This window comes from Hippopotamus amphibius, chromosome 4 (assembly GCF_030028045.1).
Source record: "Hippopotamus amphibius kiboko isolate mHipAmp2 chromosome 4, mHipAmp2.hap2, whole genome shotgun sequence".
NCBI classification, from domain to species: Eukaryota; Metazoa; Chordata; class Mammalia; order Artiodactyla; family Hippopotamidae; genus Hippopotamus; species Hippopotamus amphibius.
Window position 1 is genome coordinate 122,600,701 of NC_080189.1, and position 288,358 is coordinate 122,889,058.

Genomic DNA, 288,358 nt, shown 5'->3' on the forward strand with positions numbered 1-288,358 from the left:
AGGGGAGATTCTTGTAAAAATGTGGGGAGAAAAAGTCTGATGCTTAGCAGCCCTAATTTGAAAAAAAAAAAAAAACCATTAAAAATGTTTGATAACCTAGTTTTATATTGTTTAATATTAGATCCTTTTGTTTTCTTTGATGAACTTGTTTTAGGGTAACTATTCCTTCACAGATATCATTAATATAGTTACAATTATAGTTCCTTAACAGTAATGGAAGATAGAATTGCTGTCCATGTGATGTTTTAGTGATGGGTACTCTGCTCTTGTTGTATCATGGGTATAGGTATAAATTAGTTTCTGTAAGTGTGCCATTCATTTTTCATTTTGCCTTTCAAATTCCACTGTTTCTCAGTTCTGCACCCATTCTGCTTTGTTTTGGGAAGAATTCAGGTGCTTTTGTTTAAAGGATGATTGATTTAATAAATTTAAGACAGAATGTAATGAAACTAATTGTATTTTAATATATCTTGCATTCTGAGTTCTGCTTTTGGATGCAATCTTCCTGTAGATAATCATGGCTCCTTGTTTACTCTATGTTACTGTTATAAAAAATGATAGAGGTTTAAAAGTAATTTAAGTGAAGGAACTTCTATGGTTAATTTATGTGAAATTAATTAATTAATTAATTAATTAATTTATTTATTTATTTATTTATTTATTTATGACTGTGTTGGGTCTTCATTGCAGTGCACAGGCTTTCTCTAGTTGTGTCAAGCAGAGGCTACTTGCTGTTGTGGTGCATGGGCTTCTCATTGCGGTGGCTTCTCTTGTTGCAGAGCACCGGTTCTAGGTGCGTGGACTTCAGTAATTGTGGCTCATGGGCTCTAGAGTGCAGGCTCAGTAGTTGTGGTGCATGGGCTTAGTTGCTCTGCAGCATGTGGCATATTCCCAGCCCAGGGATTGAACCCGTGTCCCCAGCATTGGCAGGCAGATTCTTAACTACTGCTCCACCAGGCAAGTCCCTATGTGAAATTTAGTAAATGCAGATTAATTTAAGTATTCTAAAGGTATAATTTTGTGACTATTGTTTTGCAGATTTCGGTGAGACTTTTACTTCAAGTATCGTAACTTTGGTGTGTGTGTGTGTTGGGGAGTTGTCTTAGATATAATCCTGATTTCTTTTCAGATGATGTCTGATAGGACACTTTGATTCTGTTTGGGAAAATGGTTCAGTTTCCCAGGCAGATTCACCTATCTTTAGAGAGCTCTGACTTGATTGGTCAGAACAAAAGTTTCATCTGTTTTAAATAATTACACAATGACCTGTAATTTTAAGGAAGTTAACATTATGGGCAGGATAAGTTTTTATACATGCTTTCTAATGTTACTTATTATTAGATGATGAAAAGGTTCAGTGACATAGATGATGAGCCTCTTGTGTAGAGGGTATCTGTTTGAAAAAACATTGTTAGGAATTTTTACTGTGTCTGTTTGGCCAGCACAATGCGAAATAGGAATTTGGGTCCAAAATCCTAGGTTCCTGGATCATTGCTGCTCACTGTTGTTGCACTGTCTTTTACATTTGTGGATGTCAGTTTTTCTTTGATATGTGAAATGGAATACTTTAATTATCTGTTCTACCTGCAATAGATATTTAAATACTAGGTATATTCTGAAATTCAAGTGAGAATAAGTACTTTGCAGACCATGAGGTACTTTGAAATTAATGATTATTACACTGATGTTACAGTTATTTTAGGACATTATTAATTTAAGCTGTTATAGAAACAGCCTGATTACCAGTGAGAAAATTGTATAGAAGTGCTTCCTTTACTAAAAATAATATTAAATTTTTCTGTTAAAACTCATAATTACATATTAACATAGATGAATTTTAGTCATATTACGTACAGCTGTTGACTAAGGTCTTTTCTTAAATTATTTCAATAGCCGCTTTAGTCCTAGGGACTTAATTCCACTCCCCCCCCCCCCCCCAAGATAGGTGATATATTGATTAAATATTAACCAACTAAGAAACCTGCTTAGAAATGGTGGTTATTCTGTACACTCCTGTTGTCCAATCATGAGTGTTCATTGATGGTTTAACTACAATTTAATCCTTCCCACTACTTTATAGAAACTCAATTGTGGGGCATTTCAGCATTAGCCTAAACAATGGTTTTGAATACGTTAAGCTCCTAACAATTAGGGAGCAGTTTGGGGCATTGAATAAAGTGGAATGATGCAATTGAACCTGACAGCTTTAACAGTCAGCCTACTCATGGGACCTGAAAGTTGTTCACACTTGGTTTCTTCTCTCATCACACGCTGAGTATTAAAGCCTGATGATGGTAGCTGACACAGAAATGGGTCTGTTATCAGGATACATTTTAGAGTACAAAGTTAGGATTGAGTTAGAGAATATATGAAACTTTCCATTGTTCTCCAGTTTTTCCTGGAAACTTTTCTAGTTAAACAAATTGTGTATAAGTTGTCATTAAAACATTTGACTCATATTATATTTGCAGTATTGCCATATTATTATAGAATATATGGATTAAAATATCATTGCATAACGAGACATTAATATCATCTGATTTTTCTTAGGGAAATGTTTTCCTCTTTGATATATAGCTATGTTAATATCAGAATATAATTGGCAAATTTTATTATCTAATGAAGTTAATGGGAAAGATGGAAAACCATAATAGCTTATGAAAATAATTTTAAAATAACAAGGTAAATTTGAGTGCTTACCATGTGCCATGCATTCTTCTAAGCCCTTACATGCATTAACTCAATTCTCACAATATTCTTATGAGGTAGGTACTATTTTTGTCTCCATTTTTACAGATGGCAATTGAAGGCAGAGAGCTTTAGTGCCTCACCCAAGGTGAGATAGGTCAGATTATGGCAGATATAATGATAATAAAAAGTTTTTTCTTATAAGAGTATGTATGAAGTAGGAATTTTTAAAAATAATACTGTTTAGTGAGCTGACAATATTTTGAAAAGAATGTATTTTTAAATTGTGTGTCAGCATTGGAAAGTTTGAAGAAGAAACTACTGTGTTTTAGAGCTTGTTAGAATCATTTGACTTTAATGTTTATTGACAGCTTAATTGTGCATTTAAAAAATGCTTGCTATGACCTCTTGCTATATGATTGAAGCATGAAGTTTCATATTCACCTCTAGATGATGTATTGCTATGATACTTCCCTTAGGTGAAATTTTGATAGGTACTATTCTTTCAAACCTAAATTTTCTTCTTTATACTTTATTATTCTGCTTTTACTAATATTAAGGAGGAAAAGAAAGTCTACCAAAACAATACCCACTTTTAAGTCTGATACTCAGATAATTGAGTAGATTTAGCCTCATTTTTTCCCCTTCCACAGCTGACTCCTTTAGAAGGAGCCAAGTGCCTGGGAATTTGGTAGACTGACTTCACTGTACAACTAGAATTCTTTGAAAACTTCTCTGTGGTCATAAACAGACATTTGAAATGTAAGAGGTGAACTATTAAAGGGAAATTTCAAGCTGAAATATTTTAATCTTGTTAATGTTTTAATAGTAGGGTATGTCAGTCTACTTAGGAAACACTAAATTTCTTTGATTTATTTTCAGTTTGAGTACTACCTTGGTGTAGGGACTTGCATATCTTTCTAGATGCTTAACATAGTAAGTTATCCTAAATTTGCTAAGGGTATTCTTTGACTCAGGTACCTAAGAATATTTTGCTTCAGTGTGACTTAGATTTACCTCAGTAATTATTCAGTTTATCTTTACTTTATTTGGCTTTGGGTCCATTTTGTAAAATAATTATTACACTTAATGAGACTTTTACTAGGGTGTTAGAATACGTATAATGTAACATCTTGTGTGGAAGTGGTTCCTTCAGTTATTAATCTTGGGGAGAGAAAAAAGAACCTGTGTAAGGTATCACATATTTGGAAGTGAAAGCAGACATTTATTAAGGCAATATGAAGTTAAAATTGCATAAAGTATTTTTATCTTGATCTAAAACCTGTTTTTACATTTTGAGTAGATGACTTCATTTCATCGGAACACTATAAAACCAAGTAACCAGTGTTTTTTGTGATCATATTCTTTTTTGTTTTAGCTTCTTATTTTGAAATAATTTTAGGTATATAGAAAAGTTGCAAAAACAGTATAGAGTTGATGCTTTGTGGATGCCTTCACTTAGCCTCCCCAGTGTTCAACAATTCATACTCTTTATAGTGCCAATAGGCCTGAGAACGTATTTGCCCACAGTAGACATTTTCCTTACCAGGAAAAGATAGAGTTGAAATGTCATGAGGTATGTACTTCCTTCCAAAAACAATTGCCAGGTTGTTTTTTTTTTTTTAATTGAAGTGTAGTTGATTTACAGTGTTGTTAATTTCAGGTGTATTCAGTTATACATACATATATATCTTTTTTTTTCAGATTCTTTTTCCTTATAGATTATTACAAAATATTGAGTATAGTTCCCTGTGCACATACAGTATGTCCTTGTTGGTTATCTATTTTATATATATTATATAGTAGTGCCTGTATGTTAATCACAAACTCCTAATTTATCCCTCTCCCCCTTCCCCTTTCCCCTTTGGTAACCATAAGTTTGTGTTGTGTCTGTGGGTGTATTTCTGTTCTGTATATAATTTCATTTGTATCATTTTTTTTTTTTAATTCCACATGTAAGCGATATCATGTGCTATTTGTCTTTGTCTGGGTTATTACTTCACTTAGTATGATAATCTCTAGGTGCATTCATGTTGTTGCAAATGGCATTATTTCACTCTTCTTTATGGCTGAGAGGTTGTTCATTGTATATATATACACACCACATCTCCTTCATCTATTCATCTGTCAGTGGACCTTTAGGTTGCTTCCATGTCTTGGCTAATTGTTAACAGTGCTGCTGTGAACATTGGGGTGCATGTATCTTTTCGAATTATGGTGTTCTCCAGATGTATGCCCAGGAGTGGGATTGCTGGATCGTATAGTAGCTCTGTGTTTAGTTTTTTAAGGATCCTCCATACTATTCTCATAGCAGCTGCACCAGTTTACATTCCTACCAACAGTGTAGGAGGGTTCCTTTTTCTTCACACCCTCTCCAGCAACAAAATGCCAGTTTTTATACCAGGTCTTATGAAGCAGACCTATGGTAATTTGCTTTTAGCGCACTTTAAAAACCCATGTCCAAAGTATGCTTTGGGGAAGTGTGTGTGTGTGTGTGTATGTGTGTATGTATATATATATATATATATATATATATATATATATATATATATATATATGGTTTCCTTTATTGCTTGTTCCAGATTCCTTTTATATAAAAGCTTTCAGTACTCTTTATACTTCATAACTAGTTTCTTTAGGTTCTCATGGACTTCCATGAATCTTAGTGCTTTCACTTATTAATCACAAAGGTTTTTGAGTCTACAAAATGCCAGTCCTTATGTGTGTATTCTCATGAGTTGTATGTGTCTTCTCTGCTGTCTTACTTATCCTCCTTTATTGCTACTAAGTTGAAAAATCTTTTCACTAATATGTTGGGAGTTTCTTGGCCCTAAGGTGTCTACAGAGTTATCAAGAGTTTCCAGCAGTAACCATTGTAAATATCATTTCAGAAGTGTTAGCCAAGCAGTGTCAGACATTTGTGGAGTCTTTGGTAGCTATTGTTAGCTACTTAAAATGATGGTAATCACTTGAATTTTAATGTAGAGTGGTTTAGTTGTTTTCATATACCACAAAACCCTACATGGTAAAATTTAGTAATTTATTTTCAATCTCTCTTGGAAGTTTCTTGTTTAGATAAATATAATTTTTAAAAAACAAACAAAACTACCAGATAATTTTTAAACTTTCAGAAAATATGGGAAATTTAAGATAATGAAGGATGTATTTCTAATTTATTTTATTATTAATTTTACCTTTGCCTGCCATCTTTATAAAATATATACTTTCCCGCTTTGGAATTATGCTGACGATGATTTATCCTCTTCCTGGTGATAGTCATTATGGAAATCAGCTATGCTGTGCTGCTTTGCATTTTGATCTATTAGTGTAGTGGGCGTAGTGTATGATTGGGAAAGTAAGATGATTTGGAGACTACATCAAGAAATTTGAAGCCAACAAGGATAAATATAAAGCGCTTGACAGAAAGAACCCTTCCTGAAAGAGAATAGGATCTTTGATTCTTATCAAGAGACTAAGGCAGCTCATAAAACTAATTAGAACTAGAAAAGCAGTTCAACTGGTGTGATAATAGTTTTGATTCAGCCAGTGGATGAGTGCACAAACATGAGAGTCAAAGGCTAGGGTGCAGGTGAGGAGGCCCCTCCTGTCCATGTGCTCAGAGTAGAGCCCTGCTAGCACTTGGAAATGCACTCATTCTTGCTCATATTTTTCTCTCTCTTCTCTTGCTGTCAGCTGTTACTTCTTGCTGCCAACAAAATGTCTCAAGATATTACTTTTTCTTCCTCTTTCTAATTAATTTTCCACTTCTAATCTGTTATATGCTTAGTTGATCTTTTTAGAATTATGTCTAGAGTAAGTAAATTGGCTCTGTGAAGGGCATTTTTAAGTATGAGGTGCCCAAGATTTTAAACTGGGTTACTGGTAACATCTGGTCTTCTGTGTGTCTCTTTGGATTTTTCTTGTTCTAAGTTATTTTATGAGTAGCCAAGATTCCCAAGTAGTTAACTTCTGGAGAGGTTTAAAAAAAAAAGTCTTCCTGTATTTCCGTTTTTTGACTCATATTTTATGTATTCTACACATTGTAAGTGTCTAGTGTGATCTTTAGGTTAAAGTGATGACTTAGCTTTTGCCAAGGGCTAATTGATTGTTAAACAGGACTGTATAATCTAAACTACTGACTTCGTATACGTCTCTTTAATAAGAGAAAAAATGAAGCATAGAAATTGATCAGTTGAACTTAGACATTACAGTATGAACTATGAAATATATACCCTTTGAAACAATGGAAAGCAAGGACAGGATTCTACATCATGGGGACTATTTCTGTAAATTGTAAAGTCCAATTTTTGTGCTTAGTAAGTTGGCTAGAGGCCAAATATTAATGTCAGCGTCTGAGTCTTTCCAGAAACACAGTTTATTCTCTGTAATATTTTGCTTGTTGTCACTACTATGTTGTCTTGGTCTCTTTTGTGCAGTTAAACATGTCAGAATGTCCCGCATCTTTTGTTCTGCTGTTATTCATGCTGCTTTATATTAAAAACACCTCAATTCTTTGAAATTATTTTCCAGAATTTTGTTCTGCAGTAACTATGCAATAATTTTGTTTTTATAAAAGCTTAAGTTTGATTTCATTCATGAAAAAGTAAAAGAAATCTACTTTGAAATTTGTGGTTCTGTTAAATCTGAAAAGTATTTCAGGCTAGTAATAGCCTTCTGTAAGTTAACCGTGTTTCGTGTACGAGAGATTTGCTTCCAAAATGCCACATTTTTAAGGTTATAATATTCTTGGAAAGAGGGAGAAAGTATTCACTTCAGAGAAGGCATTTTTATTACACTGGATTACGCAAGACTTTGGCCAGCCTCCTTAGCTTCATCTGTTTAAGGGTTCATTTTCGCTTGTTTGGCACAAGTCCCAGTAGAGGCCTTCAGAATTGTGGTTAGCAACATGAATGAATTACAAACTGTGGACCAGCTCTTCAGTTCGTAGAGCTGGCTTACTGCCAAAAAGACAGTGCCTTATATGGGGTCAGGGCAAAGCTGTGATTCGTTGAGCCCTGCATTGTATAGAAAACATACTTGTGATGCCTGTTTGCTTTCTTTTAAAATAAAAACAAAACAAAACAGAAAAAGCAGCAGGCTTCCAAGTCTATCAGAATAGGAAGTAACAAAATAGTGTGCAGGTTTTACTAATGACAGAGTTAAGCAATGGAAATATGGCTCTGTGTAGTTAAAATACTAAAGGTAGAAGTTGGACCTTTTGACCTCCTCAGCCAGCCTGTGAGGTAAGAGACTGAAGCATTTGTTAGACATCTGTTGTCTCCCTGCCCTTATTTTGTAAATGGCTTAATAAGATTAAATAACTAGTCATATGTTCACATGGTTACCATGCCACTGGTTTTGGTATCAAATAGATACTTTGAAATTAAAGCATAAATAGTTAACATTGTGCCAAATCTTTTCTTTCTTTCTCGCTCTCTCTTTTCTTTTTTTTTAAATTTAGAGTTATGTAAGTTTTCAGAAACTGGAATGTTGGAATAGTAAAACAAGAATGAAATTTGCTCTTCAGAAAGTCAGGACTTTTTGCTTATATTCTTAGGTTGGAGAAAATAGTTGTTACTAGGCCTATTAGGAGGAAAAGTATTAAGATATTTTTAAGTATAATTCATTTGTCTTTGTAATTCTTTTCATTTAGGCAAATACTCTATCTGGATCTTCTCTTAGTCAGGCATCATCTCATATGTATGGCAATAGATTAAATCCAAATTCATCAGTGGCAGCTCTTATAGCTCAGTCTGAAAACAATCAAACAGGTAAGTTTTCAAGAATTTTTAAACTCTAAAATTCTGTTCCCGTCCCCCAGTGTAATTTTTATTTGAAAGATCTAAAGGTGTGGTTAACAAATAAAATCCAAGGAGGGGGGGATTGCGCACCGCCCCCCCCCCCGTCAGAAGAATCACAGTTGGAGGTAAATAGTGTGCTGTGCTGCAAAATCGTGACGTGCTTTTTTACTGTCTGAAATGTAAATGTTTAAGCAGAGCCATCAGCAGGCAGGAATGCGAGTGTCTCCTGCGACTTTTGTGATTGATGTGTTCAGTGCTCAGTTTTATGCAATGAAAGTAACATAACACTGGGCTTTTCTGTGAATAGCCTCAATCTTTATTTGCATAATTCATGAAATTGCATTACACAAACTTGGTTAAAAAAATCCTGTTAGAGAATTTCTACAGTGTTTAGTAATCCTGTGAATTTTTACCAGTTGACATTTTGTAGCATTTGCCTCTTGTACTGTTTTAATGAGCCACTGGATTTGCTTTGTTTCATTCCGTCCTTAAGGATTTGTTGACATGTCCAAGTAGTCATGCCTGTTTGGGGGAAGGGAATGGGTTTAGCAGTTCACCAAGAATGGATCAGTCATGTCTTTACCCTTTAAGGGTCAGAGGTTACCTGACTCAGACTAAGGGGAGGACAACCTTGAAAGAGGCCAGATAGGGTGATTTTTATAAGGAACTAACTGCAGGGGAAAAGCAAGTTATTTTCCAAGCAGAGATATTTGGTGTTACCTAAGGAATATTTTGAAGAAATTAATTTATTTTTCCTTTTAAATACAGAATTCTGTATACCTACTTGTTTGTGTCCATTTGGATATTTAGTGTTATGTGTAACGATCCATGACATATGTATAATTTTAGTTTTGGTTTGTGGCTCTACGTAGTAATACATACGAATTTTATGACTTGTCTTGGAATGCAAAGTGTTAAAATATACAAAGCATAAGGATTTGCTGTGATAAGCATACAGATTAGCTGTCCACAGCTGTGATTCATTACTTTAACCGTAGAAATTAAAAGTGGCTGAGGGGAGGGTACTGCAAATGGAAACCACGCTTCTGTGCTGTAAAATTGAAAGGAATGAAAGAACGAACATAATCCATGGCCTTCTCTACCCACAAAAAACGTGTAGGGACAGCGCCTTACATGCCACAGTTCAGCAATTCTAAACTAGCAACATACTAGATCTTCTACTTTCATGGTAATTGCAAAGATAGTGGTAAAGGTTTTATGTATGTTTTAGAAAAAAATCAGGGCCAGAGCTTAAAACCTCTTATCTAGTGAGAGTCACTTTATCAGCTGTGAAATATTTACACTGCAGATCAAGATCTTGGAGACAATAGCCGCAGTCTTGTTGGCAGAGGAAGCTCACCCAGAGGAAGTCTCTCACCAAGGTAAGCATTATTTGCACTGCAGAGTATTGGCAAAGGAAATATTTTGAGATTTGGAAACTTCTTTATCTCATATCAGCAGAGTGTACATTTGTGAAGCTATAAAAGCATTCTGTAGATAAGAAGCATGTCTGGACAGTCAAGGAAAATGATTCTAAATTAATTTGAATATTAATTTAAACACATGGTTAGATTTCTGAGCTTTGTGAGAGACACCTTTTCTTAGATTTCTAATCAATTTAAGCTCTCGTATATTTAGCTGCTGGTACTATTAATGTATTAATTTGGGTAATTCCTTTTGGTTATAAAATAGTCTTAAAAGTCTCTTAAAGCTGCAAACTCCAGGCTTTCAGCTTTGGCTTCCAGTTTTAGCTGTGTTGTGGGCAATGCACTTAACCCTTTGGTCTCTAGTTCCTAATTCAGTAAATGAAGTTCTTGTGGCTCATTTCTGAAATCTCTCTGGTTCTCAAAATGATTTTAAGCAAAGATGTTACATTGTTCTGTGAAGTTATCTTAGATATTATATAAAAGAGTTCAGGTACCATTTATTAATATATAGTATATGTGAGGTTATTCCTGCCAACAGGACATTAGGCTGTCTTTTTATAAATTTTATTCTACTCTCAACTTCTATACCTTTTTCTAGTTTGTTTCCTCTCTGTTCTTTAATTTTGTAAGCTGCCTCAAGTGTGGTATTGGATTGGGTGAGAATGGAGCAGAAGGAGGAAGAAGCCCATTCAAGGATCTGTTTTCAGCTCTGGAAATTTAAAAATTGTATTAAAAATAAAAATTTTTGTGTGATAACTACTGTGAATGTTAGTGTCGCTGTGTTGCTTATATATTTGGGAATGCCTGTTAAGGAGCATCTTTAACATTAGAAAGATTAGTCCAATAACCTCTGATTTTGCTATTTTCTAGTGGTGCATCAGTAGTGCCTTTTTTCCTATGTAATCCTTGAGTGAACTAAAGGTGGTATTGTTTTTCCTAATTGAACTCTGTAGAAAATTGAATACTCTTCTTTTGAAACTATGAATCTGAAGTACACAATTAGAACATCATCTGACCAATCTGTAATTTATGCTGTTACTTCTGTACTGTTTTATTCTTTTTTTTAAAAAGAAGAAAGTTAATGGATTTTTTTTTGCTCATATATTTAGTAGAGGAAGCATCTCTGTGTTCTTTTAAACTTAAAATATCATGCAAGGTACCTAGAAATTATTCAGGATTCCTTAGTGCTATTTTGCATTGTGTAGTTCTTTGTGCTTCGTTAGCTAAATGGAATTTAACACAAAAACGTGGCATGAAATTACTTTTAGCACATATTTCCAACGGTATTATTCTTTAAAAATCAGCCTGAAATGTAACAGCCTAAATTATCCTGACATTAGTGTACTACTTAGAAAGGGATGGGCAGCTGTATATAGCATGTGATGTTTACATGTGGAATAAAAAGCCTCATTTAACTTCTAACTTAAAGAGAGTTTTGTAGAGATGTGTATTAGGGCTGCGGCAGAGCACCAGTGGGCTGTTGGAAGACCTGAGCTGTAGCCCACCTCTGTCACTTACTAGCAGCGTGTCTTTGGACAAGTCACTGAAGACTCATCTTATTTCCTCAGATAGAAATGGAGCCAATAAGACAAGTTTTGACTTCTCACTAGGTTGTTGTGAAGATAATTATGTGGAAACACTTTGGAAACTCTAAAGCCCTTTACTAATTTATCATATTACAATTGCGGCTAGAGACCAGAAATGACCAAATTTACTTATTTAAAGCAAAAAGTGGATGAGAGAACATTACATGTTCGTCTTAACATAAGTGTTTTTTGTTTTGGAAGTTGTTATCGTTTGAAGTATAGATCTAAGACATTTTAGAAAAAATTTCTGTAAAGGGCTCAAATAAAAATTGATTTGGTCTTGATAATGTTTCCAAATACTGAAAATACTTGAAACTTAAGTATTTCTTAATTGATTACAAAATACTCCTTCAAAATTGTTTAAAAATTCTTTTTACTGATATGTGAGATTTTGTGGTTATGAATTTAAATGCTCTCTACTTTGTTATAATTATACAGTGTAAGTCTTTCTAGTCCTGTCTTTCTCCCTTTTGTGTTAAAAAGTTGCATCAAGCTCTTTTAAAGCCTATTTCAGAGATTATTAGTGTTGTGTTAATATTTTCTAATATTTCTAATATTTTCAATTATTATTGAGGATAGCCAGCTATTCCCTTGATTTTTACCATTTGGGGAGGAAGGATGGTAATTACAGAATTTTAAGGTAGATTATGGTTTTATTGTTCTACCATTGGCAGCCTGGTATTAGAAAGCTTGTACAGGAGAAGGGTCAGCATAAGGTGAGAAACATGAATGTGCTTTCTTCAAAGGGTCCTCTTTCGGACTTCCTAGGTGGCGCAGTGGTTAAGAATCTGCCTGCCAATGCAGGGGACACGGGTTCGAGCCCTGCTCTGGGAAGATTCCACATGCCACGGAGCAACTAAGCCCGTGCGCCGCAACTACTGAGCCTGTGCTCTAGAGCCCGTGAGCCACAACTGTTGAGTCCATGTGCCGCAACTGTTGAAGCGCATGCACCTAGAGCCTGCGCTCCACAAGAGAAGCAACTACAATGAGGAGCCCGCACACCACACTGAAGAGCAGCCCCCGCTCTCAGCAACTAGAGAAAGCCCGTGTGCAGCAACAAAGACCAAACACAGCAATAAATAAATAAATAAATAAATAAATAAATAAATTTATGTTAAAAAAAAAGGGTTCTCCTTGTGTTTAACCTGAGGATTAATGTTTCCAACAGGTCCCCTGTAAGCAGCTTACAGATCCGCTATGATCAACCAGGCAACAGCAGTTTGGAAAATCTGCCCCCAGTAGCAGCCAGCATAGAGCAGCTTCTGGAGAGGCAGTGGAGTGAAGGACAGCAGTTTTTATTAGAACAGGGCACTCCCAGTGACAGTAAGTATTCTCTTCTTGTCTTTTTTTTTTTTTTTTTTTTTTTTTTTAAAAGAACTTTTATTGAGATACAGTTAACAGACAATAAACAGCATATATTTGGAGTGTACAATTTGGTATCCCAATCTCCCAATTCATTTCCCCCCCCAAACTCTCCCCACTTTCCCCACTTGGTGTCCATATGTTTGTTCTCTTCATCTGTGTTTCTATTTCTGCCTTGCAAACCGGTTGATTTGTACCATTTTTCTATAGTCCACATATATGTGTTAATATATGATATTTGTTTTTCTCTTTCTGACTCATTTCACTCTATGATAGTCTTTAGGTCCATCTATGTCTCTACAAATGTCCCAGTTTGTCTACTAACTTTGGGTTTTCTTTGCTCTTCCTTCTCTAGTTTCTTTTTTTTTTTTTATTTTTTTTTTATTTTTTTTATTTATTTATTTTTTTTATTATTATTATTTTATTTTTTTTTTTTTGGGGGTACACCAGGTTCAATCAACTGTTTTTATACACATATCCCCATATTCCCTCCCTTCCTTGACGCCCCCCCCTCGATTCCCCCCCACCCTCTTCTTGTCTTTAAAGAAAGATCGATCGATGGATGGATGAACAGGTAGACAGGTGGATAGATGTAGAAGTCATACTTCATCAAGAATAGCATTGAAATTATGATATGTCTTATATAATATAGTGAGAAAGTGTAATGTAGTGGCCTGATAAAACAAATGCTACAGGTTTACTGCTTGGACTTGAATTCTGTTTTTATATGTTATTAACAGTGTGATCTTGGGCAAGTTTCTTAATGTCAGTGTGCTTTAGATTTCCATTTGTAGAATGGGAATAATAATGTACCTATATCATAGTATTGTTTTGAGGGTTAAGCGACATAAAATATGTAAAGAACATTGCCTGGCTAATAGAATTCACTGGTTTTTGTTACTTTTTATAATTATTAAAATATTGATACTTTGTTTCTCCATTGTACTTTGTTCTAATCAATTTTTAAGTCTCACTAAAATATGAGTTATAGCCTCTTTTAGCTGAATTGTTTGAATAAAACTTGCTCACCTCTGGAGAATTTATTTTTAAAAATGCATATAGTCAAGTATGGCCAGCTCTCCTGATTTTACAATTTGGATGAGAAAGAATAATAATTACTAGATTATATATATAACATATATTATCTATATCATTTAGTTGCAAAATTGTGTAATATATATTACATAAACATATTGAGTATCTTTATAATTTTAATTATTAAGGAGAGCCATGGGTAAAAAATGCCAAAAACAAAAAACTGTTACTACAGGTAGTGTTAGCTAGAGAAGAGGATTAATGTTAAGGATGTATATATATCTGGGGGAAATAATAAGTGTTTTGTTTTGGTTTGGTTTTTAATCATTTGGGGGGGAGGGTATAAGCTTTTACTGCTTTATTTTTAAACAAAATATTTGCTTATTGTTAGGTGCCATAAATTGGTATTTTTATGAATGGTACTCTGACAAAAAATGCTAATTGTGAGGAACTTCATGCCGGGATAATCCTTTAAACATGATAGCTGGAGGACAGGTTTAGCTTAGTCTTATTGCATCTCATTTGGGTACACTAAGGGTTTCTTTGTGGGATCTTGAAGAGGAGGGATAAAAGTTAAATCCTTGGAAATGACCGTATGTGTCTGTACCAGTAGAATTGTGTCTTTTGAAGGCCCTGAGGGCATGTTAAACAAATACAACTTTTTAATACGTAGAACTTTTAAAGTGTCCATCATCATGGCATCATACAGCCCTCTGTCTCTGCTGTCAGTCGAGAGGTCTGAGCTGTGGCAGGAATGGAAATGGTATTTGAGGTGGTGAGGCAGGACAGAAGCTGAGCCTGTGTGCAGATGCCGTGCCTTCCATGGGAGACAGGAGCAGGGCTGCGGTGCACACACACTGCTCCCTGCTGGGCGTGTGTGGATCCGCAGCCTGAGTGGCTGGGCTTCCTTGTCTCCTGTCAGGTCTTGCATAGCTTAACCAAGCAGCAAACAAAATACTTGTCCTGTTTATTTGTGGCAAAGGATACTGGTGTGATTCTTTGCCTTTTGAAATATGATTTTAATGAAAAATCATGGCAAGCACTTTGAATTTTTAATTAGGTTTTTATTTTGATGAAAATAAAATGTTCTTGTGATTTTTCTTTGAGAATGGAAATTACCTTAACTAGGTGGGGGTTTTTTGGTGTGTGGCAACAAAGTTCCACTCACAGTATGTCTAGGAACAATATCCCTTTATGCTTATATATGTACAAATACATTATGGTATATTTATATCTACATATAAATTTAGGAATAGAACCTAGTCACTTAGAAATGCTTTACAGAATTTCTACATTTCTATTTTTATTTCTAAAGTTATTGATCCTTAAGTCCATAAAATACCTAGTCCTGTGTGTGAAATTGTCTATATTAAAAACCATCCAAATATCTGCTAGTTTTAGGAATGCTGAAATCATTACACCAACTTCAAGTAGAAAATCGAAGATTAGAGGAACAGATTAAAAACTTGACTGCCAAAAAGGAACGCCTTCAGTTATTGAATGCACAGCTCTCAGTGCCTTTTCCAACAATAACAACAAATCCCAGCCCATCTCATCAAATGCATGCATTTTCAGCGCAGAATGGTAAGTATGAATTTATTGTGGGTCTAAGGAAAGTAGGATGGACTTTCATTATCTTTTTCATAATTGAATATTAACTGGTCACCAGTTATATGAAGATGTAGAAAAGGGATGGTAGGTTATTTTCGAGGAGCATAAAGAATCCTGTTCAGTGTTCAATGTGAATTTGCTCTAACTTCTTTAGTGCAGAATTTAATGATAAAATTTAAATATGTAATGATCTCTTCATTGATTTAAAGCCATGATATTCAATAGAGATATAGATTTTTTTCATTCAAATTGGTCTTAAGAATAGCAAGGCTTAATATTTAAGTGTTTTTAATGCGGGCTTCAAGATAAGCTTTTAGACAAGCCTTTAATCTTACACATAATGTAATTTGACAGGTAAATAGGTTTCTTTTTGTGTTTTTTAATTCTAGCTCCTACTACTGATTCCTTGAACAGCAGTAAGAGCCCTCATCTAGGAAACAGCTTTTTACCTGATAATTCTCTTCCTGTATTAAATCAGGTAATTTTGATGTGGTTAGTTTCATTTGTGTGTTTTGCTTATGAACAATAGTATATCACATTAAATGGTTTAAAATTATTTTGAACAGTTTTGCTGTGTTTACAACTTAGTTTCTGTTCTTTCTTATGTTAGGACTTAACCTCCAGTGGACAAAGCACCAGCAGCTCATCGGCTCTTTCTACTCCACCTCCTGCCGGGCAGAGTCCAGCTCAGCAGGGCTCAGGCGTTAGTGGAGTTCAGCAGGTCAATGGTGTGACAGTGGGGGCACTAGCTAGTGGAATGCAGACTGTAACATCCACCATTCCTGCCGTGCCTGGAGTGGGTGGAATAATTGGAGCTTTGCCAGGTAACCAACTGGCAATTAATGGCATTGTAGGAGCTTTAAATGGGGTTATTCAGACCCCTGTCACAATATCCCAGAACCCTACCCCCCTGACCCACACAACTGTACCACCTAATGCAACACATCCAATGCCAGCTACACTGACTAACAGGTAAGAAACTTACTAAAATGTATTTGGGGTTTTTTAGAGCAGCATGGTACCAGTGCTGTCCGTGCTTTAAATTGGGATTTGTAATGTATTCTTTGTAGATAGATGTACTCTAAGAAATTAAAAATCACCAAACTAAATATATTATACAAAGAGCCATTTATTTTTGACACTTAAGTAATTCAGATTAAAACAAAATTAAATCACTTTTCGTAACAAAGCATTAAATATATTCTTTACTGAAAATTTCAGTCTTGATCTGTGATGTCTGTTTTAAATGCTAACTTTTGTTATCGCCATGTATATTTCCTTCATGTATCATAAATTCTGAAGAAAAGTAATATTGTAATGAAGATCACATATGAATGTTGGTTTCTTAAAATTCAGCTGTGTAATTTTGTTAGCTCTGTAATCAAAGATTTTGGTATAAGATGAAGGTCAAATATTTATCTTGGATTTCCAGGGAGTGAGACTTGCTGTTTCATTGTACTGGGAATTTCATTTGAATGGCACAGCCATGTTGTCGTTGCACATGCTTTTGAGGAATAAATCATTTAAAATGGATTTGCAGTGGATAGTAGTAAACTATTTATTCTGGTTCTCTTTTCATTTGTGCTTAATTTTACCGACCATTGGGACCATAAAAAACGGTTTAAGTCAAATCAGTTAGTAGTAGGTTTGGATTCTTCCTTTGTTTTAAATATGTTGCTTAGTGTGGGTTAAATTATGCTTGAATGATTAAAAGTAAAGTATTACATGTGCATGTTATAAACATATGTAAATTTTTATTATATAAAACAACTTAGTGCCTGCTTGGTTCACAATATAAAGGGAAACAAAACATTTACTGACAATGTGAGTTCTTGTTTACCTGTATCCATGGAGGAGAGAGAGAAATAAGAAATTCGTACATCATTGTTTTCAGAAAGTGTCATGGTTAGAAACTTGCTAGGTTATTAAACATCAAATTGAAAAGCTGTCTTTCATTTGACATTTAAGAAAAAACAATGTTAAAGGTATACGGTAGAGAGTAAGAATTTTCATTGTTTTTCAGTGCCTCAGGACTAGGATTACTTTCTGACCAGCAAAGACAGATATTTCTTCATCAACAGCAATTCCAGCAGTTGTTAAGTTCACAACAGCTTACACCAGTAAGTTCTTTCTTTTGTGATAATATTTGATCTTTATTAGGAGCAAGTAATCCAAGCTGTAATAAGTATTCAGCATAGGTATAGATTACCCACTTTGTGAAATGACATTGTGGTGTAGTCTGTGATACCAGAAGTGACATTATATTGATTCATCGACAAATATTAGTACATGTTCTGTGCTGCTCTGGTAGACTCTGGTGAACAAGACTTGCATTTTCGTGGAGCTTCATTCTGACAGAGGAGATGGATGATAAGTACATACACATTTTTTGGTAGTGATGAGTACTGGGAAGAAAAATGAAGCAGGATAAGGGGATAGAGAACAGTAGGATGAGCCATGGTAGATGGGATGGTTGGGACGGTCCAGCCTCTGAGCAGGTGACTTTTGAGCACAGACCTGAATAAAAGTTGAAGGAGCATGACTTTTTGACATGGGGGGAGTGGAAGAGAACACGCACTGAAGGTGGAGGGACCAGGGCCTGTGTGCTGCATGACTGGGCTGGTGCAGAGGAGAGCAGTCAGATGGGCGGGCATGGTCTGCAGGGTTGTGGGCTGCCTTGTGTGGCTGTCCATGGCATGGAATGTAGATTTCTCTTAAGTGTGATGGAAAGCCATTGGTGATTTTTTTTTTTAAGAAAACCTTTTTTTGTGGAAATAAATGTTCAAGTGTACCAGAAGTAGAGAATATGGTATACCAATTGCCTAGCTTTAATAATTATCCAGTTAAAAAACTCTTTTTTACATATATCCTCATTTTTCCTTGCAGAATTTTAAAGAATTAATTGTAGGGTTTTGTTTATTTATTTGTTTTGGCCTCTTAGCATGCCACATGGGATCTTAGTTTCCTGACCAGGAATTGAATCTGTGCCCCCTGCAGTGGAAACTTGGAATCTTAACCACTGGACTGCCAGGGAAGTCCTGTGATTGTAGAGTTTTGAACACAATAGTGACATGACATATAGTGATGTTTAGATTTACAGGATTTGCTGAAGTCAATAGGGAATGAAGACTAACGTCTCAGGACTGAGCCCTGGGCACCCTGGAAGAGGAGAGTAATCTAGTCAAGGGTCTTGGGAAAAAGTGGCTGGTGAGTTAGCACAGAAAGTGGTGGCCTAGGTTCCATGTGAAGAAACGTTTCAACAAAGGGAGGACTCAGCTGAGTAGAATGCTTCTGATGAGACAAGTAAGAACTGCCTGTTGAATTTGGATGTCTAGAATTTTTTGAGAATGTGGTTTTGGTGAGAAGTGTAAAGCTTCATCGAGTGGTTCAAAAGAAAATAGGAGAGGAAGCAAAGATGGGGTACTACGGGCAACTCAAGATGTTTTACTGTAAAGAGCAGAGAAACGAATTGGCAGCTAGCATTAGAAAGACACTGTCTGGGGTGGGGTGCAGTTTCTATTCATTTTGAAAATGACAGCATATGTGTGTGTTGATGGGGAATTTTCTGGTGCAGAGAGAGGAAGGATAACGCCAGGGCAGTAGAGCTCTTCAGGAGGGAGCAGCTTCCCCTGTGACCTCTCTTGGAGGCCAAGAGGAAGATGACAGAAGATTGAGGAAACCCACTTCTAATGTTTTCAGTTTTTTTTTTTTTTTTATAAATTTATTTATTTATTTTATTGGCTGTGTTGGGTCTTCATTGCTGCACACGGGCTTTCTCTAGTTGTGGTGCATGGGCTTCTCATTGCGGTGGCCTCTTGTTGCAGAGCACGAGCTCTAGGCACGCGGACTTCAGTAGTTGCGGCACATGGGCTCAATAGTTGTGACTCACAGGCTCTAGAGCGCAGGATCAACAGTTGTGGCACACGGGCTTAGTTGCTCCGCGGCATGTGGTATCCTCCTGGGGCAGGGCTTGAACCCATGTCCCCTGCATTGGCAGGCGGATTCTTACCCACTGCGCCACCTAGGAAGTCCATGTTTTCAGTTTTTAAATGGGAATTTTAAGTAAAGGTATCAGCTAAGGGGGATGGGACACTGTGCTTAGAGGAGAGAAGAGAAGGTATGAAACAGGTATCTTGGAGGATGGGAGAGAACTAAGGCAGGTGTGGGAGGGTGTGTCTCTAGCACAGCTCACTGCGTTAGACTGCGAGGAGGACACCCATTTAATTAACTTGGGGTTTCAGCCTTTGTTTGTGGCTTCTTTCTGAAATACATCCACCTACTTTATTGCTTTAGTCAAAAATATATTCACAGTTTGTGATTTATGGTTCTGGGTCATTGTCGCTGTCACGGTCCTTACGGTGGCATGAGGCTAGAGTTATATACATTCTTAAGTGCTAACACTACAATTTAATCCTGTTTTCTAATCTCTTACCTCCGCTTAATATGAAGTTCTGGAATTCAGTTTATTTGGGGTTCGTCCTATTCATCAAGATTTTACTCTAATAATAGCACATACAGATGTCTCATTTCTGGAACATGTTTGATCAAGGAATTTTTAGCAGAAATTATTGCCCAGAGACCATGAAGACTGAGTGAATTAGACTTGATGTTTCCTTTGCCAGCCAAGGTTGCGGCGTGAGGTTTGTTTACGTACCAGCATCAAACTCCACGTAGGCAGGAGTGGTGCTGTGAGGCACCTTCCCCCCACCTCCTCTCCCACCTCAAGACAAACCCTTGCTCCACCCTCCTGACCAGCTGCTGCCCCATGCTCAGCCTTGTCCATTTCTGCCTGGTGTCTTGCCTGACTCGGTAATGGCTTCTGCCCCCTGGAAACGCTTTCTTCCCTTAGTCCCAGGATACCACATTATCTGGGTTTTCTTCCTACCTAACTGGTTCTTCCTTTCTAGCTTTCTTTCCTGGGTCCTCTTCTCCTCAGCCCCACTCACTTTACAGCATCCTAGAATTCAAGATCTCCTCCAGCGGCATAGCTTTAAATACTGTCTGTGCTAATACCAACGTCTTCAGCCCAGGCCTCTCTCTGGAATTTCAAGCTCCCATATCTACTGCTTAGTTGGTGCCGCCACTTGGCTCTCTTAATAGATGGTGCAGGCGTAACGTGTCCAAACTGAGCTGCTGACTCTCCACACGGCTGCCCTACCCACCTCAGCTGATGCACCTCCATCCTTCCAGCTGCTCAAGCCCAAAACCTCGCAGTTACTCCTTCACCCCTCTCTTTTCCTGACATCTCACATTGAATCCATCAAGAATAATAGGTCAGATTGTGTCAGTCCTCTACTCAAAACCTTCCTCTGCCTTCCCGCATTACTTTGAGAAAAGCCAGAGTCCTTGGCTGACTCTGCAGGCCCTCTCTGGCCTCCTTCCTGCTCACGGCCCTGTGGCCCCGGTTTCCTTGCTTGTGCTGGGTCGTGCTGGGTGTGCCAGGGGGCCCCTCAGCACTGGCTAGCACTCTCTCTGCCTGGAAGACACCCCCCCCCCCCCCCATATCCAGATAGAGAATTCCCTCGTTTCCTCACGTCTGTGCCCAAGTGAGAACCACCCTGACCACCCCCCCGCCCCTGCTGTACTCTTGCTCACACTCCTGTTCCCCCTGACCCTGGGCTCTAATAATTTCCTAATATTTCTCCCCCCCCTGCCCAGAACAGTGCCTGGCACATCATAGTAAGCGCTCAGGAATGCTTGCTGGAAGGCATGGTCTCATAACCACATCAGGAAAGCACTCTTTCTGTTGGCATGAATGAGAACTTTAAAAGTTATTTTAAGTTCCCAGGACTATGGGAGGGATTTCACCATGCAGTGCATTCTAAAGCCAAACACAGATGACTGTGGCGTCTCTCAGTTGCTGTCCTCCTTGATTATCATCATGGGCAACCTCATTTGAATAGAGGTCTCCTACACTGGTTTGCCTCGTCTTGAAAATAAAGCCATTCCCTGATGATATTGACATTTTACAGTAGATGGTTATTATTTAGTGCAGCATGTTTTTCCAGATGAGATTCTTGTTGTCTTTCTTAATAATATGGCTTTGATGTCACTTAAATACCTAATATCAGAGTAAAGAAGGAGAGAGAGAAGGCAGGCTGTGCCGACTGCTGGTCTGGGCTGGGAACTCACCCTTCCGTGTGTTCCTCCCTAAGGAACAGCACCAGGCGCTTCTGTATCAGTTGGTGCAGCAGCACCACCAGCAGCAGCACCACCAGCCTGACCTCCAGCAGCTGCAGATCCCGGGACCCACGCAGATACCCATCAACAACCTGCTCGCAGGCACGCAGGCACCTCCGCTTCACCCTGCCACCACCAACCCCTTCCTCACCATCCATGGCGATAATGCCAGTCAGAAGGTGACAGTAAGTATCTGTGCTTTGCTATCACTAGTGACATAATGCAACAAATTTTATTGATTAATCAGAGGTGACTGTCTCTCCAACCCCTCCCCCCACTCTTAAAATATATTTTCCCCCTGATAATTTCTTCTTAAAACCAGTTGTTTCAGCAGCTGGATATTGTAAACACAAAGGACCTATGCCAATTTGTATATCCCCTAAGTATATCATTTTGAATTTGCACATAAGGTTGGAGGGCTGTTTTATAATTCAGCAGTTTTTCAAAGTGAAAATATGTTTTAGTATATATTAAGTGGTATTGGACAGTCCAATGAGAAGATAATAGTTGGTGTTTTGAGAATCTTTGTTTAAGTAATTTGTTTAATTGTAGAAATAGTCTAGGTGATTTAGAAATATTTTTATTTTGCTCAGACGTACTAAAACTGAATTATATTTATAATAAAATTAATATATAAACTTTACGACAATCCAGTTATTCTACTGGATAGAAAGTAAATCATAATCACATTTGTAATGAAATTTAAATTCTTTATTAATCTCATGTAAGTGATAACATCTTATTACCCTTTCAATGTACAAGTGAAGATAAATAAGAATGGGTGCAGGAACAGTGTACTATACATGTGGTAGCACACATTTTAAGGCTGTTTCTTTCTATTAATTCTCCCCTTCAATCAGGTCTACTTTACTGGAGTATAAATGTTTCCCCTAAATTCCAGTTCAGGGCAGAACCCTGTTAGAGGAAGGATATTGGGATATAGAATGGAGACTGGACATCAGGAAAAGGAAGAAGGGAAAGAATGAGGTGGGAGACTTGGCAAAAAATGGTGTTAAAAGTCACAATGTTTGCTCTTTCCCATTACTTTGAAAGCTTGCTCTTTACTGTGCTTTTAGTTTTCAGAAACTTTAGTTTGTATTTAGTAACAAGAATTGGTTCAAAATACAGACTTATTGGTTTTCATTAACTTTTCAATGTTCTATGTTTGCCCCACGGTTCCTCTGATTTCCTGATTGTGAATACTGTCATTATCACAAACCTAGTTTTGCAGATGTGGGAAATTTCTGATTCTGTAATCATTTAGAACTTTTTTTAACCGTATTTTCCTAAGTTTTTCCTTGTGTTAAAAAAAGAGTTATACAATATGAAATGTATTTTTAATGGAAAATCACAGCAGTAAACACTGTAAAATAAATAATATTAATTACCTAATGTAGAAAAACAAGGCTGGGAAAGAATATTTATGAGTATCCTGCTATGTGGCAAGCATCTTTGTGAGAAACAGTAGTATATGTGGTTCCAATCTTTAAAATATTAATAGGCTGTAACCCCATTTTTAAAAATAGATTCAAAGAGGTTAAAGCTTAAAGGACACAAGCATATGTGGGATCAGAACCCATGACTTTCTTAGTTCATTTTCCACACTACTGTGTTACTGCTTCTGTAGAAAAGTCAGTATGGGGGGATGATTTCTACATTCATTCCTTATGAATCCTCCCTCAGAGGGGCACTTCTGTCTTGGTATACTGCGGAATTTAATATAAAGCAACTGAATACCAGTAAATTCATGTCTTTATATTATGTGAAAAGTAGCCATGCTGACTTACAGAAAAAAAGGAATAACCACATATATGACCTTTTATCTCAGTTATAATTTCAGTTAAGAGGATATTATCTTAAGTGTGGGCCAAAAATTCATTTAGCTAACGCATCTGATTTTGTTTGTTTTAACTGCAGAGACTTAGTGATAAAACTGGGCCTGTTGCTCAAGAAAAAAGTTGACACTTGAGAAACATCTAGAAATGGCCTGTCCTGCTGTTCTAGCACTTCATCTGGCTGCTGTTGCAGTCCTCTTACTACACCTAATGAAGAAATGCAACAGGAAACTAGCTGCACGACTAAGGATTAATTGCCACAAGAACATTCTTGTAAGGCTTTGATTGATTTTCTTGTTGCTTTGTTGCACTGAAATGGAATTCCCATATCCCCCACCCCTCACCCAGATTTTTTGAACTTTGAAAGAAAATTTAATAGCTAACTTTTGTCAATGAAATAATTTACATGCAATGAGTTTATCAACCTAAGAGAAATTTAATATAGTTGGTGCACAACTAATTTTGTTATAAATTGGAGAGATGAATAGCAAAACTAAAGACTTGTTCCATTTATAAACCATTTGATTTTATTGTACAAGTTGGAACATGAAATATGATCTTTTGTTTGGGTTACAGTATGCTTGCTCTATGAGTCAAACCTTAAAACAAATTTCAAGGAACTGTCTAATTTCTTCTACTGGAGTTTTATTGATTAAATATTACAAATAAACAGGTCATCCACTGGGACTTGGCAATCTTTGTTATAAAAATTTCCTTTCTAATGGGATTTGGCCAATTTTGGTAATCAGGTTAGGATGGTAAATGTCTGCTTCTGCTAAAGGTAATTTTCTTTTGCTAAATGCATTTTCTTTAGTTTTAAGACCTACTCATATTTTAAAGAATCCTTAAGTTAAGTGAGTTCTAAGGCTGCTGAGGGAACCAGCTCAATTCAAAGTGAAAGAGGGGCCACTCTGGAAACTCCTGGTAGGGTTTGGCCTGAATCAAGTGCCTGTAAGTACCTGCCTTGTGCTGAAGTGGCTCTGGACAGCTGAGCCTGTGCTCTCAGTCCTTGGGAGTAGTAGGAACAGTCGGCGTTGCACCAGCAGCCTTCCCCATGGTTCTGCCTTTATTAAGAACTTTCTATGCCACTGTAGCTAGCTCAGGCAAAACTATTACCTGGGTATTTATCCACTAATGAGTCACAAGAAAAATGAGTGGATTTGGTAAGAATTTTCTTTTTTTCTTAAGTTAGACAACTTCCCATTGTCGATGATTTCAAACAAACAAAACAAGACTAGAAACCCACCACCGCAGTTCCTGAAACAGGTGAAATCTGCATTACAGCCCTTCCTCGTTGGGTAGCCCCACTCCTGGTGTGACAGTATAGCAGAGTATAAATTAAACAATTGGAGATGTAATCATTGAACTATTCTTAAATGTGTGAATTATTAGTGGAAAAGACCCAGCTGTAATTAGACCTCCACTGTGTACTTAGCTGGAAGAACATGTTAATTCTGCAATATGTCTCTTGGTTAAACATTGCACAGTTCTTACCTCATTTCTGTAAATAAGGTTTTGTGAATCTGTTTTGTATTGTGAAAAATTCATAAGATAACACTGATATTTTGATTTGTAATATTTCTAATTGGTAGATTAATTGAAAAGTAAAATTAATTTATTTTTATATGTTCAGGGGAATTTTAAACAAAGTCAAATCTTTTGTAGATAATTAAAAAAAATCGGTGTGGTTTATTTTACTTATTTAACCCACTGGTTGTTATTCTGTAACAATTTGTATAAATGGTAAATTTTGAATGTGTTGTTATTTTACTTAGGTGTAAAATTCCACATGTATTAAAGAAAATGTACAAAGTTTTTGTTAATAAAATTTAATAATGTTTATAATTCTGCCATTTTTTCCAGCTTTATTAAGATAACCTTGATGTGCAGCACAGTATAAGTTTAAGGTGTACAGCATAATAATTTGACTTACATATATTGTGAAATGATGACCACAATAAGTGTAGTTAATATCCATCATCTCATACAGATACCAAAAAAAGAGAATGACAAAAAAAGATTTTTCCTTGTGAAGAGAACTCTTAGAATTTACTCTTTAACCACTTTCCTGTCTATCATGTACAGAAGACTTAACTACAGTCATCATGTTGTACATTATAGCTCTAATACTTATTTATCTTATAACTGGAAACTTGAACTTTTTGACCACTTTCATCCAATTCCCTCTCCCTTACCCCCCCACCTCTTTTCTATGAGTTAGATTTTGTTCTTTTAGTAAGATTCTATATATAAGATGATACAGTATTTGTATTTCTCTGTTTGACTTAACTCAGCATAATGTCTTTCAAGATCCATCCATGTTGCCACAATAGCAGGGTTTCCTTCCTTTTTTATGGCTGAGTAATATTCCATCATACACTGTATGTATGTATGTATGTATGTATATGTGTACACACACACACACAAATATGTACATACTCAGTTACCACAACAGCTTCATCCATTAATGGACATTTAGGTTATTTCCGTATCTTGGCTGTTGTGAATAGTGCTGCTGTGAACATATAGGGGTATAGATATCTCTTCAACATAGTGTTTTTGTTTCCTTTGGATGTGCTCCCATATGTGACATTGCTGGATCAGATGGTGGTTTGATAATAGCCATTCTAACAGGCATGAGGTGGTATCTCACTGTGGGTTTGATATGTATTTCCCTGATGATTAGTGATGTTGAGGAACTTTTCAAGTGACTTTTCATGTATCTGTTTCCCATATGTATGTCTTCTTTGGAAAAATGTCTATTGAGGTCCTTTCCCCATTTTAAAATTGGATTATTTGGCTTTTTGTTTTCTTTTTTCTTTTCCTATTGAGTTGTGTGAGTTCTCTATATATTTTGGATATTAATCCCTGGTTATATACATGATTTGCAAACATTTTTTCTCTTTCTATAGGCGGTCTCTCACAGTTTGTTATATTGACCCCTTCATCATTATGTAATGACCTTCTTTGTCTCTCTTTATCATTTTTAGTTTAAAATCTATTTTGTCTGATATGTAAGTATAGCTACCTCTCCCTGCTTCTTTTTGGTTACTTTTGTTTGAAATGTCTTTTTCTATCACTTCACTCTCAATTAACTGTCTTGAAGACTAAAGCAAGTCGCTTGTAGACAGCAGCATACTGTTGGATCTTTTTTTAAATCCATTCAGCCATTCTTTTAATTTTTATTGGAGAAGTTAATCTATTTTTAATTATTGATAGGTATGGACTTGCTGTTGCCATTTTGTTAATTGTTTTCTGGCTGCTTTGTAGATCCATTGTTCCTTTTTCCTTATCCTGCTGTCTTTTTCTGTGTTTTGGTGTCTTCGGGTATCAGTATGCTTTGACTTCTCTATCATGTTCTTTTTGTGTAATTACTAAAAATTTTTCCCATGTGATTACATGAGTCTTATGTAAAATATCTTAAAATTATTACAACACATCTTATTTTAAAATAATAATTTAGAAAAAAAAAAATAACAATTTAGATAGCTGTCCTAAGCTTCACACTTTTACTTCTCCCCTCACATTTTACGTTACTGATGTCTGATGTTACAGGTTACATATTTTTCATGTTGTATATCAAATAACAGATTTTTGTAGTTATGATGCTTTTTACTCTGTTTTTTAACTTTTAGAGTTGTAAGTGAATTATGCACCACCATTACCATATCACAGAATCTAATTTTGAATGTATATTTACCATTACCAGTGAATTTTATGCTACCTTCTTATATTTTTATGATGTTAATTAGCATCCTTTTACTTCCACTCACTTCCCTCTTGCATTTCTTGTAAAGCAGGTCTCCTGGTGATGATCTCCTCAACTTCTGCTTGTTCAGAAAAATCTTTATCCCTCCTTCATTTCTGAAGAATGGTTTTGCCTCATAATAGACTTCTTGGTTGACAGTTTTTTACTTTCAGTATTTCGAATGTATCATCCCATCTCTCCTGTCCTGAAGTTTATTTTGAGAAATCGGCTGCAAGTCTTATGGGGTTTCTCTTGTATGTAACTTCTCTCTTGTCTCTTGTTGTTTTCAAAATTATGTTTTTGACTTTTGATATTTTTAATGTGTTTCAGTGTAGCCCTACTCAGGTTCAACCTGTTTGGGGTCTTTTGGGCCTCGTGGATCTGTTAATTTCTCTCCCCAAGTTTGGGAAGTTTTTTCACATTATTGCTTTGAATATACTTTCTGTCCCTTTCACTTTCTCTTCTCCTGAAATTCCCATAATGCAGATACTGGTTCTTTTGATTGTGCCCCATAAGGCTTTCTTCACTCTTTTTCCTTTTTTTCCATTTGCTCCTCTGACTGGATAATTCCAAATGTCCTGTCTTCTAGGTCATTGATTGTTTCTCCTGCATGGTTGTCTGATTTTGAAGTTCTCTACCGAATGCTTCAGTTCAGTCATTGTATTTTTCAGCTCTAGGACGTTTGTGGTTAAAAATGAAAAAAACATTTTTTAATGGTTTCTATTTCTTTGTCGAGCTTCTCATTTTGTTCATCGTTTTGCTAATTTCATTTAGTTGTGTGTGCTTGTGTAATTCACTAAACTTCAAGAGGATTATTCTAAATTCTTTGTCTGACAATTCATAGATCTCCATTTCTTTTAGTGTCAGGGATTCGTCTACTTTGGTGGTATCATGTTTACCTGAATTTTTGTGATCCTTGATTCCGTATGTGGGTGTGTGAGCATTTGAGTAAGTGGGCTCCGCTTCCAGATTTTACAGGTTCGTTTTGGCAGAGACAGTTTTTCACCAGTCAGCTCTGTTGGGGTTTCTGGATGTGTCTGCTGGTGATGTTCGTGGGCAGGTGTGGCCTCTATGTATATCAGGGTCTATTTTGGGGCAAGACCACTGCCTGAACCCTGAAGTGGGAGGCAGAGATGGTGGTACTGCTGAGAGCCCTTTGGATAGGAGTGCTGGCTTGTTTCCCTGCCCTAGTAAGGCTGTAGGATGGGCTTTGCTGTTGCCTGGGGTCTCCGGTCAGGCCCATCACACTGTCGGGATTGGGTACTATATCCAGTAGTAAGCAGGGCTCTGAGTTAGCTTCCCTCCCCAGCAGGGCAGCATTGTTTGGGGGCCCTAATTAGGCCAAACTATGCACTGAATTCCCTGGTTTGGCATGGCCACTGGTGTTGCTCTGCAGACGGGGAAGCACAGGCTATGCACTGTTTAAGTGCCACTGTAAGCAGGGCTCTAGGATGGGCTACACAGCTTGCTGTGTCCTCTGGTCAGGCTCCCTGGGCGAGAGGGCAGGCAGCTGTATTCAGCAGTGGGTGGGGCTACAGATTAGCTCCTCTGCCCAGGTGCAGTGGGAGAACGGGCTCCAAGATGGGTAAGACGCTTCGTGGTCTTGACTCAAGCCGAGCCATGTCTCAAGTTCCCTGGCTGAACAGGGCCGCCGGATCTGCTCACAGAGCTCTGCCCCTGCTGGACTCGGCTCCAGCTCGGCTGGGCTGTGCAGCTTTCCAGGCTTTGTGGCCAGGTGGGCCTCGGAGCCCCACTCAGCGGCGCGCGGGGCTGTGGGTGGGGCTGTGGGTGAGCCTGCGCGCCGCGCCCCAGGCGCCCGTATCCCGGCAGCCTCGCTGGTGGGCGGGGCTGTGGAGGAGCTGCGGCCTGAGCGGTGGGAAACCGGGCTCCAGGGCCCCCAGGCCCGCGCCCTGCCGGGCTCCCCGGTCAGACGGGCCGCCGGGAGGGACCAATGCCTGGGTCAGCAGGTAGGAGCTCGGGCAGCCGAGTGCTGGCTGTTGGAAGCCGCCTCCTCCACCGCAGAGTCCCCTGTGCCCCCGTGGGGTGCAGCTGGAGAAGGGGTTTCCATGAAGCGACGCGCAGTGCTGGGGGGGTGGGGGTGGGGGTGGGGGCGGTACAGGTCCCCCTGGGGGCCCTGGGCTCCTCTCCCGCCGGAGGAGCGGGGGCTCGGGGGCCTCCTGCCCCCGGGCGGCGTGTGCTGGCCCGGGGCGGGGGTGGTCCGCGTGGGGCGCTGCTCTTCCTCCCCCAGCTAAGGGCCGTCTTGGTCTCTGTGGTGCAGGCGGTACTTCAGCCTCACCGCCGTAGTCTGGAACTTTCTTAGGGGCGTCTGGTCCGTGAATAATTGTTAGTTGTTCCTGTGAGGGCAGTGAGGTCAGGAAGGACCTGTGTCACCAGCTTGGTGACGTCAGTTCTTGTTTGGAGATGATGGAGCTCCTCAGGGCATTGGTGCCTCGCTCCCCTTCATTCCAGGAGCCTCTGGGTGCTTCGTGCTTTGGCGTCAGCGTGGTTCCATCTGGAGGTTGTTTAAACTCGCTCGGGAGTGGACTCTGCCCGGCGCGGAGCAAATCCCCTTGCGTGCGGCTCTCAGACATCCATCAGGCGAGACAGCGCCCTGCAAACTGCCGCAGCGCGAAGAGGCGGGACATACTCACAGTGGAGGGGAAAGGAAAATAAATCCCAGATGAGAATTCCACCACATTGATAAAGCTGTATTCATACTTGGTAAAGAGTGAAGTCTTCTTGTTTACACAGTTAGCTTTAACCAGAGTATTTAAATGAAAGAGAAACCCACGTGGCTCCCGGCTCTCAGTGTGCATCGGGATCACCTGTGGGCCTCGCACATGTTCAGACTTCACTGAACCTGAATGTACTGCTCTGTTCATTGACCCGGCTCCTCCAATAATTAAGAGTTGAATAAACAAGGAAAACTGGTTTAGGTTTTTAACTTTATTAAGGAGTGCATTTTAGGTTCCTGGGAAGACTTTCTTTTTTGAGACATGAATGGGAAAATTGTCTGATTCTGGAAAGCCTCGTCTCTCCCAAGGCTGAGGACTAGCCTTCCTCCAGAGCACTAGCTGCCTCTTCAAGTTTTCACTCTCTCTCAGTTGCTGACGCCAAACAGAACTTTGGCCGGCCGTGCACCTTTTCATTTCTTAAACGCGTGTCACTTGTCTCGGCTCTTTGTTTGTGCCCGTGGTCTGGTGTGACTCCGCACGCTTCAGTCGCTTTTCTCACTTACCTGAGGTGCCGGGCAGCCTCATTCCCCTTCCCCTCGCTCGCCCGCCTGCTCGTGAAGTGCACCTGGACTGCTGCTCCATGGTTCCCTGTTGTTGAGTTTTGCTCGGAGAAGTTTCTGAGCAGCTGCTGCTCGTTGTCCACCATAGACCCTTGTGAAAGGGGTGCTCTGCATGGATTCTGTGGGTTGGTTCCCGTCTGGATTTCTGTGCAGAAGTGCTGTGGGGGTGTGCTTGGTCTTGGGGTCAAGAGCAGGCACTGGGCATCAGTGGCGAGAAAACAAGTGGCCAGGTGGTTTCTTAAGCTCCCCGTTAACCAAGCAGAAGACGGGATGGCCGCTGTCCCTGGACGCTCCCCAAGACAGACAGCAGGGGCCTTGGCATTGTAGGCGGAAGGTGCCTTACAACTAGGTGTAACTTTGCTTTTAAAAGTGGGGGATGGATTCTTGTTTTGAATTTGAGAACTCCCGATGAGACCAATACCATGAATCTGAATTTTACTTACTGAAAACAAAACATACATCAGTGAAACCAACTTTTGATATACATTAAATTGGGCCTTTCCAGATAAAATAGTTGTGAACTTTGGTAAACACTGGGAAGCCATTAGATTTTTTTCAAATAACTTTATCTTGCTAAGCGTCCATGCCAACTGTTACTCCACTTACAGTCCCATCCCTCACCTTGTTATTGGCATCAAAGGAAACGTCTCTTTCATACTGGTAGCTGAATGGTTACAATCTTGTAAATTTGGTAAAGACTTCTGTGAACTGTGAGCTGCCTTTGGTCACAGTTCATGCTTGGTGAGTCTGTCCTCAGGAGCAGAGCCTCGGTGGTGCCGTCACATCCTGTAGCTGCGGCCACCCTCTGGCCCCCAGACCTCTGGCTGCTTTGGGCCTGGTGTCCCACACAGATGCAGGACTGGGAAACAGACGAACGGAACCGGTTGGAAGGTTCAGATGAGATCAAGTGAGGGTGGGGAAGAAGGGGTCCCTCGGGGGAAGTGACCCCTGAGTAAGATGGGCTGGAAGCAGCAGGGGTGTTAGGACCAAGCAGAGGCTTTTAGGAGCAAGGAACAAACAAACTCTGTCACCGGCTCTGGGCTGGAGATGCATTGTCTTGCTTCTCAGTTCTGTGGAAGGGCTTCTAACCTCTGCTTTCCAGGGAGGGGACGCAGAGGGGCTGACTTCCCAGTCTGCTCCGATACTGGACATGAGGGAGGCCCCAGGCCTCTTTGGCAGAGAGGCTGGCAATGGCGGTGAGGAGGGGGTGCTGGATGCAGGCCCTTGGGGACCCTGAGGTTTAGAAGGCAGGTGGGGAGGTGAGGAGGGGCTGGGAGGGCACCATGTTTGCTTGAATTACACTCACTTCATTCTCTAAAAACTTGAGGCTACAGAAAGTGGAAAGGTGGCACCGTCCACTGCTCATTAGGACTAAAGATCCAACCTGAAAAGGCCTCCTGTTTCCAGTGGTTAGAAAGACCAGGAGTGCTTTGGGTGACATGAGGGGCAGGGGTCGGGGGTCAGGTGACAGGGAGGGCGGGTCACACAGCCAGGCCGTGGGAGGGAGGCCCCTCGGGATTGGCAGCAGTGAATGCACAGCGTTGGGGCTGTGCTGGTCCTTCGGAAGTTTGAAGCAAGACGTTCACTTTTTTGCTGATGGAGTTAATTTGGTTTCCCTCAGATTCTGATTGATGCATCTGCTGTTTCTCACTTGGCTCACTGAACAAGCAGACGGATTAATTAGGAGATCTTACATTTTTGGCACGGCAGCTGCTCCTGCTGCAGCGATCGTGCTGGTTCTCCCGCCCCTCCCTGAGCAAGCACGGACAGGTGTTTCCGCAGCTGAACCCTTCGTGTGCGGGGCCGTCTGTGAATGAAATAAGGTGCAGTCTCTTAGCAAACTCTTGGCCTGGTGCAGTGGTTCTCCTTCCTCCAGCCACCCGTGAAGGTGGAGCGTGGTCTGGGGCTTGGCCCTGGGTGTCCGGGGGCTCCGATGAGAACCTGATGGGCCCTCAGGCTGCTCTCCCCGCCTTTCCCGGCCCCAAGCCCACGCCCTCCTCATTCTGGGGCTCTGGGTGAAGCCTCGCAGCTGCCCATCGTGGGCCTTGCGGCTGTTCCAAGAACTGGCCTCTCCCAGCTGCGGGATCAGGAGGCCTTGCTGTTCACCCCACGTGAGCCTTTGACACTTCAATCGCAGGTATCAGTGCTCCGTCTTGGATTTTATTGGGAACCAAAAGCAGCCTTTAGCATCGCAGTGGGCAGGCCCGTGACCTCATAAACGCCGGCCTCTCCGGCCCGCAGCTCTCACAGCTTCACACTTCTCAGGTTCTTGGAGGTTTCTTTACTTTTTTCTGATTTATGACCCATGTTTAAGCCCTCCCTCGGAACAGTCTTTCTTCATCACTGCAGCTCTGGTTCTGGTTTGGAGTCAGTGTCCAAGCTGAGACCAGGAAGGAGGTACCGAGCAGCCCTGCCTCACCCCAGGCTCTGCTCCTGGAGAAAGTGGCCCCTCTGGCCCTTCCGACGCTCAGCTGGCTGCAAACATTGGGTTTCTCTGCTGCCAGGAGCTGGTGCCGAGCAGGGGGAGGATTTGGAGCTGACCGGTCCCAGGATTAAAGCAAGTTCAGGTTCATCCTCACCCACCCCAGGCCAGAATCCTCCTCTCTCCTCTTACAGAAAGACAGCCCCAGGCAAAAACATCCACATCCAGTGCTTCAGCTCCAATTTTAACATAACAGGATAGATCTCAGTTTAGCCAGAGGAGAGTTCCAAGGGGGGTTTCCTACGCCAAGCCTCCTCCAAACAGGAGACAGTTGGGGTCAGATGTCTAGAGGCATCTAGTCACTGCAGGGACATCTTCCTTTGTTGAGACAGATTGGAACCAAGATAATCTGGGATAAACAATTTGATATTTTATCCTAAATTTTACAAAATATTTCTTTTTGAGTTACGACAGAAAAGAAAGCATGACAGAGATTGTTCGTGTTTCTTTGTAACTTAGGACATACAAAATTAAAAGATGACCGTCTCAGATGTAGAAAACAAACTTACAGTTACCAAAGGGGAAAAGGGGTGGGGAGGGATAAATTAGGAGTTTGGGATTAGCAGATATAAACAACTATTATATAAAATAGATAACAACAAGGTCATACTGTATAGGATAGGGAACTATAGTTGATATCCTGTAATAAACCATAATGGAAAAGAATATGAAAAAGAATATATATGTATATGTATAACTGAATCACTTTGCTGTACACCAGAAACTAGCACAACATTATAAGTCAACTATACTTCATTCAAAAAGGTGACTCCCTCATTGTGACTCAAATCTTTGTCCATTTCATTTTGCAAAAGTAGGATTTCTTTTTAAACTGTACTTACCAAAGATGGGCTTGAGTTAAACTCCTGTAATAATCCAGGGAATACTGATCCTCAGGGTCCTGGCTTATGACAGGTGGTGAAGGCAAGAGATGAACAGGCAACAACATTCCCTACAGAAGAATTAGAAGAATTCGGGGTCTTTTCATTTCTGTAGCAGTTTCTGAAGTGGGAGGACACAGAGGGTATGAGGAAGGGAGCTGGACTCCAGGCGTCCCTGCTGAGGCTGGTGGGTCTCAGAGCAGCCAGGCCAGGTGCCCGGCAGGGGAGGAGAGAGGAGGGGGCTGACCTGCTCACCCCCCTTCCTGCCTGGGGAGGTGATGGCCCCGGGACTGGCCCCTGGCTCTCTTTGGGCACGGCTCTTTCAGACACTGGTAGCTTCCCCCTGGGGATCCGATTGCTAAAGTGGTTTCCCTTTTTCTGTTCTACATGAAGCCATTCTTTTTTCCCCCAGACCAGAGGAAAATAATTGCAGCCGCTCAGTTTTACAGCGTGTTAATTTAGCTCCCCGGTGAATAAAGTAGAAGGCTGAAGGCCAAGCAGTTTACTCAAACAGGAGGCTGGGATTCCTGCCAAGACAGTGGGGTGGCTTCCAGGCCGGCCGCGCTGTGATCCCAGCTACAGGTGGAGTCGCGGGGCCGCCGGCGGGGAGGGGAGGCCCGGCGGCAAACAGCTAAAGGGGGCCGCGGGAGCCTCGGGCAGCCCCGGGAGCGCAGGGGGAGGCTGCCTGACGGTGGCAGGAGACCCCGGTCGAGGTGGACCGACTCGGGCGAGTCCTTGTGCCCTAGGATCGGCGCAGTCCCTCCATCCTCGCGCTTTCTCAGCCAAAAGCGAGCAAAACGAATGCGGAAGCGTCGCAGCCATCCGGGGACAGGGGTGTCGTTCGGAGTCCCTCCAGGACCTCTGAGACAGGCCACCCTCCAGCAGCCCCTCCCAGACAGGTGTCCATGTAACATGCAGTCCGAACTGGGTGCTCGGAGACAGGTATAAACTGGGACTGTCCTGGGCCACTTGGGACATGTGGTCACCCCGTGTGTAGAACATCACAGTTTAAGCTGTGCCATTTAAGTTTTAGGAAAAAATCTAACTGCTAAAGGCAAACAACTACAACAACTACCCTATAGTTTTAAGTAGGCCTCAGGTAGTTGGTTTTCTTTTTTTTAAATTAATTTATTTATTAATGTGTTTATTTTGGGCTGCATTGGGTCTTTGTTTCTGTGCACGGGCTTTCTTTAGTTGCCAGAGCAGAGGCTACTCTTCAGCACCGAGCTTGGGCTTCTCACTGCTGTAGTTTCTCTTGTTGCGGAGCACGGGCTCTAGGTGCACAGGCTAAGTAGTCGTGGGGCACAGGTTTAGTTGCTCCGAGGCATGTGGGATCTTCCTGGCCCAGGGATCAAACCCGTGTCCCCTGCATTGGCAGGTGGATTCTTAACCACTGTGCCACCAGGGAAGTCCAAGAGGCACTTTTAAGGGGTCCAGAACATTGACCCGGGAAAGCTGTTAATGATTTATTCTAAAACTGAGATGGGAACCCAGGAGAAGACTGGGCCCATTGGCAGCAATATTCCAGTTGAAACGGATCTCATCTTGTGGGGCCGGGACGTTTGCCAAGCACACGTGGGTCAATCAAAGAGACGAGCGCAAGACTTCTGAGTGGTTCCTACAGCAAATGTCACAGGAAAACCAGGTCGTCCACTGGGAATCTCAGTTCTTAGTAATGAAGCATCATGAGGCACAGTCCCGCCGTCAGGCCCTGTGCAGTGGGTGACAGCACCTGGCCTCAGAGCAGTGCTGGCTGCTGGAGGGAACCTACTAGAACATTCAGGGGCTTTGTGAGGACACAGGAGAGAACGTGTGAATGGTCTTGAAAACTGGTGCTGTCAGTGGTATGAAGAATGGAGCTGTAAGCTTTTGTCCCAGTGGAGAAATTAAATGTAAATCACTGCAGCGGATAAAAGACCTGGTCCTCCGGGAAGATGAGGGCAGAGACCCTGAAGCCTCGCAGGGCTGGGGGCGGGGGCGGGGGCGGCGGCACAGGTGGGCGGCACATGCTGGGGCCAGGCCAGTGCTTTCCAAGCCCCGTACAAGTAGACACCGCCTGCTGTTCCCTCTGCTGGGGTCTGAGTGGGGTGGAGACGCTGAGGTCAAATCCCGGGCCTCTCTTGTCAGAGGCCAAGCCTGAGGATTCTCCTTGTACCATGCAGGCCCTTGGTGGCCTGCATCAGAGTAAACACTCTGATGTGTTCGAGTTAAGCTTTTTGGGTAAGGAGCCCTTGGGGGACTTAGTGAAAGACGTGGACTCTCTCTTCAGAAAACCACACATCCAAAAGGAAAAGACTTTGCATACCTCTGGCAGGGTTCCCAGACCCCGGGGTCCATACACTGCCCAGGACTCCCCTGGCCCAGGCTAGGGATTCCCACCTGTAAGGGGCCAAATGAACGTGGCTGGTGGCCCGTCAGCCCTGCTACCTGCGTCAGGAGCCACTGAAAAGGATGGTAACAGGAAGCCTGGATGGTCGGATAGAAAAAGAATGTTTATTGTTTTCAACAAGCCCGATTATCATAACAACCTATGCAGCAGCCACCATCATTCCCTGTTTTTCCAGACAAGGAATCGAAATGAAGAGGTAGAACAAGGCACTGGTGTCACACAGCTTGGCCTTGGAGGTGTGAATAGATAGATGAGGTCACAAGGTGGGGCTTTGAGGGGTGGGCTTAGGGAGCACTTGCCTGGGGAGTCAGGAAGGAGAGGGGGGCTGTGCCTGGTCCCCATCTGACCTGTGTCAGGAACTCCTCTTAGAGGCACCATTGCTTTCCTGACTGTGACCTTGCTCAAACTGAACCCCATGGGTCTCCTGTGTGCAGCTGTGCTCCCAGGCCCTCTCCCTACCTGGGCCACTGGTCCTAATTCAACAAAACTCAGCAGCTCCAGGCCCCCCAAACAGGGGAGGCCATCAAGAAAGGGGCTGGTGACAGGGACAGTCATTAGTAGAAAACCATGCTAGAGACTCCTCCTTAGTGAGTGTGCAACAGATGAGGTTGGTAGGCAAATTAGGGCATTTCATCCTAAATTGTACCTCTTAAGGCATCTTTGGACTCCTGTGGGGCTCTCCCCACAGTGGAAGCCCAGAAATCTTGTAATGGGATTTGGGGGTGCACGTTTTAAAAGAAACCCAGTTCAAAGTACTGTAAGTGAAAAGGGTGATTTCATGGAAGGATGCTCACAGAATGTCACAGGCTGGACAACCAAGCTGTGTGACAGGTCTGACGCTGTCCTCGGAGACAGGATGGACCCAGGGCCAGGAAAGCAGCCAGAGCAATCCCTTCCTGATTCCTTCTGTGCACCAGCTTTTTTTATCTGAGACTTCCCATATGAACGGGAAGTGGGCCTTGGCCCGAAGTGAATGCACAGTAACAATCTCACAGCCCCACTGGCTCCAGGAGAAAGTTCAGGGGCAAAAGCTGTTGACTCTGGTGCCACCTGTGACCCACTCTGGTTTGTTCTTAAAGAGGCCTCCTGATCTGCAGGCCAGGCAGCCTGTCACTCCCCGCTGCCGTCTCCTCCCAACTGGGATGAGGTTCAAGGGAGCTGCTGCCCGAGGACTCAGCTCGTGAAAACAGTGATTTGGAGCGGTTTCTCCAATTGCTCTTTTTGATGCTGCCCAGGTGGCTGGTCCCCCACTGTGTCAGAGATGGGCTTACCTGTAGCCGCGTGTGTCCTGCTCAGGCTGTAAGGGTACGGAGCCAGTGGTGGCCGCTGCCACCCAAACCTGCTCCAGCAACCTATGCTCATTTCAATCCTTAGAGAAAAATGACGTCTTTATATATATTTTATCAAATCACCTCCTTGAAATGTGTTCTGGTGATCTTAATGGTTTTCAAGTTTAGGCAATTTGTACTTTAACAGACTGTTTTCAAGCCCTGAGCAAATGAAAGATTTAAAAAGGAGCACTCAGCTGACGGTGATGCCAGTTCAATCAAAATTAATAGCATAAAATAGTGATTTTTTAACTTAGGTATTGAAAAGCAGGACCCAATGTCATCAGATCCTAAAAACCCTGTCTACATGTTCTCTGGAAATTCTATCCTTTGGGTGTGCATTTCTACCAAACCATCCATACTTAGAGTTTATTACCTATGTCCTTGTGCATTTAGACTTATTTTTTTCTATTTACATATAACATGTACATGTACAGTTAAGATAACCCCACACTACTCCTAGCCAGCTAGCTCAATACCAAGCTGGTTTTTTCTCCCAAATACTGACATTCTGTTACTCATTAACTGGTGTGATCTTTGGTCAAAGAAACAAATTAAGTTTTAATTCTTACACATTAGTTCATTGATATGTTCCTTCAAAATCATACATTTGCCTGACTGTTAGAAAGCACTATTCAGTTTGTTCTCCAGGAAATTAAACTTTGCAGTGATGAGAGAGAAAATAATCTATAAAATACCCAAATCGTTTTTTTCTCCTTTAACACAATATTTGTTTAAACAACGTAGCACAACATTTATTTAAAATTTTTAATTATTTTTTTTTTTACTAAGGCACATGACGTATAGAAATACTGAGGTACAAAATGCAAATTTCTGCATAAGATTTTTAAAATAATCCTTTTGGAAAATAAAGGTAAACATCATCTTCCAGAGGATTCAGCTTTTAGCTTGTTTTTTCTTTTGGACCAGTTCAACCAGCAGCTTGTATCTAGCAATACAGTCTTCCTGGAGAGAGAGAGAGAGAGGTGACAGTTACAATCAGTGCGACCCTCGTGGGGGAGCCTGCCGTGCGCAGTGCTGACCAAGGGCTGTCTGTGCTGTCCGCCTGGCGTTCCCTGGCTGCCGGGGCGGGAGGTGTGATGTGCTCCCTGGGGGAGGGGCTGTGGGCTGCTGTCTGGGGAGGAGACTGTGGTTCCTATGATGGTGATTTTTGACTCACCATCGGTACTTAGCATTTTAATACTTCACCGTTTGATCACAACACATTTTGTTCATTTATCTGGTGACATTTTGTTTATTTGGTCACGCCAGGTCTTAGCTGTGGCTCACTGGCTCCTTAGTTGTGGCATGCATGTGGGATCTAGTTCCCCGACCAGGGATTGAACCCGGGCCCCCCGCATTGGGAGCGTGGAGTCTTAGCCACTGTGCCCAGGGACGTCCTGATCACAACACATTACCTCAGAGAAGCCCAAACCTCGAGGCCCAGCACCCACAACATCATTCTCATCATGGCTCTGCCTCTCCCTGGGGGCCCCTGGGGCCCTCCTGCAGCGGGGTCATGCGGGGAGTGTGCCACACTCTTCCTCTGGCTCATCCCACCCCACCGAGGCCTTCCAGCCTGTCAGGCGGCAGAACCAGCAGCTTCAGACCCCAGCTGCCTGTTGCTGTCACCCCTCGGGGTGAGGACCCCTGATGAAGCAGGGGAAGGGCCTCGCTGCTCTTGTTTATCACAAGGTACCTGTCAGAATCCATTTCTGTTTCTGTTCAATGGCACTATAAGCCTTCCCTAACTTAAGGTCCATGAACTGGTCTGTGCTCCTCAGCCGACGACTGTCAGCTGCCCTGGACAAAGAATGGCTGTTCATTCTCTTCCTGGGGTATTTGGCTCAGCAGTGTTCTGAGAGAATCTTCTAACAAGTGCCGCTTCTGCATCCCCAAGGACCACCTGCCTAAAGTATCAGCCTGTCCATAACCACATGCTGCCTGGCCAGCCCTGCACCCCTCTGGGGCGCACGGGGACCCTGGGGCTTCTGAGCAGCAGGCCTGCGGGGGTGAGGGCCCAGCCCAGCCCTGTGTGGGCCTCAGGCAGAGGCTCCTCCTTAAGGCCCAGGGTTCCCAGCGGTTTGCATGCCACGTGCAGGGAGCCACCCCACAGTGGGCAGCCTTCCCTGGACCTGGTTCTGATGTAGAGGCTTAAGGGGAACACCTGCAGGACAATAAAAAGGGTTGCTCATTCCTCCCTGAAACAGGAAGGTTTCCAAACCCCAAGGCAATGAGTTTCTTGAGTGTTCTATCCACAGGAATCCACGGTTCCAGCTCCTTCATTTTAAGCCCATGTCAATTCATCACACATGTAAATGCCTGTGTCCCGTCAGATGCTAGAGAAATTCCGGGAAAATAAGTACTTCTGGCAAACCAGTTGCAGGGGCTGGGAGGAGCTATGTTTCTCAAAGAGATCAACTGCTAATGGTTTATTTTTCTCCCCAGGAATTCTCAACTTCATCATTTCAAAGTAGGTGACAGATAACTAGACCTGTACGCATGGGGACATCCATGGCCACAAACTAGATTTTCCAACATCGAATTTCAATTAAAAAAAAAAAAAAAGAATGTAAATGAACATCGATGTGCACAGGCTACTGAGTGATAGGCACAGAAGGCAGAAGAGATTGGTTCTTTTGATTTCTGGGTGTTCCTGGTGCCTTAGATGAAGGGTATGGCTACGAGGAAAGAAGCCCAGGAAGCTGTGTGTGTCAGGAAAGGCCAGAGTTGAAAAGATCACACCAGAGGCTCTGCAGCTCCCAACTGTCAGAGCAGAAGACCGAGGCCGGGCAGGGCCTGACTTTCCACAGGGGCCGCCCGTCTTCCCTACTCTCTGGTTGGTATTTGGGAGCTCTCTGCAGATGTGCCTAAGCAGGAACTAAGAGCTGTGGACAGGGAGGAATGTGCTGCAGGGGACAAGCTGGAACCTGACCCTGGTGGCAGCCTCTCACTGCCCCCCACCCCCGGCCCAACACCACCTGCAGCCTCTGGTCAACAGGTGCTACTGCTGAGTCCAGACAACTTACATGGCAGAACTGGTGACCATGGCAACACCGTCCACCACACGTGTCCCCCTGGTGAAAGACCTGTGAAGTGCTTGGGGCGGGGGAGGGGCTGTGATTCTGTGGGAAACCTTCTTGCTGGCTGAAGGGAGCCTCTGTCCGCGATGGAGCCCTGACCCTGCGCGGGCCTCACGGCGACGAGGATGCTGCCCGGGTTGCTCTCAAACTCCACCCCCCCCCCCCCCCCCCAAGAGAGTGATCGCTCCAGAAGCTTGCATTGTTGTTGGGGGGGGGGGGGAGTTTATGATCTATGTGTGGGGGTTTCGCTGAGAAAAAATTAACTGGTTTGTATAAGGATTAAACTTAGAATCTTGACCTCAGAGATTCACAGGCTGTGAGGAGAAATCCACCCGCAGGTAACTGGCAGGTAAGAGATGAGGCAACAGAAAGATGCGCAAGAGCCGGGAAAGCGGCCGACCCGCCGCGGCCGCTCAGAGGTCTGCCTTCCCGGCATCACCCACCTTACTCTTGCAAGGGACACACTTGGCTATTTTGTCCCAGCGGTCAGAGGATCCCTTTGGGTACTGCTGTAACGCCAACTCCAGAAGCTTCTGCTGGTTCTGAGTCCAGGGCTCCTCCGCGGCTCGCGCTCTCTCTCTCCTCTGGCTCTCCTCGTCGCTGGACTCATGCTGTTCCGACAGGTCGAAGTCCTTCTGCCTCTTTCCCCGGACCTTCTCCTCCGGCTCGGGCGCCCGGGCTGGCCTCCGCCGCCGAGGCCGGCTCTCCTCTGCGGCCTCCGCCCCCGGCTCGGCCTCCTCGCCGTCCTCCTCCTCCTCCTCCTCCTCTCCCTCGCCGGCGTGCTCAGCCTCGTCCCGCTGGGTGATGATGTCGTCCGGCAAGGCCGCGGCGGTCCTGGTGGGCCTGGAATTCTGAGCCGTGGATCTGAGTTCCGAGAGTCTGACCATTCCTGCAAGGAAGGTCACATGGTGGGGAAGGGCAAGGTCGGTGCAGGTGACAAGAGTCGGGCAGCCGCCTCCACCACAGCAGACAGTGCGCTGGGCATTCTGCATATATTTTACTTAAATGATCACACTGTTCTATAAAGACAGCCATCCCTATCCCAACTGTACAGAGCAGGGAGGTCAGTGTCAGAAGCAGCAGAGGTGGGATCTGAACCCACTTCTGTCTGATTCCAAGCCTTGTCCTTCCACCACCCTGAGGAATAGGGGTCCCTGAGTCAGACTGTGATCAGAGGATGCCAAGATCTCCTTCAGAAGGGATAACCGGCCACTTTCTAGGTTAGGAAGGATGTTCTTCAGAATCCAGAGTTATTAATTCCACGGGTGCCAGCAGAGTGAATCCATCAGACCTTCCTCTGGGCTCGCCCCCTGCACCAAGCTGCCTCCTGTGACACTGTGATGACTCAGTTTGACAGAAAAGCAAACGAATGCCCCTGGCACCCACAGGTGTCAGTTTAGAGACCCCCTTAGCCATGCCTTTCCTGTCCTGCTCACGCACACCTGACTGCTCCCATGCTCCCCACTGCCTTTTCAAGAGCATGTTTCTGGAGACTGTCTCAGAGGGGAGCGTCTTTCACATAATGCTCTTTGCCCGTTTCTGCCTCCACGCCGACATCAACAGCTGCACTGGTCTGAAAGCAATCTGGAAATGCCCTCCTCCCCAGAGCCTGCAGAACCAACCCTACGCCCAGTCCTTCCCGGGGGGGAGACTTTTCCAGATCTCAGGGCTTGCCGGTGCCTGGTTGGTTACATCGAGTACAGGGACCTGTATCTAAGTGGAGTTGGAAGACTTAGGAGGCATTTTCTTACTTCTTGGTTCCAGGCCAAAAAGTATGGGGGCTCTAACAAATTTCCCCTTAGTCTTGAAGGAAATGGATTCTGAGAAGCATAGATTCTTAGGGAAGCTGCTTGGTCTGTCCTGAAGGAGTGTGTGTGTGTGTCCATGGTGGTCCGTGTGGGGAAAGGATGCAGACTGGCTCCCCGTCCCCCCCAAGAGAAGAACAAGGTTTTTACAGTTCTTCACACTTATGTAGTACATCTTGGCACTACTGTGTGTGCAGGGCTGGAATGGCTTGTGGGTGCTTGTAATTCCATCCCTTTCAGAGAGATGACCTGTAGAGTCCAATGGGCAAAACTATTACACCATTCTTTTTAAACAGGTTATTATAAAAAGGGATTTGTTTTGAAGTCATGGCTTTAGATTAATGGGATGGAGTGGGTGCTGACTCACCTGGGGAGCAGGTAACTGAATCCTTCAGTTGCTTGGCTTTGGTTGTCACCTGTTTCAAAATATAAAAGCAGAGAAAATCTGACTTTCCATATGTCCACTGTAGGTCAAGTGATCTGTTTCTTAGAAAGTCCATGTGAAGAAACAGTGTTTACTGAATCTTAGGCCTGGGTGGACTCTCAGTCGTCAGTTCAGTCCATGTTTTTAACCAACAAAGAAACTGAAGCCCAGAGAGATTAAATGAATTGCTCCAAAATATCCATCTAATCAAGTGGCAGAGTCAGAACAAGAACTCAGACCTCCTGATTACAGCCCGTCATGCAAGGCTGCCTGTGATGTACTAGTTTCAAAATCACTATACAAACAACATGATGTTTTTTATAGTTAGAATTTCCTGAAAGAGTCTTTCTTCACTGGAGAATATTATACCAATGACTATTATGAACAATGGGGACATGTACTCTTAAGCTAATGATGTTATAATATAAAAGTCTTTCTTTACTTTGCATCTCACAAAGAAACCCTAAGAGCACTAAGATTGACACTAGCAGAAGGACTTCTTGGTGGAGTAGGGCAGTTGGACCCAAAATCATGAGACATTTACATACGTGAGGGTGGATCCACAGGAATAACTTTTGTTTTGTTTCTTCTGTATAAATGGTATTATATTGTATGCCTCACCCTATAGCTTACTTTTTAAAAGTTAATGTCTTGGAGGTCTATAGATAGACTTCCCTTTTTAAAACTGAGATAAAATTTACAGAGTGGAATGTAGAGATTTTAAATGTACATTTCAATGAATTTTAACCAAAAAAGCCCCCATGTAACCAACATTCTAATCAAATTATAGAACATTCCTATTATCCTAGAAAGTTCCCTGTGCCCCAAGTCTATCTCTACCCTGCCATAGACAACCACTGTTTTGATCTGTATGATATATATTTAAAACAGGAGATCAAAATTAATTTAAAAAATAAAAATTGGATAGTTAACTGCCCCAATGCATTTATTAAACAAGCCATACTTTCTCCATTTATTTAAAAGGTTAACTTTTTTAAAAGTACACTGCATTGTGTACATGGAATACATATTTTGTATTCTAGCCCCTTAATCCATGTAAATTCTTGAACCAATATTTTGCTGCTTTAATGAAATTTGAAAGGAAAACCTCAGAAAGCATCCTTGTGAAGAGCTCAGAGTTAAGATCTTGTATTCAGTCTTGGTTGCACCTCTGATTAGCTGGGTAACCTTGAGCTATTTCCAGTCCTTTCTCTGTTTCATTTTTACCCTCTGTAATATGTGGATAAAACTGCTAATACCTTTTGTCTGTTAGGGATGTTTTAAGTTTGAAATAAGCTCTTAGCATGATACCTAGCAGATGTTAAAGGCTCAGTAAATACTACCTATTACAATTGATGTGGATCATTTGTTTTCCATTCATACAAAGGGCAGAATTAAAGAAAATATTTAAAGCTGCTTAGAAACACTCTTCAACTTTATTCCCTACCTTCCTCTCTATGGATGACCTTGCTTCTTATTTTATGGGAAAAACTTGAAGTTATTCAACATGAGCTTCCCTGACTTTCAACTTTCCCAACTCAAATTTCTGACTGCATCACCATATATCTCTCCCACATTTTATATAACCTATGCATATCCTCTTGTAGATTTTGAATCCTCTTTGAATTACTTACCATACCTAACACAATCTAAATGCTATGTAAATAGTTGCCACTGTGAGGCAAATTCATGTTTTGCTTTTTATAACTTTCTGGATTTCCCCCCCAAATATTTTCCATCTGAGGTTGGTTGAGTCTGCGGGTGTGGTGCCAACCATACCACAGGGCTTTCCTCTGTAACTGCTATTAAGTGTCGTATTTAGAGGTCTCCCAGCTCCTGAAACTAAACAAATCCCAACCTAACTCATCAACTTTTCTGCTTTTCTTTCCTTTTCCTAATAGTACTATCATCCCAGTCATGTAGACTCAAAACCGAAGAGCCAAGTTTTGGACTTTTTTCTCCCTCCCCAACTAGCTGCCTCGTTCTTCACAATATTGATCCCATCTGTTCCCGTCTCTTTCAGATCTCCACCACCTGTATTACCGCCTACTAACTGGTCTACAACTTACTTATTAGCAGTTCCCATGGAATAACATCCCCAAGGCAGAGTGCTGATCAAACGCCTCTGATGGTTCATCAATAAGAATTGAACACTGTTGTATTGTCAATCTGACACGCAAGGAAATCCACAATCTGATCTACTTTCTTTCCTGTGTGCAGCCTTCCTTTCAGCAAACTAAACAATTAATGCGGGGCTTCCTAGGTGGCGCAGTGGTTAAGAATCCGCCTGCCAATGCAGAGGTCACGGGTTCGATCCCAGCTCCAGGAAGATCCCACATGCTGCGGAGCAACTAAGCCCGTGTGCCAAAAACAAAAAACAAACAAACAAAAAAAAACAATTAATGCTCCCCAGATGGTCAGAAATTCCCTACTCTGTACTCTTGGCCATTGTTAACGTTTGTCTTAAATGATTTTCCTTTCATTATCAAACCTCTCCTTAAATATCTATCCGTCCAGAGCCAAATCATCCTTCAAGATACTCGCAAGTGTGACTTTCTTCTTGAAGACTTCCCAGATGTCCAACACCAGGACTACCAAGTCTGGTGACAATACCTCTCCTCTCTCAATTCCTACTGTATATTTAAAGATTTTATATTTTTACATCATCATGCAGTAAAATTACTTTTCCCTCTTTTGCACAATTTTATGAATTTTAGCACATTTATAAATTCATGTAACTACAGGATATACAACCTACATATAGGATATGGAATAATTCTTTTTTTTTCTCCTGCATCTTGTTTTATTTTGGAGATTACTCCAGAATAGTACATAAAGACCTCCCTTATTCTTTTTTTTTAAAAACAGCTTAACTGAGATATAATTCACATATTATACAATTCATCCAACTTGAAGTGTATAATTCAGTGGTTTTTACTAAATTCAGATATGTGCAGCCATCATCATGGCCAACTTTAGATCATTTTCATCACTTCAGAAAGAACCCCCATACCCTTTAGCTATCATTCTCCATCCTCCTCATCCCACCCCATCCCTCATCAAACAATAAGCAACTACGAATCTCTGTCTCTACACATTTCTCTACTCTGGACTTCCATATGAATGGAATCATGTAATATGTGGGTTTCTGTGGCTGGCTTCTTTCACTTAGGGTGATGTTTTCCAGGTTCATCCAAGTTGTAGCATATATCAGTACTTCATTCCTTTTTATTGCAGAATAATATTCCATTGTATGGATATACCACATTTTGCTTTTCCAGTTATCAGTTGATAAACATGCATGTTGTTTCCATTTTTTGGCTATTATAAATTAGGCTGCTATAAATATTTGTGTATAAGTTTTTGTGTGGGCATATGTTTTCACTTATCTTGGGTATATACCTAGGAGTGGAATTGCTGAGTTATATGGTAACTCTATATTTAACTTTTTGAGGAACTGTCATACTGTTTTCCAATATGGCTGCACCATTTTGCATTCACATCAGCAGTATATAAGGCTTCTGATTACTTTACACCTTTCCTAAAACTTGTTATTATCCCACTTTTTGTATTATCCCACAGCCTAGTGGGTGTGAAGTGGTATCTTGTGGTTTTGATTTGCATTTCCCAAATGACTAGTGATACTGAACTTTTTTTTTTCATGTTTATTGGCAATTTGTATATCTTCTTTGGAGAAATGTGTATTCACATCCTTTGCTCATTTTTTATTTGGGTGATTTGTCTTTATTATTGAGTTGTAAGAGCTCTTTATATATTCTGGATACAAGTCCTTCATCAGATAAATGATTTGCAAATATTTTCTTCTGTTCTATGTGTTGTCTTTTCACGTTATTAGTGGTGTCCTGTGAAGCATAAAAGTTTTACATTTTGATGACATCCAAATTTTTTTCTTTTTCTATTTTAGTTGCTTGGACTTTTGGTATCCTATCTAAGACCAAATCCAAGGTCATGAAGATTTAGCCTTCTGTTTTCTTCTAAGAGATTTATAGTTTTAGCACTTACATTTAGGAGAATATTACAATCTTAACAATGTTAAATCTTCTGATCCATGAACAGGAGATATTTTCCCATTTATTTTGACCTTCAGTTTCTTTCAACAATGTTTGGTAGTTTTTAAAGTTTGACTTCTTTTGTTAAATTTATTCCCAATATTTTATTCTTTTTGATGCTATTGTGAGTGCAGTTATATCCTTTATCTCATTTTCAGGTTGTTCACTGCAGGTATATAAAAATAAAATATTTTTGTATATTTCTGTTTCCTGCCATCTTGTTGAACTAATTTTATTAGTTCCAATAGTTTTTAGTTAATTACTTAGCATTTTGTATATATAAAATCATGTCATCAGCAAATAGGGACAGTTTACTTCTTCCTTTTCAATCTTATTTCTTTTTCTCACCTAACTGCCCTGGCTAGAACCTCATACAATGCTGAAGAGAAGTGGTAAGAGCAGACATCCTTGTCTTGTTCTTGTCTTGGCAGGAAAACATCCCCTCTTTCACTAATAAGCATGATGTTAACTGTGGGTTTTTAGTAGATGTTCTTTATCAGGCTGAGGCACTTCTCTCTTATTCCTAAGTTATTGACTATTTTTTATCATGCAAGGATGTTGGATTTTGTCAAATGCTTCTATTGAGATGATCTTGTTTTTTAACTCTATTGATATGAGTTTACAGTAACTGATTTTCAGATATTGAATCAACTTTGCATTCTTGGGATAAATCTCACTTAATTAGGGTATATAATTATTTTTATAGGTTGCTGGATTCAGTTTGCTGTATTTTGTTGAGAAGTTTTGCATCCTTATTTGTATGAACTATTAGTCTGTAGTTTTCTTCTCATGTCTTTGGTTTGGTATTAGAGCAATACTGGCTTCATAAAAATATGTTGGGAAGTATTCACCCTCTTCTGTTTTTGTGGGAATTTGTGCAGTTTTGGTATTCATTCTTCTTTAAATGTTAGGTAGAATTCAGCAGTGAAGCCATCTGAGCCTGGGCTTTCCCTTTTGAATAGCTTTTTTTTTTTTTCTTCTGTTAACTACTAATTCAATCTCTTCACTTGTTATAAGTCTGTTTTGATTATCTAGTTCTTCTAAACTTTTAGTAGCTTGTCTTTTAGGAATTTGTCCATTTCATCTATACCTATTAGAAAAAAGGTATCTAATTTCTTGGCCTACATTTGTTCACAGTATTCCTTTACAGTCCTTTTTACTTTTGTAAGGTTGGTAGTGATGTCTCTTTTTTCATTTCTGACTCTATTAATTTGAGTCCTTCCTCTTTTTTGTCAATCTAGTTAAATGTTTGTGAATTTTATTGATTATTTTCAAAGAATCAGATTTTGGATTCATTGACTTTTCTCTGTTTCTTTTCTAGTCTTATTTCATTAATTTCTGCTCTACTTTTTATTATTTCCTTTCTTCTGCTTCGTTTAAGTATAGGTTGTCATTTTCCCATTGTCTTAACATGGAAGGTTGCATTATTGGTTTGAGATCTTCCTTTTTTAATATTTACTTTTTGGTTGCATTGGGTCTCAGTTGCGGCACTCGGGATCCTTTGTTGCAGCATGTGAGCTCTCTAATTGTGGCACATGGGCTCAGCAGTTGTGGTGCCTGGGCTTAGTTGCCCCATGGCATGTGGGATCTTAGTTCCCCAACCAGGGATTGAACTGGTGTCCCCTGCATTGCAAGGTGGATTCTCAACCACTGGACCACCAGGGAAGTCCCAAGATCTTCCTTCTTAATAAAGGCATTTATAGCTATAAATTTCCCTCTATGAATTACATTAGCTGCATTTCTTAAATTTTGGTGTTTTGTGACTTTTCATTTAAGAATTTTGATTCCCCTTGGAACTTCCTCTTTGACTCATTTGTTATTTAGGAGCCTGCAGTTTAATTTAGACATATATGTTGATTTTCCCAATTTCTTCCCTGCCACTGATTTTTAATCTAATTCCTTTGGAATCGGAGAATATACTTTGTATTACTTCTATCTTTTAAACTTATTGAAGTTGTCTGATGGCCTAGCACATGGTCCATCTTGGAATATGTTCATGTTTATTTGAAGAATGTATATTCTGTTGTTGTTGGATGAAGTGGTATAGAGATGTCTGTTAGGTCTAGCTCGTTTATCATATCATGCAATTCTTCCTTGTTAATCTCTGTCTAGTTGTTTTATCCATTATTGAAAGGAGGCATTGAAGTTTCCAACTATTATTTGTTGAGTCATCTATTTCTCTTTTCAGTCATCTTAGTTTTTGCTAAATGTATTTTGGTGCTCTATTATTAGATGCACATGTTTTTAACTGTTATATTTTCCTGAACTGGCCTTTTATTTATTATTATTATTATTTTTTAAATGTATGCAGAAAGGCAAATAGTCAAGTAGCTTTTTTAAAATTAATTAATTTTATTTATTTATTGGCTGTGTTGGGTCTTTTTTGTTGCACATGGGCTTTCTCTAGTTGCTGCGAGTGGGGGCTACTCTTTATTGTGGTGCATGAGCGCCTCATTGTAATGGCTTCTCTTGTTGCAGAGCACAGGTTCTAGGCATGTGGGCTTCAAGAGTTGTGGCACACAGGCTCAATAGTTGTGACTCATGGGCTCTAGAGCACAGGCTCAATAGTTGTGACACACGGGCTTAGCTGCTCCATGGCATGTGGAATCTTCCCAGAGCAGGGCTCGAACCCATGTCCCCTGCATTGGCAGGTGGATTCTTAACCACTGTGCCACCTAGGAAGTCCTATTATTTTTTATTATTTTAAAAAAAATTATTTATTTATTTGGTTGCACTGGGTCTTGGTTGTGGCAGAGCTCCTTAGTTGTGACAGGTGGGCTCCTTAGTTGTGGCATGCATGTGGGATCTAGTTCTCTGACCAGGGATGGAATCCAGGCCACCTGCATTGGGAGCTCAGAGTCTTAACCACTGCACCACCAGGGAAGTCCCTGGCCTTTTAATTATTATAAAATGTTTCCTCTTTATCTTTAGTAATTTTTTTAAAAGTCTTTTTAATATTAGTCTAGCCACTCCAGCATTGCTATTTGCATATCTCTTTTCTATCCTTTTACTTTCATTTTATTTCTACTTGTGAATCTAAAGTGTGTCTACTGTAGACCACAGAGATGAATCATGATTTTTTTTAATCCTGTCTGATAATCTCTTTTGATTGGATTATTTAATCCATTTATATTTAATGCTGTTATTGATATAGTTGAATTTGATTTTTTAACTTTTAATGTCTTTTTGTTCCTTTATTCCTCTATTATTGCTTTCTTTTGCATAAGTGAATATTTTCTTCTTTTTTAAAAAATTTATATATTTGGCTGCACCAGGTCTCAGTTGCGGCCTATGGGATCTTCATCGCATGTGAACTCTTAGTTGTGGCATGTGGGATCTAGTTCCCTGACCTGGGTTGAACCCAGGCCCCCTCACCGGGAGCGCGGAGTCTTAGCCACTGGACCACCAGGGAAGTCCCAAGTGAATATTTTCTAATGTAGCATTTTAATTAATGATTTTTTTTTAACTATATTGAGGTGTTTTTTTTTACGAGGTTGCTCTAAGGTTTACCATATACATCTTAACTTGTGACAATCAGCTTCAGATTTATACTACTTTAATTCCAGTGATATACAGAAACATTAGTTCTATATAGCTCTATCCCTCCTCCCCTCAGCTTCTTTTTGGCTGTGCTGCATGGCTTGCAGGATCTTAGTTCCCTGACCAGGGATTGAACCCAGGCCCTCAGCAATGAAAGCACAGAGTCCTAACCACTGGACTGCCAGGGAATTCCCTAGCTCTGTTCCCTTTACCCCCATACTGCAGTATGGCCATTATATATAGTATCTATTCATGTTACAAACCCAGTAATATTCTTATAATTACTACTTTACTATATGCAATGGTTTACTCAGCCCATACAACTTTGCACCCACCCACCTCCTTTGTGCTGTTACTGGCAAATATATTAGACAAATATTACCTTTCTATATGTTATGGGCCCAACAGTAACATATATCTATTACTTGATACAATTTCTTTCTAAATCAGTTAAGAAAAGGAGAAAACATGTATTTATATTCTTTCATAATTACCTAATTACCTTTACTGGTGTTCTTTTTCATGTGGATTCAAATTACAATCTGGGGTCACTTGCTTTCAGATTGAAGAACTTCAGTTTTAGTTTATCTTGAAAAGTTTTTATTTTGTGTTCATTTTTGGTAAATAGCTTTGCTGGATGTAGGATTTCTGGTTGGCAAGTTTTTCTTTAAGTACTCTGAAAGTTATTCCACTGTGTCCTGGCCTTCATGGTTTACACTGAGAAGTAAGCTGTTAGTCTTATTGGTGGTGGTGGGGGGGAACCCTTGTAAGTCACAAGTTATTTCTCTCTTGCTGCCTTCAAGATTTTCTCCTTATTTTTGACTTTCAGCATTTTTATTATGATGCATCTTTTGTGGATATCTTTCAGCTTATCATCCTACTCAGAATTCACCGAGTTTCCTGATGTATATAGGTTAGTTTTTTTCAATAAGTTTGGAAAGTTTTCACCCACTGTTCTTCGGATTTTTTTTTTTTAATGAATATCTTTTTATTTTTGGCTGCGTTGGGTCTTCGTTGCTGCGTACGGGCTTTCTCTAGTTGCAGTGAGTGTGGTGCGTGGGCTTCTCAGTGCGGTGGCTTCTCTTGTTGCGGATCATGGGCTCTAGGCACGCAGGCTTCAGAAGCTGTGGCACACAGCCTTAGTTGCTCCGTGGCACATGGAATCTTCCCAGACCAGGGATTGAACCTGTGTCCCCTGCATTGGCAGGCAGATTCTTAACCACTGTGCCACCTGGGAAGTCCTGGATTTTTTCCCCCCCTCCTGTCTCTCTCTCCTCTCCTAATTCTCATTATGTATACAAGGGTGTGCTTAATGGTGTCTCATTTTTCTCTGAGGCTCTGTTCACTTTTTTTCTTTTGTTTTTCTCTTTGTTCTTCAGCTTGAATACCCTGTGATGCATCTCTAGTGAATTTTTAAAATTTCAATTATTGTGCTTTATAACTGCAGGATTTCCACTCAGTTCTTTTATTTCTTTTAAAATAATTTCTCTCTCTTTATTATTTACCTGGTGCAACACTGTCATTATATCTTCCCTTATTTCTTTCATCATTCTTCATTTCTGTGAAAATATTTCTGTGAACACATTTATAAGGGTTACTCTTTAGTCTTTGTGAAATCTGACATTTGGTCACTCTTATAGGGCAGTTTCCATTGCCTTCTGTTTTTCTAATGTATGGGTCATATTTTCCTGTTTCTTTTCATGGCTCATTATTTTTGTTCAAAATTAAATATTTACATAATACATGGCAGCAATTCTCGCTAGTGGTTTTCTCTCACCATACCCTTCCCTAAATTAAGATCTGTCATTGTTATTTGCATGTTTGTTTAATGCATGGCTGGACTGTTTCAGTGACGCCTGTACCCCTCTGCCCCCTACAGCATGAAACCTCTGATGTTGCTCCTCAGGTAGGTGCAGGTATGGGTATCCCCAGTCATCTTGGGATGCTAGTGGTATTTGTAGGACTCTTCCTCGCTCTACCTGACCACACCCAGCTGTTAATAAACTACATTAACTGATGGTTGATGCTTTATTGTTTACAAAATGCCCCAGGGCATAATACATTGCTCTACAATCAAATCAAATCAAATTGTGGCTCCTTTGAAGAAATGGTTTCTGAAGTCAGTGTTTGATATTTATTCCAACTCCAGGAGGACTCCTCCTAGAGAAGTTATTATCCTTGAATTGGTTTGAGAATACATGGTTGGTTACTCCTTGTACTGACAGAGAATTCTGAATACAATACGTGTCTCCCTTGGCTTATGATGAAGCAACAGACCAATAAAGTGTCAACAAGTTTAAATAAGTTGAAAATGCTTTTAATACACCTAACCTACTGAAGATTGTAGCTTTTAGCCTAGCCTACCTTAAACATGCTCAGAACACTTACATTAGCCTAAAACTGGACAAAAATCATGTAACACAAAGCCTATTTTTATAATAAAGTATTGAATATCTCATATAATTTATTGAATACTGTACTGAAAGTGGAAAACAGAATGGTTACAAGTGTATCCGTTGTTCACCCTCATGATCACTTGGCTGACTGGGAGCTGCCGCTGCCGCCACTGTCCAGCATCACGAGGGAGTATTGTACTAGTCACCAGCCCAAAATTCAAAGTATGTTTTCTACTGAAGGTGTATTGCTTTCACACCATCATAAAGTTGAAAAATAGCTAAGTTGAACCATTGTAAGTAGGAGACCATTTGCATATATCACAATCTGGCCTATCCATACCACACAAGACAAATAGCTACTATAATCTGAGTCTTTCAGATCCTCAGCTTTAAATAATGAAATGAACAGGATGTCACTATAGTCATCTTTGAGCCATGTTTTTCTCCCACTTAAAAAGGCAACTTAGAACCTATGAGAAAGAAGCAAAGCACAACTGGTCAGCTTTCCAGTTCTGTGTGGTCCAATATGTATTTTAAGATTTTATCCCCTTTGCCAAGTCTGTATCTCCTGGTGCCATAAAATGGTTATATGACAATGGTAACTCTAAGTGATCTTTTTCTTTCTTGAGAATTTCTCTTCATTAGTTTTTGTCTCAGAAGGCTTGTATATGGCAATGATGGCAAAATATTTCTGTTTGGGGGGCAAATTTGGCATCCTTAGCAGATCATTTATTATTCTAGGCAGATTAAGAAGTTTCCGAATAAGTGACAGCCTAATAATAAAGCTCCCTGGCCAGGGTGTCTCTGAGTATGGTAGTAATCCAAGTCAGGAAAGGAAAGTCATCCTGCAGGGAGCATGGTCACCACCACCAGTTCTGTTTCTCTCCTATAGCCTCAATTACATGGGTGTCAGTTTGCTTTTTTTTTTTTAATGGCAAATAAAATTGTAAGATATTTAGAGTGTACAACATGATGACTTGATATATGTATACATTTAAAAGGATTCCCCCCATTAAGTTAATTAACCTATCAGTCACCTCATATATTTACTTTCGCTGTTGAGAACATTTCAGTTCTACTTTTTTTAGCAAATTTCAGTTATACAGTTGTGTTATCAACTGTAGTCACCATGTTATATATTAGATCCTCAAACCTTATTCAACTTATAACTTAAAGTTTGTACCTTTTTACCAGCTTCTCCCCATTTCCCCCATCTCCTAATCCTGGCAACCACTTTTCTACAATTTTTCTATGAAGCTTGACTTTTTTTTTTTTTGGCTGAATAATATGCCAATGTGTGTGTGTGTAAAAATATATTTTCTGTATACATTCATCAGTTGATGGACACAATTTGTTTCCATACAGTGGCTATTGTGAATAATGTTGCTGTAAAATTGGAAGTGCATATATCTCTTTGAGATAATGATTTTGTTTCCTTTGGATATATACCCAGAAATGGGATTGCTGGATCATACAGTAGTACTATTTTTAATTTCTTGAGGAACCTTCATACTATTTTCCATAATGGCTATACAACTTTACATTCCCACCAGAAGTCTACAAGGGTTTTCTTTTCTCCACATCCTCACAGCATATTATCTCTTTTCTTTTTCATAATAGACATCCTAGGTGTGAGGTGGTGTCTCACTGTGGTTTTGATTTCCATTTCCTTGATGATTAGCGATTTTGTGCATCTCTTCATATACTTGTTGGCCATTTATAGGTCTTCTTTGGAAAAACCGTATATTTAGGTCTTTTGACCATTTTAAAATTGAATTACTTGTTTTTTTTGGCATTGTGTTGTATGAAATCCTTGTATATTTTGGAATATTAATCCCTTACTGGATATGTGGTTTGCAAGTATTTTCTCCCATTCCATAGGTTTCATTGTCATTTTGTTGATGGTTTTCTCTGCTGTGCAGAAGCTTTTTAGTTTAATGTAGTCTTACTTGCTTTATTTTTGCTTTTGCTGCCTTTGCTTTTGGTGTCGAATCAACACCAAGACTAATGTCAGGGGGCTTACTCCCTACATTTTCTTCTAGTTTTATGGTTGTAGGTCTCATGTTCAAGTCTTTAATCCATTGAGTTAGTTTTTGTGTATGGTATAAGATAGAAGCCTGGTTTCATTCTTTTACATGTGGCTGTCCAGTTTTCCCAGCACCATTTACTGAAGAGACTATCCTTTTCTCATTGTATATTCCTGGCTTTGTCAAAAATTAGTTGCCTGTAGTAATAAAATAAACCAGTGGGTTTATTTCTGGCCTCTCTATTCTGTTTTTAATGCCAGTACCATACTGTTTTGATTACTATCACTTTATAAGTTGAAATCAGAAACGCGATCCCTCTAGGATGTTCTTCTTTCTCAAGATTGCTTTGGCTGTTTGGGATCTTTTGTGGTTCCACACAAATTTTCAGACTGTTTTTTCTATTTCAGTGAAAAACACCATTAGAATTTTGAGAGGGTTTATATTGGATCTGTAGATTGCTTTGGGTGGGATGGACATTTTAACAATGTTAAATTCTTCCAGTCATGAACACGAAATATCTATCTGTTTGTGTCTCATTCAGTTTCTTTCATTAGTGTCTTATAATTTTCAGTGTATAGATCTTTCATCTTCTTGGTTAAATTTAAAACTAGCATTTTATTCTTTTTGATGCTATTGTAAATGGAAGTTTTCTTAATTTCTCTTTTTGATAGTTTGTTATTGGTGTACAGAGTTACAACTGATTTTCGTATACTGATTTTGTAGCCTACAATTTTACTGAAATAGTTTATTCTAACAGTTTTTTGGTGGAGTCTTTAGGGTTTTCTATATGTAATATTGTATCATCTGCAAATAGAGATGACATGGTCATCACCAAATCTATTTCTGATAGATCTAGATGACTTTGATAACATGGGTGCCAATTTAGTCATGAATGTTCAGTATTACTTCTCTCACATATTCTATAATGAATTTTTCAGGTACTCATTCTGCTTTTATATCATGTGCAGTTGTAGAAGATATGATCTCTGGCTGACTTAACGTAGATCTGTGACTTTTTCTAGCCTCCTTTTGGGAGAAGACCTATATTCCTACACAGGTCCATACAGACAAGGCTTCTCTTCTTCCTCAGTATGTGAACAGATAATATTTTGGGTAACAGTATCCACATGTGTATTAACAGTTACATGGATTGTAGAATTGTAGGGAAATTTGTTTAATCATGTTCTGATTCCAAGCAGAAAATACTTTATAATCCTTCTTAATGTAGTTAAACCTAAAGTTATCTTTAAAATTCTTATGAAAAAGGGGCTCTATGATCAAATTTCGGATATATAGGTTAGGGTGGAGTGAATGAAATAAACCTAAAATAGGTTTCATTCCTTCCAGTGAAAACACTGATGAAAGTAACAGAAAATTAAATCAACAAAATGAAAATTATATTCCATAGGGTACAGTTAGGATCAGTGGATAGTTACATAGTGGCACATTTCTACTCAATATACAGAAGAGTTTTCCATTTTTATGAGCTATATGAAGTGTATGCTCATATTCCTGGTATCCTCAGATAACTCAGAAAATAAATATTGGCTATTAGTGATAACCTCAAGTCATATTTTTCAAAATCTGGCTGACTTGATGACACTGTAAGTATTCTAATAAAAATTATGTAACTGTTAAGTTCATTACAGTTGGCCCTCGAGTAACACAGGTTTGAACTGCTTAGATCCACTTACATGTGGTTTTTTTTTTTTTTTTCAATAAATATGTACTAAACTACTACACAGTCCACAGTTGGTTGAATCTGAGGAGGCAGAACTATGGGTACAGAGGGCTGACTGTAAAATTATATGTGGATTTTCAACTGTGCAGGGGATTACTGCCCCTGTCATGTTGTTCAAGGATCAGCTGTATTTTCATTCAGTTGTATTTAATTTTGGCCAACTTTCTGCTGAATCTAGCGCTCGTTATAACCAGGAACTACTGTAGCTTTCAAATAAAAAGGGTACTCTGTTACCTGAACATTAAATAAACTACCTGAAAAAATGTTTCCAACTGGTAGAAAGCAGTGCCGTTTATTCTTATTATTTCTCCAACGTCTTTAAATTTTTCTCTGGATTCTCTTTCTGGATAGAAAATACAAGAAATAATAATAGTGTTCATCTTAATCATAAAGAAGGCCTTCCATTAACTTCCTGATTACTTCTGTAAGTAATGTAGATATGGCCATTTACTGGGAGAAAATACTAATGCCAACAGACAAAAGTGTAGTTCTGCAGATATTTTTAGTCTGTTGGCAAGATATTGTAACAACCCAACATACATTCACCCATTTTCTTCTTTTTTTAAATGGGTTCCCCAAATTTTTAGCACAAGGAAGCAATTTTACATTGCATTAACACATTAGCATCTACTCAGGGGTCACCATCTATTGACTTGCTGCATCTCTAAGCTATACATAAGACAAACAGAGTTAAGCAAATAATTCAGGGTAATAAAATAAATCCCCACTGTAAAGTACAATGCTGTCACCAGACCATAGATTATACTGTGAGCAACCAGTTCCTTCATGAATAAAACATCCATGGTATTCAAAGTGAATGCCATTGTAACTAGTAAATTAGATCTAGACTTTAAAGTGGATACTATCCTCTTGGTAAGATACAGGGTTCTGATGAGTGAGTACAAATTATAGGGTTGGCTAAAAAGTTCGTTTGGGTCTTTCCATAAGATATTCTGGAAAATCCTGAATGAACTTTTTGGCCAACCTAGTACAAACTCAGTATATTGATAATATAGGACACTAAATAAGATCCAGGAAAAAACATATAAGAATGGTAAATGGGAGATATACATAGAAAAATTTTCATGTAATCTGCAAGTATGCTTTGCTTGAATGAATCACTGAGGAAGATAAGTGTTCCGTTAGAGCTTGAGATGCTGAATATTTCTGTGGTTCAAAAATTCAAAGGAAAGCAAGCAACTGCTTCTGGAGCTCTCTGGAGTTTCAGCCCCATGGACTGGCCAGTGTCTTGGGACATGAAATACCTTGCTCTCAAATTTATCCTCCTTTGGTCCAGAACCTCAGGAAACCAAGAGATTTGACTTTGAAGATGCTATTTGATCTAGGCATGGCTATCAAAGAATAGTGCTGTTTTACACACAGGGTTAAAAATCAAGTCTTTGCTAAACTAAGAGGACAGTGTGGCTTAATTAAGAGTCAAACAATCTGAGTTCTTGTCCAAGGCTGCCATTAACTAGCTATGCTGCCTTGAACTTTTATCTTTCTAGAACTCACATCTGCAGCAAGTGATTATTATAGTAATTTACAATTGTGTAATGGTGCATAATAACAAAGTATTTTCATAATGTTATCACATTTCACCCCCCAGCTACTCCGTGAAATTCATATCACAGGTGAAGAAACTGAAGCTCAAAGAGTGATATGGGGACCTACAAAAATCACACAGCCCATAAATGGTAGCATTAGGACATCAAAGCCAGGTTTTCTTTTAAATTCTGTTCTCTTTCCACTTTACTTCTTTGTCCATAAAACAAAGATTGCATTAATGATTTCTTTTTAGATCAAATACTCTGATTCACTAGATGTGACATTATTTTATTATTATTATTTTTTTGCCACACCATTTGGCTTATGGAATCTTATTTCCCCACCCAGTGATTGAACCTGGGCCCTCCACAATAAGAGCATGGAGTCCTAACCACTGGACCGCCAGGGAGTTCCCTAGATGTGACATTATTAATGAAGTATCTTTCAATTCAGTTGAATTACTGAAGATTTATTAAGTACTCACTTAGCATATCACTGTACTGAGATCAGTGTTGTACGTATAAGATCTAGTCTTATCTACCTCAAGGAGCTTCCAATGTGGCTATTTCCTGGTATACTCCTTCAGCAGATTTCCAATGAATTAGGACTGTGCTTATAAGAAAGAAAATCATTGTTTATTGCTTTAAACCTTTTTTTATCTAAATCAGTGTTGGCTAAAGTAAGGAAAGAGCAATCCAAAACAGGCTTGAATATTGACAGTTTGGGAGTTTGGTCTCACCTCTCAAGAAGGCCAATTCTGTACTACTTTACCAGAGTTACTGCAAATCACCAACTAGGTGAATTTAGTGAAGATTCAAGCCCTTTGTACTTTGATTTCCTCAATGTGTGTCAGAGAGATCTGTTGGTGGTAACCCATCACCCTATTGATGTGTAAACAGGCTTGTTCCCCTCTATCCACTATTCTGTTTGCCCCTCCTTAAGCTGTGTCCTCTGTGGAAGAAGACAGCTGAACCAAACAAAAGGAGGACATTCTCTGGACAAGGGTGTGCAAATAGTTGTTATTCCTTTGCTAGAACATTCAAATTAGACTCAAGACCCTTTGATGGGGGAATATAGACAGGCAAAAATATTAATAGATGGCTATAGAAATCCTCTAATAAAGCTGTCTTTGTTGAGGGGATGGTGTGGCAAGTGTTTCAATAGAGGCTGAACTTTCCTACTGCCCTCGTGGCCTAGGTGTCAGCTGCCAGTTCCTTACTGTTTTGATTACTGTAGCTTTATAACATATTTTGAAAACAGGATATGTGACCCCTCCAAGCTTTGTTTTCTGTCAAGATTGTTCTGGCTATTTGGGGTTTGTTGTGGTTCCATACAAATTTCAGGACTGTTTTTTCTATTTCTGTAAATCAATAAAGCCTTTTATAATAAAAAATTAAAAAGAATGAGGTAGGCCTATATAAATTGACATGGAAAGATATTAAAAGTAAAATTTTTTTTCTTTAAATTTTTAAAAGTAGTTTTAAAAATCAAGGTAATACATGTACATAGCTTAAAAAAAAAAAGTTTACCACAGGGGTTTCTGATGAAGAGCCATGTACCCTATGTGCAGAAGCATGCATTTCTGTTGTTATTTAAAAAAAATTTTTTTAGATAGCTAGTGGGAAGTTGCTGTATAACAAAGGAATATCAATTCAATGATGGGTGATGCCTTAGAGGGCCAGAACAGGGAGAGCGGGAGGGAGGGGATATGGGGATATATGTATAAATACAGCTTATTCACTTTGGTGTACCTCAAAAGCTGGTACAAGAGTGTAAAGCAATTATATTCCAATAAAGAGCTTTAAAAAAATTTTTTTTAATTTAAAAATTTTTTTGATTTTAACCATTTTTAAAAAATTGAAGTGTAGTAAATTTACAATGTTGTGTTGGTTTCAGGTGTACAGCAAAGTGACCTGGTTATACATATATATGTTTTTTCTCAGATTCTTTTCCCTTATAGATTATTACAAGATATTGAATATAGTTCCCTGTGCTATACAGTAGGTCCTTGTTTGTTTTATATATAGTAGTGTGTTTATGTTAATCCCAAGCTCCTCATTTATCTCCCACCCCACCCCATGCCATTTGCTTTGGTAACCGTAAGTTTGTTATCTATGTCTGAGTCTGTTTTGTAAATAAGTTCATTTATACCATTTTTAAAGATTCCATATATAAGTGATATCATGATATTTGTCTTTCTCTAGGTTCATCCATGTTGTGCAAATGGCATCATTTCATTCTTTTTTAATGGCTAATATTCCATTGTGTACATATAACATCTTTATTCATCTGTTGATGGATACTTAGGTTGCTTCCATGGCTTGGCTGTTGTAAACAGTGCTGCTACAAACACTGGGGTTCATGTATCCTTTCAAATTAAAGTTTTTGTCTGTTCTGGGTATATGCCAGGAGTGGGATTGCTGGATCATATGGTAGCTCTATTTTTAGTTTTTTAAGGAACGTCCATACTGTTTTCCATAGTGGCTGCACCAATTTACATTCCCACCAACAGTGTGGGAGGGTTCCTTTTTCTCTACACACTTTCCAGCATTTGTCATTTGTGGACTTTTTAATGATGGCCATTCTGACTGGTGTGAGATGATACCTTATTGTAGTTTTAATTTGCATTTCTGTAATAAGTAGTGATACTGAGCATCTTTTCATGTGCCTGTTGGCCATCTGTATGTTCACAGTTCTTCTGATGGTTACAAGTACACATAACATGTTTTTGGTATATTATATCCTGAATTCAACATCTTTTTTCCACCTGTACCCATAACCCCTGGTCCAAACTTACTTGGCCTGCCTTCTTGCTCCCACACTTGCCCTGCCACAGCATCTTCTCCACAAGGAAGTCAGACTGACCCTGTTGAATCTTGCACTCCTTTGCCCAAAATCTTCTGGTGCTTTCCTGTCTCAGAGTAAAATCCAAAATCTTTACCTTGACCAATGAGGTCCTATGTGGTCTCGTCCTCCACTCTCTTGGCCTCATCTTCTCTAATCCCCTCCTGCTCAGCCATATTGACCTCTTTGCTGGACTCTGCACACCCCAAGCATGCTCTTGCCTCAAAGCCTTTGCAAGTGCTGTTTCTTCCACCTGGAACACTCTTTCTCAGACAACCTCGATCCCTCAGTTGCTTTGCTCTCTGCTCAAAATTACCTCTTAGAGAGGACTTTCCTCTCAGAATCCCACTTTAAATTGCACTCCCTTCAGTCTCTAACCTCTTACTCTGCTTTATTTTTCTTCATAGAGTTTGTCACTGTCTACAATTTTGTTTTTTTACTCCATACATTCCTATTCTTTCCAACATGCTTCCCTGCCATTCGTTAGGGCAATTGTCTTTGCCTCTGTGATTGCAGCTTAGTTGCAGGCAAATTGGTATTCCAGCTCAGTGGAAGGGAAAAGTAAGAGCTTCTAGGCACATACATTACTTCAGTTATGTTCCTCTGAGAAGAAATTAGTAACCTAGCCATAGGAGAGCTTGGAGGGCTTGGAAGTGCAGTGTTTCTGGGCAAATATGTGCCTGCCTTCTCTATTACTAGAAAAAGGGAGAACATATTTGGATGGACAGCTTGCCATAGCCTTCCATAATTTGTTGATTTTAAAACTGAAAAAACATTTGAAAGCATATCAAATGTTTAAAATATGAAAAGCCATTATGTAAGATCTTACATAATTGATCTGGTAAACATTACTCACTGTAGAGACAAGTTCTGTGCTGTGATCACACGTCTTGTGTCACTTAAAGGAGAATGTTCTCAGTATCAAATTCTTTTGCTGTTTCTATTGTTCTATTTTTTAGTATACAGGCAGACTGTGGTTTTTATAAATTGAAGCTTTGTGGCAACTCTGTGTCAAGAAAGTCTATGGGTACCATTTTACCAGTAGCATCTGCTCATTTTGTGTCTCTGTCACGTTTTGGTAACTCTCACAATATTTCAAACCTTTTAATTATTATTATATTTGTTGTGATCTGTGATCTTTGATGTTACTACTGCAGAAAAATTATGACTCATCGAAGGCTCAGATGATGGTTAGCTTTTTTTTTTAAGCAATAAATTATTTTAAATTAAGGTATGTACATTTTTTGGACATGATGCTATTGCACATTTTACAGATTACAGTATAGTGTAAACATAACTTTTATAAGCATTGGGAAACCAAAAAATTCGTGTGGGTCACTTTATTGTGATATTTGCTTTATTTCAGTGGCCTGGAACTGAACCTGAGGTAGGGCTGAACTTCAATTTGGACCATGCCTTTTTGTATGGTTTTCTGTCTGTGGAGTTTCTAGTTGCCTTTTGTTCACGTATTATCAATTCCTGCAGTTGTTCTCGCCCAGTCTTTGGTTCTGCTCCAACATGGACTTTCTGCACTCTTTGCCTGCTATATCTCTGGAGTCTTGGGCTTTCTATTCACTGGGCTCGGTCCACCATTCTGAGAGTTCCATGTCTTCCTCTTTGTTGATTTATCCCTCATTTGCTGGAGTGCAGTCCCTGCAAACTTTCTAAGAATGAGTATGAGTCCTTACCCCACGTTATTTATCATTGTAGCTGGTCTGTTCTAGATTCAGAACCATTTCCCTTTGGACTGTGAAGGCCACTGTTCTCTTGTCTCCTGGAATCTGCTGTTACTCTGACCTTTAGAGGTTTCTTCTCCCTAGAAGCTTTAAAGATCTTCTGTGTAGTCTCAGTGTTCATGAATCGTCCCAGGATCTTCTCCATGTATTCTACTCAACTTTAGAAGGCAAGTTGGTCTCGGTTTTCCTTCATCCTGGAAAACTTCATTGTATCATTTATTGAATAATGCTCTCAGGTCTGTTCTCTCTGTCTAACTAGAACTCCTTTTTATCAGATTTTGACCTTTTGGACTGATTCCCTGTATTTCTTGTCTTTTTATTCTGCTCTCTAGGAGATTTTCCAGATGATAACTTTCAACCATTCTACTTCATTTATTTGGATACTTATTTTTGTTCTGATTCTTCCATAGCACACTTTTTTCTTTGTTTTATGAATTCAATATTTTCTTGACTCTCTAGACATTAGAAGGCTGGTATAATGCTACCTAAAGATATCCAATTAATAAAACACCAAGAATTCTATATAAAATTTTAAGATATATAAATGCAAGAATCCTAAATAAACAAATCAAGTCCAGTTGTTTATTCAAAGAATAATATTATATGACCAAGTAAAGCTTATCTTGGAAATACAAACAGGGACCTTGGTAATATATTCATCCTTATTAGGTCATGTGATCATGTCAAGGGATGTTAAAAAAAAAATTGTTAAAAATTCACCTCTGTTCCTGAACACAACTGTATTAAATTAGAACTGGAAAAATTAAAGTGAAGAAAATTTCCCTAGCATAATAATGTATTTCTCATATCAATGACTAATATTAAAATTAATGACCAAACATTAGGTTTTCTTATTAAAGTGTCAAGCAGAAAGTCTATACTAATCACTATTACTGTATAACGTTTCTTTGGAATTGTTAGCTTATACACTCAAATAAGATAACAAAAGATATAGTGAATTAACACAAACTCTATTTGAAATAAGACCAGTAGGTAAGGAGGCAAGTTATAAAAATCAGTGCGATAGTACTTTTCACTTAATGAGCAGTGATGAAAAACAAAAACGTTCTGTGTTTATGAGACTATGAGAAAGTGTCCTCTCTCATACCAGCAGGGGCATTTTATATTGTTATAATCTCTCTGGAGGCCAATTTTAGAGTCACCAAAGGTTCTGAAAACATCCATATTCTTGAATCAAGCATCTCTACTCCTAGGCACACAAGCTAAGGAAACAGATATACATGGAAAGATGAATGAAGAATAAAAAACATCCCAGTAAAATAGCAAAAAGGGAAGCAATTTAAGTGACAATCCGTTGGGTGCTCCTTAATTATATCCAGACAACATGGATTACTGTATAGGTGTTTAGAAAAATGATGTGGATCTTTGTTGTTATGGAAAGAAGCTCATGTCTCATAACAAAGTGAAAAGGGCAGGATACAGATTAATACTGTTAAAATTATGTAGTCATATGCCTATACAGGAAGACTAAAGTCTGGAATGACATACCACAAAGTGTGTGTGTATGTGTGTGTGAGAGAGATTTTGTAACACATTAAATTATTATCAACTATTAATATCAGATTGAAAACTGATTATTAGATTAGCTAGTGACTCATTGAGCAAGAAGAATGGTGTAAAGGACCCATTCCTTTCTAAAATTTAAATATCTTTGAAGGTCGTGGGGTTGAGAAGGTGAGGGAGGAAGGGAGAGGAGCAGAGATCAGGCTGGTCAAGAGAATAACTATGGCAGGAAGCCTGGTACAGAGGGTGGTGACAATCCTTGTCACCTCTACAACTTGTGTAGGACTAGTCTGACTCTAAAAGTAATAGCAATAATATACTTGCCAAAATATACACGAGTTAAGTTGCTAAATTCTACTCTGGATAAATACAAGGAATGTTATTAACTTTGTTAAAAAAATTAATGCAAAGTATATTTTAACTGAGATTTACCTAAAGTGTAACACCTACTTTATTATAGATGAAATATTTTAAGTGTTAATATATGCCTTTCTGCATTATATATACTATATATTTAGTTCACTAACAAAAGTTTATTTTCTACTGAATAATCCGCTTACAGTTTTTGAAACAACTGTCATAACAACATATAAATTCCCCCAACAGGTAGCTCCTCTTTAGTTGTGGCTGTATAAAATAACATTGGGCATTTTATTATTCTCTCTCCTTTTCACCTGCATATGCAATGCTCATCTCACTATACACCTCTCATGGTAGCACTAAGCTAATTACAAAAGTCTGTTTAAATCTATTCACCTATCTTTTGTTTTACTGCCTACCTGGGCCTTTTCCAAGCAGGAAGAACATCTCCAATCAGTCTGTTATCACAACCAGAATGCAGGAGATTAGTGACTAGGGAGAGAAGCAGAATCAGCTTACATCCTTATAGGCAAGAGAATGATATTACTTCACAAGCAAGAAATCTGAGGCTCCCTGACCTTAATTTAGAAAACCCACAGTTAATAATCACATTAAAGGTGGTTTTACATGCCAGACAGTTTTTGTTTCCTGTTTTTACAATTTGTCCTTTGTGGTTACCAAAATTATTTGCTGAAAGACATATATTAACATTTAAAATATTTTATCTATAATAAAGTAAGTCTTACAGTTTAGGTATATCCGAGTTAAAATATACTTTGCATTGATTTTTTTTTTACAAAGCAAGTAACAGTCCTTGTATTTATCCAGAGTAGAATTTAGCAGTTTAACTAGTTAATTATGACGATTAATACACTGAAAACTCCTTTCTTAACTGAGGAACAAACTTGGTTTTTCACTGTAATCAGTCAACCCAAATAAAGAACATATAGATTCCACCATGGGCATACTCTCAACCCCTTCCAAAAAGGTCAATTGTTTCTTGAAGGAAAGAGAACTCAGCCTGAAGCTACACATTTAGCAAGGAAAACGGGTCAAAGAACAGATGTGCAGAGCTGAGGAGAATCAGTACAGGTGATCCGGTCAGTACGCAGAGGTTCTAATGACAGAAACTTGGTTTCTTTTTCACAGTCAAACACTTAATGGAAACAAACCTAATTAACGCCATACACCAGAAAGAAGTATAAGTGATCTTCTAAAGTGTGGTTGGTTAGCTTTCACTTAACATTCTACTAAAGGAACTGTATTAGCCAAACCCATCTCAGCTGCTTCAGTGTAACTCACTGTGTTCACTAAAATGAGTTTTGTCTTCAGACACTTGTTGTCTTTTAGAATGAGAGTGGTTTACAATTTGTGTATATGTAACTGAAATGAGATGTACAGTCTAGCTATGGAGATGACGCTCACAGAATGAAAATGCAGTATGAGTCTCTATGTATATACTGATATAGAAGAAAAGTTACAATGGCACTTCTGGTGCCCCAAAAGTTTAGGTTTACTAAGTATTTCCAAGGTGCTTTTGGTATTATGAAAATAGAACTCATACTTGGAGGGGAAAAAAAATCTCAAAGTCATTGTTTGCTACGTCCATGATAAAAGGAAAAAATATCTATTACAGACATGGAATCAGTCTCCCTTGGGTAAGTCTAGAAGGAAAAAAAAAAAAAAAAAAGACCATGGGATGAATTTGCAAAAGTGTGAAAAGATACCTTTACCTACACCAAGGCTGCACTAAGACTGCTCTTGTAAATTACATCAATTTTCTAGATCTTTGATATTAAAGAGCCATCCCAAGGCTCTGTTGGTACATCATGTATATTAGCATTTAAACTTTCATCTCTCTCCTCTTAAAGACAGATAAAAAATTTAACCAGATTTTAATAATAACAAAGTATTTGTTCTATTCAACTTCTTATCTGCCTTTGGCATTATTAACTGTAAGGTCCCATAGAAATATTATTTATAAAGTTAAAGGCAGTGCTATCTTCAAAGGAGACACTAAGTTAGTGAACTATTCTCTCTCATCAGCCAACTGAAGTTTTGGGGCCCTTTTAAACCAATGCCTGTTTTATAACTTTCTAAAAAGTATTTTAGTAATTTTCATTAATCATTATATTAACAGTACTTACACACTTAGAGGATCATAGTACTTAAAACATCAGTAACCATGGAACATCTTTAATCTGGTCAGATATTTACTGATAAGGCATTATTAACTCATCTTTTACAAACAACCTTACAACCAGATAAAATGCACATCCCACTAACATTCTTAGCAGAAGAAAAGGTATCCTTATGGCTTTTCTCCAGTCACCTAAGATAACTGGTCTCATCATGAAATAGCCAAAAGAAAAAAAAAAAGTGGTAAGACACAAGGGCTAACTTTCCACATGGTTAGACTTTAACTCAAGTCAAAATAAGGTAAAACATCTTACAAAAAGTCTTAAAATGTGATTTTAAAAAGACCTACTATATGGTAGTAAAAACATTCATATATAATTTAAAATTTTCAAAGCAGGTCCTATACAAACAAACAAAAAAACCAAGAAAAAAATTGACAATAATGTTTTGTTTGTTTCTAAGTTAAGAAGTGGAATAGTTTACGATAAAAAATAACAGCATTTATGCAACAAGTTGTTTTTTTTTTTTTTTTTTTGGTAGTTGTGCTTATTAATCATTACGCAGGGTTTTAACTTGTTCCTTATCAAAAAAGACCCAAAGGTGCACCAACATGAGAGATCGGAATCTTTGCTTTCAGTAACTCCTTAAATATTTTAGATCTATAGGATTTACTTTAAATTCAGTAAAGAATATTTACTATCATTTATGAAAATAAGGATCATATTGATGAAAATAAAGACTTCTCCATTTCAATTAGACATTTACTGAATATGTAGTACATATCAGATGCTGTGGTAGGTGCTTTTATAAGATTCTCTGCCCTAAGTTTCCAAAGTGTTAAATCTAAAACTTTCCAGGTAAACGCTTTGTCTTATAAATGGTAGGTATAACTAGTCACATGTAGTTATATATAATTTAAAATATACATTATTTGTAGTATATATAAATCTATAGTTATATACTTTTAATGTTTATTATATATAATTATAAAATTATACGCACATAAAAACTTTTTGGTTAAACAACTTGTCAAAATGAATGATGGGTATCATCCTTGAAATGAAAACATAGGAATACTGCTCATTCAATTAATGCAAACCACCTGTCTCACTATAGTAATCTGTACTTCACTGTTTAAAAGATCCAGCTGAAATATAACTTCTCTAATTCTGATCAGAGAACTATTTTTTCCCACAGCGAAAGGGGTCACTCTAAACAAAATCTAGCATTGTTTTTCTGTGATTAGGTTACAGTAGCTTAAGTCTCTAAACACTAGAATTCCTCACACAGCTGTTAATTGTAGACCATGGTCACATCTGCTTCTTGCTTATTTCATTAATGGTTCACTTCCAGGTCCTTAAAAGGACTGGAGCCTTTCTCCAAAGATAATGTCGGATGCATCTATGTCTGCCTTGTACATAGTTGGCTTATTCTGGTTTGTCACTCTCCATACAATGCAAATCTGAGTGAACTCACATCTGTCACCGATCGACCCAATTCGTGGGCAATCTTTTCCCATCGACCTGGGGTCCCTCCTGGGAACTTAACCATACTTCTTGTCAGCTGGCTGAGGTCCTCTTCTGTCCATTCAGGTCCCTGCAAAACAGTAAAGAAAAAAGGTAATTCAGAGAATCTTTGCTAAAACATTTAATAAGCCTGTGAAACCAAGCATTGGCATTATGCTTTCTGTAAAAATAACAATGTTAAAATGTATCTAAATAGTTTTGGTGACTGTCTGAGTTGCATATTTAACATTAGAATGGAAAGCTCCTGCAGCCTTTTAAATGTTCCAATGTACACCAAATAATAAAGAAGAAATACTGTGAACCCAAGCTTTTAAAGACATTAGAAAATGAAAGACAATTGTTTTGAAGTGCACTGTGTGTCACTAATGCTCACAAATGCCTCATGTGAGGTTACCACAGGTCTTGAAGTTTTTAAGAAAAATGATTAAGAAAGCAAAAAACTTTAGAAGTGTAAATGAAAATGTGAACAAGTAAATGTACTGATTCAGAATCAGAACCAAGACAAAAATATATTTTTTGTTCATTCTACGTAATGATATTTAATTCTAAAAGTCATGTATTTTCAAGAAGTTAATTTATCAAGTGCTAGCCTTTTATAAAACTTGAGAACAGAAATAAAGTTAGAAACTCCTGTGACCAAGACTTAAACCATCCAGTTCACGCAAAGCAACACTTCCTTTTTGAGAAGGTAAATAACTACCAAAAGTTGATCAAATTATTAAACTGAATTATAAAATACCTTAAAGATTATGAAAATCTTTTCTTGAAAAGCCAAAATTCTGAGAGCAAGCACATTCTCTGTATTCAGCAGCACTACTTGGTGAAACCCAAAGCTGAGCAAAGCAAAAGAAACCATCATCAAATAACAGATAGCCACATTACAATTATTTTACATTACAGCACTAAACTATTTCCTCCCAGAGGCAGCAGCCACGCTGGTATAACACAAGACTCTAGGAGTCAGCAGAGAGATGGAGGAAGCCACCTTATTTTCCTTTAATTAAAAAGAAAGAAAAAAAGAAAGAAGGAAACCTTTGAGACAAATACCTTTTCTAATCACCATTTCCGATAATGAACAGGCATACATCAGGCCGTTTGCATTACAGAACCATCAGCACAGAACAACAGTCAGAGGTGAGTGACCCCAGGGACTATCTCCACAGCTACAGCAAAGCTTCTCCCTGACACTAATCCTCCCTGTCATTCTCCCACTGTGCTCTAACCACACTGACATCCGCCTGCCTCACTGCAAGCTTAACGGGGCCCTTCCTGACTTTTTACTGTCTCCCCCAATCAATGGTTCAAGCGTGCTCTTTTCACCATGCCCAAATGGCAGCTTCACTCATAATCAAAGTGCACTGCCCCTGTTAAAGGGCTTTCCGAAAGGCTCTCCCATTTGCATTCATTTGCAAAGCAAACTACTTTTATTCACTTTGTTCTGCTATCAAGAATGTTCCCTGAAGCAGATAAATTGGCATAAATACAACCTGCCACTTAAGAGTCAGTAAATAATAGCCAATAGTAGGGAGGATTTTATCAATCATTCTATTTTGTATCCAGTAAAAGCTGAAAGGCTCAAACATGCATACATTCACTTCTATAAAAAGGTAGCCTACACTGAGTATAGTTGGAATTTCTTTGATATTTAATGAATATCAGAAATCTAATTCTCCATATCAGATAATTTTTTAGTTTACACTGAAGGTTTCTTTCTTTTTGCTTTTTCTTTTTACTTTACCTATGGGAAAAAGTATTATTCAGATATTATGTAGAGGGGACATAATTGGATTTTCTAGGAAATCATTTTTTCTAAAAAGCTGCAACTCTAATAACTATACCAATTGGCTTCAGAAATGCAAAAGAGTTACGAAGAATTTAAAGTCATACCATGAAGAGCATTAAGTTGATGCTGCACAGAAGTATAGTATTCAAGCCATATAGCATATCAATGCAGTTTCCCACTAAATCAAATCATCTTGTTTCTATATTAATTATAACAAGCATTTTCGGAACAAAGAAAATTGTCTAAAATGTCAATTACACAAGTAATTGTTTCACACAGTAAACTAATTCTTTAAAATCTATTTTTTATAGATTGGACTTCCAAATATGCTGCATATATGAACAATGGACATTAAGAATCAATCTACTTTTAATTCCTTGTTAATAAGATGAGTCTAAAAGGACAGTGCCACTTTTTTTCTGGAAAGGAAAAAATTTACATCAATATTTGGACGAATATCCTGAAAAATCAAATACTGCCTTGAAAATCTTTCCTTTTAGTTTCATTGTTATTTCACAGCCATGATTTTATTACTAATATTAAAAACTGAGATCTGTGATAACTAGGACCCTAATTTGAAATCTCTGGGAGAATCCTTCTGGCAGTTCATCATTCTCTCTCTTCCAGCTGTATGGCACGCTGGTGAATGTGTGATTCCTCAGCAATAGTTGGTTGTGTCTTTAGAAGCAACAGTGCCTACTGTGATCCAGCTACTACAGCAGCCGTGAGGGTGGCCATGGTGTGAATGTATTCTCCTTGTTCTAATCTGGAGCCAACTGTAGCTGTGAAAGTCAAATGAATGCATAAGCATACTGCTTTGCCACTTAAAACCACGTGTGTCCAATATTACTGAGACATTGGGCCAAAAATTCATCTCTACAGTAAAGTAATGGAAGCTACCCCATGGGGTGGGGGCAGCTGTTGTGACTACACAAGCATTCCAATTTTGCATCAGAAACGCCCTGCTCTGGGAATAAATCTCCATAAAGTTTTCAAATTATTTAATATTTTTATGTAATGACCCCAAAATATATCTACTAAAGTAAGAGCTGATATAACATTTAAATTGTATTCTCTCTACCCCTTTGGGATAGATTTTTGTCATAAAACGAGCTACGTTCAAAGATTTGGTGCCTTTGAAAATCCTTAATATTCTTGGGGGATAGGAGTTGGAGGCTGTAGAGGAAAGCACACTACATTTTTTTAAAGTAACCTATACGTACCTTTCCCCTCACAGAGTCAGACCATAAAAATGTTAAGTACAAACTGTCATGCAATTTATTTGGTACTGAAAACTTATGCCCCAATTAAAAGAAACATTTTAGATGTACTTTATTGCATTTTCATACTTTAATGACAAGGTCTATTTTGATTTAATAAAACAGATATTGAAACTCCCTAATGAAGAATACTTCTGTTGAAATGACTTATTAATGATCATTATTTATGTAATTACAGACCTTACAATTTTGGATTCAACAATTTTTAATAGATTCAGCTCAACTCATAAATTCTCACATTTTACCTAAGAAATAATATCCTTATATATCATCCAGTTAAAATATCAGATCTCTAATAATGTGGATGGTATATCTAATGATGTAGTTACCTGCTACCCTCTAATTTTACATTCTGTACTGACATGTTTTAGAATGTGCATTTGGCTTTCAGCTATACAATTTTCATTTCCAATTTGAAAACTGAGCAGTTAATTGACCTTGACTATATATGTAGATAAATGGTATATAAAACAACCAAACAACAAAATTAAAAACAAATCACTTCAAATATCTTTTCACTCTTAGGAAGAGAAACTCTTCTTTGAAGAAAAGCTTGCAACTCATCCTAAGCTATTATTATAGTGTTGTGACCCTTTAGCAGCAATCATTGTGACCAGAAAGGTCTCCCCATCTATGACTTAGCTACTTTGCCAAAAGAGAGATCCCCCCTGAACCAGTGACCCTAAAGTTGGTCTGGTGCCAACAGGCAAACAAGTTTGTTACCCACCTGTGACAAAGTTAAGAAACTGACAGCAATTGAACACTGCCACCACAACCAAGAGCAATCAGCAGGCTCTTCCTTTACAGAATATAAGCCAGTTGGGTTAGCTGTCAGACTAGCATGGTGGGTCACATGAAGTGCGAGCTGCAGTCTTGCTAGGCACACGAGGGCTACAGCTTGGTCAACAATACATGGAAATCATTTTTAAAACCTGGTCCTTCACTATAGATCATTTGAGAAACACTGCTCAAGACAATGCAAATAGTTCAAATTCCTTCTTACCTCTTTTTAGGAGAAACAGTAAATAAATGGGCTCTTTGAGAACTGGACACAAAGATGTTTGATCCACTCCTTTTCAAAGTATTTTATGCCACTAAATGTTGGGGGGATTTGGCATGTAGTAAAAGAGTACTCTAGGCAGAGGGAACAGCAAAGTGCAGAGACCGTGGGAGCACGTCTAGGATGTTTGAGGAACAGCAAGATGACCAGGGTGGCTGGCGCAAAGCAAGCAAAGGTGACAGGGCGTGGAGACGAGGCCAGAGGGTAAGGAGGTAAAATCACAGAAGGGCTTAGAGGCCATCGCGAGGACTCTGACTCTTACTCTGACCGACACACAAAGCTACTGGAGAGCTTTTTCTCCCTTCAGTTGGCTGAGTGCTTATTTTGTGTGTTGAGGAGGGCTTGTTTACAAAGGTGTGGGTGGAGGAGAACCACAAGAGCCAGTGCACTGACAGTCCTGATAGCTCAAACCTAAGAGAGAAAATGCCCACCAAGTCAGCCTGCTTACAACATAACAGTGAAATCAGGTGTAGGGATACAGTTGGCCCATGATGACCACATCCAGAACCACAGCTAATTAGGTCTGTGATAATTTACTGCACAGTCCCAACAATTGTGATAAGGAGTAACATGGGGGTGTGATAGGAATCTCTGAAGTCTTTAATGATAGTACGAATCTCTGCCTTCTTTATTCCTTTACTCTCCTGTGGGTTCAGAAAGGAGTGATGATAAATAAATGTGATCAAGGGGATATATTTACCCAGAAGAATATGATTTTATGTGGAAAAATCTGTGAAGTCTTATTTAAAACTACGATATACATTATTCAAATTCTATCCTAAACAGTATGTATGAGAATCATCTATTCATGATAATATTGTAATAAAGAGCTGACTCCACCCTATGATGTTTGCCGACAGCTCTGAAGTCTCACCTCTCCCTCTTCCCCTTGTACCCCACATCTGGGTAAGCTCTTAAGGAAGCCTACAAGTCCCTCCCTGTGTGCAAGAACCCTCAATCCTAGCCCCACCCCCAACCACAATAAAAAAAATCCCAAACCAGCTTCCTTTTCTTCCTCTCTCAAGCAATTTTTTGGCCAATAGGGAAAGCCTGTCCTGTTTTCTCCAGAAAGCCTCGTTATATAATATACCTTTTTTTGTATAATCTTGGGGTGTGTGTATATGTGTGTGACATTATCAGTCCTGACACTGGAACCAAATTTTGGGCGTGGAGGTGGTAATCCTGTCCCTGCAAGGTGGCCACGGCAGTTGGCACTGGGAGCAGGATGCCTAAAGGGAGGCCACCACCACCCGGGGTTTTCTTCTCTCGCTTTGGTTTGCCGACTGGCTCTGCTGCCTGGTGTTGCATTTGCTGAGTCCCACCAAATCTCTGTCAGAGATTTAACCCACCTAAGGTGGAAGTATAAATGATTGGTGTTTATAGAGAGGAGTATGGGATCAGGGACCTCCTTTAAATAGCCTTGGGTCGTGTATCTCAGCCCAGACTCATCTGTGTCTTAGACTGAATTGTGTCTTCATTGATGGACTCAGGAGAAAGACTCTTGTGAGATACTGGTTGTGTGTCTCAATCAGGTGTTGGCTCTATTCTAAAGAGGGCTCAGGGGAAAAGGCAGCTTGTACAGACCACTGGGTGGTCACCAGTATGGAGGAACAGCAGTCCCTACCTGAAGAGCAGCTGAATTACTGAGATTCAGACTCCTAAAGGTGGATGGCTCACTGGGACCCTATAAGATGTTTTTGCTCCTTCTGCTGCCTATATCTCTGTTGCAAAAAAGATCCTGATCCTCGGGGTTAGAAAAACACCCCTGGCATCCCTGTGGCACCATGGTAAATTCAACCACTGTCGTGGCGAAGGACCCTAATCCTGATGATACTGATTTGAGGCTCTCTGGAGGAAGAAATTTATAAATATTTGAGTAGTGTAGAGAAGACCTCCCTGAAGAATATCCAGTAACTACTGTCGACTTAAAAAAAAGTTGCACAACATGAGAGTTGCGAGTTGAGTTTGGGGCAAAATGAGGACTGCAGCCCGGGAGATAGCATTCCAGATAGCTCTGAGAAACTGTTCCAAAGAGGCAGGGGGAAGATTAACATATACGTATTTTTGGTACATGCAACCAAATACATTTTTTTATAGGTGGTTTCTGCTAGTCACGAGGAGCAGACATCACCATGTAGGGATTTACTGCTTTTCTAGATATGAGGAGATGCAAGGGTTGGGCTCATCAAATCAGCTCCTGAAAACATCTAACTATCTGAAGACCTGTTCTGCTCATTTTCCAAAGCACAGAGTGCCTCATTCCTGGTCTCCACCCTGAATTCCCTCCAGGGGATGCTGACAGTCAGCAACTGCAGCAGCACGTGTGATGTAATCATTGTAGTAGAGGTAGATGGCAAGTGCCCATGGCAAATGCCAATTTACAGTCGACACTACCACCACCAAAAAAACCCAAACCAAAAAAAAAAAAAAAAAAAAAAACCTGATCCAGGGTGGGCATATTGGTCTGCTAGGGCTGCCATAAGTGAGTTGCTTAAACAACAATCTATTTCCTCACCGTTCTGGAGGCTAGAAGTACAAGATCAAGGTGTCATCAGGGTTGATTTCTGATTAGACCTCTCTTCTGGCTTGCACATGGCCTCTCCTCTCTGTATGCATGTGCAGAGAGAGAAGATCCCTGGTCTCTCTCCCTCTTCTTATAAGGACACCAGTCCTCTCAGATTAGGGCCCCACCCTTATGATCTCATTTAACCTTAATTAATCACCTCCTTAAAGGTGCTATCTCCAAATATAGTCACATGGGGGTTAGAACTTCAGTGTATCAAGTGGGGACACAATTCAGTCAATAACAAGGAGCAAACAAAAACTGAAATGGAAATCCACAATTTGGCCGAATTGGTAACTGAAATTTTACTAAAAGAATTTCTACAACAAAAAGATAAAAAGGGCAGACTGGCTTTTGTACCTCTATAACACTGGTTCTGAATTAGTTTAACATTTGCTGAAATACAACAACTGGAAAACCTTCATGGCCTTAATCAATAATGGGGCTCAAATTACAGTTACACTGGGCATCCCACTAAATTTAAACAAGGTACCCCCTATAATCTTTGATCAGTTACTCAACATGATAAAGAGGACAAACAGCTATGCCTCACCTTAACCACAGGAACTGCTGTCTTGCCTAAATTTCTCACCACCACAGTACCCACTGTCCTAAAATGTGCCACCGTGGTCATGGACTTTCTGCCTCAATGAGTAAAATAAGTATTTCTCACTTACAAATTATCTTGATAAAATGGAACCCCATGGACCTCTTCTTCCCCCATTAAAATAGTTAATATGGCCCAATGTAAATTAAAACAGTCTTTAATGATGGAAACCCCTTAGACAGGAGAGAAGTGGTGATTATCCCCACTGCTTTGCCATTGAACAGCCCAGTCTGGCCTGCTCTTACGCCTGAGAAGGATGAATGTGCCTCACAGTGGATTACCTGGGAGCCTGGACTGCTGTGGGCCTCACTGAGGTTCCTGTAGCCAGTACTACTGAATCTACCAAATTCATCCAATCAGCAAATGGTAAATATTTTGCTGTTAATCTTTCGTTGAGCACCTATTTCAACAGCCTCTTGACTGCAGTTTGCCTTCCCCTCCAAAGGGCTATGATATACTTTACCCAGCCCCCGTGGTGGGGTACCTCACAGCCCTGTCCTTGCACACAATCTCTGAGGGCAAAACCTTAACTACACCCCACTTTCTCTGGGAACACAGGTAGGACATGACATTGATGATTTCCTCTTTCACACACTCATTCAGGACACATAAATACAAGGAGCTCACAAAAAGGGTACGGCCTTCACACACAGGGTACGGCCCTGCCACCTTGGTGAAATTCCTGAAACTTATTTGGGAAACTGAAGGCTGCTCCATCGATGACACTGTCAAGAAACAGCTGTTGACTCTCAGTACCCACAACTTCTTTTGGAGTTTTTTTTTTTTTTTGTATTCTAGGGGAAACATATTCCTCGTTTCCATCTTGTACATAAGCCCATTTATGCTATTACTTGCCAACTGGCTCACCCTGAATTGGGCCCCCTCTAACAAAGGGCTCTACAATCTGTCCAAATTGTAAAATAACAGACACTCCTGTTAGTGCCCCCCAGAGACTCCTTCACTGTAGAGGTTTTGGCAACTTTCTCTCTGTTAGAATACCAGTTGTGTACAACTTTAAAATGGTAAGACCATAAATATTTGGACTGCTAAAATTAAACTTCTGGTCTTTTAAAGAAACTGCTTAAAACAATGAAAAAGAAAGCCACAAACTGGTAGCAAGTATTCACAACACACATCAGAAAAAAAGATTCGTATCACAATTTGTTTCTTCATTCTCCTACTGATACGCAAGTGGGTAGCTGCCAGCTCTTGGGTATCACGTATTGTGAATACAGCCACCATGGATGTTTGTGGTCACATGTTTTAATTTCTCTTGGATAAATACCTACTGGTGGAATTGCTAGGTCATAGAGAAAGTGTAAATGTCACTAGACAGAAACTACAAGGGTAGTCAAAAATTACCCGCCCCTGGCTGTAGAATTTACAGAAGTTTTAACGTAACTGGAGTGCGGATAATTTTTGACTCACCCTCATAGATAAGTATTTTTTCAAAGTACTCTTTTACACTCTAACCAGCAATACATGAGGGTTCTTGTTGCTCCAGATCCTCACCCACACTTGATATGACCAGTTATTTTATTTTTGACCATTCTGGTAGGAGTGAAATGTATCTTATTGTAATAATTTGCATTTCCCAGATAACAAATGATCTTGAGTATCTTTATTTACTCGTGTTTAATGGCCAACTGAATATCTACTTTTGTGAAGTATGTGTTCATTTCTTTTGTTCATTTGTTAACTGGGCTGTCTTTTTATCATTCAGTTGTAGGAATTCTTTGTAGTTTGTGGACACAAGATCTTTGTCAGATATGTTTTGTGAATATTTTCTTCCAGTCTGTAACTTACATTTTCATTTAAAATTCTTTGCTGCTATTGCTGTGAGTAATAAGCTGTCCATTATCTCTGATCCCAGAGTCTCATGTCTTCTACCAGCATCCATGAAACCGTGGCAGGCTAACTTATCTACTTGCAAGTGGAGTAGAATCTCCAATTCCTTAGTTTTGGTGAGAAGGATAGGATTCTGACAGAGACATGACTTTCTGAAAGAGGAAGGATGAGAGTCTTGCAGAGACTTGAGGAAAGGCCAGGGGAATCTGTAGTGAGCATGCTGACCAAATCATACAGTCAGTTATGGCCCTTCCTTTTATTGCCTATTAGTGAGGATGAACTGTGGAGGTGGCTGCAGGCTAAACACCAGGAAACAGGTTCAATACAGTTGCCTCAAAGGTGTCCTCACTGCTGCTAAATCTCTTCGGGGCTGGGGCACTTCCTTACCACTCTGTTAATCAGCCTCAGGTCTGTCCCACTGTAACAACCAGTAGTAAGAGTCATTTTAGTACTGTTCCCTTTCAGGCATAAAGTTCTGCTCTCTGTCAGACAATTACAGAGACACATCTATAATGACCAGGAAAGGAGAGAAATTCATGGGCATAAATCAGGCCAATCATTAGAACAATATCTGGTTTCCTTGGGAGCTGAGAGGGCAGGGTGTATAAGGTTCACAGGGACAAATGGGATAGGCGGGGCTGCCTTTCCTACAGTCTATCTTGTCGACTTAGAGTCTATTTGGAAATGACAGTAAAAGGTCTCAGAGGTTTTAGAAGTGGGTCACGGCTTCTTTTATCCTTTCAGGGAGATCTCCCAGAGACAGATAAATTCTTGTAGGAAACCAAGAATGAGGCCTTGATTAGTATTCAGGTTCTTATTACCTCAGATTAGATTCAGAATGCTGATGTAAGTGACCAACTAGAGAATGAGAAATTAACCCAAAGAAATCTAGGTGAACTTTTGTGGTCAGCCTACCACCCTGGAAAACTCCCCGAGGGCTTATGTAGAAACTGAGTGAGAATTAAGAGATGTTAGTGATAGGAGAGCAATTGCTCTGGATTAAGATGGACTCCACAAAGAAGGTCACCACTGGGCACGCTTGGGCCAGCCAGTGGAAACCCCATGACCTCAGCTAGAAAGCCCTGTGGCTGTGGTGCTGAGTCAGAATTCTCAAAGCTGAAATAGATGGTGCCAGCCATGAGGACCTCACCACCTGATACAGATCACGGGTCACCCAAAACCCTGGAGTTGCATTTGGTTTTTGCAACTCAAAATTAAAAGCACCTTATTCAAATCTGAGTATTGGAGGTGGCATGTCTCATTTCAGCCTTCTACCTGGTACTTCATATGGACTAAACTACTTATTGGTGTACTTTAAAGGGACTCAAACCAAAAGGCTGCGTTTGCACCTGTCCAGCAAGCTGCTGGCATGCTGTCTGCTTTTGAAGTCCCACAACTTCAGGACTCTTTTGAGCTGGAAGTCTCTATGACTAATGATTCTGTGAACTGGAGCCTATGAGAAAGGAAAACAGCCTTGACCTGGAGGCATCTCGTGGATTTTAGACTTGTTGCCTCCCTGACACAGCTATCAGATAGGCACATCCTTTTTTTTTGTTTGTTTGTTTGTTTTTTTTTTTCAATCATTGTGCAGCATGTGGGATTTTAGTTCCCTGACCAGGGATGGAACCTGTGACCCCTGCAGTGGAAGTGCAGAGTCCTAACCACTGGACCACCAGGGAATTCCTAGGTGTACCCTTTTTGAAAAGCAACTATTAGCTTACTAGTGAACTCCTTTCAAAAAGAATGCGTGGTTTAAGGAAGCCTTGTGACTCTCCAGTCTGATATTTCCATTTTGGGTGAGTCAATGCAGATTCAATGACTCATAAGTTGAGAAGGGCCTAACAGGCCTTGCTTGTTAAATGGAAATGGTAAGTTCAAGAACATAGCTGACCTCGGCCCACTGGCATCTGACCTCTACATGAACAAGTGGCACTATCCCTTTGGGAGAAACTTTTACTCTTTATTCCACCATCTGAAACAAAGCTGCTGGCTCAGTGGGCCCTCAATTCACAAAGGCTGCTGGGCCTTGTTCACTGATAGTTGGGCTAATCAGAAACCTGACGGTACCCAACCTCAGTACCAGCTATGCAAAAACAAAATAGAGGCTTCCTAGGTGGCGCAGTGGTTAAGAATATGCCTGCCAATGCAGGGGACACGGGTTGGATCCCTGCTCCAGGAAGATCCCACGTGCCGTGGAGCAACTAAACCCGTGCGCCACAACTACTGAGCCTGTGCTTAAGAGCCCGTGAGCCACAACTATTGAGCCCATGTGCTGCAACTACTGAAGCCCACGCACCTAGAGCCCATGCTCCGCAACAAGAGAAGCCATGGCAATGAGGAGCCCGCACACCACAACGAAGAGTAGCCCCCGCTGACTGCAACTAAAGAAACCCCGTGCACAGCAAAAAAAACACCCAACACAGCCAATAAAATAAATAAATTTATAAAAAAAAAAAAGGATGTCACTATGCTCAGAGAGTAGAACTAGGGGTGGGGGTGGGCGGGTGCTTCCCCACCACTGACACTTTTCCAGGTTATAGCCATTCCCATCTGATCAGCCACATCATTATGGCTCTTGAAGGTGATCTCTGCCATCTTTTCAGCTTTCCAGATCATTCACAGTCTGTCAACAGTATGCCTTTTACTGCAAAATCCACTCAACAGCCACTCAAGAGTTAATATTTCTGACAATGCTATTAAAAATAGCAGATGGCCCAGATTCTGTATCGCCCATGCTAAACATCCATCAGCATCTCTGCATGTCATCTCTATCCTCATCCCAATGGCCATCACTCAGTCATTCTGTGGGGAAGAAAAATGTGACTTGGCTGCTGGCACAGACCAACAGGACTGGTTGCTTAACAAAACAAGGACTAGACTCCATTATTAAAACTGAACTGGCCCAGTTGGGAGCTAGTGTAGGAGGCAGGGTCAACTTGTTTCTCCCCCAACTCATAAAAGTCTCATATGTAATATATTCCCACTGCCCTAATAATTGTAAATAAACTTTCTTTACAGGGTCATCACATGCGTGCACCTGAGGACTACACTTTGGTGCAGAAGCAAGCCATTTTTTTCCCCTTTATTCCTGAAAATACCATGACTTGCACCCTGGGAGTAGTCATTAAGAGACGTTCAAGTGTTCGTTTAAGGAAACACCACCAGCAGGTTATGTAGCCCTCAGATGACTGAGAAGATCTCTCCAAAATGAGGGATAACTGACTTGTAGTTCATGTGCTCCATGGGAAAGGTATCCCTACAATGGGAATCATCTAATTTAAAAAGGCGGTATGGGGACTTCCCTGGTGGCACAGTGGTTAGGAATCTGCCTGCCAATGCAGGGGACACGGGTTCAATCCCTGGTCTGGGAAGATCCCACATACTGTGAAGCAACTAAGCCCGTGTGCCACAACTACTGAGCCTGGGCTCTAGAGCCCGAGAGCCACAACTACTGAGCCCATGTGCCACAACTACTGAAGCCTGTGTGCCTAGAGCCTGTGCCCTACAACAAGAGAAGCCACCGCAGTGAGAAGCCTGCGCATTGTAACAAAGAGTAGCCAGGCTTGCCACAATTAGAGAAAGCCTGTGTGCAGCAACGAAGACCCAACACAGCCAAAAATAAATAAATAAAAAATAAAAAGGTGGTATGAAATTTGTTCCTGATTATTTGAATTGACCAATTACACTACCTACCGTGGTGGTGGAAGACATGCAGCTCAGCCTCAACTCTCTGGCCAGGGTTGTTACTGGTGACCCAACTGCCATAGATTCCTCCCGTGGGCCAGGGTGGAAGCTTGCTAAAGCATCCTGCTATACCAGAGGCTTGGCTCAAAAATGCTGACATTCTGACCACTGCTGTTGCTGTGAGTAATAAACTGCCTTTTATCTCTGACCAAGAGTCTTGTGTCTTCTATCAATGTTCATGAAACTGTGGCATGCTAACTTGTTAGTCTACAGATAAAGTGAAACCGCAGACCCTTCGAAGTTGTTGACACTATGGTACCTTTTCATTTTCTTAATGGTATCTCTTGAATGACAGAAGTTTTTAATTTTCGTGAAGTCCAATTTATCAGTGTTTTCTTTTATGGTTAGTGACTTGAGTGTCCTGTCTCTAAAAGCTTTGCCAATCTCAAGGATAAGGTAGGGGTCAAGGTTCATTTCCTGTTTCACAGTTGTTCCAGTATCATTTGTTGAAAAGACTATATTCTTTCCCCTTCTGAATTGCCTTAATATCACTGTCAAAAATCAATTGACTGTATGTGTGTGTCTATTTCAGGACTCTTTTAATGCTACATTGATCTATTTATCTACTGTATGCCACATAATTTCCATCATACAGATTAGGAAATTGTAGCATTGTGCTAATTGTTTTAAAAGATGTAGCACATCAAAACTTTGGGGGTGGGGGAATGAAAATTATTTTAAATTACAAATAAATATTCCATCTATTTAAATCTTTATCCCTGCTGTGGAATAATGCTATATAGTCTGCAAAAGGACCTGCATCAGGACCTGGGTTCTTTGTTGTCTTTTTTAGCTATACCTCTCCAATGCTCTACAAAAGTTATATCCTGTCTTCCTGATATAGTAACACTATCATCACCTACAAGGTTAGGAAATTGGCAAAAGAGATATAATAATTTTCTTATAGCCACCTAGAAAGTCAATCTAAGGAGCCAAAGATTCAAAGTTCTTAAAGAAAAAAAAAGTATTCTGGATAAAATTATAAATGACTAAGACCCAACTTTTACTATATTATTTACTAAGATTATATAAAAGATATGTGTGTGTATTTATTATTCAAAAAAAAAGACTGAAAAACCAGCATTGGTAAATTGATGTTAGAAAATCTTTATGCAGTCATTATTACTTGCTTTCTACGTTTTTTTTTAATGTTGAAATGTAGGAAAAGCTTTATAAAGAATTACATTACTATTTACTGCCTAAAATTTTACTATTCTTCATTTTTCTCAAAACAACAAAGTGTAGAAAATCAAAGTTAGATATATTACTATTAGACGTCTTAAGATAAAGTTATGTCACATTTAAGACTAACATGATGTTAACAGAAAAATTTTAGAACATGACACGGCTTTGATTTAAGACCTCATTTAAGCAGTACAAATTAGTTTTTTTTTTAAGTTTTGGAGGACATGCATTAGTCCACCAGCTTATCAGTCATGCTTTGAAATTCAAGCTTAAAAAAAGTATTGATTTACCACTGACATAATTTAAAATTATATCCTCTTGTTGGATTGATCCCTTTATCATTATGTAATGCCCTTCTCTGTCTCTTATGATAATCTTTGTTTTAAAGTTTACTTTGATATAAGTGTAGTTACCCCAGCTTTCTTTTGGTTTCTATTTGCACAGAGTATTTTTTCCCATCCCTTTGCTTTCAGTCTGAAGTCAGTCTCTTCTAGTCAGCATACTGATGGGTCATTTAAAGAATTATAGTTGATGTTTGAACAACATGGGTTTGAACTGCATGGGTCCACTTACATACATATTTTTTTCAATAAATATGTACCACAGTACTATACAAAACACGGTTGAATCCACAGATGTGGAACTGGGGATATGGAAGGCTGACTATAAAGTTACATGCAGATTTTTCACTGTGTGAAGGGTTGGCGCCCCTAATCCTCATGTTGTTCAAGGGTCAACTGTAATACCAATCCTTCTCAAACTCTTCTAAAAAAACAGAGAACACTTTCAAAATCATTTTATAGGGCCAGCATTACCCTGATACCAAAACCAGACAAGGAAGCCACAAGAAGAGAAAATTACAGGACAATATCCCAGATAAATACAGATGCATTTTAAAATCCTCAAGAAAATATTGGCAAATTGAATTCATTAATGCCTTAAAAGTATCATACACCACGATCAACTGGAATTTATTACATGGATGTAACAATGGTTCAACATGTACAAATCAGTGTGATACACCAACATTAACAAAATGAAGGATAAAAGTCATATAATCATCTCAACACATGCAGAAAAGAATTCATAAATATCCATTTATGATAAAAACTCTCAACAAAGTGGGTACAGAGGGAATGTACTTCAACATAACAAAGGCCACATATGACAAGCCCATGGCTAACATTATACTCAATGGTGGCAAGCTGAAAGCTTTTCCTCTAAAATCAAGAACAAGACGAGGATGCCAACTCTTAACACTTTTATTCAACATAGTATTGAAAGTCCTAGCCAAAGCAAGTAGACAAGAAATAAAACGCATGCAAACTGGAAAAAAAAGTAAAACTGTTACTTTTGCAGATGATATGATACGATATAATATATAAAAAACCCTAGGGACTTCCCTGGTGGTCCAGTGGCTAAGACTCCATGCTCCCAATACAGGGGCCCAGGTTCGATCCCTGGTCAGGGAACTAGATCCCACATGCATGCTGCAACTAAGAGAGTGGGCATGCTGCAACTAAGAGAGTGGGCATGCCACAACTAAGGAGCCTGCAAGCTGCAACTAATGAGCCTGCCTGCTGCAACCAAGACCCAGCGCAACCAAATAAATAAATATTAAAACAAAAAAAGAGAAAACCCTAAAGACTCCACCAAAAGACTGTTAGCACTATTAAATTCAGTGGGTTTCAGGAAACAAAATCAATTACAGCAATCTGTTCTGTTTTTATGTTTTGTAGTGTAAAGCCTGTTCCAAACTTCATCTAGATTCAGTTTCTAGAAATACTTGAAATAGGGAAGGCTGCTCACTTCTGAAAATTTCTAGATTTTTTTCTTCTTGGTCATTATTAGCAATATCTGCCCATTTATAATTCCCAAGCCCCTTTTTTCTCTTCAATACCTCTTCTATTCCAGTTTTATGAAGTTCTGTTTTTACACACTAATAATGAACTCTCAGAAAAAGAAAATAAGAAAACAATCCCATTTACAAAAAATAAAATATCTAGGGATAAATTTAACCAAGGAGGTGAAAGAACTATATACTGCAAACTATAAGACATTCATGAAAGAAACTGAAGACAACACAAATAAATGGAAAGACAATCTGTGCTCACAGATTGGAAGACTATGTTAAAATGTTCATACTACCCAAAGCAATCTACAGATTCAATGCAGTCCTTGTCAAAATTCCAATGGCATTTTTCACAGAAATAGAAAAACAGAACGGAACCACAAAGGACCCCCAGTAACCAAAGCAATCTTGAGAAAGAAGTACAAAACTGGAGGCATCATGGCTCCTTGATTTCAAGTTATATTACACACCTATAGTAATCAAAACATTACAGTGTGAGACAACCTACTGAATGGGAGAAAATATTTGTAAATGATATGACTGATAAGAGATTAATAGCCAATGCATATAAATAGCTCATAAAACTCAACATCAAAAAAACAAACAACCCGATTAAAAAATGGGGCAGAAGAACTGAAGAGACATTTTTCCAAAGAGGAAATGCAGATGGCCAACAGGCATATGAAAAGATGACCAATGTCGCTAATCATCAGGGAAATGCAAATCAAAGCCACAATGAGATATCACCTAACACCTTTCAGAATGGCTATCATCAAAAAGAACACAAATAACAAATGTTGGTGAATATGTGGAGAAAAAGGAACCCTCATGCACTGCTGGTGGGAATGTAAATTGATGCATCCACTGTGGAAAGCAGTATGGGGGGGTTTTCAAAATACTAAAAATAGAACTACCATATGACCCAGCAATTCCGCTTCTGGGTATACATCCAAAAAAAAAAAAAAAAAAAAAACCCCAAAAACCCCAAAACACTGATTCAAGAGATACATGCACCTCAATGTTCATAGCAGTATTATTTACAATTGCCAAGATACAGAAACAACTAAGTGCCCATCAACAGATGAATAGATAAAGAAGCTGTGGTATATATATAACATGAAATACTACTCAGCCATAAAAAAGAATGAAATTGTGCCATTTGCAGCAACATGGATGGACTTGAAGGATACTATGCTAAATGAACTAAGTCAGACAAAGACAAATACTGTATGATATCACTTATATGTGGAATCTAAAAAACACAACAAACTAGTGAATAAAACAACAAAAAAAAGCAGACTCACAGATAGGGAGAACAAACTAGTGGTTACGGGGGGGGGCAGCAATAAAGGGGAAGGGGAGTGGCTGACACAAACTACTGGGGGTAAAATAGGCTCGAGGATGTATTGTACAACATGGGGAATATAGCCAATATTTTGTAGTAACTGTAAATGGAAAGTAACCTTTAAAAATTGTATGAAAAATAAAAAATAAATGGAACCCCCCCCAACAGTACAGTATTGGCATAAAATCAGATATACAGATCAATGGAAGAGAACAGAGATCCCAGAAATAAACCCATTCATATATGGTCAATTAATTTATGACAAAGGAGCCAAGAATATAGAATGGGGAAAGGTCAATCTCTTCAATAAATGGTGCTGAGAAAACTGGACAGCCATATGCAAAAGAATGAAACTGGACCACTATCTTATACCATACATAAAACTTAACTCAAAACAGATTAAAGACTTGAATGTAAGACCTCAAACCATAAAACTCCTAAAAGACAACATAGGCAGTAAGCTCCTTGACATCACAGATTTGATTCACTATTAAAAATCCACCACTTTTTCTCATTTACTTTAGGAAGAAATCCAAGTTCCTATGCAAGGCATTTAAAGACTGGGTATCTGAGCCAGGACATGGAAGCAACCTTAAATGTCCATCAACAGATGAATGGATAAAGATGTGGCACATATATACAAGGGAATATTACTCAGCCATAAAAATGAATGAAATTGAGTTATTTGTAGTGAGGTGGATGGACCTAAAGTCTGTCATACAGAGTGAAGTAAGTCAGAAAGAGAAAAACAAATACCATATGCTAATGCATATATATGGAATCTAAAAAAAATGGTACTGATGAACCTAGTGGCAGGGCAAGAATAAAGACACAGATATAGAGAACAGACTTGAGGACACGGGGTGAGGGGCGAAGGGGAAGCTGGGACGAAGTGAGAGAGTAGCACTGACATATATACACTACCAAATGTAAAATAGATAGCTAGTGGGAAGCTGCTGCATAGCACAGGGAGATCAGCTCGATGCTTGGTGATCATCTGTAGGGGTGAGATAGGGAGGTGGGAGGGAGGCTCAAGAGGCAGGGGATGTGGGGATATATGTATACATGTAGCTGATTCACTTTGTTGTACAGCAGAAACTAACACAACATTGTAAAGCAATTATACTCCAATAAAGATCTGAAAAATAAATACATACATACATAAAGACTGGGTATCTGGCCCCTGCCTATCTCTCCAGTTTTATTTCATCTTAATCTCCGCCTCCTACTCCAATGCTTCAGATATCTGGAACTACTGGCTGAACATTAAGGATGTTTCATTTCCCTGTCCCTTTCTGAATAATTTCCCTGTGCCTAGGATGCACTATCCTGCGTTGTCTACCTGATAACTATTCCTGCATTAAGAATAATGTCCCTCCGTGAAGCCTTCCTAACTCCCAAGATACTGAGGTACTCCCTTTGCTATGCTTCCTCCATACCTACATATATTTTTACTAAAACTACTGCGTTATATTGTGATGCCCTCTTTATGTAATTGATTCTTTGTATGGATTATAATCTCCTAAGGCTTAGGGACTGACTGCGCCTTTCATGTACATATTCTCAATGGCTGGAGTACATTATAAAGTCAGTGAATAATTACTGAAAGAGTATTTTGGGAAAAAGTAGAAGAACCCAAAGGAAAAACAGATGGGAAGCATACCAGGCCCCTTTGGAGGTAGAAGAATAAATTCTAGATGTATTATTACAAGTGGATAACTCATATGTGAGTGGAGAATGACAATAATTACATATTTCTCCAGGATTAGTGATACTCAAAATGCAGATCTCTTGCTTAGTAAAGTTAGAATTCCACCAAAGAGACATTATCATGTCTTAAGGGACATTTTATAGATTTATAGCTATTAACATTAAATGTGACCTCAAGGGCCAACTATCCTGTCTACAGGTAGAAAATTTTCTATATTATCCTATTTGAAAAAAAAAAACTGAAACCAAAAGAAACTGAAGGGATTAAAAAAAAATCAGGATGTATGATAAAAGGATGTATTGGAAAATAGTATGGGGGAAACTGGAAATTTGTATTATTCTTTCCATTTTGTTCAACTATAATCATCCAGTATTTGTCAAAGGTCATATTATTCAACAGAATGACACATGATTCTTAGTTTAGTAACTGGAATCATGTATGTACACTGGAATCTAACTAGCTTTCTTAAAGGGTAACACTTTTAGATTTATATTCCCTTACAACAGCCTCATTTCAATGGTTTATCTACATGCTGTAATATTTAATAAGATTTTAGAATTACAAGGGGTCACAGAGACAACCTAGCCCAACACCCTCTTCTTTAAGATGGAAGAAACTGAAGCCTGCAGAAGCTGAAAAAGCTTCTTCAGGTTCACTGGGCAATCAATGATGGAGTCAGGATAAGATCTCAGGTTTCTTAATTTTAGCCCAATAATCCATTCTCAGTTTTTTAAATTACAAATGACAGTGCTGTCACTGACAGTGAGCATATATATTGTATCATGAAATATCATAAAAGCATATTAAGCCGAACTGTTGAAAGCGGGATATCTTTTAAATATTTCTACAAAATTAAGGTACGATCATAATTTTAGATGGCATCACAGTCATGACAATACTTGCAAATTCTATAGACTAGTATAAATGTCAAAATTTCCTTTCCAGTTTTGTTATGTCATTTGATAGCAAAGTTCTAGTGTGAAAGGAAAATAAAAATAGAGTTGGTATTGCTCAGATAGCTCTCTTAAATGGAGCTGGGAGGCCATTAAGGAAGTATGACTTATGCAAGTCTCAGCCTGGATGGAATCTGACCTTTGGACCTGATGAAGTCATCCAGAACACCTGCCAGAAACTCAGGAGACTTACAGGACCCTCACCCTAAAATAACTCATGACAGTCTATCTACTCATCAGACCCCTACCCTAAAACCACTTGTGATCCCTTAAGGACAAATATTGTCTGACTCACATCGGAGTCAATCATAATTCTCAACTTTTTAACAATCTCTGGCTTTTAGTTTTAGTAAGCCCCTGATTTTTCTCTTCCTTGGAACGCTCTTTCATGGTTACCCAAATCGGTCTCCTAAATTGTGATCCTTAAGACCCAAAATAAACACTTTTCTTATTTGCAGCCTCCTGCATTATTTTTTGGTTGACACATCAGAAAGCACTTGTTAAACTGACTGAAAGAATACCATGTGGTAGTCTCAAGTATTAACCACTAACAAGGAAAGGCCTACCTAATTTGCAAAAAAGGTATACAAACAAGAAAACAGCTAAGAAAAATATAACAGGAATAGTTTATAAAATCATAGTAATTTTTAAAAATACATGTTATTTAGGTCTTCACTAATCTCTGCAAATTCAAGGAGACTTGAACTGACATGTAGAAAACCACAAACAAACCCATTAGAAGCTTTTTAGGTGAAAATAAAAACTTAGATGAAGTGTGCACTGAAGAGTTGCTTCTTTGTAAAGGCTTTAAATTTTCATGTTTTATCTAGGTTTCCTTATGACCAGTGGTATACATCTGTAAGATGGTTCCCAGGATAAAGGAAGTGGAGGCGAAAACTATGAAAACCAATCTCACACCAGGATCAAACTGTAAAATAATACCTTCAATACCCATATGTGTGCCACCATATATTTAACTGCATTTTTAGACATGGTAGTTTTTTTAATTGAAGTGTAACTGATTTACAACATTGTGTTAGTTTCAGGTATACAGCACAGTGATTCAGTTACATTTATATACATACATATATATACATATACATTCTTTTTAGATTCTTTTCCCTTTTTTCCTTAATATTTGCTGTGATTTTTCTCTCACTGATGTATATTTTCCTCACTCTCAAGAGAAAGCTATTTAACTGTCATATTTTCTTCATTCCTTATTCATTTTGTCTTAAAAATTTATGGCTTCTGCTATGCTTTCCACTTACATATAAACAATATCAGTCAATAGTTTTTTTAGCTTGAATAATAATAATAATACATCAAGTACTCTGTTATTCCTTCATGTGTTTCAATACTTGAGAATAAGAATTAGATATAATAAATGTTAACCAACAAGTGAAAAGGTATGGGAATCCCTGGATTAGCTCAACATACATATCCCTGTGCCTGACACAGGCAGGCTTATCATAATTATGCTGAGTGAATGACTGACTAGCTGAATGAATGATGGAAAGAGAGATTCTGGCCATGTGGACAGTCGCTGGAACTCGGCAGTGAACAGTTCTTGCACATAACCAAGCAGACTAGAGTCACTTCGCTAAGGGAGGAGTCAAGCTTCCATTCAAAAGGCAGTAGTACCAAGAGCAGCTGGCACGGCCCCACACCAAAAACTAGGCTAGGAAAGAAGAGAATGGCAGGAACAACATCTGGAAGAGGGTTTCGGAAGCTTTGTTCTCAATGCTTAACACAGCGGAAGTGCTCCAGTTCCACAAACATTATAGGTCTGTAACATGTCCTGAATAAGAGATTATTCAAGTCTTTCAGGAAAGATTTGGTACCACACGATGCTGCAGATAAATTAGAGCATTTGAAGTGAGGCTGTTAGTTAAGGAAAATAACATTTAATAAATGTTAGCCATGGGTTACTAAATTTCCAAATAGCCCTCCAGAGGGAGGTGGGGGTGAGGGCAGTCTTCTGCTTCCTACCAGCCTGGGCAAACATGCTGCTCCCCTCCAGCTTCCACTTCCCACCCAGCTCCCAGGACTGTCACATACCTGCCCTTACTCATTGTTTTTATTGTGGTAAAATGTACATAACATATGTTCCATCCTATGGATTTGCTTGTTTTGGATATTTTATATAAATGGAATCATACAATATGTGACCTTTAGTTTCTGGCTTATATACTTACAATGTTTCAGTGTTCATCCACATTGTGACGTATGTCAGTCCTTTTTATGCCTGAGTAATATTCCAATGTGCATTAAGACCACATTTGTTTATCCATTAATTGATGGACATTTGGGCTGTTTCCACCTTTTGGCTATTGTGAATGGTGCTGCTATCAACATGCATATGCATGTATTTGAGTTCTTGTTTTCAATTTCTTTGAGTATATACCTATGAATGAAATGGCTGGATCATATGGTAACTCTATGCTTAACTTTTTGAGGACCCACCAACCTGTTTTTCACAGCAGTTGAACCATTTTACATACACTCCAATAATTTATGAGGATTTCATTTTCTCCATATCCTTACCAACATTTGTTATTTTCCTTTTCCCGTTTTTCACATGGCCATGCTTACAAGGGTATGCAGTGGTATCTCACTGTGGTTTTGATTTGCATTTCCCTAATGATTAATGATGTTGAGCATCTTTTCACATCCTTTTTGGCTATCAGTATATCTCCTTTGGAGAAAAGTCTTTTGAAGTTCTTTGCCCATCTTTGGATTGGGTTATTTTTTGTTGTTATTGAGTTGTAGGAGTCCTTTATATATTCTGTATGTTGATCTCTTATCAGATATACGATTTGCAAATATTTTCTCCCATCCTGTTCCATCTTCACTCTCTTGATAGTGTCCTTTGATATACAGAAGTTTCTAATTTTGATGAAGTCCAATTTATCTATATTTTCTTTCGTTGTTGTGCTTTTGGTGTCACACCTAAGAAATCTTGCCAAATTCAGTATCATGAAGCTTTCCCCATGTTTTCTTCTAAGAGTTTCATACTTTTAGCTCTTACATTTATGTCTTTGATCCATTTTGAATTATTTTTTCTATATGGTGTAAAACAAGGGTCCAACTTCATTCTCTTAAATGTGGATATCCAATTTTCCCAACATCATTTGTGGAAAACACCGTCCTTTCTCCATTGAGTGGTCCTGGCACCCTTGTTGAAAATCATTCAACCATATACGCGAGGGATGTTTTTTTGCTCTATTCCTCGATCTATGTCTGTTTTTATGGCAGTCCGCCACTGTTTCGATTACTATAGTTTTGTAGTAAGTTTTGAAATCAGGAAACGTGAGTCTGCCAATTTAGTTCTTATTTTCAAGATTGTTTGGGCTATTTGGAGTCCCTTGAGATTCCATTCTGATAGGTATATGCTGAATCGGTAGATTGCTTTGAGTAGTGTTCACATCTAACAGTATTAAGTCTTCCAATCCACAAGATGCCGCTCCATTTATGTTTTCTTTAGTTTCTTTCAGCGATGATTTGTGGTCTTCAATGTACTTCATTCACCTTTAAAATGAAGCCCAAAGCCACTTTGTCCAGTCAGTATCACTTGCTTACTTGAGGTCACAGTCTCTTTCCTCCCCCATCTTCCTTCGGTTTAAGTAAATTGTAATGCGATATACCTCCCATTTTACATTAAGTTTTCAAGATTTACCCATATTGATAATATACTCGTACTTCTAGTTCATTTGTTTAAACTGCTATGTAGTATTAGCCCCTAGGGTTGCCATAAGACATTATGCCACAAACTGGGTGGCTTAAACAACATTTATTCCCTCATAGTTCAGGGAGCTAGAAGTCCAAAACCAAGGTGTTGGTAGGGTTGGTTCTTTTCAGAGGCTCTGTGGGAGAATCTGTTCCACACCTCTCTCTAGCTTCTGGTGGCTGCTGGTAGTCTCTGGTGTTCCTTGGCTTGTAACTGTATCACTCCAATCTCTGCTGTGTCACCACATGAACTTCTTCCCTGTGTGTGTTTCTGTGTATCTTCTCCTTTTATAAAGACACTAGTTATTGGATTTAGGGCCTGTTTTAGCCCAGTATGACCTCATCTTTACTAAGACCCTAATTCCAAATAAGTTCATATCCTGAAGTTCTGGGTGGACATGAACTTCCAGGAGGGCACTGTTACTATACATTATACGACTATAATACATAATTCATTTATCCATTCCCCTTGTTGATGGGACATTTAGGTTGCTTCCAATTTTTCACTATTAGAATGCTGCAATGAATATCTTTTAAATGACTCTTTACCTACTTGTGTGTGTGTGTGTGTTTACCGATTCCTGCTAATAGGATATGGGTATCTTCAAATTTGCAATTAGATATCACCAAACTTTTCTCCAAAATAATTGTACTAATTCACTTTCCCATCAAAAGCAATGGAGATTTCCCATTTTTCCTCCACATACTTGGCAACATCTAAATTTTAACTTTGCCAAGTGTATTAGCTTGTTATAGCAAAGCCAACAACTGCCAACCTCAGTATACAAAACTACAGGCATTTACTTATTATGCGAGTCTGGGACATTCAGAGATGGCGGATCTAAGCTGGGCTAGCTCAGCTGGACTGCCTGTACCCATGTTTCTAAGTAGGGTATTATTATCATACTCATTTAACACCAGAAACTTTTAAAGCAAATCTCAGGTATCAGAAAACAACCTTTTAAAGCTCAATATCTAACATTTTTAGGAAATTTCTGTATTTATGTTCATATGTAACAATGATCTCTGCTTTTCCTTTTCATAATACATATTTTGAAATTAAGATTTACATCAGCCTCATAAAACAACTTCGGGAGCTTTCCCTGTACAAATATTAGAATATCTATGTAAGACAGAGGTTATTTGGTCCTTGAAGGTGTGGTATTTGTGTATTTTTTTGCCATGTAAATTTGAGTAATGTTGTTAGATGCATAAAGATTATTAGGGTCAGAATCCTTATTTTTTTCTATCCCTTTACTTACAATCTTTCAGTAACACTGTGTTTTAGATGTCTCTCTTATAAGTAACACGTGGCCACATTTTGTATTAGTTTTTCAATTTGAAAATACTACTTTCATGTATTGTGATTACTGAATATTTGGATTTATTCTTTATCTTAACTCATGCTTTTATATCTTCTTTTATTCTTTCTCTTTTCCTGTATTCTATTGATCAACTTTTCTTACTGTGCTTTTCTCCACCTATTGGCTTTAAAGTTGTACATACTATAGTTTTACTCCTTTATTTTAAAAATAATCACTAACAAAGTCTAATCAGTATCTCTGTCTTCCTTCCATTCAATACAAGGATGCTAAAATGTTTCTGATTTCCTTCTCCCATCTTCTAAGTATTGCTGTCATACAATTTTTAACCCCCTCCAAATTAGACATCATCATTACAATAATTTCTTTTACAGTCAGCGCTTAAGATTTATCAACATGTTTACTTTTTTTTTAGTTAGAACTTTCTCTTGCTGCCCTCTCCTTCCTTCTCTATTCAGTTTTCTTCTTGCTTATGTTTATCCTTTATTTGCCTTCAAAGGGTCTGTGATGGCAAATTGATGTCTTAATTTTCCTGAAGATATTTTATTCTCATAACAAGGTATAAAATGCTAAGTTGACAATTATTTTCTCTAAGCAATTTGAAGATATTTTTCTTTTGTTGCAGATGAGAAGGCAATTGTTAGTATAACTGGTGTTCCTTAGTTTTCGCTCTGCAATTGGTTTAAATTTTTCTATTTTCTTTAATGTTGAACAGTTTCTCCACGGTTTGTTTAAAAGTGGACTGTTTTTATTTATCCTGTGCAGGATACTGTGTATTTCTTAAATATGAGGACTTGTCTTTCTTGTCAATTCTGGAAAATCTCAGCTGTCATTTGATTGTAATATTGCATCTCCCATTCACTCCTACTAAAACTGTCATTAGATAGATATATGCTGTACTTTCTCATTCTATCTCCCAGGTCTACTAAGCATTCTTATTATTTTCCTTCCTTATCTCTTGGCTCTGTATTCTGGGTGATTTGACCAGGTCATCTTCCAATTCACTAATTCTCATTTCAGCAGTTTAATCCAACCATTAAAAAAAAACTCAATAAACATTGCATCCTGTCATGTTCTTTCATTAAGGTTTTATTCCTTCTTTTCTTTCTTTGTTAATTTTAAAATGATTAGTTTTATGGTATCTTTCAGATTAGGTTTCTTATCTTCTCTTCTTAGAATGACAATTTTCTTCTTTGTTGCATCTATCCTCACAGTTTATATTTATATTGTGAGCACATCTTCACTGAAGTTTTTGATTTTTTAAAAAATAGTTCCTTAGCAGGAGCTCCCAAACCCCTAAGTTTTATGGTAGAGAACAGTTTCTGCATTGGCTTCTGTTAGGGTCCTAAGGGTTTTAATAGCTTTGGACCATTGAATTTTTCTCATTCTTTCACAAAATGGTAGCCCTTTGAGACTAGGCTTTATGCAGGAGTCTCAATTCCAGCTGCCTGTGGACCCAAAGGCACAATTTTTGCTTCAAGTAGGTATTAAAGCCCCAGGCACCAAGGCTTATATTCTGTGGTGTCATTTCCTGCTTATGACTATGGTTTTGAGCTGTTACTGGCATTAAAACAAAACTGGATTTCCCTTTTATTCTTTTAATCAAGGCTATGATTATGTTTTTTTGTTTGTAACACAATCTTATATTGGAAGGGCAGGGCTCATTCATATCAGCTCAGTCTTTTATGTTGCTAGAAATCTCCCACGGGAGCCTTATTAAGGGCTAATCTACGTTTACTCTTAAGTCTAATAACCTAATATTCACTTTATCCATGTCTATATAACATGTGGAGATACCATAGTTAATCTATGATTTCTGAGTGCTACAAAGGAATCTAGAATTCATTTATATGATACAGCAACTAGAAAATGATTTGAAGTAGAACAGCCAATTACAGAAGCAAAGACAAGTAAAAATCTAAGGGAAAAAGAATATGAAATAGCATGTATAAGCACAAATACTCATGTTCTCACAACCTAGATTTCATAAGTGCTGATGTTTTGCCACATTTGTTTTACCTCTCTGAAACATTCCACTCTCCCACTTCCTGTTTTAATCCTCCATAATCTTCTGATTCTCCTAACTCTGGGAATATTCCTTTAGTGGTTCTGATTTTTCCATATGTCCTCTAGATGTTTTTCCTCTACATGCTCCCCTGGATTTAGGTATCAAATATATGCCAAGGTCTCTAATAGTTACATCTCTTAAATTCTCCATTATGGCTGAATGTTTCCTTCCACTGGCAATCATAAATTTGGCATGTCTCAAACTTCCTTTATATATCTTTATATATCTTACTTTTCCCCAAACTATCATGTCCTAACTGTGCTCTGTTATCTTTGTTAATGGCATCTGCCTCTTCCAACCACTCACTAGTCATTTTTAGTCTCCTAGTCCTACCCTAGCTGTGTAGCTGATCAGTTGACAAATCTTGAAGATTCAAGAAGCTTCGTATAGTCTCTCCTCCAATCTCTACTTTCCCTGCTAGTTACCTAATTCAGAACTTCATTATCTCTTACTTAGCCCATGGCAATAACTTTGTAATTGGCCCTTCTCCTCCCTTTGACCTTTTACATCATTATAGTCAAACATTTCTATGATACAGACTTAAAAAATACCACTGCAGTACCTACAAAACGTGACTTGAACATCTTAATCTCACCTTCAAGAACTATAATTTGGCTGCAACCGACTTTTATATACTTATTTCCCTTTACCATTTCAAGCATCCTTTATTCCAGTTAAACTACATTACTCACTGTGCCTGGTAACATGCTCTGAATAGTCTCAAGAGTGCTTTATATCATGCAAGTTCCTCTCTGTGGAATGTTTCTCCCCGCCTTACTTCCAAATCCTTCATTAATGCCTTTGTTTGTTTTTTCCCTAGGTGGAAGTAATCTTGCCATCTGCTGAATTATAAAAGTTCTTTAACCCTCTCACAAAGCTGTTATAGTAAACCTCAAAATATGCTTACTCAGGTCTCAGTCTTACCTCTTCAACTAGATAATATAATGGTAGTGGCTAAAAGCATGGATTATCAAGCTAGTGAAGTAAGTTTGAATGATGGTTTTGTCATTTATTAGCTAACTAATTTGGAAAAAGTTATTTCACCCCTCTGTATCTCAGTTTTCTCCTGTGTAAAATGAAGAAAATAATAGTGTAGACCACATGGGGTTGTTGTGAGGATTAAGTGAGTTACATATAAAGTGCATAGAACAATATAAACACGTACCACTTAATGATAGCTAATATTAAGGATGAAATTGGGTACATCTTATTTATCATTATATCACCCAGTCACACTATTTCCCACATAGCAGGCAGTCAGGAATTTTTTTTTTTTAATTGGAAAAAATTACAACCAATAAAATACGAGGTAATTCAAGGCACTATACACTCAAGTATAAGATTAAGTGGTATAGAAATAGTGCTATAAGAATTCAGATAAGGGAAGTAAGATTAGTAAGAAAATACTTTAGGAAAGAGTGACTCCCCAATGAAATTGTATTTTAAAAGGTCTAATCAGAGAGAAGCAAACAGGAAGAACTGATAGATAATAGTTAAGAAACTATTAGAAGTCATGAAGTCATGAGATATTAGACTTAGGATGGTTAGCACTGAGGGATTTCAAAGGGAGGGAGAGAAACAGAGAGAGAAAAGAAAGCCAGAATAAACTGGGTTTATAAAAACAAGAAGAGGTAAAACAACAACAAAAAACTCAGTTGCATTTCTATACACTAATAATGAACAATCTGAAAAGGAAATTATGAAATAATTCCTTTTATAATAGCATCAAAAAAGATAAAATATTAGGAATTAACCAAAGAGGTGAAAGACTTGTACAATAAAAACTACAAAACATTTTTGAAAGAAATTAAAGACACAAACAAATGGAAGGACATCCCATGTCCATGGACTAAAAGACTTAATATTGTTAGATATGAATTTTACCCAAAGCAATCCACAGATTCAAAGCAATCTCCATCAAAATATCCAAGATATTTTATGCAAATAGGAAAGTCCATTCTAAAACTCATATGGAATCTCCAGTGAACCCAAAAGCCAAAGCAATCTTGAAAAAGAAGCTGGAGGAGCCACACTTTCTTATTTCAAAGCTTACTACAAAGCTATGGTAATCAAAAGAGTGTGGTACTGGCATAAAAACAGACATACAGACCAATGGAATAGAACAGAGAGCCCAGAAACGAACCCTCACATATATAGTCAAATGACTTTTGACAGGGTGCCAACCATTTAATAGGGAAAGGAAGTCTTTTCAACAAGTTGTGCTGAGATCATGTATAACATGCAAAAGAATGAAGCTGGACTCCTAACTTGAACAGTATACAAAAATTAATGCAAAATGGATCAACAATTTAAATATAAGAACTAAAACCAAAGAATTCATGGAAGAAAGCAAAAGGGTAAAATTCATGACCTTGAATTTGACAATGGATTCATAGCTGTAGTACCAAAAAACACAAATGAAAAAGTAGATAAACTGTACTTCATCAGAATTTTAAAAGTCTGTGCACAAAAGGACATCTTTAAGAAAGTGAAAAGAAAACCTCAGAATGGGAGAAAATATTTGTGAATCATTATCATATATCTGATAAGCAAATCACATATCCAGTATGCAGAACATACAATGAACTTAATAACAAAGAGACAACCCAATTCAAAAAAAAGGGCATTTCACTAAAGAAGATATACATGGCTAACAAGCACATGACAGGATGCTCAACATTTATAAGTCAAACCCACTATGAGATACCACTGCATGCCCTAGGATGGCTTAACAACAGCAACAGAAACTAATAAGTCTTGATGAGGATATGTGAAAAAACAAAATTCTTGTACACTGCTGGTGAAAATGTAAAATAGTTCAGCTGCTATGGAAAACAGATTAGGGGTTCCTCAAAAAACTAAATACAGAATTACCATATATCCCCAGCAATTCCACTTGGGTATGTACTCAAAGGACTTGAAAACAGGTACTCAAACAAATACATGTACACACATGTTTATTACAGCACTGCTCCCAGCATCCAAAAGGTAGAATCAGTCCAAAAGTCCATCAGTTGAAGAATGGATAAACAAATTGTGGTACACACATACAATGGAATGTTATTCAGTCATAAAAAGGACTGATACATGCTACAATGTGGATGAACATCAAAACGTGCTAAGTGAAAGAAGCCAGAAACAAAAGTTCACATACTATATGATTCCACCTATAAGAAATATTCAAAATAGGTAAATCCAGAGAGACAGAATGAAGATTACTGTTTGCTATAGGCCGGTGGGGACAGGGGTAGGGAATGGGGAGCAACTGCTTAATGGGTACAAAATTTCGATTCAGGGTGATGAAGTGTTCTAGTGCTGGACAGTGGTGGTTGTACAACACTGTATGTAAATGCTACTGAACAGTTCACTTTTAAAAGGTTAATTTTATGTTATGTGAATTTCTCCTCAATTAAAAAAAATTGTTTAAAAAACCCACATTGGTATACCCACTAGAAGAGCTAAAATGAAAAAAAGACATAAATACCAAGTGTGGACAGGGATGTGGAGCAATAGAAACTCTCACAAACTGATATGTACATACACATTGGTTATAATTACTTCAGAAAGCTGGCAATAATCGACTAGAACTGAATCATATGCATACCCTACCACAATGCCTAGTAGGTGCTCAATAAATGTTTATTCACTGAACTAATAAAGTTCCCACTGTTTTTTTAGGCACTGTGCTATGACCCTAGGACATAAAAATGAAAAGACATGGTTCTCGTGCCTAATAAACAGACATTTAAATAACTATAATAAATACACAGATGGCCCTCTGTATCTGTGGGTTTCATAACTGCAGATTCAACCAACTCCGGGTTGAAAATAATCAGGAAAAAAAATTCCAGAAAGTTTCAAAAGATAAAACTTTGAACTTCCTGCATTCTAGCAACTGTTTACACAGCATTTACATTGTATTTACAACAATTTACATAGCATTTACATTGTGTTAGGTATTATAAGTAACCTAGAGAGATTAAAGTATACAGGAGGTGGGGCTTCCCTGGTGGCCCAGTGGTTGAGAATCTGCCTGCAAATGCAGAGACACGGGTTCGAGCCCTGGTCCGGGAAGATCCCACATGCCATAGAGCAACTAAGCCCATGCGCCGCAACTACTGAGCCTGCGCTCTAGAGCCTGCGAGCCACAACTACTGAGCCCACGTGCCACAACTACTGAAACCTGGGTGCCTAGAGCCCGTGCTCCCCAACAAGAGAAACTACCGCAATAAGAAGCCGGCACACTGCAATGAAGAGTAGCCCCCACTCTCCACAAATACAGAAAGCCCGTTCACAGCAATGAAGACACGATGCAGCCAATAAATAAATACATTAAAAAGTATACAGGAGGATTTGCATAGGTTATATGCAAATACTATGCCAATAAGGGGACTTGAGCATCCGTGGATTTTGGTGTCCTGGGGCTGAGAGCGGGGTCCTGGAACCAATCCCCTAGGAATATTGAGGGATGACTATATTTACATTGTGGGGGGTGGATAGTGTATTGGTTTCACAGTCGGACAGACCATTTGAACCCTAGCTCCACTATTTTACTAGTTAGCTATGATTACAGGCAAATCTGAACTTTATTTCTATATCATTTCCAGAATTTCTTTTCTTTCTACTCTCACTCTACAGTTTCAGTCTACTGCTGCTAAAGTCGTCTTTATAAAACAGAGCACATCGGGAATTCCCTGGTGGTCCGATGGTTAGGACTTGGTGCTTTCACTGCCAGGTCCGGGTTCGATCCCTGGTCAGGGAACTAAAATCCCACAAACCATGTGGTGTGGCCGAAAAAAAAGAACGTATAAAAGAAAGAAAAACCAGAGTACATCACCACCTCACTCCTTCCAGCTCAAAATCCAAAGATTCCCTATTCCTTAAAATATGAAATGTAAACTTCTTAGCCTGGCATTCAAAAATTTCTGTATTTTGTTACCTGTCCTTCCAGCCTTAGGTCACAGCATACTCCTGCTATGTTCTGAAAGCCAGACACAACGACCTACCATCTTATCTTGAACATATTTTGAAATGTCTTACCTTTGTGTCTTTGCTCAACATCTTTCTTCCAATAATTCACTCTCTTTTTTACTGTGAATATGTCTGAGTCATGAAAAAGTGATTTTCATGGTATGTTGATAAAGGGTCTTCTATATATAATTTAGCATAACATATAGATTAAGCATGGGAGAATAAACTGATCACATTTATGGGAGTAGACTGATTCACACAACAAATGAATAAATTAACAATCAGGAACACACTTTGCCCTTGTGGGCATTTTATTCAGGTAGAGGAAGTTATTTTCTCAACACTAATCATACTGTTGCATCAGAATTATCTCTTCTTGGGGGACTCGAGCGGGGGGAGTCAAGGAAGGGAAGGAATACGGGGATATGTGTATAAAAACAGATGATTGAACTTGGTGTACCCCCCCCCCCCCCAAAAATACATAAAAAGAATTATCTCTTCTTAAAAGAATGACACTGGAAAACTACTTTTCTGGTCCAGAAACTTGAATCTAATGCAGTATGAAAACAAATTGGCCCTACCCCTGTGATTCCTAGTTGCGAATATAGTGAGATACTCCCAGGAACTTTAAAATCATGGAAGTAAGATTACCTTTTGAAAGATACACACACAAAGGATAAGAACATGTAATGGGTATTGAGTGATGGAGTGAAGTACATTAGTGGGATCAGTTTAATTCAACAATTGAATTCAATTCAATTAATATTTACCCTATAGACAGACACTACAGGGGATATAAAGTTAGAAGAGTATGAGCGTAACCATCAGGTGGTTTATAGAGGAGCAGAGGAACAATATAAGTGACCAGATGATTATAATATAAGAACTATATCTCAGCTCATTCCTAAAAATACTACTTATGTTATTAATAAGACAGGATGCAAGGGAAATAATACAAAGCACAAAAACTAAATCCTATACTACAGAATACAGAAAAAACCCTTACATTATAAAAGATCAGAAACAAATGTGGATTTTTTAAAACTCTCTCCATAGTTATACCTAGTTATATGTTAAATAGTAACAAAATCTTACTTTTAGAAAGCATTTAGTATACTATCATTCATCTTTTCTATGATCTCCTTTTCTCGGAAAAAAAAAATCTAATTTATTTAAGTATGTTTTTTATAGCATCATAATCCTACTAACACAAAAGTGGTTTATTTAGAGATGCAGGAAAAAAAAAACAGGAAATAGTATTCAGCTAATCAGTAATATGATATTGGACTAAAACGAGTAACATGTTACTTGTCAGGAAGTGGAAAGGATTCTCAGATTTCAAAGCAACATCTATGTGGTAAGATTCAAGGTAGAAGAGAGCAGGTGGTGTGGTAGCAGTCATTAATTATAAGGCACCAGGGCTTAACAAAAGACCCACTTTAAAGACTTATCAATTATCTTCTGCATTCTTCAAATTGATTGTAAACTGTTTCCACTGTAGAAAGTTTCTAAGAAGAAAATAATTTTACAAATAAAAAGTTAAAGTCAAAGAGCCAACTCTAAAGAAATGATTGTTAAAAAAAAGTTTCTCAGCTATCTAGGAAATAGTCTTTGAAAGACATTATGAAACTAAAGGTAGTGTTAGAGAGTATTAGTAGAATAAAACATGCTGATAAACACCTTAACCATAAAAACCATTAATTCTTTTAGAAAATTATCTAATTAAGATTAAATTAATTTTACTGAAGGGCTACAATGTGTCTACCACTTTTATGTATTTGTTTGACTTAATTCTCCATAGTATTCTTTGTTGTCTATTCAAGTATGTACTTGAATATATGCATGAATGCAATATACACAAACATATATAAATCTTGTGTACATATTTCAGTCCACACAAAAGTATTTTCTTATTTTGTGCTTTCATTTCATCTTAGTCTATAAAACTGAAGACTGTGATATTCATTCTCTTTTCCCAAAGAAAACTATAACAAGATGAATTACTAAGAATTTAATACAGCAGGATATAAAAACCTGCTATATTGTTTACTTTTTACTGCTTAAGAGAAATGTGTCCTAGTTCAGAACTATCCAGTGCATACTGAAGCCATTAGGCTCCATTTGTATGTGAAGAGATGAGGGTGGAAAAGAAGATCTGAGTGTAAATGGAAGAGTTGAAGAACAGAGCAAGATAATTTGGAGGGATAAAAGCGTTCCTAAAATTGGGAAAGGCAGATAGGTTTGTGGATTCTCTGGTGCTGTGTGCAGCTCCCTGGAGGAAATAAGATTTGGAAGGGAGTGATGGAAGATTCATACTTGAAGGCAAGCTTGAGAGAGGTGGCGAGGCCCCTGGTTGGTTTGGCAGGAGGGAGAGCAGTTGCCAGTGGGTCTCTTGCTATATCAGAGACTACAGACACCACACTGGCCACACCTGGAGGACAAGCAAGTGGGACTCACTTCAGAAGGAATTAGGGGGCATTCTCAGATAATCAACAAAGCAGTAATCTCAGACTGAATGACTTCCTTTTGGAGAGACAACTGGGAAAGGGACCAGGCCCTAAAGAATGACTAACAGTGGCCTTCTTACAGACCCCGATGGGGAAGGGCTTAAAGTCAGAAATTTCTTTGGACAAATTGAGGGATTTGACATCTTTTGTACTCTAGTGTCACCAAACAAGTTATACCTCTAAAAGAATCTTACAAAATATAGGTGCTTAATATTTGTAGAAAGTGATTTTAATAGGCTTAAAATAGGAATTTAATAAAATAAGACTACTCAACCCAAATATCTCAGTTTTTTGTGCTCTCAAATCTACTGGCCGTCTTCTGTCATGATGATCAAGAGAACCATGAAATGCACTTTTAATGGCATCATATAATAATTCATTCATTGGGATGTCTTTTCTGCTCTCCAGTCTAAAACAGTCAGAGACAATGTTTAAAAAAAGTTTTCCTTTTCTTCCTGAAGCTTTACTTAAGTGATAAACAGCTTTAATACAAAGGGCCAACTCAGCAAAATATAAGATTTTCTAACAGGCAAAGTTCAGATGTATCTTTTGGAAAAGGCAGATATTCCAGACCTAACATTGGCATGGCTGAATTATTTTGAAAATATAATACCCCTTAGAAAATGTATGTAAAAATTTTATTAAAGGGTAAATTAATGAATGATGAAAATATTCAGCGGCAAGCTGCTATTATCACTGATGAATACAAATAGTTAATTGCTGGGTAACAGATTGGGGCCTTTCATCAGAGACTTCAGCTGTTATCAAACTAATTACATTAAAAAGCTTTTAAAATGAAAATTCTGTTCTTACCAATAAAACAGATCAATCTAGGCAGTTTTAGGAAGGTGACAATCTAGCAACAAAAATACCTCACCAATACTCCAAAGCACTTAGGGCTCGTTTCTTTTGGTTCTGTTGTTAAGACATGGGAAAGATAATCACTTTGATAGGTTTAAAGTCATCTTGCTAGGCAAGTAACGGGAAGGTAAGATATTAAATGACTGCAGAATAATATAATAGGTGCCTTAATAATATAGACAAACTGATAAAAAGAAGCAGAAAGCAGGCTGATATTTATATCCTCTAAATATCCCCTAAATACTAATAGCAAAATAATTTACATACTGTAGTGAATCTTGGAGATGGATGAAGGGTGGCTAAATCAGACATACAGTAAAAGGTAAAGAAATGGAGTTTTCCCAAGGACAGTGGTCTGCTGGGGCTGACTTAACACCAGCTCATGAGAGCCAACTGCCAAAGTTTCAGGAACTGTGTGAGCAGCTGTTAAATGTATCTGCGATTAAAAATTAAATTATATAAACTTATAATTAAATTATACTAAAAAAGGTAATAGTCAAGTCATTGCTTCCTAACTATTTTACTGCATTTTATTATTATGTATGCCTTTGAGGATATTCACATCTAGTGTATCTACATGATGGAAATATTACAGAACGGTAAACTACTATTGCACATCTTTTCCCAACTCCACTTTCACTGACTTCATGTTGATAATTTCAAATCAGCCATAACGGGAGTAAATTACCACTGAAACTGGCAAATGCTACAAATTGAGGCTTCTTTCTTCCCTCCAAAGAATCAATTAAAAAAAATTTACCAACTCACCACTACCGAGCGGTATTCTAAAAATTTTTTATAAAGATAGCCAGTTTAAAAGGAGTAACACTGTAAAATACTTGAAAAAATTACTTCCTAAAAAATCACTGATGACAAATAGGGAATATCATCTTAAATGGTACTAAAATATAAATTAGATCAATCCTGCAATACTCCATAATATAAATGACTTTTTATTTTATAAAGAAAAATATGCCACCCATCTTTAACTGACTGCTATGACTGGGGGTTTAATTTTTGGTTTGGAGTCATTCTAAACAGAAATGAAGAGGATCTGGCATAAGGGTAGAATAAGAAACCACCAAGAGTCATTGTTGAATACTTTTCAGGCCTATGCTCACAGCTCTAAGTGTTACCATCAACATTTTAAAACAGGAACAGTATTCTGGAAGTTGTTTTCCTGATGAAGATATATGCCCTTCTTTTTCACTTAACTTTCTCTTTTTTACATTCACACACCTACTCAAGTGTCTCTTTTCTGACAATAACCTGATTTTTTTTCCCTGTTGTTTTTGTTTACTCACTTTTCTGTACTCACCATAATTCTTTCAAAACATTAAGTTTTTGTGTATATGGAAGAATGTGAAACTGAGGAGGGCAGCCATGTTTCTTAGAACTTTAGGGTTTTTCCAAGATGCCTTGCCTCATGGGGTGAGGAACAGGCTATGTGGATGGGACTCTGGTCTCCCTCATTTTGACATTAACCAGAGAGGCTCAGCCTCTTGTATCTGTCTTTCATACACTGGGGTTATGTGTAAAGTGTCACTAGGAAGAAAGGAAGGAAGGGAGGGAGGGGGAGAGAAAGAGAAAAAAGAAAACCAGTGTGTTAGAAAATTTAGGTATGCATGTGTGTTTGAGTGTGTGTGCACGCAGCGTGCATATATACAATCTGTAATTATGAAAGGTGTGTTTGTGTGTGTTTTGGGAGGAACAGCTAATAGGTAGATTCAGTCTATTCATGGTTAAAACATAAGTGCTTTTTAAATGGAATTATATGTATTATATTTTATATATACACATCTACACACATACACAAAGATCTAATTAATTTAAATTACTGGTATTCGAACTTTCTTAATTAAAATTTAAAGTTACAGAGTATGTAGATAATCTAGATTTTAAAAGGAACAAGAAAACTCTAAAGTTTTGAATCTACATACAGTTACATTATATGTGTTTTTAAAAATAATTTCATGTGTTGTATATTTTTTATAAAATAAGGGCAACACTATCTCTCAAAACAAACAGAAACAAAGAACACTTTACAGAGATAAATAAAATGAGAATTCCCTGAGATAATAAATTTTTAGACAATAAAACACATTGCTGCTTGGAATACTGTCTTTTCAAGAATATAGCTAAACACCTTTCAAACTAAATAGTCTTTCAAATTTGAAAAGGGAAAATAAATAAATGCATTGATTTAAACTACTAGAAATGCATTTACTTTAAAGACCCCCTCCCTTTTTTTTTCCCCTACAGCAAGTAAATCAATCAAATAATAAAGAGGAAAGTGCAATAATGACTGTAAGACAAGGGTTCAAGGAAGATGAAATACTGGCTGCACGGAAGATGTGTGTTCCACAGAGTTTGTCTTGAGGTCTTCCATCCCAATACAAACCAGGCCCCATCTAGCTTAGCTTATGAAATCTGACAAGGGTACAGCCCATGGCAATAAGGATGCAGGATAGTGATTTTATTTCTTATTTTATTCATTGCAGCCCCAGGGAGAGAGATAACGAGAACAGGAATGAAATCCAGGTCTCCTACATAAAACACTGCAGAACATTACCGCTAGGTCACCAGGGAGAAAAAGAAGAAACTGTTTTCTTTTAGGAGAGTTTATTTGTTATAAAATTTATGGTGGAAAATTATTTTGACTTACCCAATGACTCATTAAAACCTTACTTTATTAATCATATATATGAATGGCTGTTTTCACAAAAAATGTTTTACAACTGCTTACTGGACTTAAAATACTTAACTACATTGTTTCAGAAATTGAAAAAAATGGCTATCACCAACTTAACTTTTAATGTCAGGCAATTATAATCAGAAGTAACTTTTCATATTTCATTTTTTATCCAATATTCCTACTATTTGGATATTTGTCATCTTTTATTTACTGCTTCAAAGTGCTACAGGAACTGCCACTAATGAAAGCTGTGGCAAATTCTGGGAGAAATTACCTGGGTTTGACATTTTCACGAGCTTAAGAAGGTTAAGAAATTCCGTAGATGGATTAATGCCTAATTAATTTACACTGGTTGAGCCATGTAAAACTCCAGATATTTGAATGTTTTTACCCTAAAAAACAGCAACTGCGTATGACTGAACTAAATATCGTAGTGTGTTCCTGATAATCCAACAGCCCATGCAAAATGGAAAAAATGTTACTAACTTATTAGGGTTCTTGTGAGCAACTTGAATGAAGTTCAGTAGCACACAGGATAATATCTGACACAAGATGTCAAGAATGATGAGGATGATAAAAATGTCTATTTCCCCTATTTGACATGGAATTATCAGTAAAATCAACAGCTAGCTTTCTACTATGGTGTGTTCCTTATGCAATTTGTCTATATGAGCTATACAGAGGTATAGTCTCTGTCTATGGTCATTCACCACCACGTCACATGCCCAGGGTAACCTTTCCTAGAAGTTCATCTCTCCATTACATCATTTTACAGCGGTATTTTGTGAAACCTTACAAATACGGTACTTAAAACCTTTCAGAATATATACTGAAGAAACAAAAACTAGTTAGAGAGATTATCAGAGAAGCTCTTGAACAAATGTAGTCAACTTCTTAATACAAATAGCAGAGAGGTCAACTGGGATGTATATTTCTCTTCATTTGGTTTCTACTAATAAAAGGACAAAAGAAAAATTTAAATATAGATGAAAACTTTGAAAATGACAGGAAGATCCCAAAGAAGGCTAGAATAAAAGGAAAACTTTGTTTTAGGGTTTCTCAGTTTACAAAATGTTTTAACATATATACTTTAACCTCTAAGGTAGAAAGATCAGATAATTTTACTTTTGTATGGTGTTAAATGATAAAAAAAACAAAACCCCAGATCATACAGGTAATAAACAGTGATGCTAAAACTAGAACTTAGGTCTTCAAATCTTTTTTTTTTTTTGAGATTATTTATACATTTATTTGTATGAGCTTTTCTCATCAAAATTTTCTAAAATTTCATTATGAAAATTTTCAAATATGCTGAGAAAAGGAATAAATTTTATAGTACCCCTGTACCCATATTAACATATATACACTATTATTTTACTATACTTGCTTTATTATTTATCATTCCATTTATGTATAATTCAGTCCTTCCTTTTATATCACTATATTTCAAAACATATTTGTAGACATCAAGTACACTTTCTCCAAAAGACCTTAACATGTATATAATCACCTAAAGGTCAATATTTATTAACAATTTATTATTTTTTTAATGTCCACATAATAAACTACACAAATCTTAAGTGTAGTAATTCATGAATTTTGACAACTGTATACACCTGTGCAATCCAATCGCCTATCAAGGTACAGGACATTACCATCACACAAGAAAAGCCTTCCATGCCTTTTTATAGTCAATCTCCTCCCCCATCAAACCCCAGATGCAACCACAATCCTGATTAATTTCACCTCTTTTAGCACTCCATATAAATGAAACCACACTACCGGTACTCTTTTGTGTAGCCTTCTTTCATTTAGCATGGTTTCTTGAGATTTATACATGTTATTGTGTTTACTGATAATATCTTCATTTTTATTACTGAACAGTTTTCCATCATATGAATATGCCTTACTTTTTTAACCTGTCTGTTGATGGCAACTTGTGAAGGTCTTCAAATCTTATGAATCCAGTATTTTGTCTCCCACTCCCCCCATCATTATGGTGTCTCAGCAAAAGTCACCATGATAAATTACTTTGGACACTTGATCAATTTAACAAGTATCTACTGAGTGTATAATGTGTGCAATTTCTGTGGTTAGTTCAACCAAAGACACCATAGGTAAAAATTCTAATAAGAAAAGAATATAGGCTTTGAAACAAAGGAATCCAGGCAATGAAATGCTGTATCATCACACAGTTCTACACACAAAAACTCCTGTGTGACTTCATTTTAACTAGTTACATATGCAATGACCTTGTTTACAAATGTCACTTTCTCAGGTACTGGGAATTAGGGCTTTAACATATAAATTTTGGTGGGGACACAGCTCAACCCACAACACACAAAATATAGGAAAAAAACAGATGAAGTAAAAGGTCAAAGGTCATTTTATTGTCTGAGGAGTAGCAACAGAAACTCATGCAAGACTAATAAGATGCATGCTGAATACTATATATTATCCACAAAAGGAAGACTAAAAGAGTGTATAATGACATCAAGTTTATAGAAGGGAAAAACAGAAATTAAAAATCCAAAAGAAAGCAAGAAAGTAAACAGGTAAAGAGGGACAAATAGCAAATACTAAGATGATAAATTTGAACCCCCAAATATCACTAATTATACTAAATATAGATGAATTAAATGCTCATCCCAAATTTCTAAAACTGTAAACTTAAATAATAAAAAAAACTATATACAAAGAGAAGGCAGTAACAGAAAGATATCTGGAAAATACCTATCATTTAGGAAAATAAACAAGTCAAAGAGGAAATCACATGGAAAATTAGACTGTTCTGAACTGAATGAAAATGAATACAGGATATCAAAATTTGTGGGACACAGCTAAAATATAAATAGTAAAAATATAAAATATAAAGCTCTACATTTAAATAATCCAGTGTTCAGAGGAAACTTACAGCATTAATACTTAGAAAAGAAGGACGTTTTCGAATCAATGACCTAAACATCCACCTTAAGAAAGTAGAAAAAGAGCAAATTAAGCTCCAAATAAGCAGAAGACAGGAAAAAATAGCCAAAATCAATGAATACAAAACTAAAAAACAGAGAAATATCAATGCAACCAAAAGCTGATTTCTAAAGAAAATCAATAAAATGGATGTACTTCTACAGACTCTGACCAAAAATAAAACAGAAGACACAAATTACCAATATCAGAAATGAAAGAAGAGATATCACTACAGACATTAAAATAATAAGGGAATATTATAGACAACTTATTCCAGTATATTCAACAATTTAGATGAAACAGTTGAATCTCTTCAAAAAGACAAACTGCCAAAGCTACCTTAAGAAAAAAATAGATGGAATTCCACACAAATGTTTGTAGAAAAGAGAAGAGGAAAGAACACCTCACAGTGCATTCTATAAGGCCAGTATTACCTAATATGAAAAGCAGACACAAATATTAAAATATAATGAAATTATAGACCTATCCCTCATGAAAGCTACTAGGACTAATAAGTGAGTATAGCAAAGTTACAGGATAAAAGATTAATATACAAAAACTAATTGTATTTTGATATACTCACATCAGAAACTGAAATTAAAAATATAACTCAGAATACTATAAAATATGAAATATTTAGATATAAATTTGACAAAATATGTTCCAAAGAGAAATTAAAGAAGACTTAAATAAGAGATATACCATGTTAATAGATCAAAAGACTCAATATTGTTATGATGTCAATTCTCCCCAAATATATCTATAGGTCCATTCAACTGCAACAAAAATTCCAGCAGAATCTTTTGTGCAAATTGACAGCTTGATTCTAAATTTTATAAAGAAATGTAAAGAACTAAAATAGCCAATACAATTTTGAAAAGAAGATAACAGTTGGAGAATTTATACTATCTGGTTTCAAGGCTTATTATATAGCTTATTATCAAGACAAATTGTACTGGTGTAAATATAGACATATAGATTAACAAAACAGAACAGATAGCCCAGTAATAAACCAACACATATACAATCAATTATTTTCAACAAAGGTCCCATGCCAAGTGACTGGGAAAAGGACAACCTTTCTAACAAATGGGGCTGGAATACTGGGCAACTAAATGTTAAAAAAGAAAACAAAAACAAAAACCCAATAAAAAAAAAAAACTTCAATGCTTACCTCATACTATATATGAAAATTAACTTGAAGTCTCACAGACCCAAATATAAGAGCCAAAATTGTAAAACTTCTAAATGGAAACATGCATGGGAGAAACTGTCAGAAACTTTGAGTTTGGTAAAGACTTCTTAATTAGGACATAAAAAGAACTTAGTATAAAAGAAAACATTTAATAAACCGAACATCTGAATTTAAAACTTTTGGTCTTCGAAAGACACTATTACTAAAATAAAAAGCAAGTTATAAACAAGGAGACGATATCTGCAAAACAGGTGACAAAGGTGTTTAAAAGATATAGAGAACTTTAAATCAATAATAAGACAAACATGGGCCATAGATTTGAAGGGAGACTTCATAAAAGAAGACATTCTAATGGAAAATAAACAGATAAACAGATGCTCAGCATTATTAATCATTAGAGAACTGCAAAATAGAATCACAAGGAGATAGTCCTACACATCCACTAGAATGGCTAAAATTAAAAAAGAGTGATAACAGAAAAGGTCGGCCAATATGTGGAGCAACTACAACTCTTACACATTGCTGGTGGGAATGTAAAATTAACAGCCACTCTGGAAAACAGTTTGGCAACCTTAAAAATATTTAAATATACACCCATTACACCTTCCAGTCATTTTACTACACAGCATTTACCCAAGAAAATGAAGGCAAAAGTTCACACAAAAGAATGAATGTGCCCTTGCCTGAGGAGACATCCCCCCCAATGTCAAAGAAAAAAAAAAAAAAAAAAGAATGAATGTGAACACTGAATCTTCATAGAAGACTTATTTTCAATGGCCAGAAACTAGAAGCAAATCCAATGTCCATCAAGTAATAAATAAATTTAAAAGACTGTAGTGTACCCATACAATAGAATATTACTCAGCACTATAAAAGGGAAAACCACAGAAACATGAATAAACATGCATAAATCTCAAAATAGAGCATGTACCATATGCTCCTACATACATAATATGTTAGATCATGCAAACTAACCCACTATGGATTATTATTCAGTGATAAAAAGAAACAAACTACTGATGCACTCAAACACTTGGAGGGATGTTAAGGGCATAATGTGAGTTTAAAAAAAAAAAAAAGTCAATCTGAGCACCTAAATCTATTAAGCAAATATTAACAGAATAAAGGAAGAAACAGACAGCAATACAATTCAACAACATGGGCTTCCTAGGTGGCGCAGTGGTTAAGAATCCGCCTGTCAATGCAGGGGACACAGGTTCAATCCCTGCTCCAGGAAGATCCCACATGCCCCGGAGCAACTAAGCCCATGTGCCAAAAAAAAAAACAAAACAAACAATTCAACAACAGTAGGAGATATTAATACCCCACTTGTAGCAATGGGTAGATTATCCAGACAGAAAATCAATAAGGAAACATTAGCCTTAAATGATGTGTCAGACTAGATTAATAAACATATACAGGACAGTCCATCCAAAAGCAACAGAATACACTCTTCTCAAGTGCACATGGATCTTCACGATAGATATGTTAGTCCACAAAACAAGTCTTAAATTTAGGAAGATTGAAATCATATCACATTCCTACCACAATGGTACTGACATTAGAAATCAATTACAAGAAAAAAACAAAACTCACAACTGTATGGTGATTAAGCATATGATCATCTGAATAGATGCATTTGACAAAACTAGACAAAAACATTCATTTATGGTAAAAAATTCTCAACAAAGTGTGTATAGAGGGAATGCACCACAACACAACAAAGGCCATATGTGACAAGCCCAAAGCCAATACCACACTCAACACATGAAAAGATGCTCAACATCACTAACCAACAGGGAAATGCAAATCAAAACCACAATGAGGTAACATCTCACATTTGTTGGAATGGCTATTATCAAAAAGACAAGAAATAACAAGCGCTGGCAGGAATATGGAGAAAAGGAAACCCCTGTGCATTGTTGGTGGGAATGTATACTGGTCCAACCACTATGGAAAACAGTATAGAGACTCCTCAAAAAATTAAAAATAAAACTACCATATGACCCAGAAGGTCCACTTCTGGGTATTTATCCTAAGAAAGTGAAAACACTAATTTGAAAAGATATATGCACCCCAGTGTTTGTTGCAGACTATTTACAATAGCCAAGATATGGAAAGAACTTGTGTCCATTGATGGATGAATGGATATAGAAAATGTGACACACACATCCACAGACACACACAGCAATATTATTCAGCCATAAAGAAAGAAGGAAGTCTTGCCATTTGTGACAACATGGATGGACCTTGAGGGCATTATGCTAAGTAAAATAACCCAGGTAGAGAAAGACAAAAACCAGATGATCTCACTTTTAAAGACGAATCTTAATAAAAACAAACAAAAACCAAAAAAACTAAGCTCAAGGAAAAGATAACAGATTGTTTTTTAAAAGACGTGGGGCTGTGGCAGTGAGGGGTGGATGAAATAAATGGGTGAAAGGACACAAATAAGTCATAAAGATGTAATGTACAGCATGGTGACTATATTTAATAATACTATACTGAATATTTGAAAATTGCTAGGAGAGTAAATCTTAAAAAGTTCTTTTTACAAAAAAAATTTTATAACTCTGTATGGTGATGGATGTTAACTACACTTACTATGGTAATGTGTTCGCAATGCATACAAAATCATTATGTTGTAAATCTGAAACTAATACATGCCAATTACACCTCACTAAAAAAAAGAGCGGACTAAAAATGAAAAGGCATTAAAAAAAGTCTATCTCAAGAGGTCACACAATGAATGATTCCATTTATATAATGTTCTCAAAATGACAACTCTTGAGAAAGAATAAACTAATGGTTATCAGAGGTTAAGGATGGTGGAAAGGTGATGCGAGTGAATATAAAGAAGTGTGAGTGATATTTGTGTTCTGTATCTTGAATAGTTCTATATCTTTATTGCAGTGGTTGTTACATAATCTACACATAAAATGTAGATAAAATGGCATACAACTAGACACAACAATTGTCAATTTCCTTCTTTTTTTTCTTTCTGGCTAAACAACAAATTTATTTCCCTCACCATTCTAGAGGCTGGAATTAATGTCAGTTTCTTGGTTTTGAAATTGTACTGTAGTTACATAAGATATAACCATCAGGGAAAACTGGCTTAAAGGTACATTAGAATTCTGTGTACTATCTTTGCAGCTTCCCATGAATCTAAAATTATTTCAAAATAAAAAGGTTTAAAAAATTCATATTTTATAAGTCTAGCATGTGACTGACCAAACCTGACAAAGATATTATAGGAAAAGAAAATCACTCATAAACATAAAAGCAATCTCATAAACATAAAAGCAAAAATGTTAAACAAAATAATATCAAATCATATAAAATCAAATGGGAAAGTAAGGTGGTTTGATATTAGGAAAACAATCTATGTAATTCATCTCATTAAAAAATAAAGGTTAAAAAGCTTATAATCATCATAACTGACACAAAAAAGTACTTGGTAATATTTTATAGCATTCATTTTTAATGAATAAAAATTCTTAGCAAATCTAGTAAGAGAACTTAATTTGATTTTTAAAATTCATAGAGTGACATTAACAAAAATGGCACAGTAAGGAACTCCAAATTCTACTCACTCTATAAAAGCAACAAAAAAATGAACCAAATCTATCAGACTCAACTTTTTCTTAACTCTGGAAATTAATCAAAGACTTGTTGTACTATGGGTAATGTATTAAAGAAAGACAGCTGATTCTTGATAAGAACAGCAACCTTTGTGTTACATTAACTTACCCCAGTCTTATTCCCTGATCCACAGCTCAGCACTATCTATGAAAACAACAACCATATTCTTGATAGTGGAGGGAGCAGAATGAACTAATTTTCAAGGAACTGTAATCATTTGTTTTGACCTGTTTCGTGGCTCCTTGGAAGACCGATCAAAAGGCTTGTCTTTATTTTGCCTAACTGAAAATTGGCCTAATGCTAAAAGCTCTTCCCTGTGAGTATTTTGGAGAAATGGTTACAGTCTAGTATCTTATTCATTGCTTCCTGAGGCAACAGAAGAAAGTTGGGCAAACAACAGATTAACCAAAAAGCTTGAGAAGAAAGGCTGAGGAATGCAGTGCTCTGGGAATCTAGGCCAAGTGCATGCTCAGGGCTGTGAGCATGGTCAGAAAAGACCTGAGAAGGACTTAAGTTTTCACCTGCTGTTGACCTTGAGGCTCTTTGGAAGCAGAAAGTGAAGGCTAAGGCAGAACTGTCAACTGCCTGCCGTGTGGAAGGTAAGCCCCAACACATACACAGAGCCTGTGGCAAAGACTGGAGAATTTTTGGCTCCAGACATTCAAGGAAATCTCTGTCCAATTATTGGCTGATCACTAAGCCAATGGAATAGAGACTTCAATGGCTACACAAAACAAAAGGAACAGTTTGCAGAATTAGTAAAGTCAGTAAACAAACAACTACAATAAGCCAAACATAACAATAAATCCTGGAAAGGGGAGAGAATCTGATTTTTTCAGAGTTGCCAACTAATAATAGTCACAATATCCAGTCTTCAACAGGAACAATGAAAATTACCATATCATCAAAGAAACAATGTAGTATGGCCAAAATAAAGGAAAAAACAAATAAATAGAAACTGTGCCTAAGGAAGACCAGACACTAGAATTTCTAAGCAAAAGCTTTAAATCAGCTATTTTAAATATTCAACAAGCTAAAGGAAACCATGTCCAAAATACTAAAGGGAAGTAGGAGAACAACATGTCACCTAGTTGAGAATAAATCAATAAATAGGTAGAAATTCTTAAAAGGAATAAAACAAAGTCTGAGGGTGAAAAGTGCAATAACAAATTAAGAATTCACTAGAGGGGCTCAACAGCAGATTTGAACACGCAAAAAAAGAATCAGCAAAGTGAGAAATAAACCCACTGGGATTATCTGGTCTGAAGAACAGAAAGAAAAGAGGATGAAGAAAAATAAGCAAAGCCTCAGAGGCCTGTGGGATATCACTAAGCATATCAACATATGCTTAATGCAAATGATAGGGGAAAGGAGGGGGTGTGAGAGAGATAGAAAGAGAGACAGAGAGAGAGAATATTTGAAGAATAATGGCCAAAACTTCTAAAATTTGAAGCCCAATGAACTCCAAAAGGATAAACTCAAAGGCATCCACATCTACATACATCACAATCAAACTGATCAAAAGCTAAAGACAAAGAAAGAGTCTTCAAAACAGGAAAGGACGAGTAACTCATCATGTACAAGAGATCATCAATGAGATTAACATCTGATTTCTAATTAGAAACAACAGAGGCCAGGGCTTCCTACGTGGCGCAGTGGTTGATAATCTGCCTGCCAATGCAGGGGACATGGGTTCGATCCCTGCTCCAGGAAGATCCCACGTGCCGCGGAGCAACTAAGCCCATGCGCCACAACTATTGCGCCCGCGCTTTAGAGCCCGTGAGCCACAACTATTGAGCCCATGTGCTGCAACTACTGAAGCCCACACGCCCAGAGTCCATGCTCCACAACAGGAGAAGCCACGGCAATGAGGAGCCCACACACCACAATGAAGAGTAGCCCCCACTCACCGCAAATAAAAAGAAAGCCCGTGCAAGGCAAAAAAGACCCAACACAGCCAATAAAATAAATAAATAAATAAATATTTATTTAAAAAAAAAAAGAAACAACAGAGGCCAGAAGATAGTGGGATGATGTACTCAAAGTGCTGAAAGAAAGAAAAAAACAGTCAAACCAAAATTATTTATTTGGCAAAACTATCCTTCAAAAAAGAAGGAGCAATCTTGACATTCCCAGATAAACAAAAAGTGAGAGTTTGTTGCTAGCAGCCTGGCCCTACAAGTGCTTAAAGGGACTCCCTCAGAATGAAATGAAGGGACATTAGACAGTCACTCAGTGGCACATGAAGAAATAAACACCAGGATAGGTGTTTTTGTATTTACAAAGATAAATATTAAAAAAAAAAAAAGCATAAATGTATTTTTTATTTGTAATTCTTTTTCTTTTTTAATCTCACTAAAAGACAACTGCATAAAGCAATAGTTATAAATTTGACAAGCACACGATATATACAGTTTTAATCTGTGAAAATAACAGATTATATGGGGGAAAGTTTAACACTACTGAAACTAAGTTGGCATTAATCCTAACTAGACTGTTATAAATTAAGATGTTAACAGTAAACCCTAGAGAAATCACAAAACATATGTCTGAGTAAAGACTTGTATAAGAAAGTTCACAGCATTTTTATCACAGCCCCAAACTGGAATCACACCAAATATCCCTTAACTGATGAATGGATAAATAGTATGAGATATATCCATATGATGGAATATTATTTAGCCATAAGAAGAAATGAAGTACTGTTAAATACCACAACCTTGAAAACTTGATGCCAAGCAAAACACAGAAGGCCACACATTGTACGATACTAATTATGTGAAATGTCTAAATAGGCAAACCCATAGACAGAAAGTAGATTAGTGGTTGCCATGGAAAGGGAGAGCGGAGAACTGGAGCTAAATGCTAATAGCTAGAGGGTTATTTATTTATTTTTTTGGTGTGATGAAAATGTTCTTGAATTAGATAGTGGTAATGGTTGCACAACATACTGAACAGACTAAAACCACTGAAGTGTGCACTCTTAAATGGTGAATTTTATGTTCTGTGAAGTGTGTCTCAATTTAAAAAATGTTATAAAAAGCCTACAGCATATAACATATTTAACAATAAAAGAATATATAGTTTTAATAATTAAACTAAAACTTTTAATAAAGAGAGCTTTTTTGAGATTGGAAATGAAACAAAGATACTTATTGTCATCGCTTCCATTCTAAGTGTACTAGAGATCCTTAGCACAAAAGAAAAAAAAGTGTAATACTCAAACTGTTAAAATTAAAAAATAAATTTAGCAAGGCTGCAGGATACAAGGTTATTATACAAACATCAACTGTATTTCTATATAGCAAATATAATTGGAAAGTGAAGTTTAAAAAAACAATATCATATATCATGTCATCTAAAAACACTAAAATAACCAGGAAAAATTTTTTTTTAAAAACCTGCAACACATTAAAAAAAATTTTTAAAGACCCACATGCATGGATTTATTCATGGGTTGTAGAGTCAAGACTGTTTGGATGCCAATTCTTCCAAAATTAATCCATATATTCAATATAATCCTAATTGGATATCTCAGCTGAATAATCTGTGGAAAATGGCAAGTTACTTTATAAATTTTTTTTCCACATATAAATTTTTATGTGAATGTAAAGTGGCAATCTTATAGGAGGAAAACTAAGCTGGAAAATCACTATACCAGATATCCAGTATGCAGCTACAGTAATTAAGATGTGTTGCATGGTATCATCACAAGGGTGGAGAACAAAGCAGAAAGTCTAGAAACAGACCACACAGTCACGGACACTTGTTCTATAATAAACGTGGCATTTGCAGAGCTGTAGGAAGCAGCGTTTTCACTGAACTGGTACTGGGTCAATTTGTTTGGAAAACTTTTGAAAAAATATTAAGCTTGATCATTACTTTACACCACACACAAATATAAACTCCAGGGGATTATGAATCTAAATGTAAAAAAGTAGAATACTAAATAAAGCTTCTAGAAAATTTGGAAATATCCTTATGACTGCAAAGTTGGAAAATATTTCTTAAACACAACACAAAAAACATCAAATAAAGGAAAGGAAAAGATTGATGATTAAAATTAGCAATTCTGGTCATCAAAAGACACCATTAAGAGAGTGAAAAGGGAAGCCAAAGTGGGAGAAAATATGTGCACAGATTCACCTCTGAAGTACATTAAAAACCTCTTTACAAATCAGTAAGAAAAAACACAAGCAAGCCAATAAAAAAAAAAGACTTGAAAAGGCATTTCACATAGGAGAATGTCACTGTCCAATAAACATGAGAAAAAGTGTTCATTCTTATTCATCAAAGGATATGCAAATTAAACCATAATTAAATATGACTACACACCTAACACTATGGTTAAAAGCAGAAAAGACTTGACCCAGTGTTGGCAAGAATATAAAGTAATTGAAGTTTTCATATCCTGCTGCTGAGCTATAAATTGATACAAACATTAAAAAAAAAAAAAAAAACTATTCAGAATTATTTACTAAAGTTGACCCTGCAACTTAACTCCAAAAATAGAAGTTTACACATATGTGTACTGAAAGTACAATAGTGTCCAAAGGAAACTTACTCACTATAGTTGAAAACTGGAAACAATACAAATCTCCAACAAAAATAAACTGTGCTATATTTCTAAATGCATTATACAGCAACGAAAATAAACAAACTACTGCTACACCACAATAATGAATAACTATCACAAATACTATATTGAATAGAGGAAAGCAGATGCAAAATAGTACTCATGGAATGTGTTATGGACTGAATGTCTGTGTCCCTCCGTCCATCCATATGTTGCAATCCTAACCCCCAATGTGATGGTATTAGGGGGTGGGGCCTTTTGGGGTTCATTAGGTCATGAGGGTGGAGCCCTCATGAATGGGATTAGTGCCCTTATGAAAGAGACCTCAAAGAGCTCTCTCACCTCTTCCGCCATGTGAGGACACAGCAAGAAGACTGCTGTCTATGAACAGGAAGAGGGCCCTCACCAGACACTGAATCTGCTGGTGCTTTGATCTTGAACTTTCCAGTCTTCAGAACTGTGAGAAATAAATGTTTAAACCACCCAGTCTATTATATTTTTATTATAGCAGCCCGAATGGACTAAGATAAGATGATTCCAGTTATAAACTTCAAACAGCAGGAAAAACTAATCTATGGTTAGAAGTCAGGATAATTATCATCTTTGTGGAAAAAAAGAAAGGCAGTAACCAGGACGAAGCGTGAGTGTGGCTTCTGGACCACTGGCAATGTTCTACTTCTTGATATTGGCAATGGTTAACTTGATTTACCATGAGATAGTTTACTGAGCTGTATATCTATATTTTATGTACTTTTCAGTATGTATTTTACTCAATTAAAACAAAATTTAAAAAATTTACCTGTTTTTTCTGTGTTCTGTTCCTATTTTCCAGCCAATCATCCATTTGCTCCTCAATTTCTTCTATAGAAGTCCCATGGTCATAAGACTGAATATATGCACTTTCTAAAGGTGTATATACAGGAAATTCAGGTTTTGGTTTTTTCACTTTAACTTTCTTCTGCTCTAAAAAAAAAAATGTTTAAAAGAACAAATTAATAAATAATAAAAAGAACTTCTAACATTTTATTCATAGACCATTCTTGAAAGAACACATAAATATATATTGTTCTTTCAACAGAATAGAATTGCTGGGCTTCCCTGGTGGCACAGTGGTTAAGAATCCGCCTGCCAATGCAGAGGACATGGGTTCGAGCCCTGGTCTGGGAAGATCCCAGATGCCGTGGAGCAACTAAGCCTGTGTGCCACAACTACTGAGCCTGTGCTCTAAAGCCTGCAAGCCACAACTACTGAGCCCACGTGCCACAATTACTGAAGCCTGTGCACCTAGAGCCCATGCTCCGCAACAAGAGAAGCCACTGCAATGAGAAGCCTGCACACTGCAACAAAGAGTAGCCCCCCGCTTGACACAACTAGAGAAAGCCCGCGCAGCAGCAGCAACAAAGACCCAACGCAGCCAGTAAATAAATAAATAAATAAATAAATTTATTAAAAAAATAGAACTGCTTTGCTATAGTTAGCTGTAAGTTTTATTGTGCATTATCCACTGCACTGTTTTAAAATAAAACTCATAGATGCTAATGATAGATGATTATGATATAACCACCATATCAATTTGTATATACCTTTAGTGTTCAAAGTACTGTTCATGAAACATTTCATTTTGGCATAGTGAAAAGGGCCTGATCATTAGTGTTTTTATTCTACCTTTACTACCTAATAGTTGCATACTATTGGGCAAGTAATTTAACCCTTAGAACAGGTGTCCATTTTCTCTTCTGTAAAAGGGAGCTATATCTAATCTCATAAAGTTGATGTGAGGAAAATTATATATCCCCTAACATGCTACTTGGCAGAAAATTAGCTCTTAATGGTATACATTCATCTTTTCAATACTTTACAAATGCAAAATACAATCTGGCAACATCAAGGGTAGTTATCAATAGATGTTTATCAATTTATCAACTGGCCTCTCCATTAAATCCCTTTTTGATTGGAGAGTTAACACCAAGAAGCAACTTCACTCAATCACTACTGTCAAACTCATCCATCCTTATAACCATATCTCCTCCATCCTCTGTGTATGTGTTACAATGTCAATGTAATAAAATTAATATGATATTGGCATATGAAGAGACAAATTAAAATTTAATAAATGAGGCTGGCACAAATGAATAGCCATCTGAAAGAAAATTGGAAACAATGTTATAATGCATACCAAAATAAATCCCAGTTGGACAAGAGACTTGACTTTAAAAACCAAAACAATAAAAATCTTGCAAAAAGAAATCTAAAATACTACCTGTACTAGTTAAAGGAAGAGGAAATCTTAACTAAGAACGAAAACCCAGGTGCTATAAAAAAGATAAAAGACAATAAACAAATCAAGAGAGAAACAACAGATTTGGAAAGATCATCTGCAATTCAGAGTACAAACAGAAGACTGATATATAAAATACACAAAGAGATCTCAAACTGACAAGAGAACAGGCAGCCCAATAGGAAAAAGATGGCCAAAAATAATGTGCATTAAGAATACAGTGTTATGGGAACAGTTCTACTTAAAAAAGGATGTTACCTTATCTAGAAATTAAATGGTATCTAATACCATATTTTATCCTTTATTGCATCAGTACCTTTATACATACAGGCTTTTGAAATGGTGACTTAAAAAGCAACAACAACAAACTACCTGATACTACAATAGGAAATTAGTAACTTATATGACATATGAGTCTAATTTAAAGATATAAAAATATAGTGTCACCAGAGTACAATATGAGCCCGAATAGGAGGCCAAGTTTTTGTCCTTGTTTTTCAAAATTATTTTTCAGAAAAGAGGAAGAAGCCATATAAATGATTCCCTATGAAGTCTGTCACATAACTCATTTTCTCACAATTTCTTTATTTTGAACAACAAATTACTCCTAAGGGAAAACACACATAAGCTAGAAAGTATATCTCATCAGTACTAATTCTGGTTGCTTACAGAGAATCAGTTATAAAAAGGAAGCAAATAAATCTGCTTTATTTATTTCTGGGGTCTTGATCACAACTGCAAGTGTTTGAATCTTTTCAAATGAGCATTTTTAAAAATCACTTTAAAAAAGTAATACAGAACTTCCACTTCTGGAAAAATGAAGACGTACTTCTTCATAGTCCTCCCACTAAGAAAAACTAAAATCCTAAATGTTATATGAAACAGACGCAAGAAGAATCTGAATGTTGGAGCGAAGACAGACCGACCAACTAGGAATGGCAGGACCCAATGAGCAGGTGGTAACTTTCCTGGGTTTTCTTATGGCCTCATATATCCCAGACTTGGTCCTAGAGAAGCCTGCAACCCAGAAACACTAACAGGCACAGAAATAATTGGAGTAATAATAACAGTAATAAATTTTAAAAACTTTCTCTTTCTAGCCAAAAGGACCAGAAAAGCAGCAGCATATCGAGATAACACTTTTAGATAATAACCAATCTACTTCAGGCAAACAAGACAGAAAAAACTGTAGCCACACCCCACCCGCATGCCAGAAAAGGCTAGTGGGAAGCCTAGACTCCTGGCACAGTGAGGCTGTAATGAGGCACCCCAGTTTCAGGGTGATGTGGAAGAGGGCTATGTAGGGAGCTGAGCTTTCACCTCTGCTAAGAGGTAATGGGGATCCCTCTTCCCATGTGGAAACAGCGAGACCAAGTTGGTAGCCTGGGTTTTTTCATCCACCCAGGGGTAATGAGGTGTCCCTCCTCCTCCCTGCCACTGTGGTTTCCGAGGAAGCCGAGAGGACAATTAGGGCTGTAACAACTGTCCAGCAGAAATGAGGCACCCCCCACAATGCCAGTGGGGGCCATGGGGGGAGCAGTAAATAGCCAGGCTGGGGTGAGTGGAGACCCACTGGCAAGCAGGGACACTCACACCCACCCAGCCCTGACAGGGGCCACAACCACCTTCCGCCTCAGCTGTAATACAAGTCATGAAGGGGACCTGGAGTTCCACTCCTACCTGATTGTAACAGGGCAGTAACCCTCCCCCTTCTACTGCTAGGCTTTGGTAGAGAACATCAGGTATAACAGAGGATTTAAATAAGATCCAGAGTCTTTTAATACCTGAAACATCCAAATTTTAATAAAAAAATCACTCATCATACCAAAAACCAAGGATATCTCAATTTGAATAAAAAAGTTAATCAACAGATGCCAACAAGATGAAAGAGATATGCAAGTTACCTGACTAGGATTTTAAAGCAGCCATATAAAAAAGATTTGACAAGCAACAATAAACATTATTAAAACAGATGAAATAAAAAGTCAAAGGCAAAGAAACAAGATATAAAGAAGAACCAAATAAACTGAAAAGTGTACTGACTGAATATGGCATATTTTTCAAGTGCTAAATGAAAAGAACTGTCAACTCGAAATTCTATATCAAGTGAAAATATCCTTCAGGAATAAAGGGGAAACCAAGACATCTGCTGATGAAGGAAAAATAAGAGAATGTTACCAGCAGACCTATCTGATAATAATGGCTAAAGGAAGTTATCTAAACAGAAAGGAAATCATAAAAGAAAAAAAAATTAAAATAGCAGGAAGGAGAAACAACAAAAGGAAGAGTAAAAATATGAGTAAACACAATAGATTTTCCTCTTCTTCTTGAGTTTTCAAAGTTATATTTGACAGCTGAATGGAAATTATAACATTCAATGTATGTAGAGAAAATATTTAAGACAATTTTAAGTGGGAGACATAAATGGATGTAAAGGGAGGTAATGTTTCTATATATCACTTGAAGTGGTAAATTGTTTACACTAGTAGATTATGATAAATTATATATATATAACACAATACCTAGAACACCCACTAAGTAAGCTGTGCAAAATGATATACTAAAAAAACAAAAACTGCAGTAAATCCCCTACATACGAACCTTCAAGCTGCAAACTTGCAAAGATGTGGACATGGGTTCACATGTTCAATCACATAAGTTAGCTCACATGTCTGGTGTACATTGTCATGTAAGCACATCCTCTACAGTGGTTTTGCTTTTGTGTACTTTCCTATATGGTACTGCATAAAGTACAGTATCTTTATTTCAAGCCCAGGATGTCCGGCAGCAAACATAAAAGTGGGGTGATGTAGCTGGTACTACCATACTTTTCAAGGTACTGTACTGTAAGCTTAAAAATGTTTGTTTTTTTGTTTGTTTTTTATGTATTATTTGTGTGAAAAGTATTATAAACCTTTTACAGTACAGCACTATATAACTGATTGTGTTAGGTACTTAGGCTAACTTTGTTGGTCTTACAATCTGGACTTAAGAACACACTTTCAGAACGGAACTCATTCATATGTATAGGATTTACTGTATAGATAAATTCAAATGGAACGCTAAAAAAAAATAATTCAAGTAACCTACAAGAAAGAAGAAACAGAATAGAAAACAAAAAATAAAAATTGGCACACTTAATCCCTAATATATCAATAACTAGATTAAAGGCAAATGGTCTAAACATAGCAATTAAAAGATAAAGATTGAGGGAATACAGGATATGTGCATAAAAACAGATGATTGAACTTGGTGTACCCCCCCAAAAATAATAAATAAATAAAATTATTAAAAAAAAGAGATAAAGACTGGTACAGTGGATGAAAAACCATGATCTACATATATGCTATCTACAAGAAATTTATTTCAAGTTAATCAAAACATTAATCAAAAGAAAGCAGGAATAGCTAATTAATATCAGGTAAATAGACTTCAGAGCAAAGAAAAGTACCCAAAAGATGCCCAAAACAAGCAGAAGGAAAAAAACTATAAAAATAAGAAAAAAAATCAATGAAATTGAAAGCAAAAGCAACAGAGAAAATCCATGAAATAAGGAACTGGTTCTTTGAAAAGATCAATAAAACTGACAAACATCTGGCAAAACTGACCAAAAAAGAGAAAAGTTACCAATATTTTAGCACTGAAACAGGAGAATCACCACAGGACATGCAGACATCAAAAGGATAACACACGAACAACTCTACACACATAAATTTCACAATTTAGATGAAGTTGACCAGTTTGCTTGAAAAATACAAACTACCCCAACTCACTCATTAAATAGATAAATGAAATAGATATTTGAATCCTTATAATTATAAAGGAAATTTAATTTGTAACTGTAAAACTGCCAAAAAAGAAACAGCCACGCTCAGATGGCTTTACTAGAGAATTCTACCAAATGTTTAAAGAATTAATACAAATTCTACAGTCTCTTTCAGAAAATAGAAAAGACTTCCCAATTCATTATATGATGGTACTATTGCCCTGATACCAAAATCATACAAAGACAGTACAAAAAGAGAAAACTATAGACTAATATCTCTCATGAACATAGATACAAAAATCCTTAACAAAATATTTGCAAAGAGAATTCAGCAATATATAAAAAGAATTACATACCATCATGGTATTTACTGCAGGGGTACAAGTCTGGTTCAATACTCAAAATTCAATCAGTGTAATCCACAATATTAACAGGCCAAAGAAGAAATGTCACATGATCATGTTAATTGATGAAAAAAAATTAACAGAAACTTAACAAAATTCAACACCCAGTTATGATCAAAAACTCAGAAAACTGGGAATAGAGGGAAACTTCCTTAACTTCATATAGGGCATCTACAAAAAACCTACAGCTAACATCCTACTTTTAATGGTACAACACTAAATGCTTCCCCTCTAAGGTTTAGAACAGATGAAGGATGCCTTCTCTCCCCATTCATGTTTAACATAGTTCTGGAAGTTCTAGCTAGAAAAATATGGCATGAAAAGGAAATAAAATCCATACAAATTAAAAAGGAAAAAAATAAAATTATCCCTATTGTCATACTGACATGACCACCTACATAGAAAATGCAAGGAAGCTACATAAAAACTCCTAGAACGAGTAAATCCAAAAAGGTGCAGGATATAAGATTTACGTACAAAAATCAACTGAATATCTTTACTTAAAGGGAACATGTGGAGACTGAAATTAAAAACCCAACACCATTTAATCACTCAAAATAAAAAAGAAAGAGATATAAATCTAAGAAGATACACATGAATTGTAAGCTAAAAACTACAAAACACTGAAGAAAGAAATTAATGAAGATATAAATAAATGAAGAGAGATAACATAGTAAATAGGTCAAGTGTCCCCAAATTGATATACAAAATTAACATAACTCCTATCAAAGTTCCAGCAAGATATTTTTTTGTGAACATACACAAGAGTACTCTAAAATGTATATGGAAAGGCAAAGGAACTAGAATAGCTAAAACAGTTTGAAAAAGAAGAAGAAAGTGGGAAGAATCACTCTACCTGATTTTGAGACTTACTGTAGAGCTGCAATACTCAAGATTTCATATTTGTAAACCACATATCTGAAAGAGGAATCATATCTAGAACATATATATAAAAGACTCTTAAAACTCAACAGTAAAAAAAAAATTCAAATAGAAAACAAGCCAAAGGCATGAAGAAAGATTTTACTGAAGAGGATATACACATGGCAAATAAGCACATGAAAAAATCTTTCAATATCCCTATCCATTAGGGAAATGGTATCTCTACACACCTATCAGAATAGCTAAAATGAAAAGTTGTGAGAATGTCAAATTCTGGTGAGGATCCAGAGAGACTCATTCTCTCATACATTGCTGATAGGAGTATAAAATGGTATAGGAACTCTGGAAAATAATTTGGCAATTTCTTAAAACTCTACACATAAACTTATCATATGACCCAGCAATTGCACTTCTGGGTTCACACAAAAATTTATATATGACTGTTCATAACAGCCTTATCTGTAACGGTCAAAAACCATAAACAACCAAAATGTCCTACAATAGGTGAATGGTTAAACAAACTGTGGTACATCCATACCATGGAATATTATTCATTAATAAAAGGGAATGAATTACTGACACATGGAACAACTTGGATGAATCCCAAAGGCAGTACAAGGAGCGAAAAAACCCAGTCTCAAAAGGTCGCATACTGAATGGTTCTCAAATTCACATTCTCTAAACCATACAGTCAAAATGACAATGTTACACAGATGAAAAACAGATTAGTAATTGCCAGGTATTAGGGACAATGGGGGGATGGGAGAAGGTGATGGGTGTGATCGTAAAGGGGTAGTGGTTAATTGGAGTGGTGGTTACATTAATATACACAAGTGATAAAATGGCAGAGAACTATATAGACATTTTTTATCAATGTCAGTTTCCTAGTTTTGATATTATACCAAAGTTATATAAGATAACCAATGGGGAAACTGAGAGGGGGGTACATGCGACCTCTCTGTACTATCTCTGCAATTTCCTATGAATCTATAATTATTTCAAAGTAAAAAGTTAAACAAAAAAGCAACAGTTTAAAAAATGGTGCTAGGAAAACTAGATATCATGTGAAAATAAAGACGTTGGACCCTTACCTAACACCATATACAAAAATTAACTCAGAATAGATCAATGACCTAAGTGTGAGACCTAAAACTCTAAAAGTCTTCCAAGAAAATATAGGGCAAAAGCTTCATGACTCTGGATTTGGCAATGAGTTCTTTGATATGACACCAAAGGCACAGGCAGTGAAAGAAAAAATAGACAAACTAGACTTCATTAAATTTAAAAATTTTGTGCATCAAAAGACAATATTAACAGAATAAAAAGACAACCCATAGAAGGCGAGAAAATATTTGCAAACTATGTATCTGATAAGGGATCATATACAGAATATATAGAAAACTCCTAACACTCAACAACAAACAAGTAAACAATCTAATTCAAAATTGGGTATAGGACTTGAATAGTCATTTCTCCAAAGAAACACCCATTAGGATGGCTATAAGACACACATAGACACACACACACACACACACACACACACACACACAGAGAAAACCATCAGAAAATAAAAAGCATTAGCAAGGCTATGGAGTAACTGGAACTTTGTGTACTGTTGGTGAGAATGTAAAATGATACTTTGCTATGGGAAAACAGTATGGCGGTCCCTAAAAAAAGTAAAAATAGAATTAGCATATCATCCAGCAATTCCACTTCTGGATATATATCCAAAAGAACTGAAATCTGGGACTCGAGATATTTGTACTCCCAAGTTCATGGCAGAATTATTCACAACAGCTAAAATGTGGAAGCAACCCAAGTGTTAATTGAGAGAGGAATACAGTATTTCTAAATGTATACACACACAATGGAATATTAGTCAGCCTTAAAAAGGAAGGAAATTCTGACGTATGCCACAATATGGATGAATCTTGAGGATGTTATGCTAAATGAAACATGCCAGTCACAAAAAGATAAATACTGTATGATTAGACTTACATGAGATACTTAGAGGAGTCAAAATCATAGAGACAGAAAGTAGAATGGGGGTTGCCACAGGGTGGCTGGAGGTGAGAATGGGGAGTTATTTTTCAGTGGGTACAGAGTTTCAGTTGTGCAAGATGGAAAGAGTTACGTGAGACAGATGGGGGTAATGGTTGTGCATTATGAATATACTTAATACCACTGAACTCTGCTATACTTAAAAATGGTTCAGATGGTAAATTTTGTTATGTTCAGTTCACCAGAAAAAAAATTATTGAGGGAATAAAGTAATACAGTGGTTTTATTGTAACAATCATGAAAAAAGGAAAGAAATCCTAATATTAGATGAATAGGTACTTGTGACTTGGGATAAAATTTCCACTGGCAGAATTATACATTGGAATCAAAAAGATCATCCCTCATTATATACTGGAAACAAAGATGATATACTCTGGTAAATAAATAAGTTGTGTTGATCACTCAAAAAATAGGTTTATTGATGACAAAGATCCCCTGGTCAAAAATGCTGAAGAGTTTTAATAAATTGCTTTAAGAAGTATGAAGTAGAAAAGAGCTATACAGTATTTCTAAATTCATTAATTCATTCAACAAATATTTACTGAGGAGCTACCACATGCCTGGCATTATTCTAGGTGCTGGGGTTATGACTATAAACAAGAGAGATGAAAATACCTGCCTGCATGGATCTTATAAACTGATATTTTATATACAGAGTAACATTACATAAGGTACTCATTTCCAAATTAGTAAAATTTTAGTTGAAATTTGATTGGTTAATGTATAGCCATAAATGTTTGTATATTAAATTGGATAAAAACTTTTTTGAGTCATTTCAGTGGGAAAACTAAGATTACGTTATATTTAAGCACCACAGCATTATGATTTGAAATACTGAGGGAACTGTAAATTTATATTTGAGCTATTTGATTTAAAAAATTCACATTCCATTGTAATTAGAGCAAAGTACCTAGGAAATAATACTATTTTTTAATATATTCTTTGCCTACATATAAACTCTTGGGACTAGGGCTCCTATCAGGTTTTACTATATAATATGGTTCATAAGTTAAGGTACAGTTTCTATTTAGTCATGTTTGTAAATGTACTGGAGCTAGTGATTTGTTACATGTCTTTCCACAAATTATTTCAGAGAGTAATCTCCCCATGAGCACCTATATTACCAAAGGAAAAATGTTCTAACTCATTGGGGACACATCTGCCCTATCTCCTTTGTCCTCTTCCCCACCAACCCCTGAATCAACATACAAATCAGCACTAGCATCTCCTTTCCTCATCAACCTGAGTTTTCTAGAAAACCAATCTTCCGTTACTTAGGAAAGGTGAATGTTTTCCCATCCTGCCACCCTAAAGAGGCATATTCTATTTGCCATGTTCTTACTGTCCCCTTGGCACCCCTACTTAGGCCCATCACTGGGGCATGGAGTGGGGACCACGAAACAAGAAGAAAAACAATGTCTGGGAAGATTATTTCTGAAGATAAAAAAGAAGTACTTAACAGTTGGGTTTTGATTATTTGATTTTGCTTTTGTTCTTAACTCATATAAGATACAGAGAAAAAAAGGGAAACACTGAATTTACCTTCTACCCCTCCTCCCCCCTTTTGTCTATTCAAATTTTGACCTTTAAAATCAACTTTTTAATAAAATAACTCATTTTTTTCTATTCATGATATGGGCTGCTTCATTATAGTACGTAGAACTCACACCCATTGACTTAGATTAAAACTCATACAATTAGAAAATGTATAAAAATCTTAACACTGAAAAAGTCTTATATTTATAAGTATTCAACTTATTTAAACTTAAAACATAAAAATGATTAAAAGTTTATAATAAATGTTCAAAGATTTCCAAATAGATTATTACATTTTTTTCCATAAAGACTTCCCAGAAGAACGATATTTATTTTTAAGAAATTACCCGTTAGATTTCCTTCTAAAACATCACTTTAGTAAGATTACCACACCTACTCAATGTAGTTCTAGTGTAGCCCTCCGAGGACAGTGCACAATTTCAGCAGTAAAGCAGATAGACTCGAGGGCAGATTAGCAATTAGGTCATGAAAAACAGGCAGCATAAAATAGCTACTGCTCATCTGCATGAGATGCATTTACTCAATTAAGCAGATGGAAATGTTATTATGAACTCAGTATTCCAATGATGGTCTTTAAAATTAAGAAGGATGGGGGCAAATGAAATGTGCACTGGGGGATATGGGGCCTTTATGTATTAATTCTAAAGTATACAATGTAGAACACTGTAATGAAGTTAAAATTAATTAAAAGATTCTTTGCATGTAACCATTAGAGACTACATTTAAAAATGCATGACAGTTTTTGACGTTATTAACAGCAATGTGACTGTTCTTTAACATTCTTAATGTTGATACTATCACCTTTTCTAAATATACTACTGATATCAAAACATGAGCAACAGAAGTCTTATTACTCAGAGCCTAAGATGAGTATTGTTTTTAATAAGCTTTCTGGCATTTAGTTTCCTCATTTTCAGTTTCAAGAAACCATAAGCTAGTAATGAATTTTCAAACTTTTTAGAAGACTATCACACATTTTTTTTTTTTTTTTTTTTTTAATAGTTGTGGCACACGGGCTTAGTTGCTCCATGGCATGTGGAATCTTCCCAGGGCAGGGCTCGAACCCGTGTCCCCTGCATTGGCAGGCGGATTCTTTACCACTGCACCACCTAGGAAGTCCTATCACACATTTTTGATGGCATACAGAGAGTTTTCAGATATTTACCTATTTTAAAATTAATGTTTCTTTACATAATATTTTATTAAATAATAAGAAATTATTAGAACAAATATATGATATCATTTATATGTGGAATCTAAAAAAAAATGATGCAAATGAACTTATTTACAAAACAGAAACAGACTCACAGACTTAGAGAACGAACCTATGGTTACCAAGGGGGAAAGGTGGGAGGAAGGGATAGTTAGGGAGTTTGGGATTGACATGTACACACTGTTATATTTATAACAGATAACCAACAAGGACTTACTGTATAGCACAAGGAACTATATTAAATACCTTAGAATAACTTACAATGGAAAAGAATGTGAAAAAGAATGGATATATATGTATATGCATAGCTGAATCACTTTGCTGTATAACTGAAACAATGTAAATCAACTCTACTACTTCAATTTGAAAATAAAAATTAAAAAAAAGTTTAAAAAGAGCATTATCTAATCTGCTTGAGAACTGCTATCAAATTCTTAGAACAAAAGTCTTTGAACAATTTTGGAAAAATAGTCATGAAACCATGAGTATGAAAGCAATGAAATTAGTGTACGTATACTGCCTCTACAGGTAAATTTTGGTTTAGTTTGATATTTTTCTCTTTTCTTGTAAATGTGATTTCTGCCCCCTCCTTTTGACTAGTCTTAAAAGGCTTAGAAAAATTTTATGTAACAATTTTGCTTAAAAATAACAATTACACAAATATTACATTTAAAGTTTCATTTATTCATTGACTTATTCGATTTAATTAAAAGTATTTCAACACTTGCTATAACATCAACTTCTGTTTCAATCTTTGGCTTAATATAACAATAATGATCATTTGTCCACACTTACCCTCCAAAACACACATAAGTCAACCTTAATACATAATCCTCTAACATCCTAAACTTTCCTCTCTCAAACAGAAGTCTGCTTTAAACAATTATATAGTTTATCTGAATATTATTTTGTAATTGTTGAAACTTTTTTTTATTGGAATGTAGTTGATTTAAAATGTTGTGTTAGTTTCTTCTGTACAGCAAAGTGGATCAGTTATACATATACATAAATCCACTCTTTTAGATTCTTCTCCCACATAGGTCACTACAGAGTATTGAGAAGAGTTCCCTGTGCTATACAATAGGTCCTTATTAGTTATCTCTTTTATATATAGTACTGTGTATATGTCACTCCCAATCTCCCAATTTATCCCTCCGTACCCCTTCCCCCCAGTAACCATGTTTGTTTTCTACATCACTAATATTAACACTCATTAATATTCATGGAATTACACTGATTCATATATTTAGTCACTCATCCATTTATTAAACATTTACTATGTGCCAGGATGCTATATTCAATGCTGCAGACACAAAGATGAAAAAGAAAGTCCCTGTTCTAAAGCCACCCAGACACCGGAAGGTTGTAGAAGGCAAAAAATGGTTCCCTAAACATGACCAAGTTCTAATCCCCAGAACCTGGGAATATTTTACCTTACATGGCAAAAGAGACTTTGCAGATGCGATTAAGCTTAAGCCCTTGAGATAGGAGACTATCCGGAATTATCTAAGTTGGCCCAATCACAAGTCCTCAAAGGCAGAGAACTTTTCCCAGTTATGATCAGACAGAGATGTGACTACAGAATAGTCAGAGAGATGAAACATTGCTGGCTCTGAAGAAAGAAGAAGGGGTCCAAGATTCAAGGAATGTGGGAGGCCTCTAGAAGCTGGAAATGGAATGCAGCCTTGCTTGATAACTTTGATTTTAGCTCAGTGAGACTCACGTCAGACTTCTGACCCACACAACTCTAAGACAATACATTTGTGTTTAAACCACTAAATTTGTGGCCATTTATACTGGGATCATCTAGTCCAACATGTTGTGTTTTTTTTTTCTATGACAGATAAAGAAACTAAAATCCTCAAAGTCACACATTTAGGTAGTAGCAATGTACTCTTTGGGTTTGGAGAGAACATAATTCTCCTCTGTTCTCAAACCATGGTCAGCGTCACGGTAAAGTCAGAAAGCTACATTTTCAGTACCTGAAGGGAAATAGCCATTACCATTTTTCTATATACTGAAAGTGTGAACTGAATGTGTGATATATTAATACCATAGTTGCTCTTTTCCTGTTTGATTTGACTAAATGGGCTGCAGGAATAGCTTTCAATGTATACCCTTAGAAGCACACAAGTTGTTTCATAAACTATGCATGCTGTGTATTTATATACATTTATAGGTGTGAAGTGATCAGGTATTAAGGGTGTTTATACTGTCTTCTGTGCCCAGACTGGTACCACACACACCATTCATTTCTCTAGGAATCCAGGTAGGTGGAGGGGAATGAAGTTTGAACCAAAAACATTCATACTGGAATTTTTTAAAAAACAGACTTCACCTCCACAAATTCAGTTAACAATTACCTACTGAGAACCTACTATGTGCCAGGGACTCTTTAAGGTCCTTGGATAGTCAGAACAGTGAACAAAACAGATAAAGTCTTTACCCTCATGAAGCTTACATTCTACTGGGGGGACCAGATGGTAAACAAAATTCATACATAAATTAATGTTAAGCAGTGTTAAACACTATGGATAAAAATAAAGCAACGTAAAGGGACAGAATGTATATGTGTGGGAAAGATGTAGATATAGAAAATTAGACAAGAAGACCAGAGCTGGGGAAATGCCTTCTTTAAGAGTAAGATCAACTTTTCCTAAAATCAGCAAGAACTGTCTTTAGAGTTCAGTGCAAGACTTCAACATACCGACACTTTAGCCAAGGTTTTTCATGTTTTTCATTTAACAATAATACAAATGAAACAAAGGCTTTCACAAAAAAAATCACTGACATTTTCAGGCTTCCTATTTACTACTGTAATACAGCAAGTTGGTGATCAATTGGATAGACTCAGCAATAAATATCAATGACAACTGCAGCACTGGAATATTTAAGGACTTTCTAGATTTTGGATGCCTCCAGGAATGAAATGACTCCATGTTAATTTTATCCCTCCTTCTGATACTGAGCTGTAGGTAGTTCAGAAATTACTAATACAGTATTTCCCACATATAGTACATTAAGTACAAGTAACTCTATTTAGAGAGTAGCAAAGAAGGCACAGAAAATTTAATTACTGCTGAATTTAAGGGAAAATCCAAACTTAAATAAGTAGTTTTATATAATATAGTTAAAACTCACTTTGGGACTTCCCTGGTGGTGCAGTGGTTAAGAATCCACCTGCCACTTTTCACAGAACTAGAACAAGACATTTTACGATTTGTATGGAAATGCAAAAGACCCCAAATAGCCAAAGCAATCTTGAGAAGGAAAGATGGAGTTGGTGGAATCAGGCTTCCTGACTTCAGGCTATACTACAAGGCTACAGTGATCAAGACAGTATGGTACTGGCACAAAAACAGAAATATAGATAGATGGAAAAGGATAGAAAGCCCAGAGATAAACTATGGTCAACTAATCTATGACAAAGAAGGCAAGGATATACAATGGAGAAAAGGCAGCCTCTTCAATAAGTGCTGTTGGGAAAACTGGTCAGCTACATGTAAAAGAATGAAATTAGAACACTCCATAACACCATACACAAAAATAAACTCCAAATGGATTAAAGACCTAAATGTAAGGCCAGACACTATAAAACTCCTAGAGGAAAACATAGGAAGAACACTCTTCAATGTAAATAACAGCAAGATCTTTTTTGGTCCACCCCCTAGAGTAATGGAAATAAAAACAAAAATAAATAAGTGGGACCTAATGAAACTTCAAAGCTTCGGCACAGCAAAGGAAACGATAAGCAAGACGAAAAGACAACCCTCAGAATGGGAGAAAATATTTGCAAACGAATCAACAGAAAAAGGATTAATCTCCAAAATATATAAAGTTTATCCAGCTCAATATCAAAAAAACAAACAACCCAATCAAAAAATGGGCAGACCTAAATAGGCATTTCTCCGAAGAAGACATATGGATGGCCAAGAGGCACATGAAAAGCTGCTCAACATCACTAATGATTAGAGAAATGCAAATCAAAACGACAATGAGGTATCACCTCACACTGGTTAGAATGGGCATCATCAGAAAATCTACAAACAATACATGCTAGAGAGGGTGTGGAGAAAAGGGAACGCTCTTGCACTGTTGGTGGGAATGTAAATTGATGCAGCCACTATGGAGAACAGTATGGAGGGTCCTTGCAAAACTAAAAACAGAGTTACCATATGACCCAACAATCCCACTACTGGGCATATACCCAGAGAACACCATAATTCAAAAAGACACATGCACGCCAATGTTCACTGCAGCACTATTTACAATAGCCAGGACATGGAAGCAACCTAAATGTCCACCAACAAATGAATGGATAAAGAAGATGTGGTATATATATACAATGGAATATTACTCAGCTGTGAAAAGCAATGAAACTGGGACATTTGTAGAGACATGGATGGACCCAGAGACTGTCATACAGAGTGAAGTAAGAGAAAAACAAATATCATATATTAACTCATATATGCAGAATATAGAAAAATGGTACAAATCAACCCGTTTGCAAGGCAGAAATAGAAACACAGATGTAGAGAACAAACATATGGACACCAAGTGAGGAAAGCGGGGAGGGTTGGGGGGGAATGAATTGGGAGATTGGGATTGCCATATATACATTACCAATAAGAAAAAAAAAGCCAAATTGTACATCTAAATATATGCAGTTTATTGTCTGTTAAAAAAAAAAAAAAAGGATCCGCCCGCCAATGCAGGGGACACGGTTTTGAGCCCTGGTCTGGGAAGATCCCACATGCCATGGAGCTACTAAGCCCATGAGCCGCAACTACTGAGCCTGCGCTCCTGAGCCCTCAAGCCACAACTATTGAGCCCATGTGCCGCAACTACTGAAGTCTATGTGCCTAGAGCTATGCTCCCCAACAAGAGAGGCCACCTCAATGAGAAGCCTGCACACCACAATGAAGAGTAGCCCCTGCTCGCCACAACTGGAGAAAGCCCGCATGCAGCAACAAAGACCCAGCTCAGCCAATAATAAATAAATTTATAAGAAAAAGAAAACAAACTCACTTTGAAGTGTTTCAAATTCAGCTCTAGTCAATGCTTCTTCCTTTTCCTTCAATCTTGTTTCTTTATATTTAGCATAAAACTGCCTAGCATCCTGAAAAAAAAGTAACAAATTAACATAAGTCAGTTTGCTTTGATGGTATTTTCCATGTAACTTCAAACTAAAGCAATATATTCATTCAATAAGTAGTTTTTCTCTGTGTTTATGCTTTCAAATTTTATGATGAACAGAAGAACCTGAGTAGGCAGTTCTCTATGATTTCTCTCTCTTAGAGAACTAATGAAAGCCAGAAATTACTTGAGTATAAATATGTTTAAGTAAAGCCTTTTCTCTCAGATACGTAAGGGAGGTATCCTCTTCCTGTTTTCTTGCACTGTATATTTTCTCAATATTGTGCATGGACAGAGAGCAGAAAAACATACTTGCTGAACTGAATTATTTGGTAGTACAGTAAATTATATCATTATGACTAACAAGTACTAACACTATTTTCATATTAGTCCCTTAACGCCAACAAAAGATTTTCAAAATTACTATATGCAAATCTGACTATGAAACCTCTATGACCATGTAGATACAAGTGAAAGCTGTCACTCCACTGAGAGCTGAGGATTGAGGACACATACTGCACACAAATACTTAGGTGTCAAGATACAGTGGTTAAAGTCTCAAGGAGTGGTGTATAGGATAGGTAAGACTTTAGCAGAGTACTGAAAAAAGACTAGGCCTTTAATAACCACAGACATGGAAAAAAACAAGCTGGTGCTCTAAGCACATGAAGATCCTGACAGTGAAAAAAGCAAAACCAGATCATTTTTCACCACCCCTTGACTCAAATTTCATCTATTCTATAGCAATACTACCTGTGGCTGCCAGGCTACACTGGGCTATGCTTCCATATCTTTCTGTATGCTTTGCCTCCTGCTAGAGTATTTTGCTCTCCTACCGTTATTCTGAAGAACTCCTATTCATCCTAAAAAAAAACCCTGCTCAAGTATCACCTCTTTTGCAAGTTTTTCTGGCCTTTCTTGGAAGAGTAATCCTCTCCTGTATACTGCTTATGTATTTAAACACATTTTTATGGTTGCCTGTATCATCATGTATTCTCTCCCAGAAAAAGAAATTTGAGACTGGGGTACTTGTATGTTCAGAGCATAGTATCTAGTATCCAGCAGGCACTCAATAAGCGTTCTCTGAACTGAACTAGATTGAAATATATGAGAAATCTTGTAAAGAAAGAAATAAAAGGGTTTGATGACTGACTGGTATGGAATAAGAAAAAGAGAGCTATCAAGGATAACTCTAGGGTAACATCCCCAGATTGTATGATTCCTAAAGCAGATAAATTATAGACCCATCTGACAGGATTTTATTTCTGCAGGAAATGAGGGAACAAAATCAATCCTTGGCTCTACCTCGATTCAGATGTAAATTCATGAACACAAACCCTAGAATGGGGTTATCTTTTTTTATCTATGACTGTTCAAATTAAAGTTTTCTCCTGGGGTCTATGTCTCCTGGGGTTATATAAGAACTCTATTACTTGATAATTAGCGAAATAATAAGGCATTTCTAAAATCATTGAATTAATATAATAAAGCTGTATCTCTTATTCTTTCCATTCCCACTTTTAGGTTTCTGCCTCATTTCTTCTAGAAGGATTTCCACAAGCCCTGGGCCAGCTAAATAACAGTATAATTTGAAGGGCACAGAGGTCATACACCTGACTTACTCATGCCCATATTCACTTTAATTTTTTTTATATATTTATTTATTTATTTATTTTTAGTTGCGGCATGTGGGATCTTTAGTTGCGGCATACAGGATCTAGTTCCCTGACCAGGGATTGAACCCAGACCCCCTACACTGGGAGTGCAGAGTCTAGCCATTGGATCATCAGGGAAGTCCCCATATATACTTTAAATTTCAACAGAATTTTGGTTAAAAATTTACGGTCCCTTAACACTCCCTGCACCCTCAAAATATCAACCCTGGCATAGTCTTATTTTATATTAAAGCATATCAGTCCTCGGTATGAATGAATGAAATGGGCTTATCAGCTTCTTTCCAGAGAGTAATTTTTAATAATAGGGAAAAGGTCAGGAAGGCACTGGCTCCTTAGAGAAGTAGGAAAAGTTGCATCATGTAAGAAAAGAAGGGCACAGATAAGTTATTTATGGGGTGTGAAAGAAGGCGGGTTGAAATCAAACACCATAGTATAATAGAATGAGATAGACTACAGTGATGAAGAGGGCAGATTTTAGAGTCAGGCTGCCTGGATTAAGATCTCAGGTTTGCCATCTCACTAGACATGTGACATTCAGCATTACTTCACTTTCCTATGGGAGAATTTTCTCATCCATCAAACAGGGATAATAAGAGTACCTCACTCATAGAGCTGCTGGAAAGATTAAATGTGTTGATATAGGAAACACGCAGAATAACATCTTGCACACAGTTAGGCCTTATATGTGGTACCTGTTTTTATTATTACTTCATCATTTTGCCAAGAACCTTATTCTCCACCACAAAGTCAGGGTGAGTTTTTCGGCTTCATATTAAACCCAAACTCCTGCAGAATCCTGTATCTTCTCACTTACATGACTTCTCTTTACCTGAATCCTCTTCACCTCAGTGCAAAAACCTTTTGTTGAACAATCCCTTCCTAGTGGTCCTAACAAATCCGAACATTTCTCTGCTAATGTTGCTTCCTTCTGCTGCAGCACAAAATTCCACTAAAATTCATTTTTGAAATACACATTATATTCAAAACCACACGTATCTGAGGACTGCAATGCACCCAATCACTTTAACCTACTCCATCTAATTCCAAGAGTTTTATCACATTCCCTAGTCTCACTCACTGTTCATTCTAGGAAAGAATCCTATCTCCCTTTTGCCCCATTTCTAAGCATTTATTTAAATGTTTCTCTCATTTTTTCTTTCCTTCATATCTTATTTGTACTTTCAAATTATAATTACAATATGCCCACTCTACGAAGCATTACTTCTTTAATAAACCTATGATCTCAAATAATTCTACTGTACCCAACAAACTCTACTTTGTTCCAACCATCCTTCTATAGAGTTTGGTGTCCCACACTTTAAGATGCACTGACAAACTGGAAACTGCAAAAGGGAAGTGATCAAATGGTGAGGGGGCTTGAAATTATTTATGTATATATATATTCAGATTATTTTCTAGTATAGATTATAAAATATTAAGTATAGTTCCCTGTGCTATTCAGTAAATCCTTGTTGCGTATCTATTTTACGTATAGTAATTTATATCTGTTAGTCTCATACTCCTAATTTATCCTTCCCCTCCTCCCTTTCCCCTTTGGAACCATAAGTTTGTCTTCTATGTCTGTGAATCCGGGCTTAAAACCACATTTAAAAGGGATTGGAAATGAGAAGATTTGGGATAAGTTTTTATTTTGGGTAAATACAAAAAAGAGCTTGCTAATAATTAAAATCACCTGAAAATGAAACCGACTGGCTGTGGAGGAAATGTTCAAGAACCACCAGGCTGGCAAAGAGGGTGGGAGGTAGGGTGTCATGTATTCCAAAGAGGTTCAATAGGAGCAGTTGTTTGTGAACTTTTTTCCCTCTTATTCTTCAGGAGAAGCTAACTCATGTGAATACCACTGTTAAGTAGGGAAAATAAACACAAAGTCTCATTTTGAGTCCAGAATAAGCCCCAGTTTACCTACACAGGAAAGGATAGATTTCTGTGGATAAACTTCTCATCCATCTTTGGAGACACTGCCTGGCACATAATAGATGCTTAATAAGTATTCAATGAGTGAATGAATGCTTAATCAATCAGAGCTCTGGACTGCCTAGGTTTAGCTCCATAATACTATATTAAAACTATAGAGTTTACACTGTTCCAAACAGAGTTCTTACCCTTGAGAAGCTTATAATCCTTATGAATGGAACATGAGGAAAAGCTTTTTACTCTAGAAGCAACTCTCAATACTTAAAATTTCTTGGAGGGCTCAAAGCTTGTCTGAATAGATGTTAAGCAGAGGAGTGACTTTACATTATAGAACTACAACTTAAAAGAATTTATATATTATGAGTGGTTCTTTAATTGTAGAGCATGGGCTCTTGCATGAGAAGGTGTTAAAAAGTAATATTTATTTATACCTATTTATTGAACCACTATTATATGTGCTGTACTTTGTTAGGACATGCGGGGATTATATGATAAGACAAGCAGTTGCCCTTAAAGCATATGTAAAAATATCAATGAGTATCAACCATAGTAAGGAATATAAACTACATGAGAACTGGAATTTTTATCTTTAAAAAAATTTTTTTTATATTTCCAGGGCCTAAGAGAATACTTAGCACACAGTAAGCATTCAATAAATATTTGTTGAATGAATTATTGAAAGAGAGAGTGGTGCTCTCCCAACATTGTATTTGTTTCTGCACATTTCCTTATTCTCTTGAGATCAGGTGGGGTTATGAGACTAGTTCTGGATGTGCTGCAGTGAGAAATATCATATGTCATTTCAAACTAAACATCAAAAAGCTTGTGCAATCCTCCAGCTGTCTACTCTTGCCATAGTGAGCAAGGAGGACACCTGCTCCAGATGCGTATAGCTAGAAGATGGTGAAGACAGGGACTTCCCTGGTGGCACAGTGGTTAAGAATTCGCCTGCCAATGCAGGGGACATGGGTTCAATCCCTGGTCCAGGAAGATCTCACATGCTGTGGAACAACTAAGCCCGTATGCCACAACTGCTGAGCTGTGCTCTAGAACCCGTGTGCCACAGCTACCAAGCCCATGTGCCACAACTACTGAAGCTCACACTCCTAGAGCCAGTGCTCCACAACAAGAGAAGCCACCCCAATGAGAAGCCCGTGCACCACAATGAAGAGTACCCCTCGCTTGCCACAACTAGAGAAAGCCTGCGTGCAGCAACCAAGACCCAATGCGGCCAAAAATAAATAAATAAATACATAAATAATCTTAAAAAAGAAGAAGAAGATGGTGCAGATGTCATTGTTCTGAGTCCCTAAACGTCTAGTTACGGCAGAATGTCCCCTTTCCCACCAACCAGTGATAGATAAGTGGCATACACTGGAAAAAAAATTTTAAGTCACTGGAATTTCAAGATGATCTGCATCTTATCATAATCTATCCTGATTAATATAAATAGTAAGTGCTATGAAGTTAGTACAGAGAATATACAATGGGAAATTTTCAGTTGGTCTGATCAGGAAAGGTTTTGTAATACTTATGACAATTTAGCTAAGCCTTAAAGATGTCGTATTCCCAAGGTTAGTTAGCTACGAGATGGAAGACATCCCTCATTATAAACCTTTCTTTTTAACTTTACTGACACAGTTTATTTAAGTGATAAAATAACATGCTGAGCTGGCACTGCTCATCATGTTTTGGTTTACTTTTACTTCTCCATATAAACCTTAAAATATTAAACAATACAAAAAAATCTTAGGAAAGAAGGGAGTTGGTTTAGAGGGGTACAAGCAGGGAAGCAGTACCACCTGTCCTAATGGGAATAGGGAACATTTCTGTCTGTGTGACAAATCTCTTGTTTGAAGCTTACATAAAACCTTCAACACAGGAGAATATCGTAAGTGCATTTCTGAAAATCTGCCCACAAATTCAGTCACTCTATATCAAATTTTCCAACTGACTTACACGATAATCTCAGAATTACATATAATATATAAAATTACAATGAAGAATACAGGAAAACTTTTAAAGTTCATACTTTGAATAAGAGTCAATTTTTCTTGTACAGAACTGTAGTAACACTAAATTCACAAGAAGTAATAAACAGAAAACAAGAAGCTCTGCTTTCCTCTGCCTGAGTCAGTAGCATTCAAAGAAATGGAAGGCCCAAAGCAACTTTTTCCATTTGGGCTAAGAGACAGAAGAGACCACAGAAGTCATCTATTCAGCTCCAACTCAATGCAAGAATCCTTCTACAACTTTTATCATGATTACAATCTGCCTCAATATTCAGATAGAGAATATAAGATGAGACAGCTTATTCATCCACCATAACACTAGTTATCTAGCTCGTTATCCAGCTGTTGAAATAATTTATTTTCTTAGCTTTTATATTTCTTATATTTTAAACTTATTTTCATCTGCTTTAAGTTTCATTTCTACCATTAACTAGGGTGTCACTTTGGGCAAACTGTCTCACTAATCTGAGTCTTAAGTACTTTCCATCTATTAAATATGGAACTGATGATGAGACTATGTATCGCTAACATCCTACTAACATTTTGTGGTTTTAAAATCTTTTCTACAAAACTCTACTTTATATTCTGTCTTTGGACCTCCGAATAATTGCATCTTATAGCCTCCTTTCAGAGGGCAGAAGGAATGGAATCTTTGTTACGTTGTGAGGTCTTTCCAATTTTGCCGTATCCCTTTGTCCTTCTGCAGCAGTCGAGTTTCAGCCTTGTACAAATTCAGATGAGTTTTTCCAACCTTTTTCATTTGTTTACGTATTCCCTATGTAAAGTATGTTTGTCTGCAAAATTTTTCAAAAAGTTATGTGAGTACAGAAAGTAAGCTTCCTCATCCCTTGGAAAATCTGTGTTTAACTCTGAGTAGAAGGGCAGGCAACTCAGCTTGCTACAAATGCCTTCTAGCCCTTTAGAAGCTTTTTTTCCCTGCTAATTAGCTGTGAATGTTTTGTTTATTTGGTTTCTGTCCCAGCAAGCAGAAGCAAAGGGGCTAGAAATGAAGGGCCCTGACTGTAGAGGGGGCGACCTCCAGGCTTGTCCACAGTTGTAGTTTCCATGGAAGAAGCTTCTTAGGAGGGAGGAGGCCTCTGTTTATAAATAGCTGTATAAAGTACAGTATTTCATTTACTCTCTTAGGCAACTTTTATTTTATTTTAATTTTTTAAGGTAAAAGCCATAGCACTACAGAGAAGAGTCCTCTGTTTTCTCAGCCACTGCTCCTCTGCAACCTGTAAATCCTGATGGAGTGGAGATACTCATGCTGGAGATTTCCTACAATTATTTCTAGTCTAACTGCGTTCATGTGAGATCAGTTTGGTAGTGAGAAACGATGAGACTGGGACTTAACGATGAGAAAAATTAACAACTTTAGACTATGCACACCTAAAGGAGTTATATATTTTATAAATTATGTTACTGGGAAATGTAACATAGCAGGTAGAGAGAAATTTAAATGGTGCATTCCTAGAAAATCAGACAAACTATCGAGCAAATAAATTCTGAATACTGAAGACCTATTTCAGCTCAGAAAATGTAGAGAATGATGAAATATGATTTAGACTGATAATCACTTGGGATATTTGGCACTTACTGATTTTGTAGGAGAAATCGGTGGTGTTAACAATCTGAATTATTATGGGCTGAAATAAATGAAGCACCAACACAAACAGGCAGTGACAAAAACAAACTAAGTTTTAGGACTTAAAATGAAAATATGCACATAGCATTGGTTATATCTCATCAGCTGTTTGCTACTCTCATGGCTATATGTTTTAGAACATATATGGTCAATTAAAAAATATCCAAGAAGGGCATTTTGAAGGTTAGAAAAATTTCTTGGAGTTATAGGCTGAATATAGTCAACACAGAAGACTGATTTTGTCTGATTGCAAGAGACTGTGTACTCCCTTCAAAACCATCGTGAGAACAGAAACACTGGTAAGATACGAAAGCATCACTGGGGCTATGCTACTTTTTTTTTTAAACAGAGGTGAGAAAGGGAATTTAATTTTTTTCGAAAATAATTTTTTAATTAGTTATCTACTTTATACATATTAGCATATATATGTCAATCCCAATTTCCCACTTCATCCCACCACTGCCCAACCCCCCACCAGCTTTCCCCCTTGGTGTCCATACGTTTGTTCTCTACATCTGTGTCTCCATTTCTGCCTTGCAAACCAGTTCATCTGTACCGTTTTTCTAGATTCCACATATATGTATTAATATACGATATTTGTTTTTCTCTTTTTGAGTTACTTCACTCTGTATGACAGCATCTAGGTCCATCCACATCTCTACAAATGACTAGGGCTATACTTTTAATATTAAAATTAAATTCTAGACTCCCTCTTGCAAGAGCACCGGAATTACAACTAAATGCTGAACAATCATTGACAGAAAGACACTGGAACTCACCAAAAAAGACACCCCACATCCAGAGACAAAGGAGAAGCCACAATGAGATGGTGGGAGGGGCGCAATCGTGTTAAAATCAAATCCCATAAATGCTGGGTGGGTGACTCACAAACTGGAGAACAGTTATACTGCAGAAGTCCACCCACTAAAGTGAGGGTACTGAACTCCATGTCAGGCTTCCCAAACTGGGAGTCCAGCAATGGGAGAAGGAATCCCCAGAGAATCAGACTCTGAAAGCCAGCAGGATTTGATTGCAGGACCTCCACAGGACTGGGGGAAACAGAGACTCCACTCTTGGAGGGCACACAGAAAAGTGTGCTCACCAGGACCCAGGGGGAAGAAGCAGTGACCCCACAGGAGACTGAACCAGACCTACCAGCTGGTATTGGAGGGCTGCCTGTGGCTCACCAAGGAGACAGGGACACTGGCGGCAGGGGTTCTGGGAAGTGCTAATGGGTGTGAGCCCTCCCAGAGTCTGCCATTAGCCCAAAGAGCCTGTAGGCTCCAGCGCTAGGTAGCCTCAGGCCAAACAAGCAACAGGGTGGTAACACAGTCCCACCCATTGGCAGACAAGCAGATTAAAGTTTTTCTGAGCTCTGCCCACCAAATCCGATTAAAGTCTTACTGAGCTCTGCCCACCCAGCCCTACCCACCATCAGTCCCTCCCATTAGGAAGCATGCACGAGAGTCCTAGATAGCTTCCTCCACAAGAGGGCAGAGAGCAGTATCAAGCAATATCAGCAGTATTGTGTCTTGAGGAACTGAAAACCACAGCCACAGAAAGATAGAGAAAATGAAAAAGCAGAGGACTTTGTACCAGATGAAGGGACAGGATAAAACCCCAGAAAAACAAGTAAATGAAGAGGAGCTAGGCACCCTTACAGAAAAAGAATTCAGAATAATGATAGTGAAGATGATCCAGGACTTTGAAAAAAGACTGGATGCAAAGATCGAAAAGTTTACCAAAGGCCTAGAAGAATTAAAGAGCAAACAAGCAGAGATATGCAACACAATAACTGAAATGAAAAATACACTAGAAGGAACCAATAGCAGATTAACTGAGGCAGAAGGGTGTATAAGTGATCTGGAAGACAGAATGGTGATAATCACTGATGCAGAAAAGAATAAAGAAAAAAGAATGAAAAGAACTGAAGACAGCCTAAGAGGCCTCTGGGACAACATTAAATGCACCAACATTTGCATTATAGGGGTCCCAGAAGGAGAAGAGAGAGAGAAAGGACCCGAGAAAATAGTGGAAGAGATTCTAGTTGAAAACTTCCCTAACATAGGAAAAGAAATAGCTACCCAAGTCTAGGAAGTGCAGAGAGTCCCAGGTAAGATAAACCCAAGGAGAAACACGCCAAGACATATAGTAGTCAAACTGACAAAAATTAAAAACAGAGAAAAATTATTAAAAGCAACAAGGGAAAAATGACAAATAACATACAAGGGAACTCCCATAAGGTTAACAGCTGATTTCTCAGCAGAAACTCTGCAAGACAGAAGGGAGTGGCATGATACATTTACAGTGATGAAAGGGAAGAAACTACAACCAAGAATACTCTACCCAGCAAGGATCTCATTCAGAGTCGACGGAGAAATCAAAAGCTTTACAGACAAGCAACAGCTAAGAGAATTCAGCACCACCAAATCAGCCCTACAACAAATGCTAAAGGAACTTCTCTAAGCAGGAAGCATAAGAGAAGAAAAGGACCTACAAAAACATAAACAAAACAATTAAGAAAATGGTAATAGGAACATACATATCGACAATCACCTTGAATGTAAATGGACTACATGCACCAACCAAAAGACACAGACTGGCTGAATGGATACAAAAACAAGACCCATATATATGCTGTCTACAAGAGACCCACTTCAGACCTAGGGACACATACATACAAAAAGTGAGGGGATGGAAAAAGTTATTCCATGCAAATGAAAATCAAAAGAAAGCTGGAATACCGATACTCACATCAGATAAAATAGACTTTAAAACAAAAAATGTTACAAAAGACAAGAAAGGACATTACACAAAGATCAAGGGATCCATCCAAGAAGAGGAGATAACAATTACAAATATATATGCACCCAGTATAGGAACACCTCAATACATAAGGCAAATGCTAACAACTATGAAAGAGGAAATGCAAGGCAGAAATAGAGACACAGATGTAGAGAACAAACATATGGACACCCAGTGGGGAAAGCAGGGAGGGTTGGGGGGGATGAATTGGGAGATTGGGATACCAAATTGTACACTCTAAATATATGCTGTTTATTGTCTGTTAACTGTATCTCAATAAAATTCTTTAAAAAAAAATTAAATTCTAGCCTCAAAGCACACTATGCCTCTCCTGATACACGCCAAGTTCCTTTTTACACTCTAATTCACATTCCACATCTTCTGTTGATCATTCCATCTGCCTTTTTCGCTGTCTGAACACATTCTTCTCAAGTTTCCCAAGTTTCTCTGTATATGGTGATGCATTTTACCCCTCTCTTATGTTCTCTCATCTCTCTCTCATCCCACATCAATTTACAAACACTCTCCAAATTTTTTTTCCTTGGTTTCTCATTTGATTTTTTATTTTTCTGCCTATGTGGATACATGAATGATATGGGGATATACATTTTGCTAAATATGGTAATATTCATACATCTTTTCCTTCAATATTTTCCAATCTCAGAAATGTCTGATACTAAATTAAATCCAATATTTTACACATATGAAGGATAATTGTTTTCAGTCACTGGCCTCATTCTTCTAATCCACCAAGTCTCATAATTCTTTCAATATCTTTTTCAGAGCAAAGCAAAGGAAAAAAATGTCGTGCTGGAGGTAATAAATACCTTCTCAAAAAGCATAAGAAGCTATTAAAGAAATACATTTACCTCTACCCTGCCTGATCACAGAACCACTTTTCTGCCCACTATGCACTTTAACTTCTCCATTCCTAACAACGTATACATAGCTTTGACAGATGTGTATAACGCAAACACGTTGCTGTCTCAATATCCTTTAATAGATTTGTTAGATTTATCTATTAGAGTATAAATTCCTAAATGACTATATTCAGAGTCTGGAGACCTGGGATATAGTCTTAGATGATAGTAATGGGCTATGTCATTTTTGGTTTTTTCCCCCCCCCAAAAAGCAGCTGTACAATGTTTTCTCAGGTTCCTTTCAGTCCTAACATGTATGATTATATGGGAGTTACTCTATCTATGAAATTATTTTTGTGCACAGACTAGTACAGAGTGGGCACTTCACTGTCAAGTATCTATTTGTCTTTCAAGACTCAATCCAAGTGGCTCTTCTTTTTAGTTTCCCTTGGTTATCCTAAACAGAAACAATCTTACTTATCTGAACATCTACAGAAGTTACTGTTTACAGTACATATACGAAGCTTATATACCATATTATGTCCCAATTATTTTAGTTCATGTGATATAACTTGTACCTGACTGTAAGGTCCAAGAAAGAATATTCATCTTTATAGCCTCTCAGAGTGCCTTGTTCTGATATTGTGTTTAATAAATTTTTATTGAACCTGCTAAACTATTTTTCTAAAAATATAACCTGAAGAAGTTTTATACATCAAATATTGATATAATTATTCTCGTCTGTAATTTTTTTGGGCGAGGAACAGAAAAGAATTTAGATAAACTAAGTAGGCAACAAGGAGTTTTCTTAGGGATCTTAGAATGCTAAGTAATAAATAGTGAACTTAGCATAAGCTGAACCAGAACTGCCACTTTTCCAAATCCTACTGAATAAGCAACCATATATGAACGTGAAGTGTAATAAAGGAATGGGAATTTAGAGGAAGAATGGAAGGAAAAATGCTGGAGGTGAAACGCTGTTGATGTGACAAGGACAAAATTTAGGTACAGGTTCTGCTAGTGTGAAGGCCATTTGCTGGAAGTCTCCGAATCTCCCACTTTTAACTTGGACCCTCCATCTTATCCAACAACTGTCTGCTTACACAGAATATCTGCAGCTCAGTTTTAAGCAACTTTTCATAGAATTCAAGGAGTTCACACACAGCAGTACAACTCCCTTAACTGATACCTGTTTAACTGACTGCATGCTTATATGAGCTGGCTGCATTAACTCTTAAACCTATTTGTGTTGGTGATACTTGTTATTGTAATCATATGATTCAATTAGATATTATATTAAAAAGATGAAAACTGAGTAGAAAATAAGAGTTGTGTCTATGAAAAAAACCAAGTGGACGCTTTGGAAAGCTCAACGAAAGAGTTGCTAAAAATGCTGTTAAGCAGATGTAAATAAGTCTATGAACGACCGAATGAGGGATGTCATACAAATCTCTAAGGCTTATACAACTACACTGCTTTACAAGAGTATGGCTTAACTCTTCTTTAAAGAAATCAACTGGAAATTTGCCCTTAAAGAAACCAAGATGATAGGTATGGTTTACACAAGAAAAAGGACACCTACTTAAAAATAAAACAATGGCCCTGTATCACAAGAGTGGTGAAGAAAATGAAGGTGATGTGCATCATTATTTTTTTATACTGAGGGCTCTAGAAGGGCTCTTTTATAATCACTGTGCCAATTACCAATCCAGAATGCTTCAGGTAAAAAGCACTTCCTCTAAATTTCATAAATACCTTATTTTAGAAGCTCTCATAGAAGTGTCACATAAAAATTTCAGTGTTGTAGATAAGGCATATGTATTCACATTACACAATTTTATGAACGATAAATTAATACAAAGGTCAAAGCAGATTGGGAGAAAATAAAGCAGACAATCTAATCCTAACAGCAACTATTCAGTATTGCTTTGCTGATGCTTGTGAAAGTATAAGCTGTACGTTTATCGACCTAAAATATTTCCACTATTACAATTTGTATCAGACCCTACTATATTACATTATTTTGTTAGTGAACATGAGAAAAAGTTTAAACTTCAAACTGATTCAACAGTTTAAGAAAGTATCTGAAGAGGCTAAAATGTTTTTATAAAATTCCTTTTTTTTTTTAAGTTTTCTACAAATTTGTGACGAGGCAAAACAATAACTTGTAAATCTAAGCCATCTTAATATATTGATTCTGTTTTTGCAAATTACTCTGCATGTTAACCAAGAAATATCTTAATTTTACCAAATAAACTTTGTTTCAAATGACAGATTAAAATTATAAAGAAGTGTTTCAGACTGACATTTTATTTATATTGCCTCATAACTATACTTTTAAACTCATCTACACTCTGGTTTGCCTACTGCACAGATTCTCAAGCTAGCAAAAAATAATCACTCTTTAAAAAATTTAAGAAATCATGTCCTAAAGTATTCTGTCACATCTTCTCATAAATATACCAGTATGATAAATATATTTCCCCTCTCTCTTATTAAGTCTTACATACATAGCATACAAGGATTGTGGATTTTTACTGAAATAAACAATATGCTAAACAACTTAAAAACAAAAGCTCTTAAATTACCAAAATACTTCAACTGCCTCTATTAACTGTAAACAAAATATATGATTCTGTAAGCAATAACTATTAAGATAAACTGTTTTGACGAAAGAACGGGTAAATAATTTCTCAAAGGCTAGAAAGAAACACACTAGTAATTTTTAGTTCACTTTCCCTTCAAATATAAAATTTTCATTATTAGAGGAAACAGAGGAATAAAATACAGAAGTTGGAGTCATTCGCTTCCTTAAATGATTAGGAAAAACAGCTGTTATATGAAAAAAAGTGAGTAGAATTAAATTCTCTCTCTTGTTCTTTGTATTTTCTGAAATGAAACATTTCCTCCAAAATTACAAAGTCAAAGAATCTCAAAATTTGTACACTAAAACCATTATATATTCTTTCAAATATTCTGTTTATGTGTTGGAAATTTTCTAACCAGATGCAATAATTAAAATTAGCAAATCAATAACTTAATAAAATATGTTTGCATGCTAAATATAAAAAAAAAGAGAAACTGCCATAAAAATATACGTACATTCTATTGTTTAAGCAAGACTGACTAGCAACAGAAACTTTGATTACCAGTAAAAGACAAAATATCTTCACTCCTCTTAAAGTTGCAAATAAAATGGAAAGCTATATATATTTTGCTTAATTATACAAATGCTTATATAAAGTGTTTTTTTTTTCCACACTATGTACTTAAATGCTATTAAAATAATGACGACAAGCTATCTGAGTTCTGTTCTGGATAAGCCTTAAATGATTAAATTTTATTGCTTTTATATCTGTCCTAATGACAGTATTGCTTTTCCTTTTATTAGTGTCCAGGAATTCTAAGGTGTTATAAAAGCAATGTAAGAGATAGTTATAGTAATAGATATCTAAATAAATTTTAGAACTATTCTAAATTAGGTTTATACTTATAAAATACTATTCATTCAATCAGCATTATGAAGCATCTACTGAATATTCAGCATTCAGATAGCAGGCATAAAATATTTCATGAATAATTAAAATGAAAGCATCTAATATTATAAGAAAGAGGTACACATTACCTGGATTAGATGAGGCAATGCTTTTAGTGTGAGGCAAAACCAAATTCCCAGCTTGCAGGGGAGCAAATCATGCCATTGTGGTTTTACCAGTAATCTAAAGGGAAAACAAAAAGCAAAACTAAAGAAGCAAAATACAGAAAGAAAGCTGACAGACAAAATATTTTTATAATAATCATGAATTCTGTTCTGAATAGCTACTTCAACAAAAAAAGAAGTTTTTCAATGAAATATTTATGACAGTTATCACTTAATCTGATGTGTTCTATCATGAAATATATTAGTACAACAAATGCAATTACGTATAGTAATAAGAGAATCTAGGCTAAGATTCTGGGGAAGGGGACTTGTAATCAAGTTATAAAGATAAAGAAACAAAAGCCCTCTTTATAACCTGGACTTTTCATCAGTTTGGGAAAATGAATTCTTAGACCTTATGATTACTTCAGCTGTAAAAGACTAAACATCATCAGAGTGTCCCCAAGTGCTGACAAGCAGATATGAAGACTGTAGCATAAACAAACCAATACATAAAAATTAATGTCATTTGCTGTTCACTGAAGCATTACTCACTGATATCATCAGAACAGAAGACAAGCAGAATAGTCTCTGATCTCCATCTCACATTGATCCAGTTCCTGCCCTGCTGTGTGAACTATTTAAACCCTTTATGTCTTCCTATGAATCGATAGAAGAAATGGTGGTATCTCTTTGAGTGTGCTGCATATCACTGTCTCTCTACATACTGTCACTCCTGAGCTAAACACTACAGTGATAGATTCTTCTAGTAATACTTTGTTTCTAAAGTTCAGTATAAAAATCTCAAACAACAAGAATTCAGGGGCTTAATTATTTAAATATATATGAACCCTTTACAGAGGGAAAAACTTGTAGAACTTTTGCTTAAGATTAGAATTTGCTTCATAAACTATAGCACATTATCAGTCTCTTATAAGCTGAATACAGATGTAAATGTTAGCATATCTGAAACGGATACACATATGAAGCTGAATCACGTTAAAGACATTTTAAAACAATTTTGAATTATAAAATGTTTTTATATGCCCCCACCTTTCATTTTTTTCTGAAGCACCAAGTTTTGATACATCCACAGTCTTGCCGCTTGCCTTTTTTTTCTTTTCTCTCTTTTTTCTACTAAGCAGTTCATCCTTAATGTGGAAGAAATTATGGTTACAGGTTATCATTAACATGTACTCTTCAAATGTTATCAAGAGTCTTCTGTGAAGGGTAAACATTATAGAAGAACATTTATGCAAATGTATGTAGGGTCCAACATGATTAAGTAAAATCATCAATCTTTAACAATAACTGTTGCCATGGTATCCAGTCCTTAAACACACATGAAGTTTAGCACTGTCAGTCATGTGTATCTCCATAGCAATCAAAGTTTTCTAAGAAGAGAAGGCATTCAACTTACTTTTCCTCATTCATCCAACTTTAATAATGTCACTTCAAAAAGAATGAGTAAACAGATGCTAATTCATGAATACTGATAAATATGTTTATCTTTAGCATATAAATAAAAGCCCATAGCAGAATAAACTATGTAATAGTATATCAGACTAAGAAAAACATAATATTTTTTTAACCAACCGATCTCTGAAATCATAAAATTATACTCAAGTTTTACTGAGTTAAAAGCTTTTAAAATAATCATTCTTATATAAGGGCCTGTGGCACAAAAATTTTTTAAATCACTTTACATAAAACATGTATATCTGGAAGGTGACAATTAAGAAAACATAGCTCTACCTTCTAGTTTTCAGCTAGATATTTGAGCCTTCACAAAATTTTGTAACAAACTCAAATGCCACATTTTTAAAAAGAAACATCTCTTCTCCCTATGTCATGGGTTCTTGAAATAGAAATATAACAAATTCTAAATGCTGAGTACAAAAAATATTAGAATAAGAAGTAGATATAGAAAAGCTGAAATTTTTATCAGTTGAAAACATAAATGTCTGAAATTCCATTTAAAATTAAGGAGGCCAGATCATTTGATTTATTACCAATACTTACCAGCTGTTTTTCCAGGTAGATTGACCAAACCACAGCATAATGACCCACTGTGAGAATAATGAACAGAAGTAATGCCAGCTCAGCATTGCTCATTTTTCTCACCCGCCTGTAGTAGAATACAGGCTGTCGCCAATCTGGAAGTCCATTGACCAGAATATCATCATACCTACGGCAGCAAATATAACAGCTTTTCATAGGGAGTTTAAAATAAAAACAAAAACCTTTATTTGTACTTACACTTAAAAAAGAGGAAAGAAAAGAACTTCTCCAAAATAGATAACATTTATATAGATTACCAGCATTACAATGGCCTGTAAATCAAAACACTGTATCCAATCACAGACAATCTTTGGAAAGGCACACAGTGATATACTGTGGATACCAGATCTTGAGTTTTTAATGATGTGACTCCTGGAATGACATATGAACTGAAGGAGTCATACAGTCTACCTCTCCATCGCAGGCTGCAGTGAGGCCCCTCCATGAAAGTCAGCGACAAAAGGAAGGATCTCAATGGAAGAAAATCAAGTTAAGAGCTCTATTTGCTACCATGAATTATATATTAATTGAATCAAGTTCAGGATAAATTTTCTAGTCAGTGCTTTTATTTCCACCCCTGTACAAGGGTTCAAAGTTGAAATATTTATTATTTTATCAAAGCTTCTTAATGACATAAAGCGCCTATAAAACGAGCACCTTTTAATTTTATGTTGCTCACATTCCTTTAGAATAAAACAATTTCTAAATTAGGAGATGTGGAAACAACCAATTTCTCGATAAAACTGTTTATTTGTAAACATGTAAGTGGCAATTTCCTCATTTTTTGGCTTTGCTGAAAGGGAAGAACATAACATAACAGCTTTCCTAGTAATGCATTTTAAATCAGCTTTCTTTAGAATAAAATTTCAACTGAATTTAACTTTACCAGTCAGACAGTTATTGAGGCAAATATTTTTAAGGTTAAAAATCAGGAGTAACATTTATGATTGCAAAACTCAAAATGGTCACACACAAACACTGTATGTTCAAAACACACAACCTGTTAATCTTAGTTGAACACAACTCATTAAATATTCTAATCACACTATTTCCAGAATTAAATCTTCACTGAAAGGCCTAATTTGGTGCAACACATTGACCAAAATATTTTAATTAAAAATATTCTGAGTTAGTCGCAGGCCTAATTACAGGAATAGAAATAGGGCCTATATTGTCAGGCAGGTCAGTAGAACTCAGTAGTAGGTTTTTCTCAAGTAAATTGACCGATCTAGGAATAATAGCGCAGCTGCTAAACTGCCAGTCTTGACATGTAAATCAATTTAAATGCAACAACCGCAGTAGCTACTTTGATAGTTATTAAATTGATACCTTGGAGATATGCTTAAAAAAATTAAGCAGAGGATTTATTACAGGCAACTTATTTTTTTCAGTAGAAAAATATTGGCTATAAATTCAAAATATATTTTATTAGGCTATCTAGAAAAGGTGACTTTTCAGATCAACTTAGATTATTAATAGTAATGGCACATCAGAATAACCAATGTTCAGAGCAAGGACATTAGTGGCACTAAACTCTTAAAGGCAGGCAAACTGTACAGTATACAAGAATCTCCTAATTAAAACACGGTTGGGTAGTCACTGGGCCTAAGTTTGATGTTAAATATTCTTTTTCAATATTTATATAGCAATTCTTAAACACTAATATCAAGATATAATAACACAATTTCATCAAAAGTTATCATTCCTGTCCTCGAAAATTTATGTTTAAATCTATTTCTGTAAAAACTGACTCATTTTAAATTAGAAATGGATTGGTAAAAAGGTTTCAAGTGATATAATGCAAGATTACAACATCTGAATTTAAGTCCAATGAATGAAGTCCTGAATTTATTCTAAATCTATATTCTACTTCAGATTTGTTGAGGAAAAAAGGGGGCATATAAAAATAATTGTTTTCAACTAATCTCTCCCATGAAATAACTTCAAGTAAAATGTATGGCTGCTAATAAAGAACACCAAGAAAGTGGCGACAATTCCCAAAGAGCATTACTAAGTGTTAAGTTTGTTTTAGATCTAAACTGTATTGGAAGTAAACCCAGCTGAACTCATAGCTGTGAATCTCCAATCAAATATTTTATTACCATCATCACTGAAATGCTATGTGTCTGTTAATAGCTACTATTTTCTACCCCACATGTAAATTGTATTTAGTGCACAGCTAAATTCAAGATAGCAAAACCTCATGCCCTGAAAATAATAAACAAAACTAGATATTTACAAGGCTATGTCTGCCACTCTAAACAACAGTCTCCAAGGATTAAGCTTAGAATCAATGCTCTATTGATTTTACTATCAATGAACATTATGGCTCACATGGCTAGCCATTTTATGGGAAGATAGCTTCTATTATAGTTCCACTTTTTAAAATATATGCTATTAAAAGATAAATCACTGCTTTCCTTAAACCCTTAAAAAATAAAGATGTTTCTTAAAATATACACAGACGATAGTCATAAGTTATTTAAGAAAAAATGTGTTGACAACACATAAAATTGAAAACATCACTATGTTATGCTTTTTCTATATTTAACACATAATACTGTTAAAATAAGATCGCGCAAACTGCTCTTAACAATCTGTAAAACCAGATTAAGAATGTACACGTGTATGAATATAAGAAAATACAAAAGTAAATTTCTATGATGAAAATATCACTAATGTAAAAAATCACATGGAACTATAAAGGTGTTATATTAGAAATTAAAACACTGACCAATTCTACCCATGGCCTAATACATGTTTACTTCATCTCATTTTCTTAAAATGTACGTGATGAACATAATAATGGTTATATAATCATTAGTGAGTTCCACTCTATAGTCTGCAATTCATCAAATATATTTAGCCTAATATAAACACTGGAAAGTAAATCTAAAAATGTTTAAGTTACAAGAAAAAAAAATTATGTAAGTTAAAAATATTGTTAGCCTGCTTTGAAATATAAAGTAGTAACTATGAAATTAAAATAGAAAACATGTATATTATGAAAATGAATAGTGAAATAATTCTAGCATTTGCCTAAATTGTGAATCTCCCATTGTAGAAAGTTTGAATTTTTAGCTTAAAAGATTAACAACATCTATTTAGGTCACATTTTGCAACTCAGAAGTAAAAATTAATTGTACAAAGATCATAAACAGGAAACAAGCTTAAATTAATAAATCTTACTCTCTTTTATAAAATGTACATGTGCCAAAAACTGTGGTACATAGCACTTTATATATTGTATATAATAGGTGTTTTATAATATCTCCTCATTAGGGAAGTTACTAAAATAGATTTCTTATTCTCAGGTTAATGTTTATTTTTCTTCAAACACACCTGTAATCAAATTTACAATAAGGAGGTAATGGATTTGTAAACGTTTTGCAGATTAAAGCTGAGATAACTATACTTTTCATTGGATTTGTAAATAAAACATGACTTAGCAAACTAAAAAAATACATTCAACTGTTTACAAATATAGTACCATAAAGTAGACAAAAAATTTTTAAGTTGCACAAGAGGGTTAGCAAAAGAATACTGGCAAAATTTTTAAATAGATTTTAAACAAAAGTAAATATCCTAATATTACCAAAGCACAATCTAGTGTATATATGTAGTGATTTGTATCTACGCAATACTTTATTCCAGCTAACACCCAGGGCACTTGGATAGAAATTTATGTTGGAACATAGCTGAGCTGCTATTTCCTAAAATAAGCAAGTTACTTAAGGAGTTTAGAAAAGACTTCTATACTAATCTCCCTTACACTAACCAGGAAAACTTGTTTTTTCATGCTATAGTCTATGCCTTTGGGAGGATAAAAAGGCTTAAAAGTTTATTCACAATTACACTCCTAGGAATCTACCCAAGAGAAATGAAAAACATCTGTTCACACAGAGACTTGTGTGTGAATATTCACAGCAGCACTGTTCATTACAGCTAAAAAGTGGAAAGGACCTCAATGTCTATCAGTTGGTGACAGATAAACAGAAGTGGAATGTGGAATACTATTTGGCAATAAAAAAGAATGAACTACTGGTATATGCTACAAATGGATGTACCTCAAAAATACTATGAAAGCAGTCAGATGCAAAAGACTACATATTAGATGATTTCATTACTATGAAATGTTCAGAAAAAAACACATTTATAGACACATAAAGGAGATCAGTGATTGCCTGGGGCTGGGATCAGAATGGGAAGTGCCTGCAAAGGGACTTGAGGGAATGTTTTGAGGTGATAAAAATGGTCTAACACTGATTGTGGTGGTTTGCACAACTCTGTAACTTTAGTAAAAATCATGGAATTGTACACTTAAAATAGGTAACTTCTACGGTACACAAATTATACCTAAATAAGGCAGTTTAAAAAATAAAATTTGCCTATTCCTTAAAAAAATAAAAAGGTTACCCAGCTAGTTATTTTTTCTATTTCAGTGTTACTCCCTTTTCTACCCAAATTTTTTAAATGCACCTGATTCCAGTGAAAAGACAATTATTTGTAAGGGAAATAAACATGTCTATGACAATTTTCCAAACTGCAAATTCCTGGAAGGTTACACATTTAAAAGCACTTATTTAATGAATATTTATAATAAATGTGATACCAAAGAGCATTTTTTAAATATCAGTACAAGATAATCTTCTTTCAGAAGATAAAACTATGTTCTTTTTTTTTTCCCTAAAGGAATTATAAACATTAGGTAATTGTCAGTAGAGGTGCATTTCTCCTATATGTTTAGATACTCACAGGTCACCCGGCCTCAGGCGCAAGCTTTAGAGGAATGATTCTCAGCTTGATTAGTTAAGACTTTTGCCTCAAGGAAAACCAGTTACCAAAGAGTTACTTGTGCCTCAAGGGGTATAAATACTACAGCTGTTTGTGTAACTGTCAGATCCATTTTTTTTCCTACTAACACTACAATAAATGCAAAAGGAACTAATCCTAAAAAGAAAATGTTAGATGAGTCTATGTTAATGAAGAAACAGTTTTTACATTAGAAGTGATTTGTTCTGAAAAGATATAAATAATTTCGGTAATTGGAAGAAATTGTTACAAAGTTTACTGACTTTTAAAATAACAACAAATAAAAAGACAAAATCTGATGCCAAAGATGTAGGGAGACTAAATAAAGCTATCTTTACAGACACATTCTTGATGTGTGAAACAAAACTAGGGGCTCAGTTAGAAAAACCAACTAGAAAATATGCACAGAATGACCAACACTTCTTTCAACACACTTCCAGGACTCTTTCAACACTACGAATTATCTCAAACCAGAGGAATGTCTGCTATGGTATCTGGACCAATGCCAGCCTTTGTTATAAAGCACACTTCAAGAGAATATCCTGAGTCCTTGCTTTGCAATCTGACAAACTGGGGTATTCAAATTAAAGTTAAGATGAGAACCAAGAGCGTTAGCTGACATTGTAGGATACAGAATAATTCCAGGCAATACATTCGAAGAAAGATTCAGAATATCACACTGCATAACTTTTTGGATTGTCTTTAAGATATATTAGCCTCCAGAGAGGGATACAGATATTTAGGCTGGCTTTAGCCTAAAATATCAAATACCTACTTTCTTCTTCTTAAGGGTACTCTTTTACTGTAGAGCAATGTTTTCAAACTGCAGATTGTAGCTCGCTAGTGAAATCAATGTAGTGGACCACAATCAGCACTGTTTTTAAAAAGAAAAAAGACTGGTCTAGACTAGCCTAGAACAGAAAATATCAGTCTGTTTCACACACAATAAGAAGCGTTTTGTTAAGTTTTTGTTTCAATTGTGTCTGTGTGTGTGTGTCCTGAGGCATGATGCAAAATGTATTTCTTACTGAGTCTGACTTAAAAAAACTCTGAAACCCGTCACAGCAGTGTCTACATTCCACACATTTGGAAAAGCAGAGGAAAGGGGTCTCTCTGCAATCACTCTTAAGTCACTAGCATATAAACCACTGTATAAATATATTACTACTCTTCTGAAAGGGGCCCAGAGAGGTCTCAGCGTGAGGGGGCTGCCTCCTCTCTGACGTTCAACCCTAAACACAGAATCACTGGAGCATAGTAAGGGAAGGGACAGAGGCAAAGGAAACAGGAGAAAGAAGCAAATGTTTTTCTTCTACTCCTATCTTCTACAGACTTATATAAGCTGTCTGCTCTCTCACTTGCAAATTGGGTTTATTATTTTGAGAATGAGGAAACATCAAGAAATGGTAATAACCTGAATATCACTAATCGCCTAATTGCAAAACATTTAAGAAATAGAAGGGAGAAAGAAAGCCCCCCAGGCAAAGAAAGGAGCAATTACTGATATATCAAAAATGAACAGGCATTTGTTTGAAGTCAAGTGGTATTTGTATTTCCCAGGGCATAGATACTCATGTTAAAAATATTAGCTAATGAAGCCATGATCCTGAAGTCTATAAGGATCAAATCAACCTGGTGAATATTTTCAAGAGAAATTAACTGTTATAAACATACATTTTAAAAGCAATGCGCTTCTTGAAAGGAACGAAAATAAGATAGTAACTTATAATAAAATGTTTAACAAGACCATTCTTTCCTTTATAAACTGAGACATCAAAGTATAAGATCTTAATTCAAAAGCAGATGAAGACTCACCTCTGCCTTCGTTCATCATCCTTTAAAACTTCATAAATGGCCACCAACTAAAACAGAAGCATTACTTTAAAAATACTCTCAACTATAGGAAATCACTTAGGAAGATGAAACACTATAATGCACATGCAAAAACCCCATGCGCTCATATATACAATGAACAGATAAAATCTTAATTGTAAGTAACATTTTATGGTTTTGGTAGCACCTTAAGAGGTTAAAAAAGGCTTTATACCAAAATAAATCTTTGTGAAAGATGCAAAAGTAATAATTATCCTTAACGTGCTTTTTAAAAGCAAAAACTGTAATTTAGACAAGAAAATTATGACCCCCCAAGAATTTAGAGAGTCTAATATAAAAAACCAACGTTTTTCATATACACGTAAAAGTGTATTTTGTAAAAAACTGAATACGTATACCTTATAAGGCCTAAACTACAATCTCATTTTAAATGGAAATATTCCACATATAGGTTACTGTTTCTACCACAAACATCTATTTATAAATTATCACCAAAAATATATATATATATTAATAGCATATTTCACTTACTTGTCTAAACTGAGTTTCTGCATTTTCATCTTTATTCTTGTCTGGATGCAAAATTAGTGAAAGCTTACGATATGCTTTTCTAATGTCTGTAGATGAAGCATCCTGGAGGTGGTGGGGGGGAGGGGAAAAGCACAAAGCAAACTTTGTCAGAAAAAGAAATTCCCAGAACCTTGTTAAGATCTGAGAAGACAGCCAACCAAGTGCAGGACCCCAGGCAATGTAATTTGAGCAATCAGTCTAACAACCAGGCTATGCAACCAGCCTGACCCACATGACTGAACAATTATTCAATCTAATTTGGCTCTCCTCCTAACTTTTCATTACCATACATTCATTTAAAGAAGACAGTATTTGGCAAAACTTTTCAAACACTTGCCTTCCTAAAATTAACCAATAAATCTTTTTCAGTAATTAAGAGATCAAAAAGAAACAAATTAAAAATTAATACATCCGTGTGCCTTCAAAGAAGGTCTCTATTTATTTGAGAATCTTAAAGCCAATGTCTGAAGCCCAGGCTTACCATATATGGTTCCTTCATTGTTATTTATATTCAATTTACCATGGAGCAACAATCCATGGAATCTCAATTTTACATGTCAAAAAGTATGCCTCTAAATTTGTATTTACCCAAACTTTTTTTTTTTTTTGTATTTACAGGGTATTTTCAGGGGTGTCCAGTTTCCATAGTCTGGTTTGCAGAAATAAATTTACCCACTATTTATGTATTACTAACACAGTTTAAATATATTTTAAAAGGTCACAACAGTTGAGGAAGAGTACTTTGGATTAAGTGGATATTAAAATTGTATTTTATGTAATCCTGTGTGTACATGTAAACTCAGAGAACATCATTTTACATGGCCAGTAAAGAATACACGAAAATAACAAAGAACACACTGTTAAGTTGGGTATAAAACTTGATCTCCACTAAGTTTAAAAGTTATTGCGAAAACTAACATAGTCATAGGGGGGCAAAAATGAGAATTAAGTTGCTTATTAAATTTTATCTTGTTTTATAGCTGAGTATTTGTTCAATTAATTCCTAAAACTGATTTACTAAAAAGTTCAAATGACTAAAAAAACAAAAGTCTGTGTACCTGGGACTAAATAGCTGTTAAAGAAATAGAGTTGGAGAGAGGCAAAGTGAGACCATAATTAGTCTGTCAAGCTCTCTTTTATAAACTAATACTTTCATTACCAATTTTCTGGGGCTTATTGCTCCAAGCTATCACTCTACTTTAAAGTTTCAACTTAGGTGTGAATATTTTTCTGACTTGTGGAGGGCTGAGCTGTAAAATTAGCAGAGTAAATTTCACAGGTAATATGGTTATAATTTCCATTCTCATTTGCTCAATGGAATTGATGTATTCTTTACACTTAAATGATAGGTAACATGTAGTAGACAATAATGATTATTTACTGAAACTCTGTGATGGAGATTTTGTTGGGCAAAGAGGTCAAGTGTCAAATGAATGCTCATTCTCTAATTGGGACTTTAATTTTGGATTTTATTAAATTGGGACTATATCATAGAGAAATTCTCAAAAGTAGATTTCTTACAAAATAAGAGTATATGTATTTGCTTATGTTACAGAATTAGTACATGCTCATTATGGAACATCTATTACTTACCTAAAAATAAAAATGACTAATAGTCACCTAAGACATTTCCTTCCTTCCAGTCTTGCCAAGCTGACCCCAATCCACCATTTTTCTGCTACAGTATATACCCTAAGTATAAATGTGGCCAGATGGCTCTCCTATTTCAAACCCTTCAGTAACTCCCAAGAACCTTCATCATCTGTCCTTTACAATCTTTTTAGCTTTTTATCCCATCTTGGTCCATTCTCCTGATCCCCCAAATCTTCACACAATAGGATACTGTTCCTCAACCTTATGTTTTTGTTTTGCATCCAGCTGTATATACAGACAGTTCTCTTCTGACTTAGGAATGGGCCTCTCAAGCTACACTGAAATATTGCCAGACTATTTTCCTCTGAGAATCTGCCCGGTAGGTTTATTTCACCAATAAGCTTCATCCTAAGTGGACAGAACTGAAAAACTCAGAGATTTCCCTTTCTAAAAGACATGCTCAAGGCAAGTTGCACCTCAAAATAGTTGCACCTCAAACTAGCTTATGTATGTATTATTTCAGTTAATTATTTAAAGAATCTTAACTTATTTTATCCTCATAACAAAGCTTTGAGATAAGGATAGTTGTTAGCAGGCCCAATTTACTGATGAGGTAAGTGAGGCAAAGAGAAGTTAAGTAATTTGCTCATACTGCTGGCAAATAGAGGAAAACATGTAGAATTCAAACCCAGAAAATGTTGCATCAGAATACAGCTCTCTATGTTGGTTCTTTAGATTCAGTTAGTAGATTTTAGCTGAGCCACTTCACAAGGGCTACAGCTTTGCGGAAGGCAATGAGAACAACTGCTACGATCCTATTGATCTGATAAACTATATGGAAAATATTCACATAACTACAATGTGAATATGGTCAACTGTAGTTTTTAAGGTAAAGATTCTGATATATGTTGGTTTTTACAGCACATTTTGCATCATATTTCTACTAGAGGCCTGAATGTTAGAACATTCATTTCACATACACAGTGAATTAGACATTTTATCTCCCTGGCTTGCAGAGAAAAATTTTTGATAGCACTATGGATGAACTGGCCATCTTTAACACTGTTGACAACAGGAGATCTACAGGGTTCAATTGCCATAATTCTTTTCCTTCTAAATGTGATTTTTTTTTTTTTCTTGGCAAGCTGGACATGAATCATCTTAATACTAGGATGACTTCTGTAAAGAAGAGATATATGGTCATTCTTAAAAAAACAAAAACAAAAAAAACTATGAAAATAATACATGCTTGTTAAAATTGAAAAAAATGTGATGAGACATCAATGAAAATGGCAGAGTAGGGAACTCCAAGGGGCTGTCCCTGAAGAGAAAGAGCAAATAACCTGGCAAAGTCTGTTAGAATCAACCTTATCTGAACTCTGCAAACTAGTCAAAGGATTCCAGCAACCAGTCAAGCACTTAGTCAAGAAAAAGGTAGCTAATTTTCAGTTAGGGTCTTGAAGATGCCAACCTAAATAACTGGTATGGGTTCCAAGTGTTAGAGTAAGCAAAGTGGACTTTGTTCTCTAATAAAATAAGAACTGCGGTTGCTTATTTGGGGCTGTCTTTTGGTTTCCCAACAGATTGTGTAAAGGGCTTACCTTTATTTTACCAAACTCAGATCTTTCAGAGCAGAGAGGCAACTGTTCAGGACATTTCTCAAAAACAATTAATGGTAAATTTATTAGCTGGTGCCAAATGAGGCAGCGGATGGCAGCTGGGGCACACAATAGACACATCAAAAAGCTTAGGAGGAAAGACTGGGAAGTGAGATGCTTTGGAAAATATGGGATTTAAAATGCTCCCACATATTCTTTGGAACCAGAAGACAAATGTGTATGCCCAAGGTGGAGTACATGCTCAAAAAGTTCTGAGAAGGCCCTAAATTCTCACTTCTGGCTGACCTTTAGGCTGTACACAAGCAGAAAGTGAAATCTAAGAATGAGTTGTAAACTACCTACCTGAGTGTTGAGGGCATGCCCCAACATATACACAGAACCCACTACCAAAGATTTTGAGGGGTTTCATTTGTTTTTTGTTTTTCTCATCCCAAATCTTTAAGGAAATTGCTGCTGAATCATTAGCTGACCCTTAAGCTAATCAAACAGATGTCAGTGGCCACACATGGCAAAGAATATATGCTTTACAAAATTAGTTCAGAAAACTTACTAGACAAACAACACCAAACACAAGCAGCAAAAAGCAAATGAATAAAAACAAACAAAAAAAAACCCTGGTGAGGTAAAATAATCTAACTACCACATTATATATTCAAAATGTCCAGTATCCATTAAAAATTATGAAGGATGCAAAGAAACAAAGTATGGCCCACACACACAGAAAAAATTAATAGAAAATGTCCCTGAAGGAGAGCGGACATTGGATTTACTAGAGAAAGACTCTAGATCTACTGTTTTAAATACGCTCAAGAGCATGTACAAACAACTAATAGAAAGAACAAGGATAATGTCTCACCAAATTGAGAATATCAACAGAGACAGAAAATTTTTAAAGGAACCAAAGAGAAATTCTGGACTTGAAAAAATACAATAACTTAAATTTTAAAATTCACTAGAGGGGTTCACAAGCAGATTTGAGCAGGTAGAAGAAAAAAATCTATGAACTTGAAGATAGGTCAACTGGAATTATCCAGTATGAGGAGCAAAAAGAAGAAAAAAATGAAGAAAAATAAACAGAGCCTAAGAGACTGTGGGCCACCACCAAGTATACCAGCATACACTATATAATAAGAATGCAAGAGGGAGAATAGAGGAAAAGGCAAAAAAAAAGGGGGGGGGGTTTGGGTGGAGTGGAGACTGAAAACTTCTAAAATTTGATAAAAGATATGAATATACACAACCAAGAATCTCAACAAATCCAAAGTAGGGTAAACTCAAAGAAATCCACACCTAGAAATATTATACTCAAATTGTTCAAAGACAGAATCCTGAAAACAGCAGAGAGAAGTGACTCATTGTAAGGAACTCTCAATAACATTAACAGCTAATTTCTCATCAGAAACCATGGAGATCAGAAGTTATTGAAATGACATATTCAAAGTACTTTTAAAAAAACAGACCTGTCAACCAAGAATTCTATATCCAGCAAAGATATCCCTCAAAAAAGAAAGAGAAATTAAGATATTCCAATTGAACAAAAACTGAGAGTTCATTGCTAGCAGACTTGCTCTACAAAAAGTACTTCAGAGAGTACTTCAGGCTGAAAGGAAAAAATACTAGACAGTAACTCAAATTCATATAAAGAAATAAAGAACATTGGTAAAGATAACCATATAGATAAATATAAAAGTCAATATTCATGTATTTCTGGTTAGAGTTACTCTAACCAGAAATACATGATTTTATATGATTTAAAAGGCAATTACTGAAGCAATAATAAATCTGTCTTAAATAAAATGATAATATAGATCTATGTCTACAGACATACATGCATAAAGATGTAATCTGTGACAATAACTACATAAGGAAGGGGAACACAGCTATATAGGAGCCAAACTTTTTATATGATTGAAACTAACTTGGTATTAACTCAAACTTGATTACTATAAGTTTAACTTGTTAATTGTATAATTAACATGTTAATTGTAATCTCCATGGCAAACACTAAGAAAATAAAGATCCACTGTAAAAGAGACAAAAAGCAAATCAAATAGTACACTAAGAATACTAGGAACAATTGTATGCCAAACAATTAGGAAACCCAAATGAAGTAGACAAATTCCTAGAAACACACAAACTGACTCATGAAGAAACAGAAAAAGTGAATAGACCTATAACAAGTAAAGAGATTGCTCAGTTAATAAAAAAAAAACCAAAAAAACCCAACATCCTGAGAAGAAAAGCCCGAAATCTCAAAGCCAGATGAATTTCACTGCTGAATTCTGTCAAACATTTGAAGAAATCACAATCCTCTTTAAACTCTTCCAAAACATAAAGGAGGAAGGAATGTTAACTCATTCTATGGGGCCCTGATACCAAAACCAAACACCTCAAAAAAAGAAAACTATAGACCAATATTCCTTACGAATACAGATGCGAAATTCCTCAGCATACTTCTAGTAAACTAAATCCGGCAGCATATAAAAAGGATTATATACCATGACCAAGTGAGATTTATTCCATGAATGCAAGGATGGTTCAGTGTATGAAAAATCAATATAATACAGCATATTAATAAAATGAACCAAAAAACCCCACATAATCATCTCAACTGATGCAGAAAAAGCATATCCAACACCATTTAATAACAAAACACTCAACAAACTAGACGGAAACTTTCTCAAGTTGATAAAAGGCATCTATGAAAAACCCACAGCTAACCTCCTACTTAAATGGTGAAGTCTGAAAACCTTTTCCCCAAGATCAGTAATAAGAGGTATATCTGTTCTAGCCTGAGCAATTAGTCAAAACAAAGAAATAAAAGCCATCCAAATTGGAATGGAAGAATTAATTCTATCTCAATTCACAGATGACATGATCCTATATATGGAAAATCCTAAAGCATCACAGACAAGTATTAGAGCTGATAAATAAATTCACTAAGTTGTAGGATACAAGATCAATATATAAAGATCAGCTGTATTTCAACATACTAGCAATTAAAAATCCAAAAATGAAATTAAGACAACAAATCCTTGACAATAACATCAAAATGAATAAAATACTTTGGAATAAGTTTAACAAAAGAAGTGTAACATTTGTACACTGTGAACTATAAAACATTGCTGAAAGAAATGAAAGAAGGTCTTAATAAATGGAGAGGCATCTATGCTCATGGATTGGAAGACAATATTGTTAAAATGGCAATAATTCCCAAGTTGATCTATGGATTCAATGCAGTCCCCATCAAAATCCCACCTGGCATTTTGCAGAAATTTATATGCTCTTCCTAAAATTCAGAGAGAGATGCCAGGGACCCAGAATAGCTACAATACACTGAAAACAAATACAGTTGGAGGATTCACATGTCCTGATTTCAAAACTTACTACAAAGCTATAGTCAATCAAGACAGTGTGGTCATGACATAAGGATAGACATATAACTCAATATAAGAATTCAGAGCCCAGAAATAAACCTGTTCATCTATGGTCAACTGATTTTCAACAAGGGTGCCAAGATCATTCAATACAGAAAGAACAGTCTTTTCAACAAATGGTGTTGAGATAACTGGACCACCACATGCAAAAAAAAAAAAAGTTGGACCCTTACCTCACACTATATACCAAAAAAATTAACTTGAAATGAATCAAAGTCCAAATATAAGAGCTAAAACTATAAGACTCTTAGAAGAAAACACAGAGGTAAATCTATATGACCTTGGATTTTTACAATGGATTCTTAGCTATGACATCAAAAGAACAGGCAACAAAAGAAAAAATATACAAATTGTACTTAATCAGAATTTAAAACTTTGTAGCCACAGTGCAAGTTTGGTGGTTCCTTAAAAAGATAAATATATAATTACCATCCAACCTTGTAATTATACTCTTAGGTATTTATTGAAGAGAATGAAAACTGGTGTTCAAACAAAAGCTTGTACACAAATGTTCACAGTAATATTATTCACAGTAGCCAAAAGGTAGAAACAACTCAATGTCCACCAACTGATGAATGGATAAACAAAATGTGGTATGGGTATATCAACACAATGAATACTACATGGATATAAAAAGCAATGAAGTACTGGGCTTCCTAGGTGGCGCAGTGATTGAGAATCTGCCTGCCAATGCAGGGGACATGGGTTCGATCCCTGCTCCAGGAAGATCCCACATGCCACGGAGCAACTAAGCCCGTGTGCCACAACTATTGAGCCTGCGCTTTAGAGCCCGTGAGCCACAACTATTGAGCCCATGTGCTGCAACTACTGAAGCCCACGCGCCTAGAGCCCGTGCTCTGCAACAAGAGAAGCCACAGCAATGAGGAGCCCGCGCACCACAATTAAGAGTAGTCCCCACTCACCACACCTAAAAGAAAGCCTGTGCACAGCAAAAAAGACCCAACACAGCCAATAAAACAAATAATAATTAAAAAAAAAAAAAAGCAATGAAGTACTGATACATGCTACAACATGAATGAATCTTGAAAACACTATGCTAAATGAAAAAAGCCAGACACAAAAAGCCAGGTACTGTATTATATGATAACATTGTAACTGTTCATTTGCCCTTCATGGACAAATCTATTGATACCAAAATCAAATAAGTAGTTCCCAGGGGCTGGGGAAAGAGGGGAATGAGGAGTGGCTGCATAATACATACAGAATTTCTTTTGGGGTGATAAAAATGTTCTGGAATTAGGTGATGGCTGAACAATCATGAATATACTAGAAAATATGGAACTGTATACTTAAAATGGCCAAAATGGGGAATTTTGTGTTTCATGAATTATATCGCAATTAAAAAAAATCTAAACAATGCAGAATTACCTCTGTTGCACACTATGTGTGAGGCACCATTCTAGCCACTATATATGTTAATTCCCTTGATTTGTACAACCCTTGGTGATAGGTATAATTATTTTCTCTAATTTTAGTGACGATAAATAAATTTAAAAAAGAAAATGGGACTTCCCTGGTAGTGCAGTGGTTAAGAATCTGCCTGCCAATGCAGGGGACATGGGTTCCCGCCCCGATCCAGGAAGATCCCACATGCCACAGAGCAACAAAGCCTGTGCACCACAACTACTGAGCCTGCGCTCTGCAACAAGAGAAGCCACCGCAAGAGAAGCCCGCACACACCACAATGAAGAGTAGCCCCCGCTCACCACAACTAGAGAAAGCCCACGGGCAGCAATGAACACCCAATGCAGCCAATAAATAAATAAATGAATAAATAAATATTTTTAAAATGAGGAAACTGGGGCTTAAACGAAGGCTAAGTAATCTGCCAAAATTTTACAAAGAGACCAGGGCGGAAATTTCCTGCTAGAAATTTAGTCTCACCTCCCATGGTACCTCTTCGAGAATTAAAGACTATTTTCTGCATATCCCGTGGCCACTCCTTGATTATCTTCTAATATAAGTTAAGCCATATACACCAAATTGGAGCCAGTTATCTCTGGGAATCTGAAAAGCAGGATTAGTAATGATCTGATGCAGCTCAGCCCAGAGGTGTTTAAGATGTATGGACTGTTCCCTGTGAACACTCTTCTAGAGGTAGATATATTCATCTAAATGAAAAATTTCTTATCTAATTTACTTATGAACAGATCTGGTAAGGCTGTTAGATGTGGGACAAATCTCAGAGAAATTTCAGTTATACATTAAAGTTAACCTCTTTCCATTTACTACGATGCTTAGGATGAAGATGGGCTTGAAAATAACTAAGCCACTTACTAGCTATGTGATTTCAGACAAACTACCTACTCTAAGTCTCAAGTGCTCATCTATAAAATGGAAATGATAATGTTACAACACCTAAAAAAATATATACATGTAAATATATATACACACACCCACATATATGTATATGTATGTAAGTGCTTATTATAGTATCTGGCACATAGTTAGTGCTGAGTAAATTAAAACATAATGTGTAAGCTGGATAGTGACTATTTCTCCTTCATTTTAACACCTGGCAAATCTGACTTGCTGTTTATTTGGATTTGTGCTTTAGACCATGAGTACTAAGGAAGTGAGAAGAGTAAAATGAATCTGGACAGTTTTTATTTATTGATTTGACAATATTTATTGAGTACCTACTACTTACAAGCACTGAGAACACAGTAACGAACAAAATAAATCCAATCTCTATCCTCATAAAAGCTCTGCAAGGTAAGAGCAATGAAAATTCTCTTAGGTGGCCCAACAGGGGTTTCTTATATTACTTTATATCAGGGATTGGCAAACATTTTCTGTAAAGGGCCAGATGGTAAATATTTGAGGCTTTGAAGGCCAAAGAGTCTGTGCTGCAATTATTCTGCCATTGTAGTGAGAAAGCAACTACAGATGACACATAAACAAATGGTTGTGGTGGTGTCCCAGTGAAATTTTATTTTCAAAAACAGTGTATGGTTTTGGCCCATGGAGTTTAGTTTGTTGACCCCTGATTTATATCAGTGGATTGCCAATAATCGAAAACTCATTCTCTTTACAGTGTCTTTGCAAATTTGAGACCCACCTTTTTTTTAGGTCTGCTAGATGGTTTAACCAAAACAAAATCAGAAGACTTTATCCAGGACCTGCCCAAAGTAAACTGTTCTTAATAAAACTTCCTATTGACTTGAAAAAACTCAAGAATATTAAATCCAAGAGAAGAACATTTATCAGATTCAGTAAGGAGGGAAGACCATAGTTATCTAAACTATATATCTAGGCACATGGTTGAAGAACTTCAAACTCTGGTTGACATCTGGGTATCTTAATTTGTGTAATGTTATTACCCAAGGTCAACTGCCTTAAAGTTATCAATTCCATGTAATCTTTCTAAGTCCTTGGGTCATTTTCTCATCTGATATTACTGAGTAAAAAGCTCAAGCTGAACTCTTAATAATGACTTTGTCCTTTTTACTCTGGGCTTTGCACTTAAATTATCAGTCAACATAGTCCACTCCCACCTCTCACCTCCTAAAAAAGCTAACTACAACAAAAAAATAAACAAAAAACTGTGTGCCTGGATACAAGTGCATTTACACTAGAAGAACCAAATAATAGAGGCATTTAAGGAGGCATTTAAAAACCAGGAGGAGAAGGCAGGAAACTTGTATTCACCATAACTTCAGAACTGTGGGATTTTATACCAAGTGCACATAAAATTCAAAATAAATTGGAAAAAATCAAAATAAATTGAAAAAGGAAAATGTTTTAAAAAATGATTTTTCATGGCAAAAATAAATAATAAAATCATTTACTTCATAATAAATTTTAGGTCTGGGCTTCTATGGTTGATCTGCTACAAAAGAAGCAGGGAGAAGCTTTGAGTTCTTCCATTGGAGATCATTGTTAAAGTCAACTGCCTTTGGAGAAGACTACTAAAATTTATGTAAGATGATAGTTTTAACTGACTTTTGTTAGCCTTAAACTATATCAGGAACCAATAAAAGGTTAGTCTATATCAAAATCCTGGTTATTGATGCTCATATAGAACATATATCTTATTATTTTTTGAGTCAAGTTGGTAAGAATAATTTGTTGACAAATCAAATAATTTCCAGTGCAGTAAAAGAGGAACGTATTCCGTCCTTTTTTTTTATTAATTTGCATTGAAATAAATTTGTATTAATAACATGTTTATTTAAGTTGAACACACCTCTGCCCTCCCCATAAGATTAAAAATGCAAGCATTCTCCAAAATGTAGATAAACAAAATACTGCAGCCTCAAGAGACAGCTGCTTCTAATATCTAATTACTGGGGGACTGAGTTGGCAGGAACATCAGATCAACTATTCACAAAACAAAACCATCATTTCTGGTAACCACATTAGTTATCTTAGACTATATTTTGCAACTAATTTATCTTGAAAAGGAGGTCTCCTTAACAAGTTAATGGCAGGGGCACAAAGCAGGAGGGACAATTCTGTTAAAGAGATTCGAGGGACAGAACAACCAAATGTATGTTTTTAAAAAAAGTTTAGCATAGCAGAAATAAAAGTTGAAATTACATATTACCTAGAAATTAATGAAAAGGAAAATACTTGATATCAAAACCTATGAGAGCTAAAGCTCCACTTAGAGGATAAAACTTGCAGCTTTAAATACTCTTTTAACAAGACAATTCGAAAATGAAGTGCCCAGCCTAAGACAATAGAAAAAGAACAAAGTACATAAAATAGGAAGAAAGAACAAATAAACATAAAAGCTGCAAGTAATGAAACGGAAAAGGAAAAAAAGCTTGTTCTTTGGGAAGATGAATTAAAAGTACCAGACACAGAGTGCCTTGACAGTCACTTAAAACCTCAGTTTCTAGATCTTAAAAATGGTCACATAACAACTTTACCTTCCTCTCTACTGCCCCTGTCTCCTGTACTGTCTAATAGCAGGGCCAAACGATCTCATCTGAAGGCTCAGCCCAGACAAGTTCTAGATATGATACAGGGAACTTTCAAACTCTGTCCTTCACCTTTGCATTTACTCCCTTTCAGAGACAGATTGGTCTTTAATCCCAGGGCACCAGTTCCCCTTACAGGGCTTTTTTCTACTGTGGTTCTTGCAGGCTATATCTTATTCCTGGTAGTCTTCTTCCCAAAGATAGCAGCCCCAACTCCTGCATGTCAGCCCAGAGAATAGTCCCTAAGGCCCACAGCTGGACCACCTAGATAACAGTCAACTGACTGCCACTGCTAAATGGTTTGTCCATTTTCCCACAGTTATGCTTCCACTCTGACATGGTAAGTGAGAAGGTGGCTACAGTCAATGAAAACGTTGATTTCAAATCCATGCCACACCAAAGGAAAAACAGATAGGCACCTATGCCTACTAATAGAAATGCAAAAGCAGAAGAAAGAAGCATAGCCTCCACTTGATTTCCACCTTCCAGAATTTACCAAAGTAGGTCTTATTGCCAAAGCTGTATTACATCTAGAATACTTACTGCAACCGAGTCTGAGAAACAGTTATTAACTTTCCTCACTTTGTGCAGTAAAGCACATCAGAAGGAAGAAATAAATGTTGAAATCAATCCACTGTATTTACCACTTAGGTTTGTTTTCTCATGTTATCCTCCAATTTTAATACATAAATTCTTACAGCATTTAAGAAAGCTGATAAATGTGCAAAATAAACGTGCAAACCAGGAAATGCAACAGAATGATCATGAATGCTTTTCTTTGGCTCTCTGAAATTAACTCACTTTCTTAGGGTGAAACCTTTATCTTCAAATAAAGACATGTCCACTACATTTTTCCCTTTCTTCAAGGACTGTCAGGGTAGATTCCTAAATTATCTGTAATATGGGTTATAAATCCCTGAAGACAGAGACCAATTCTTTCAATTTATGTTTTTATAAGTTCCCGCTAGAAAGCATAAATAATACAGCTCCCCCAAATTTCCTCCTTTCCCAGTTTTTCCTTTTAGGTAAATGGCCCACTATCTACTCAGTAGCCAGAGCCAAAAATCTAATGGTAAACCTCAATTATTTTCCTTCCTTCAGCCTCCTTATATATTTTGCCAGGTATCCAAACACTCCCCTCACCCTAGTCCAAGCAACCTATTTTTGGCCCTTCTATGGGACTCTGTTCAGAGTATATATTGCTTCAAATATCATGGCTCCTCTGGTATATAAAGTGGATATTCAGTCCATCTTCATCTAATCCAGCATTGTCTAAAAAGAACTTTGTACAATGATAGAAATGTTCCGGATCTGCTCACGTGGCCACTGAGCACTTGAGATGTGGGAAGCATGACTAAAGAACTGAATTTAAATTTTATTTAATTTTAATTCATTTAAATTTAAAGAGCCACATGTGGTTAGTGGCTACTATATTCAACAATGAATTTCTAGAGCATCTTCCCGTAAAGAAGTTAGATGCACTCTGATTTTAGTATGCAACAATGAGGCAAAGACTACTTCTGCCGGCAAACAAGGTCATAGGTTTTTCTGTGATAGTATTAGAAGTCCTGTTTCAACCACTAGCTTCATGGCTGTTGGGCACTCCTTTGACTGAGGTAGGTATAGTGCAGCAGTTGCAGTGGCTAACTGATCATGACAGTTCCCTGATAATGGTAACTTCCTAACTGTAGCAATCATGGTACGGTTTAAGTAAGAGATATTGGATAAGTCAAGGATAATCACAGGGGAGACACAATTCAGTATCGTGGAAAAGCAGCAATGAGTTTATCTTAGATAATCTTTGTGGAGACAGAATAAAAAGTCTTTGTTTAAGAAATGTTATTAAGAGAACTTCTCCTGATAATTTAAATTGGGGAAAGGATGTAAATGGTAGGTGACTTGCAGTGTCAGACTTGCACAAGTAAGGGTACTAGTACTATTGGTGGAAATAGGCAACACTGGCGGAGTAAGATTAGAAGGGCAGAGGAGATCATGAGTTCACCAAGAAGGAGATGCCTTTGAAATAGTCAAGTGGAACTGTCAGTTAAGCAACTGAATATACAGGTTTGAAGCTCAAAGAAGTAGTTTGTGCTAGACATATAAATTTAGGAGCTACTGGTACGTGAAGAAAAGTCAAATACAGGCACAAATAAGATTGCTTAAAGAAAAGAGTATGGAGTGGTAAGATAGGAAGACCTAAATGAGTCTGAAGGATGTAAATAAATGACAGAGAACCAAAGTTAGGTAGAAAACCAGAAGAGTTTAGTTTTATTCCAAGAGTAAAAGAATGCTTAGCAGTATCAATACTGCTACTGTTAGGTAAAATGAGCACTGAAACATATTGACTGGAGTTGTTATTTTGAAGATCACCAACACCCTTGGGAAGAGCTGTTTTGTTAGCGTAATGGGTACAGATGCCAAACTAGAGTGGAGTAAGGAATGGCTGGGAAGTGAGGAAATAAGGATGGATTTTCAAGAAATTTGACTGCTAAAAGGAGATGTGGGATTGAGAAAGCTTTTCTTTCCTTTTTAATATCGATGAGAAGGATCCAGCTGATAGAAGAATTTAAACATAGATGATATACATGATTACTGACAATGTTTCAGAGCAGGCGGGGACAGAATCCAAATTAGGACGCAAAAACTGGCTTTCAGGAAGAAGGAGAGGATAGATGTAGGAGTAAATCTGTAGGTTGATCATGGGAAGCTGGAAGCATCTGACTGTAAATGTTATAAATCCTGACAATATATAAATGTCATTGCTAATAAAAGTTGAGGGGGGGATTCTTTGAATTGACAGGAATGAGAATGCAAGCTGATGGTAAGAGTTCTTTCAGGCTGAACTCTTCCTTAGACGTAGTAGGAAGGTCATACTAAGGAAAGAAAATGGACATGTAGACAGAGGGGAGACAGAACTAGTAACTAGGTCTGTACAATTTTGCCAAGCTATTCTTTAACAGAAGATCTGAAGTATATAGTGGCTATTTTGACATTTAACGTAGCCCTTTCTCCTTCATTACTGTTTCTTCATATTTCCAGTTTTATGCAAACTGTTTACTTAGTAATTTGAGAAGTGCTACGTGAAAAATCAAAATCATACTAAACAATCACTGAGTGAAATGATCAGTAAATTCAAATTCCCAGCTTTTCTATGTAGCAGTATTACACAGAAATAGATAATACTTTACAATCTGTGTATTTTATATCCAAATGGCCAAACAAATGAAAAAGTCTTCAATTTCATTAATTGTTGGGGAAAAGCAAATTAAAGCCCCAATGAGATACCACTACATACCTAACAAAATGGCCAAAGTAATTTTTTTCGTTTTAAAATGAAAATTTGTAACAGATTTTCTCTTTATAAAAAAAGATAATTAACAACCGAGTGTTGACAGGACATGGAGCAACTACACCATCAATGTACTGCTAGAGGGACTATAAACTAGCACAACCATTTGAAAACTGTTTGGCAGTATCTGCAAAAGCTGAATATACCCATACCTTATGATCCAGCAAGTTCATTCCTCGGTATGAACCCAACAGAAATGCATAAAAACGCTCATCAAAAGACATGTACAAGAATGTTCATGGAAGCACTGTTCATAACAGCTCCAAACTGGAAACAACCTAAATATCCATCAACAGTAGGATGGATAATTGCGATATATTCATACAATGGAATATACAGACAGCAATGAACACAAGTGAACTTTTGTTTCACACAACATGGATGAATTTCATGAGCATAAAGTTCAGCAAAAGAAGCCAAGCAACCAGAGCACATACCATATGATTATATGAATGTAAATTTTTTTAAAAGGTAAACCGAATTTATGTTAGAAGGCAGGATAACAGTTATCTTTGGAGGGGAGAGTAGTTGAGAAGGAGCACAAGAGGGTATTTTAGAGTACTGGTAACATTCTGTTTCTTGTCCTTGGTGATTACATGGATGGATTCAGTTGTGAAAATTCATTTAACTATATACTTATGATTTTTGCATCTTTCTGAATGTATGAATGTGCATTTCAATAAAAACTTTACTTCAGAAAACTGTATATCTCTTAAACTACTTTGGTAGATTTCACTCTTCAAATAAGCTCCTTACTGAAATAGCAACAATCCAACAGAAAATAAAATATATAACCTAAACATTTAAGCAACTTCTCTTTGAAAAGAAATAAAAATAAAAAAAAAAAGATACAAAAAACATTACATGGGGCCTATACGGGAAAAGAATCGAAAAAAAGTGGATATATGTATAACTGATTCACTTTGCTATACACCTGAAACTAACAACACTGCAAATCAACCATACTCCAATAAAAATTTAAAACAAAAATAAAGTTATTACCAAAAGAAATTACATGGAAATTAAACAAAAACTACCTGCCAACCAGCTTCATTCCATAGGATTAGGTGGTCTTCCTTCCTTTCCTTATTTTGAATTTAAAAAAAAAAAAAAAAAAAAAAAAAAAGACACCTCATTTGTAGTCTTCCAAAAGATAAAACTATATGAAATGATAGAGGCCTGATTTATTCTTCCTCTTAGCTCTGTGGTTAGTTTTAGCACTATAACCAGAGAGAAGATTTGCAATGATTTCTCTCCCTTTCTGCAGGGTAGTCTAATTTCCATGAAGTAAATTTCTAAGAAGCAAATCAGCAATTACTAAAAGGAAATCTATATCAGAGTATATATTCTGATACTATACATCTTTTCTATGCACTTTAGCAGCTCCTGAAGCCAAGAATTTAAGAAGACTTTGACTTCCTCAGGGGCATTTTAATATGCAATAGCTGCTTATAGATTATTTTATGATCGTTATACTCTAAGAAGTAATTGACATTTCTCTCTGAAAAAAATGTTTTGCTTTAGCATATCTGTCACACTTGACTTGTTGACCAAAATTTTTGTCAAATTATTTGTAATAATTTGTAAGCCCACCTTTGCAGAGATCACAAAAGAAAGAAGGCAAATATAGCTTATTAAAATCTAAATTCTGTTTCACCTATGTTTCAAAAAATTAATACATGGCCTGAATGAGTTGGGGAGATTATGGCAACAGCTAAAGTAGAAAACGGCTCTGAAAGGCAAGGAGGAAATGCCTTGGTGGTATGCAGACAGAGAAGACCTTACCTAGGAGTCTGATGTGTTCTGGGGAGCAAGGTAAAAACAATTAGATGCTAGAAATGTCTACAAGATTAAAGAATTTAATAATGCTGGTTTCTACAAACGGAGAACACGGTAAGAAAAAAGGCTACTGCAATAAACAATGCACGAGTCACTATATCAGGCCTTACAAAGATAATATAATGAAATGGTCACTAAATATTTTTGAGCATGAATTACTAAAATATGTTTATTTATTTATAAATAATATATTAGTATGACAGTACTATCTCTTGGAAGGCTACAAAGGAGGTTAGAAAGCAATCACTTATTGAAACATGGGGTCTTCAAAAGAGAATAGGACATAACCCTTGTGAATCTGGAAATGATTTTAAATCATTTATTAAATCAGTTAAAGGTAGAGGAAAGAAAAAAGCCGTATACTCAAATTAATCCAGAAATTATTTCAATAATTTATTCCTGCTTCTCATACATGGGTAACATGAGGGAAGTTTTTTGAAACTACATTCTTAAACTGGTTAGGGTTATTTCACTTCTCTTTCTGGCATCTTACTTATTTTTGTTTTTTGTTTTGTTTTTAATCAGGAGACAGAGAAGATAGAAAAGGAAAACCCAAATATACTATATTCAAATTTTAAAACTTTTAACTACTGAAGGTGAGTAAAAGATTTAAAAATATATTCCCTCCATTGTAACTTGTGGAGTCTGACCTCTCACTAGGGACAGATACAATTTCCTTCAGCTACTCTTCTGAATTAATTAAATGTATTTTAGTAACATTGCTTACCTAGAAACTCTCCAATTGGGAGGAAGTGAAGAATGAAGCTGAAATAAGTGGCAAGCATTTTAAAGTAGAGGTGCTCTTAACCTGTCCTAAGCTTCTTTTGACCTTTGATTCCATCAGCACTGATTTGGAGACTATTGTGATATTACATCTAAGTGCTTCTTGGATTCAGTAGTCATTTATTTTGTTCCCAAAAATTACTTTGTGCAATGGTTTCTGACATTCTTTAAAGGCAGTAAATACGCAGAATTTCAAATGTTCATACTTACAGACTTGAATATTAAAGACTACAAGTTGGTAAGGAAATAAGGACTGATCAGTTATTATATCCCATTTCTTTGAATAAAGACATTAGAAATAACTGAGAAATCAAACTAGTCTTCAATAAACACACTTCTAACCCTAATTAAATTTAGCTTTTGCACAGCAAAGGAAACCATAAACAAGATGAAAAGACAACCCTCAGAATGGGAGAAAATATCTACAAACGAAGCAACTGACAAGGGATTAATCTCCAAAATATACAAACAGCTCATGCAACTCAATATCAAAAAAACAAATAACTCAATCAAAAAATGGGCAGAACTAAATATACATTTCTCCAAAGAAGACATACAAATGGCAAACAAACACATAAAACACATGGAAAGATGCTCAACATTGCTAATTATTAGAGAAAACCAAATCAAAACTACAATGAGGTATTACCTCACAATGGTCAGAATGGCCATCATCAAAAAATTTACAAACGATAAATGCTAGAGAGGGTGTGGAAAAAAGGGAACACTCTTACACTGTTGGTGGGAATGTAAATTGATACAGCCACTGTGGAGAAGAGTATGAAGGTTCCTTAAAAAACCAAAAATAGAACTACCACATGACCCAGCAATCCCACTCCTGGGCATATACCTGGAGAAAACCATAATTCAAAAAGATACATGCACCCCAATGTTCACTGCAGTACTATTTACAATAGCCAGGACATGGAAACCTAAATGTCCATCAACAGAGGAACAGATAAAGAAAATGTGATACATAAATACAATGGAATATTAGCCATAAAAAGGAATGAAATTGTGCCATTTGCAGAGATGTAGATAGACCTAGAGACTGTCATACAGAATGAAGTCAGAAAGAGAAAAACAAATATAGTATAATATTGTTTATATGTAGAATCTAGAAAAAATGAACTTATCTGCAAAGCAGAAATAGAGACACAGACATAGATAACAAACATATGGATACCAAGGGGGGAAGGGGAGATAGGATGAACTGGGAGATTGGGATTGACATATATACATTACTGTATATAAAATAGATAACTAATGAGAACCTGCTGTATAGCACAAGGACCTCTACTCAATGCTTTGTGGTGAACTAAACAGGAAGGAAATTCAAAAACGAGGGGATATACGTATATGTATAGGTGATTCACTTTGCTATACAGCAGAAACTAACACAACATTGTAAAGCAACTATACTCCAATAAAAATTAAAAAACTGGACAAACTTTCCTGAAAAAATAATCTGTATTTAAAATTAAAACAAAACAAAACAAACCTCTGAATGTTACTATTGATTAAAACCATGGTTGTATGGGAAACAATTTAATTGATAAGCTAACAAAACTATGAATGATAATTAATTACACTTACAGTTCCTTATGTGAGTAATTTAGACTTACTTTGCTAATTGTAACAAATACAGTTCTGTGAGGCTACGTGATTTTGCAGGAAACTCTATTAAAGACAATTTGATAAAAAAATTTTTAAGTCAAACCAAATTAATTTTTAAAAGACATATTAGAACTTACATTGAAAACAAAACACTCTCCTTCAAAAACCTTGACAATCATATACTTTTGTAATGATCATTTGTATATAATGAATCAGAAAGAGGAACTAGTATACACTGACAAAAGTACCCATGATCAAGAAGTCAGGAATTCAGATGAGAAAGTTTCTTCAATCCTCTGCTCTTAAGTCTTTTAACAATCATGACTACTTTAAATGCAAAAAAGCACACCAAGCAAGTTTGGTCAATTTAAGTTTCAGTTTGTGCTTAAATTCTTATTATTCTGGAACCACATGATTTTATGTATTGCTTTGAAGTACTTAGTAATTATAACTGATTAATTACTTAAGTATTCTTAATTTATAGATAAACTTTGACATGTTAAGATTTTTTAGTATAAAAGGGTTTAAGTTATAGCTTTTCATATCAAAACATCATACCCATTAAGATAAAATGTATTTTTAAATGCAGTATTTATGCTAACCTATAAGAAAATAAACTTTATGAAATAACCCTAAAAGTTATTTCATTAGTTAAATGCCCATTCAATTTTCTTTTCACAGGTCATCCTCAGTTACATAAATTTACTTAGCTATTAATTATTACTTTTATGCTACAGTTCAATTAATATGTTAGCAAGAGGACTAAGTCAACACGCATTTATTTAAGGTTTTATCAAAATATTAAAATAATAAATTACCTAGCTGACATTTATGGAACAGATGAATAGAAACTTAATTTTCTACATCATTCCTGATGTTTACAGTACTATTATTTCCTATAACTAATTATTTCATTATCCTCAATGTATCACAAAATATATGTAACAGACATACATATAATTATATTCATATAGTATATAATCCCAATCCACTCTACACACGTTATACACTCTGCCTGACACGGCATGACTTTATTATTTAGTTAACCTTCATTAACAAGCTACTAATTCATACTGAAGTTTCTTTTATAGATATCAGATAAATTCTTTTTTTTACATATCAATGAACTTGAGATACATACACAACTACAACTTTTGCAGACCATCAAACTCGTATTTGGATGCATATAAATTTGTTTCATAAATCAGGGCTACTTCACTTAAAAGAGTATTAACAAAATTTATACTTAAAAGTAAAATAGTGCCTTTACTATGAAAATTACACATATATTAATTAACATGGCCTTTCATTTAGTGTTAATTACCTTCATAAAAATTTAAAGGATAGAGAAGACTAAATTCAGAGGGTTTATTCATTGACATATTTTGTTTTTTACTTCAAAAAGCCATGGTGTTATTAGAGAAGTAATTATATATTTTTCTGCTTAATAATGAAAAATTTAAGGAAAGGGGATGGATCCAGGGTAGAGGACAACCCCAAGATATCATTTGTGTAGTACAACTTCATAAAACAAAAAAAAAATCTTTTTCAAAAGAAAGTGAGCTTTGGGAAAGTATTTCAATAGCTATTTAGGTAGCCTGATTATATAAAGTGAAACTTAGATTATTTCACTACATATATTTCATTTTCAAAAGCAAAATAAAGCAGGAATTCTTTAATGCTAGAATATGAAAAGAATAAAATTTTTATTGAAACAAAATAACTAGAGAGCCAAATTGTTTTTGTAGCTACTCTATGACCATATATTAGATAGCACTGAAAGCTATCCAATGATAACGTAAAATCGAAACTTCAACAGAGTAAAAAGACAAACAGTATTAGAACACATATATAAGTAACGGGATATGGAGCTGTCCAGAGGCATTTTAAGGATTGACAAGCGTCATCTGCTTTGTTTAAAGTCAGTACTAACAGCAGGAGCTGTGTCAGTGCTTTGTTTTTGGTACACTAATACAATGCTTTGACAAATCAAAAGGCTTTTTTAGACACCATAATAACTGTGACAGATTTCCTTGTGCTTATTATACTTTCAACATACAGTTTAATAAAAACCTCTTAAGTAGACTACATTTCAGGAAAATTTATCTTTAAAAAAATAGTTTACAAAAAGAAATGAGAAGTTTGTCCTTTTATACCTAATTTATTTTGTCTTATCAACAAAAAGTTACTGTTATGATGTTTATAATACTAATACTGAAAGTGAGTATAATACTCTAAATATAACATAAGTGTTGCTCTAGGAATGCTTCATTGCAGGTTTCAGCGCTACTACCACCAAGATAAAAAAGTAATCTAAGTAAACTAAATGCTAGAGATACTATTTAACACCAACATACTGGTTAAAAAGGAGAAAATGTAACTCAGCAACATCAATATAAAACAGAGGAATTTTTCCTCCATCGAATTAGACAGTTTTAAACTTGTTTGACTGTAGCAAATGACAACTGCATGCTTTATTCTTTTTCCTTTTAAAAAAGGTTTGACATGTAAAATTAACTTGATATACGTGTAACTGATTTCTTCACGGGGCAAGCGCTTCAGAGAAATGGAGAATATTTGTTTCCCTTTGTCAAGAGAGATTCCTCAAGTTAAAATTTAAGTTGAAACTTAACCATAACTATTTTTAATGAATTTATTTCATTAGTAACTACTATTACAAGGTTACCATTTATAGATATTTGTGGTAGCATAACAATTTTTTGAAATGGAGTTTTCCTATCCCTGATAAACAGACCATATCTTTTGAAGTACATGTCATTACACAACTGAAAGCTAATTTAATGTAATTATAGTGGCTTAGGAGGTATTAATAACAAAAGGAAATGCTTGAAAAATTACAGGATGCTTTTGAAATGTGTTTATTTCTTACTAGAGTCCCAAAACTTAATAAGATAAGAAGTAAATAGAGCAACACATGGCTTTCTAAGAGATTGTTACTACTGAGGTGATTCCCAAGCAAACTATGCTGCAAATTTAGCTGACTTTATACACAGCCTGAAATGAACTTATACAAATTTGCCTAGCCGAAAAGAAAATCAACTGTTGTTAACACTATCATTAAATGTAATTATAGTTATTGGCAATGACTCTGTTTCAGTGAGCTTTTTGTCTCAATAGAGAATAAGATTTTAAGAAACTGAAGAAAAGTAAAGTCACTGTAAATCATTTTTCATGCTTCTCATATGATTTTCCAGTTATACATTCTCCTTCAACAAAAAACAATTACCTTGTAAATATCAAGCCAAATAGTACTCATGGTTTGCTGCTAATATTTTGAGGGCTAAAAATACCAATTGTAAACCAATAGTACATGCTTATTGAAATGCTTTTATAAGATATCAAAATTAATCCAGGTAATGATATATGAGTAGAAGGTAAGAAAACTTACTATTCTTATTTCCAGTTTTCTTGACATTCTAAAAGAAGTAGACACTAAAATCAACAGTGTACAGAGAACACTAACATCCGTAATTTTTCCCTATTAAAAATGATCAACAAACTCCTACATGTAGTGATAATGAACTCTTTATTTGACTATAAAAGAAAACCATTTCTGATGAGTAAGGATATTTACTACTTAAAGAACATGTGTGTTCCTGAAAAGCCTATTTTACAAAAAAATTCCTAAATTTGGATTGATTTAAATTGATTTAATTTTTTAAAAAGTGGGGAATTGAATTAGAAAAATATATTCTCTTAAGAACTCAAATGCTGAATGGTAGATAATAAACATAACAATTAACAGAGATGGTCATGTTTAAATTATGGTGCAATACTGATTTTAAGCACCTGATTTCCTATTAGTAAAATGTCCTTTCCGAACTTGTTAGATATGCAAGCTCATTCTAATACTAGTTAGGAATGTTTGACTAATGATTTTGACATAGTTTTTCCAACAAATACTAACAATGAAATAGATACTTAAATAGCCATTTTTTCAAATTATTGGTGGACTTGGTGAATCAACTTCCCTAGTTAAAACCGACACATAGTCATTTTTAAATATTATTTTTTAAAAATCCATTCTGCATTCAATATATTATGTAAAATAATAAAGCATGTATTTGGAAAGATACAGCAAGTGTTCTCCCTTAGAAAGTACTGAAGCTCCATCTAGAGGCTTTTCCCTCTATTACTGTCACTTGCAATATAAGTAGTATCACCTAGAAATGTGAATAATATTAAAATGTCAGCGATTTCTTTTGTATCTACCCTTTTGTTATTCATGATGAGTTCTTGCCCTAACCTTCTTAGGGTAGCTCTAGCTTCATCACTGCCATCAAGTGGTAAAAAACTAAAACTGAACTTTGAAAGGAGAAAAAAAAGGGGGGGGGGGGGACAGGGAAAAAATGTACATACTCTATACCACTTACATACCCTCTTTTTTTGGTTCAAGAAATGAGTTTGTTTGTTTCCTGTGTAATTTACTATCTTAGTAATTATGGAGAAAATAGATTTGCCATCTGTTACCTGTAAATCGGAAACTTTTTCTGGATATTTTTACATTTACAAGGTACGTAAAAATACTTGGAATGAAATCATTATGTAGTTTAGTGATGTATTTCATGTAAGTACAGTTCATAAATTACTTCACTGATAGTGATGGCAGTGAGAAACACAAAGAATTACTTAAGATTAATGAACTCCATAGCGCAATACAACAGTTATTAAAAGAAAAAAAACCATGATGTGGCTAAAATTAGGATATTCTATTACCTCTAAAAATAATCTAGATTTTAATAAGTTGAACACTCTTGTACTCTCAGGATGTGGTGACAGCAAAATGTGCCAAAAATGTCTGCCACAGCCTATGAATGGAGAAAGATCAGAATAAGGATTTAACAGTGTGGAAAGCAAAAGAAAAAAATTTAACCATGGGGAAACAAGTCAGAAATTGAACTCAAATTTATATAATAGCTTTCCTTTTTTTTTTAAATGAAAACATACTTCCTGAATTATGTTACACGAGTTAGGACTGCCAAAGAAACAAAACTACAACTGCAGAACCTAGGGGAAAAGACCAATGAAATAATGTCTCAGTTCAAGGAATGCTGCTCTGTGAGATGCATCACTCATGACACAATTTTTAAATATTTAAAAAAATCATTTGTGTATGAAATAGTACGTAGGAATGTAGTTAACTCAGTAAGTCTCATAACCATGTTTAGAAACCTCCCAAAATTGCTGAAATAGATATTAATGAACCACTATTTCTGTTTTATGTATTTGTAACATGAAAATTTCAGAATACTCTGATTTTATTCTTTTGATTGGATTTAAAATTTTACTGAGACACGTGTTTACAAATCATAGAGAAATTGAAAATTTTGTAGCTTTGATTGTAGGTATGAATTACCATGTTAAATTAACAACAGCAGTCAACATTCATCGAGTTCCTAATATGTGCCAGGCACTGTTCTAGATGTTTCACATGTATTATTAAATAGTCTTTCAACAAGCCTATAAGATAAGCGCTATTAATATTATATAGATAAGGAAACTGAGGCACAGAGAGGTTAAATAACCACCCACAGTCACATAGTAAGTGGCAGCGATGAGATATGAACCTAAGTAGTCTGTCTGGGTATAAGGCAGGTTTTCTCAATCTTGGCACTATTGATATTTTGGACCAAATAATTCTTTACCTGGCAGGGAGGGTGCTGTCTGGTGTATTACAGGATGTTTGGTAGCATCCTTGGCATATACCACCAGATGCTATTAACATGACCTCACCCCCTCACCCCCAGTTATGCTAACCAAAAATGTCTCCAGACACTGCCAAATGTCTGGGGGAGGGAGAGTGGTGCGTAGGGGGGAATTGCCCCCAGTTAAAAATCACTGATATAAGATTATTTAATCTGTTATAATATTGCAGAAACAAATGATGTCCAATTAATCTGAAATTACTTTTCCTCCACTTTAAATTATTTACCACAATACAGAAAATTTTAAATCTACAGATGGTTTAGGATAGCAATACTCTAAGTCTTACTATTTAGGGGATGATATATCATATAATCTAAATCATAGTATGAGGGGCAAACCTCATAAGGTTTATGTGGACAAACATGAAAATAATGGAGATACAACAATTTCATCCAAATTTATAAAAGTATTTACATCTGGCAAATGGAATATCACCTTTCACTTTATGTATTTTGGTATTTTGGTATTGTGTTAACTTTTTTTTTTTCAAATGACATTTAGGTTTTTTACTAAGTTTTTTAGAAACCAAATTTTAGGAAAAATTTTTTCTTTCTGACATCAGCATTTCAGTTATGCTTATTATCTACAGGGTTGGGGATGGGAGGGAGGAGAGACTGAGGAAGGACCCAGCCAGCTGGGTGTCCACCAGGGCTAGAGAAAGAACACATGTCCGCCCATGAGTCCACCCCAAGCAGAGGGCTTCAGTCCACAGCGCAGACCAGGCTGCTTCAGGGCCCACCTTGCCACGTCTGGCCTGGGAAACCCCACTCCCACCCTAGGAAGTGATTCTTCCAGCTCAGTACTGGGCCTGGAAGAATCTTTTTCCAGGTTTTTCACTGATGCTTTCCCATAAGCTGTTTCCACTGGTTTTCCCATATTTCCCCATTATGTTGCATTTAACATGCCGATGTAGGAGATACAACAAATTCATAATAAAATTCATGATAAAATAATCGTGCTTAATCAGACAAAAATATTAACTAGATAGTTAACCATGAGTTTGAAAGCTAGTAAACTGAATAATAATTAAGAGGATACTAGAGGTATATATTTTCAAGAGTGCTGCTTAAAGATGTGTATAAAAGTGTGTATACAATTTTCTTTTCAAACAATTTTTACTTTTCCCAGAATTCTTTGCAATATCTTTGTGTACATTTTGCTAATCCCTAATTATAACAAGTTTTCTTTCCAATTACTTTTGATTATTCAAAAATCCTTTAACAAAAACAGTCATAAGTGTTCTATTCATTTAACTTTAAATTTTCTCATTGCCATCTTTATTTCTTTTCCTTCATTTTCCTACTTATTTTTACCACTGTAAACTAAATTGTACATCCTAGATTGTATCCTTTTCTTTTAGTCAGCATATGTATCAATTTTCCATTTTGTTTCATAAATTTAATAAACTAATGTTTATAATGTTTATGTTCAAGAAATGTTCATAGTTCCACTTAATTAGTATAATTCACTTATCCATTTTTTGTTGTTCTCTGCAATGATTTTGTATTATATCAACGTGGCAACTAAATATTTTTTGCATTTTTACCTTCTCTATCCTCACTGCCTTTATTTAGGCTCTGATCTTTTTTTACTTTTCTTTTCAGTTGTTTAGTCTCTTTATACTTTTGCTAGCTATTAGCTATACAAGTAATATACGAAGAAATAAATACACACATCTTCTTATAAAAATTTAAATAACACAGAATAAAACATCCCCCTTAACTACCCCCTCCCCCCCGGGGCAAACCCCACTCCCCCAACAGAAGTTATTATGGTTACCAGTTTGGTGCATACACACCTCTAGATCTTTATTTCTCTTTTAAATTAATTTACTTTCATATATGTGTACATGTAGAAATCTTCCACTTTATATTATACCATCATTAAGCAAAGCACTTTCCTTGTATTAAAAACAGAACTCATAATTAATGTCTGCTTTTGTCCATTCACATATTGTTTTGCTGGGCTTTGATGTTAATATTCACTTTCATACAAGATATCCTATGTAACACTAGTTTTACCAAGGATTTGGCTTATTACTAGAAACATTTAATTGAGAATACCATTGTGTAAAACATACACTATTTTATTAACATAAAACATTTAAGTAGGGACCTGAAACTAAAACTATAATTGGACTTAAAAGTTTAACAAAAATATTTTCTATAAGTATTAAAATATTAATCAGAATGATCAAGTAATTAGAGTTTTATTTTCTTTCTGGTATATATATTTTTAAACAGCTTTATTGAACCATAAGCCATAAAAGTCACCTGTTTTAAATAGATAATGGTTTTTTAGTAAATGTAAAGAGCTATGAAAGGTTATCACAATCCAGTTTTAGAATATTTCCAACACCCCAAAAAGATCTCTCACGCCCACCTCTATAAGATTTGCCTTTTCTGAGCATTTCATATAAATGGAAGGGATGAACTTTTTCTGATATATTTAAATATCAGATTTAGTAGCAAAAAAAAACTTTTTGCATAAAGATTTTGAAGTCTTTTCTAAAAGTTATTAACATGCTTTTGCTCATTTGGTAAGGATGCTATAAATGTAACAACTCTTTTCCTTCTTTCCCTCCCTCCTTTCCTTTCCTCTTTTTTGTCAGTTTTCACTCTTGTAGTATTTAATGATCATCACTGTTAAAAGACCACAGTTTTTCAATACAGTATACATGGAAGGTATAAGGAATGGGCCTCTCTGTATCTACTCCAATACATATCTTAATAGTTTAATAAAAAACAAAACAAAACAGAAATCCAACATATGAACATTTCGTATCCTTGAGATGTTTTACTTTCTCCTGAATGTGCAATACACTTTTTAAAAATTGATGAGAAATCCATTTAACACAGGTCTCTTAAAATCTGGAATTCCATCTTCAAATAGAAATCCATCTTTCAAAAAATTCTGGTTGTTATCCTTGACTCCTCTTTCTCTCACAGTCCACATCCAATTCATTAGCAAATCCTGATGGTTCTATTATCAAATTATATTCAGGATCTGAACACTAATGCCTTCACCATTACCACAATGGTCCAAAGCCACCATCCTTTTTTGCTTGGATCATTACAAAAACTTCTAACACAACTCCTGACTTCAGCCCTTGCCAGGATCCTTCCCTTAACAGTCTGTTTTTAGCACAGCAGCCTGACTAAAACAAAAAACAGATCCAGTCAAAAACCTCCAACAGCTTTCCCTTTTACTGTGATCAAAAGTCCAAGTTCTTCATAATTACAATTAACACCTTAAACTTATAAAAATCTAGTTTAACTTTTAACAACCTATGTAACCACTAAGAAATAACTTTAAAAAATTTTTTAAATAAGGGAATAAAATGGTGCACTACAAAAAATCAACTAAATACAAAACCAGGCAGTAATGGAGAAACTGAGGAACAAAAAACCATAAGCTATAGAAATCAAATAACATCAATGGACACTATCAAAAGAGTGGAAAGACAACCACAAAAGAGGGAAAATATATGCAAATCATTTACCTGATAAGGGGTAAATATCCAGAATACATAAAGAACTCCTGCAACTCAACAACAAAAAGACAATCCTGCTAAAAACTGGGCAAATGTCTTGAATAGACATTTCTCCAAAGATACACAAATGGCCAAAAGTACGTGAAAAGATGCTCAGCATCACTAATAATTAGGGAAATGTAAATCAAAACTGTAATGGATACCACTTCAGAACAACAAGGATGTGCAGTTCACTGTGTGTCAGTTATATCTCAATAAAAGTTCTTAAAAACAAACAAAAACAAGAACTACAAGGATGGCTGTAAATTTTAAAAATGGACAATAGTTAAGTGTAGACGAAGATATAGAGACATTGGAACCTTGAAAACACTGTGCTAAGTGAAATAAGCCAGCTACAAAAAGGCAAAATATTGTATGATTCCACTTAAAGGAGTACCTGGGACAGGCAAATTCATAGAGACAGAAAACAGATTAGAGGTTACCAGGGGCTGGGGGGGTGGGAGGACGGGAAGTTACTGCTTAATATGTATGGAGTTTCAGTTTGGGGTGATGAAAAAACTTTGGGAACAGATGGTGATTAGGGTTGTACAACATTGTGAATGTACTTAATGCCACCAAACTGTACACTTAAAAATGGTTTAAAAAGTAACCTTTTTGTTTTACATGTTTTACCACACTTTTTTTTTTTTAAGCCAAAGGTTTTACAGTCACCTCCAAAATCATTTACAAGGGTTACAGAGTCACCAGGACCTGATGTCTCATTATCTCTCTGACCTCATCTCCAACCACTTTCCCTCTGGCTTTTTCCACACTTAAACCTCCCTGATGTTCCTTGAACACACACAGACACAGTTCTGCTTAGAACCTTTACATTTTGCACATCCCGATCCCTCTGCCTGAAATGGACTCCCCCCTCATCTTCATAGCTCACATCCTTCAGGTCTCTGCTCAAATATCACCCTTTCAGTAAGGGCTCTCCTCACTACCCTGTTCAAAACCGCAGCCCCTCCCCCAATGTGTCCCATTCCTCTCCTCCACTGTATTTTTCTCCACCGCACTTTAACCATCTGGGTGGGTGGGTGGGTGTGTGTGTGTGTGTGTGTGTGTGTGTAAAAAATCACAAATTTATTATCATTCTCTTCCTTTAGAATGTAAACATCATAAAGGCAGGAATTTTGTCTACTTTGTTCAATGCTGTGTCCCTAAAAGAGTACCAAGCACATAGTAAACAGTCAATAAATCACTGTTGAATGAACAAATAGTGAATTATTCTAATCACCAATATAAAACTATTGACCAACTATTAAGAAGTGTCACTTCTTAAACCTTCCTAAAAATTGGAGAGGGCTCTAATTTTACTCTAAAGTCTCTTCTACAATTAAAGCCTGCTACTTTATTACTGACTTTTTTCTTTTGGTATGTTTAATTTAGCTTTTGCCACCCCATCATTTTTTTTCTACAGTATCTCTCAAATATTCTTAACAGCATTACTGAAGCATAATTTACATACAATCCACCCATTTTAAGTGTACAACTCAAAATGAGTTTTAATAAATTTATCCAGTTATGCAACTTTCACCACAATCCAGTTTTAGAATACTTCTATCATCCCAAACATTCCCCCAAATCCATCTGCAGTCAATCCCCACTCCAACTTCCAACCCAAGGCAAACACAAATTTACTTTTCATCTCTTTAGTTTTACCTTTTCTAGAAATTTCATATAAATGGAATAATTCAATATGTAGTCTTATGTATCTTATGAAGCTCAATGGCTTCATTCATTGAGCATGTTTTTGAGGTTCATCCATGTCGTTACATGTATCAGTTATTCATTTTTTTAAAAAACTACTGAGCAGTATTTCAACCTTATCACATTTTAAGCACTTCCTTATTCTCTTGCAGCACAGTGTTCTAGATTCATCTTCTATTTTTCCTGATTCAGCCCTGGAATCACGATTTCTCCATGTAGCCCTGGTTCTTTGAATGTACTCAGTGAGTTTTTTCCCCCCATTTATACAAGTACTACTAGGTCCTTTTTCATATTTGCTTGGCAAGTCTTTAAAGGGCACTACTTAGGATAATATGGGCTGAGCTCCTATAACAAAGAGATTCTAAAATACAGTGGCTTAAATAAGATAGAAGGTCATTTCCTTCTCATGTAATAGTCTAGAAATAAGCCACGCATAGCTGGAGGGGCAGCTCATCACGAACTATAATCTCTGTGTCCAGATTCTGCTGACTAGAGTTTTTGCCAACTATCAGTACACAAGATGGACATAGGCAGAGGGGTATACACAGGCATTCCTTCTTAAGCCAAGACAAAGAAGGGCCACATATGACTTCTGTCCACAACCCACTGCCAAAACCTTAGCCTTGGCCAAATCAACCTTCAAGGGAAGTTAGTGAATATAGTTTCCAGTATGGCAGCTATAAACCATATATTCATCTGTAACCCAGAAAATCTTGGTGAGTAACTAGCACAAGAGACCCTTGTGCCAATTAGAAGCACTTCAAATTAGATTCTCCACTTGATGTTTTGTCCTACGTAAGTAACATAACGTAGGACCACCAACTTAAGAGGACTCACTCCCGGTTACAAATCCCAGGGGAGATGTTTTTCCCTCTCTACCAAGCAACCAGGTTGAGATAGGCAAGTTCTGACACTCTGGAGAATGCTGACTTTGGCCAGCTGAGCGATGCATTTAATTTTTTTCCTATTTCATTCAGTATTTTGTTTCAATTGAGAGGATCATTCAGTATCATTCCACCAAGTTACAAACCATATTTACTGCCCACTTTTTTAAACTGTGCAAGGGGGCAATAATTCATTGAATGATCACAGAACAAAAACCGAAACAAAGTTTACAAAATAGCCTTAAGCTTTCATCCTTATAATGGTTACAAAATACAGCATTTCAAAGTCTACAACTTAAAATCATTAATTGCCTTCTAACATAATAGAAATAACTTAGTGTCAAGTTTCCAAAATGACCCATTATATACAATACCATCCTTTAATTATAAACGCATATTTGAAGTTCTATATTATACCAACATTTAAAGTTCCATTTGACATTTTTCTCCAGAATTTTCATTCAGTATCTGAATTTATCAGTATCTTTTCTTCTCCACAAGTCATTACTTCCTTCAAAGTAAAAGCGTACATAAGTAAAAGAATATAGAAGGAGCTCAATAAAAGTATATTCTTGAAAAAACTAAGATAAAGTAATAGCTACCATGTATTAAGCAGTATATTCTACATGCATCATAATACTGAAACCTCACAACCACCTTATAAAGTAAGGGCTGCTTATCTCACAGATGAGAAGACTAAGATTCAGAAACTTTATGCTACTTATCCGAGATCATACAATAAGTATTAGAGCAATCCAACTCTGAGCTCTTAGCCACTATGCTTTAAAATAAACATTTTCCCCACACTTGAAACTCTTTAAATTCAGGATGAATCTTAAAATTGTTGGTGTATTACAGTTGCTGTTGTAGCAATTCTAAGTTGACAATAATGAGGCAGCTGTCACTTCCTGTGTGTGTGTAAACCTCCAAAGCACTAATACCAAGACTTGCAGATTTTGAGTTGGAAGAAAATCCTAGAAATGATCTTGGAACACTCCTTTTAACACCTATGAAGCAAACAACTGCGAGGAGAGGGCTGGGTGGAGAAAATCCGACATACTTAGCAGCATTTCCAAAGTGGATATCAAAAGTAGGATAACTTCACATAATTGCAAAGCTGGCTTAAGAATTCAGCATCGATAGTTCCTGATTTCAGAAACACTGCACAGAGGAAGACTCCATGTGAAAAAACTAAGTATCAGCGACTGAATCAAAAAGGGATTCAAACAAGCTGGACTCTGAATGTAAAGAACTTTACCAACTCCTTAACCAACTTATTTCACATGTATTTCCCATTTTCAGGTATGTGTAAGAGTTATAAATAATAAAATCCATGTCTTACTAATTCTGATAGAGTTCTTTTGATAAACATGAAAATTCTAAATGGTAAAAAGTTTTGACAGCATGTTTTCCTTGTAAGCAGTATGCTATAATAGCAAAACTAGTGCTTACTACATAATTCACGAGAGGACATCTTAATATTGAGCTTCAGATATCAATGAAATCATGCCCCCCACCCCCAATCTCGTCTTCTGACCTGGAGCTTATGCATTATGCAGAATAAAAATCTGATGTTTAACCCAGATCATATGGCATTGACACTTTCCTAGTTTTTTTCAATTCATAAAGTATAATGTTTTCTGATGAGTTTTGAATTTACTCAATTCCTGGTTTTCTTTAATGTTAACCTATATATAATATGCAAGGCTGGGGAAACAACTGAAAATATTTTAGGCATTTAAGTTACTTTCTTAAATTATCCTTGTTACCATGAACATTTTTAACAATCTCTCTGATTTCTATTGGCTTTTGGTGGGGGGGGGGGGGTTTGCTACTCAGCATTTTGATGTTCCTAAGTTTTCTTGATCAGGCAGATTTATTATAAATACAAAGTAAAAAATAATGTAACTCAAAGTTATATTAATGTGCGTTTGTACTATGAAATAAAAATCGGATGAACACTATGAATTAGGTAAATTCTCTTTTTTGTGGCCCTACAAATTTTATTATTCTGAAAGCAAAGTTACCTAATAAGTTGTCTTTTTCCTCTTACATGAAGTTGTTCAAAAGAGGTTGAGAGAAAACAACAAAAAATTGCATGTTTCTCTATAGGTATTAAAATATAAGGTTTTTTAAAAAAGGGAAAAAATGCAGAAACAGCGCTAGAACCAGAAAGGAAATAGAAGCAGGAAATTCTCAGTTATAAGAGACTAATAAATATTTTTAAATAAAGGATCTAAATTTATCAAGAGGGCAGAAAGTACTTGCAACCCTATTCAAATATTTGTTCCTGGCTTCCATAATGAATGTTTTCCTTTATAAATCTTGACAGACTCCTTCCTATGTCAGCATCTCTATCTAAGGTTGACAGACCAAAGATGTATTTTCAAACATGGACTGCAACAGAACATGGAGTTGATCTGATTTCTGCTGAGCTACCTCCACAAAAAAAAAAATTCCTAAAATTATTCTCTCAGGGATAATTAATATGGTCACTGATTATGGTAGGAAGAAAAGATAAAATTATCAGCCTAAGAGTTTGGAATCTTACCCTAAATATTTTGAGATTTTTTTCCCTACTTATACCCTAATTTTTTCTATAGTGCTAATCTCTCATATACCTTTTACATCACAATAAAGTTCTGAAATATAGCTTCTAAACTTTTATTCCATTACTAATTAGTACTAAAATTAGTATTAAAAAATACTAATAAGTATTTTTAGTTTATCTTGATATGACTCTGGCCACAGAAGTATATATCGTAACTGTCTAAACATACATGTGGCATAATGCCTTTAATTTTATAATTTGTTTAGAGATACCTAGAAAAAAATGACTACTAATGAATGTTTTCCTTTATACATTAGATTTGGCTCATCAACAATTCAATAATAACTAAGAGTGAAATAATTTATTTGGATATCTTTTATTTATATCAAACAATGAATCATCTTAACAATATATTTCACCCTTAGAAGCTAAAATCATTTTGAAGAGTCATATCTTGTCCTTCTTTTGCTATATATTTACAAGGACTAAAGAAAAATTTTTAAGGCTTATGAGAATTCAAAAGAAAAGGACATCTGGAAATAGAATGTGAACTTTTAAATAAGAAATACTAGCTTAGAAAAATTGATATAAGAGAAACATAACACGGGGTCAATTTTTAAGTTCCTTCCTTTGAGAAACAAAGGATACGGTATACTTTTTTTTTTTTTTAAAGTAACTTGTCATAACTGATTTCTGCTCATATCAGAAACTCCTCTCAAACTCACTTGGAAAGTATTTTGAACTGAGAGTTTGACATCATTATTCAAATCACATTTACTGAAAGTAATCATTAAAACTAAAGAGTAAATGGCACAAATATAAATATACAGAACTTAAAAAAATCTCAATAATTTACAGAACTTTTTAGAATATTAGAGCAACCTGGATGGTATTATAAGCTGCATAAAGTAACTAGAGCAAACTGAGAGAAGATGAGATACCATGACAAAATATGTCATGTAAACAGATTTCAAATACAAAATAAATGTTCTTAGAGAATTTTTCAGGAGTTGAATACTATAATTTAAGCTCATCTCCCCCTTTTCCCTTTATCGTCCTTATTTAATATACATCTGCATAAACTTAAGAACTCCACTCTACTGTAGTTGTTTACTGATATGGAGTGTGACCTTTGTTTTGCTTTCAGGGAGACTTTAAAAAATGTAATACAAATGAATTAATGGAAAAACCAATTTTAAAACAAAGATATATAAAATATAACCACAAATTTTGTCATTATTAAATTCAACAGGCATAAAATTTCTGTCAAATTGCTATAAAAATTTCTAAATGCTTACTCTCAATTTCTGTGTTGATCTCAATGCAAACAAGTAACAACTTAAAAACCAGCACCCGTCCACAGCTTTATAACATTTGAAGGCAAGTGCTGAGTTTGAATGTTCGAGCATGCAATTAATTTAAATGAGAAAAATACTATCTTGAAAATAAATGAAACTACAAATTAAATTAATCTAATCTGCTTCCCTTAAGAGTAACATTGGGTTGTCCAAGCAGGCCTATAAACAATTCCCACTTGTCCAGTATAAAACATTCTTTGCTCTAAATGAGTGGCCAAAAGGCTATCCTCATGGGCAGCACAAAATGGACTGGTTTTAATTCAGAACTACTTCCGCCCTGTCTCTACTACTTGAGAATAGTTGCTGGTATATTTCATGCTCTACACCAAGGAAACAGAAATAGGGTAACTTCAGGTTAAAAACAGAAAACAGAACCAGATCATCTAAGTCGCATAATATATTCTAATAAAGTCTTAGCTTAAAAAAAAGAGAGAGAGAGAAAAGAAAAGAAAGAAAGCTGAAAGGCTCTTCAAAATATAACCCCATTTTTCAAGTCAGCTTGCAACTTTGTTTACAGCTTTACAAACCACATACTTAACTGAAGTGAAATAATATTAAAAATTGGCAATTTATGGAATAAGTCTTAGGAATTAATAAACCCAGAAACCCAGTGTGTGTTGTTGTTGTTGACTGTGTTATTGGCTGTGTGTTCCAGTTTCTCAATTCTTTAAAAATCAAAATTCCCATAACAAAGAAGAAATCCTGTTGCTTCCAATATTGAACTGTCATAATTTAAGAAGTATGTGACTCTTGAAGCCACCAATGAATAAAACAACAGGTATCACGTTAAATTTTCATAATACTAACCATGAAAAAGGCTGTCTGGAAAGAAAGTGGCAATATCTCTATTATCAGAGAAAATCAAACAGAAGTAGATAAATAATAATAATTAAACTAAATTCTTTTTCTAATGTTCTGCTCAACTCTAAGATCATATCAATCCACAGTGGTCCTCACAAAGTGATGAAATATATCCTCGCACTTAGCGAGAACTCTTCTTCTACAACAGAAGGAACAGGCATGATAGAATTTTGCTGAAATGAATCTAAATCCATATGCTGAGGGATATCAGTATTCCTCAAATATGCTGTTTTACCCAGAGTTACTCACATTGGGTTAGAGGACTGACTGTGTTTCAAAACAAATTTGAGACAAACCTGAATGTAACACAATGTGGCATGGTTAACAAAACTATATTTAGTAGTAATTACTTACTAAGGTCATAGAGTTTTATGTTCACTACTTTAAAAAGTGCTAGCAAAGATTGTGGAGATGAAACTTTCTCTAGTTTGAAATATGACTTGCAAGAACAGCAATCTACCAACCAGATGGCTTTTAACACTTTTCTTTTTAGTAATAAGGAAGTTAATGCTCAACCTTACTACTTAAAATTAAAATTAAAATAAGATGGAATTTTTCACCCTTAAGAATATAGAAAATGTAAGACTCTGACTAGAATATCAAATACTGTTAAGGTCTACGGACTGTACATTAATGTAGCCAATATGGAAAGTAATTTGGCTGCATCTAACAAAATTCAAAATATTACTATTTTGTACCCCTGATCCAGTAAATCCGCTTCTGGGTATATAACCCAAAACAAGACTGAGATACACAGTACAAAATATTTGATAGAGACCTTCAGTAGGAGATACATTTTATATAATGTTGTTCTGAGTTGCGATATGTCTCATGAAAAAATAAGTGCCCTTTATTCTGACACTTTCTATTACATTCTATTATTTTTTCACAATGCAGGGGCTTCCCTGGTGGCGCAGTGGTTAAGAGTCCGCCTGCCAAGGCAGGGGACGTGGGTTCAATCCCTGGGTGGGGAAGATCCCACATGCCCCGGAACAACCGGGTCTGTGCGCCACAGCTACTGAGCCTATGCTCTACAGCCCGCAAGCCACAGCCGCTGAGCCCACGTGCCACAACTACTGAAAGCCTGCGTGCCGAGAGCCGGTGCTCTGAAGCAGGGGAGGCCGCCCCAATGAGGGGGCCATGCACTGCAGCAAGGACTGGCCCCTGCTCACTGCAACTGGAGAGATCCTGAGCGCAGCAGCGAAGACCCAATGCAGCCAAAAATAAAAATAAATAAATAATAAATCTTTTTAAAAGGGGGGGTAATTTTTTAAAAAATGCAGGTTTCAACCTACTAAACTGATTTCACTACCTGCTATTTGCAAAACACTGCCCTAAAAATTTGTAGCAATATACACAAGACAACATCTATAAAGCTGTACCCTGTGGCATTGTTTAAAATAGAGCAAAAACTGGATACAATATATATCCATCTACACAACTGGATAATTTAAATACAAAATACAAGGTAATATTCTGAAGCAGTTAATTGTTTAAATTAGATCTCTCTATATAATATGTATATATCTTTAAAATATAATGTAGCATAAAAAAAGCAACAAGCAGAACAATATTTTCAGAAATTTATCTTATGCAGATTTCCAGCAATACCATAGTATAATTATGAATAGTATACATTACATATGTAAAATTACTAAAATGACTTAGAAATATATCTGTATTAATATATCAACTCACAGCAGGGTGGGGGGGTTCTCAAAGTGTCTGGCTAGAGAGGCCTTCAGCTATAAACATAATGTTTAGTTTTTTAAAGAATATTTAATTGTTATTTGAAAAAAAAAAGAAAAAAGCTGCAGCAAGTTTTGAGATAGCAATTGGAGTAGAGTGAATGAATGGGAGTAGGGGTGAGAAAGAATGAGGTACAGATGAGCAGAACCAGGTGTACATACCCATACACTTAAATCAATGAATAAGAGAGAAAAAAACTGGGGGAAAAAAAACCCCACAAAAATCATAAGGACTGAGGAAAGATTAGAGAGGTATGTAGCAACAGCTGGAGGGAAAAAGCATGAAGTGGGCTGAAAAGGCAGGAAGAAAAGGCCTAACAACTGGTAAACTGACCCATTCCTCATTGGTGGTTCAACTGTATAAATAAAAGGGTGGCAGCTTAGTGGGAAAGTACTTAGCAACTCTGTTTACACAGACAACAGAAAGTGCCACTAGAGTGGCAAATTGAACTGTGCAAGGCCAATTAACCCTTTCACCTTAGCGTTTTATACTAGCTATCTTACTTACTGTGCCTCTGTTAGATCTACACTGATAGGTGTTAGGACCAAATGCAATTATAAATCATTGTTACATGTATTGATGAATTCTGCAAATTCCATGAAGCACATCCATTTTATTTAGTGTTCTGAATACCTTCCTCATCTGGATTTAATTAAGGAACACTTTCAAAGGAAGAGAGGTTGTCCAGAAATTCAACTACACATGTCCTTTATTAAACTATGAATTGATTACTACTCAAGTTTTTCGGCCTAAAGGATTTTTTTTTTAAGTTAGGTTCACTTCAAATTTCTTCTAGACAAATTAGGGGGAAATTAGGAAAAGAATAACATATTTAAGTGGGCAAAAATGTAATAGGGAAATCCTAATATACACTGAAGAGGTCTGTAAATCAACCAGCTGCTGCATAAGCAATTGTATCTGTAATTATAATAAACTACTATAAGGGAAACTTTGTATCTTGAAGGGCTATACAATAAGATTTTTTTTAAAGATAGTAATAGGTTTATCACTGGAAACTGTACTTATCTGATTCCAAAATACAGCCATCTGTCTTCTTTAAACTATATTTGAGAGCAAGGATCATATCTTCCACACACTCTATAAAACCTAGAAAATATCATACATTAGGCATGCAAATATTTGGTAATGACCAATGTTGTGAAATGTTTGGCATATGTGAAAGACCTTGCTCCTATGATAAGAGGGCCAATAATAAAAGTATATAATTGTCCAATAGTAAGTTAAGGCAATCTACATAAATATTTATTCATCAATCCTAACACTCTCTTTTCCCTACTACCCATAGCTCCTGAAGGTACCAATATCATCCCATTATCAGCTAAAATTTCATGCCAAATCTTCTCCTGGCCATGTTATTTATCACTGAGTCATAATAGCAGTAATTTTTAAAATGCTAATTGAATATTGGGAAAACGCCAACAGACAGTTCTGAAGTGGGGTTTAAAGGAATACACACCATATTTCTTAACCTAACAAAGATCAATACCCATCTGAAAAGGCTACACTTGCTTTGGGGAGCAAGGGACTTTTCCTAGTTCTGGCTTTTCTTGGTTCTTCTCAATGGGTAACAAAAGGCGCAAGAGCTGGGGAATTCGGCCCTCATCTAGCTACAGAGGCTGTTTACTGACTTCTGTGGCTATGTTAAAATCAGTGGAGGAAGAGAAGGCTAGCAGCCTTTGCCTTTCTCTAAGTCCTTTCTTGAATGCAGGCCAACCACCAGGTTCCCCTACTTCTTTTTTCTTCCATAACAACACCAACACAGCCACTGCAAAATCAAGACAAGCAGCATAAGTGAGGAGGAAATGGGGCCAGTGGTAAGGAACAGAAGAAAGGAGCAGTGATAACTCTAAATCTGCTCTCTTGAATGAGTCAGGGCACATGGTGCTTCTTTGTAAGTAGGAAGAGAATATGGTGAACATTCACACAGCTGGCCTCCTATCCCTTGATATAGTCTCATACTCCCAAATTTAAGTCATAGTACTTAGCACTTCAATGCCAGACAAGATTCAAGATTTTTATATTAGTGATTTTTTTAAAAAAAGAAAACTACCATATTTGTAGTGAGGTGGATGGACCCAGAGTCTGTCATACAGAGCAAAGTAAGCCAGAAAGAGAAAAATAAATACCATATGCTAACTCATATATATGGAATCTAAAAAAATGATACAGATGAACCCAGTGACAGGGCAAGAATAAAGATGCAGATGTAGAGAACAGACTTGAGGACACGGGGCGGAGGGGGGCGAAGGGGAAGCAGGGACAAAATGAGAGAGTAGCACTGACATATATGCACTACCAAATGTAAAATAGATAGCTAGAGGGAAGCTGCTGCATAACACTGGGAGATCAACTTGATGATGGGTGATGACAGAGGGCTGGGATAGGGAAGGTGGGAAGGAGTCTCGGGAGGGAGGGGATATGGAGATACATGTATAAATACAGTTGACTCACTGTTGCACAGCAGAAACTGGCACAAGAGTGTAAAGCAATTATATTCCAATAAAGAGCTTTAAAAAGAAAAAAAACTACCAAATGTAAAAAATGAAAAGAAAAATTAAATACTAGACTATGCCAAGTAAACATTATTTAGCTTAAAGTTGCAATAGAGTCTAATTAATTAATTTACAAAGCTCAGTTTCTCTAAAGCAACTATTATCAGGTTTTCTTCAGGAATTCACTTCCTTGTTTTATAAACAAACTATAATATGAATTAAAATAAAATTCGGAAGGAGAAATGGTTTCCAAAAGTAGTAATTATTAACTTAATCCAAGCAATTATTTGTGTGATTTGAAGAAGTACAGATATCTCTTCCCATTTCTCTTCTGAACACTCTAGTCTCTTGTGCCAATTTTGGACTTGAGTTAAGAGTTGATTCCCAGTGCAGGGGACCAAAATACTCATACCCAGGAGACAATAGTCAGTTACCATGATTTTTTTGCATTAAATAAAACAAATACATCTTAATACATCCAACATAATATTTAAGTCAAGCTTTTGTTCTAGTGCTGACCCTACAAACGATCCTTACATCACTCTGGATCTCCACTTCCCCACCTGCATAATAAGAATTGATAATCAGTCTTTTCTCTATTTTAGAAAGCTGACAAGATTGTCTAACATAAAAATTCTTTGAAAAGTTAACAGGAAAGTAATAAATAAATGAAGAAAATACTTTCCAAAGTGACAAGGGAAAAAAATCCATGCCCAAGTTATTTTTCTACATTCTGTACATCAAGCCAACATTTAGATAATATATAACTGCAAAAGCCCTTTTAAAAAAAAATGAAGATGTCTTGTTTCTATATAGGAACATTTGGATTATTCTGTAAGCTAGATACACTTCAGTAGTTTTCTAACGCTCTTCAAGTCTTTTCACATCTTTCTCTTTCCTCACCAATACATACAGAGATTTTTCTTGATTAACTCTTTAATAAGTAATACAATATTCAAGAATACTAAAGAATATAAAATATAAAAGGCCACTAGCCACCTAGAAGCATGTCTCCATTAAGAGAGGGAAATTTTAACAGGGAGGGAGGGAGACAGGGAGAGAAATACAACAGGTAAACTCTACAAGAGTTTCCATCACTTTTTTTTTTTTTTTTGGCTGCACCGTGCAGCATGTGGGATCTTTGTTCCCAGACCAGGGATCAAACCTGCATCCCTTGTATTGGAAGTGCGGAGTCTTAACCACTGGACCTCCAGGGAAGTCTCTCCATTACTTCTGAAAGCAAGATTTTGTAGTACTCACATACTAATATAGTAATTTATAGAATTCGGAAAGTCTCTCAGTAAAGTGGGAAAGTCCTATCAGGTGAAAGGATTGGCTCAGAACCTGGTCAGACTGGGGTCAACAACTTCCTAAGCTTGAGGTGTGTTCAGCCAAACTAGGCAATGCCAGAGCACAGGCAGGCCTACTGTTACAGGCATCACAGAGCAGTCCATCAACCAATTATATTTTGTCTTGCAATGCAACCAAATTATCTCCTGTCTATAAAGGAATTATATACTTCTTTCAAAGATTCCATACAACCTAGCACAGTGCCAGGGGCTAATAGAGTAGATGAAGGAATAGAAAGAGACATAGGAAAAAAGGGGAAAGAATTTAAAAGACTGTGGAAACATAAACAAAACCACCACCCAAAAGTGCCTCTCCAAAACCCAAGAATCCAAAGGCTAAAGTGCTACATACATCACAAGGCCATCTTCTATTCAAAGACTTTGTTAACTCAGCAAGTGATATGCTTATACAATGTTATCAGAAACATCTAAGGGTATAAGAAAAGGCAAATATCAACTCTGGTTAAACACCATCACTGAAGTGCACATGTATTAGCAATCACTCAGTTTACTGCAGGTTAATTACTGCTATGACATATGCTTCTTTAACTTGAACTACCTTATATGTTATTAGTAAATAATGGTATGATGTCCTTAAAATGCAAAAGTTGTGTTAGCCCAACTTGATCTCTTCCCAGCTCATTTATTTTCTTAAGTGATTAGAGACAAGCTTTCTTGCAATTCAAGAAGCCTTAGGAGTATATGAAGAGCTTAAAAAAAAAAAAAAAAGCTAAAAATTCACAGAGATACCTTCCTTTAATGTAAGTAGTACCTGGTTCAGTGGCTCTAAGAACATCTATGTAAAGCTATCTGATGAAACTGTGAGTACAGTTGAAGAAGTACATTTTGCTCTGGATCATATTTTGAATTTTTATTCAAATGACCTTAAAAAAAAACCTGTACCTCAAATAAAGGAGCATGAAGAGAAGAGTTTAAAGGGTTCTAAAAACTAACTGACTATGATGCTGGGTACAAATGCTGGTGGGAGATTGTTTTTTAAATATTTTTTGTTTTTGTTAGTGCTTATAAAATTCCATAGAATTTGAAGGCTCTGCTCAACCCTATTTCTCCTAAAAATCTATTACTTGCAGGGTGTGATTGTACAGCACAAGAAGCCAAATATGGTATCATAGCAGAAATAACTGTTATTGGATCTGGCCCACCTGGATAAAGTTGAAAATAATGTAAAGCAAATGTAACGCAGAACTCCTGTGAAGGAGATACCCTCATTTGCTTCTTTGAGGATGTCTCCATGGCTTACTGAGACAACCTTCTCAAGTCAGTCAGACTAATGCATATTGGATAAAAGGACTATCAGTCTTCTGCTCATCTACTACTCTGAGCAAAGTTTGTTCTAGACCTTCAACTCCTTCACTGTTTTTGATAATACTCAAAACTTTCTTCTCCCAGAGCTTCTGATTTTCGTTATTCTGAATTTATTTTTTGTCTAATTCCCCAGCTTACCTTTCTCAGAATCAAAACAGAACAGGTTTATGGGATTGAAAAGTCCTTAGGTTATCTAGTCTAACCCTAAACTAAGTGAGGAATCCCTTCTATATTGTTAGCTACGAATATCTATTGACCATAGTGCTAAATACTGTGCTAAATGTTAAAGAAATGGCAGTAAAAAACAAAAAAAGACACAAAATCCAGATACTGAGCAAACCATATGTATATATATATTTCCTAGTTCTGTGCACTGAAAACTACTGGACGCAAGGACACCACAGAAGCAACAAGCACACATAGTGCCCATATTTTGGTTTCTAAACATTATTTTTCAATAAAAAGAACCAGAGCTCCTTGGAGAAATGACTGATTCCAGGGCTGGGACAGTGAAAGTGCAAGATAAATCTGGAACATCCTTGGTGCCAGAAAATAAGTGCTCTGAGAAATAACAAGAATAAGACAAAGGACACGGAATCCAATGTGGAGTTCTTAATGGCCAAATGTGGTATCATATGAGCAAAAAAATGATGGTAGTAATGGAGCATAACCCTTAGATTAAAATAAATATTCATGAGTCCACACTGATATAAGTAACTGACCAAACAATGAGAAGGCATACCTCTTCCTTACAATATAGAAAGAATAATGGAAATAGAAAAATCACCATTTGGTAAGTACCATGGTAATGCTGGCTACAGGCAACGATCATCAATGGATGCTAAGATTACTAGGCAAAAGAATGATGGGAAATAAGACATTTGCATAATCTTAAAGCATTTTCCCACAAGAAAAATGACAAATTCATAGTAGCTTTACAATGAAAAAATCTGGCATACACTTAACCAAGTAATCAAAGTTAAGCTCATCTGTAATGTGATATATCAATATCATGTGCCTGGTGATATGATATACTGAAAAGAGCACAACATCACTTCTACAGCATTCATGCAAAACACGTATAACCTGAATTTAATTATGAAAAAACATTAGACAAACCCAAATTGAGTAGATAGCTAGCAGGAAGTTGCAGCATAACATAGGGAGATAAACTCGATGATGGGTGATGACTTAGAGGGACAGGAATAGGGAGGGTGGGAGGGAGTAGAGGGAGGGAGGGGATATGGGTATATATATATAAATACAGTTGATTCACTTTGGTGTACCTCAAAAACTGGCACAAGAGTGTAAAGTAATTATATTCAAATAAAGAATTTTTTTAAAAAACCCAAATTGAGGGACATTCTAAAATATAACTATCCAATACTCTTGAAAAGTGTCAAAGTCAAGAATGACAAAGACTAAGGAACTGTCCCAGAGTAGAGTACATCAATGAGATAAGAACTAAATGTATGATTCAGGACTAGAAAAAAGATGCTAGTGGGACAGCTGATGAAATGTGAATAAGATCTGTAGGTTAGTTAACAGTACTGTATCAATGTTAATTTCCTGATTTTGATCATTTTATTAAGGTTATGTAAGGCATTTGGGAAAACTAGAAGGGTATATAAGTGAACACTTTGCATTACTTCTGCCACTTTTTTAAGTCTAAAATTATTCCAAAATGAAAGATTATAAGTAAAAAGTTTTAAAATATATTTCCTAATTCTAATATTCAAAGTCAGTGATCATACACCTCCCCACCTCCAGCCTTTCTTTTTTACATTCAGTATGTTCTTCATCAGACAAGATTCCCAGAACCCCTACTATACTTATAGCTCCCCTTTTGAAACACTCCATTTGTTACCAGGAATATACATAATATACTGTTACAGATTGCATTATATTTCTCACTTTCTACAATCAAGTCACTATACATATGTTAATACAACCTAGAGCTGGTCTGTAAAAGCAGATGCATCATACTTTTGGCCTAATTCAGTTTGTGATGAACTAAAACTTGAGTGTTTACCTTTACTAAGGTCAAATTAGATCTTCCCATTTTATACTTGTGCAATTGACTTTTTTTAAGCAAAATGTAGCATTACCTTTTTCTGTGATTATTTCCACCCTTTTGGTTTCTGCTCATATTTTATACAGGTAAGGGTACCAGTTAGATTATTTTGAATTACAATTCTATCACTCACTCACCACGTATTGAATACATATCATTTGCAGTGTACTACTAATTAAGAGTCTACAAAAAATTTGCCATGGAGTAGTCATATCTGATTGTAAGGGTAGGAAAATCTTAATAAAGGGATTAAATTTAGGCTAGATCTTTAAGAATAGGTAGTATTTGAATAGTAAGAAATAATACAAAATAATGGTTATGATCTTTGAACCTAACAGACAAGAGTGTAAATCCTAACTCCACCATATTAGTTTCAAGCAAGTCTTTGAAATTCCATTTCCTCATTGATAAAATACCTAACTTAATAGATCTCTGTCAAAGGTTAAATAAAATAACATATACTTAAGCAGTTAGCCTTTTCATCAAATGGTGCCAGAAAAATTGAATGCAAAAAATGAAACTGGACCCTTATATCACACCATACACAAAAATTAACTCAAGATAGGATCAAAGGCTTAAAGGTAAGAGCTAAAATTATAAAACTTTTTGAAGAAGGCATAGGGGAAAAACCTCATGACATGGAATCTGGCAATTACTTCTTGCACAAGACACCAAAAACACAAGGAACAAAAAAGAGATAAATTTGGACTTCATTAAAATTAAAAAATTTTGTATATCAAAGGACACTATCAAGAGAGTAAAAAGACAATCCATGTTTGCAAATCATATATCTCACAAGGGATTAATATCCAAGATATATCAAAAACTCCCATAACTCAACAACAACAACAAAATCCCCCCAAAATGGGCAAATGATTTGAATAGACATTTCTCCAGAGAGTATATACAGATGGTCAAAAAGCACATGAAAAGATGTTTGACATTACCAATCATGCAAATCAAAACCACAATAGGATACCAATTCTTATCCACTACGAAGACTATTACCAAAAAAGTGAAAAATAAAAATAAGTGCTGGTGAAACTGTGGAGAAAATTAGAACCCTTGTTCATTGCTTGTGGGAATGTAAAATGATGCAGCCACTGTGGAAAAGAGTTTGGCAATTCCTCAAGAAGTTAAATATAGAATACCATATGATCCAGCAATTCTACTTCTAGGTATATTCCAAAAGAACTGAAAGCAGGCGCTCAAACAAATACTTGTTCACTGGTGTCTAAAGCAACATTACAGTTGACCCTTGAACGATGTTTGGTGGGGATGGAGGCAAGTTTAGGCACATGGACCCTCTGTGCAGTTGAAAAATCTATATATGACTTATACTCAGTCCCCACATCTGCAAATTCAACCAATCGTTAATCATGTAATACTGTAGTATTTACTACTGAAAAAAACCTGTGCATTAGTGGACCTGTGTAATTACCCATGTTGCTCAAGGGTCAACTCTATTTACAACAGCCAAAGGCAGAAACAACCCAAGTTTATCAACAGATGAATGTACATATTCCACAAAATGTGGCATATACATATAATGGAATATTATTCAGTCAAAAAAAGGAATGTAACTTGGAGACATTCTACAGCATGGATTAACCCTGAAGACTAAGTGAAATAAGCCAGACACAAAAGGATAAATATTGTATGATTCCATTTATAAGAGGTACTTGGAATAGGCAAGTTCTTAGAGATAGAATATAGATTAGAGGTTATCAGGCCTGGGGGGGAGGAGGGAATGGTGAGCAATTTTTTTTTAATGGATACAGAGTTTCTTTTTAAGAACATGAAAAAATTCTAGGAATGGATAGTGGTGATGACTGCACAACACTGTGAATGTACTTAACACCAAAGAACTGTATACCTAAAAATGCTCAAAATGGTAAATCTTATGTTATGCATATTTTATCACAATTTTAAAAAAGCAGTTAGCATCCTGTATTCACAAAAAGTACTCAGAGTACTTAACAGTATGAACAAAGTTACTGAGGTAAAAAATATATATATTTGAGAGAAAAAACCCTGAAATGATAACGCAAAAATGTCAAAACTGGTTTTCTTTGGATTTTTTAAATTTCCTTTTTCTTTGCTTTTACATTAAAAATTTTAATAAAAAATATTTAAAGGACAACCCCTTACACAGGTAAGAACCGTGTATTAGAAATAGGTTGCTTATGATAGAAATGCAATATACCAAATGGCTTTTTAAATGATAGAGGTCTATCTCATATAAAAGAAGCTCAAAAGTGAGCATCCAGGACAGTTACAGAGGCTCCACAGTCACAAGGACCCAGGCCTCTAGTATCTCTCTCTCCTGGTTTCTCAAGGTCACCTCTGCTTGCAAGATGTCTGCTGCAGCAGCTACCAACATCTCATCTACATTCCAGTGAGCAGAAACGAGGGACAAAAACAAGGACAAGACGATGTATTGCCCTTTAAGGGCTTCCTTCACTAGAAACCCAACCCTATGTCTTCTGTTCACTGGCTACCATTATCTATAAAGAAGACAGGGACATGTTGATTTTTTAATTCCAAAATCTAATAATACAGGGGTTCTGCTACTAAAGAGGAGAAAAATGGATAGATGGTTAGTAGTCTGCCTCAGACACTTAAGAGCATTTTTCATATAACTAAAATTTCAGCTTTCGTCCTTACTATTTGGAGTCATTTCTAAAAAGTATAAAATCTAATAAAAAGATATGCATTAAAAAGCTTTTAGGATATATTTTACACTCAAAAAAATTATACTTTAATGAATGTCAAAGCCAGAACACAGTGAGATCAAATTCTGACAGCAAAGATGCAACAGCAGGGACTTCCCTGGTGACGCAGTGGTTAAGAACCCATCTGCCAATCCAGGGGACACAGGTTTGAGCCCCGATCGGGGAAGATCCCACATGCTGCAGAGCAATGAAGCCCATGTGCCACAACTAGTGAAGCCTGCGTGCTGCAACTACTGAAGCCTGTGCGCCTAGAGCCCGTGCTCTGCAACAAGAGAAGCCACCGCACTGAGAAGGCTGGGCACCGCAACGGAGAGTAGACTCTGCTCACCACAACTAGAGAAAGCCTGCGCGCAGCAACAAAGACTGAATGCAGCCAAAAATAAATTAAAAAACAAAAATCGCAAAAAAAAAAAAAAAAAGAAAGAAAAGCAACAGCAGAAACAAGCCTGTATATTCAGCTAACATAGGTATGTATACGTGTGTGTGCATTTGTATGGAAGAGGACAAATCATGAGAACTTTTAAATGCTCAGATATAGTCGAAGTCACAATTTACGTTTCTTACAGAGTAATCTGTAAGTAATCTCTCAATGTAGAGAACCACCAAATTTCCCATAAAATAACATCTTTTTTTCTAACAGTTTTGTTGAGGTATAATTTACATATCATGAAATTCACACGTTGTAAGTACACAATTCAGTGATTTTAATTTATAGATACACAATCATCACTAAAATCCTGTCTTAGAACATTTCTATCACCCTAAAAAGATCCCTCATGCCATTTTCAGTCAACCCTCATTCCCAGACTATGACAACTACTACTCATACTTTCTGTCACTATATACTTTTTTCTGGACATTTCATGTAAATGATATCATATAACATGGAGTCTTTTTGAGTCAGGCTTCTTTTACCTAACAAAACGTTCTTGAGGTTCATCCATGTTGTAGTCTATATCAGAATTTCTCCCTTTTTATACTAAATATTAAATAGTATTCCATTACATGGACACATCACATTTCATTTATCCATTTATAGGTTGCTGGGCATTTGGACTGTTTCCAATTTTTGGCTATTATGAATAATGCTCTATGAACATTGATGTACAAATCTGTATGGACATATAATTTCACTTTGGCCTTAAGACACTATAGATATCTAGGAGGAATTACTGGATCATATCTTAAGTTTACTTAAACTTTAAAAGGAAAAAAAAAAAGGCTGAAGGCTGTCACACTGTTTTCCAAAGTGGCTGTACCATTCTACATTACCACCAGCTTTCCCACATCCTCACCAATGATTTTTCCTGTCCACTATTTTGATTATAGGCATCCTAGTAGGTGTAATGTTTCATCTCCTTATGGCTTTAATTTGCATTTCTTTAATGACAAATACTGTTGAGCACCTTTTCATGCACTTATTAGCCATTTGCATATCTTCTTGGGTGAAATGTCTACACAGATAGTTTTTTAGATTCTCTTTATTAGGTTGATGAAATTACCTTCTATTCCTAGTTTGTTGAGAGTTTATATTATGAATGGGTATTAGATTCTTTCAATTTTTTCTGCATCTGAGATAATCATACACTTTTTGTCTTTGACTATTAATAGAGTGTATTATGTTAACTGATATTCAGATGTTAAAACAACCATGCATCCTGGGATAAATCCCACTTGATCATCAAATTTAATCCATTTTATATGTGCTGAATACAGCTGGTTAACATTTTTGCTGGAAATTTTACATCTCTATTCATGAGGGTTATTGGTCTGTAGTTTTCTTTTCTTGCGACATCTTTGTCTGGCTTTGTTTATCAGGGTAAAAATCACCTCACAGAATGAGTTGGGAAATAGTCCCTCCCCTCTTTTATTTTCTGTAAGTTTGTGAAAAATTGTGATTATTTCTTCTTTAAATATTTGATAGAGTTCACCAATGAAGCCATCTGGGTATGGGCTTTATTTTTTTTTAATTTAATTTTTTTTTTTTGTCTTTGGAATTCTTCGTTTCATTAAGTTTCTCACAAAATACAAAGCTCAAACGTAACTGTCTACGTCCACCAAAGAACAGAATCAAGTAAGTGGTTAGCACACAAACAATGATCTTTTTCATTTTTAAAAATATAAATAACAACGTTCAAGGTTTGACAGTTTACTCCTGTGTGTTTCACTTTAAGGCTTTATGTTGCAGACCCTTCACTGATAAGTGCGCATACCTGTCGTCAGGATACACTGCCCACAAGCGGGGAAGGACACCGTGGATACGTTCCTGAGGGTGACATGCATTGATCTATGTTGCCTCAGCCTGTGAAAAACTAAATGGTCAATCAAATACCCTCTGATCAGTTCTCACAGTTTCATTAATTTTCTTTCTACTACGAAGTAACAATAGAAAGGGGTAAGTTCCCAGCAACATTCAAGCCCTCAGATCAATCATGAAGGGCGAGAAGGAAAAGAAAGGCTTTTTCCTGGATGGAATTTTAACCCATAGAGTTTAAAGGGTGGCTTGTACTGAAACCTCTTTCAGATTAAGTAATGTTGAGAGAAGGGGTGGTCTTTTGGTTGGGTACTGGAGAAGAGGTTAAAGTGGAGAGGTTACTCTGGGAAAAACGCCACTGACAGTCCATCCGCCCACAGGAGTCATGTCACCGGCCAGGTCTGGGGGCAGAGCCAGGGCCCCTGCGTATAGTATTGGCGTATAGTTGATTTACAGTGCTGTGTTAGTATAGGCTTTTCTTTGTGGGAAGATTTTAAAATACTAATTCAATTTATTTACTTGTTATAGGCCTATTCAGATTTTTTATTGAGAGTAGTTTCGGTAAATGAGCTTTGTTCATTTCATCTAAGCTGTCTAATTCGTTGGCAAAGTTCTTCATAGGGCTCTCTCATAACCTTTCTAATTTCTGTAGAGTTGGCAGTGATACATCCTCCTTCATTCTTGAGGCTGCTGTTTATATCTTCTTTTTCTTCTTGATCAGCCTAGCTAACGGTTTATCAATTTTGTTGATCTTTTCAAAGGGCAAACTTTTGGCTTCACTGATTTTTCTATTATATGTTTTATATTTTGTTGGGTTTCTGCTCTAATCTTTACTATTCTTTCCTTTTTCTTGCTTTGAGTTTAGTTTGTACTTTTCCACCTCCTACTGCTGTAAGGCAAAAGCATAAGGTTATTGATTTAAAATCTGTTTTCTCTGCTACTATAGGTAATGGAAGCTATAAATTCCATCTAAGTATTGCTTTAACTGCATCACATAAATGGTGATATGTTCTGTTTTCATTTTCATTCAGTTCAAAACATTTCCTAATTTCCCTTGTAATTTTCTCCTGACTCATGGGTTATTTAGAAATGTTTCAAGTTTCAAAAATTGGGAGCTTTTCCATCCTTTTACATTCAATGTATTTGTGTCTTTGAATCTAAAGTATGTCTCTTGTAGAAAGCATACTGTTGGCTCTTTTTTCTTTTTTTTTTAATCCAGCCTGACATTCTCTGCCTTTTTACTGCAATGTTTAATCCAGTCATATTTAATTTAGTTATTGACATGATCACATTTACATGTGCCATTGTGCTAGGTTTTCTATATATCTCATCCTTTTCCCCTCCTCCTCCTTTACTGCCTTCTTTTTAGTCACATATATATATCATAATGTTCTATGTTGCTTCCTTTGTTAGAATTTTTACTATATAAATATTTTAGTTATATTCTTGGTGGTTGCACTAAAGATTACAATATGTATCTTATCAAGATCTATTTAAGATTAATACTAGCTTTATTCTGGAAAAATATTAAAATATTGCTCCATTATAGCTCCATTTCTTACCACTTTCTTTGTGCTATCATTATCACATATAGTAATCTTTATATAAGCTCAACAATACAGTTTTATAGTCTTTTCTGGAAGATTAGACTTATGATGAAAGTTTCTGATTTACTGAAATAATTATTAGAAATTATTTGATAATATTTTTAAATAAAATAAATACATGGGATTTTTAACCTAAAATTATTTGGTTTACTTATTTCCCACTGATAATTTTAAATAGATTATAGGTTAAAAGCAACTTTAAAATATCCATATAATTTATCTCATGAATATGAAGATATGTTGCTTAGTTTATCCAATTGTCATTTAATTATACAACATTCTTTTTTCCAAAGTAATAGAATTCACATGGGTATACATTAGTAATGTTATCAGGACTCTAAATGAAATATCACCCCTAAATAAAACGATTCCACCAATCCCACAATTCAAACTTCTCATTAGCCCATGTTACTCTCACCCTTGTGCATATATATGATTCCTACAAAATTATAATCAAATGTCAATATAACTTGCTGTTTAGCTTTTTTCACTTATAAGCATTTTTCCATGTTGCTATGTAAAGAAAGTCTTTTTAAGAGGCTTGTGACTGGTATATATTTACAAAGCATCAACATGAAATTACCAGCATATATCTTAACTTCAGGACCATTCATTTCCTCCAGCAATGGTTTTTCTGACATATACCTGAGTTTCAATAACTATTTCCCCACCTGGCATAGTTTTCTAACTAGAGTCAAGACAGAGTTCAGGACTCTCCTCTGGACATCTCCAAGAACAGGGCCATATACATTACTCTGAGTTAATGGATCTACTTATTACCATATTCAAAACCTGTGGGATCTGATTATTTTAGAAATGTTACTTGCCTGTTTTAGCACCCAGACTTGGATCACGTCTAGGAACAGTGGACAGATAAGGACAGGGACTGAATGGTTTACTGTTCCTTTTAATGCCTGGTATCAGCCTCTTACATTGCTGTGAATAATAGGTCTGACTATATTTCTGGATGATAAGTGGTGAAAGGTTCTCAGATAATAGGAAAATGGCATTAAAAATAATAATTTTAAAAATGCAGCTTTGAAAAATACTCTGGAGTCAAAGTAGCACTGCAAGTACTTTGAGGGACCTCCTCTTAAACTCTACTTCAAGTATGTACCAATGATAAAATTTAAAGAGAGAAAATCATAAACGTATAGCCATGGTCAAAACTAGTTAAGTATCTCTGTAGACAAAAATTAACGGAAATGTGTAGCCACAAACAGAGCTTAAGCTAAAAGCCTGGACTCCATACCTATAAGTAGAAAGAAGAAATAAGAAGTCTGACTCCCACAGAGTAATGAGGACTGAAACTACTCTACAAAAGGCCTGGGATCAGAGCCAGACGCAATGCTGGAAACCAAGGGTTGCAGTGGGACTCTACCACCTGTGAAAAAAGGTGTAAAAAGTGAGAAGGCCACTGCCTGAGGCTACATCTTATAAAATATTATGTATCTGGGATGTTAAGAGGCCACAGTTTCAGCCCAACAGCTGAAACCAAGCCAATAATCTGCAGGCTTGGTATCTGGATCTGCAATGGCCTCAATATAACCTCAGGAGGGAGCCCTAAGCTGCCTATATCAGACCTACTGCTTGTCTAGGTGTCTCAGCGAAAGGAATAAAAGCCACTATAAAGCCCCTAGGGAGGACAGGTGAATAAAAAAGGAGAGAGAAACACCCACACAAGATGGACCTGGAAACTAAAATTCTACCTAAAGAAATATAACATTTTAATTATGAAAGAAATTATTTCCTTCACAGTCTAATTACCTGAGCAATTCTTCATAAAAATCTCAATCTAAAACATCTTTGTATCACAATAGGTTTGAAGCAGACACACAACCTACACAACTGTACACGTGGGTCTTGCTTTAAGAGTCTATAACAACTTCTGGGTACAATTTTAATTAAATTAACCCTGTGGTCCATATCATCAAAGCTGACATACCCCAAATCATCTTATGTTTTCAACATTCAGAAATTTCCTGTTGCTGGCTTTGATGAGCCAAGGGAATTATTTATAGTAACTTCAAATCATGCTTGCTGTAGTTCTAAAACAACTATAACTACAGGGGCTTGGGTCTTCTCTAGGGTGGACTTAGCACATATCTAAAGACCATGAAACTAAGTAGGCTTCTTAGCTTGCCTGTATTTCTTTTTTAAACAACTTTATTGAGGTATAACTGCTATACAGAGAACTGTGGTTTGTTTTTAAATAACTCTACTGTTGTGGAGAGAATCAACAAGTAATTATCTCTCTTGCGCATTTTATTTTAAGGCATTTCAGAAAAATAATTTAGAGGGAATACATATTCAGGGACACTCTGAAAGAAGACTGTAAATCAAGTTGAAAGTAGGTATAAGAATTACGATTTTTGGCTTTACATAAGAAAAAAATTCCCACTGAGTACTTTTATCAAAAACTTAACATACTGTTTCATAATCCCCTCCTTGTTAGACATAAATAAAACAGATTGGATGACCATCCTCTGGGAGAGCTACAGAAGAGACTCCTACTTGAGGAAATACGTTAGACATTGGTGAGGTCTCTTCTAACTTCGGGATTCTACATTGGTTCTTTAATTTTCATTTTTGTTTTTTCCCTCAGCATAGAGTTTTTAACATCTCTGACCCCAGTGCAATTTCTTTCCTATACCAGGACTATTTAAAACAATAATAGCTAGGTATAAGAACCATCAATATCAAGATCTACTTCTTTTCCTTATTTGCTTATGAAATTACAGAAGTCAAAAGCAAAAGGATAAGCAATTAATTAATCAGTCCAAAATAAAGCAGTACTTTTAGGAGCTGTGTGGAGGTGGCAAAGGTGGTTGTGGAGAAGGATGACTTTGGAATCCCTAACTGAAATTATGAAGAGCCAAAAGACTGGCACACAAATAGAACTGCATCTGGAAATCCCTTTTAAAAATTACTTAAAGATATTATAATAATCAAAATAGATGACAGCAGAGAATACAGTATTCCATAGCTAATAATATAATTGACGGGTGAGTTTCAGAATAACTAGGGAGAACAGGCAACCTCAAAGTTAAAATTACGAAGTAGGAACACTGGTGATTTCTTCGTCAAAGCATCATTAAAGATCTATTAACTTAATAACACTTCAAAAATTATAAAATATAACAGGCAAGTCAGCAAAAGTAAATGACCAATGTGGATTAAGCTAATTACTGCAAACACCCTCAGCAGGCCTCTATGCATGGACGTTCAGAACCCATTTTCCCAGAAGAGCAGCATGGACTATACTAACAGTCTTCACAGGCTCAAGAAAAGAATGGACAAAACAGAAAACTAACTAGGAAGATGATATCTAGCATAATTGGAACAATCTAAAAAAAAAAAAAAAAAAGCAAAACAATAAAAACCATACTGAGTTAAAACACAAAAACAAAACCTACAAACGATGTCCCTGACAAAATGGAAACAGCAATCAGTGATTTTATCCAAAGATATTTAGATATATCTATACAACACAGAAATGTTCATTCTCTAAGCTTGTACTATCCAGTGTGGTAGCCATTAGCCATATTTGAGCATCTGCAACGTGTTAGTGCAACTCAGAAATCAAATTTTTTATTTAATTTGAGTCATTTATATTTAAATTTTTAAAGTGATACTTGATTCAGTTACTGGAAAGCTTTTTAAGTCTGGGAAGAACCTGAAAACATGAATCTACTTGTTAGTTTTGAAGAATTTGATTACATGAATCTACTTGTTGGCTGCACATTCTATGAAATCAATACAGATTAAGTATTTTCAATCAAAATTGAGTATCCAAGTTGAAGTGTGCCAAGAAGTATAAATTTAAAATATATACCAGATTTTGACAACTTAGTAAAGAAGCTAAAATGTGAAATGTCTCAGTAATTTTAAAAAATGCGATTACATGTTGAAATAATATTTTGATACATGAGATTAAATAAAATATATTTTAAAATTAATTTTACCTGTTTCTTTTTTACTTTTTAAAATGTATCATGTATCTATTGCACAGTGCTGCTCTAAGGGATCAATGGCTTTAAAAAGAAAGTCATCTGCCAAAAATCTGAAATATATGTCACTCAGGATTTGTAAGTAAAATACTACCTTATCTCCTAGTGTCACAAAGTATTACTTTAGGCTACTCAGAATTTGTTCACTTGTACATTCCAAAGACACTCTCTTCACACAGAAGACTGTTACAAATTATTAAAGTATTCCTCTGAGTTACTACAAACTATAGGTATGTTTAATGGTCATTCCACCATCCAGAGAAAGTAATCGAGTAACTGAAGGATACTAATTCATCAAAGACTTCTTGATTCCTTTTACATCCAAATTCTCTCATCAATATGTTAAATAATGCTCCTGGTTCTATGAGAGCTAAATGAAGATCTTTAGTATAGCAAAGTTTTTTTTTGGGGGGGTGAGGTCTTTTTTTAAGGACTTTTATTGAGATATAATTGACATACAATAAACTGCATATATTTAAAGTGTACATGTATATATGGCAATCCCAATCTCCCGCAAAGATTTTGATACGCGTTAATACATAGGCCAATGTTGTTTATGTGCATACACATATATACACAGGCTTATAAATCTTTCCCTGGAAGAAAAACATTATAACTGCATGCCTTCACAGTGCTCTTCCAACTTTTTCCATACCATGGCACGTCACAGAAAATTACACTTGTAAAACACACCGCAGTTAACTTAAGACCACTCTAAGGAGGGTATCACTGTCCCAGAACACTGGGTTACTGCACACCAACTGGGATGCTCGGGCTCAAAGGGCCTTGCAGAACACTGCAAAAAAAAATATCTCACCCATATATTATTTTCATCTGACTTATATTTTACTCTTACTTATGCCTACAGTTGTGAAAATACAACCCCTCAACATTTTTAACAACAATATACAAAGAAGACCACAAGATGGAGATATTACTCCATATCAGTATTTGTATTGATGTAATTTTTTTCCATGTACATTTCCCTCTCTGTATTTCCTACTTTCTCCTTCAGTGGTATCCTCAGCTATGTCTCCATCCCTAACATTTTACTGGTTTCTCCACCATTCTGCTTTAACTAGCATTATTAGAGAAATATTATATAGTGAATATTTTATGATCCTTGTTTTTAATATTAAAAGCAAGCAGATAATTAGAATATTTTCTTCTAGCTCAATATTTTCCCACCTCTCTAAAATTAAGATGATTTTTATTTACATATTTTTCTCCAATAAGTAAAAATTCTTTAAAAAAATTTGCTACCAGCAAAGTAATAAGTGCTCCAAATACCATTTACTAGAATACATTCTGTTAACTTTGTAAGGCTATGGATTTACTTCATGTTGATACCCCTCCAAACTTTCCTGGAATTCTTCTTTGACAACGGTCCTCAAACCAGTTTATGAGCCTTACTTGAAACTGATTTTCTGATCTCTTTATCAATCCAAAGCATACTTACCCAAGCTTGCTAACTTAATTCAGTCATCAAATTTAGCTCCAAATGACTATAAGCTATAGGCAAAAATCAAACCCATCTTAAAGATTTACTATTAATGAGTAAATCTGCCAAATATGCTGCAGGCTTTGAAGGCAATTCAAAATAAGTTTCAACAATGTTTTGAGAGGTGGCAGCATAGTTGAAAACCTGCAAAGCTTTCCACAAAAACTAATTTCAAGATCTAATTTACTCTAAGTTAAACCTTTTATACTTCCAAATACATGATACAGAAAGTCACACTAATTCTGTGTAACTACTATAGAACTGCATAGCACGGCAATCATCTGAACTTTATATGATTTTACTTAAGTACAAGCAACAACAATTTCCAGTCACCCTACATTATACATACATGTATTAGCTTCCTTAAATCAAATTTAATCACTACTTAAAGTCAGAAAAGAACCTAAATAGTAATTTTTAATGTTAACTAAAACCATGGAAAATAACTGCTAACGAGACTTGCATTTTTTTTTTAATTACAGAAAGTCAGAGGCTTCTTGGTAATTGGTCATGAGATAGCTTCCTTAACCTGATCCATTTTAACGGTATAAAGTCCTTAAGTATTGGCTAGAAATATGAAGTCTCTACCTTCCTCAGCAGGCACATATGTGGACCCCTAGGATTTCTCCATGGTCTGTTCATACCTTCCCAATAAATGACAACAACATTTTGACTACTGCTCACTACACATGTCACAGTGGGGTCTCATGTAGCTCTTTAAAATTCTTTTGCTTTCTATAACCAGGAGTTGTATGTAGTCCAGAATTTAAGAAAATTACTCCCTTATAGCATTCTAGTGTTTGCACTCAGTGGTATTTTAATAGTGCTTCTTTTCCATTTTAATACCACTGCTTATACCATGACGTGTCCTTCATTTAATTCTTGACCTTAAACTCTTACCTTTAATGCTTAATTCAGATTCTATTAGCTGACCATGTAGCTGCACAGAGCTTTACATCCACTGCTTCACTGGCACTAAATTGGGTATTCTGCCTAATAATGGAGCATGTTGTTCTATGCACATATTCTCTCTAAGCAGAAATATAGACTGCGGCATGCCCTGCTTTTGCAACATGCCTGATTACACGAGATTCCAGTTGCTGGATGATGGTAATCAGAAACACTAAGTGAATGAGTCCTAACCTTATTTAATGTAGTATTAAGGAGGATGGGAATGAGACACAAATTCCAGATTAAACTTCTAATTGAGTCCTAACGACAATCTTAGACAAAAATTTCAGTAAATATAAGTTAAAAAAATATATCTGGCTCTTAAAATGGAATACCATGATGTTACTTAAAATATAATCATATTTTTACATTCATTAGTATCGGACTCATCTTTCACAAGTAGGTGTTTTGGTGAAAATCAAGAAAGGTTTTTGAAAATACATATTACTATAACCTCATTATAAATTGGTCTAGGGTCCTGCTTCACCCAATCAGTAGACTCTCTTTTTTACTGCAACTCCTTTCCTTCCATCTCTGCACACCTCTATACAAGAAAGGCTTTGGAGCTGTTTTTAATTCTGGGTGGAATTAATTGATGTCATTACTGTCCATACAGACCCAACAATATCTGACTTAGAAAAAGATTCCCAAGACCTTATAGTAGCAGTCTGTGGAATAAGTAGCTCATTGGTAGAAAATAAAGCTAAGAACAGGCTTAATATAGATACGAGGCATTTCATCAACTGGTATAACTTACAACTGCCACAGAAGTTCTCCTCTCAGCAACCATCAAGCCAAATGTCTACCCTCACCTCCATCCTACCCTGTGTATCATTCCCAACACTGAATAAAACATATGATGTTGAAATTCACCACATTACACCAATCACTGAGTAAAATGGTGACTTTTACTAAAAAGATTTTAGAATATATCTCTAAGAATAATTGTAATAACAAAGGACAATTCCAATTTCCCAGTTCAGCTTAGGGTGTATCTATGAATAATAAAAGAAACTATTCTAGGATTGTTCTCATAATTAGTGTTAAAAAAAAAAAGAATAGTATAAAAAGAAACAAGAAACTTACAACTAGAAGAGGATTTCTGTCCCATCAGCTCTAGATTATGTGGCAAAAGTTTCCCAATAGATTTGCTTTTTCCCACAAAATATGTCCAGGCAACCTCCACTAAATAGTGTGTACGTGAGAAAAGTAAACCAATTTTACAATAATCCAATCTGATGCAAATATGTATACAACTAAATATGATACGCTTTACATCAGAAATATAAATGACTGGAAGGTTATCTACCATTCCAGATTTTGTATACTTCTCTCTTTTCAAATTAACAAATAATTTTGGATTCTACAATGAAAATGGGGGAGTGATTATTATATGACATAGATTTACAAGGGAATAGACTCACTAGAGAAAGACGGAACTATGTTCAGCTAATACCACAAGCTCAGTGGAATCTACCACAAGAATCACTGGAGAGAACTGATACTCACAGTACAGGTTCACCAGTCATTTATGAAAGAGATCCTCCTCTTTATTTCTCAAAAGCACTATGCCGGGGTTTGAGAAGGCCCCATTAATGACTCTGCACTTTTTCCCATCCAAAAAAACCTCAACACAGAAGCCAGGCAAATAGAGATCAAATAGCACCTTTATTGCTGAAAAGCTACTGGAGAATTGAGATTACATGTAGGAGCTAAACAGGCTTGCTAGAAATTCTTGCCCTCCCATCTGCAGCCTAACTTTGAGACAATACACTCAAGAGGAAGTATGGTCAGGATAATAACTGCCTTACTGGTCTGGGGCAGAGAAGAGAATGAGCCCCATTACTTCTAGCTTTTAATTAGTTAGCTCTCCCGTATCAAGCAAAGCAGACCAAAGGTGATCACCCTCCAACAAGGTAACTCATTCATCCACGGAAAGATCTAAGAGATGGGTCACGAGATCAGCAGTGTTTCTCTAAGGAAGTCCCTCCCCTGGGATATATGTAAGATGAGTGTGCCATAACTGTCCCTTCCTTAAACAGGCTGTCACTCTGTCCATTTACACATTCTGTGCATCTGAAATACAGACTGAAAGAGCTTAAATGATTTACTAACTCTGATTAAAGAGTTAAAATCCAACATTTTGTAAGCATGTCGCTTAACAATAGTTTTCTTCTTTTAACCAGGTTTTAGCATTCATTTGAATGTAAGGATGCAGTTATTAAAAAATTTATAAGAGAAAGAGGCACATTTTCTAGCTCTCTGAATAGGAATCTGTAATGACTGGCACCAAGAAAATTACTCTGATTTCAACAGAAAGTAAACACTGCAATTTATTTAAGATAACTCAGCTTGTTACAATTTCAATTCACAGATTTTTAAATGACTATGAAGTATTTATTGTTGGAAAGAACACTGTACAAAGTATAAAGAAAGTCAAGGCCCCAAAAGACAATGAAAAAAAAATACAGAATTACCATTGACCCCACAAGAAATACAGGTGTCCAAGGAGCAGGAGCTGTTAGAATAAATACAAATACTGTTTGGGGACCTAGAATTTAAGTTACTAATGAAAGATATTTCAATAACACACCTTTTTCCCTACATTCCTCTAATCTTCTACCTTGATCCTCTGAAAAGATGCAATATCCAAACTGGAATGCCCTGTGAACAATTAAAATCATTCTAATAACAGAGTGAGCCTCTGGTATGTCACCTGTATACATACCTCAACTAAAAACTTCTGGAATCCCTTGAAAGCTTTTAGAACCAATTTGAAACCTAGGAATACCTGGAAAGGGATTCCTTTGCTCTATGAGAGCAATAAAAAGCCATATAGAAATATAATCTATTGAATAAAAACGGTCAAGCAACTACTCATTCAGTGAATTACTGTTTAGTTTTAGTTACCATGTTTATATTTTTCATTTAATAAATATTTCAGTGTCTACTATGAAGTAAAGAAAGAAAACACCATTTGTCCTAAAAATGGGGCAACTAACTTGACAAGGTCGTAAGTCAGTAAGTGGCCTGGTTCAACTTCTAAAAGTCACTAATTATTCCATTATTCCAATTATAGAGTTTAGGGAGTGACTGAGCAAACTACTTTAGACCTGGTATAAAAAGGGATAAAATGGATGCCACATTCAGTCACTAATCATCCCTGGTGTCTAGTTTGGGATATGGAGATCTCAGAAGAGTTTTTTCTATTGTCTCCAATTCTGCCCCCTTCCTCCTCTCCTGAACCCAATCTAACCAATCTATTGAGCTCACCACTCATTGAAACAGCTCTTGCTGAAGTAGCCAATGACCTCCACACTGTTAAATTCAACAGCCAATGCTCAGAATGCATCTTACTTGAATTAGCATTAGCATCTGACCCATCTGACTGCTTTCTCCTCTTTAAAATACATTCTTCACCTGACTTGAAAGAGACCATCTTTTCTTGGTTTGCCTCCTACTTCATAGGCTGTTCCTTCTTCATCTCCTTTCCTGGTTGTTCCTTCCATAGCCCAGCTCCCAGACCCCTCTTTTCTCTTTTTTACATTCACTCCCCTGGTGAACCTACCTGGTTTTGTGGCTTTAAATTACCTACGAAGTGCCAGGGACTCCCTAATTTATTATGAACAGCCCAAACCCTTCTCCTTACAACTCCAGGCTTAGATAACCAATTGCCTATATCCCAACTCAACGTGAAAGTTTATTAGACACCTCACATTTAGCATGACCAAAACCAAATTACTGATTTTTCCCCAACCATACCTACTTCTATTCCAGGATTCTCCATCTTAGTAAGTAGCAAGTGCAATTAAACAAGTATTTATTTACTTTCTGAGGTTTAGAAAAAGCTTTCCAATTATCATCTCCTCCCCCACACACCATTCAATCAGCAAAATGCTGTCAGCTCTATGTTCAAATTATATCCAGAATCTGATCACTCTGCACCACCCAGGTCCATTCTACACCACACTTATCCAATAATTAATAACACACATATAGATGATCTCCAACTTAATAAAGTGATTGTTTTGAAATTTAAGTCCAATCATATACGTTTTCTGTTCAAACCCCCCCTCGACCCCCAACTTACTTATAAGAGCCAAAGTCCTCATAAGACTTACGAAGCCCTATAAGATCTTCCCCTGGCCCCCCCATGACTCTGATCTTATTTACTACTGTCCTCCCCATACACCATGCTCCAACCACACTGGCTGCCTTGTCATTCCTCAAACACTAAGCAAGCTCCAAGGCCTTTGCACTGAACTGTTTGCCTTCCTTGAATGCACTTCTCGACATGGCTCACTCCCTTTCTTCTCTCTCAGGCTTTCTCTGACCATCTGACATTTATATTTACTTGTTTGGCAGTTTACTATCTGTTTTCCCCTACTAAAATATGAGTTTCATGAGTCTAAGGGTTTTGTGTTACATACTGGCCAATTCCCAGTGCTTAATACATAGTAGGTGTGAACTAAATCTCTGTTGAAGAGACAACAACAAAACTGATTAAGTGTGAAGAGCCAGGCCACCACTTTTGAATAAACTACATACTTTGCTCTGGTTCCTCATGTCTGGCTAGTCAAGAAGAGACTGGTTGGGTTTGGCCTGAAAATTTTACATTAAGGACCTAAGACAGGCTGCATTTGTCTCTACCAAACTTCTGGTCTCCTGAAACTCTCCCAACAAAGTTAAGATTCAACGTAATGTAAAGAACTTGTTCCACTCCGTTTGTCTGCTTAGGTAGAATAGTTTCAACTGCGTTCTTTCCAATTCAACACAACTGGGTAGAGAAACACAGATGAAAACAATTTTCTGGATCTTTCTATTCAAATTCCACCTTCACACGGAATCTTCTCAATTACCTATGCTTCTTTATTTTCCCATCTTTGCCCATATAGTTAAACGTTCTGGTTGTTCATACTACCTAATTAACTTCAAATTTAATTGCATGAATTTATAAATGAAAATTGTGTAATCTAGCTTGCGTGTGAATTCTCATACAATCTAAAATTTAAACCACTGCTACTAAGTTTCTGTATTCTCTGAAAGGGGCTTAATTTTCCTTGAATAACTGGAAAATATCTTCAAAATCTTTGGATAGGTTATGTATAAGACTCTCTCTAGCTACAGAATTTAATCAATTATGGTAAATTCTAACATATTTTCAATATTAAAGGCATTCTTAAAAGTCTTCAGAGTTATATTTCACTAGTGATTTTTACACGTATTGAAACACCATTTACTTTGAAATGAGAGATACTTTGTCTCTATAAGCAGGAAGTGGCACCAGGTGAAGACACAGAATAAAGACAATTACCACATAATTGTCTGCACATAAGAATTTGAAGTGTCAAATGCTTAAACCACTTTATAACTTACAAAATTGAAATTCGTTAACATCATGGTGCCATGGCAACAGCAGTTTTATATTCAGTTATTTAATTGAAAAGTAAGTTTCCATGTAGCGTTAAGCTCAACAGTTTACACAAATTTACATAACCTGTAGAGGCGAAATGTGCATTTCACATCTGGTCACGGGAAGCGTGCCTTGAATGACAATTGTTGGTAAACATTTTTTTTATTGCCCCCATAACTATTCAAAGCATTTTATGAAGGGCTCAATCAGATCGTGTGAAATTCTAAGTCTTTCCCCCGATGATCCTTAAAGCAGTGAAATGGCGTCAGGGAAGGGATATCTACCCTCATTCACCACCCCCCGGGTGTAAGTAAATAGCAACAAACGGACAGTACAAGTGAAAGTCTCAAGCTAGTAAAGGAAAGAAAACGAAACGAAAGGAAAAGAAAAAGACAACGTTCCTGCGCTACTGGCTCGGCTTCTCTTCCTGGAGCACCCCAAGTGCCTCTACTGCGCCGAACACTTGACCGCTGCTTCTATGACTTCCAGGACCAACACGGTAGAGGCTTCAAGTTCCTCCGTATTTCTGAACTGTGATACGAACGCCTAATCCAACAGGCTATACACAGATTCCAAAGTACAGCGCAAGAAAAACTTCCGCAACCCAGGCGCCAACCAAAATGCTTTCCTAGCTTCCCGGAAAGGCAGAGGAAAGGAGGCTGCTAAAATAAGGATACGTGTAATAAGGAAGGTGAAAATCTGGAGGGAGACACGACTGCTCTTTCCGACATTCACGGGGCAGGAAAGGAAACTGTAAAATATCTACCCACAGCACTCGCCCTTCTTCCTCCAGCACAGCTGGGTGCAAGGATCTCCCCCAGAATGGGAGGGAAGAGAAGCGCTCGCCACCCCAGGGCTGCTGGCATTTGCAGCCTGTCACTGAGACCGGAACTTGAGAAGGGGAGCCGGCCGGTGAGGAACTGGGGAAGGCGGGCCATTCCCTCTGAGGCTGCTCACGAGGAGATCCTGGTGGATCCGGCTGAGGAGGGCAGCCGAGCCCAGAACGACCAGGTCTTGCCCCGCGCGCGGCTCCCTCAGAGGAAAGGGGGTCAGAGCCCGCCCCACCCCCTCCTTTCCGCCGGGACCCGCACGCTTCTGCCGGGGACGCGCAGCCCTCGGGCGGGCGGGCGGCCGCGCTTACCTGCTGCACCCCGAGGAACTGGTAGAAGTTGAGCTGCACCTCCTCCACCAAGTCAAACAACTCCAGGTCTCCGCTCTCCCAGCCGCGCGCCGGCCCCGCGGCCGCCAGCAGCAGCAGCAGCAACAGCGGCGGCGGCGGCGGGAACGGTACGAGCCGCGGCCGGCGGCGCAGAGGAAGCCGGGCTAGCCGGGAGTAGGGTGCCGTCATCGCGCCGGGCGCGGAGAGGTCACCGCCGCGCAGTGCCGTCGACCGAGACCGCGGACGTGGCGGGCAGCGCGCGCGGGCTGTGGCAACAGTGCTTGTCAGTCAGAAGCACGGGCAGCCGTCCGAGTCGCCAGCCCCGCGGCCAGTCCCGCACGGAGGGCAGGGGCGGCGGGAGCCGGCGGACGCTGCGGCGGTAAGCGGGAGGGCGCGCGGACGGGGCCGCAGGCTGCTCTACCCTCCGCGGACCCTCACCTCTCACCCAGGCCTACAAACAGCTGGCGAGCCAGCGCCGGGCGCTGAGGTTGCACGGGGGGGAGAGGCTTCCCCTCACCTCAGCCTATCCCAGGCCTCGCTTCCGGTGACATCACGTCTCCTAGCAACCGCGGGAGAGGGGGCGGGGCCGGAAATAGGGAAGCCGGCACCCCAGACCTGGGCCTCCGCGAAATGCCTCTCAGTCGCTGGCGCGCTCCGCGGAGGCGTGTGTGTATTGACACAGATTAAGAGACGTGGACAGTTACAGACATCGCGCATCTACCTGGAACATCCCAAGTATCGCTGAAACAGCTACCTTCTTACCCTCCTCCAGATATTGAAAACTAAAAGCATATTTGAGAACCGATTTATTGATTACGGCCTCTGTTCCATACATTTCATTATTCCATCCCCAAAGATATAGGAGGAATTGAACCCAGGGCTTGAAAGGGGCAAATCTAGTGAGTAATCTAAGGTATCCTTTTGAGAGAGGTGAAGAGGAAATGAAATTTGAACCAACACAAAAAGTATACCTGTAATAATGAATTAAGATTTATAGGCATAATACCATAAAATAGGCAACCTGGTAGAAATTAATAAGCATGACTCAATCATAGTCTTAGGGGAAGTGTAGTGTATCCACTCTGGTCCATTTCCAATTGCTCTTCCTTTCCCAATTGAGGTCTATTTTTAAAGATATTTAGACTAAAAACCTCCACTCTCCCACCGGTGTCTCACCTCCGACTCTCCCCCCTGCCCCAACCGCTACTGCTTTCTGTTGTGTGAACCTTATTTTCTTCTTAGCTTTTGCTTTACCAGTTTTGAGAGTTTGATCTCATGCTTTTCCCATCTTGGATCCAGCCGGCTGAATTAAGCTTGATAGGATAATGATAAGGCTTTCATAGTAAAAATATATTATGTTTGACAAAGCTTAGAAAAACAGTACCTGGATCCAGGAAGTAAATCTTACTGAAGAAATCCTTCCATTACTGTAGAGTTTTACAAATATTTTTAAATAGTTATAAATGAATGCAAGTATATCTTGCTTAAAAATAATATATATGCTTGAATTAATCCCATTTTAAATTCCTCATGAGTCAACTTTCAAAGATACAAGAGCAGGGGTGTCTTAGCGAGGGCTGCTGTAACAAAATACCATAGGCTGGGTGGCTTAAAAACAGACGTTTATTTCTCACAGTTCTGGAGGCTGGAAAGTCTGTAATTGGGAAATGTCAGCATGGTCAAATTCTGGTGAGAGCCCTCTTCAAGGTTTCAGAGGGCTGCCTTCTTGTTGCACCTTCACATAGTGGGAGAGAAATCTAATGTCCCCTCTTACAAGGGCGCTAATCCCATACTGTGAGCTCCACCATCATGACCTCATTTAAACCTACTTATCTCCCAAGGCTGCACTTCCTACTACCATCACACTGGGAATTAGGGCTTCAACATATGAATTTGGGAAGGACACAAATATTCAGTCCATAGCAAAGGGTATCACCTTTTCTGTGTATTTCCAGTGCCAAGCACAATGCACAGCACGTGCTAGCATTCAATTTGTTGAATTGAATCCTGTGAATACCTCCATGCCTCCGCGTACAGTTTTTTAGTTTAATTTTTTGATATATCAGTTTTCTGAAAGTGAGAGGCATCTTTACCAAGTCTCTAAGTTAGCTTACTATTTATTCCATGATTAAAACATCAAAATAAAATGAGAGCAATAATCTTAAGCACTACTTTTACATAATATCCCAACATTCATCTTTTCTGCTAATGTGACCTTAAATTAAATGTAATATAACATTTGAAACTGGTGCCATATTGCCAATGATACTTTAGTGATCTGGTATTTCCCTCTTGAGCTCTATTCTTATGTTCTCCAAGAACCCCAAGGACTTCCTCCATCCAAAGGGAATAGTTCTCTTTCCAAGGCCAAGCTGAAACAGAACTGCTATTGCTTCTCACTGCCATAAGGAATCGCTCTGGATGCTTCTTCCTGCTCAGTTCCAATAACACTAGCCCACTATGAAATGATGTCCTTTCTTGTTCTGGTCTAGGTTGCTGCAAAGACCACAGGGATATTTACATTTAGATTTCTAGTTTGGCATCTTCATATGTTCAGTCTTGTCCCCCAGAGGAAAATGCAACTGAATAAATCTTCTTCTCCTGAAGCCAGGACTAAGTGAGCTCACAATGGACAGTTGTTTTCTTATCTGGTGACATTAATGATTCTGGGCATGGACTGATGAAACTTAGCCTGGGCAAAGGCAGTGTACACAGGAAGAGAGAAGCCAGTGAAATGTTTAACAGTCATGTGAGTTGTGTAATGGATTGGAAATGTAGAGAGGAGCCCCAAACTTACAGCCAGCTTTCCCACAGAACATTTGCTGAATTCTGGGGTAATGCAGGAGGCCAAAGGATTGAAGGATAGGAAGTGTAAAACCTCCCCACATTCTACCAGTGCACATAAAATGAATTCTACCTAAAAAGAGGAACCTGCTCTTCAAATACACAAGCAGTCTTCCCCCTCAAGACATCTGCAATATTTCTGAAGTTGTATGAGTAGGAGGATAAAGATCTAAGTTTAAAACCTCTGAAAAGCAGAACTGAATCTGCCGGGCTGAGGAGATAGAAACTTTGTAGGTTCTCTATCAAAAGCCCAGAGGAATCACACCTAAGAAACAGAGAAACCAGAAGTTGAGTGAATCTTACTAAAACTCCAACCCAACCCCAACTGAGCTCAATCCCTGACCCTCACCCTATTTGTCTATTTTCATCTGTAGGGGAAAATAACATCATCTCAATTGTCTATTGTTTTTAATATAAAAGTCTGGTATATGATAAAAAAAATTATGAGATGTGAGAAAAACAGGAAAATTTGACCAATAATCAAGAGAAAAAAATAGATAATAGAAGACCCACAGATAAGCCAGCCATTGGAGTCCAGATAAGAACTTTAAAATAACTATTATAAAACAGAGCAATAGGTTATAAAATAGAAGAAAAAATGGACAAAATGGATTAGAAGATGCAGAATTTAAACAGAATTGAACCCATTAAAAAAGGAATCAAAAAATTTCAAGTTTAAAAATATAATATCTGTGGGGCTTCCCTGGTGGCACAGTGGTTAAGAATCCACCTGCCAATGCAGGGGACACAGGTTTGAGCCCTGGTCTGGGAAGATCCCACATGCCACGAAGCAACTAAGCCCATGAGCCACAACTACTGACCCTGTGCTCTAGAGCCCATGAGCCACAACTATTGAGCCTGCATGCCACAACTACTGAAGCCCGTGTGCCCTAGAGCCCATGCTCTGCAACAAGAGAAGCCAGCACACTGAGAAGCCTGTGCATCGCAACAAAGAGTAGCCCCTACTCGCCGCAACTAGAGAAAGCCCACAAGCAGCAATGAAGACCCAACACAGCCAATAAATAAATTAATTAATTAAAAGACTGTTAAAAATAAATAAAAGGCATCAATAAATGAGATGTCCCTTTATATATATATATAAAATATCTGCAATCAAGAACTCAGTGAATGAGTTTTACAGCAGACTGGACACACCAAAAGAGAGGATTTGTGAATTTGAGAATGGGTCAAGAAAAAAATACCCAATCTGAAGCAGAGAGAAAAAAGAATGGAAAGAGAACAGAGCTTAAAATGCATGTGGGACACAGTGAATAAATCCAGCACACATATAACTGGAGTCCTCGAAAAAGAGGAGAGAGAGAGAATGAAGCAGAAGAAATAATTATGGAAACAATGGCCAAGAATTTTACAAAACCAATGAAAGACATGAAACTAAAGATGGAAAAAAATTAACTCAAAATAGATCATCAACCTAAAGGTAAAAGCTAAAACTATAAACCTCATTTAAAAAAATTAGTAAATCTTAGTGACCTTGGGTTAGCCAGTGGTCCCTTAGATATGACACCAAAAGCATGTGACAGAGGGAAAAAAATAAATAAAATGAACTACACAGAAATTTAAAACTTTTGTGTCACAAACAATACCATCGAGAAAGTGAAAACACAGCCAAGATAATGGGAGAAAAATATTTGGAAATCATATATACCTGATAAGGGACTTACATCTGCAATATGTAAAGCATTGTTTCAACTCAACATTTTTTTTTAAATGAACAACAGATTTCTCCAAAGAAGATATATACAAAAGGTCAATAAGTATATGAAAGATGCACAACATCATTAGTCATTAGGAAAATGCAAATCAAAACTACAAAGAGATACCACTTTACACCCATTACTATGGCAATAATGTAAAAGACAGACAAAAAAAGAGGTTAGTGAAGATGTGGAGAAACTGGAACCCTCATGTATTGCTGGTGGAAATGCAAAATGATGCAGCCCCTTGGGAAAACCATTTGGCAGTTCCTCAGAAAACTAAATATAGTTACTATATGACCCAGGAATTCCACTTCTAGGTATATACACAAGAAAAATAAAAACATAATACTTGTATACAAATGATCATAGCAACATTATTCATACTAAAACAAAGAGTTGGAAACAACTTAAATGCCCATCAAGTGATGAATGAACAAACAAAATGTGGTATATCCACACAATGGAAATTTTCTCTTTTGCCCCTTTTTGACTGTTTCTCAAATACATGGACTTAAAGTTCTAAGATATCATTGTTCTCTAATGGAACGTTATCTTCACTCAGTAATTTATCTATCCAAACATCATTCACAAACTTATACTGAGTTGACAAAGCCTAGAAAAATGTTGTTTTGGGGAAGCACCTCCTTGAAAAATAACCCCTTTTATATTGCAGTACTGAATTGTAATCTTTTGAAGGTCCTCATAAATAAACATGGATGTTATTCATGTTATAAATAATAAATATATTTCTATCATGTTCACATTATGGCTTTTACTTCTCTGAAAAATGTACTGTTTACTCAAATAATCTCATAGTGCATAAGAATACAGATTCTAGAGCCAGAGTGATTCAGTTTGAGTTCTGGCTCTATGACTTACCAGCTGGGTGATCCCTCTGTTTCAGTTTCCTCATCTGTAAAATTAGGATAATAAAACTACCAAAACCATAAAACACTACCAAAATTCTTGTAGGAGCTAAGTGAGATAATTAAAGCCTGGTATATAGTAATTGTTATTTAAATGTTACCATTATGTTATGGAAAGTCTCTATCTACCTTGTATTAAGGGCTCCATAAATAAAGCTTATCTATTCTTAAATGTTTAGATTTTGTCTTTAAAGTCATTTGCTATTAAACTTAGGCTTCGAATGTCCACTTCACCAGAAATTTATCCAATCACGTCTGCCCAAGACGGTGGGAGACAAGACCACCTTTACAAAATAATGACTAGTTCTCAAAATCAGTTTCCTTTTTTTGTTCCAACTCCATAAAACACATTATTCATGATTTTCCTGCCAAATTTGGCTTAAGGATATACAATAGATACCTAATTAAAAGGCAAGTGACCCACATGAACGAAAAGAAGGGAAAATATTCATATTCACTGATTAAGTCATCAAAGACTCATTGGTGACTGTCTTACCTTGAAGTAGCTGTGTCTTTTCAGATAGTGATGTTTTCCGCTTTACATAGACTTCAATGTGCCTCAGTAGAATCCATGTAAAAACTTCTTTCTTCTAACATACAATTCCAAGATTATCGTTCATTTTTTAAAGGTTTCCATCAACTCACTTGAATCACTTTTTCAATTTGAAAATTAGTTTTTCTCCTTTTTCCTTTAACCAACCCAGAAGGATATTCTTTCCTACTGACTCCTCCATTCAGCCTGAGCACAGCATTCGTTGTATTTCCCTCATATACAAAAGCTCCAATTAGTCTGCAAAAGAAAATTTTAACAGGCCTCTTCATCATCTATTCTTCCAGGCTGAACAGCCTGGCTTTGGCATTCTGCCGTTGAGCCCTAATATTGTTTGTGATGCCAAACAAACACAAAGGAAACAGTACAAAGTCGCTGATCACCTCGGTCAACACGCCACACAGTTAAGGCATTAGATTATGCATAGAAATTCAATGCCTCATAAATGCTTACTATTAAATTTATTAAAAGGAGGCAGCATTTTAAAATAATAGTGAATTAGCAATTAACATGGAAATAGAGACAGATTAAGGAAAGCTTCATTCCAAATGGTAAGATAGGAGAAATTGAAATTCTTTTACCACACCTATGTCCTAGCTTCATTTCTCCCCACTTCAATATATAATCCTATTTTATTTTTTGCAAACCACAGAAGGATTTTTAGTGCCAAGACTCCATAATGAAAGTCTTAATTTTCAAAAAATTAAATAATAATAATTCCACCACCAGGGGGCAAAGAACATTTTTATAGGCAAAGATTATTTTTGACATTCTAAAGAAGTTACTTTGTGTGAACATAGTTTTTGTTGTTAGAATTTCAATAGCTTCAAATTAAGAGATACAGATTCTAACCCAAACCTTTAAATTTAAGGAAGAATCATGTTAATAAAAGAGAAAATTGTACAAGTTACCATTAACCAGGTGACCTTTCATTTACTACCATTTTTAGATGCTTAAAAAGAAGTTTTCCACCTCCCTTTTCCCTTTCCTTTTGTAGATTTGCAAAAAGAGGAGGAAAAACATAATTTAAACTTTTGAAATACCAGTTTAGCTTTTGTCTATGCTGGTCTTTTTTTTTTTTTTTCTAAGCTCTTTATTGGAATATAATTGCTTTATACTCTTGTGCCAGTTTTTGCTATATAACAAAGTGAATCAGCTGTATTTATACATATATCCCCATATCCCCTCCCTCCTGAGACTCCTTCCCACCTTCCCTATCCCAGCCCTCTAAGTCATCACCCATCATCAAGTTGATCTCCCTGTGTCATGCAGCAGCTTCCCTCTAGCTATCTATTTTACATTTGGTAGTGCATATATGTCAATGCTACTCTCTCACTTAGTCCCTGCTTCCCCTTCGCCCCCCTCCACCCCGTGTCCTCAAGTCTGTTCTCTACATCTGCATCTTTATTCTTGCCCTGTCACTGGGTTCATCTGTACCATTTTTTTAGATTCCATATATATGAGTTAGCATATGGTATTTATTTTTCTCTTTCTGGCTTACTTTGCTCTGTATGACAGACTCTAGGTCCATCCACCTCACTACAAATAACTCAATTTCACTCTTTTTTATGGCTGAGTAATAGTCCTATGCTGGTCTTTAAATGGATTTTAGCTCATGGTATTTTTTGACAAATGGTTCCCTAAGCATGTATTTTGGCTCTGCTTCTTTGTTAACTTAATGTGATTAAGTGATACACTCAGGTCTTTACCTCCTTCTAAAATTGGGCTCATTGACTTGATTAATGCTGTGTCATTTGTTAATTTTATAACTGTGAAATGATATAAATAACTGATAAGCACATCAATTCACCAATTATCTCTTTTGAGACCCAGATATTCTTGAATTTACTGGGAAAGTACCAGAGTCATGAATAACCAATAGACCATAAACAGAAGTATTGGTATAGTAAATTATTGGTAAGAGATGAAACATTTGGTCTAACACCTGTAGGTCCTGTATTCTGAAGTTTCAGGGTATTTGATTATTTCTGACTTGTACATTGATAAAAGTTCTGGTAATGGAAGCGAAACTGAGAGTTTTAAAAATCAAGGTATCTGTGGTGTAGGCAAACAACCACATTTTATTCCTCTTGGCTTATTTTCTTTCCCCTGTTCCGGCTCCTAAGTACCTGCTGAGACCACATTTCCCTGAATCAATTATAATGATGCTGCTATTTCAGATCAGGCCTGAAGTAGAATGGACACAGTGATCTGGTAAGGTCTGCTACAGTTCTTTCCTCTATTGTTCCGTGGAGCCCGGTCAGCATCTGCACCCCCACCCCCCACCAGGGCTGTCTCCAGAGGGTAAAAAATTGGGCCAGATACCACCGTATGTTCACCTACAGAACATTTTTGTCCAGATAAAGTCATGTTGAAATAAATATTGACTGCAAACTTAAGGAGAAAAAGAAGTTGCAAAAGGTCAGCATTAAGGGCTTATTTAGAGGCACACACTAAAGAACATTCTATGACCCACCACTTTTATATTAGTGATAAAGGGAAATGTAGAGATAAAGTGGGTTTTTTTCCTCTCTGTTGTCAATTTGCTTTTTTTTCTATTTGTTTTAGTGTGAATTGATGGAATCCATCTTTCTAGTGTGTCCTTAAGCTGTCGCCCAGCCACTGGCAACAGTCTCAAGAAGGCTAAGCTCTTCGCTCTGATACGTGATAGCCTGTGTCAGATAACACAGGTGCATCTTTTCAAGTCCTCTCCTCCTCATGTGTAAACTAACCTTGGCCGAGTGACCAATCCCACACTGCTTCAGCCAGCCTCCCACAGGTATGCCTTGGGAAAGCACCTTACCTTGGGCCAGATTTTCTGATCTACTTTTGTAATGGCAAATGGTTGTCAGTAGCATGCTATCTACAATTTTCTAAAAAACTTTAAACCACATAGAGTCTCTTAAAGGTAAACACAGTATTTTAACAATGATGGAGAAAGAAGCTCATACTATAGAGAAAGTAGGGGAATGGGTATTTGGAAATATTTTCATCACTATATGAACATGATTTTTTTCTTTTGCAAAAAGTGATATGTGTTACTAATAAAAACTCTCCTACCTGGACTCTTAAAAACTTGTTTTAAATCTTCCAAATGTAGATTTTCAGTGGATTTAAATTCCATTTGTTAAAAATATAAAAACCCTTCATTTTCAGTTCGTTTCCAAGAACAATTATTTGACATCAGGAAGGATAGAAAATTACTAAGCTAAATTTTAGCAAAAATCTTTGCATTTCCATTTCCTTTGCTGAAATGGAAATGCAAAAAGAGCTTATGACTTAGTAGCAGAGCCAACCATGCACTTCTTGCATTGCAATCTATGTCTTTTTGTGAGGAATCTTTCTCACCTATGACATCCATTCAAACTAAGCATCTCTATAAATTGAAATTAAAATCGGACCTTTAATTTATCACAAAATGCTCAACCAGATTTCTAAATTAACACATCATTTTAAAACATATTTCTCTCAGTAAACATAGATGGTGATAATATTCTTCATTTTTGGAGAAAATCTTGGTTTAATCAATAGTTCCTGATACGATTAGGTCAGTTTTAAGGTTAACTTTAAAAAATATTTTATCCATTGCTTAATTTTCTTTCAAAGCATTTACCTTTTCCTCGTTGTTAAAACACTACATTTACTTTGAAGGATTATACTGTGTGTTTACTTAATTTTTATTTTAATTGAAAAATCCCATGGCTTCCCATCACACTTAGAATAAATCCCTGTTCTTTTAAACCCTTCATAATCTGGCCTCTAACTGCAGCTTCGCCTATACCATCCTCCCTCCCACCACACGGGTCTTCCTTCAGAGCACACCAGGCTCATCCCATTTTAGGGACCTCGCCCTCCCTTAGCTCCAGTACTCTTCCAGATCTTTGCATGGCTGACTTCTTCCCTCCATTGGACCTGCAGTGAAATTCTACCACCTCTGGTAGGCTTATCTTAATCCCCTAACCTAAAAGGGCACCCAGTTGCTCTCCTTCACATCACCCCCCTATTCAATCCTCTGCCTAGCATTTACCATTCTAGGTATCTTTCTTATTCACTCATTATTTGTTTTATTGTTTGTTTGTTTTTGTTTTTATTTATTTATTTGGCTGCATCGGGTCTTCGTTGCTGCTTGTGGGCTTTCTCTAGTTGCGGAGAGCAGGGGCTACTCTCCATTGTGGTGCTCGGGTTTCTCATTGAGGTGGCTCCTCTTGTTGCAGTGCATGGGCTCTAGGCACGCGGGCTTCAGTAGTTGTGGCGCACGGGCTTAGTTGCTCTGTGGCATATGGGATCTTCCCAGACTAGGGCTCGAACCCATATCCCCTGCATTGACAGGCAGATTCTTAACCACTGAGCCACCAGGGAAGCCCCTCATTATTTGTTTATTGTGTGATTCCACTCACTAAAATGCAAGCTCCATGAGAGCCGGACTTTGTCTATCTTGCTCATTTCTCCAAATAGTGCCTAGTCCATATTAGGCTTTCAATAAATATTTGTTGAATTGAAAAAGAAAAACGCCTTTCCCTCTCCAAGGGTAATAACCTACTATATTAAGGATCGGATTTCTAAAACAATCAAGTAAACCGGAGAATTGCCCAAGTTCAAGCCAGTTCTCAAGGTAAGCTGCTACTCACATGACAAATACCATGTTTCAGCTTGCAGAACCAAGTGGTTCATAGTGGAGGATGTGATGAATTGACCTACATGGTATATTGATGCGAATCATTTGTTGCACTACATGGTTGGGTAACTAGTCTGAAATAGCACTGACTCCCCAGGGACACTGTAGATATTCTTAGTCATTTTGATCAGTATATATTAAACTAGTCATGACTTTTAAAAACAAATCAGATTCTAATGTGGTGGCAAAATGAAGACTAGGTCCAAAAGTTCTTCAGTCACATAAAATTCTCATTGACATCTTGAATAAATAGAGCTGACAGGTACAATTTATATTTATGCTCTCCTGAGTGGCAACAGGACATGCCATAGATAATTCTAATTTTTCTCAAGATTTGTCCTGTAAGTTCTAAGTCATGTCTTCAACATGCAGAGCAATAGTATTTCTGGGAAGACTTAGATATGCAAATATGATCATTTGATACACTCACCATAAGAGATTTTAAAGCCCAACCAATTCTTTCATTTAGTACAGGATTGCATTTCACAGAAACATCACTGTTTTCATTTATATTCAAAAGCAATGTGTGTTGATATTTCAGTTAATGTTACTTTAACTTTTTCATCACGTCTTTTCCACGTAAGGTCACAGTTGTGGTTAAAGCTTGTTTAATAATGATGTCTCAAGTTGTATTCTTTTGACACAAAAACACTTTCTTTTAAACACATGGGAATATTCTCATTTCAACAGAGAATAATGCTTGGTCACAATTTTTTTTTAACTTAAAGCCTTCATGGTAGGGTTGTCATATTTAGTAAGCAAAAATACAGGACACCTAATTAAATTTGAATGTCAGACAAACAACAAATATCACATGGGATATACTTACACTAACAAAAATTATTTCTTGTTCATCTGACATTCAAATTTGACTGGGTATGTAATCTGGCAACCCTGTTCTGTCTTTGTTTTTTCCACTTTAGATAGAGACATAGGTTGAAATATACTCAGACGGTCTTCCAGGATGTAGTGATGTCTTTATTACTTTCTTGTTAGCTGTTTTTAAATGTTGTCAGCTGCTTTAAAATCATAGTGGGGGGGAAATTACATGAAATAAATGAAATATCAATTCTGAAGACTTTGGAAACCAGGCAATAAAGGATTTCATTATGCCAAACAATTGAAAAGCAAATATTGACTAAGCATTTACCATGTATAAGGCATTATATTACAACATGCCACAAGCACAAGAGAAGGGAAAAAGAAAAAAGATAAACTCTCAGCCTCTGGAGAATTTATAAATTTTGTGGAGAAGATAACATGGATACACATAAAAAGATAATAGTACAAGGCAGTAGATGGTAAGCACCGAAGGAGTAATAAAGACAAGAGGATTCGGGAGATCAATCCCATCTCTGTCTCTGGAGAAAGAGAGGAGGAGAAGGGGGGTGTTTTACTAAGTGCTTTATGTTCATCGTCCTATTTAAGCCTCCTGCTATGGTCTGAATGTCCGTGTCCCTCTCCACACCCCCCACCACCCACGCAAATTCACATGCTGGAATAAGAATGCCCAATGTGATAGTGTTGGGGCAGCGGCGGGGAGGCTTTGAGCAGTGGTTAAGTCTTAAGGGTGCAGTTATTAGGAATGAGTTAGTGCTCTTATAAAAGAGATCATTAGTCCCTTCTACTATGTGAAGATGCAGAAAAACGCTGCCAGCTGTGAACCAGGAGGAGTATTCTCACCAGAATGTGACCATGCTGGTGCCTCCATCTTGGGCTTTCCAGTCTCCAGAACTGTGAGCAATGCATTCCTGTTATTTGTAAGCCACTCAGTCTGCAGTATTTTGTCACAGCAGCCCAAATGGGTTAAGATACCTCCCAACAACCCTATGAGGTAGATATTATTATCATCGCCAGTTTCCAGGGAGGGTCTACACTTTATGCCTACAGTCACACAGCTAGTAAGCAGCATATCTGTTTCCACCTTAGGGCCTCCTGAGCCCATAGCCTCAGTGCTGCTTCTGAGATAATGGGAGAGAAGGCTAGAGCCTCTACTGTTACATGGAGCTCCCAGAGGTTTGAGTGGGAGAGAGAGAGAGATAAAAGGATTATTTTAGAAACTGATTTCTTCACACATTGCTCTAGATATTGTGGATACAAATATTCATTCAATCATGTTCATTCAATCATAAAGAATGTCAAAGATTAGAAACATTGTGAAATCAAAACAAACTGAAATGACTTGGTGGCTATTTGCATGTAGAGGAATGAGAGAGCAAGAGAGAAGAGGAAGAATAAAAGATAACTGCAAACCTGAGACTACAAAAAGACAAAACAACAAAAACCTGTTAGACCTAATAGATGAATTCAGGAAAGTCACAGGATTTTAAATCAGCACACAAAAATCAGTTGTGTTGCTATGCACCTACCCATCTGAAAAGAAAATTTAGAAAACAATTCCACTTTCAATAGAATCAAAAAGAATAAAAATATTTAGGATTAAACTTAAGCAGGTGAAAGACATACACTGAAAACAACAAAATGTTGCTGAAAGAAATTAAAGACACTAATAAATGGAAAGATGTCCTGTCTTCGTGAATTGAAAGACTTAATATTAAGATGTCAATACTACCTAAAGCATTGCATTGATCTACAGATTCAATGCAACCCCTATCAAAATCTCAATGACTTTTTTTGCAGAAATAGAAAAATCCATCCAAAAATTCATATGGAATCTCAAGGGACTCCGAATAGCCAAAACAATCTTGAAAAAGAAGAACAAAGCTGGAGGTCTCATATTTTCAGATTTCAAAACTTACTACAAAGTTACAGCAATTAAAACAGTGTGGTACTGGCATAAAGACAGACATACAGATGAATAGAATAGAATAGAATAGAATAGAATAGAATAGAATAGAATAGAATAGAATAGAATAGAATAGGAGAGACCAGAAATGAACCTTCATATATATAGTCAAATGATTTTTGACAAGGATATCAAGACCAAAGGACAGTCTTTTCAACAAATAGGGCTGCAAAAATTGGAAATTCACATGCAAAAGAAAGAAGTTGGAAAATGCAGGAGAGACAAGATGGTGGGGTAGAAGAACTGTAAGCTCACCTCCTTTCATGAGTACACCCAAATCACAACAGCTGAACCATCATTTAAAAAAAGAAAAGAAAGAAGTTGGACCCTTATCTTACAACAAATAAAATATTAATTCAAATGGATTAAAGACCTAAAAGTAACACTTAAAATCATAATACTCCTAGAAGAAAACATAGGGGAAAATCTTCATGACATCGGATTTGGCAATGATTTTTTTGTATATGGCACCAAAAGTACAGGCAAAAAAAGGGGAAATAGTTAAATGAGACTTCATCAAAAGTTTAAAACTTTTGTGTATCAAAGATGCTATTAACAGAATGAAAAGGCTATCCGCATTTTGGAAGAAAATATTTGCAAATCGTATACCTGATAAAGGATTAATAACCAGAATATGTAAAGAACTCCTACAGCTTAACAACAAAAAAAGCCAAACAACCCCCCCAAAATGAGCAAAAGATTCGAATAGACATTTCTCCAGAAAGATATACACATGGCCAACAAGTACACAAAAAGATGCTCAGTATCACTAGTAATTAGGGAAATGCAAATCAAAAGCTCAGTGACATACCCCTTCATGCCCATTACAATAGCTATTATCAACAAAACAAAACAAAACAAAACAAAACAGAGGATAACTGTCTGTGAGGATGTGAAGACATTGGAACCCTTGTGCATTGCTGATGGGACAGTAAAATGGTGCAGCTGCTGTGAAAACAGTATGGTGCTTCTTCAAAAAATTCAAGATAGAATCACCATATGATCCAGAAATTCCACTTCTGGGTACACACCCAAAAGAACTGAAATCAGGGACTCAATGGGGATTTGTACACCCATGTTCATTGAGCATTATTCACTATAGCCAAAAGCCAGATAAAAACCAAATATTCATTGACAGATAAGGGGATAAACGAAATGTGCTATATACATATAATGGAATAGGATATTATCCTTAAAAAGGATTGAAGTTCTGATAAATACTACAACATGGGTAAATCTTATCCATTATGCTTATCCATTGGATTATGTGGATTTCACTTATCTATTATGGACACATTGTGCTAAATGAAATGTCAGTCACAAAAGTGCAAATAATGTGTGATACTGCTCATATGAGGTACCTAGAGAGATCAAATTCAGAGAGAGAGAAATTAGAATGATGGTTTCCAGGGGCTGGGGGGAGGGGGACAAGGACAATTACTGCTCAATGGATATAGTTGGGGAAGATTAAAAACTTCCGAAGATGAATAGTGGTGATGGTAGCACAGCAATGTGAGTGTACTTAGTGCCACCACATGGTGCATTTTAAGACTGACATATATACACTACTATGTATAAAATAGATAACAAATGAGAACCTACTGTATAGCTCAGGGAACTCTACTCAACGCTCTCTGGTGACCTAAATGGGAGGGAAATCCAAAAAAGAGGGGATAGGTGTATACATATAGCTGATTCACTTCGCTGTACAGCAGAAACTAATGCAACATTGTATAAAAATGGATTCTACCAATTAGTGAACCTTAATCTCTTCCTTACCTTTTTTAAAGAAAAAAAAAGTGAAAAATAGAAGCTCTAATATTGTCTTCTCAGACTGCCGAGGGGCAGAGGGAGGCTGCAGTGGTTAGATGGGTCCAATGATGGGTCGGTAAGATGAAGGCAGAGACATGATGCTAGAGTTGGCAACACAAAGGCCATGGGAGACCTTGACAAGAGCAGCCTGGGTGGAGTGCTGTGGACGGAAACTGCGTGGAGAGCAGAGAGGAGAGACTGTGGGAACGCCAGTGATTATAACCACTGCCTTCAAAATATTTTACTTTGAAGGGGAGCAGAGAAATGACAGGGGGATTTGAAAAGTGTTATGGGGTCATTTGAGGTGGTTTAATTTTATGTTTTCCTAGGACAGATTACAGCATGTTTGGATGCCGGCAGGAAAAGTCTAGAAGAGTTAGGGGAATGGGAGGAGCGGGTCCTTGAGAACAAGAAAGGGGGTGGGATCTGGAACCCACAACTGGGAGTCGGCAGGGAGTGCGCTGGGGTGAGGTGTGTGCAGGGAAGATAGTTACTTTGCTGAAGGAAGGGTGAGAACAGGCTTGTGTGAGGAAGTGAGGTGTGGGGGGCTGCATAGGGAGTTTGAGGGGAAAGAAGGTATAAAATAGCCATTTTGGAGTTGGGAAAGCAAATACACCAGAGATGTAAAACAGGACCCTGGGCAGCGCTGAGTATCCTTTTGCGATTTATGGTGGTAGATTTGCAGTGAGACTGTTTATTCAGCAGGGCCATGTGTTTTCTTCCAGCACCACTCAGCTGCTCAGGGACAGGCACAGATCAGGCTGAGGGCTGGTTTTAACCAGGCAGGGGCTTTGCCGGAGAACAACAGAGGGAGAGAGAGGACCAGGAAGTTCAAGGGGCTTGCAAGGTGCGGATCGGGTTTGGTCATGGCTGATGATGCCGCCGTCATCACAATAGCGGGCATCTGAAGTGGGCCGAGGAAGTGATCACTGGAGGTGAGAGGTCAAGGAACTAAGGCCACGGCACAAATATGTGGCGGCAGGGGTGTGTTAGTGCTGCGCAGGGCTCAGGAAATTCTAACCTGATCCTCTGTCCCACCTTGGTCAGGAGGTGTGTTTTTTCCCTCCACAGCTCTAACCCCACACAAGATGACCAGTTCCCCACCTTCTGGTCAAGGGTGCAGTACAAGCCCGGGAGCAACAAGATATCCCCAATGGGTGGGAGCTTCCTTCCTATGTAAGGATAGCTTGGTACCAAGTCCTATCCACTCCACTTCCTGGTTCTCTCAAGTAAGGGTCCTTCTCTCTCTTCCCATTTCAAGAACTCTGCTCCTCCAAGGCTTTCCTTTTCCTTGTGAACCATCCTCATACCTGCTCTTTCCTTTCTCTGAAGCCTGGGCTTACTCAGGAGCCCATGTCTGGATCTTTCTGTCTCACATCTGCAGCAAAAGCTCCTGAGTCTGTTTCTTCTTCATTGTGTGCTGCGGGAAAGAAAAACAGCCCTCAGGGTTCTAAAGAGGGCAAAAGGGGGGAAATTCACAGAAAGCACACAGGGAATTAGAAATACACCCTGTCTTGGATGGATTATCCACGAGCTTGTTGAATGAAATTGTCAAAAAATAAAAACAGGAGTAGAGGTGGAAGAGAAGAGAGTGAGCCAGGTGTTAAAGTCATTGGTGACTAAGGTGGAGCGATCAGGACAGCAAGATATTTGATATGAACTTTGAAGGAGGGTAAGAGATAAGGCCTGAGATGGCATTTGGGGGGCAAGGAGGACCCTCCCCTCCTTCGGTCCCAGGTACACGAGGCTTAAGAGAGAAAGCCAGTTTCCACTCTAGAGGTGAAATGCTGTCTCCAAAGGGCAGAAAACTTTCCATTCCAGATGAATGGTCTATAAGGGCCAATATCCTCCATCTGTCATGTTCCCCTTCACGTCCCCATCACCTTGTACAAAGCAATGAGTACATGAAGTGTGCTCAACAAAGGTATATTGAATAAATGGATGGGCAGTTCATTGAACCCAGTGTTTATATCTAAATCATGTGCCACAACCCTACCACTCTCCTAGGGTAAGTGGCAGTCTCAGCTTCCTGCTCCAGGATATGTGACTGCCATGGGTGCCGAGACCAGCTTGGCGACTTGAGGTGAGTGACGGGTGCCGCAAGCTTGAAGAAGACACAGACACAGACTGAAGAGAAAAGTGGGACCAGGGGGCTCAAGACCTCTCGGATCAAGAGCCCTGCTGACTCATCCCAGGTTGCTTTTATTGAGTTCGTGGGCTAACATTCTCAGGTTACACTCATAAACAATCAAGGGCCTCACATGACTGAGGCAATTATCTTTGTTTACTTCCTGGGTCCGAGTTGAGCAGGTGTGGATTTGAGCTGGGGGTGGAGAGCAAAACAGCCCTGGGGGCAGGAGACCTCTCTCAAAAGGATTAAGGGTCTGTGCCCCACCCGTGTTGGCCCCTCTGCGACTGTGCCTGTCTTAGGTTGTTCCTCCCTTGAGGAATCTTACCCGTCTCTGGCTAACCAGTCATCCTCCAGGGCCAAACATGGTGATATAAGGAAGGTTCTATGCACCACCCCTGTTGGCCCCTCTGCGGCTGTGCCTGTCTTAGGTTGTTCCTCCTCTGAGGAATCTTACCCGTCTTTGGCTAACCAGCCATCCCTCAGGACCAAACAGGGTGATATTAGTCTCCACGCCCCGCACCCTCAGCTCCTCCACTGCTCAAGCAGGACATTCTGAATCCCATCGCTCGGCCCACATACTTCAACATTTTCAATGTTTCAAAAAGGTTCCAGAATGTCTTCCCACACATGGGGAGCAAAGGATGCTCAAGGGGGTCAGCTGCCTGTCAGGAAGACCCGCTCCTACTGAATGAGAAAGAGATGCTAGATTCAGATAGACTGAGATAAAAACATCAGCTTCAGTCCTGCTAGGCTTAAAGATCATGATCTGAGTTGTGGCCAGTATCAGGATCCCTAATAGATCTCTTTCTCCATCAGATTATGCCAGCCCTGGAAAGTTTAGGGGAAGATAAGCAGAGAGTAAGTCTCTTAATATCAAGCTGCATCTAAAAAAGAAGCCCAGAAGAGGCTGGACCACACATGCTCCATCCCTTCAAATATATCAATAAATTCCTTCCCAGCTTTGGGAAGAAGTGAATGAAGGGGCAGAAAAAACTTGGAAACTTCCTCTTATAGTTTTCTTTCTTACCAAGTGCGCATTTTCTCCCTTCTTTGAAATTTGAAGAGGAGGCTAAAGGCTCCCTGTAACACACCCCAACTGTTTATTCTCCTAATAGACTTGAACATATAGTCAACTGAGATGTGCTGTTCTCCTGGGGAAGGTGATGCGCTGCCTGTCAGGAAGACCTGTTACTATCTTCATGAGACTGCACCACCCCCCCCGCCACCCCCCAAATGCCAATTACTGTTTCTTCATATAATTTCCTGGGAACACTGGTCTAAAATTTAAATTTTATCCCCTGAAAGCTCTAAAATTGTAAGAACAAAAACTTTATTCAATGAATTGTGCTTCTAATAATTTACCTACCTTTCCACCCCTCTCTGTCTTTCCAAACTTTTCCACTGTGACCTCTGGACCTTATGGTATAGCAAACCAGCAAACTTCCCTATCTTCTGGCTGGTCAAAATGAGATTCATGGTACATTTTAAAAGCGAAACAGAACTAGCAGCGAAATGTCTCAGTCATTTAATAATTCTATGTTTAAATGTCTAAGGAAGTGAAAAACTGTTTTCCAAAGTGGTTGTATCACTCTACCTTCCTACCAGCAATATATGAGGGTTTCAATTTCTCTATATTCACACCAACATTTATTATCTTCTGTTATTAAAAGTTATAGCCACCCGCGTGGGTGTGAAGTGGCATCTCTTTGTGGTTTTGACTGCATTTCCCCAATGACTGATGATGTTGAACATCTTTTCATGTGTTTATTGGCTATTTGCATATCTTCTTTGGAGAAACGTCTATTTAAATCCTTTGCCATTTTATGTTTTTAATAACGCTTTTTTTTTTTTTTTTGCATTTTGGCTGTGCCATGGGCATGCGGGACAGTTCCTTGACCAGGGATCAAACCTGGGCCTCCATAGTAAAAGTACCAGAGCCTAACCATTAGGCAAACAGGGAACTCCCATCCTTTGCCATTTTTAATACAGTTAATTGTCTTTTTTGCTATTGAGTTATAAGTTCTTTCATAATTCTGGACCCTTTATATGTTTCCTTATCTGATATATGATTTACAAATATTTCCTTCGTTCTGTGGGTTGTCTTTTCACTTTCTTTTGTTTTAGATTTATTTGTTTTTATTTATTTATTTATTTATTTATCTATTTATTTATTTATTTATGGCTGCGTTGGGTTTTCACTGCTGCGTGTGGGCTTTCTCTAGTCATGGTGAGCGGGGGCTACTCTTTGTTGCAGTGCGCAGGCTTCCAAGTGTGGTGGCTTCTCTTGTTGCAGAGCACGGCATCTAGGCACGTGGGTTTTAGTAGTTGTGGCACTCAGGCTCAGCAGTTGTGGCTTGTGGGCTCTAGAGCATAGGCTCAGTAGTTGTGACGCACAGGCTTAGTTGCTCCACGGCATGTGGCATCTTCCCGGACCAGGGATTGAACCTGTGTCCCCTGCATTGGCAGGCAGATTCTTAACCACTGTGCTGCCAAGGATGTCCTTGTTTTCACTTTCTTAATGATGCCCTTTGAAGCACAAAAGTTTTTGGTTATGATGAAGTATAATTCATCTCTTTTTCCTTTTGTTGCTGTGCTTCTGGTGTCGTATGTAAGAAACCATTGCCTAATCCAAGGTCATGCATGTTTATGCCTATGTTTTCTTCTAAGAGTTTTGTTTTACCCCTCTCCCACCCTTGTTGGTAACAGCTTTTTTGAAATGCAATTCACATACCATACAATTCATCCTTTTAAAACATAAAACATACAATTCAGTAATATTTACTACATTCACAGAGTTGTGCAACCATTGTCACAATCTATTTTAGAACATTTCCATCAACTCCTGAAAAAAAATTCTGTATCATTTAGCTATCATGCCCTAATTTTCCCAACCCTGAAGCCTTAGGCAACCACTAATCCACTTTTGACTTCTATAGATCTATTCTAAAAATTTCATATAAATAAAATCATACAAGATGTGGTCCTTTGTGACTAGCTCTTTCATTTAGGATATTCTCAAAATTCATCCATGTTGTAGCATATCAAGACTTCATTCCTTTTGATGGCTGAGTAATATTCCATCACATGCCTTTATTACTTTTTGTCTATTCATTCATCAGTTGATAGACATATGGGTTATTTCTACTTGCTGGTATTATAAATAATGCTTCTGTGAACATTCTCTCAATGTTTATGTATCTGAGACTATCTTCATTTCTCTCTCATTTTTAAACATCAGTGTTGCTGGATAAAGAATTCTTGGTTGACAGTCTTTTCTTTCTGATATACTTAATGGTGTCCCACAGGTCTTTGAGTTTCTGTTCATTTTTCTTCTCTCTTTTTTCTTTCTGTTTCTCAAACTAGATCAAATGAATAGATTTGTCTTCAAGCTCACAGATTCCTTTGTCAGCCTAAATCTTCTGCTGAACCCCTGACGTGAATTTTCATTTCAGTTACTGTACTTTTCAACTCTAGAATTTTCATTTGGTTCCTGTTATAATTTCTATTTCTTTATTGATATGCTTTATGCACTGAGCCATCATTCTCACACTTTCCTTAAGTTTTTTAGACATAATTTCCCTGAGTTCTAAAATAGATGATTTAGAATATTAGCCATAAAAAGGAATGAAATTGAACTATAGGTAATGAGGTGGATAGACCTAGAGACTGTCATACAGAGCAAAGCAAGCCAGAAAGAGAAAAACAAATACCATATGCTAACTCATATATATGGAATCTAAAAAAATGGTACAGATGAACCCAGTGACAGGGCAAGAATAAAGATGCAGATGTAGAGAATGGACTTAAGGACATGGGGTTGGGGTGGGGGAGCGAAGGGGAAGCTGGGACGAAGTGAGAGAATAGCATAGACATAGATAACCAAATGTAAAATAGATAGCTGTGGGAAGTTGCTGTATAACAAAGGGAGATCAACTCAATGATGGGTGATGCCTTAGAGGGCCAGGACAGGGAGGGTGGGAGGGAGTCACGGGAGGGAGGGGATATGGGGATATATGTATAAATACGTCTGATTCACTTTGCTATACCTCAAAAACCAGTACAAGAGTGTAAAGCAATTATATTCCAATAAAGAGCTTAAAAAAATAGATGATTTAAAGGCTTTTTCTAGTTAGTCCAGCATCTGAGTTTCCTCAAGGCCAGTTTCTGCTGACTGCTTTTTATCCCATGTATGGGCCATACTTTCTTGTTTCTTTGCACGTCTCATAATTTTTGGTTGAAAATGGGAAGTTTCAAACCAGTTTGCAAGGCAGAAATAGAGACACAGATGTAGAGAACAAACATATGGACACCAAGTGGGGAAAGCGGGGAGGACTGGGGGGGAATGAATTGGGAGACTGGGATACCAAATTGTATACTCTAAATATATGCAGTTTATTGTATGTTAACTGTATCTCAATAAAAGTTCTTTAGAAAAAAAAGAAAAGAAAATGGGAAGTTTTAAATCATGTAATGTAACAAATCTGGAAATCAAATTTCCCTCCACTCCCCAGGGATTCATTGTTGTCATTGTTTCTTTTGCTGCTGCTATTTGTTTTTTAGTTAATTTTCTGAATTAGTTCTGTAAAGTCTGTATTCTTTTCATGGGTGGACACTGAAGTCTCTATTTCATTTTCTTATTGGGCAGTTAACAATTGTATATACATTTCCTTAAATTCTTGGAACAAATAAGTCTGCCAGCCTTTGCCTGCATGTTGGGATGTGCCTTCTACACTCAGGTAGGCAGTTTACAACCCTGTCTTAGCCTTCACTTCCTTCTTGCACAGAGCTTCATGGTTAACCAGAAGTGAGAGTTTAGAGCCTTCTCAGGTCTTTCCTGGGCAGGCACACACCCCTGCACATGGGTGTGGCTTTCTAGATTCCCAGGAATATGTCAGGGTTTTTCAAAGCTTGTTATTGACATCGTATACCCCAGCTTTTCCTTTTAAGTTTTTGGTGAACTTGTTCTTTGTTGAAACAGTCACTACCACCTCAGGCAGCAGTGATATTAAAAATTGTTACTGATTGTTTTCTACAAACACCTCTGGGGAAAATGCTGTTCATAATGGGTGAGCTCTGAGTCAGGTCAAATAAAGACAAGCCCTGTGAGTGGGATTTTCCAGGGAACAGCCAGACAGGTCACATAATGACAGCTATTTGATAATGGGGCTTTGGGGAAGCTCCAACATTCTATTCCTTCTGGTAGCTGCTATTGGCTTTCACCATGATGGCAGGTTTGTTTGTTTTCAAGGCTACCCTGGAACTGGGGAGAGGAGGATGAGAACAGGGTAGGTTAAAGTACCACAAAGCTCACTGTTCTCACCACGAGTCAGTGTTTTTCTTGAATAAAAACTCCTCAAATTGTTACAAGCATTTGGTTAATTTCCTGAGTTCTGAAAAGTTGATTTTGACCATTTTTGCTAGTGTTCTTTTTGATTTTATAGAGGAGTGAATTTTCAGAGGTCCTTACTCTGCCATTCCTGAAAGGCATGTTACTATTTTTATTATTTTTAAGTTTTTACTTTGAGATCATCGTAGAGTCACATACAGTGGTAGGGAATAACACAGAAATCCTGTATGCCTTTCATCCAGTTTCTCCTAAAGATAACATCTTGTATAACTAGAGTACAATATCTTATGCAGGAAAATGATACTGCTACAATTCACTGATCTTATTCAAACTTTACCATTTATATGTATGTGTGTGTGTATCCAGTTCTATACAATTTTATCACACGTGTAGATTTGTGTGACCACCACCACAGTCATCATACCCAACAGTTCTAGCACAAGGACCCCTCATGCTCTTCTTTTACAGGCACAGTCATGGCATCCCTCACCCCCCACAACCACCACACCTAATACCTGGCAACCACAGATCTGTTCTTCATGTCTATAATTTTGTCATTCCAAAAGTGTCATAGGATATATCATACAATGAAATATTATTCAGCAATAAAAAGAAATAAAGTATTGATCAATCCAAAACATGGATCGATGTACCTTGAAAACATGCCAACCACAAAGGATCACATTCTGGATGATTCTATTTATAGGAAATGTCCAGAATAGACAACTCTATAGAGACAGAAAGTAGATTAGTGGTTGTCTAGGGCTGGGTGAGATAGGGAAGAATGGTTGATGATGGCTAAAAGGTGCAGGGTTTCTTTTTTGGGGTAATGAAAATGTTCTAAGAATGAATGTGGTGGTGGTTGTGCAACTCTGTATATACTAGGAACCAATGAATTGTACATTTTAAATGAGTTGTATGGCATCTGAACTATATATCAATAAAGCTGTCAAAAAAGAGAATGCTATATAAATGGAATCATACAGTATCAACCCTCACCTTCCCCCCACACCAAGACTGGTCTATTATTTCTAAACAAAAGTTTGGCCCCAAAGAAAATATCTGGTACCAGAAGTAGTAGATATACATAATGTCTACGGTACAGAAAAATTTATATGTAAGATATAGTTGAACATGACAAGAGGCAACCGGGCATGACCAAAAAGGAGAGAATCTGTTCTTGCTCTCTGAGGAGTCTGTAGCATGACCATTCACATACAAATGTAATTCAGGTGGGTCTCTTTTCAAGTCTACTCCAAGGATGGGATTTCTCAACTCTCTCTGAGCCAAAAATGGCACGGATGAAAACAAACTGTTTCAGCTCAGTTCAGATAAGATAGATTTTTATTGGAAGAGAAAGCCAGCAGCAGTGATAGCAATACACAAACACGCTGAACTTCACAACATCAGCTGCTTCTAGATTCACAGATAAAAACTGTGACTAAGAGAGCCTTTCTGTTCTTGGCACAGAGATTGAACACTCTCCTTTCATATGCAGCTCTTATCTTGTTTTCTGTATTATTCTCCTCCACACTAGATCATTACAAAGCTTTCTGCTGGGAGAGCCACATTTGTAGACCCCACATAATTCTTTTCTGGTGGATATAAAGTGACTGTTAGTCTATAGAATACTGTCCCTTGATCAATGTTATCATGATTATTTACCCTTGGCATTCAGTAGAAGGAAACTTGATTGGGTCTCTATCTCAGTGTGTGACATAGTTTCAAAGAAATCTGGGAACTTAAAAATTTCAAAAAGAGGTCCTAAAGGTAAGTTCTTTAATAATTTCAAAATAACAGGTATTCTCAATGTCCTGAAATGTACAGACTATTTGAGTGGTATTTAACCCTTATTTGGGGGGGGGGGGGCGGAGAGGAGCAGGGAGGGAAAGAAAGAAAGAGTGAGGGGAGAGAGAGAATGAGAGCAAGAGCGAGAGAGGGAGCCATCCAGGTTATTGCCATTGTTCTGACTCTGGGTTCACTTCCACTGTGTATTTCATTTTCAGTGTAGAACAAAACTACGTGAGTAATTAATCTTTATCTGGCTGAACAAACTCTCTTCCACAGAGGGGTACCCTCTTTGACACTAGAGAAATTAACTACAATAGAAATGTTTCACAAGTATGGCGTTTCCTAAATGTTAGGACAGAGTTCACTCTCTGAACCAGAGGTTGGCTAACTTCTTTTGTAAGGGGCCAGAGTGTAAATATTTTAGGCCTTGTGGGCCAAATGGTCTCTGTTGCAACTATTCAGCCCTACCACTGTAGCCTGAAAATAGCCATAGGCACTCGGTAAGTGAATAGGCTTGCCTCTGTCCCAACAAAACTTTATTTATGGACACTGAATTTGAATTGCATATAATTTTTTTTAAATTCTGAAACTTTTTAATGTAATTGTAGAATAAAGCAAATAAGCAAATTAGGAAAAAAGATTTCACTGTAAAATAAAAGATACACATATTAAAAAATCAAATACGGAAAAATGCTATAATGTTACATTTGAACTAGCATTATCAATATTACATGATTCAAGAAAAAATTACTTCTTAGTTTTGTCCACTAATCATTTAAACAACAGTATTACAGTGGCAACAGGATACTTAGCACCCATATCTTGGTTTTTCGTATGCTTACTAGCCATGTGCATATCTTCCTTTGTGAAATGACTGCTCAAATCTCTGCCCTGTTGTTATTGGGTTGTTTGCTTCTTATGATGGAGTTGAAGGACTTCTTTCTGTATTCTGAATACGAGTTCATTATCAGATATATGCTTCTTGAATATTTTCTCCCATTCTATGACTGTATTATTTGTTTTCTCAATGAGCAATTTTTAATTATGTTCAATTTACACATTTTTCTTCTTTGATAGTTATTGCTTTTCTGTGTCCTGCCCCAAAAAACCTTTGCCTACCAGTAAGTCACAGATATTCTTTTTGGGGGGGGGGGGGCGGGGGGGCAGTTCAAGAACTTTTATTGAGATGAATTGCATATTTTCAACAGTCATGAAATATTTTTCTTTAGATATTCCCCCCCCCCCCCCCCCAAAATAGCTTACAAGCTACACAAAAACAGGTGAAGGGCCAGATTTGGCCTGTGGGGATTAGTTTGCCAGCCCTACTCTATACTGATAGAAGAGTAGAAACACTGAAGTCTGTATAACAGAGTGGTTTGGAACCCACACTTGGAGTCAGGCAGAGGTGGATCTGAACATTGACTTTGCCACTCACTAGTTGCGTGACCTTGGACAAGTTATGCCACCCACTGAAAACCATGTCCTCAACCACAAAATGAGAATGGTAATGGACATTCCACAGGATTGTTGTGAGGATAAAATGAAGTAAGACAGGTATGTTTAGCACACGCAAGATCACAGTGAATCTAGTTACTACTATAATGAATGTCTTGAGAAGTGCCACAAAGACTTCACTTCCCCTAAGTCTCTGCCCCTACACTGGAATTTTATAGCAGGATTTTCATCAAGCCAGCATCTATCAGGCCAAATCTTAAGAGTCAGTCCTGAGTCCTTATTCTCTCACCCCACTCATTCAATCCATCAGCAAATTGTATCTGCTCGACCCTCAAAATATATCCAGAGTCTGACCACTTCTCCATCACTATCACCCTGATCCACGCCACCATCAACTTTCCGCTAGTGGTCTTTCTGCTCCCACCTGTCCCCTCTATCTTCTATAGGGATGCTTTTAAAATATAACTCAGGGTATGGGCCTTGTCCTCCGCCTTTCTGTTTTTCTCTCTGCAGACGCCGCCCTGCTCTCCTCAGCCTCCGGCCTGCCCGCTCCTGAGACCTAACACCATGCCTTCAATGAAGTTGCAGAGTTCTGATGGAGAGATATTCGACGTTGATGTTGAAATTGCAAAACAATCTGTGACTATCAAGACCATGTCGGAAGATTTGGGAACGGATGATGAAGGAGAGGATGATCCAGTCCCCTTGCCAAATGTTAATGCAGCAATATTAAAAAAGGTCACTCAGTGGGGCACCCACCACGAGGATGATCCTCCTCCTCCTGAGGATGATGAGAACAAAGGAAAGCGAACAGATGATATCCCTGTTTGGGATCAAGAATTCCTGAAAGTTGACCAAGGAACACTTTTCGAGCTTATATTGGCTGCAAACGACTTAGACATCAAAGGTTTGCTTGATGTTACCTGCAAGACGGTTGCCAATATGATCAAGGGGAAAACTCCTGAGGAGATTCGAAAGACATTCAATATCAAAAATGATTTTACTGAAGAAGAGGAAGCCCATGTAAGCAAAGAGAACCAGTGGTGTGAGGAGAAGTGAAATGTTGTGTCTGACACTGTAACACTGTAAGGATTGTTCCAAATACTAGTTGCACTGCTTTGTTTATAATTGTTAATATTAGAAAAACAGTCAACAAATGCAGCAGCAAATCAGTTGTATTAGCAGAATGTTGTCCTCATTGCATGTGTAGTTTCAGTACAGATTCCAAACTTATGGCTCCATTTCTTCTAGTATGATCAAAAGTTCTTTTTTCTTTGCTCTGAATAAAATTGAACTGTGGGTTCTCTATAGAAAGTGGCATTTTGGGCTTTCCCTCTTTTTGTAAAGCAATTTCTGCCTAGTTTGCTGTCCAGTTAACTTTAGTGACTTTTAAAAGTTGGCACTGTAAATAAAGCAACTTGCAAAAAATTTTCTGAAATAGAAAAAAAATATATATATATATATAACTCGGATCACTTCATTCCTCCTGCTCCAAAGCCTCTAAGCATTTCACTCAGGAGAAAGTCTAGGTCCTTACCATCTAAACCCTCGGATCTCCTACATTCTTCCCCTTGCTTCCTCAGCTCCAACCACAAAGCCTTGCTCTTCTTTAAATACGTCAACCTTGCTCCCACCTCCCACTTAATAGTTGTTGGTATTTCTTTCTGGAATGTTCTTTTCCCAGATAACCAAGTATTTTAAATTTTACTACTTATTTCAGGTCTGTGCTCAAATATACTCATTAGGAAAGCATTCCCTGGCACTCTTTAACTCTCTTCACCTGCTTGGTGGTCACACTGACACCTTCTGCCATATTTCACGTCTATTTGTTGACTGAAGGCCTCCCACCACTAGGATGTAAGCTCATGAAAGCAGACTTGGCATGTCCCGTTCACGGTTGTATCATTAATGTGTAGAACAGCGCCTGGCACACAGTAGTTTCAAATTTGTTGAGCAAATCATTTTATTATCTATGAATCTTTTGAGTTTAAATAAACAAAAGTTTATTTATTAAACTTTTGCTGTTCTAAAAGATTTTGAAAAATGAGAGCTTTTTGAGTATTTTCTTGCATTGATTTAAAATATAAATATTTGGCCGCATATAAATAACAGCAGGTTAACGAGAGAGAAGTTAATTTATTACCTAAGAGCCTGGAGGTGGGTGGTTCGGGGCAATGCTCTGTGAACTTGTCCAGAGAACCAGGCTTCCTCTACTTTGTTGTTCATGGTTCCTAAAGTGTACTGCCCTTGTCTGAATGGTCCAACAGGAGGAAGGAAGGGGTAGGAAGAACACACATAGGTTCTATTTAAGGACACTTTCTGTAAATTGCATGAAACATTTTCACTTGCTTCTCATTACAAAATTAATCCCATTACTGCAGGCAATGGCGGGAAGCGGTGAAATATAAAGTCTTTCTTCTGGGTGGTCACCTGCGACTTAAAATTCAGCAGTTCTACTTCTGTAGGGGGAAAGGGGTCAAATAAATGGGGGGGGGACTTTAGTCTCTGCCCCAGTTCTCTGTATTTTTTCACTGTAAAGAGCTCTCCCTCTCATCTTCCACAATTGTCTCCCCACCCTCATCTGTTGCTTTTCTTTCTCACTGTGGATTCAAGAAAGTGATAAATTCCCCCAGTAGAACTTAGTCCAAGGTCATCTCTCCTGGACCCTGGAATAGCCCAGCAGTCACTGAAAGTCTCAAGCCTTTTGACAGTCAGAGATTCTGCATGAATAGTCCCAGGATTTGTAGCTACATATATCAAATCTGTGCTTTTCTCCTGGGGCGTTAGGAGGTGGGGAGTAATGTAACCCTGATACTGAATGCTCAGGAGATACACTAATATGACTAACAGGTTAGTAGGAGGATCATGTATATTTGGAAATAGTCTTCTGGGTCGTGGTTGTTGCTTTTAAAGATATTTGGCATGTTAACAATCATGTTGCTTCCAAACAAATGAGGATTTTATTCTATTTTCATTTTTTTTTTCCTTCTAGATGATTTTGAAAGGTACCCTGCCAGGAATTTGGTGGTTGTTGTTAACTACTCAGGAGCCATTGGTCTGCAATACACGTCTAAAACAGGAGCTGAAGAAAGTCTGAATATATTTTGACTTAAGCATGTAGTGAATGCCGAGAGCGACTCAGACACCCCTCACGCCGCCTGTCACTCCCCAGCTCTGAGCTAAATCCTCCCTGGGAACTGTCCTCGGCCAGAAAGAGCCGCTGGACCGTCATTCCTGGAACAGCTCACAGCGTGGAGCCATCCTGCCGGCTCCCGCGCCTCATAAAGGGTCTGCCCGGCCCCAGAGCTGCTCATAGGACTGCACCACACCTCTGCTTCTCCCTCAGTCAATCCTGTTTCCTCCACCATCAGACTCGCCCAACCATTACTACACACACGTCTCCATCTCAGAGTCTGTTTTTCAGGGAAACTGACCTCAGACAGCTTCTGAAGACCCAGATTTGAAGAACAGTCCTAGTCATATTTTAGTCTGTTTTTGTACATCAGTCAGAGGACTATTTTATTTACCTGATTACAGGAAGAGATAATTTTTGGTGGCTTTTTTTGTTTCACATCACAATAGAAAAAGTATTTTTGGAAAATGTGAAAATAAATAAAATTCGGAACTCATAACTTTAAAATTTGTGGCCGAGGTAATCTTATATTAGAAAATAAAAATAAATGTATTCTTTCTCTTTCTCTTTTAGTAACTTTTAAAAACAAAGCAATAAACATTAAAATAATGATTGTGAAAAAAAGAGACGGAATTTAAAGTAGAAGAATTGGTAGCAGTTATCTAAACTTTACCACTATTCAGGTTCAAGTTTGGAAAATACTTTCAATTCATATATATACAAATATAGATATAATTTATGTAATATATAGAAATTCTAAGACTATACCATGCGCTGCAGTTTAGCTACAAGTTGAGAAAGTAACTAATGAAATATTGAGTATTTAAGGGCCTCCAACTTTACACAAACATATTTAATTTTACAACCGTATCCTGAAGTAAGCATTATTCTCCCAATCTTATAAATAAGAATTTTAAGTTTCAGAAATACTAAGTCATTCTTCTAGATCACCGAAACAGTACATGTTAGGGTCAGAGTTCAACTCAGATCTGCCTGCTTTTAGGGTTAAGCAATTCACATGTTTTCCTTTTTTGGCCGCACTACACGGGTTGTAGGATCTCAGTTCCCCGATCAGGGATCGATCCCGGGCAGTGGCAGTGAAAGCCCTAATCACTAGGCCACCAGGGAGCTCTGCCTGCTTTTAGGGTTGACATCACGATCTAACATCATACTGTGTATGGTTTCTGGTTTCTAAACAAAAGAATGGGCTGGACCAGACCACGGAGTCTGGTTCTAGAATGACAATGGATGAGAATTGTGACTTTTCCTAGCTTACAGAAGATTTACTTAGGTTTACCTCAACAACAAACAAGGTATAGAAGATATTCTTGAGATAAACATTCTAACAGGTGGACACAGCAACCAGTGCCTTCCTTGTGTTTTGTGGAGACACACTGGAGGGCTGGTGGGCTATGAGCTGTAAGACAGCTGCCTGATTGGAGGAGCACAGACCCGAGTGCTCGCTGCCTTTATACCACCAGCCATGTCAGCATTCCAAGTCCTGCTCCTCACCATGGATATGACGTGAATCAGTGCAAGCCAGATGTAATGCCAATCACACTGGTTTATTTTTCTCTTGCTGGCAACAAGGTAGGAGAGACATTGGGGAAATAATAAGGGAAAACTATTACCAAATAAAAAAAAGTCTTGACAAGTTGGAATGAAAAAAAGAAAACAAAAACGATTGCACAGGGAACTATATTCAATATCTTGTAATAACCTATAATGGAAAAGATTTGAGAAAGAATATATATTTGTATATGTATAACTGAATCACTTTTATGTACACCTGAATCAACAGTAAATCAACTATACTTCAATAAAAAATTTTTAATCAAAAAAGTTAAAAACTATTAGAGACATAGATGGTATGTGGAAAGTTCCATGTGAAATCATGCTCCTCCGCTGTACACACAAATAGTGTCTTAGCTTAAACTGGAAGAAACCCTGCATTTTCCTTTTGGTCAGAAGAAGGCTTGGGATGTGGATAAAGAGTGGACAGCAGTCTACTCCTTCAGAGCTAACAGTTTCTGACAGTATAAAGGCTTGGCCCAGCCTAAATTAGAGGCATAATTAGGACATAGGCTTCCTCCCTCCCCTAGCAGCCCTGCCCCAACTGTGAGAACAAATAGAAACACACATGATTAGGAGAAATAAACTCTGGTGCAGTTCTTTAAACACAACCATAGATACGAACGCAAAGACAAAAGTCTAGCAAAACCACCAAATATTCATGCAAGTCTCAATACCACATCAGATCAGATACTGTCCCCAGATCTGGGAACTTCTAATTCAGGCAATAAAAAGGCAGAACATAGAATACAAAAATACTGAAGCCGAGCCATTAGGCTGGTTAATATAAATGAGACAAGACGATCAATCTCTTTGTTAAACAAGAAATCTGGTGGAGTCATGGGCATTTTGCTCTTTTTATCATGCAGGTGAGAGGAGAAAAGAAAAAGAAAAATGCTAGTAATCTACTGACTTGACAGATCAATCTTACAAGTATTCACACTGTATAGAAATATGGAAATGTCAAACATGACATAAAGAGAGCATCAGGTTATTAAGACAACTTATTGCAGAGCACTTGGGAGATTAAGAACACAGCAATGATTTCCAGAGTCTTTGGTTGTGTTATCCTTCCAAGAATAGATTTATAATAATACAGAACAGAACAAGTTAATGTATTTATGCATATTCACACAAGTCTCAATACCACATCAGATCAGATTCTTTGAACATTTTCTGACACAAGGATGGTCACTTTTACGTAGCTGCAGGGGAGAAAGCACCTCTCCTAAATGTCTCTCAGGCTCCTTTTGTTAATTATGAAGACTCGCATTTTTTAGAGCCAACTCTGGAATTTTATTCATTATTTAAAGCAACAACCAGGCCTGTGGGATTCAATTCTACTTGAAGTAAAGGAGAAAGAGGTGAACATGATTTTACTAAAGACCAGTGAAATAAGCTGAAACTTATTACAGAAAGAAGATGCAAACTGCTGCTTGATAAGGAAAGAAGAGAATCCACCTGTACTGTAACTGCAAAACTAGAAGGCCCAGATAAAAAGCCAAATTGCTCTTAAACTAAGTAGCTTGGGGCTTCCCTGGTGGCGCAGTGGTTAAGAATCTGTCTGCTAATGCAGGGGATGCGGGTTCAATCCCTGGTCTGGGAAGATCCCACATGCTGAGGAGCAACCAAACAGTGAGCCACAACTACTGAGCCCACATGCCGCAACTACTGAAGCCCATGTGCCTAGAGCCCATGCTCTGCAACAAGAGAAGCCACTGAAATGAGAAACTGGTGCACCACAACAAAGAGTAGCCCCTGCTCCCAGCAACTAGAGAAAGCCGATGCACAGCAACAATGACCCAATGCAGCCAAAAATAAAATAAATAAATTTTTTAAAAACTAAATAAACTAAATAGGCTTTAAGACAAACTGCATTATTCAGGATAAACAGTAATTGATAGAGAATTGGAAAAACAATTCTTAAATATATATATGATTTAAACATTATAATTAATAAATTTGACTTAATAAACATATTGAATACTGCATATAACGAGCACATTCAAAATATTTACAAAAATTGACTATATATTCAATATGAATGCAACCTAAACAAATGTTTTAGGATTGAAATAATAACACAAGCATATTTCCCCTAACATAACACAATAAGTTAGAAATCGACAACAACAAAAGAGACATCAAGAAAACCTTTGTATGTTTGGAAATTAATTAAATACATATCTAAGTGACTCACGGTTCAAAGAAGAAATCACAATTGAATGAAAAAAAATAGTTTGAACAGAGAAATAATTAAAATAGTACATATCAAAACTGAGATTCAGCTAAAGCAATACTTAGAAAAATTATGATTGAAGATGTTCATATTAGCAAAAAGCTAAGAATGAATAAACTAAGAATAAAATTCCAGAAAACAGAAAAAGAAAAGCAAAATAAACCCAAAGAAAGTAGAAGAAGGGACATGACAGAAATAAGAACAGGAGCCGATAAAATAAAAAACAAACACACAATATAGAGGATCAACAAAGCCAAAGATTGATTTTTAAAAAACCTAATAAATTTAACAAACATCTGATGAGGCCAATAAAAAAAAATGACAGCATGAATAACCAATATCAGAAAAAGGTATAGTACTATAAAAGCTAGAAATACTGAATACAGAATAAAAAGTCATTATGAACAATTTAATCCCAATGAATTTGAAAATGTTGATTAAATGAACAAATTTTATTAAAGTACAATTTACATCAACTGTCTCAAGAAAAATTGAGTGATTTTAAAACCCAAATGATCTTGCAATGCAGTTGAAGAAACTGAATCAAGGAAAATATGGGGCCTAGATGGCTCCCCATCGAATTCCAACAGTGAAGGAATAAATAATTCTGATATTCTGAATATTTTACTCTGATATTATACACAAACTCCTTCAGAGAATAGGAAAAGAGAGAACACTACTAATCTCATTTTACAAGGCTAGCATAAACTTGGTAATGAGAAAGAAAAATTATAGTCCAACTTCACTCAAGAATACAGATACGAAAGTTGTAGTGAAATATTAGCAAACTGAATCCAGTAATACGTAGAGTATAGAACATCATGACTCTGCCAACCTCCAGGATCCTCAATGGTCCCCACCTCCAGGTCGTTCCCACTGTATCAAGGTTGGTGTATGTGACCAACAGAATACAGCAGGTGTGATGGTGTGTCACTTCTGAGATTTGGTTATTAAAGATGTGATGGCTCCTAACTATTGATCTCCCTCGCAGATCACTCACTTTGGGTGAAGCCAGTAGCCACGTCGTGAGCATCCCAGAGAGAGGTCCACATGCTGAGGAGCTAAGCCTGCCCAGGGCCATGTGAGTGAGCTTGGAAGTGGATCTTCCAGCCCAATCAAGCCTCCAAGTGGCTGTAACCTTCGCCAAAACCTTGACTGATACCTTATAAGACACCCTGAGCTAGAATCACCCAGCTAAGTCATTCCTGGATTCCCGACCCACAGAATCTGTATGAGATAATAAATATTTGTTATTTAAGCTGCTGTGTTTTGGGGTAACTTGTTATGGAGCAAAAGATAAGTAATATATACAGTGACCAACATGGGATAACTCCAGAAATGCAAAGGCAATTTGACACTAGAAAAATGAATCAATGCATTCTACCACACTAAAGGAAAAATTTAAATTTTATCTCAATAGATATAGAAGAAGCAAATCAATTAAAAAAAATCAGTGGCATTTCTAAACACTAGCAACAAAGGGAACCTTGGAACCCCACCCCACCCCCCAAAAAGTACTTATGAATAAATATTAAAAACAAATGTGCAAGAACTTTATAGCCTAAATAAATTCAAGAATAGAAAAAGGTAGTAATATAAATGTGTCAATTCTCTCCAAATTAATAAAATGCAATGAAATTATAATAAAAATTCATAACATTTTGCAGACTTGATAAGATGGTTGTAAAATTTATGTGAAAGAAAAGGGCCCCAAATAGCCAGAAGAAAAGGGGAGCAGAGATCTTGTTCTCCCGGGTATCAAGATTCATTTTAAAGCTATAATAATTATGACACTATGCCAATGATTATGACAGAGGCAGCATTGTAGATCAATAGGTAAAGGATGGACTGTTTAAAGAATGGTGATGGAATGCTTGGTTTTCTGTTTGTAAAATGTGGTGTTGAATCTTTACCTCCCATACATACACAAAAATTATTTCAGGGGCGAGAGGGGATTATATTTATCAGAGTTCTCCAGAGAAATGGAATCAATAGAAGATACAGATGGACGGATAGGTAAATAGACAAACAGATAGATTAGATAGCTAGATACCTAGCCAGATGGATGGATGGATGGATGGATGGATGGATGGATGGATGGATGGATGGATGGATGAATGGATAGACAGACAGACAGACAGACAGACACTAAGGAATAGGTTCACAAAATTATGGAGACTGGTGAGCCCCAAATCTTCAGGGTGGGCCAATGGTGTATGAGACCCAGGGAAAGCTGATGCCCCAGTTCAAAGGCCATAATGCAAGTAGAGTCAAGATTGCAGATGAAATGTGAAGGCAGTTAGCTGGAGGATCCTCTCTTGCTCAGGGAGGGTCAGCATTTTTGTTCTCCTCAGGCCTTCAGCTGATTGAATGAGGCCCACCCATATTAGCGAAGGCAATCTGCTTTACTCAAGTCCACTGACTTAAATATTAATCTCATCGAGAACATCCTCACAGAAACATCCAAAATAATGTTTGATTAACGATCTGGGCACCTGTGGCCCGGCCAAATTAACACACAAAATTAACCATCACAGGAGTTAAAGATATAAATGGGAGCAAGAAAGCTTCAACATGTAGAAGAGTATATTTACAACCTTGGGATAGAGAGAAATTTTGAAAATAAGATACAAAAACTACAAACTGTGAAGAAAAAGATTGATTAATTTGACCACATAAAAGTGTAAAAAATAAAAACTTCCATCTAGTAAACAAGTTCATATTTTAAAAATGAATGAAAAGACAAGCCACAGACAAGCCACAGGCCACTCAGCGTCAGTACCTGCTTCTAGAGAGCAAACCTGTGATGTACTGTTAGTGGAGTTTTAAAGCATGCAAAACAATATACTTTATTATATACAGTAAATGTTTATAGCATATAGTTCAGAACAGTGGTGGTGTGTGGGGGTAGAAAATACATTTCAGAAGGAGTAGTTTGGGAACTTCAAAAGTTACCTGTGATATTTTATTTCTTAAGCCAGTGGTAGGCATCAGTATGTACTTTATCGTTCTTTGTACCTGTAGCATTTAAAACATAAATAAAAGACTAGGAGAAATGAAACTGTCAAGTCTATGAGATCATTCAAAGAAAAAGTGAAAGTCATCATCTTGTATGTTAACATACAAGTATTAGATTTATACATAAAACTTCAATATCTATAAATTGAATTTACAGGCTTGAATAAACTGAATATTAATTAAACCACAAGTAACTGAATGTTTCATTCCAGCCAACAGCCTCTTTTGGATATTAAAAACTCACTGAAAAGGTTTTCCCCTCTTTACAAATGAAATATGCCCCCATTTTCTCTAAAGCATGGGAACCCACAAGTCTACTTATTGCAAAGCCATTAAGGTGAGCTGAATTAAGAATTAATTTCCAAAAATGAAAGATTTATTATGTTATAGATTAATCAAGCTTTTAAAATTAGACTTACATATACATTTTATCACTCAACAAATATTAAATGCCCACTCTGTGCCAAGCGCTATTTTCAGATGATACCGATCCCTGTGAAAAAAAACACACACACACAAAGTGCTCTTAAATCGTTAGCATGATTTGCTTTAAGAGTACTTTGTTACGTCACCAGAGTATCTAATTGCTAATATCTGATTCGGGCAAAATATTTCTGTTCGAAAAGTCAAGCTATTAGAGGAAAATCCCCTCAAAGATCTCACGGAAAATTAAGGAGTTAATTCCGTTTCTGTTCAATGTGGTAATGGAATTTTTTCTTCCAGACTGTTCACACGTGTCTACTTCGCTGAGAGCACCAACATTAGAATCAAATGTTTCTGACCATAAAAGTTAACTATCCAAATTTTTATTTTTATTTTATTTTTTTAAAAACTTTTTTCCTTAGAGCTTTTTCAATTTTTTTAAATTTTGTTAATTTTTAAAATTTATTTAATTTATTGGCTGTGTTGGGTCTTTGTTGCTGCACACCGGCTTTCTCTAGTTGCGGCGAGTGCGTCTGCTCTTTGTTGTGGTGCATGGGCTTCTCATTGCGGTGGCTTCTCTTTTTGCGGAGCACAGGCTCTAGGCGAGTGGGCTTCAGTAGTTGTGGCACGTGGGCTTCAGTAGTTGTGGCTCATGGGCTTAGTTGTTAGCATATGGGATCTTCCCAGACCAGACTATCCAAATTTTTAAACACATTTAAACCTGCATGAAGTCCAGGCAAGGAAAAACTCCCAAACGGCAATATTTATTGAAGTGGAAACATAAATTATGAGAACACCTGAAAATGGAGCACAATACTCCTAGTTTTCTTAAATTGTTGCTATCCTGCCTCCTATACTTACCATCAGTAACACTTTCCACTTCAATTTTTGGTAGTATTTTCTTTATTTTTAAAAAAAACTGTAAAACTTAATCAAAGCTAAAATTGAAAGTCACTTTCATATTTCAAAATCATGAGCCAATAAATTTTTTAACTTTGGAGGGTAAAAAGGATGCCATGGGAGTTCGAGGTTGACATACATAGTTTGACCATTTAATATTCACGATGGCATGAAAAATTAGCCATTTTAGTAAAACAATCCTTTGAATGATTTACTATTTCCCAATAAACAAATAAATAAAAGCCTAAATTGAGATTTGTTATTTTTTTCTCTTCATTGTTAAAGTAGTTAGATTTGTGGCATAATGGTAATTTTGCATCTATACATTTCGATCCACATAATATAAATGTACCTATATTTCTTTTGGGCTATTTTCATGTTATTCATACAACACAGACTTATTGGGTACCAGTATGTATGACGCACCCTTCTTGGCCTGGAGTGAGCAAAAAGACTTGCTTCCTCTCCTCATTTACCTGCTAGTCAAGTAGAGGGGAGAGACATTCATCAAATAATTTCCAAACCAATAAAGTAGTGTGACTGTGATAAGTGCTAGGAAGGACAGTTACACAGCACTCACTACAGTCCTTAAGAGGGATGTTAAGAGGGATCTAGTCAGGGAAGATCAGGGCAGGCTTCTTGGAGGAGGTGGCCCTTGAATTGAGACCTGAAAGGTGTTTGGAGTTAATAAGCTAAAGAGGGGGAGGGAGAGGATTTTGGAGAGAGAGTCCTAGATGCATGTGCAGGGCTCTGTGGCTGGAGGCCAGTATGAGGTTCTGAAGGACACAGAATGAGCAACGGCTTGTGCAAGATGAGACCAGGAAGCAGGTATGGGCCAGGTCATAAGGGCCTTGTAGGTCATGGTAAAGAGGCTGTCTTTCTCTTCACCTGTGTGCATTTGCAAACACACCTTCTGTCTGTAACGTGGAGAACAGATGGGAGAGGGACCAGGGTGGAAGGGAGCAGGAGACCAATTAGGAGGTTATGCCAACAGTCTGAGTGAGGGATGATGGGGTGGGGGAGTGGTTGAAATAAAGATACTTTGGAGTGGGAATTGGCAGAACTCTGATGGATTGATAACAAGAAATCTTGATTGGATTTGTGGTCAAAAGTGTTAATAATGAAATATAATTATCTATGCAATGAAAGCAAACCATGAAATCATGTGAAGTCTAATTAGCACACATGAATCTTACTAGTAGAAGGCTCAATAACTACATGAAATGTATTCCAGTATAAAAATGACTTTGGCCTCATAGTATAGTTTGAGTTCACAGCTCTTTAATTGAAGAAAATTTACCTTTACCATACTGGCTGGCTTAAGTCCCTCTTCCCTGAATGTTTTATTTAAAAGTAAGATCAATATGATATTTTTTTCTGGTCAGTGATAGATTTTGAAAACATCAGGAACCTTAGGGTTATACTTTTCCTATTTAGCTTTGTGTGAATTTTTACCTTTTAAAATATAAACTCCTGGTTTAAATATAAACTTCTACTATAAAACAAATTTCACTAATCAAATACAACTCCCATCAAATGAAGGCAAAGGTATTCACTTTGACTTAACTTTATACCAGTATACATAAAACCATAGAAATTCACAACTGGACTATGTCTTTTAAACTCAAAAAATTCCAAATGCACTTGCAATAGCGCCTGTATCTTTCATCATGTAACATAATGTAATCTAGTCTTCCTTTCCCGTTTGGGACTGAGTCAACTTGAATGGAAATTACACGTACACTAGGGAGAGCAAGCTGATTTAAAGTGAGAGCCAGCAACAGCAATGCCAGGGATTTACAGATTCTAGTCTCTGCTAATTTTCATTCAGATGGGGTGGCAGGTAAGCTTTTCTCCTTTCAGCAACCTCCTTTTCCCTTCCCACCCTCCATCCTAGGAGGGATCTTTTCTTTTTCTAATTTTATTTTATTTATTTATTTATTTATTTATTTATTTATTTATTTATTTAAGAACTTTTATTGAGATACAGTTAACAGACAATAAACTGCATGTATTTAGAGTGTACAATTTGGTATCCCAATCTCCCAGTTCATTCCCCCCCAACCCTCCCTGCTTTCCCCACTTGGTGCCCATACGTTTGTTCTCTACATCTGTGTCTCTGTTTCTGACTTGCAAACCGCTGGATTTGTACCAGTTTTCTATATTCCACATATATGTGTTAATATATGATATTTGTTTTTCTCTTTCTGACTCACTTCACTCTGTATGACAATCTGTAGGTCCAACCATGTCTCTACAAATGTCCCAGTTTCATTGCTTTTTACAGCTGAGTAATATTCCATTGTATATATGTACCACATCTTCTTTATCCATTCATCTGTTGGTGGACATTTAGGTTGCTTCCATGTCCTGACTATTGTAAATAGTGCTGCAATGAACATTGGAGTGCATATGTCTTTTTGAATTATGGTGTTCTCTGGGTATATGCCCAGCAGTGGGATTGTTGGGTCATATGGTAGTTCTATTTTGAGTTTTGCAAGGAACCTCCATACTGTTCTCCATTGTGGCTGTATCAATTTACATTCCCACCAACAGTGCAAGAGCATTCCTTTTTCTCCAAACCCTCTCCAGCATGTATTGCTTGTAGATTTTCTGATGATGCCCATTCTAACTGGTGTGAGGTGATACCTCATTGTCGTTTTGATTTGCATTTCTCTAATCATTAGTGATGTTGAGCAGCTTTTCATGTGCCTCTTGGCCATCCATATGTCTTCTTCGGAGAAATGCCTATTTTGGTCTTCTGCCCATTTTTTGATTGGGTTGTTTGTTTTTTTGATATTGAGCTGGATGAACTGTTTATATATTTTGGAGATTAATCCTTTGTCTGTTGATTCGTTTGCAAATATTTTCTCCCATTCTGAGGGTTGTCTTTTCGTCTTGTTTATCATTTCCTTTGCTGTGCAGAAGCTTTGAAGTTTCATTAGGTCCCACTTATTTATTTTTGTTTTTATTTCCATTACTCTAGGGGGTGGACCAAAAAAGATCTTGCTGTTATTTACATTGAAGAGTGTTCTTCCTATGTTTTCCTCTAGGAGTTTTATAGTGTCTGGCCTGACATTTAGGTCTTTAATCCATTTGGAGTTTATTTTTGTGTATGGTGTTAAAAAGTGTTCTAATTTCATTCTTTTACATGTAGCTGACCAATTATCCCAGCACCACTTATTGAAGAGGCTGCCTTTTCTCCATTGTATATCCTTGGCTCCTTTGTCATAGATTAGTTGACCATAGTTTATCTCTGGGCTTTCTATCCTGTTCCATTGATCTATATTTCTGTTTTTGTGCCAGTACCATACTGTCTTGATCACTGTAGACTTGTAGTATAGCCTGAAGTCAGGAAGCCTGATTCCACCAACTTCGTCTTTCCTTCTCAAGATTGCTTTGGCTATACGGGGTCTTTGGCGTGTCCATACAAATCATAAAATTTCTTGTTCTAGTTCTGTGAAAAATGCCATTGGTAATTTGACCAGGATTGCATTGAATCTGTAAATTGCTTTCGGTAGTATAGTCATGTTCACAATGTTGATTCTTCCAATCCAAGAACATGGTATGTCCCTCCATCTGTTTGTGTCTTCTTTGATTTCTTTCATTAGTGTCTTATAGTTTTCTAAGTACAGGTCTTTTACCTCCTTGGTTAGGTTTACTCCTAGGTATTTTATTCTTTTTGTTGCCATGGTGAATGGGATTGTTTCCCTAATTTCTCTTTCTGATCTTTCGTTATTAGGTTATAGAAATGCAAGATATTTCTGAGTGTTAATTTTGTATCCTGCAACTTTACCAACTTCATTGATTAGCTCAAGTATTCTGGTGGCATCTTTAGGATTTTCTATGTATACTATCATGTCATCTGCAAACAGTGACAGTTTGACTTCTTTTCCAATCTGGATTCCTTTTATTTCCTTTTCTTCTCTGATTGCTGTGGCAAGGACTTCCAAAACTATGTTGAATAGTAGTGGCCAGAGTGGATATCCTTGTCTTGTTCCTGATCTTAGAGGGAATGCTTCCAGTTTTTCACCATTGAGAATGATGTTTGCTGTGGGTTTGTCATATATGGCCTTTATTATGTTGAGGTAGGTTCCCTCTATGCCCACCTTCTGGAGAGTTTTTATCATAAATGGGTGTTGAATTTTGTCAAAAGCTTTTTCTGCATTTATTGAGATGATCGCGTGGTTTTTATCCTTCAGTTTATTAATATGGTGTATCACATTGATTGATTTGCATATATTGAAGAATCCTTGCATTCCAGGGATAAACCCCACTTGATCATGGTGTATGATCCTTTTAATGTGTTGCTGGATTCTGTTGACTAGTATTTTGTTGAGGATTTTTGCATCTAAATTCATCAGTGATATTCGTCTGTAATTTTCTTTTTTTTTGTAGTATCTTTGTCTGGTTTTGGTATCAGGGTGATGGTGGCTTCATAAAATGAGTTTGGGAGTGTTGCTTCCTCTGCAGTGTTTTGGAAGAGTTTGAGAAGGATGGGTGTTAGCTCTTCTCTAAATGTTTGATAAAGTTCACCTGTGAATCCATCTGGTCCTGGACTTTTGTTTGTTGGGAGATTTTTAATCACAGTTTCAATTTCATTACTTGTGATTGGTCTGTTCGTATTTTCTATTTCTTCCTGATTTAGTCTTGGAAGGTTACACCTTTCTAAGAATCTGTCCATTTCATCCAGATTGTCCATTTTATTGGCATATAGTTGCTTGTAGTAGTCTCTTATGGTGCTTTTTATTCCTGTGGTGTCCATTGTAACTTCTCCTGATTCAATTCTAATTTTATTGATTTGAGTCCTCTCCCTCTTTCTTGATGAGTCTTGCTAGAGGTTTATCGATTTCATTTATCTTCTCAAAGAATCAGCTTTTAGTTTCATTGATTTTTGCTATTGTTTTCTTTGTTTCTATTTCATTTATTTCTGCTCTGATCTTTATGATTTCTCTCCGTCTACTTACTTTGGGTTTTGTTTGCTCTTCTTTCTCGAGTTTCTTTAGGTGTAAGGTGAGATGGTTTATTTGGGATGTTTCTTGTTTCTTGAGGTAGGATTGTATTGCTATAAACTTCCCTCTTAGAACTGCCTTTGCTGCATCCCATAGGTTTTGGATCATTGTGTTTTCATTGCCATTTGTCTCTAGGTATTTTTTGATTTCCTCTTTGATTTCTTCAGTGATCTCTTGGTTATTTAGTAGCATATTGTTTAGCTTCCATGTGTTTGTATTTTTTACAGTTTTTTTCCTGTAATTGATTTCTAATCTCATAGCGTTGCGGTCAGAAAAGATGCTTGATACGATTTCAATCTTCTTGAATTTACCAAGGCTTGATTTATGACCCAAAACGTGATCTATCCTGCAGAATGTTCCATGTGCACTTGAGAAGAACGTGTATTCTGCTGTTTTTGGATATAATGTCCTATAGATATCTATTAAATCAAGCTGATTTATTGTGTCATTTAAAGCTTGTGTTTCTTTATTAATTTCTGTGTGGATGATCTGTCCATTGGTGTAAGTGGGGTGTTAAAGTCCCCCACTATGATTGTGTTACTGTCAATTTCCTCTTTCATAGTTGTCAGCATTTGCCTTATGTATTGAGGTGCTCCTATATTGGGTGCATATATATTTATAATTGTTATCTCTTCTTCTTGGATTGATCCCTCCATCTTTATGTAGTGTCCTTTCTTGTCTCTTATAACATTTTTTATTTTAAAATCTATTTTATCTGATATGACTATCGCTACTCCAGCTTTCTTTTGATTTTCATTTGCATGGAATATCTTTTTCCATCCCCTCACTTTCAGTCTGTATGTGTCCCTAGGTCTGAAGTGGGTCTCTTGTAGACAGCATATAGATGGGTCTTGTTTTTGTATCCATTCAGCCAGTCTGTGTCTTTTGGTTGGTACATTTAGTACATTTACATTTAAGGTGATTATCGATATGTATGTTCCTATTACCATTTTCTTAATTGTTTTGTTTTTGTTTCTGTCGGTTTTTTCTTCTCTTATGTTTCCCACTTAGAGAAATTCCTTTAGCATTTGTTGTAGGGCTGATTTGGTGGTGCTGAATTCTCTTAGCTGTTGCTTGTCTATAAAGCTTTTGATTTCTCCGTTGAATCTGAATGAGAGTCTTGCTAGGTAGAGTATTCTTGGTTGTAGGTTCTTCCCTTTCATCACTTTAAATATATCATGCCACTCCCTTCTGGCTTGCAGAGTTTCTGCTGAGAAATCAGCTGTTACCCTTATGGGAGTTCCCTTGTATGTTATTTGTTGTTTTTCCCTTGTTGCTTTTAATAACTTTTCTCTGTCTTTCATTTTTGTCAATTTGACTACTATATGTCTTGGCGTGTTTCTCCTTGGGTTTATCCTGCCTGGGACTCTCTGTGCTTCCTGGACTTGGGTAGCTATTTCCTTTCCTATGTTAGGGAAGTTTTCAACTATAATCTCTTCCAATATTTTCTCGGGTCCTTTCTCTCTCTCTTCTCCTTCTGGGACCCCATAATGCGAATGTTGGTGCATTTAACATCGTCCCAGAGGTCTCTTAGGCTGTCTTCAGTTCTTTTCATTCTTTTTTCTTTATTCTTTTCTGCATCAGTGATTATCACCATTCTGTCTTCCAGGCCACTTATTTGTCCTTCTGCCTCAGTTAATCTGCTATTGGTTCCTTCCAGTGTATTTTTCATTGCAGTTATTGTGTTGCATATCTCTGTTTGTTTGTTCTTTAATTCTTCTAGGTCTTTGGTAAACTTTTCTTGCAACTTTTCGATCTTTGCATCCAGTCTTTTTTCAAAGTCCTGGATCATCTTCACCATCATTATTCTGAATTCTTTTTCTGGAATGGTGCCTATCTCCTCTTCATTTAGTGTTTGTCTGAGGTTTCAGTTTGTCCCTTCATCTGGCACAAAGTCTTTTGCCTTTTCATTTTCTCTGTCTTTCTGTGGCTGTGGTTTTCAGTTTCACAAGACGAAATACTGCTGATACTGCTTGATTCTGCTGTCTGCCATCTTGTAGAGGAAGCTGTCTAGGAGGCTGGTGGGTGCTTCCTGATGGGAGGGACTGATGGTGGGTTGGGCTGGGTGGGCGGAGCTCAGTGAAACTTTAATCTGCTTGCCTGCCAATGGGTGGGGCTGATTATTTCTTTTACTGTGCAGACTCTTTTTGTTTGGTGTAGTCCTATTTGTTGATTTTTTCTTTTGTTGCTTGTGCTTTTGGTGTCATATCCAAAATAATCATGGCCAGGACTGATGTCCAGGAGCTTTTCCCTGATTTCTCATAGGAGTTTTATGGCTTCAGGTCTAACATTTAAGCCCTTAAATGTTTGAGCTAAATTTTGTGAATGGTGTAAAACAGTGGTCCAGTTTCATTCTTTTGTATGTGTCCAGTTTTCCCAGTAACATTTATTCAAGAGACTATCAATTCCCCATTGAGTATTCTTGGCTCCCTTGTCAAACATTAGTTGACCACATATGTATAGGTTTATCTGGGGGCTCTCAATTCTGTTCATTTGGTCTATGTGTCTGCTTTTATGCCAGTACCATACTGTTTTGGTTACTACAGCTTCATCTAATTCTTCAGTGAGACTAGACTGTGCTAACATGGTTTCTAGGTCTTTCTGAGTTCCCCCATCATCTGAGATAAACTCTGTTGCTCTCTCTCCCTTACAACCTGAAAGGGCCTTATTAATATAACAAGTGTACAGAAGAGCATGAGTGCTTGGCCTATAGACTCACAGAGTGTTAGAATGATAGAACTAAAAAGAGTCTGAGAGATCAAACCTCACCTCAAAAGAAAATGTAAGATCCAATCATTATGTTGTACACCTGAACTGATATAATGTTATATGTCAATTATATCTTTAAAAAAAAAAAAGGAAGGAAGAAATTGGAAGTGGAAACCCAACATTTACACAAAGTTAAAGCAGAACTGCTGTGGTGAAGCAGCAGTGGGCAGATAGGAACCCAGCTGGTCAATATTCCCTTTCTCCTACCCTGAGGCCACTTCTTAGAAAACATTTTGAAAGCCACAACTCTAGTCCAACCCTGGTATTTTATTTTATTTTATTATTTTTTATAGAACTATAGTTGATTTACAATATTGTGTTACTTTCAGGTATACAGCAAAGTGATTCTGTTATATATTCAGATTCTTTCCCATTATAGGTTATTATAAGATAATGAATATGTTCCCTGTGCTATACAGTAGATACATTTTGTTTACCTATTTTATATGTAGTAGTGTGTATATGTTAATCCCGAACTCCTAATTTATCCCTCCCCCCTCATCTTTCCCCTTTGGTAACCATAAATTTGTTTTCTATGTCTGTGAGTCTATTTCTGTTTTGAAAATAAGTTAATTTGTATTATTTTTCAGATTCCACATATAAGTGATATCATATGGTTATTTGTCTTTCTCTGTCTGACTCACGTCACTTAGTATGATCATCTCTAGGTCCAACCATGTTGCTGCAAATGGCATTATTTCATTCTTTTTTATGGCCGAGTAGTATTCCATTGTGTATATACATACCACATCTTCTTTATTCATTCATCTGTTGATGGACACTTAGGATGCTTCCATGTCTTGGCTATTGTAAATAGTGCTGCTGTGAACACTGGGGTGCATGTATCTTTTTGAATTAGAGTTTTTGCCTTTTCCAGATATATGCCCAGGAGTGAGATTGCTGGATCATATGGTAGTTCTATTTTTAGTTTTTTAAGGAACCTCCATACTGTTTTCCATAGTGGCTTCACCAATTCACATTTCCACCAATAGTGTAGGAACAACCCTGGTATTGTATAAATGAGGCACCCATAATGTTAACTAACGTGCACTTTCCTTAAAAACAAAAACAAAAACAAAAACAAAAAAACCCCACCCAAAACCAACCAACCAACCAACAAACAAAAAAACTTGTCCCAATCCCTACAGTTAGTGTCCAGCAGCAAGGACCAGAATCCACTTACCTAATCCCTCCCCTCAATATTCTTTCTAGCAGATTCCATTCATCTGAACCCACTGAAGTGGCTCCACCATCACAGTGGGTAGGAGAACTTAGAAGGCATTACCAAGTATTTTCCTTCAGAAACAGAAAATTGCTCTCCCCGATCATGCTTTGCCTAGTAAAGTCTAATATGCAATCATGTCTGATTCTAACTCTGGTGCCTAGAGAGTTTTGCCCTGTAAGAAACTACTGTATCATGATATGGAGACCTGAAGTTATTCTTCTACTCAAGCCTGTGTTGACTAGAATGTGAGTCCTCTGAAGGCAGGGACTCTGCCCTCATTCATCTTTAATCTCCAGAATCTAGGTCATTAATAACAGATGAATGTTCCCATCACATATAGGAAGTGGCAGGGCCAAAGAGGAATGGCAAGTATGTTTAGGGGACAATTCTGTGGGCAAATCATGGAAAAAAAAATAGAGGAACTGTGTCTGAAATATAAAAAAAAGTTATTTTAACATTTAGTGATAGATAATAATTGAAATTAATGAGCCATTGTTGATCACAGAATAGTATACCTCACTGGTGGTACTCAGTAAATATTTTTAAATTAATGAATGAGAGAATATTAGATACAAGATAATCTGAAAGTCCTCTTGGAACTGTGCAAGAAAGTCAGATCAGTGGTCTGGGAGTACTTTTTTTTTTTTTAGTGTGACATGTGGTTTTTTTTTTTTTTTTTTTGCCTTCAGGAGCATGTTTATTGTGTTTGAGATGTTACATCAGGTGCTTTCTGAGCTACAAAGGGTAAAAGGAAATCCCCTTGTTACAAACTGACAAAGGTAAAAGGTAAAACATTTTTCACAACAGCATGAACCACATACTCAGAAATAGATCTGGGTTTAATACAAATGACATAATTCCTAGTCACGTATAGCTACTTTTATAACTTCATACAGATAATGAATTAGGCTAAAATGCACTATAATATTTGGTAGACTTCAGGACCAGTATCCTTAGTACATCACAAAATACATTTTGATATCCCAAAGAAACAAGACTTGCAAGTAGGCATTTTAAACATAACTAATCTACAGCTACAAAGTTCTACTCTTGATAGCATTTACCTTTCTGGGGACTCTCCCAGTCTCCAAAGGATAAAAGCAGAGAGTAGAATCAGTATAACATAAACACAGAAGTCTGTATTGTAAAGGCTATAAAGATTTGCAGCACAGTGAGAAGATGCCTTCTCCTCCTTCATACTGCATACAAATTATGTGAATTATGTTGCATATCGCTTGGTCCACTGTCTGGCTATCCTGTCATGTTCTGCTCTGTTGGTCAAACACTGAGTGGCTATGCTTCCAACCAGAGGATCCACTGGGTTGCAGTCTGTCAAAAGAGAACAAATGGACAGCAAAACCTTTGAAATAGTCAAAGCAGGACTCCAGTTGTCTTTAAGGATGTCCAGGCAGATGACTCCCTGACTATCGATGTTGCAGTGATAGATCCTGGTGCGGAAAGTAACCTTTGGTGGCTTAAATGGATAATCGGATGAAAACGTGATATCCAGAAAAAACACACCACCTTCATATACAGAACCCGGTGGACCAAGTATAGTCGATCTCCATTCATAAATGGTATCTCCTTTAGGCCCAGCACTGCAGTTAGGAGGAGGATCAAGGGTTATTTCAGCTAGCTCCTTCTGAATTCTTTTAGCACTAGTGGATAACTTAGCAGTGGTTTTGCTAGAGAGTTTGGTGTTTTTCTTCTGCTGGGTGGCAGAAGGTTTTCTTTCTTCTTGTTCTTCAGGCTCTGGAGCGGCTGGGTCTCGCTGGTCCGCATCTGAACTACCACTGCTGGTGCTGGAGCTCTCACCATCGGACCTCTGCTGATCACTGGACATCTTCGTGAAGTTATTTCTTGGAAAACTCGGCCGCCCGGCCGGCCCGCTCGCGCGCCGCTGCGGTGTGGGGGAGGGAGAGAGAAAAAAACCCTTCCTTCGGAAAAAACGGGGCGGGGGGGTGGGGGGGAGGATGGTGGGAGCTCGGGGGGGCGAGGGCGCGAGCTCCCGGCGAGGCGTAGGGGACGCGGGAGACGCCCGCGCGCTGTGGCCTCCCGCCGCCGCCGCCGCCCAGCTCAGCAGACGTGGGTTTTTGAAGCGCATAATTAGGGACTTCACTGGCAGACCAGTGGTTAAGACTCTGCGCTTCCACTGCAGGGGCCAAAAATAAATAAATAAATAAATAGATAAATAAATAAATAAAATAAAGCACATAATTTAGAAGATATGGATTATGGACCTAGAGATGATCATCCTAAGTAAAGTAAGTCAGACAAAGACAAATATCATATGATATCACATACGTGGAATCTAAAAAAATGATACAAACGAATTTATTTACAAAACAGAAACAGAGTTGCAGCTGTAGAAAACACATTTATGGTTACCAGGCGAGAAAGCAGAGGGAGGGATAAATTGGGAGATTGGGACTGATGCATACACACTACTATACATAAAATAGATAACGAATAAGGACCTCCAGTGTAGCACAGGGAACTCTGCTCAATACTCTGTAATGGCCTGTATGGGAAAAGAATCCAAAAAAGATTGGATATATGTATACATATAACGGATTCACTGTGCTGTAAGGCAGAAGAAACTAACACAACATTGTAAATCAACTATACTCCAATAAAAATTTTTTTAAAAAAAGAAGGTATAAATTATGAAACCAAGGTACTGCCAAGTCAGAAAATGATCCTGTGAGCAGAGTTTAGCCTTCTTAGTAGACCACTGCGTAGGGGAACAGGGCCGGGCTTGAGATCTGTTGTCTTACCCATTACTGCTCCTAATGGATGGAACCCATTGTTGAGATCCCCTAGGAAGCTTCTTTTGAGCTGCCTTCCCTTTGCTTTCCTCCTTGGTGCCCCCATTATGCCTTACAGAATTCTATCATCAATTCTTTTCCAAGTGAAAATAGCATATTGGTTTTTTAAAAAACAAAACATTATAAACATGCAACAATCCATAAAAACATTAAGAAGAAATCACAAATCCCCTGACATTCCACTGGAAGTCATTATTAACAATATTTCTTTATGTACCTCTTTTCCACAATAGACTGGAGTTCTTTGAAAGCAATGACTATTTCTTCTTAACTTTGTATCCATGATACTTAGTAACCTAATAGGTGCTCAATCAGTGTATAGTGATGTAAATCAATGATCAACTTTGTTACACTCTAGATAGGCAGTTGCTGTCCTCAGGGACCTTGCAATGAGAAGGAGAGAAAACAATGAAACAGGTGAAATTCTAGCAACAGAAACAGAGTGCTATGTCAGCTAAGAAATAGTGATGGTGTCTGCCTGGCAGGATAAAAAGACAGACACTGAAGCTGGGCCTCTATGAAGAACTGCATTTTGCTAAATTAGAAACAATCTCTGAAGACATTTCAGAGAGTGGATATGAAAAAAAGACACAGAACTGTTATGAGCACAGCATGTTCTCATAATCTGGTGTGTGGAGAATATAGGACTCTTGGGAAAGAGAGTTGGAAAGTAAGGAAATTAGCATTTGTGAAGCACTTATTATGTATCAGGTACTTCGTACTTTGTGTCATTAACTTTCCTGCAAGAATGTTGTGAGGTGGTAACGAGACACGTGGAAAGTAGTTATTAAGTATGGATGGGAAGGTGCTAGAGGGGGTGAGCCCATTTTGCAAAGGGCCTTGAAGGTCACCCAGTCAGGGTTATGTAAAAACTTTAGGCAGAGGAAGGACATAATCAGAGCAGTGTAACTTTTCCAGTTTATAACTACCTTAACAAGACATACTTTTTCTATCACCATTAGTGATTGAATTCACCATTCTCTTCCCATAAATTGAGTCACCAGTATCTTAAATGTGGCTTAATGTTATCTCACGTATTATTTTTTACAGATGGAAGATATCTTTGACAACATTATGCCTATTCAAATGTTTTCCAGACCTGATTCTAGGACACCCTATAAATTGTAATATTTAAATTTTGCTTTTTAAGCATCTGCTCACTTTTTCAGCTCTTCTTTTTTGAGCTCCCCTCATTTTATCAGGGACCAGTTATTTGTATCTCAATTGAATGAGTCCAAATTCTTTTTCTTTGCAATTATTTTCTTTCATCATATCATGAATCTTGCTCAAAGCCTTAAACTTCCATATTTCTCATTAGAATGCAGCTTTGATTCTACTCTTCTGTTGTTCCTTTGTGTCTGGATCCAAACATCACATTGTGTCATCTATTAATTTTCATCACAGGCTTTGCTTAATTCTAACTGTGTCTGTGAACTCATGTACTGTTATCTTTCATAATAAGAAGTTTCTCTGCTTTACTGTTTTCTCCCCACCTCCTTCCTTCCTCCCTTCTTTCCTCCCTCCCTCCCTCCCTTCCTTCCTCTCTCTCTTTTTCTGTGTTGTTACTCCAAGCTGAAGAAGATCTTCTTATCTGTATAAGGCATCTGTCTTTAGTGCTCATTTCTTCTGTTTACTTACTGACTTATTATCTAATTCTTAGGAACAAACTGATTCTAAGGGATTCACATGGCTCCTTGCTTCCTTGTAGGTGGCCACTAAGAGGATGTGAGATCACATTTTTCATACAATTATCAAATGAATAGACAAAAGGACGTAAAACATCTGGACTTTGGGGTAAGCATTTGGTAGCATATGCATTAGAGAAATGGAGATGAATTCCTTTGGTTATTGATACCATGAAATGGATCTTAGATAAGACTGTAAACAATGACTATTTTAAAATGAAGCAGCATGTGAGTGAACGATCTTAGTTTAGATTAGCAGACCTGGTAGGGTTTAAGGTCAAACCCAGCTTTGTTTAACATCTTTGTAAATAATCTAGAAGACTGATTTAAAAGAACTCTTAATTACATGTATAAGTGACTTCAAGCTGGGAGGTGTTAAACATGATATGAGGAAAAACACTAGAAGAGGTGGATGGATAGAATGGTAAGTCCCCCTCCCCCCCAATTAATCAGGAAAAGTATAAAATGATAGCTTTGTATGGGAACAATTTCAAGTCAAGTTATTATATGGAAAAAAAAAAACCACAAGTAAAAGAAGAACAATGTTGAAAGAGGCCACAGAAAGCAATCTGTAATCTGGTACAGAAGCTAAATAGTCATTATTATGTAGAGTTCTCATAAATAGTCATTATTATGTAGAGTTCTCATAAAATGACTCTATTCTCTATCAAGGGTACATATAATTTGCCGACCTAAATGCCAATATGAAACAGAACCATCAGATTTTTATGCTAGTCATAAAATCATATGCCCAAATTCATGCATCTTGTACTCAATTTTTGTTTATTTTATTAAAAAATTAACATTTAGAAAGACATTTTGGGGGGATGCACAGCGGAAAGGAATGTTAACACATGTCTAGATTCATGTAACCACCACCATACTCAGGTGACAGGAGACTTCCATCACTCCCAAACACTGCTCTTTGCACCTCCTACCCTAAAGATCTGACCACTTATTTTCTCTGTTACTATAGTTTTGCCAGTTAAGGGTGTCCTGTAAATAAAATCATTTATTATACAACTTTCCATGTAAATAAAATCATTTATTATATAACTCTGAGGTAGATGTTTTTTATTGTGGTCAAAAATACATCTTAATCACTTTTAAGTGTACACTCCAAGTGTTAAGCCTATGTACACTGTTGTGCAGCACTCCTCTAGAACTTTTTCATCTTGCAAAACTGAAAGTCTATATCCACTGAACAATTCCCCTTTCCCCCTCCCCGAAGGGCCTGGAAACCACCATTCTACTTTCCATTTCTAAGAGTTTGACGATTTTAGATTCTTCATGTAAATAGGATCATGTAGAATTTGTCCTCCTGTGACTGGCTTATTTCACCTAGTGTAATGTCCTCAAGATTCATCCCTGTTGTAGCATGTGACAGGATTTCCTTCTTTTTTGAAGGCTGAATAATATTTTGTCGTCGCATGGATATTCCACATTCCCTTTATCCATTTATCTCTTGATAGACATTTAAATTGCTTCCACCTTTTGCCTACTGTGAATAATGCTGCAATGAACATGAGTGTGCAACTATTTCTTCAAGATCCTTTAGGATGTATATACCTAGAGGTGAGAATGCTGTATGACATGGTATTTCTATTTTTAACTCTGTGAAAAACTTCCATACTGTTTTCCATAGTGGCTGCATCATTTTATATTCCCATGAACAGTGCACAAGGGTTCCACTTTGTCCACATTCTCACTTTTTAAAAGACATTTTTTTTTACCATAATTCAAAAAGATACATGTATCACAATGTTCATTGCAGCACTATTTACAACAGCCAAGACACGGAAGCAACCTCAATGTCCATCAACAGATGAACAGATAAAGAAGATGTGGCACATATATACAATGGAGTATTACTCAGCCATAAAAAGGAACGAAATTAAGTTATTTGTAGTGAGGTGGATGGACCTAGAGTCTGTCATGCAGAGTGAAGTAAGTCAGAAAGAGAAAAACAAATACCATATGCTAATGCATATACATGGAATCTTAAAAAACGGTACTGATGAACCTAGTGGCAGGACAAGAATAAAGATGCAGATGTAGAAAATGGACTTGAGGACACGGGGGAGGGGGAAGGGGAAGCTGGGATAAAGTGAGAGAGCAGCATTGACATATATACACTACCAATGTAAAATAGATAGCCAGTGGGAAGCTGCTGCATAGCACAGGGAGATCAATTCAATGACTGCTGATGACCTAGAGGGGAAGGGTAGGGAGGGTGGGAGGGAGGCTCAAGAGGGAGAGGATATGGGGATATATGTATAAATACAGCTGATTCACTTTGTTGTACAGCAGAAACTGGCACAACATTGTAAAGCAATTATATGCCAATAAAGGTCTGAAGAAAAATAAACAAACAAACAAACAAATAAATAAAACAAATAAAAGGCTTTCTTTTTTAAAGAGTGGTTTAAGGTTCACACAGAGCTAAGTGGAAGGTAAAGAGACTTCCCGTGTAACCCTTACACCCCCCCCAACACACCTGCATGGCCCCCCCATTATTAGCATCACTCCCCAGAAAGGTACATTACGTTCCAAATTATTCATGTTACTAAGAATAAACCTATATCAACACATCATAATCACTTAAAGTCTCTAGTTTACCTTAGGGTTCACTCTTGGAAATGTACATTCTATGGGCTTAGACAAATACATAATGACATACGTCCATAATTATAACAGAGTATTTTCACTGCCCTAAAAACTCTTCACGCTCTGTCTGTTCACCCTTCTCCCCTCTGACAGCCACTGATATTTTTATTGTCTCTGTAGTTTTGCCTTTTCCAGAATGTCATATCATTGGAATCATATAGTATGTAACCTTTTCAGATTGGCTTCTCTGACTTAGTAATATGCATTTAAGGCTCCTCCGGGTCTTTTCATGGCTTGTTAGCTCATTTCTTTTTTATGCTGAATAGTATTCCATTGTCTTGGTGTATCACAGTCTATTATCCTTTCACCTACTGAAGGACACCTTGTTGGCTTCCAAGTTTTGGCGAATATGAATAAAGCTGCTATAAACATCCGTGTGCAGGTATTTTTGTGGGACTAAGTTTTCAACTCCTTTGGATAAATACCAAAGGTACTTAGTATTTATCATATACCAAATCATATGATAAGAGTATGTTTAGATTTGTAAGACACTGCCAAACTGCCTTCCAAATGAGCAGTACTATTTTGCATTCTCACCAGCAATGAGTGAGATTTCCTGTGGCTCCACATCCCCGTTGGCATTTGGTGTTGTCAGTGTTCTGGATTTTGGTCATTCTAACAGGTGTGTAGTAGTATCTCATTCTTGTTTTAATTTGCAGTTCCCTGATGGTATAGGATGTGAGAATCTTTCAGATGCTTATTTGCTATCTATAAATCTTTGGTGAGGTGTCTGTTAAGGTATTTGGCTCATTTATTAACTTGGGTTGTATGTTTTCTTAATGTTAACAGTTCTCTGTATATTTTGGGTAACAGTTCTTTATCAGATGTGTCTTTTGCAAATATTTTTCTCCCAGTCTGTGGCTTGTCTTCTTATATTCTTGAAACTGTCTTTTGCAAAGCAAAAGCTTTGAATTTTAATGAAGTCCAGCTTATCAATTATTTCTTTCATATACAGTTAATCCCTGAACAACATGGGTTTGAACTGCATAGGTCCACTAACTAATGGATTTTTTTTCACTAAAGACGTACTACAGTACTACCTGATCCATGGTTGGTTGAATCTGTGGATGCAGAACTGCAGATACAGAGGGATGACTGTGAAGTTATATGCAGATTTTGACTGCACGAAGGTTCGGTGCCTCTAACACCCACACTGTTCAGGGGTTAGGTATACATGCCTTTGGTGTAGAATCTAAATAGGCATCACCACTCCCAAAGTCATCGTGATTTTATCCTATGTTATCTTCTAAGATTTTTATACTTCTGCATTTTACATTTAGGTCTATAATCCATTTTGGGTTCATTTTTTGATGAGTGTAAGTTCTGGGTCCAGATTCATTTATTGAGCACATACTATATGCAGGACACTGCTTTAGGCTCGGGAGATATAGCCATGTACAATATAGTTGGCACGTTAGACAAAAGACAAGTAAACAAAATGGGGAGAAAGACAAGGTTATAGGAAGCCTATGTGATAGGAAGTGACGGGGTTGTTTGGCCCGTAGCACTTCCCACTGTATAGATTTTACTGGTTGCAGGTGCCGTGGTGTTGTTTGTGTTTGTCCTCATTCCCCAGAGCTCCTATAAACTGAGGCTTCACACTCAGGCTTGATTTTTTTGACAAGAACATCCCATCAGGAGATAGATAACATCTGGTCTTCTCCCATCTTGTGGCATTACCAGCCACTGCTTAGGGTCATTAACCCACTGCAGATTACCAAAAGGTTATATTTAATTCTATCATTCCTTCTTTGTCTATTAATTCAAATTTCCCTATAAAGAAATGCTTCCCTTCAACAATGTCTGGTTACCTTAGGTGTTATGGACCAAATTGCTTCCCCCAAAATTCATATGTCGAAGTCCTAACCCCCAGCACCTCATATATGACTGTATGGAGATAGGGTCCCTTAAGAGGTGATTAAGTTAAAAGGACACCCCCATTAGGGTGGGTTTTAATCCAGACACACAGAGACACACCAGGGATGTGCACATAGAGGAAAGGCCACGTGAGGACACAGCCAGAAGGTGGCCATTTGCAAGATAAGAAGAGAGGCCTCAAGAAAGGATAACTTAATCCTGCACTCCTAGCCTCCAGAACTGTGAGAAATTTCTGCTATTTAAGTGACCCAGTCTGGGGGACTTTGTTATGGCAGTCATAGCAAACTAATACATGAAGGTAAGTTTGTATAGGAAAGGCAGGAGAAGTGCTTGATATTACCAGTGTGCCTTTATGTATCAAGAGATAGTCTTTGATTTCAATTTTTTTTTTTTTGCAGTTCTTCTTGGGTAGTTTCCTCAGAATGAGAACATGGATGTATATTTTTCTGAGCTCTTTATGCTCATTTTCAAAAGAAAAATGCCTTTTCTTTTGCCGTCACTTGGCTGTGGAGTGGATTCTTGGATCTCTCACTTCCTTCAAATGTGATTTTACCATTTTCCAACTCCCAGTGTTAAAGATGAAAAGAGTGTTACTTGTTTGATTCTCTTTCCTTTATAAAGTGACCATTCTCTTTGACTGAAAGGTTGCAAGACTTCATCGTTGGGATACAAAAATTTTGCCATGATATGACTAACTTTTTTCATTATTCTGTGCTTTAACTTGATGATCTTGATAGGAACAAATAAAAGTACAAGTACATTTGCAGCAATATGGATGGACCTAGAGATTTTCCTACTAAATGAAGTCAGACAGAGAAAGAGAAATATCATATGATATCGTTTATATGTGGACTGTAGGAAAAAATGATACAAATGAACTCATTTACAAAACAGAAACCAGACTCCCAGACTTAGAGAATGAACTTATGGTTACCAGGGATAACCATGGGAGTGGGAGGAAAGGATAGTTAGGGAGTTTGAGATTGACATGTGCACACTGCTATATTTAAAATGGATAACCAACAAGGACCTACTGTAAAACACAGGTACTCTACTCAATATTCTGTAACAATCTAATTGGGAATAGAATTTGAAGAAGAATAGATACATGTATATGTATAAGTAAATCACTTTGCTGTACTCCAGACACTAACACAACATTGTTAATCAACTATACTCCAGCATAAAATAAAAAGTTAAAAAAAAAAGAGTACAAGGAATAGGAGGGGTGTTGAATCTTGTGATACTCTAACTCTAAATGCACGATGATAATGTATCTAAGGGCTATTAAGGGAGGGAGTATCTTGAACGTTTCTACCCCAACCCCCCTACCTCCTTCTGTAATGCTCCATGAAAAGCATGCAAAGCATTTAAAACCTTTCAATTAAGTCTGCCTTCTTGGGTGCCAACTGCTTTGATTATTTGGTAGCCTGCCTCCTTCAAGCAGTTACTGGCCAAAGCTGATTCATATCTTTAGGTATAAAATCCCTCAGTAGGTGAAGAAATGAGTTTTATTGGCCAATGTTAGAAGAGAGTCATCTACTCAAGGCAGCTGGTACCCCCTCACTCTAAGCCCAATGGGATCTATTGTCTTTATCCCTGACCCACTGCAGAAACAGGCTCTTGTAAATTTTGAGCTCTAACTTTGTATACAGTGATGTTCTGAACCAGAACTCAGATGTATTTGGGCGCTCCTCCAGGCTTCAGCAATAAAGGACGGTTGCCTGAGAGGCCTTGGAATCAAAAGGGAAGGGAGTTGGGAATCTGAGCTCAAAATCCACTATAATTTGTTCTGATTTGATTTTTAAGTCTGTAACTTTTAGATCATTGCCCCAGAGCACAAGAACGAAATGTTGGCACATTAAATATACATACTGTGCTGTAATCTAAGGTTATATCACATATGATAGTAGAGCTGTTAAGTATACATAATTAATTGAGGTGTATAATTAGTTGCAGTCATAATGAGAGCAAATTATATTTTAAAATACATTGAATCCTAAGTCCTTTTTTTTTTTTGTTTCAAGGAAGAACTTTGCCATGAAGTAGCACATATATCTTAAATGTCCCATTAGGGATTGGAAAGTATGATTACAATTCAGGTTAGTGTGTAGTTTAAAGTTACCACATGAGAGAACTTGTGTGTTGGTTTCCAAATGATTTTTACTTACATTTAGCTAACTCCATCAATAAGCTAACACAGAGGGTGGAAATTTAATAGAACAGATGTTTGAACTCCAACAGACACTTAGACACATTAGAAAACTGCAGAGATGCTGAGTTACCTATCTTAAACTCTGCTCGTTCAAAAGGTTTTAATCACCCTGGTTCAATTAATGTCTCTAAATAAATTATAAGTTAACAAAATGTTTGTCAGGCCAAACTCTGATCCAGGCTTGCCTTGGCGTGATGCAAACAGTGGCCACAGGCCAAGGACGCGCCGTGCTCTCACGCTGAAATACGAGCTGGGCTCCGGGGAGACCAGAGAAGCCTAAACAAACATCTGGGCCCTTCTAGCGGCTTACTATTTTCAGTTTTTACAAGTCGCCTCTGGACTTCTATATAAAAATATACATATATACTGAATAATTCTCCTTAGAAAAGACAAGAAAATCCTCAGGTTGTAGCATGGATTTGGTTTCAATCAGTACTGACGCTTCTCCTTTTTAAACAAATTGTCTTTGGCCTCTGATGTCTTTTCCCTTCCATTACCTCTTGTCCTTTCTGTTTTATTTTTTCTTTCTGCATTTTAATTTTTTGTCAGATTACTAAGAGGCATTTAATTAACACCAAGTAATGACAAAACTATGACTAGGAAAATCCATTCGTCACAAGAGTAGTTGATATGCTTTGATAACCAACAATTTAAGATAATAAACAGATTCACCATCTAGAACTAGAGCCTGGCCCTTAACAGCGATGGTTGACCCATGGCCTGCAGATGGGCTTGGTTTGGCCAACTCAGTGTTCATTTTAAAAATTGAATATGAATGATGTTAAATGGGAGGAGCTTTTTCCGGTTGATTCCAGGTCAAACGGTCCTAAATTCCCTCTCACATGTACCCTACCTGAATGGCCTCTGAGCCAGCTAAGCTTGTCCCTGGTTAGAATCTTCAAGGAGAAGGACTCCCAAAGATGCATTTCTCAAATGTGCATCAGGAAGTTCTGAGGTACAGCCCAGAGCTGTGCATATTTAAGGAGCGAGCATTTCAGGTGATCTTGGGTGAAACATCACTTGAAAGATTTTCCAAATAGTCTTTGTGTGTGTGCATATGTGTGTGTGACAAAAAAAAATCAGATCAAATCAAAATAATTCCTATACTCCAACAGTTCTATAGAAACCTCACAGTGTAGATAGATAACAATGATGCGGACTTCCCTGGTGGCACAGTAGTTAAGAATCTGCACCACAAGGCAGGGAACACGGGTTCGATCTCTGGTCCGGGAAGATCCCACATGCCGTGGAGCAACTAAGCCCATGCGCCACAACTACTGAGCCTGTGCTCTAGAGCCTGCGAGCCACAACTACTGAGCCCACGTGCCTCAACTATTGAAGCCACAACTACTTAGCCCACGTGCCTCAAACTATTGAAGTGCCTAGAGCATGGAACATGTGCTGCGAAACAAGAGAAGCCACTGCAAGGAGAAGCCCTCGCACCACAATGAAGAGTAGCCCCTGCTGGTCGCAACTAGAGAAAAGCCTACTCGCAGCAATAAATAAATAAACAAATAAGTAAATAAATAAATTTATTTAAAAAAAGAACGATGCATCTTATTAATTCATGAGTTCTCTTTTTGCTAAATACACTGAAGTCTTTATGAAGGAAAATCAAAAGTCAATATTTTAAAATGAATTTTGAATGGAAAGCAGCAATTAAAATATCATGTATACGTATGTGGGAGTGATGATGTTACCAAATTTGAAAGCACTTTTCTTTCCTAGCTCCCCCACAGGTGACATAATATATTTTTAGTTTAATTTCCTAAAAATTTATTTAATAGAAACAAATTTTTAATCATAGAGATTTTTTAAAGCAAAATTCTTTCACCTTTGTAATAAAGGTGCATTAAGTTGAACTGTTACCCTTAATCCAATTACTCCAAAAAAATTATTGACTTGACAGGTGCTAACGATGTGAACAAGTCTACCATTAAATTCAAATTAGACAATGTCTTTGCCCTACAAAAAACACTTGTTACTACCATCATTATTCTGAAAATTCAGGATGATTTTCTTTAAAATTGGTCCAAATATATATATTTTTAACTTTTTAAAGTATGCAATATTTCTCTAAATGTTTTTTCTCCTTTTTCTTTTAAGAAAGTTTTCTTCCTCTGATTTTTAAAATTTATGCACAAAGCCATACCATATAGAAAGGTAGAAAAAGCAAAATATTATCCATAACTTCACCCATCTAGAAAGATATACTTTTAAAGTATAACAGAATATGAAAGGTGATAAAATCATAACATAAATATAACAATATAAAATATTTATAAAATAAAAGTCTACTTTATAAAATTAAAGAAATATTTGTGTACCACAAAAAGTCACAATTAAACAACAAAATGCAAATTTCACAGACCTGCATAAAATGAAAAGTAAAATTCTCCTTTCCCAAGTCAATCCTGATAGTCACTCTTCTTCTTCTTCTTGTTCTTTTTTTTTTAAGTAACTTTTTAAAAAATGTAACATCATACCTTTAGATAATATACTTAATATGTTAATTCTTTTTCTCCATTCAATTTAGGTATGACTTACATTCAGTAAGCTGCACACAAATCTTAAATTGGCTCAAAGAAATTGTATGTATGTCTACAACAATATTACCGCTGTTACCTGAATCAAGCTACGGAACATTTCAGCTCCTACGAGGCTCCCTCCTCTCACCCTTTCCCAGTCAGTACTGTTCCCTCCAAGACAATCTCTTTTCTCCTTCATCAACACAGATGAGTTCTGCAAGTGTTTGAATGTTGTGTAAACAAAATCATAAAGTATATACTCTTTTCAATCAGATTGTTTTCATTCAACATAATGTATGTGAGATTCATTCATGGTTTACTTTTCATTGCTGTGTAGTATTTCATTTTATGACTATATCACACTTTATTTATTATATTGTTGATGGACATTTGGGTGGTTTCCAGTTTTTGTTTATTATGAATAATACTGCTATGGCCATTCTTAAATGTCTTTTTGTGGATATAAGAACTCATATCTCTTGGATATATAACAAGGAGTTCAATTTACCAATCTTTTTTGTCCTTATAAGAAGTCTTTATCTGCCCAAAAGTCATGAAAATATTCTCTTGCTGTGTTACCTTTCACATTTGGGTTTAAGATTTATCTCTAATTTTTGTGTACAGTATGAAGTAGAGGTCAAATTCTTTTTTCTTTCAAGTATAAGTCTACTTGACCCAGCATTATCGTTTATTGAAAAGACTACCCCTTTTCCCACTGAGTTATAGTTAATAAGTCACCTCTGTCACCTCTGTCTGCATCTCGGTTTCATTCCACATATCTGTTTGATTATTTGTACATCCTTACCACACTCTTAATCACTATAAATTTATAAGTTTTGACACCTGGTATTTAAAGTCTTCCATCTTTGTTCTTCTTCAAGATTCCCTTGACTATTATAGGTCCTTTGCACTTCTACATAAATTTTAAAATCAACCTTGTCAACTTTCACAAATAACCTGCTAGAATTTTGCTTGGAATTGAATTGAATTTATAAATCATTTTGGGCAGAAGGACATCTTAATAATCTGTGAACATGATATTATCATTCTGTAAAAAATATTATCTTTAATTTCTCCCAGCAATGTTTTTGCATGTTCAGTGTAAAGATTTTGTTAGTTATGTTCCTTGGTTTTTGATGGGTTTTGTGCTATTTTATATTTGACTTTATATGGTATTTCTAAAATTGCCATATTTTACTTTGTTTTGTAGTATATAGAAGTGTAATTGATTTTTCTGTAATTGACCCTGTATCCTGCAACTTTGCTGAATTCTCTTATTTATTCTAACAATTTGTTTGTAGATTCTTTTGGACTTTCTCTGTATGTTTCATGTCACCTACAAATGACAGCCTCATGTCAACAACTGTGAAGGGGACAGCCACATGTAAAAGAATGAAATTAGAACATTTTCTCATACCATATACAAAAGATAAACTCAAAATGGATTAAAGACCTAAATGTCAGCCTAGGAACCATAAAACTCCTAGAAGAAAACATAGGCAGTACACACTTTGCCATAAGTCTTAGCAATATTTTTTTGGATCTGTCTCCTCAGGCAAAGGAAACAAAAGCAAAAATAAACAAATGGGACCTAATTAAATGTAAAGCTTTTGGGACTTCCCTGGTGGTGCAGTGGTTAAGAACCTGCCTGCAGATGTAGAGAACAGACTTGAGGACATGGGGAGGTGGGGAAGGAGAAGGTGCAACAAAGCGAGAGAGTAGTATTGACATGTATACACTACCAAACGTAAAACAGAGAGCTAGTGGGAAGCAACTGCCTAACACAGGGAGATCAACTCAATGATTGCTGATGACCTAGAGGGGTGAGATAGGGAGGGTGGGAGGGAGGCTCAAGAGGGAGGGGATATGGGGATATATGTATAAATACAGCGGATTCGCTTTGTTGTGCAGCAGAAACTGGCACAACAATGTAAAGCTATTATACTCCAATAAAGATTGAAAAAAAAAAAAAAGAATCTGCCTGCCAATGCAGGGTACATGGGTTCAATCCCTGGTCTGGGAAGATCCCACATGCTGCAGAGCAACTAAGCCCATGCACTACAACTACTGAGCCTGCACTCTAAAGCCCGTGAGCCACAACTGCTAAGCCAATGTGCCACAACTACTGAAGTCCATGCACCTAGAGCCTGCGCTCCGCAACAAGAGAAGCCACCACAGAGAGAAGCCCACGTACCGCAATGAAGAGTAGCCCCCACTTGCCGCAACTAGAGAAAGCGCGGGTGCAGCAACGAAGACCCAATGCAGCCAATAGATTTTAAAAACAAACAAAACAAATGTAAAGCTTTTGTACAGCAAAGGAAACCAACAACAACATGAAAAGAAAACCTACTGAACGGGAGAAGATAATTGCAAATAATATGACCAACAAGGGGTTAATATCCAAAATATATAAAAGCTCATACAACTCAACATCAAAAAAACAAACAACCCAATTAAAAAAAATGGACAAAACACCTGAACAGATATTTTTCCAAAGACAACATACAGATGGCCAACAGGCACACGAAAAGATGCTCAACATCACTAATCATCAGAGAAATGCAAATTAAAACCACAATGAGAGGAAATGGGCAGAAGACCTAAACAGACATTTCTCCAAAGAAGACACACAGACAGCCAACAAACATATGAAAAGATGCTCAACATCAGTAATTGTTAGGGAAATGCAAATCAAAACCACAATGAGGTATCACCTCACACCAGTCAGAATGGCCATCATCAGAAAATCTAGGACCAATAAATGCTGGAGAGGGTGTGGAGAAAAGGCAACCCTCCTGCACTGCTGGTGCGAATGCACAAGCAAATTGATACAGCCACTGTGGAAAACAGTATGGAGATTCCTTAAAAAACTAAAAATAGAACTACCATATGACCCAGCAATCTCACTACTGGACATAGAACCTGAGAAAACCATAACTCAAAAAGATACATGTACCACAATGTTAATTGTAGCACTATTTACAATAGCCAGAACGTGGAAATGATCTAAGTGTCCATTAATGCATCAATGGACAAAGAAGATGTGGCACATATATACAATGGAATACTACTCAGCCATAAAAAGGAATGAAATTGAGTTATTTGTAGTGAGGTGGATGGACCTAGAGACATACAGAGTGAAGTAAGTCAGAAAGAGAAAAACAAATACTGTATGCTAACGCATATATATGGAATCTAGAAAAATGGTACTGATGAACAGAGTGGCAGAGCAGGAATAAAGACGCAGATGTAGAGAATGGACTAGAGAACATGGCGGGGATGGGGAGGCTGGGACATAGTGAGAGAGTAGCGTATATACACTACCAAAGGTAAAATAGATGGCTAGTGGGAAGCTGCTGCATACACAGGGAGATAAGCTTGGTCCTTTGTGATGACCTAGAGGGCTGGGATAGGGAGGGAGGCTAAAGAGGGGAGATATGGGGATGTATGTACACATACAGCTGATTCACTTCGTTGTACAGAAGCTAACACAACACTAAAGCAATTATACTCCAAAAAAGATGTATCAAAAAAAACACAATGAGATATAGATGTCACCTCATGCTTATCAGAATGACTATCATCAAAAAGACAAGTAATAAATACTAGTGAATACGTGGAGAAAAGGAGAAAAGGGAACCCTAATTCACTGCTGATGGGGATGTAGATTTGTGCAGCCACTATGGAAAACAGTATGGAGGTTCCTCAAAAAACCAAAAACAGAAATACCATAT

The 288,358-nt window shown here is 37.0% G+C and overlaps 4 protein-coding genes across 13 annotated transcripts in view; 2 read left to right on the forward strand and 2 right to left on the reverse strand.

Moving 5' to 3' along the window:
* Positions 1–25,370, forward strand: part of MLLT10 (MLLT10 histone lysine methyltransferase DOT1L cofactor) — a 213,373-nt gene extending 188,003 nt beyond the window's left edge. For 9 of the 10 annotated variants that reach the window (XM_057730775.1, XM_057730780.1, XM_057730771.1 and 6 more), the window contains 9 exons: positions 8,342–8,459; positions 9,799–9,871; positions 12,671–12,825; positions 15,295–15,483; positions 15,900–15,988; positions 16,121–16,482; positions 17,534–17,630; positions 21,666–21,875; positions 23,608–25,370. In XM_057730775.1, the coding sequence (XP_057586758.1) occupies positions 8,342–8,459; positions 9,799–9,871; positions 12,671–12,825; positions 15,295–15,483; positions 15,900–15,988; positions 16,121–16,482; positions 17,534–17,630; positions 21,666–21,875; positions 23,608–23,652 (1,338 nt within the window). In that variant the 3' untranslated portion in view covers positions 23,653–25,370. Of the gene's footprint in view, positions 1–8,341; positions 8,460–9,798; positions 9,872–12,670; positions 12,826–15,294; positions 15,484–15,899; positions 15,989–16,120; positions 16,483–17,533; positions 17,631–21,665; positions 21,876–22,550; positions 22,678–23,607 lie in introns of all 10 variants that reach the window. The other variant, XR_009053102.1, reaches the window with a different exon arrangement.
* A 13,007-nt stretch (positions 25,371–38,377) lies between these two features.
* Positions 38,378–224,998, reverse strand: DNAJC1 (DnaJ heat shock protein family (Hsp40) member C1). The gene is made up of 12 exons (XM_057731493.1): positions 224,460–224,998; positions 159,986–160,087; positions 159,437–159,483; positions 152,771–152,936; positions 151,802–151,899; positions 150,734–150,827; positions 136,065–136,155; positions 119,675–119,838; positions 68,362–68,481; positions 42,904–42,952; positions 41,175–41,620; positions 38,378–38,614 (listed from the first exon to the last, which is right to left on the reverse strand). Exons 1-12 carry the CDS (start codon positions 224,664–224,666, stop codon positions 38,546–38,548), a joined length of 1,653 nt encoding a protein of 550 aa, XP_057587476.1. The 5' UTR covers positions 224,667–224,998; the 3' UTR covers positions 38,378–38,545.
* A 26,101-nt stretch (positions 224,999–251,099) lies between these two features.
* Positions 251,100–251,964, forward strand: LOC130852319 (S-phase kinase-associated protein 1-like). The gene has a single exon (XM_057733254.1). It carries the CDS (start codon positions 251,100–251,102, stop codon positions 251,589–251,591), a length of 492 nt encoding a protein of 163 aa, XP_057589237.1. The 3' UTR covers positions 251,592–251,964.
* Positions 251,965–271,958: 19,994 nt separating this feature from the next.
* Positions 271,959–272,666, reverse strand: LOC130851612 (ubiquitin-conjugating enzyme E2 E3-like). The gene has a single exon (XM_057732167.1). It carries the CDS (start codon positions 272,664–272,666, stop codon positions 272,043–272,045), a length of 624 nt encoding a protein of 207 aa, XP_057588150.1. The 3' UTR covers positions 271,959–272,042.
* Positions 272,667–288,358: the final 15,692 nt, after the last annotated feature.

Bases quoted from the DNA above. Each gene is read 5' to 3' on its own strand.
- DNAJC1 (XM_057731493.1), bottom strand. From the start codon at position 224,666: ATGACGGCACCCTACTCCCGGCTAGCCCGGCTTCCTCTGCGCCGCCGG. The intron at 152,937-159,436 runs GTGAGTCTTCAT...TTGCTGCCGTAG, and splicing joins GATGATGAACGAAGGCAGAG to GTATGATGATATTCTGGTCA. The intron at 68,482-119,674 runs GTAAATTTTTTA...ACTGTTTTGCAG, and splicing joins ACAGAACACAGAAAAAACAG to GGACCTGAATGGACAGAAGA.
- LOC130852319 (XM_057733254.1), top strand. From the start codon at position 251,100: ATGCCTTCAATGAAGTTGCAGAGTTCTGATGGAGAGATATTCGACGTT.
- LOC130851612 (XM_057732167.1), bottom strand. From the start codon at position 272,666: ATGTCCAGTGATCAGCAGAGGTCCGATGGTGAGAGCTCCAGCACCAGC.